The 288,358-nt window shown below is 41.8% G+C and overlaps 5 protein-coding genes across 10 annotated transcripts; 3 read left to right on the forward strand and 2 right to left on the reverse strand.

Moving 5' to 3' along the window:
* The first annotated feature begins 85,018 nt into the window (after positions 1 to 85,018).
* On the forward strand, positions 85,019 to 203,644 carry LOC108702791 (voltage-dependent T-type calcium channel subunit alpha-1G). 5 transcript variants are annotated; one of them, XM_041579263.1, is made up of 38 exons: positions 85,019 to 87,124; positions 138,757 to 138,868; positions 140,223 to 140,356; positions 152,291 to 152,388; positions 153,839 to 153,998; positions 155,278 to 155,569; positions 163,459 to 163,551; positions 163,859 to 164,636; positions 166,300 to 166,652; positions 168,342 to 168,493; positions 169,490 to 169,675; positions 170,457 to 170,571; positions 170,648 to 170,803; positions 172,274 to 172,342; positions 176,683 to 176,761; positions 178,323 to 178,507; positions 178,608 to 179,033; positions 179,630 to 179,730; positions 179,819 to 179,942; positions 180,224 to 180,292; positions 180,843 to 181,027; positions 181,615 to 181,741; positions 181,969 to 182,094; positions 182,341 to 182,430; positions 182,690 to 182,903; positions 185,921 to 185,971; positions 187,555 to 187,706; positions 188,876 to 188,985; positions 189,630 to 189,763; positions 189,912 to 189,982; positions 190,860 to 190,938; positions 191,897 to 192,018; positions 193,626 to 193,967; positions 197,165 to 197,266; positions 197,634 to 197,768; positions 199,918 to 200,095; positions 201,254 to 201,420; positions 202,609 to 203,644. In XM_041579263.1, exons 1-38 carry the CDS (start codon positions 86,967 to 86,969, stop codon positions 203,431 to 203,433), a joined length of 7,050 nt encoding a protein of 2,349 aa, XP_041435197.1. In that variant the 5' UTR covers positions 85,019 to 86,966; the 3' UTR covers positions 203,434 to 203,644. The 5 variants fall into 5 exon arrangements, with proteins under 5 accessions (XP_041435197.1, XP_041435195.1, XP_041435196.1 ...); XM_041579261.1 differs by having other exon boundaries at positions 85,020 to 87,124; positions 197,126 to 197,266; XM_041579262.1 differs by having other exon boundaries at positions 85,020 to 87,124; positions 182,690 to 182,882; positions 197,126 to 197,266.
* Positions 203,645 to 214,056: 10,412 nt separating this feature from the next.
* acsf2.S (acyl-CoA synthetase family member 2 S homeolog) lies at positions 214,057 to 237,706 on the reverse strand. 2 transcript variants are annotated; one of them, XM_018238481.2, is made up of 16 exons: positions 237,480 to 237,705; positions 228,614 to 228,809; positions 228,412 to 228,540; positions 228,217 to 228,270; positions 227,740 to 227,858; positions 226,669 to 226,831; positions 226,224 to 226,322; positions 225,981 to 226,129; positions 225,051 to 225,139; positions 224,189 to 224,265; positions 218,012 to 218,119; positions 217,771 to 217,922; positions 216,903 to 217,044; positions 216,710 to 216,820; positions 214,482 to 214,550; positions 214,058 to 214,340 (listed from the first exon to the last, which is right to left on the reverse strand). In XM_018238481.2, the coding sequence occupies exons 1-16, from the start codon at positions 237,569 to 237,571 to the stop codon at positions 214,290 to 214,292; spliced, it is 1,800 nt and encodes a 599-aa protein (XP_018093970.1). In that variant the 5' UTR covers positions 237,572 to 237,705; the 3' UTR covers positions 214,058 to 214,289. The 2 variants fall into 2 exon arrangements, with proteins under 2 accessions (XP_041434406.1, XP_018093970.1); XM_041578472.1 differs by lacking the exons at positions 224,189 to 224,265; positions 225,051 to 225,139; positions 225,981 to 226,129 and having other exon boundaries at positions 214,057 to 214,340; positions 237,480 to 237,706.
* Positions 220,149 to 224,081, forward strand: chad.S (chondroadherin S homeolog). Its single transcript, XM_018238483.2, has 4 exons — positions 220,149 to 221,005; positions 221,996 to 222,159; positions 222,238 to 222,381; positions 223,722 to 224,081. The coding sequence occupies exons 1-3, from the start codon at positions 220,229 to 220,231 to the stop codon at positions 222,377 to 222,379; spliced, it is 1,083 nt and encodes a 360-aa protein (XP_018093972.1). The 5' UTR covers positions 220,149 to 220,228; the 3' UTR covers positions 222,380 to 222,381; positions 223,722 to 224,081.
* Positions 237,707 to 258,949: 21,243 nt separating the features above from the next.
* Positions 258,950 to 272,891, reverse strand: LOC108702794. Its single transcript, XM_018238485.2, has 10 exons — positions 271,964 to 272,891; positions 269,761 to 269,796; positions 268,962 to 269,063; positions 266,009 to 266,152; positions 265,198 to 265,266; positions 264,470 to 264,565; positions 263,192 to 263,260; positions 262,991 to 263,054; positions 262,801 to 262,835; positions 258,950 to 260,645 (listed from the first exon to the last, which is right to left on the reverse strand). Exons 1-10 carry the CDS (start codon positions 272,242 to 272,244, stop codon positions 260,633 to 260,635), a joined length of 909 nt encoding a protein of 302 aa, XP_018093974.1. The 5' UTR covers positions 272,245 to 272,891; the 3' UTR covers positions 258,950 to 260,632.
* A 308-nt stretch (positions 272,892 to 273,199) lies between these two features.
* lrrc59.S (leucine rich repeat containing 59 S homeolog) lies at positions 273,200 to 279,544 on the forward strand. The gene is given in 8 exon segments (NM_001085925.1): positions 273,200 to 273,254; positions 274,711 to 274,819; positions 275,704 to 275,763; positions 276,792 to 276,950; positions 277,385 to 277,489; positions 277,797 to 277,869; positions 277,953 to 278,132; positions 278,670 to 279,544. Coding segments are annotated over 7 exon segments (924 nt in total). The 5' UTR covers positions 273,200 to 273,254; positions 274,711 to 274,714; the 3' UTR covers positions 278,912 to 279,544.
* Positions 279,545 to 288,358: the final 8,814 nt, after the last annotated feature.

The raw sequence follows: 288,358 nt of genomic DNA on the forward strand, positions 1-288,358 counted from the left end.
TCAGATACAGGTAGAATTCTATTATTTCTACTTTTATATCTGATGATTCAGCTATGGACGATTTTTCTTGGAAAGATCTTTTCCAAGAAAGATCGAAATTATAGCGTGTATGGCCACCATTAGCCAGGGCCGCCATCAAGGGGCCAGTGTTGGACTGGCCCACTGGGATACCAGGAAAACTTCCAGTGGGCACAGATGTCAATGGGACCTCATGCTGCTAAACATTTAGCGTATTTCATGACCATTCCCTATTTCTAAGAGGCTAAATAGATGGAATAATAGATTATAGTATGTAGAGAAAAGAGAGTAGGAAGATAGAGGTTGAGGAGAAGAAGGATAATAGTACTGAGAGTGGGCCCCTGGTCTAAGGTTTTTGGATTGGCCCCTGGTGTCCCAGTCCAACAGTGAAGGAGGCACAGGGAGTACATTTGTCCCAGGCCTAAAGGGGGGCCCAGATGTGCTGCATTATCCGAATTAGCCAAGAGCGTGCGAGTTGAATTAGTGTGAGTTGTATTTGTGAAGTCCTGAAGCAGCAAAGACCCAAGGAGCGGAAGACATGAAGTGCCGAAGACCCAAAGCAGCAAACAGAGCCGGACCACGCAAAAAGACCAGAAGTCACAAAGGAGGCTAAGCTGAAGCCACACCTAAAGACTAGAAAAAACTCAAAGCCACTAAAGGAGCTAAAGAAAACCAAAGAAGCTGCCATTGCGGAAAAGGAATAAGAACCTAAGGTTTCCACTGAACACCAATTTTTTTTGTTTTTTATTTTAATTTTAATAAACCCCTGGCCACTAATGTATTATTTTTATCCTCTGTAGGCCCCTGGCCACCAATGTTTTTTTAAAATATTCTATGAGGCCCCTGACCACCATGTTTTTTTTAACTTGTAAGGGGGGGGGCTGGCCACCAAAGGTTTTATTCTTTTCATTTTCTATGGGGCCTCTGACCACCAATTGTATTTTTTACTTGTAAGGGGGGGGGCTGGCCACCAATGCTGTTTTTACCCTGTGGGGGGGGGCTGGACATCAGTGGGGAAGTTTTCAAATTCAAGTTTTTCAAATTTATATGGGGGGTCCCGACCACCAATTGATTTTTTTTCTAATTTGTAGGGGGGACCCTGGACACTAATGGGTTTTTAATTTTTATGTTTTAGCGCCCAGGTTTGTGTGTCTTTTTTACTGTGGTGTGGGGTTTTATGGTGTCTAGTGCAGGGCCTAGACACCATAAACTGGGGCCCCAGAAATTGTTGTTGTATGGGGCCCTGGGATTTTTGATTGCGGCCCTGAGTACTGAATAATCGTTTTTTGTAAAGCTTTCTCTCTACTACACAGCATTCTGCCTGCATTTCTGTCTTCTCCACTACACCAAGGAATAACTTAGTACTATCTGACCCCTTAGTGTAAAGCTTCAACTCTTCTCTCTGCCCGTTAACCACCTAGTACTGTCTGATCCTTTACTGTTAAGCTGGCCATAGACATGCAGATATACTTTCAATATCGGACAAACAATCATGTGATGCAATCTCCCGACCTGCCACTAACCATTTAGATCAAATAAAGCAGTAAAAAGAACAGATCAGACGATGTTCTGCCCCTGACAGCAATTGTACGAAAGTAATGTCCGACAAAAGCTGGTGACAGTCTCCCACTGATATTGTCAGATAGGCAATACATGCAGATAAATTGTTGGTAGCAGACAGAAATCTTTTAATCTGGCCGACCGACTAAACGATGATCGCCATGGCATGAAAAATGTTGTGACACTTCACTCACGTTCTGAAAATCACACAATACGAAAATTCATACGATCGAATCTTTGCGTGTATGGCCAGCTTTAAGCTTGTTCTCTTGGCCACTGCCCACTACCAGCTATGTAATACTGTCTGATCCCATACTGTGAAGCTTTCCTTCTACTAGACTGCATTCTACCAGTGAGCCTAATACTGTTTGATCACTTGCTGTATGGCTTCCTCTCTTGGGTTCTGAAAGTGCCCTACAGCACAAAACATATATGGGCAGACTCACTAGTGAAAACTCATTAGAAATCCAATCCGCAGGGACATCGCCAATGTACTAACAGGCGTAGAGGACAATTCACTAACGAAAGAGACCGTAGCTATCGCAGAATTGCGTCTTATCGTCAGGCGAATTTAAGCTCATGCTAACAATCGTTATTCCACGAATTAACGTTAGCGAAAGTTTGCCATTGTTCGGCTGCTGAGATGCAACTTTGCATTTTAGTGAATTAGCGTAGTGCTAACGAATTTACGCCTGGTGAAGTGGCGCAAAAGTGGATCTTTCCATAATTTGGGTCTTCATGCCTTAAGTCTACTAGAAATTTATTTAAACATGAAATAAACCCAATAGGCTGGTTTTCCTTCCAATAAGGATTCATTATATCTTAGTTGGGATCAAGTACAAGCGACTGTTTTATTATTACACAGAAAAAGGAAATCATTTTTAAAAAAATTGGATTATTTGGATAAAATGGAGTCTATAGGAGACAGCCATTCCCTAATTCTGAGCTTTCTGGATATTGGGTTTCCGGATAAGGGATCCTATCCCTGTATTTGTGTTTTTTGTGTTATACAGCAGCTCTCCAGTTTGCAGTTTCTACAGTCTGGATGCTAGGGTCAAAATTACCTTAACAACTATGCGTTGATTTAAATAAAAGACTGGAAAATTAATAGGACAGGGCTTGAAAAGAAAGTAATAAAAATTAGTAATAACAATACATTTTTAGCCTTATGTTTCTTAATACGGTCAAGTGACACCAATTTGCAAGTTGGAAAGAGTCAAAAGTAAGAAAATAATTCAAAAACTATAAAAAAGAAAAAATGAAGGTGAATTAAAACATTGCTAAGAATTAGCCATTCTATATCATACTGAAAATTAACGAAGTTGAACCACCCCTAAGTTGCATCAGTACATGCAGTTAAATACTGCCCAGTTATTGGCTGCCTATGCTAGACCAATTCTTAGGCATTATTTTCATACATTGCTACTGTTTAACAGACATGAATGTTAATATATAATGTTTTTGACAGGCTGGTGTTTGCTGTGGGATGTTCATGGAGAGTTGCAAGGTCAAAATGTACTCATTGTACGTTCATCCCTGGAGCTCACTGCTGCTAAGTTTGGCCTGGATGTTACTCGGGTACAAAACATTCTTAGCGCGTCGGGATCAATTATATGAAGTTTGAAGGCTGTAACCTCTTTCCTTGAGAGGCACCAAAATGTTGGCTTCTTGGAATGATTGGTATAATGAGGCTTTAAGAAAAACTAAAGATACAAAAAACGGTGTATTAGTTAATCTAATCTCCCCTATGCCTCAGTGCCAAACACTCCCGGAATAAGCCTAAAGAGAAATAAAAACATTTCATTATTTGTTATCAGACCGTGATGGGCTAATCCCATATTTCATTTTGTTCACCTATTTCTGCCCTCCATTTCTGCAGGCTTATTCAGGCTTGGCTTCAGTGTCTGTTGAACCTTGGTTTCAGTTTGAAGGATCTATCCTCCCCCGCCAGAATATATAATGGAAGTGCTAGTTTTAATGCACATTCCCTGGTCTAGCACTTCCATTATACTTAAATATACTATAACTTAGCCTTTAGAGTGCTTCCACCCCCTCCCCATTTGTGTACATTGTATTGTAGCCGGAAGCTGTGGATGAGCTTCATATGGTTTTTAATAGTACCCCAATAGCACCCCATACCCCAAGTATTCTCCTGATTTTGAAGGATGGTGAGGCTTGTCTTGCTGATCTGTACCATAAGTCAGCAAATATGGCACTTATTTAATACTTTCTGGGGTATTTTGGGTTTTCAACTACATTTGTTGTACTTATCTCTTCATTTCTTATTTGATGACCTCTTTTTGTGATTGATTATATGATATTATTGGGATAACAAAACAGAAGCCTTTATTAGCAGTGGGAATAAGGAAGGGATTGTGGCTGCGGGATAGCAGGTATAGTAGGGAGAGATGGTGTCTATAGTAACAGTGGGTTAATAGTCTCTGGGAAGGGAGTGTGACTGTGGGATAGCAGGTATAGTAGGGAGAGATGGTGCCTATAGTAACAGTGGGATAATAGTCTCTGGGAAGGGAGTGTGACTGTGGGATAGCAGGTATAGTAGGGAGAGATGGTGCCTATAGTAACAGTGGGATAATAGTCTCTGGGAAGGGAGTGTGACTGTAGGATAGCAGGTATAGTAGGGAGAGATGGTGCCTATAGTAACAGTGGGTTAATAGTCTCTGGGAAGGGAGTGTGACTGTGGGATAGCAGGTATAGTAGGGAGAGATGGTGCCTATAGTAACAGTGGGATAATAGTCTCTGGGAAGGGAGTGTGACTGTGGGATAGCAGGTATAGTAGGGAGAGATGGTGCCTATAGTAACAGTGGGATAATAGTCTCTGGGAAGGGAGTGTGACTGTAGGATAGCAGGTATAGTAGGGAGAGATGGTTCCAGTGGTTATAATAGCATCTGGAAAGGAATTGTGTCTATGGAATAGCAGCCTGCATAATCAAGATATAAACACATGTATGTGGTGTATTATTGAGATTCCTTCCTAGATGTTCTCATCTGCAAAACCTAGGGCAGACTCTTTTGTGTGGACTTCATAATTACAGTTTGTTGTGGTTCACTCTTTTCACTCCACTCTCCACTGCCTTGCTCTAGACACAATGTTCTTGTTCCTTTCTGCCTGTTCCAAGCCTCTCTCTTTCTTTTTTCACAGATCAAGATGGAGCAGAGCCTCCTGCGGCTGGCCTGTTACACTGGCCATAGAGAATGTATAGAGAGATCAGAACAGATACTGTCTGTCTTTTCAGAACGGTTGCTGAAAGTCGCGGCCTCTCTTCCTGAGATGGTTTTTATGCATGTAAATATCAAAGTAAAACCTTATAGAATGTATGGGAAACAATTTATTATTATTATATGAGGCCAGGGGCATAATTACAGAGGAAGCAGACCCTGCGGCTGCAGGGGGGCCCAGGAGGTATAGGGGGCCCCATGACCCCAAATAATGAGCAATTTCAAAATATACTGGTAAAACAGGACAATCTCTGGATATGTTGGGGGCCCTAAAATGAATTTGCTGTGGGTCCAGTAACATCTAATTACTCCACTGTATGAGGTGATTCTTTACTTTTTACTTCCTTATTGGAGCTATTGTGTATTATAAATACCAACTTTTTACTATGAAATATACTGTCAAATAGGCCAAACGCTTGCATAAAACAATGGCTTTCTGGTAAATGGTTTATTCATACAGTATTCTGTTTTAAGCTTAAATGTGTTATCTACAGCACAAATCAGAATTTTCAGCAGTTCTATTCCTTTGCTATTTGTACTGGTGAAGACACACAAGAGCTATTAGTAGCAGCTACTAGTGAAGGCTACAAAATATACAATAGTAATAATTGGTTTAAGATACTACGTGTGTTTTAACAGAAGCAATTCTCATTATTGTCTATGGCTGGGTATTTTTTTAGAATTATATAGCCACAACAAGTAGCTGCGTGTCTTCACCCTAAGGGTAAGGCCACACTAAGCGATAGCGCGGCAATTTGACTCGCCGCGACTATTCGCTGCGACTTTTAATCCTCAATCGCTGGCGAAACTTTGGCGCTGGCGTCTATGGGAAATCGCGCAAAATCGCCAGCGTAAAAACACACGCGGCGATCTTTTTTCTATTGTCGCTCGAAATCGCCTAGCGAGGCGATTTCGAGCGACAATAGAAAAAAGATCGCCGCGTGTGTTTTTACGCAGCGATTCCCCATAGACGCCAGCGCCAAAGTTTCGCCAGCGATTGAGGATTAAAAGTCGCGGCGAATAGTCGCGGCGAGTCAAATCGCCGCGCTATCGCTTAGTGTGGCCTTACCCTAAAGTGGCTGCCCAGAGCTGGTGAAAAGTGGTATTGCAACAAATCCTTTATAATGCTATTTTCTGCAATTATATCAACAGTAAAAATAAATAAAATATCTCACTGGTTTGCCAGACCCTTTGTATATTCAGCTGGAGCAGATATACAACAACTGAGAATGTTGCTATTGATTACTTCTAAATGAAAGTTTTTACCAAAGTATCCCTTGTGGCTGCTCTGTATGTGCAAACCATAAAACGGAAGGAATGGTAGTCGGTAATCTTTATTCCCAGGTGGTAGTGTGTGGAAACAGAGAAGATCCAAACCATAGAGAAGTGCTAGAAGCTGCACAGAGGATGTACATTCCTAACAAGGTAATATTCGACTTAATAACAACTCACTCTTCATTTTGTTTAGGATATCGACCAAAGCCCCTTTCACTTGTCTTCCTCTCTCTGTCCAGGGGTGTAACAGTATTAAAAGCAGACACTGCAGTTGTTGGCGGGCCCCAGTAAGTATAGGGGGTCCAATTAAAACTGCCCTTGGTGGCCAGATTTTCCCTTTTTTGAATTGAAGGTGTGTTTCAGAGAGTGTCTACTTCATGTAACTCAACGTATTTCATCAGCAGTTAAAGTTATCAGTTATGTGTACATGAGTAGAACTCTGCTTATTAGGGGAGCAGATAAAATGAGAATTCCATATATGAGCTGGCTCCTCGGAGTGACTGTGTTCCTTAACCCCTCTTTAATTCTCATACTTTCTATCTCACCCCCTTGCTCCTTCTCTCTCTCTCTCTCTCTCTCTCTCTCTCTCTCGCACCACCATGTGTGTCTCTTTGTCCCTTCCTGTCATTTCTGTTCTCATTATTACTTTTGCTCTTTGGATCTTCTTTCCTCTGACATCTCCCTTCTCTCATTCATTTTCATTCCTTAATACCAATTTGTGCATCTTGATTCTTTCCTCCTTCCCCCCTGCTCCTTTTGTCGCCTTCTATTTATCTCTGCTTCTCTCTGATCTCTCGCTCTCTTCATCCTGCCATTTTGCAGCTGCCCTACTTTCTGCTGCTCCGGCAGCTGGTGTCTGTACCTCTGTTGCACAGCGTATGCTGTCAGGTAAATAGATTGTCCCAGCACTAATTACAGCTGTGAGTACATGTCTTTGCTGTTTACACCCAGCTCAGGACTGCACTCCCTACTCCCAAAGTAAACTGTTACTTCCTCCTGTTGGTGGTTTAAAGGAAAGTGTGGGCATCTGCTTGGGACTTCGGGCTACAGGGGTGAGCAGCATTCAATTTCAAAGTGCTGGCATCCCTCTCTCCCCAGACAGGACAAATAGATCATTTTATTATATGTTCCTGCAACATCTATCCTGCTGCTCACAGGCTGCTTTATGTGTAGATTGGCTTCTTTTGTAGTCCTGCCACTATCACCTACAATATTCACATGTGCAGTATCTTCCTCTTATGGTTGCCATCTAGCATTCTGGGAAGCCCTACACAGTTACAGGGCATTTACTAATACACTTTCTGGTTCTAAATATATGCAGGTTCCATACAATTGCCCTGCTTTATGGCTGAGATTCTAGCTATATTTATAACAGAGCATTTTGTCACAGTGGCTGCACAGATCCAATCTGATACTTGTAAGCAAGGCAGCCATCAGGGGGGGACAGGGGGGAGAGTTGTAGGGGGCCCCGAGGCCCCGGCACTTTCTTGATTAGCCGGGCCCCCCTGCTTTCTGAGAGCTGCCGACTTCGGTAAGGCAGGGTGGGAGCACAAGGGGAGGTATCTTCTGTCCATTACTTCCCCTTATTGGTCACTGAGTTTAAGTCCCGGTTGAGCTGCTCAGGGATTGGATAGCTGAGGTTTGAACTTCTCCTCCAGCTCATCCAATCACCATGCAGCTTTACCGGGACTTGAAAGTCTGTGACCAATAAGGGAAGAAAATGCTGTCACTGGAAGAAGATGCAGCCACCTGTGCTCCCCTCCTCCCTACTGTAGTTGGCAGCTCACTGACAGCAGGTGGGCCAAGCTAATGAAGTAAGTACAACATGGCAGGGCCCCCCTAAAGGTAACCCTTTGTGGTCCCTGTTGTGTGGGGGGGCCCTGGGCACCAATTTTTTTTTAAACTTCTGGGGGGGGGGCAGTTTTTTTTACATGGATGTTTAACTGGGGCCCTGGCACCAATTTTCTTATAATGTGGGGCGGGGGGGCCTGGCCACCAATTTTTTTTCCCATGTGGGGTCCTAGCCACCAATATTTTTTAATGGGGGGCCCTGACCACAAATGTTTTTTTTAATGGGGAGCCCTGACCACAAATATTTTTTTATTAACATGTGGGAACCATAGCCACCAATGTTTTTTTATTTTTTTAGTGTGTGATGGGGGGTGGACCTGTGGGATGGACCTGTGGGGTGGGGAGGGCGGACCTGTAGGTGGGGCTTGTGGTGGGAGCAGCCCAGGGGGCCCAAGAAATGTTTTCGTATGGGGTCCTGCGATTTCTGATGGCGGCCCTGCTTGTAAGCAGCAGTCCTGCCCTGCTTTACGGCTGAGATTCTAGCTATCTTTATAATAGAGCATTCTGTCAAAGTGACACAGATCTGATCTGATACCCGTTGTAAGCAGCAAATGTTCTCTCAGATAGTATAAACATGCTGGTAGAGAATAGGCTGATCTGCCCTCATACATTCACTTAATGATGTGACAAGAAGGAATGTGATCACGCTGCCACTGTATACATGCCATCTGAGAAACACCAAGTATGTAATAGGCCTTAAAGGAGAAGTAAAGCCTAACTAAAGAAGTAGCTAGAAATGTTGTACATTATTAGGGATGCACAGAATCCAGGATTCGGTTCGGGATTCGGCCAGGAATCGGCCTTTTTTAGCAGGATTCGGATTCGGCCGAATCCTTCTGCCCGGCTGAACGGAATCCTAATTTGCATGTGGAAATTGCGTGAATTTGTGTCAGAAAACAAGGAAGTGGAAAATGTTTTTCCCTTCCCACCCCTAATTTGCATATGCAAATTATGGTTCGGATTCGGTTTGGTATTCAGCCGAATCTTTCGCGAAGGATTCGGGGGTTCGGCCAAATCCAAAAAAGTGGATTCGGTGCATCCCTATACATTATGTTTTGAGCTTCTGTACCAGCTCAAGGGAACCACAGTCCTTTAGCAGTAAAGAGCTGTGTCTCCAAAGATGCCCCAGTAGCTCCCCATCTTCTTTTCTGCTGATAAACTGCACAAGCTCTGTGCTGCTGTCAGTTACTGACCTTAGGGACTGACTCACAATATACTGAATGTATATAGAAAAGAAATGTCACAATATAAGGCTGATTAGTAATTAATACAGATAATTACTACATGGCAGCACAGAAACCAGTGTAACTAGCATCAGAATTTAATAATCAGCATCAGCTTATATTACAGGCAAACCTCATTTTCTGCTTGATAATTAGTGACGACCCCTAAGCTTAGCTTCTCAACAGCTGCTCAGAGCCCACTGAGCATGTGATTGTCACAGACACTTTCCAAGATGGTGACCCCGTGTTTGAAGTCCTGGATCATTGCTGCTTTTGACAAACCGAAACTTTAGGCTGGTGCAATAATTTCAGTATATAAAATATGGCATGTTTAGCTATATTCAATTTTAGGGTTTAGGTCCGGTGCCCAGGTTCAACAACAGTTATAAATACAGCTATAATGATTACCATGATACACTTTGCAATTGGTCTTAATTTTTTTGCTGTTTTTGAACAAGTTGCCTTTGACAGGGCCGGATTTACATACTGTAGCTGGTGCACCTAGGCCCTGTCACACAATTTAAAAAACGATTGTATCTCCTGCACATCCCCACAAATCCAGGCCTGGCCTTTGACTTCAACCTCTCGATTGAGTTTGAAAATAAATATCTGCTGACTGGCATGGTCTGCCAACTGTTTATCTATATATTCATACATTTTCCTATACTTTTCCATTCTGATATTTAAACTGCGGCTTTGATGGCTAATGTAATTATACCTGTAACAGCACAGAAACTAAAAAAAAAAATAGAAATAGTGATTCTGATTTGAGAAAGCCAGTTGGATGACTGGTGAAACGTTTTAAGAAAAAAAACACAGCAAGTCCAGTTGATTTGACTTATTTCTACAGATATAGTGGAAACTGCTTTTGTGTTCATATATGTGTACTAGAAAATAATTTGAAATTTGACATTTAAAATGAGTTTCCCTTTATGCCCCGTGACGTATTGCAACAACTTTATTATTATTTATGGAATATGGGACGTTACAACATCCTGTTTGTTTTGGGAACAGACAGTATTTTGCATTAGTCCCGCTTTGTTTATTTGACTGTGCACTTATCCTCCTACCTCCCTTCTTTCACACACTTGTTCTATTTAGATGTTGTGACCCTTTCCTCTTCCCATCCTCTCTTTAAAAGCATCCCATTCTCTATCTTTCTCTTCCCCATCCTCCCTGTGTCTCTCCCCCTGTCCTCTGCCAGTGTCAAGCGCATTTATCTAGCTGCCTCTCTGGGTGAGGATTAACACAACTGACCCACTTCTGAGACTGAGCCTGTTTGTTGAATGAATAGTTGTGTTAGCAGCAGGAAACAGGGCGCTCCGATGCCACGATTAATAAATTAGCTCCCTGTGAACAGCTGCGTCAGCCCCTGATCTGTCCGACCTGAGCCCAGTCGGAAGAGAAGGCAATGAACCAGAATCCAATGGGAGACAAAAGAAATCAAACAAAGTGGAAAGCTTGATTCTAATTCAATTTCTTGGTTATTTTAGACCCCCCCAACCTTGGTAATAGGAATCAGTCTCCTAATTATCTGCATTCCTCAGGCAGGGAGCTTCATGCGAGGTTCAGGATTATATGCTCTGTGTACAATAACCAGTCATGCAGCAAAGATCTCAAGTGCCAGACCTCTTAATCTCCTGTCTTATAATAGAAATCTCAGGCAGAAGATCAAGTGAGAGGGTAATGATCTCTATTCTAGAACATGGTTTTAAGGATTATCTCTCCATATTATTATTTGTTAATCATTAATGAAATTCATTTGCACCCAGGAGTGGTTCACTAAGACAAGAAAAGCAACAATGTATTATTCAGTACACCAAAGCAAACCTTGTGTACTTACACACAACTATGTTCACCGTTGTATGCGGCAAACGCAGGTGGGACGCAGAATGTTGCATTCCACCTGCATTCAGCGCATACATGCGTCTGTGCAGGGTCGGACTGGGGAGCTTGTGGCCCACCGGGGCTACTGACCCAGGGCCTCCCTCTAGCCCCCGCTACTGCTCTAGTGCTCCTCTAGTGCACCGGGTCTCTGCGGGTGCGCACGGCATCATGTCAGTGCGCACGTGCGCGGCGCAACGTTTGTGCGCACGCGTAAAATGCTTATTTTGCCACGACCCCCGACAAAGAGGGGTCGCGCAACACCAAGAAGCGGATCTGGGCCGGCAGGGCCCACAAGAGCCCGGGGCCCACCGGGTTTTTTCCCGGTGTCCCGCCGGCCCAGTCCAACATTGCGTCTGTGTGAGTACAGCCCCCTTCGCAATTATTGAGTGCGTCTACTCTTGCGCTCCCCTGCGGCTGAACTGAAGAAAGCACAACGCAGGGGAGCTCAGAAAAAAAAAAACGGCCTTGTGTAAGAGCCCTTAGTATGATGAAGAGTAATATTCAGAGATATTCAGGTCTTCATTTTGTATTATTTGTACATTTTTTGGCCTTTTTTAATTATTTCACTTTTTTGTTCAGCAGCTCTCCAGTTTAAAGTTTCAGTAGTTATCTAGTTGCTAGGGTCCAAATGACCTTAACAACTAGTAAGTGATTTGCCTGAGAAACTGATATATGAATAGGAGAGGACCTGAATAAAAAATTAACTTATCAAAAGTATCAATAGCATTGTAGCCTCATAGAGCAATCGTTTTTTTGGTATTTTTTGGCTGCTGGGGTCAGTGACCCCCCATTTAAAGACTCAAAAGACGTATGCAAGTAATAAAAAAACTATAAGGCAAACAAAAAATAATATAAACAATAAATAATGAAGACCAATTGAAAAGTTGCTTAAAATTGGTTATTCTATCACATACTAAAAGTTAGCATGAATGGGAACCACCCCTTTCTACTCTGCGTAGAAATTGAATCAATAACAAAGATGCACATTCATACTTTGGCTAAAACCAACCGAAATAGTCTACAACAGTGATTTCCAAGCTGTCGCTTAAATTGGTAGCAGGGTCGCATCTTGAGGGTTAATTAGGGCTAGATTTGGAGAAAAGAGCCGTTTATGTCCCCAAAATACCTCCAGCTTGAAGATTAATTAGGGTGAGATTTGGGATGAAGATGTATTTGCTGCCTTATATATTCAATGTCTGATACAAGTCATAAGAGGAGGAGATACAGCTAGTGTTGGGCAATGAAAAAACTTCAATGCGATTTGTGAATTTTTCTAAATTTGCGAATTCCGCAGTAAATTTGCTAAATTTTTAGTGAAGCGGGGCAAATTCGCCCATCACTAGATACAGCCATCTGAGGGTATCACATAGCTTTATACAGAATGTAGTCTGGGTAACTACAAGTTAAGGCAAATGTAACTATACAATAAAGAATGGAATAAGAGAATAGCAAATGTAGTTGGCAATCCAGTGGTAAGAGCAGAGGTAACAACTGACAAAATGCTGCTCAGATACACCTATGGAAAATAACTAACTAAATAATAAGTGAAGTTTAGATAGTAAGTCAATCCTGGATCTTCCCGCATTCATCTTATTTACATAGAGCTAATGAAACATAAGTACAACAATAACTGCTGATGGGAAATAAACTCATGTTCTTTGTTTATTAGGATTATTACTAATTGCAGATCGGGATTCCAAGTGCCTGTAGTTTTCTCTAAAGCCACCACTTTTCATCTATTCAGTTTGTCCCTAGTCCCCTGTTCTGTCGCTTTATGTCTTCCTGTACATTCTCCTTTGTTGTTTGCTCTTCTTTTTTCTCCAGATTCTCCTGTTTCCATTGTAACAAAAGCACATATCGTGTCTGTTAATTCTCTGCCCATTAATTGTTGAAGAATAATTACCAAAAATGTCATAACTTGTTAAACACACAGAGCCGACAGCATACACCTTATCTGCCTGTGCGGTGCTGCCTCTGGAGACACTAACACACAATGAATTATGCTGTGGAGATCTAAGTAATTAATCATAAAGCCGGACACAAAAACCGCAGCATGAGAGAAAGCAAAAACAATGTAGAAAGGCAGGGACTCCCATCTTGTGACCACACAAACGCGTAAGTCAGCCCTGTACACCCACCGCTGCAACCCTCACCTGTGTGTTTGTTGAAATAAAGCCGAAAATTTTACACGAATGCTGTTGTCCTCACATGGTGTCCTGGATCGGCACCGAGTATGCGAGAGTACCGTTTGTTCTGCATTGAATGCCGGAGTGGAGTAGCTGGCATATCGCACAGGCTGCGGCTAGGAAGACACAGCATTTCTGGGTGAGCTCCGATGCAAACCGCATCATTTTTGTTTATTTAAGGTGTAAATTTACCTGTGATACTGTTACAATTAGAAGACGACTATGTAAAGCCAAGCTATCAGCAAGAAGTCCCATTGTTTAAAAAAATACGTTCTGAAGAGCTTACAATCTGCCAAAGAACACATTGACTGGCCTAAAAAGAAATTCTGCAACATTTTGTGGACTGATGAAAGCAAGATTGTTCTTTTTGGGTCTAGGGGCCACAGACAGTTTGTCAGACGACCCCCAAACACTGAATTCAAGTCACAGTACAGTGTGAAGACAGTGAAACATGGAGGCACAAGCATCATGATATGGGGATGTGTCTCATACTATGGTGTTGGGCCTATTTATCACATACCAGTGATCACGGATCAGTTTCAATACATCAAAGTACTCGGAGGTCATGTTGCCTTATGCCAAAGAGAAAATGCCCTTGAAATGGGGGTTTAAACAAGACAATGACCCCATACACACCAGTATATGAGCAAAATATTGGTTCCAGACCAACATGGAGTTATGGAGTGGCCCAATCCCCGGACCTTAATCCAATAGAAAACGTGTGAGGAGACATCAAAAATGCTGTTTCGGAGTCCAAACCAAGAAATAGTGGTATAATTGTGGAATGTAACAGGTGCCAGAAGTTGGTGGACTCCATACAACACAGATGTGCAGCAGTTCTCAGTTGCTTAAACAACTAAGTATTAGTTCAGTTATTCAAAGGAAAGCAAAATCCTGAAACATTTGTCAGTTTAGACAATATTCCCTTTTCTTCACTTTCTGTAAAGGAATAACAGAAATGTGATACATTTTCTTCATATTTTGATGGAATAGAATGTGCAGTGTTCCCATTGTATTTTCCTGTATGGAAATAAAAGCTGTTATAAGGATTTTGAGCTTTATTTGTTTTTTAAACATACTACAATTATTTTGAACACAATTGTAAATCTTTTTGGAGGCAGTAGGTGTGTATGCAGCATAGTGATCCCCTGTGACAAACTAAACGAATGGGCGGCACTCCTGGACAAGGCTTTTTGAGCCTATTAATAAGGGATACACTCCCGAAACGCGTTAGGCATTGTACAGCTACCTGACAATAAAGCCTTGTCCAGAAATGCTGTCCATTTGTTTAGTTTGTAATATCTTTCAGTAAGGGACACTGAGGACTGAGCACCTGGTTGGGGGAAGAGCGAGGAGCTGGAGCGGTCTCTTTTAGTTTTTTTATTGATAGTGATCCCCTGATCTAATCATTCATTCCTAATCAGGGGCAGCCGCCAATGAGGCGAGCTGAGCCGCTCGCCTCAGCCGGCAGTGCCTGAAAGGATTCCAGGGGAGGTGAAAAGCCGCTCCTGCACCTTTAAGAGCCGAATTTCCGGTTTTTGAACCGGAAATTCAGCTGTACTATTGCGAGAGAGCACAATTGTGCTCTCCGCAATAGTGTTTCTGCCTCCCCTCCCGACACGTAAGTTGGTGAGGGGGGGCGGCATTGCAGGAGCCGCCTCAGGCGGCTCCTTAGTCAGAATCGGCGCTGTTCCTAATTAAAGCAATGCTAGATGAAAACACAGAACATACAGAAACATTAAACCACTGAAGAAGAAACCTTCAGGATTTTTATCATGTGCCACTCTATTATTATGAACTAGTTTTTCTTGGCATAGAGCTCCTACTCCATCTTATTTTGCCTATAAAAAGGAATGGCGGGATTAGGACAGTAGTGCAAGATGGAAAATAAAATAGTCAAATGAAGACTAGGTTATAATGGCTGCGGTAGGGTGAGATGGTGATATTAGGGTAAAATGGTGACAGCAGGGTCAAATGGTTCAAGTAGGGTAATATGAAGGCTCTAGGTATGATGACGGTAGTTGAGTAAGATGGTGATAGTAGGGTAAGGCGTGAAGCACCATGAGTTTAACAACTCTACTTGTATAACTAATGGAGCATAAACAAGTCTTTTTTTCCTTAGGTTTCATCACTGCTAAATATAGTCCTGATGCCAGAGTTTTGTGTCCTGTGTGTGTGTAATGGATGGATGAACAGTGTTTATAAATGTATCTATCCCCTCACAGTCAGGAATATGATTTTATAGTAAAGGTGCTGCACAGCACTGCTCACATCCGATTTTCAATTGAATCTAGACCTGGTGATGTGTATGCTTTGGACCAACATGCCAAGTAAATGAGACCAGTAGAAGCCTGGGCCATGGACAGGGTCATTAAAATATAGTTCATAGGCATTTGTTTCCTTATTTAGATGATTCTTGAAGGAGAATTTCAGACTAATATTTGAGGGAGAGCAGGGAGGGAATGATATTCCAGCAATTATATTCTCTTCTGGAGCAAGAGCATTTTGGAGCATATTCGGCTCAAGCAATAAAACCTCCTAAGAGACTCACTTAGATGTTCAAAAGCTTCTCCACACAATTCTCTCCATGTGTCTGGTTGTGTTCTGTACTGGAGAACCTGCAAATTAAGAAGATTCTAGTTTCCCAGGTTTCTCTTTCAGCTATACGTGTACCAACTGTTGACCAGGAATATGTGGCAGGGCAAGAACAAAGGTGTCCGGCAAGGACTGGTTTGAAGGACAGTAAAGGAGATAAGAGTACATCCACTGGGGCTGGGAGAAAGGAGATTTCACTATTAGCATAGGAAGAATTTCTTCACTGTAAAGAAGGGTATGGAAATAACCTACTAGTAGTAGGGATTCCAAAAGGGTTGGTTGTGGCTTTAATGTGAATAATTAATTTATTGATCCTTTGTATCTGATCCAGGGTTCAGTGTGGGAAATAAGTTCTGTCTTTATGCTTATGGGTAATTTTTCGTCTGTCCATTCTTTTCTTTTTTTTTTTGTCGCTGTCCCAGGTGCTGATCCTTGCAGAGGGGACACAAGCCAGTTTCCTTTACAGCCATCTGCCCTTTCTCCTTTCTCTGAAGCACAAGGACAGCAAAGCCACAGCCTATGTGTGTGAGAATTTCCCCTGCTCATTGCCAACCACCTTTCCGACTGAGCTGCATACCATGCTAGTGCTTTCTAGCACCCAGCAATCCAGGCCTCTCTAGATGTCAGCACTGTATCCCTGTGTGAGGTGCGCAGCTGTGTTTTAATTTGCCTTATATACACCCACGGTTTCTTAAAGGCTCAAAATATGCATCAAATATGAAATAAGTTCCAAGATCTACCCAGGTACCCCAGACGACTGTTATAAATGTAGGGTTGCGGTAAGCACCTTTTTCCACGTGTTTTGGGAATGCCCCCTCATACAACTCTACTGGCGTGAAATCCTGGACTTTATCCAGACCAAGTTTGATCTCCCGAACATATGTTCCCCTGAGTTATGTTTGATGGGCCATACTGAACCTCTTACTCTCCCCCCATACCAGAGGTTGTTCTACCTTCAAATGCTATATTATGCTAAAAAAGATATATTACTAACATGGAAAGACACTAGGCCCCCCATCCTAACTCGGTGGAAACAGCTAGTAAATAAAATATTACCCTTGCAGAAAGTGGTATATTTGGCCAGAGGATGTCCGGACAAATTCCAGGCAATATGGGGTCCTTGGCTTGAGACACAAGAATCGGCAACCACTGAGCATCAACAGTCATAATAACATTGATGTCTATTTATATTGGTCGGTCATGATCAAATTTCCCTGTCTGTAGTGCATGCATGTAAGTACAACGAAAATGCAGTGTGTTGTAAGACAATTCATTATTTTAATTTTTTTTTTCTTATTTCTATGTTAATTGTTTTGTATTGTCTCAAAATATTCAATACAAACAAGTTTAAAAAAAACCCAATGAAATAAATTGAGGGAATGGTCATTAATTTAGCATCATAATACAGAGTGTAGGGCTGTTTTTAGATGAGGCTACAAGCAAAACTGATATTGTTTCACACCTTGATAAATCTGTCCGTAAGTATTCCTGGTGCCATCTTTTGCCATAGTGACAATTTGCCCAATAATGCCTAACTTCCTAGCTACAGCTGATGCCCAGGCAGAGAGTCGCCCTGTTTGCACTCCATACACAAGCTCTGCAGCCTGATCTCTATTTTATTCAGTTGTTTCTGCATGCTTATTCGGCACTGTAAGTGCAAATAGGGAGAGCTAAGAACCCAGGATTAGGGTCAGGTTTATACTGAATTCCAGGAATCTTTTTGATTCGCCAAAATCCTTCCCATCTGTAAATTCCCTCTCCCCTTTTGAAACATACGCTAACTAAATTCACCTTCTAGCAGTCAATGTAGATTAGGGATGCACCAAATTATTTATTCGATTCAGGATTCACCCCAATCCGAGCTATTTGTTCGCAAAATTCATATTCATATGAAATTCATATTCAGTCGAATCCAATAACCTGGCCAAACTGAATCCGGAAACCTATCCAATTGGAAAAAAATTGGCATGCACTCATCGCACGCATTAGGTTTTTCCACTGACATCTCTGTATTTCTTGCTCTCTGTAAAGGCTGAACACCACGGTGCGGCTTGTACCTATCTGCCGCGGTGAGAGGAAGCGGATGTGGCGAGATGGATGGGCCAAATATAATGTAAGTAATAGGAATGTCGGGCCTACAAGCTGCGTGCATCCGTCACGACTGTCCTATTACATTATATTCGGCGCATCCATCTCGTCGCATTCACTTCCTCTCATCGCGTCAGATCAGAACAAGCGGCACCGTGGAGTTCAGCCCTAAGAGTCCAATTCAGTTTGGTATTCAGCCAAATTCTTAATCCTGAAAATGCAAGGTTCTGTGTGTGCCTAATATATATCTATGCTGCAGTCTGTGATGTTTACTGTGCAGCCGTGCACAAGGGGTCTAAATGAATCATTAAGCTTAAAGGGATACTGTCATGTGAAAACATGTTTTTTTCAAAACACATCAGTTAATAGAGCTACTCCAGCAGACTTCTGCACTGAAATCCAATTCTCAAAAGAGCAAACAGATTTTTTTATATCAAATTTTGAAATCTGACATGGGGCTAGACATATTGTCATATTTCCCAGCTGACCCCAGGTATGTGACTTGTGCCTGCACTTTAGGATGGAACTACTTTCTGGCAGGCTGTTATTTCTCCTACTAAATGTAACTGAATGAGTCTCAGTGGGACTTGGCTTTTACTATTGAGCGTTGTTCTTAGATCTACCAGGCAGCTGTTATCTTGTGTTAGGGAGCTGCTATCTGGTTTCCTTCCCATTGTTCTGTTGTTAGGCTGCTGGGGGGGGGGGTGATATCACTCCGACTTGCAGTACAGCAGTAAAGAGTGACTGAAGTTTATCAGAGTCACATGACTGGGGGCCCTGGGAAACTGACAATATGTAACCCCATGTCAGATTTCATAATTGAATATAAAAAAATCTGTTTGCTCTTTTGAAAAATGGATTTCAGTGCAGAATTCTGATGGAGTAGCACTATTAACTGATGCGTTTTGAAAAAAAACATGTTTTCCCATGACTGTATCCCTTTAACATGCTGTAGTTCTGAATTCTTATGCTCTTTATGCTCTATATTTATTTTATCCTCGTCTGTATTTAGCTATTTGCTTTCCTGCGTCTATTTGTTGATATATTAACAACAGTCCTTGGATTGTTGTTGCCTATATGTACAAGATCGACCTTTCGGCATGCTAACCTCACCTACGGCGGGGGATACTTTATTGTTAGTGTTTATGGCTCTGAATAACTATTCACTGTTGTGGCACAAAATATATGTAATCACGTGTATCACTGCTATGGAGGAAGATTAGTAAAATAGCTATATAAATATATATATATATATATATATATATATATATATATATAGACAAATACAAGATTCCTCAGCACTCAACCCATTATTAATATATTTAAGACAGAGACATTTTGTGCATACTGCTACTGAAAAATGCCTTACCCTTTAAACAAAACAGGGATTGTTTGTCCATATATTGCAATATATTTAAGCTGGCCAACTACGTCAAAGTCATCCCATATCTGGCCAGTCCTATGCTCAATTTTCATTTGATTCATTAAGAATTCTATGGTTTCATAGAATTCTTAATGAATCAAATGAAAATTGAGCATAGGACTGGCCAGATATGGGATGACTTTGACGTAGTTGGCCAGCTTAAATATATTGCAATATATGGACAAACAATCCCTGTTTTGTTTAAAGGGTAAGGCATTTTTCAGTAGCAGTATGCACAAAATGTCTCTGTCTTAAATATATTAATAATGGGTTGAGTGCTGAGGAATCTTGTATTTGTCTATATGTATTTTGTGGTCACACCCTCATTGCACCCCCGCCTAATGATTTTAAAAACTAGTGGTGAGCACAACTTTCCCTTGTTTTATATATATATATATATATATATATATATATATTATATAGAACACAATATACCTACCAAGCATTTGTCACCCATCATGTCAGGAAGAAAGCTGGGGGACAGAGAAATTAGCTTGATGGATAACTCGTGCCACAATGAGGAATGCGTGGCATTTCTTTTGTGACCTCGCTCCTAATTGCTGTGCACAAATGTTAACATCAGACACAGGATTTACAAGCCACTTGTTATTGGTAATGTTTGAGCTGCAGGGGGCAATTAGCTAAGCTCTTACTGCTGGCAATGAGAATGATGATAGACAGAATGGAAAGCATTTTAAGGGTCTGTGCAGCAGATCTGTGGGTTCTTGGGAATTGCTACATAAGGCTACATTTGTCTGGGGAGGGTTGCAAGGATTTGTAGTGCAATAAAAAATGAAGAGCCAGAATGTAAATAATCTTTTCTTCCATGATATAACCCAAGAATATGAATTATATCGTTGGTCAGAAACAAATGTGGCAATATGTTATAATATTTATGGCAATGTTCTCCCAACTTTTATTTTATGTAGTGTCTTTTCACGCTAAATCAACTATGACCTCTTCAGAAAGCAGTATATAAGTGTTGATAAGCCTTTCCAGTAAGGTTGAGATTCTCAGACTTTTTGAGTTCAGTCTCCCATTTGAGTGCAACACCCTATTCTGGCTGACACTATTTGGCAGCAAAACGAAAGGCAAATGCACTGCCTATGATAGATATTGGAGCTGATGACTCAAGGATTCACTCTTCTGCTACACTACTGAGCAATCCATAAGTGTCCACATCAGTATCTGCCATGGACAGTTTATATCAATGGGAAGCAGCTGCTCGTGGGGAATTGCTTTTTGACTGTTCCACTTCTTCCAGAGAGCCGTTAAAATGCCCACTGTGCCATGACCTGTTTTACATTCTATATTTATATTCTAGTAGTCATGTAATCTGTCCCCTTCTCTCTAACCAGCAGTTTACTTATGCATTATAAACAAGATCCCAAGCATGGTGGGCGAATGATCCGATTTGTACTGTGCGGGTTTTATGTGCGGGTGCATAAATGCAAGCAAATGTTACACTTTGACATGATTCATTAAAGGTACTTGGGTCCATTTATGTGGCTGCACATGTAACTTTGTTCCTAAATAACCCCTATGGCATCGCTGCTATAAATAAGATCATTCTTCCACCTTGCTTGGCATGTTATAAAGTACTTTCCCTATTGTTGCATTAAGCGCAATTACATCTGTCCTGCCTCTTCTGCTAAGTCATGTGCTTACTAATCAAGAGCTAAACACTAACGAAAAAGGGACACTTCCAACCTCCCTGCTGTATAATCAATTTAAACAAACTTTTATAGCGCTAAGCTTTCAATGTAAAATCCGCTCACAGCAGAAATAACTGTCAGGGGGCCTACCGGCTCCCAGCAGGAGTAGGAAGCTTTAGAGGTTAAAGTTCAAGTTCGCGGTACAAATAGGATCATAACCAAAGTCCAGGCCAAAGTCCAAAAGGCAGGCAGAATAATATCAAAGTCGAGGTTCCGGCAGGGTCAAAACTCCAGGAATCAATATAACAGGATTTTTTCCAGGAATGTTCAAAACAAAATCTACAATCGGGAATCGAACTGCCGTAGTGACGCCGGCGTTGGGCCACGTGGTTCATGGGCGCCGCCATCTTGGATGCATCGTCGCCAGAGATGGTAGCGCCATCGGGAGCTCCTGACAGTACCCCTCCCCAGGGGGGCCACTGGACCCCATCTTGTGGTTTCTTTTGAAACTGTTTGTAGAATTCCGGTACCAGACGGGGATCACACGAAACGTGTTAGGACAATTAATGTTTGTGCAATAAAGTGATTTGAATTTTACTGCTGCCTGGAGTTCTTTTGAGTGCGTGCCATTTTGCAGGTTTTGAAGGCTTTATGTGCCTACTAATGCCATGGAACCCTGGAGCTACCGCCACACTGATCATAGCCATGATTGTAGTGTTCCAAAGCAACTTGCGTCATTGGGCACACCTGACCTGCCCCAAAAGAATCACATGATAATGTCATTTTATTGCAGAGCACTTGAAGTAATAGTGCCAGTGATGAAAATGCCTGTTGCAATTGATGACTTAAATACAAACACGAATCACCCCTTGATTTTTATCCTTCTAATTTTCTTCCATTATTACGCCTTGACAAAGCTAACATAGCGAAACGCGCGTCGGCGTTTCATTTCCAGATCTGGTTATCTTTTAAAACTATATACTCAACTTGGGGTCAAACAATTTTTGGAGGGTGGTGGAAAGAATCTTTGCTCGGTTCAACTCCTTCTCTTTCTCTGCAATACTAAACTCCCAGGAGACCGTGGAATTGTGGTTTTATAGGATATCGTAGTCTCTCAAATCAGTTTAGGGCTTAGTTAATCACGAGACCACAGTCCCGGTTACTCTGCCTTCTCCACCTTTGTGGTGTCCTAGGGATAGAACAAATTAGGTAGTAGTTTTGGGACAACTCCACCCTCTCTTTTTTCATTTTCCTCCTTTTCTCATGAATTTGAGCAATGATTTAATTAATTTCTTATTTTTATCCTATCTAATGGCAGTCTAGTTATTTAACGAATTGAACCTTACTAATTAGGAAGGACTACTAAATTCATTTAGCACTGTAGCACTTTATAATCTAATATATTCAATATTCTCATTTTAGTCAATCAATTATAATTATTAAATAATTTTTTTAGCACTACTAGTAATTTAGAAATTGGTGATCAATTTGGTATCACTCTATTAATTGTCTAATAATATTGTGGGAAAGAAGAAATTTGGTCTTTCAAGCTCCTCACTAATAATCCTTGCACTGCACTTTATAATTTATTGCACAGCACTTTATAACAATTTAATAAGTGGCATATTCAAGTGTCTATTCAACTAACTATAAATAAGTGTGTCAATAATACTTTGTGACTGCCTGAGTTTAGTCTGTTCTAGTGGGGGTTCTTTTCTATTCTTTGGATATTGTTGCAATTGATGTGCAAAGACCTGCACGTGCAGTTGGGCTTGCTTTGATGTATTAGTTGCAATTACAGCAGATGCAATTACTTGGATGGCTGCAATTAACACTAGAATTCTGGGCAATTAAATGCAGAATTGTAGGTAAAAAATTTCAGATTTGCATCTGAAATGTGCATTTGCACCCTGTACTTTATTTGTAATTGGGCCATTTGTTCAGCCAATTGCAGAATTGCAGAGGTCTTAGAATAATAAAGAAGGAGCCATATAAAAGTTTTACAAGCCCTCACTACTGCAGATACAAATGATCAGTCTGCAGACTGTTAACATTTCCATAACAGTAAGCAGCATGGCTCCATTCCAGTGTAAAATATTAAACAGAAATATTCAAAATAACTGATTTAATGAACATATGGGTCTAACCTCCGCCAAATCAGAGCAAGTTGTATTCAAACACGTGACACTATCAAAGAAGGGTGTATTACCAATTATTCTGGAGTCACTTTATTATTGTTTTAAGTGATCTGTCATCAGTGTGCCTTTTTTACCCTGGTTGTTTTCATATTGCTCTTCCCTCTCCCTTTCTCTGCTTTCTCTCATTATTAGTGTCAGTGCTGGGAGTTTCTGCATTAACAGATTGGTATTTTGTGCACAAGCATCTGGCAGTTCATCCTGCAGGAGATGCCGTGGGCTCTATGCCCTGGAATAGTCTGCCTGATTCAAAGCCACATCAAGGCAGTATCTGAAGGCACAAATCAAACATGCTTTGGCCTGTTCTACTAGGCCTTGGATAAGACCCCCATGACCTACTCACCTTGGACTACCCCTGCTAAGAGAAACAATATATTGTATGGTAAACAATCTGTTGTTTCATGTTAGAATAAATGTCACTTTTCTTTGCTTTTGAATAGCAAAGAATTAATTTATTGAAGCAGTGTACTTTGCTCTTCAACCATTGTTTGTCGAGGGTGGCGTTAATTGCAGTTCCGATATATATATATATATATATATATATATATACATCTATATATACTGAAATTACCTAAGAATCAGTACATTATAACAATAATGACCTATGTGCTTATAACTAAGTTTATCTTACCCCTGAGGAGATGGGAACTTCTACTCTGGCAGCATTACTGCTGGGAGATGCAAAATCAGACACATAAGAGAGGATGGAGTCAGTGATGTGCAGGAAGGCAAAACACAGCCCCCAATCAACCCTAACCTGCCCTATTTTAACCTTAAGCTGCCCTCTTCCAACCTGCCCTATTCCAACCTTAACTTGCCTTATTCCAACCTGTATCCAGACTGACCTGGTAAACTGTTGTTCCTTATGTGCACAACCCACCTCTGATGTCACTGGAGGAGCATGGGTGGCCAAATATTGTCAAGAGCGACAGCCACAGTGAGTGGAAGAGGAAAAAGTAAAAGTAGTAACCTCTGCTGTATGCTGGCAAATGCACGGAGTTTGTCAGGTAAAATGGGAGACCTAGAATTAATTGCATGCTCTAAAAATTATGATATAATTGGTATCACTGAGACCTGGTGGGATGAAACATGTGACTGGATTGTGAATTTAAATGGTTACACCCTTTTTAGGAGGGACAGAGGGATTAAAAAGGGTGGAGGAGTGTGTTTGTATGTAAAGCCTGAATTAAACCAATGCTGGCACTGGTGAGGGTGTAGAATCACTCTGGGTAGAGATTTCGACTGGGCAAAAGGTATCAAAAAGAATTATCATTGGTGTATGCTATAAACCACCTCGTATAAGTGTCGAGTATGAAGCCCAGCTACTCTTGCAGATACAAGCGGCTTCACAGCTGGGTCAAGTTGTTGCTATGGGTGACTTCAATTATCCAGACATTGACTGGGGTAATGGGGTTGCTAAGACAGAAACAGCTATTAGGTTTGTAAATATGCTGAATGACAACTTTTTATTCCAGCTCGTTCAAGAACCTACTAGGAATAACTCTCTTTTGGACCTTGTAATAACTAACAATACTGAACTCATCTCTAACATTTGTGTGGGGGAGCATTTAGGGAATAGTGATCATAACATGGTCTCCTTTGAGATTCTGTTGCAGAAGCAATTCTATAAGGGAGTAACTAAAACACTAAATTTCAGACGTGCAAACTTTGACAGTATAAGGGCATCTCTGCAACATATTAAGTGGGAAATGCTTTTCACAGGGTTAAACACAGAACAAAAATGGGAAGTCTTTAAAATGCTGCTTAATAAATATACTTGTCAGTATATTCCACTTGTAAGCAAGGAACGTCGTTGCAAAGCAAAACCTTTTTGGTTCAATAGAAGCGTTGGTGTTGAGGTGGGTAAGAAAAGACGTGCTTTTAAGGCTTTCAAGTTAGCTGGTACAGCCGAATCATTTATAAGGTACAAGGAGGCCAATAAATCATGCAAAGAAGCTATAAGGCAAGCTAAAATTGCTATAGAAAAGGATATTGCAGCAAGCAGTAAAAAAAATCCAAAATTATTTTTTAAATATGTTAATAGTAAAAAAATGAAGCAGGAAGGGGTGGGACCCTTACTATCAGAGGGGGGTCAGCTGGTTGATGAAAACAAAATAAAAGCGCAGATTCTGAACTCATATTTTTCATCTGTCTACACAAATGAGGAATCAGTAAGTGAAGGTTTCCTTCTTAACAGTCCCAATTCTAGTAATACAACTAATGATGCATGGTTCACACATGAAGAAATTCAAAAGAGACTTGAACATGTTAAGATTAACAAAGGTCCAGGGCCAGATGGTATTCATCCCAGGGTAATTAGCGAGCTTAGCTCTGTGATTGCCAAACCTCTTTACTTAATTCTTCAGGATTCATTGAGATCTGGCATAGTGCCGAGAGACTATCGAATTGCTAATGTGGTGTCCAAATCTAGGTAAGTAGTGGGAGCACTCACCGATCACTGGCTCAGCTTGTGCTGCACATCCGACCGAGGTCCCATCGGTAAAAGTACAAAGTCCAATTCATGCATAGATGGAGCACCAAGACGGCCGAAAATCGATTTAAAAACTTTGATTTTTATTTCGTCATGTTAAAACAATCAACAAACAGCATGCCCTTGTAATCCCCTGGGTCATGTGCTCAACGCGTTTCGTGACAGCCCGTCACTTCCTCAGGAGCTCCTGAGGAAGTGACGGGCTGTCACGAAACGGGCTGTCACGAAACGCGTTGAGCACATGACCCAGGGGATTACAAGGGCATGCTGTTTGTTGATTGTTTTAACATGACGAAATAAAAATCAAAGTTTTTAAATCGATTTTCGGCCGTCTTGGTGCTCCATCTATGCATGAATTGGACTTTGCTAATGTGGTGCCTCTATTCAAAAAAGTATCCCGTTCTCAGCCTCAAAACTATAGGCCAGTTAGTCTGAAGTCAGTGGCAGGAAAGCTTTTCGAAGGGTTAATAAAGGATAAGATACTGGACTTCATAGCAAATCATAATACTATGAGTTTGTGCCAGCATGGTTTTATGCGTAATAGATCTTGCCAGACTAACTTAATTTCTTTTTACGAGAATGTAAGTAGAAACCTCGATTCTGGGATGGCAGTGGATGTGATTTACTTAGACTTTGCTAAAGCATTTGATACAGTGCCACACAAAAGGTTACTGGTTAAATTAAGGAATGTTGGCCTGGAACATAGTATTTGTACCTGGATAGAGAACTGGCTAAAAGATAGACTACAAAGAGTGGTGGTAAATAGAACATTTTCTAATTGGACCAGTGTTGTTAGTGGAGTACCGCAGGGCTCTGTACTAGGTCCCTTGCTTTTCAACTTGTTTATTAATGACCTGGAGGTGGGCATTGAAAGTACTGTTTCTATTTTTGCAGATGATACTAAATTGTGCAGAACTATAGGTTCCATGCAGGATGCTGCCACTTTGCAAAGTGATTTGTCTAAACTGGAAAACTGGGCAGCAAACTGGAAAATGAGGTTCAATGTTGATAAATGCAGGTTATGCACTTTGGCAAAAATAATATAAATGCAAGTTATACACTAAATGGCAGTGTGTTGGGAGTTTCCTTAAATGAAAAGGATCTAGGGGTCTTTGTAGATAACACGTTGTCTAATTCTGGGCAGTGTCATTCTGTGGCTACTAAAGCAAATAAAGTTCTGTCTTGCATAAAAAAGGGCATTAACTCAAGGGATGAAAACATAATTATGCCTCTTTATAGGTCCCTGGTAAGGCCTCATCTGGAGTATGCAGTTCAGTTTTGGACTCCAGTCCTTAAGAGGGATATAAATGAGCTGGAGAGAGTGCAGAGACGTGCAACTAAATTGGTTAGAGGGACGGAAGACTTAAATTATGAGGGTAGACTGTCAAGGTTGGGGTTGTTTTCTCTGGAAAAAAGGCGCTTGCGAGGGGACATGATTACACTTTACAAGTACATTAGAGGACATTATAGACAAATAGCAGGGGACCTTTTTACCCATAAAGAGAATCACCGTACCAGAGGCCACCCCTTTAGACTAGAAGAAAAGAACTTTCATTTGAAGCAACGTAGAGGGTTCTTCACAGTCAGGACAGTGAGGTTGTGGAATGCACTGCCGGGTGATGTTGTGATGCTGATTCAGTTAATGCCTTTAAGAATGGCTTGGATGATTTTTTGGACAGACATAATATCAAAGGCTATTGTGATACTAAACTCTATAGTTAGTATAGGTATGGGTATATAGAATTTTAATTAAAAGTAGGGAGGGGTGTGTGTATGGATGCTGGGTTTTCATTTGGAGGCGTTGAACTTGATGGACTTTGTCTTTTTTCAACCCAATTTAACTATGTAACTATGTAACAGGTCCACACTGGTTAGGAGGGCTTTGATTGACCCCTGATCTGCTAAAAAAGCCATTTTAAACATATTGAACCTTTGGATTTTTGGCCAGTTTTAGGGTAGCAGGGATTGGCTTGGCTGTGCTTTTTCAGGCAGCCTAATAACCTGGGTCATCAGCAGGCCTCTAATTTCTATATTGGCAAGCAAGGGCAGAAGTCTTAGGTTCCAGATGTAAGGGGATGGTCTCTGGGGCGTATAGAGGGGAAATAAATTAATTTAACTTTAAATTCTATCTACTGAACACTTAATAAAATAAATCTGGCGGTGGAGCTAAGATGGGGAGAGGTGATATTCCCTATACTGTGCATGTGCTGGGGGCGACCAGCCAACCTTGATCTCCAGTAATGATATGGCATTCTTGCTTCCTTTAACAAGCCTGCTCTGGCTTTGCATGCTATATGCAAACTGCAATGCATTCCGCTCAGAGAAGGCCCCAGGTGTAAGTGCTGCAGTTATTGATGGTCCAGGACTGATGGCAGAGCTGTGTCCTGTGCTGGCCAACACCCTGCAGCAGAACAACAAAAGGCACACCTTGCTCATAAATGGCATCTCTAATGCTCAGTACTTGAAGCTTTAAATTTAAATTAGGTACTGGTTGCATTTAGAAATATTCCTAATATTCTATATTGCAGGTGTTTAAAATACACTAAGGCAGATATACAGTTGTGTTCAGAATAATATCAGTCAGACATAACTAACCTGATCAATCACTGTTTTTGGTCAAAATTATATTTCTATATGGCAATTAATGTATTAGTAGATGTAGTAGAGTAATAGAAAACCAACAGACCTAACAGTCATGACATGCTGCTGATTCTGTGTAATTGAATCTTTAATTGAGGCTTGTTCCAAATAATAGCAGTGTTCAAAATAATAATAGCTTGTTCCAAATAATAACAGTGTGGAGTTCAATTAGTGAGGTCATTCATTCTGTGAAATTACATGGGTCCTTATAAGGCAGCAAATGTTGTGCGTCCTGGTTGTAGTGCATTTCTCTCTGATGTACTTTGATTAAAAAGTTGATTGGAGAGAAGGGGCAATTAGCAAATGTAATTTAGTTTGGACCAGACATGTACTGAATCCAGCATTCACTGGTAATTTGATTAAATTTAGTTTGGCAAGAGTCAAATCTAATGTGCAACTTTACAGCCTTGGACAGATTAAGGCAGCATATTTTGTTGCAGATGACGTATTGTAATAAAGTAATCATCATATTACATGACAGTGCTATTCCATTACAGCAAATACACAGATTATGTTAAAGCCTGTCCAGTACTCAGTATATATGGGCAGCCACCCTGATATATAGAAGACGGCATTTCGTACAGTCAAGTAGTATATTTGTTTTGTGATATTTTACCAATAGCAAATAAAACTAAGGAAACAGAAAAAATTACAAGATACAAAGGAACTAAACATGTATATCATGGGAAATAAAGTTTCCCAATATTAGCCTTGTAGTTTCTTAAGGAAATTGGTGTTAAGACTGGTTAAGAGGGCAGGGCCTCCCTGTTGTTACTATGCCAGGGGGCACCAATATTTACCCAGGGGCACCAATATTTATCTGGGCAACCTTGTCTAGTGTACATCAATTTGAATAGGTGTAGGGCTTGATCAATTTCAGACTCCAGATACAGTTCTTTCTTGAAACCTGTCCAAAGTCCATCAAGTTCAACCCCTCCAAATGAAAACCCAGCATCCATACACACACCCCTCCCTACTTTTAATTAAATTCTATATACCCATATCTATACTAACTATAGAGCTTAGTATCACAATAGCCTTTGATATTATGTCTATTCAATAAATCATCCAAGCCATTCTTAAAGGCATTAACTGAATCAGCCATCACAACATCACCCGGCAGTGCATTCCACAACCTCACTGTCCTCACCACCACCAACATTGCTTCAAATAAAAGTTATTTTCTTCTAGTCTTTTCTTCTACTATTTAATAGTAATGTTTTTCTTAACAGTATGGAAATTGGTGTCCTCTCTGCTCTAGATGGAGCCTGATCATTCACCTGGTTGAGAAGGGTCATCTGAGGATATAGGACTGGTAAGTCAAGGATGTTGGCTATAAATTTGGTTACAATCAGAAGTGTCATCATTTAGAGCAGGTCCAGTCCATGTAGAGATTGATGTGACATTCATATGGATATATTGGAGCAGTTTGGTGAAGTCTGTATGGTGTAAGATATATTGATGTAGAAATTTAAATTGGTCAATGTCTGGTCAATGTTTCACACATTTATAGAATAGTGGTTTGGATTCAGTGAGAACTCTTTTGTAGTGTATTTGGCCAAATTTTAAATCATGGGTTTCACGCAACCAGAGTTTGGAAAAACCATTGCTTGGTGACTTGATATGCTTAGATGAGAAGTGGAGATTCATCAACTCCCATATAAGCGTGACATAGGATAAAAGACTCATCGTAAGAAAGAAGGTGGGTGAAATACAGTATACTCTTTGGCCAAAAGTACAGTACGTGCACCCATATTTTAATGATTTGACATGCTATTTATTTAACAATTGGGTACAACAGTGCTCATGTATGAATGGAACAAATCCCACTAACTGTTCCAACATCTAGTAGAAAGCCTTCCCAGGTGTGTAAAGAATAAAGGCTATTTAGCAGAAGCAATAGGACCAACTTCATATAAATATTCTTGATCAGATTCAGATTCCAGATCCAGTTTTTTCTTGAAACCTGTTTTTTTTGAGGGGGGGGGGGGGCTCTAGCCTTTCTATTTAATAGTAATATTCTTGCTTGTGAAATAAAATCTTAGGCATACATTTGGCTATGTAGTTTATCTAAGATTTTGACATGAGCAAACACAGAGCCAAAAGACTACACAGGCGAGCACAGTAATGCACAGAGGAAACCATGGATTCTATATACTATGAATAAGGATAGTGATGGATAATGTCCCCCAGTAACTGAGAAAAAATCCCAGTATCTTTAAATGAGGATTCTCGTTCTACCTTGGTAATTAAGTGCTCATAATTAGTTCTCCTCAGCTGCTTTAAGGAGAGATCCCAATAGGGAAAGCTTTCATGCGGACACCCTCAGGTCTTATAGTACTTCTGTTTTTTTATGGAGAATCTGCTTCACATTCCATTGCTCAGAACCGTAAAAAAAGAAAAAAGGCCGTGTGTAACCGAGTTTCAGTTTAAACAACAACCAAAGCAAATCTGGGTCTTGAGAAGTGTCAAGTTTTGTGCCCCAGATTCTGTACAAATGCATTCCCAAGTCCCTGAGGAGCATTAGCTGCATTTCCTAAGGAGAGCTTGTGAAACTTCCTCCTATATCTGTCAACCAGTGTAGCCATTAACAGATGAGCCCATCTAACCTGTTTGGCCTCATTTTACTGGCACAGAAAGCAGCCATTTTCCTAATGGAGTACGCAAACAATATGGACACACATCTACCATATCGTTATGCATTGTGTACTCACCCCATGCTTGTTGTTTTCATCTGCATTTTGTCTTTGACAGTGAACTAAATGAATTCTTGAACAGGATATTTTTAAGGAGAGTCTGTTGTCTGGAGTGATAGCATTCTATAACAGTAAATGAATGTATACTGTCCAATAGACACCTGTGCAGGTCTGTTTTTGCAGACCCGCGCCCAACCCATTCTTGCTTGCCTGTATCCCAACCTGAACCTGCCTACCTGCATTCTTTCCCCACCAAGTTAAACCTGACGTAAGAGGACAGAACCCGGACTTGATGTCACCGGACCCAGTAACGTCACACAACAGCGGATTTGCTTGGAGGCATAAAGAACATTTTACTTTTTGTTTCCAAATGGCTGCTTGTAACCATCAACATCTAAAGGGTGCCAACCTACATAGGTACCATGCCTACATAGGTATTCCCCTGCCAAGCACATTTCTGCAAAAAAAAAATTATCTATATATATATATATTGGCCCTATTCCATCAGCTGTACAGAGAATGTACAGCAGAAAAGAAGATGGGGAGCTACTGGGGCATCTTCAGGGGCACAGATCTTTACTGCTAAAAGGCTCTGGTTGCATTGGGTGGTATAGAGACCCACATTGTACAACTACTTCATTATTTAAGCATTCATTCTCCTTTAAATATCTCACTTGCTGCATATGATTTTGTCATACTACCTAGACCAGTGATCCCCAACCAGTGGCTCACATCACAAGCAACATGTTGCTCACCAACTCCTTGGATGTTGCTGCCAGTGGCCTCAAAGCAGGTGCTTATTTTTAAATTCCAGGCTTGGAGGTAAGTTTTGGTTGCATAGAAACCAGGTGAACTGTCAAACAGAGTCTCCTATATTCTGGCAATTATCATAGAGGCTACCAAATAGCCAATCGCAGCCCTTATTTGGCATCCCGAGGAACATTTTTAATGCTTGCGTTGCTCTCCAACTCCTTTTACATCTGAATGTTGCTCACAGGTAAAAAAGCTTGGGGACTCCTGACCTAGACAATGTCATTTCACATTCCATCCTATGGTGGGAAACATGCTTGTCAGTCATCAGAAAGAGTGACCATAGATCAACTTCCTAGTTTGATGGTCTCAGTCTTCCATCATCACTGTCTAATTACAATGTCCAGTGTCAAAGAAAATACTGTAGATATCTGTTCTTTATCTTCTCAGATTACTCTACATCTGAGAGATTAGTCAGTATCTCATCAGTAGCTAAAGCTTCAGGCTCCTCAGCTATACTATTGAAGATGCTGGCACTTGTTATTTAAATAGCACAATGTCCTGGGTATAAAATCCCTGCTGCAATGGATTTTGTTCAATTTTTTCGGGCAAACTCCATGATGCATCGGCACTGAGCTACATTATTTTTTGCTACCTGCCCCCTGTGTGATTCTTATGGCTTCCCGCAAGGCAAGAGCCCTATTTCTAGAGCAGAGATTTCCAATCTGTCAGTGTAACCTATTAGCACAGGAAGGTACAGTATGTAAGCATCGTGGTAGAGCTTTTTATGTCAGAGAGTCTATTTTACTAGCATTTGGGTTGGATTTATATGGAGTAGGTGTAAGTGTGTGTACGTTCCGCTTGGTCTATTTTGGAAAGCGCTGTAGGACAAATTTAAGAATTTCTGTTGTTTTAGTGTTTCTCTTAAAGGGGAACTAAATCTGATATTAGTGCCAGCATAGTGCTAATCTCAATCCTGCTAGAACAACTCCCTAGGACTGCTCATAGACTGCACAACATAAAATATTAGCAGCATAGCTATTCCCCTGTTCTCTCTCTCTTTACAACTTGTTTATTATTATTCATAAACAAGTCAATAATGAAGCAGTACCTAAACAAAATCCAAAAAACTGAAAAAACTGCAAAAGCACAAAGATACCATAGCAAATGATGCTCTTCAAGGACAAATCAAGAGCAATAAAGATCTAACAAAGATCATAAAAGTAAAACTAAACATACATAATACATGTGAAAAAAGAATAACAAATACATTAAAGAAATAAAAACAATAAAGCACTTAGAAAACTGTGTGGATTCCCCTGTTCTAAGCACAATTCTGCAGGAAAAGCTCCATAAGTCTGTTCATAGACTGTATAGAGAGATACCCCAAAACCATGGCAGCGTAGGTACATATTAAGGGTCCTTTATAATTGCTAGCACAGTTGTGGTCCAACATATTTCCCAGTCATTATTCAAGGGATAATCAATAAAGAAATCAATAAGGAGCATTCTTTGAACTTATATAGTTGCACTGGGCATTGCTCAGTCGTTCCTGTTTAAGCAAAAGAATGGGGCTTGCATGCCATTGGTACGGTGAATGCCAGAAACGATTCCAACAGGAAAATGCCTCAAAAAAATCATAATGCATTGGCAGCAACTGTGCCAGGCATAACTCCCCCAGGGACTACAAGAACACTAAAATTCTGGGGAAAAATGCTTAATTAAGGGGAAAAAACATTGTGTCATTTTACACACACTGCACTATTGGTCATAAATGAACCCTATTATATTCGACAAACACAATTAAGCGGGGACAGCCCTCTGCATCTCCTCAGTACAGAGGGATGCCATAAAACTCTGCCTGCATAGGGATTCCCCTGTATTAATTAAGCAAAATTCAGCAGGGGGCAGTGGCTCTTTAAGAAGGGGTCATGACTATGGGTAAAGCTGGCATCAACACAAGGGCAGCAATTTAGCTTTTTTTTTGAAGCTTGTTAGGATTAAACATCAGGTCAAGAGATCAGATTTGTGTGATGATCAGACAGACGATTGGGTGCCCAGCTCAGAGCAGCAGAGATCTGCAAATTACATAACCAAAGGCAGGGCCATATTCTGTGCAGATGGTACTTTATGCTGCTTTTTGTTCTATGGCAGGGGTTAATCCAGCATTCTCCCTCCCTCCAGTAAACTAATACTGACTGTCACATCAGGGCTCCATAAGCATTACCCTGTTCCATTGATGCTTTGCACATCCTTTCCTGAAATGGTTAACAGAGCACTTTGTCTGCAAAGAGGATTAACTGATAATCCAGTTCTCCAAAAGCATAAAGCACACAATAAATCAGCATGGAAACAAGTCCACTCTGGAGTGTAAGTAATTACCACTTTCAGTTGCTTGACACTTATCCTACCATTGCTTAACTCTGATCCTCCTTTCATTGGAAGCTGTACCTTTACCATATTTATGTCAATACATGTTTGTATCTTTGCAGGACTTGGGATATTTGAAATTAGTTTATAGAACCCAAAAATCTTACATTCTTTTAAATGTATACTATAATTAGTGCTGTTTATTAGTATATACAGGTATGGGATCCATTATCCAGAAATTCATTATCCAAAAAGCTCAGAATTGCAGAAAGGCCGTCTCCCATAGACTAGATTTTAGAAATGAATACCTTTTTCACTGTAATAATAAAACAGTAGCTTGTACCTCATCCAAACTAATACTGTATATGATTAATCCTTATTGGAGGCAAAAAAACAGCCTATTGGGCTTATTTAATGTTTACATGATTTTCTAGTAGACTTAAGGTACGAAGATCCAAATTATGGAAAGATCTGTTATCTGGAAAGCCCCAGGTCCGGAGCATTCTGTATAACAGGTCCCATACCTGTAGTAAGTATAGAGCCTGTGGGTTGAGAGAGACAGGTTCTGACCATTTATAATTTGCCATATACAGAATCTATTTATTGGGCCTGCAAGGTTCTGTCTCTGTGTACCTTAAACACCAGTGTCTCATCCACAGGAGTAACAGGACTAAAGAATGAACTTCCTTACTGGGTCAGACAGCCTCATAGGGATTGGCTGATGGCAGGTTAATAGCAGCGAGTCAATCTCCGTTGTGATGTGTATGCCAAAATGCAGGCAGGCATATTTTATACTTTGACGCAGAATGTTTATGAAAAATTAATTATTCTGGGTTGTAGTTTAAATGATTCAGCCCTGCATCATATTAGAAGCCCTCTCCCTCTAGCTATCACAAGCTTATATATGGGATTAAAAGGAGGGGGCAGGTTGGAGTGGAATAGACATTCCTACTTTATAGTTCCATCACGTTCCAAATCTCTCTGTTTTACATCTTTGTTTCCAATAAGTGAAATATTTTAACAGCTTTATTCTTTGCGTTACCAGATGAACATTTGGAAGGGCCGGCTGTTCCATGCAGCATTTGTATATGAAAGCTTTACGTTAATATACCAGGGATCATTTTTGCACATAAATAGTATATATATATTCTTTATACCAAAACTGGAGACAAATGTTCTTGCTTGTAAACAATAATGTTTTTAGAGGTCTTGTGATATTGTTTGCAATGTGCTTTTTTAATCTTCACACAAAGTCGTGACTTCAGAGCAACAAGTCTAGCACATAAAAACTATTTGGAGAGCAAGAAATAATTTACCATTGACTTTTATCTACCACACTGCCATATGCTCATAGTTTTTTAAAAATAAGGAACCAAAGATAATTTCATATTCCAATTTAAAGAGGAGGTTGGCTTGTTAGCTTTGCATTCATTTGCCTTTTCTGAGTAACATGAAACAATGTGATAAGTCGCCATACTGCCTGCTTGCCTTTCTACTCCTTGGCCCTGCAGGTAACATATGAAGGGTCATTTATGACCGCAGTGGGCAACCTGCAGTATTGGATGCAAACTCAGAATGTACTATTTTCTCCCATAATCCCACCATAATTGTGGCCACAAATTATTATGTCAAAATGTGTGCAACTCTAGTTGGATTGTATCTTTTCTGATGTTCAGCACCAAAATAGTGTGACTAATTCTATAACCTCAAGTGCACTAGTGCCTGTTGACGCTGGCCACTTTGGAAACACTGGAGCAGGTCCGGACTGAGAATTAAAATAGGCCCTGGCATTTCAAGTACACAGAGGCCCAATTAGCCCACATAGAGGCCCAAACAGCCCCCACCAACCCACTAAATACTGACTTTCTATGGGACCTTATATCAGCCCCTCTGGCATTTGCCAGAACCCACAGATTGCCAGTCCGGGCCTGCACTGGAGCCACCATCACCTTTGAGGTTGCAGAAGCTCTAGGGTTTCCCGGATTTTGGGAGTGGTGCATTTTGGAACAGGAGATGGAATCAGCTCTGGGCCAAATTATAAGGTTGCCCCAGGCAAACAGTGCATGTCCCAACCCCTAACGTGAGCAAGTGTGCTCGAGCATATGCGAGCCAACAAGCAACAGTAGAGAGACCTGGACAGTCCATGAAATTGTTAAAACCACCAGCATTTAAGCTCCCCCAGAGTATGAACTAAGGTAGCGTAGGCAGAAGAGGTATGTGCCCAGCACCCCCTCACCATTATGCCCTAGGTACGTGCCTCTTTTGCCTACCCCTAATTCCGGTCCTGGTTGGGATCAATACACCTATGCAGAAGTGCAAGGAGTGGCTTTGGACACAAGTAACTTATAATAAATGACAATGATTTCAGGGCCACTATGGTTGCAGTTGTAAATGAGTATTCAATATCGACTATCAGTATTCTAAATGCTAAAAGCTAATTGATTGTTGGTTACTGTGTAGTTCCGTGCACTATGCAACCACCTATAGTGGAATGTAAATGTTCAGTGTTGCGCACTGTTGGTACTCACGCTGCACACGCTGTATGACTTATACTTTCTCTGCTGCTCCCACTCATTGTATTGCACACGTACTGTTCCACCTTGCTTGTATGAAGATGGAAAAACAAAGAAACGCTGTGTACAGCAAATGGACTGAAAGGTGGTGGGATGGTGTTTAGTGTGTGTATAGGAAAGCATGGTGTTGGCAAAGAAGGGAGCTGTAATTTCAGTATAGTAAGTATAGTAAAGCAAGCAGGGACAGGGCAGGGGATGAGTGTATCTAGTTTAACAAGGTGGTGTCAGGGTAACTGTGAGACCATGTCTATAATAAGGCAAGATTATATAATTAACAGAGTAAATTAAGTCTGCCCGCCATGTTGCCCTGAACTATTGTCAGGACCAGATTTACATAGCAGGTGCCCCTTGGCCCGCTGCCATTCATTGCCCCTGTCCAGGGCCAGAATTAGGGGTAGGCAGAAGAGGCAAGTGCCTAGGGCACAAAGCTTGTGGGGTGCCAGACACTTACCTGATAAGTAGTTTACCCCTAATCCACCACTGAAAAAGGTTAAGCGGGTGCAGCTCTCTGATGTCAAAGTGGCTGACGCAGGCCTGTCCGTGTTCATTTGCATGCATGCTCATTTGCACACAGCCTCGTGGGGGCGCGGGTGTGACGGGTTGCCTGGGGCGCTCAGTTGTCATTGCCCACCACTGCCCCCATCCCCTCCCCTTTCTTTGTGCACATGCACAAATTTTCAGCATCGGGTTCAAAGTACTGGGAATTGGTGTACAGGAAATTTTAAAAATGATTGTGAATCCCCAGTGCTTCGACCCAGTGTGCGTGTGGTTGGGTGGCATGCCGCCAACCTAAAATTCTGCCGCCCTAGGCCCGGCCTTTGTAGCCTTTCCACAAATCCAGGCCTGACTATTGTTTAATCCCAGCTCCCAGCATCCTTCTTCTGCCCTGTCTGCTACAGGCACTGTAACCTAGAACAGCTATCCTATTCCTACGCATTCAGCAGCATATGCACAGCGCTACTCCCACACACTATATATTATAGAAAAATCTGTGCTATGCCTCTGCATTCTATTGCATACGCATGCATTTTGTGAAATACACCTAATAGCAACACCCACTCGCTGCACAACTAGTACACAGCACTACTCTAAGGCATTGTATGACACACTGCATTATTCCCACGCATTCTACAGACATCAAAACCATATTGTTGCATTCTGTGCAATATACCCTCTGCTCTCCCACTGTATGAACTTGCTGTATCCAGCACACTCATTCCCCAACACACACTCTCAGGAGTCGAACCTCCTGACTCGATCAGCAGACTTGATCAGACTTTCTTCCTATTGAAGACCTATGGTGGTGAAGTGTGGATATACCGTATACTGTGCAAAGGCATGTGGACTGCTATGTTTGAACTTATGTTTAAAGGGGTTGTTCACCTTTGAATTAACTTTTAGTAAAATGTAGAGAGTGATATTTTGAGACAATTTGCAATTGGTTTTCATTTTTTAGCTTTTGTGGTTTTTGAGTTATTTTTGTTCAGCAGCTCCCCAGTTTGCTATCTCAGCAATCTGGTTGCTAGGGTCCAAATTACCCTAGCAATCTTGCAATGATTTGAATAAGAGACTGGCATATGAATAGGAGAGGGCCTGAATAGAAAGATGAGTTATAAAAAGTAGCTAAAACAATACATTACAGAGCATTTGCTTTTTAAATGGGTCAGTAAGCTGAAAAGCTTCAAAGAATTAGAAGAAGAAGGCAAATAATTAAAAATATATAAATAAGACATGAAAGACAGTTGCTTAGAATTAGCCACTCTATAACATGCTAAAAGTTAACTTAGGTGAACCACCGCTTTAACAGGTGGGCACTGATGGTGTAGAGATGAGAACTGATAGTTGGACAGGCTCTGAGCTAACACAGGGGCTGTTCCTGCTTGGACTTAGTACAGGGCAATTGCTACACTTGCATAGATTTATAGTATCTCTCTGTACAGACTGTAAGGGACTGGGGGGGAACGAGGCCCACTGGGGCTGCTGCAACCCCCTTTCACCACGGGGCCCCCACCCCAGCCGCAACCCCCCTCTCCCATGAACGTCTATTGTTTTATTTTGCTGTATCCGCAATTAGTGCAGATCAGGGTCAGAAGGGTCCACCAGATTTTTTCCCAGTGCTCACTGGCTCAGTCTGACCCTGTACCTATAATGAACTAGGGAGACATATACACACACAGTGAGAGTGCAGGCACAGTCAGAGTAATGCTTTTTACGTAGTGTATTAAATGTGAGATTGCATGGGATAGCACAATATATAGCATATAAATGGTGTCATACAGCAGTTTCTATGTAAAAGAATGAGTGGGAGTAACTCCGAGTGTGTGTGTGTCACAAGATCCATGGGCAGAGCAGAATGTCTGTGTCATATAATTGCTGTATATCACAACATGCACAAGAGCTACACAGAATTATGGTGGCCATTTTAGGACATTCTTTGGATTAAAGGACAAGTCAACCCCAAAACAAAAATTTGCCTAATAAAAGAAAACATAATTCTAAGCAACTTTGCAATATACATTCATTATACATTTTCTATGATATTGTATTGGAAGCAACGTTTGTCTGTCCCTTTCTATTCTCTGCCCTGATGGCTAAAGGTGGCCATTCATAGATAGATCCGGTCTTTGGCGATGTTGCCAAGCGAGCGGATCTCTCCCCAATATGCCCATGTGGGTCCTAGGGCCCAACGGTTGGATCATAATACAGGAGTACGGGTGGTCTGGCCAAGGGACCACATTAACAAACAGATTTGTTTGTTGTTTGTTGATTGAGATTTTTAGCCCTGCCCGATCCACATCTGGAGGATTTTCAGTCAATTATCGATTGGGGAAGTCCGTCGGAGGGCCCCATACACGGACCAATAAGCTGCCGACTTGGTTTTTCAGCCCGTGTAAGACTGTTGATACAATGTAAAGCTCCCCATAGACGCGACGATTCTTCTTGCCGAACGACAGATTTTAGGGAAGTCCGACCAATCCTTCGAAATTATCGTGCGGTTAGTGGGATTCGAACGATCGTACATCTTACGACTTTTCGGCCGACATCTGTCAGGAAATTGATCGGCCAGGTTAAAAAATTTTTGTTGGTCCCAGTGCAATCTATCTATGTTTGCAGGGCCAAGTAGGCAGCTCCCCTTTGTTTTCCTGGCAAATTGGTCTTTTTAGTTGATGGTAAATTCGTACGATCGTTCTGAGAAGATCGTGGTCTCACGATGAGGATCTGATCTTTTAAAAATCTCAACATCTATGGCCAGCTTAAGACAAGGCAGTTGACAGACCTGTATTTGCTGGGAAACCAAGACTTATACTTTTAAACATTGTTTAAAAAGTAACAAGCAGGAGTTAGGCAAATGCTGGCTTTTAATAGCAACGTTTTTAATAGTTTACAAATAACGATAAAAGCACTGACAATTTTTAATAAATGTATATTGGAAAGTAGCTTAGAATTATGTTTTCTTTTATTAGGCAAAATTTTATTTTGCAGTTGATTTGACTTATTTCTACAGATATCACAACAAGAAAATGTGGGTATGTGTATTTGGGTGGGTGGGACATCCTAATTCCTAATGGCATTTTGTGTCTATGAAGTGCAGGGCTGATATTTGTGCAGCAATTAGGCTGTGCTACAGAAGTCTCCGTATGGCCTGATTTGCTAAATGGATCATTGGGAACAACTGTACAGTAAACAGAGTATTATTTGCAGATCTCTACCGCAAGCCAGTATGTAAATGCAACAGAAAAGCCTCCAGAAGTGCCCTCCTCCCCATGAGTACAGAGAAATAGACAGCTAAGTACAATAGCTACAGAAATACAAACCCATACAATCTGCACATTTTTAGGAATAACAGCATGCCAAAAGTTAATGTCAATTACTCTCTCTTTTCAAGCCTTTAAATCGCACATCTTTCAGCCACTCATTCATTATTTTCCTCCTCTCTTCTGAAGTTTCCCTGGTAAGTGAACAATTTCCCATTTTTCACAGTTTATGAATATTTATGGAAGAATATTAAAAAAAGAGAGAAAGAAATGGCCCACATATGAAATTAATCTGAGATTGCGTGATACAAGCCGAGAGCGGCTCCTCTAGAATGTGAGCAGGCAGCCGTTCATTATTGTCTGATGTTGGTGTAACAATCCTCAAAGTACTGGGGGTCTGGGGAGAGGGGTGGGTGGGGATCAAATATTTAAGCTTAAAGGGATACTGTCATGGGAAAAAATGTTTTTTTCAAAATGCAGCATTTAATAGTGGCGCTCCGGCAGAATTCCGCACTGAAATCTGTTTCTCAAAAGAGCAAACACATTTTTTTATATTTAATTTTGAAATCTGACATGGGGCTAGACATATTGTCAGTTTCCCAGCTGCCTCCAGTCATGTGACTTGTGCTCTGATAAACTTCAGTCGCTCTTTACTGCTGTACTGCAAGTTGGATTGATATCACCCCCTTCCTTCCCCCCCAGCAGCCTAACAACAGAACAATGGGAAGCTAACCAGATAGCAGTTCAGTGCCATCTCCCAACCTACCACTAACCATTCCAATCAAATAAAGCAGTAAAAGAACAGATCAGCCGATGTTCTGCCCCTGACAGCAATCGTAACCCAAGTTACGTCTGACAAAGCTAGTGACAGTCTCCCACTGAAAATCGTCAGATCGGCAATACATGCAGAGATATTATCGGCAGCCAAGAGAAAAGTCCTAACCTGTCGATCGTCTGAATGACCGATCGCCATGGCACGAAAAATGACAGGACACTCCACACACGGGCCGAAAATGAGAGTGAATTATTTGCAGTGTAAACAGTGTAATTTAGAAATAAAAATTACATCATAAAAATCAAGACAGAATCCGTTTAACCTACAATGTTGCCTCTCTTCTCTACTCTTTTCTTGGATTCCTTTAGATTAGGTGCGGAGTTCCCCAAACCGTTCGTGTCATGGATTTCTCTGGCCCCCGAAGTGGTTAAGGCTTTACTCTCAGAGCCAGTAGATTAAATGCACCTGGGTCTCAGTGCACTGCAAGAGGGAAGTTAGATTAATCAGCGGTGACAAGCTTATCAGGCTCTGTCAATTACTCAGTGTGTCTTTATTATACATCAAACTGGCACTATCTATCTGCCACTCTCAAAGTATGGAGACCTGGGTGCATTTACATCTGGTCTGGTGAGCAAAACCTCATGTACTCATAAGCTGGCCATAGACGCAAAGATCCGATCGTACGAATCGAGGATTCGTACGATTTTCGGACCGTGTGTGGAGAGTCCCGACATTTTTAGTCCCATGGAGATTGGTCGTTTGGTCGATCGGACAGGTTAAAAGATTTCTGTCGGCTGCTGATAATATCTCTGCATGTATTGCCGATCGTACGATTTTCAGAGGGAGACTGTCACTAGGTTTTGTCGGATATAACTTTCGTACGATTGCTGTCAGGGGCAGAACATCGGCTGATCTGTTAACTACTTATTTGATCTGAATGGTAAGACTTTCATCTGAATGGTTACTGGTAGGTCGGGAGATGAGAAAGTCCGATCATATGTTGATTTGTATGATCGGATCTTTGGTCTGTAGCCAACTATAGCCTTGTGTAAAAATAGGGGCGACGTGGGCCCCACACCTGTAACCCATAGCAACCAGTGAGATGTTTGGTTTATTTTGTTTTAAAAGCTCTACACCTGCAAAAGCTGTTGGCTTAAATGAATGGACGACAGACATCAAACTGCGCCTGCTTTCCTATGAAATACTATGGCGGTTATGCTCTTGCACGCTTTGTCCCATCCTGTAACCCAGAGCAATCAGTTATCTTTCATTGTTTCAACTGCACAAGTAACTGCAACAAATATGGCGCTCCGCATTAAACACGCAAGCCATTCTTGCTTGCATTATTCCTGTGTGCCATTGGATTTCTTTGTGTTTAACTGCACAAGGCCAGGAACAGCTGGTGTACATTACTGGACCATGGCAAACGCTTATATAACTACATGAAGCCTTACCTTACGCACAAACAGTAATATAGCCCATAATAGCCAGCAGGTTCGATTCTTCTAACTTTAACTAGTAAAACTGTTGGCTGGTATAAGGTTATTGGGTCATAGAAAACCTTTTTTTAATATTATTATTAAATTTATTTATAAAGTGTCATGTGTGTAAGACTAAATCATTCACAAAATGAGTGATACTTTAGTTTAATATTTTGGTAGGAAATCAGATCTCCTATATCGTTCCCAATCTCATTTTTGACTTTGCATGACCGTGATTCTTTAATGATCGCAAGGCATTTGTGTAGCTCATTCTTGTAACCTTAGCCATTCATCCAAACCAAATTAATTTAAGTTTTACAAGGAGATAATTAAAGAATAAAATATTGGTCTGAAATAAGGGGATGAGGGTACCCACCTATGGGTGTCAGTGGGACTGGGAGTAGCCAGAAAACAGGTTGGGCAATACTGATACTGTCAGCTCTACTATTTCTATTTTGTTCTGATGCTTCCATCTTGCTTCTGTTTGTGATGTATTACCCATACCTTTTCTCTTCTGAGAGGGTGTCAGGGCTACATGGACAACTCTGTTCTCAGTTGATTGAATGTGTATTTAATTCAGAGGATATGAAAGACTTTTTGCATGGATAGCTAGGTATTTTTTATAATGAAAGGCCCTTTCTTCTTGTTGGCATGGACTTCCACTGAGGTGGCCAGTTGGCTAATAATTGGAGCCCCCTGAGAGAGAGCACACTGCTAACTTAGTATGGGGCCTTTAATTTCTGATGGCAGTCCTGCAGTATATATTCCACATGCACCCAGCCTAAATTGCCACAAGGGAAGCATGAGATCATATGGAAAAGTAGTGCCGCAAAGCTCTGCAGTAAGATACACCTGTATAATTTACTCTACTTGTCCTTTATCTTACTATTCAGGCCCTCTCCTTTTGACTTATCAGTAAATGCCTGGTTTCTAGGGTCCATACAGTCAGGGTTGTATTTTCTAAATAGACACCCAAGGGCTGCTTGCATTAAATTAAGAAAGGGGGAGTTTCATTGGTCTAAAAGATTTTACCCACAACAAATGTTTCACCCTCCCTTAACTCTAATTTGGGGCTAACTACTCTTTAATGATTGCCCCCCCCCTTGGTGAATGCTGCAGTTACCACTGTTTAGACCACCACCCCGCTCCAAAAACAGCCCTGGCTGTGTGGCCTCATAACATCTGGCAATAAACCATGCAACTGGACCGAAAGTTTAGAAAGGCCTCTAGGCCCAAGGCCAAGTTTTCCAGACCCCTTTCATGAAGGTCTCAAAATATACTAATCACAATGTTGTGAGTGCTGAAACGATCTTAGGTGGTATTTAGACTGGCAGTGCTACATTGGGCTAATTAATGGTGGGAGCGAAAGAATGCAGCCTCTCACGTAGATGTCTGGTGGTCCCAGTAGCGTATACACAATCTCGGGATAACATGTTTTGCTATGATTAACAGACGAATTAAGCCCGATGCGCAACTCGCTCTTTTTTCTTAATGGGACTGAAAATGTTTAGAGAGAAAATGAAACATTTAATAGCAAATGGTTTCATCGTTGCTCCGAGACTTTACAATTCAAGAAAAAGGGGAGTTTGCCAGACCGCCCGGACTGCCCGAGATAATATGGCACTTATCAAAAGAAAAAAAAGTTAAGTTAAAAAAAAAATACACACCACTAAAATAAATCTGTAGTCCATGGCATAGAAGTGAATTCCGCCATTAACACGAACCTCTAATGTACACATAAATAATTCAGCGAGTCGGTCTGTGGAGAGACTATCCCAATGAGTAGAAAGACTGTCAGAGCTGAAATTATAATTACACTTTTTGGTCCACATCAGTTGCACATTGTAGCTTTCTTTTGTGTGGCACAGTGGCCTTAAAGGGGAATTAGGAGGTGATTGTTTTAGTCTATTGCAGCTATTGATACCATCAACTGTGGAAATGTATTGCCATCTCCAGGTGGCTGTAACTCCAGAGTTGTCCCACATCAATAAGTAGACTTGCATACCTCCCAACTGTCCCTTTTTCGGAGGGACAGTCCCTCTTTTGACAGCTCAACCCGCAGTCCCTCATTTGTACTGGAAAGTCCCTCTTTTCTATGCACTGAACAGCCAGAAAAAGAAACAAAGTTTCTCACTTAATTGGCTTTTAGCAGAGAGCCCAGAACAGCTAACAGGTGCAAATAAGATACTTTGTAACAATTTTGAGACACAAAAACACAGTTAGGAGAAATATTTTCAAACTTCATAACCTGCCAAATTTTGTAAAACAAACATGGTAATTAGGGGGTGTGGCCACAGAAAGAGGTGTGGTCAAAAAATTTCTGCGCTACATGCGAAATAAAAAATTGTGTCCCTCTTTTTACTTCCAAAATGTTGGGAGGTATGGACTGGATTCATGATCAGAGCAGACTGGATGGACACAATCTTGTTTGGACACAAGTACTTTTAAAGGGGACCTGTCACCCTAAGAAATAATTTCAAATTCTTTTCTATCATGCTAGTTGAGTAAATTAAACTTTACTTACACTGTATTTATTTAAATTTTGTTTCCTTCTGTTTTGGAATTATACAATCACAGCAAGCAGGCAGCTGCCATTTTGTGGACACAGTTATTAAGGGAAATTGTGTATCACCCCAAAATCTTGTGTATGAACCAGAATGGGGGGACCTAATGTCCATGTGCAGTGCCCTACACAATTATAGAGCCTGAGGAGGGAAGGGGGAATGTGGGGAGAGCAGTGACATCTAGGAAGTGCTGAATGGAAAGTGAAAGCAATTGACTGCCCCTCCTCTATGCCGCGGGCATAGAGGCGGGGCAGGTAATATTTGATGAAAAAAATATTTGATGAAAAAAAATTTGGGGGTTCCATATTTAATTTGGAAAGGACTTTCATTATGCAGTTTTTTATGTGTAGGTGACAGGTCCACTTTAATGAGCATGGAACTGACCATCCTTCTACAGGGGATCAGAGAAACATTCCAAGCACTAAAGAAATGAAACAAATTCCTGGACAGCGTTGGAAATGCAAAATTCCACAATCTAACGGAAAGGACCATCAGTTACCCAAAATTCTACCCTCTATTAGAACTGCAAACATTCCATGGTCCCCTGGAACTGACCAACAAGTCATGCATTATTATGCAGTTGCGTAGTTACATTGTTAAGTTAGGTTGAAAAAAGACCAAAGTCTATTAATTTTAACCCCTCCAAATACTTCTGTTGACCAAGCTATATACTCAAATATAAAAACGATATATAAGAATATTTATATTAATTATAGATTTTAGTATCACTATAGCCTTGAATATTATTCTGCAAAAAATCATCCAAGCCATCAGAATCAGCCATTACAACATCACCCGGCAGTGCATTCCAAAACCTCACTGCCATCACTGTGAAGAACCCCCTACGTTGCTTCAAATGGAAGTTCTTTTCCTCTAGTCTAAAGGGGTGGCCTTTGCTGCGGTTGATCCTCATTATGGAAAAAAAGATCCCCCTGCTATCTGCTAATAATGCCCTCTAATATACTTGTAGTCATGTCGCCTCACAAATGTCTTTTTTCCAAAGAAAACAACTTCAACCTTGACAGTCTACACTCACCTAACCAGTTTAGTTGCACGTCTCTGCACTATCTCCAGCTCCTTTATATCCCTCTTAAAGGAACAGTAACACCAAAAAATTAAAGTGTTTTAAAGGAATGACTATATATAATGTACTGGTGCCTTGTACTGGTAAAACTGGTGTGTTTGCTTCAGAAGCGCTACTATAGTTTATATAAACAAGCTGCTGTGTAGCAATGGGGGCAGCCATTCAAGCACAGGATACACATTAGATAACAGATACGTTCTGAAGAATCCCATTGTATACTACAGAGCTTATCTGTTATCTGCTGTGTATCCTGTCCCTTTTCTCCTTATTCAGCTTTAAATGGCTGCCCCCCATGGCTACACAGCAGCTTGTTTATATAAAGCAAATAAACCAGTTGTACCAGTGTAGCATAACAGTACATTATATTTTCATGACTATAAAACACTTTCATTTTTTGATGTTACTGTTCCTCCAAGGAATGGAGCCCAAATATACACTGCATACTCCAGATGACATATAAAGAGGCAAAATGATGTTTTAAATCCCTTTTTATGCAAGACAGAACTTTATTTGCTTTAGTAGCCACTGAATGACACTGCCTGGAATTGGACAACGTTACCTACAAAAATCCATATATATACGTCTCAATTAAGGAAACCCACAACACTATTAAGTGTATAACCTGCATTTTCCAGTTTGCTGGACCAAGGACAGAGCGGTACTCTACCAACAACACTGGTCCATATAGTTCCATTTGCCACCACTCTTTGTAGTCTATTATTTAGCCAGTTCTCTTGAACTTTACAACATGCTATGCTGTAAGACCGGCTGTCCAACTGGAGGCCTGCAGGCTGAATCATGTTAGTATAATCCGGCCATCAAGTATGAAGCATACTAATTGGAAAGAGTTGAACAGTACTGCCCTAGTAGACTGACCAGCATTCATCACATTAGGTATTATTGCATTTAGTTTAATATAGTATTAAAGGATTTTCTAGTCTACATCTTTTAAGTAGATCGTTTAAGTCTGGATATTGTGGGGTATAGTGTTATTTTTGGAGGATATGCCATATAATTATTATTGGGGCCAGCCCAATGTGGGCCAACTGTATATTATAGCAAATCATTGTGTGCAAGCCTTTTGCAGAGGTTCCAATAGTAATAGTTTCACCAGCTAATTACCATTTATATGTGCTTTAGTTACATTGTGTGTGAGGTTGAAGATATATATTCTATCAAGCTCAACCTTTGCAGAGCAAGTTAATGGAGAGGAAGCGCTGGAAGCAGCTTATGTAGCTGAAACAATAAACTGTAACTCTGCTAACTGTGTTTTGCTTGAATTGCTTTGGCTTAGTAGCGTATGAAAACTGACTATACTATACTGACTACAGCTGAGTCTGCCCTAGTAACCTGAGTTAGATGTTCCCATCTATTGTTTGCTCCAATAAGCAAGAGGGCTGGATGGTTTTATATTTACAGAAGTCGGCAGTTAGCAGGTTAGCTGCTTGTAAATGTTGATCATACAATCGGCTTTATGGTCCATAGACCTCAAGACAGGCACAACCGTGTCATTGCAGATGTTTTATGGTTCTTTCTTGAGTACCAGAGAAGTTAAGAGTTTCTTTAGAAAAGACAGGTGAAATACCGGTGGGCATTTTTGCAAAAGTGGACTAGCTGGGTTTAAAAATGTAAAAATAAACAGTTTAATGGTGACCAGGTTCATAATGCGCAGTAACTAACCACTTGGCATGTGGGCTGACCAGAGAAATACTATCAAGGGTCTGTTGTTCTGCCAATAGCCAGGACAACTGGAAGACCAGAATTCCTCATCTGCTGATGCATCATACACTTGCTCACATGATGCATCAGGATAATACATTTTCATACCTGCCTGATCAACTAACAGCAGTCCCTCTGGTTGGCTTGGAGAAGTGGTGAGGGGGTACATCCTAAAGGCCATTTAGGCTTTTTAGTCAAAACTGGGGAAAAGGGCTATATGGCCACCCATACATGCCTGAAACTCCAGCTTGAAGGTTGGTTATGTTTAGATTTGAGTTGAACAATGTATTTGCCCTAGATAGTCTTGAATAATACACATTTTCCTTCATCTGTACCCATTTCACGAGTTAAGGGGGGCTCTGACCAAAGGTGGGAAATTCAAGTAGGGTTTGAGCTCAAAAGAAAAGAAAATGGTGATGCTGCATCTCCTATACAATATAACAAGGGTTCACATAACAACACAGACTACCAGTTCCTGTTGTATGTGTTGGAAGGGAAGTTGTACTGTATTCTCACAATCGCATTCATTGTAATACTCAATTTACAGTATTATTCTTTTAAATTTCTAATTAAGCCCAGGCAGTGTCATACTGGGACACCAGGGGCCCACCCAAAAACCTTAGACCAGGGGCCCACCCTCAGTACTATTATTCTTCCTCTCCTCACTAAACCTCTGTCCTCCTATGGAATTTATTATTCCATCTATATAGCCTCTTTGTTCTCATAGAAATAGTGAATTGCCATGAAATATGCCAAATGTTTAGCAGCATGAGGGCCCACTGTCACCTGGGCCCACCGGAAATTTTCCTGGTATCCCAGTGGGCCAGTCCAACACAAGGCTCAGGCCAGTCCTCTTTGAGCCTATCGGCACATGCAAAATGATGTCGGTGGAAGTGAATTCACCCCCTTGCCACCCGGTTTTATGCGAGAGCACCCAATGACATCCAATAAGCATCCAAAAACTTACCCTTGAAGCTGCCGCCCTAAGCACAGACCCTAAAGTGCCTATATAGTAAATACGGCCTTGTTCAGGCTGTCGGTTATTGATCTTTCTGTCTGCTGTTCCCTATTAGCAGAGAGAGATCCTAGCCAGCAGATAGCAGCCAGGAGGACTGTTAAAAAAAAAGGTAAATCATTAAAATAGCACAAATTACAAACAGCACAAAGAATTACAAATTGTATATATTACGATATATGCCCTTTCATTTCTGCATAGCACTGTAGGTTCTTCAGCAGTGCCCCCTTTTCATTGTTTTAATAAGGTCAAATTCAGAAAAATGGAGTTAAATTGATAGATGTTCCACTACAACACTTTAGCTCGGAATGGTTAATTTGGGGTTAAATGCCTGTCCGACATAAATGAACAATTTACTACACTTTGAAGGAAAAGTAAACTCCTACTTTAACCTGCACCCAACTGCACCAGACAGACACCCATGAACAACTTCAGAAAATTTTAGGATAAAGTCAATCTTTTGGGTTTAGTTTCTCTTGCCACAATCTTCTCACAGTCTCTCAGCTTTATCAAAAGTCTCCAAAAAATATATAATTAGATCAGCGCCTATGACAATATGTGTGATTGACTTCAAACAACAAAATGTGATTGTAATTTGCTTTTAAAGTATTTTAACTTAATAAATGGTGTTACACTATTTTGGATTTCTCTTCTTTGGAGTACAAGAGCGAAACCACGTGGGGAGTGACCACGAGGAGATCTGCTAAATAAAATACTACAGGCAAGCCGCAATATATCCAATTTTTGGCTTGTGGGTAGGATATTTAGCCAAATGGTGGTGTAACAGATTGATTGTCAAGAATAAATTGTCTACATCACTATTAGAAGTGGAAAGTTTAAAGGGGAAACACACTCCAATGAGCCTTCTTGACACCGGGTGCTTTTGAAATATCTGAACCTACTACACTATATTGGTTTCTGTTTTTTCTATTGCCATAGGCGCTGATCTAATTTTATTTTTTTTGGAGACGCCCAAGAACAGCAGGGCTTTACTTATATATATAGGCACCAGAGGGCCCGTACCTAGGGGGATATTCCTTGGTTGCTAATATAGTAAATTATTTTTTTCTAAGACAAAGAAATCTCGCCAGCCACCGCTGAAGACTTCCTACATAAATCTGACAGAGGAGCTGGAGGGTGGGTGGTTACCAGGCACATTTTCAGCAACAGTTACATCAATCCATGTAAAAATGTTTTCACCCGATTTAATTCAATCATAACCCCAGCAAAATGATGATAAAATGGCGAAAATGCAAGTTATTCCCACAGATTTATGCGACGTGAAGCCTAATACATAAACGTGGCACTAGGGTTGCCACCTGGCCTGTATTTGACCGGCCTGGCCGGTAAAAATGATGGTTGAACCCAGTTAATAGGGAAAAAAGATAAATATATAGGAAGGCTGGTGTTTTTTCCAGAAAAGGTGGCAACCCTACGTGGCACCCATATTGTAATGATAACCCCAGTGCAACAAACCAACCAAACGTCTCATGTATATTGCAGAAAATGTGAATTTGTAATTCAAATAAGGAAATTAGGAATTTAAAAACATTCAAAAGAAGCAAAAAAACTTTCCAACTTTCTTTTGTATTTGCTTTGCATGACTTTGAAAGTCAGGTAGGTCGACCAAGTCTGGGTTTCTGTTTTCAAATCCAGCAATCAGCAGGGGAGATGGGGAAGGCGAGAGGCCTCTGTGGCTAAATTTGGGAGGCCTACGTTTCCTGGCTGATCAGGGGAGGGAACCCCACTAAACACATTGCGTGACTTGGCCTGTTCCTAGGAGAAGCCGAGTAAATGAAGCCCAGCCTTTGGCTGCTGTTTGCACAATATTCCGATCAGAATCTGCAGTCTGGAATGTAAATTGGAAGCAGATTTGCCAAGAGTGAGAGCAGATGTTACAAAGGTAACTGCTATTTATTTGACTTCTCCTCGCCTGCTCATGTTTCACACAGAGTTCAGAAGAGGAAAACGGCAGGGCCAAATTTAGCATTATTGGGGGCCCTAGGCAAGATAGACTTTACAGGGCCTCATTATATACATACTGTACATATATTTATACACAATGGGTCGATGAGTGCTTGGGAGATGTAGTTGCAGTTTGGGGAAACGCTGATGAGGTGATAATAGCTCTATGTTGTCATACTGTACTATGTATTGCAGAGGCTATTATTATTATCCCACTGCTACTATGGGCACTATCTCTCCCTACTATCCCACAGCCAGAGTCTCTTCCCAGAGACTATTATTTTATTGCTACTATAGGCACCATCTCTTCCTACTATACCTGCTATCCCACAGTCAAACTCCCTTCCCAGAGACTATTATCCCGCTGCTACTATAGGCACCATCTCTTCTTACTATACCTGTTATCCCACAGCCACAGTCTCCTCCAAGAGGCTTTTATCCCACTGCTACTATTGGCTACATCTCTCTCTACTATACCTGCTATCCCACAATCACAGTCCTTTCCCAGATACTATAATCCCATTGCTACTATTGGCACCATCTCTCCCTACTATACCTGCTATCCCACAACCACAGTCCCTTCCCAGAGACTATTATCCCACTGTTACTATAGGCACCATCTCTCCCTACTATACCTGCTATCCCACAGAAACAGTCCCTTCCCAGAGACTATTATCCCACGTCTACTATAGCACCACCTCTCCCTACTATACCTGCTATCCCACAGCCACAGTCCCTTCCCAGAGACTATTATTCTACTGCTACTATAGGCATCATCTCTCCTTATTATACCTGCTATTCCATAGCCACAGTATCTTCCAAGAGGCTTTTATCCCACTGCTACTATTGGCACCATCTTTCCCTACTATACCTGCTATCCCACAACCACAGTCCCTTCCCGGAGACTATTATCCCACTGCTACTATAGGCACCATCTCTCCCTACTATACCTGCTATCCCACAGCCACAGTCCCTTCCCAGAGACTATTATCCCCACTTTCACCATTTCTACTCTTGTACCTTCCATCCCATATTATTAGTATTAATTACAGGAAGTTTTTACATTGTGTATTGAAATGATAAATATCTGTACGTGTTTAGTTTAGTTAAGGCTATTAAAGTATAAGTAAAGTTCTACTGATGTGGCCAAAATTGCTCATTGAGGTCTATGCACATTCCACTGGATATTATTCACTCTGTGAAAGTGCATATAATTTTAAAAAGGGGTCTTTAGACACAAGTATTTGATCACGCAATAATACATCCATCATACAACATCAATGTAAAGGTATTATAGTGCTACTAACTAGCTCTGACACTGCAGCCTTCGCGGGGGTAACTTGTCGTGCCTGGTTGAATTACCTTGGGACAGGTGTTTCCTTGGTACCACAGAGTGATCCACTATGGTAATCTATACTTTAATATTTTATATTCTGTTACAGTAACATAAAAGTAAATTAGTTCTAGTGGCTACTATTATTCTTTTGCTTCTTTGTAGTGTCTCTTAATTAAATCAGCTAAAGGGGAGGAGTTTAAAGATTATAAGGTCAAAACTCCTCTGGCAGTGAAAGGGTTAACAAGTGACAAAGGCCTTTCAAGGCGTGTGAGCAAGTCTGAGGCCACATCTGGCACACAGAGGGTGTTCTCTTGCCTCGGGCTGTTTGGGAACAACCTACGAAAACATCAACTGTATGAAAAAAACACTGGTTTTGGGAACAACCCAAATGTTGTAAATACAATGTTGCATATCCCTACCTCTCCTATGTTCTGTCAAGGTTCCTCTTATAATCAACACCAAATAATTTATATAAGATCAAACAACAGGGTCAGACTGGCCCCTTATTGTGGAGGACCCAGGACTCATCCATGGCCATAAAGTTTGTACCATTTACACCCCTGATAAGCCGTTGCATGTGTTCCACCACCAGGCAGAGGGACAGATAAAGTAGTAAGAGCATAGAGGCCGGGGAGAGCAGGAGGAGACTCAGAAGTGGAAGCTGCATGTTCGGTAGAAGATAAGGAACCACAGAATTAGTTTGGGCATCTCTAATCTGTTTGCCTCAATTCAAACAATAACATTGCTTTTTGGGAATGTTATGGTTATAGTGGCCTTGGCTCATTATAAACCAAGAATGGTGCTTTAATGGTGTAGTGGTATGAGAGCTCCTTTGTAAAATGAATGTTGAGAGTTCAGTTGAAACAATTGGGTTACAGTTGGCCATAGTTCTCCAGCATGGAGCAGGTTTTGCCTATTTGTTTCTGGGACACTTACCCAGTATATTTGCAGGTTAATGACAAGTTTTAGGGCTTTTTATCTCCCAATGGCTGAAACCATAACCACAGAGGGCTAGCATCAGTTGAATGCATCTTTGCCTCTAGGATGGTAATTAAAAAGTATGTAGATTGTTTTCATTTCTACTACTGATCTTATATAAAATAATCAGTTTGTTATATGTCATAGTGTACTTTAAACTTACAGCATTCTAAAGAACCTTATGTATTATATAATATGATAATATTAAATGTTTTTTATTATTAAAGAGTTGAAGGACATGCCAAGGCATCTACTGTATGTAGACTGGCGCTGGGGGGGCCCGCCGGGTTACTAACCTCCGGGGCCCCCACGCGCATGCGCGAACACCGGAATGCACGCCTGCGTGAGCGATGTGTGTGTGTGCGCACCCAGGTGCGCATGTGCAAACTATGGTGTGCATGCGCTACCAGAGCTGAAAATTCTTTTATTTCTGGGGGCCAGGATATCAGGGTTGGGGGGCTGGGCACTGGGTCGGGGTGGGCCGATGAGGGCCGGGACCCACCGGGTTTTTTCCCGGTGTCCCGCCAGCCCAGTCCGACACAGTATGTAGAGACAATGTGAATTAGAGAAGAAATTATTACCTCCAGAGGCTCCAACAAGCTCATATCTTCATAAGATCAATAGGGACTTACTGGTAGGCAGGGACTTTTTTGATGTATTCAGACATGTCAACACTCTGGGTCTGGGTGTGTATAGGGAAATGGCAGGCCATTGGATCCATGGAGGCTTTGGCTCCTTGGTTTTTGTGTGCGTTCATCCTTCACTACTGTTCACTTGCCCAACTTTTGTTAGAGACATTTTTTGGGCTTCTGTCCTGTCATTGCTCTGACCAAAGCCTCTCAGATAATGCCTTTTCCCCTCCACGGCCTTAGTTTCTTGCTAAAACACATTGGCGTTAAAGTATTTGTTAAGGTGTCTATTTTACTGTAAATGAAAAACAGAAGTTGAGTGAAGGGATTCAAATAGCTGTAAGCCCAGAACCCAGAGAAGCTGTGGTCGAAAATAATGTCAGGTTCTACTAAACAAAGTTCTACTTAGTCCTACTGACCTAAGTAGTGACAGATTTTGAGCATTTTATGCTTTTGCACTAAGGTCAACAGTGGAATTATGACCAGACATGACAAGTAATATGTGTGTTGTCCCCTTTTTGCCCACATTATCTTCAACATTCATTACAGTATATGGCCAAAAGTAGCTGGAATCATTCATTGGGATCATCTTTTTTTGAGGGGGAGCAGCTGCAGAAAGCAAAACATTACCATGGAAAATGCCAGATGTCAGTTGAATCACCGCCATTGGACACTAGAACAGTAAAAACACGTTATTTTGGATGATGAATCACACTTCAACATCTAGCAGTCTGGCGGCTGAGTCTGGCAGATGCCGGAAGAACACTACCTGTGTGAAAGAGAAACGGTACTGTGAAGTTTTGTGGAGTAGAAATAATTGCTGGGCTAGGGCCTTATTGTCTTAGTGAAAGCAAAGCTGAATGGTACATTGTACAATGACACCTTTGTGCTTCCTCAGTTTGTGTCAGTGCAATAATGCCTCCATCTACACAAAGCATGGTCTGCACAGAATTACAGTAGTTTGCCAAGATGGGAGTAGAAAAACTTTTTTTTGCTTGCACAGAGCCCTGACCTCAACCCAATGAATTGGAATCCCAACTAGCAGCCAGGCCAGGTCCTGGAAATGCTCATGTAGTTGAATGGAATCAAAATCCCCAACTATGTTCTGGTAGAAAGTTTCTAATAGAAGAGCATTGGTTGTTATAGCTTTTAGTACTTGGGTAATAATGTGGCATTTACAGTACTGGGTAATTTTTCCTTTTTTTATTTTATGGATCCAACACCACCACAGTGGTTCTCTGACCCATAACCACAACCCCCATATAATCTGGATTAAGTGGACAGGTGCTTGTGTGAGAGTGGTTTGTTGAAGAAAACTTCTCACTGATACCAACACCTTTCACTTGTTATCCCCTACCTTTCTCCCTCTAGTACAAGCCTTCTGCCCCATCTACTGCTTAAATCAGAGTGTCACAGAGAATTTTGATGTCTGATATTTCATAACAGAATCTTGTTTCTATAGTTACCCCTCACAGAAAACAGAATTCTGACGTTCATCCTTGGAGCTGACCAGAAAAGGAGGAAGATGGCAGACACAGAAACAGAGAAACTGCTGTGGGAAGGCACAAGCCTCAGGCTAAGGTTTGCTTGTACTTTTTAAGAAGTGCTAAGTGTCCAAAAGTATTTCCATAAATGTAGAGTAATAGATGGATATCATACTGAATAATGGTCCCCTTCCCATGTGAAAAAAATCAGTTCCCTTGCACCCATCCCATTACTTTACTTTCCTGAAACAACATATGTTCACCCTCCCAAAATACTGTCTTCCTCCTCCCTCCTCAACTGCTCTCTCCTCTCCAGCCCATCTCTCTTCTTCCTCCCCAACTCTTCCTTTTCCTTCTCCAGCTTCTGTCTTCCTTCTCCATCAACTATTTATGTTCTTCCTCCTCAGTTCCATCTTCCATTTCTTTTTTCAGCTTCTGTTTTCCTGCTTCAACTACAATTTATCTTCTTCCTCCCCAGCTCCATCTTCCTCTCTTTCTCCAGTTTTTGTTTAATTCTTTAATTCTCTCTCATATTTATCTTCCCAACTCATCCAATCTTTTTCTCACATAACCCACCCTTCTTTCTTTTCTGTTCCCCAAATGTTTTCTTTCACAGTTCTTGGCTTCTGTTTCTCTCCCCAATTTTGTTCTACCTTCTCTCTCACCCCTATTTCTCTTGTTTTTCATTCCCTCTCTAATTCATATAGACAAAAAGAGATCTACCCAGGCCTCACTCCAAACCTTTTGAACTACAGCAGATGCCCCCCCATATGGCCCTGTTTGTTGTACCTGCACCCAAGATGCAGAGTGGAGTTGGGGGAAACTGCCTTGGGCATTTGCAGTTAAAGCCAGGTCTGGAATGGCTTCAACTGTGCATGCTCCATGTCAATGATTGCTCTGTTTGGAAAGGGACATAAAGACTTATTCAGGGCAACAACATTTTATACTTGCCTTTTGTTCTCCTTTAATGCCCTTTAAATATATTTATATGGGTAAGTGCAGAAGATCTCTTTTCTGTTTGAATTATGAGTTTCCCACCTTTCCTCTTTGTCCTTCCCAATTTCTCTTTCCCTTTACCTCACTTTTATTTTCTACTTTCCCTTCACCCCCTTCCCTGTTGTCCTTCTCCCTCAGTGGTTCCTATCTGCCTTTTCCCTCTGATGCTTCTGTTTCTTCTCTCCCAGTTCCTCCAGTTTTCCCTATTTAACTTATGTCTCCCTTTATCCCCCACGCCTCTCATCGTTTTTTCCTCCATTACCCAAGTCCCCCTTCTCCTCTCCTTCAGACTTCATTCTCTCTTCTCAGTTCCTGTCTAACTTCTGTTTTTCTATGGCCTGATTCCCCTCCATTATCCTCGTCTGCTCTCATCCTTCCCCTTCCCCTACTCTTGTCTTCCTTCTCTATCTTCCATTCCAGTCTTCCTTCACCCCTCAGTTATTTTTTCTCATCTTTCTACTCACCTCTCATCTGCCTTCTTTTGCTTTTGCTGACTGTCTACCTTTATCCCCACTCTTGCCAACCCAAGTTCAGCAGCTCTTCTCATCCTCAGCTTCTGTCTTCCATCTCATCTACTGTTTCCTTTATCTTCTCCCCCCCTTCCTGCTCTACAGTTCCTGGCTCTTCTCCCTCATACCACTTCTGGTCTCTCTCCTCTGCTTCTCCCTCCCCACCTCCTGTCTCCATTCTTTCCTCACTGTACCTCTATTCTGCCTCCCCCCTTTAGTATCTACCCTTCGCCCAGCTTTGACCTCCCTCTCACATCTCTCTCCCTCTTCAACAAGCTATACATGTCTAAAATTTCCCTCTCCAAATCTAAAGCAAGCAGAAAAATATCTTTGACATCTGCTTCAGGTTTCATGCTTTTTTTGTTAAAATCCACTTTATTCATCAAAATCAGGTGCCAGTTTTTTCGCGTGTGAAGTGCACCTGCCCCAAGAACCCCCAGGGAATTTAAGTATATAAACTCCTGCTCAGCTGCATCTTGGGCCCAGATTGGGCAGCTCAAAAACAAAACGGTCTCTGGGCTGAGGTTCTGTAGATAATTATTACTGTAGATAGATGTTAAGGGGCCTAATTATTAAGAAAATTGTTACCACAATAGCAGTGATGTGCTGTAGTTTGACCATAGGCTGGGCAGCCCAAATCCAACTCTACAATAGAGGTTTTAAACTTTTCCAAAGCTGCTCAGTGCCAGGGCAATTGTCCCTGCTTGCACCTTGTTTTGAATGCCACCACAGCTTCAGATGGTGGGACCTCGCGGGGCTCAGAAAAAAGGCTGATTGCAAACAATGTTACAGTAACACAGTAGCTTAAGTTGATAAAGACAGCACTCGATCAAGTTTACACTGTTGAAGGGTTTTACAATGATCGAGGGGTGGCAGCCAAAATTCTGGCAAGCTATTGAGGTTGAATTACATTCATTCTTCAATACATATTTAGAAAATCTGCCTTTGCCCTAATGGAAAGAGATGGCTATACTCATCAAAAAAGTGCTTATGCACATTAAACACATTTGCTAAATTGGGCATTTCTCTAGTAACTAAACCAGTTTTGAAATCCTTTCCTTCAGTAAGCAATAATAATGGTGTTTTCCCCATAATTCTGGTGTAAATGTGGCTTATCCCAGAGTTCTGTCTTTAAGTGCCTTTGTAAATTACCCCCAAACCTCAAATTGTATGGTTTATCTCAGGAAAGCTCCCTACATTCGCTGCAGTGACATTCTTATCACTGACCCTATTAACCAGAGAGTGTTCTGAAATCCAGGGTGCATTTGGGAGCAAAAATACAGGGTGACAGCACAATACTTCATGTACATACAGCACAGCTTCTATATGAGTTTAGCTGGTGTTTATTTGTGCTATTTTCTAGGACACCCGGCTCATCTCGAGGCAGAAGCAGATAAGGGAATTTGTATAGAAATGCACATTAATATTAAAATTTCCCTCAAATGCATTTTTGATGACTCTGCTAGTTCTATGGATCCTTCTGTAGATATCTTGAGGAGTAAATAGGACAACAGATACAGCTGTAATGTCATTTCTGATGACTATTTACCTGGATTAATTATTGGGAAAGTTGAGTACAATTCTTTTTATTATCAGTAGGGTTGTTTATTAAGCCCAGAGAGTACTCTATGGCTCTGCATCATTGTTACAACTATTCAGTTGTATGGGTTTCTGATGGTGGCCCTGTACGACTGGATAAATGCAGTGGCTCAGCAGCAGAAAATATGGAGGCTTTTTTAGCTTGAAGGTCAGATACCAGTAATAGTGGCCCTGTGGGATGCTGTGAGTTATAGTATCACTACCATGGAGAAGAGAGATATGCAAAACAATAGCAGTATAACATAACATTTCTGGATTTATTGTATTACCTTCACTAATGCAGTCAAAGTTCCCAGGCAAAGGTGCTTTATAATAAAGAATATACAATATGAGGAAGGTGGGGTAGAAGCTCAGAGGCTATTCTTCCAGATCTGTGGGTAACCAATGCTAAAGCACAGTGCAATTTCACCATCTTATCCAGCCTCCCCTCTTTATCTAATGAAACAAATGGAAAAAACAGAGCATTAATGATGCCAGTTGTTTGCTGCATCCCATACATAAAGTAGAGAAATAGAGAGAATATGGGGAATGGTGTCCACATCCCGTGAAAATGTAGGGGGTCATAGATTTGGATCCATATGCTAAGGCTTGCATTATAAGAGATGGGATTAACTGTGATGTTATGTATGGTGGCTTTAGGGTAACTACTAGAGTTAAAGTTGAATGGCATAGATACTACAGAGAGGAGCTCAGAGGAGGTTTGCTTTACACTCAGAAATGAGATCTATCATCCGCCAAATGATTTTCTGTGAATGTGATCTCTGCAGTGCCTCTATGAATTATATATATGTTTAATTATAAATAACACCCACATGAATCCAGTCCTGAAACATTCACTGTAATAGTTTCTTCTGGCTCTGTACAGCTCAGTGTTATGAGTGGGATCAGGCTTCCTAAAGCTGTCAATACCAGAGGTTACATCAAGACATACCCCATTCTGCCCTAAACCCCATTCTCTTCATGGTAAGCTTGTTCCCCCTTTGGATAAGCAAATCAGGACTATCTCAGCTAAATAAGGAGAACTTGGGTAATTACCTAGTTATCCAGCCATTATAACATACATATTAAGTATTTTGGGATAGGGGCAGAGAGGGCACTTGGCCTGAGACCCAAGCATTAGGACTGTTTCATAACTAAGAAAAATATATAATATAGAGATACCGTATATATTGAGTAATGTTTGCTAGGCTTTTGCATATACCTTAGGAATTCCTAATGGAGGATGGGCAGCAAGTAGGGTTGCCACCTGGCCGGTATTTTACCGACCTGGCCGGTAAAAATAATGGCTGATCCCAATGTTATTAATAGAGTAAAAAGATAAATATATAGGAAGGCCGGTATTTCTTTCCGGAAAAGGTGGCAACCGTAGCGGCAAGAGCTGTAGTTTGCATGGCCAGTCTAGTAACAGTTAAAAAGTGCCATGAAATCTATATATATTTATATAAATCAAATATAGCACTATGCAAAGAGCAACAGCTTACTATTAGCAGCAATAAAGCCACTGACAGCTAATCAGATTGTACTTCTAGAGGCCGGCCTTGTTTGTTAGCATTATGAGCTCTCAGCTAGATTGCCAGTCATGTTGGCATGGAACTCTTTGAAGTAAGATAAATAGTAAGCTGTGCCGCCTGCAGAGCTCAGTCTCTTGGCCAGAGATCCCATGGGATGGATATTTAGGTCCCCTGTACAATGAGTGACGGGATAGTAAATGGTACGGAATGAAGGCAGAATGCTAAATGCAGAGCAAATTGGTGAGTCGGCAATAGTGATTTTATTCTTGACATTATGCAGTAAAGAGACTTCCTTAGAACAGAGGTTGTTTGTGTAAGGGTTCAAGTATGATTGGAAACCCTTATGACAGCCCCCCAGAAATGCATTGTTGGGGCCCCCATCTGTTTTGCACCCATACATTGAAACCATGTGTCAGTTGGGACCCAAATATGCTGTGTATCTGTTCTTAATCAATGCCATTGCCAACAATATAGGTAAGGTGGCTCCAGTAGGACAAGATGGTAAAATTAGCACAAGATGCTGACAATAGTGCTTGCCCACTTGACAGGACTACCCAACACCCACCAATAACATCAGGACTTGACATTTATCAGGCCGAAGCCTAGCTGCAAATATAAGGGGATCATCATTTAAGGCTAAAATATCTCCACCCCTGATGCACTGAAGTGTAGAATCTCTAACACATTGATATTTTAGTCTTTGTTTGCCAGCTTGTAACAGGTTAAACAATCTCTTGATAAAATGTTGTTTATATTCATTTTGTGCATATTCCATATTATTCCATCCCCTGTGCTTCCCTCCAAGATAATTATCACAGTACATTTTCCAATTTGTAATGTATTTTCTGTAGACGTCCAAAATATGTGTTACGACATGCCTTAATATTATCTGAACACAGGGAACAGTAATATTACCATACTGAATTTTCAGCTAAATTTATTTATTATTATTTCATGTGGGAATTCACCCATGGTGGACATCAGGAGTACAAGCCCATACAGTACTTAAAGTTCTTAGGAATCAGGGCAGGCAGAGAGATTTAGAAGTCCAGAGAATCAGGATGGAGTCTGTCATAAATGGATGCCATCAGGGCCATTAAGCTACTGGCCAAGCAAGACATAGCAATATCTGAGCCTCAAATTGCAGAGAGTCTGTTGTGCTGGTCATGGGTGAAGGTAGGATGGAGGATGGAACTGCTTTCTGACAGGCTGTTGTTTCTCCTACTCAATGTAACTGAAGTCACAGTGGGACCTGGATTTTACTATTGAGTGCTGTTCTTATATCTACCAGACATTATATCTTGTGTATATCTTGTGTTAGGGAGCTGCTATCTCGTTTCCTTCCCATTGTTCTGTTGTTAGAGGGGAAGGGAGGGGGATTATATCAACTCCAACTTGCAGTAAAGAGTGACTTCTGTCCAATAATCAGTGGGTCTGTTTTGGGCTTCATTTATAATGGCCATGAATGGTCCATGTGCAGCTCCCACCAGGGCTCCACCTGAAACTTTTCCTCTCTTAATTAACCTTCTCTCTTACTTTATAATATTATTCTATTTGATTTATCACTTCTTTTCTCTTGTTCTCCTCTTTTATTCTCCTACTCCATCGTTACACTGTTGTTATTTGTATATCAATAATGTCAACCCTTCTCATTTGCCCCTTTCCTTATTCTTCCTCTCGCTCACGCCACACCAGTCCCCCTCCTTGTACTTGTCTCTTCTGTTCTGTCTCTCGTGCATTCTCCTTTATAGAGTATTTCACTTCCATTTGTCTATTCCCCTAATATTTTTCAGTCCTGCAGTCTTCTAATTTCTCCCATCTCTACTTGTATAGAGTCCTTGGCAGCAGAGCGGGCATCGGGGGGTTACATGAGGCACTGGAATGCTAATGATGAGCATTCTGAGGAGGACATCATTATGTTTTTGGACACATCTGCTGTACCTTATTGAAGCAGAAGAGTATCGTGATGATGGCAGGGAGTGTCGGTAGAACAGTGGGCTCACTAATGTGTGAGCCACCCAGGAGATCTCTGGTATCATGATTGTCCATACTGACTCAAACTGCAAGGACCAACACAACAGTAGTACTAGGAATGAAACCTTATCTGAAAAAAAATACTGGTCGTCCTGTATTTTTATCTTCCCATCTAAAACCATTGGCATAAAGTATAATTTTTACAATAAAATTCTAGCCTGGTGGGAACCCTATGTAGGGCTCGTTTAGTCTCTGTTTACTTTTTAACCTAAATAGAGCAATTATATTTAAACATGGCTGCCTCTTCAACCCGAAAACCTAAGCTGAAATACAAGTGTTAATATATGCAGATATTATGCAATGATTTGTAAATAATTGAGAATGGTTATTAATGATGAATGCTCCTTTAATGAACGTGGATATGCCCTGCTTTTTCTCTCTCTTCTGGTCATATTTGAACTATACTCATGTACAAATAATTCTGCTTTTAAGTTGAACTTAATATTATCTGAATCTAAGGTTGGTGAATGGATGGGATATATTCCTCCAGGGCAGTGAGACTGGTTTAAATATAAAAATATGGCTTTGATAGAAATAGAGAAGTATCAGTCGTTTCTATTTTTAGCAAAATTTCTGCATGCTGGTCGCTAGAGTACTAAGAGGTCTATATAACTCTATAACCAGTTTTACTCAGGGATCAGCATAATATTGATAAGCAAACCAAAAATACAATAATGATATAAAAAAAATATAGGGACAGGGTACTGTGAAGGATTGCCCTGAAATATAGGCTTGCTTTGTTCCTTTCCTTTTTTCTATTTCTTCTGTCTCTCCACAATATTCTACTCATTTCTCTGTGTCTGTCATCTTCCCTCCCTTCCATGTCTTTTTCTTTTTCCTTCCTTTGTCTTCAGGGTTCCTGCAGTGGGTTGAGTCACCAGAATTGCAACCAGTGGATGCAAATAGTGTTTTGAATGTGCTGATGGAACTTCCCACTCTGAAAATGCTAGATGCAACTTGCATCCAATTTGTCTCAAAACACAGGGACTATTGCGTCCGTTTTGATCCCTTGTGGCAGATAAAACTGCAGCCTCAGTTATGCTGGAATTGGGGGGGGGAATGCTCCATTATGGGCATAAAATTGCAATTCGCATACTGCACTTACATTTGCAAATATAAACACTGCCATATTTCTTATTACTAGTCCCATATGTATTTTTATATTTTTTTTTACTGTACCTAGTTTAGACTCTAATGTGGTAAGAAAAAAAAAGTTTATATTGTAAAAACATACAAATATATTAAAAAAAACCCAGTAAATACGTCAAACAATTGTTGCGGTAAGTAAACCCCAAACCATTTATCTTGCCATTTTTATTTACATTAAAACTCATTTATAATACTATGGGGCAGATTTATCAAGGGTCGAATTTCGAGGGTTAAAAAACCCTCGAAGTAAAAATCCTTCGAATATCGAATTCGAAGGATTTAGCGCAAATGCTTTGATGGAATAAAAATCGTTCAATCAAACGATTAAATCGTTCGAATCGAACTATTCGAACGATTTTAATTGAACGATTTTTATTCAATCAAAAAAAGCTTAGAAAAGTGCTGAGGAAGGTTCCCATAGGCTAACATTGCAGCTCGGTAGGTTTAAAGTGGCGAAGTATGAAGTCGAAGTATTTTTTAAAGAGACAGTACTTCGATTATCGAATGGTCGAACAATTTTTACTTCGAATCGTTCGAATCATTCGATTCGATCGAATTCGATCAAACTTGACCCATTCGATGGTCGAAGTACCCAAAAAAATACTTCTAAATTCGAATTTTTTTTCACTCGAATTCTTCACTCGAGCTTAGTAAATCTGCGCCTATGTATGCAGATGGACAGAACTTTCCAGACAACTCTTATTAATGTCAGATTGGCCTACTAAAGTACCCATGTGTCAGAGGGTGTTCCTGCCCCCTCCCCAGCATTCAGTCTTGTAGTAACATAAGGTATCCCTAACCCAAAACTAACTCCGATGTTCTGGTCTCGGTCCGCTCTTCTGCCTTTAGCAGCTGCCTTTGGCTTCATGTGGAGCCCTCTGCTACTCAGATGCTGGCAGGTCTTATTGCGGGAAAACCAGGGGAGAGAGTTTTGGGCAGGCAAAGGGACCGAACGTGTAAGGATAGGACAGCAGAGCAGATAACGGAGTCTAGGAACAGGTCAGGTCAAATGCACATGGGCAATGCAGTAACAAAAGGGAGTAGCTGGAGCAAGGTCGAGGTCACAGGCAAGGTCATACACAGAAGGAATTCAAATGGTACCAAAATCAGGAAACAGGAGAATCATCAGCCAGGCAGGGGTCAGTTCAGGCAACAAGAAGCAAAGTCAAGGGCAGGCAAGGGTCAATACATAATAATCACGCTCAGAAACACAAACTAGAAGCACCCAGGAACTTGGAAGGAACCTTTACATCGAGAAATGCGAATTTGTCCAAGTGCCCTTTAAATTTTTGAATTTCGTGCCTTGCGCGATGATGTCACGTGGCGATTCGGCATTTCCTGAAGCAACACGCAACCCAGAAGAACCAACACTCGGCCAGGTAATTTTATTACACTTGTATGTCTATACCAACCTGTTTTTCAGGGAAACAAATTATGTATGAGATTTACCATCTAATAGATTTGGTTTAGAATTATTTTAAATGGCACTTAACTAAACTGGGCTATGCAGACCCAATACCCAATGCTGGGGTAAGCAGGAGCATCCAATGACAACTGGATCCATCATGAGTTTATGTATTATGAAAGTCAGTTTGACACTAATGAGAGTAGAAAGTTCAGTATTATAAATAGCTTTAAATGTAACCTATGATTGAAAACATTGCAACCTGAAAGAATTGGTTTAGAATGAATTATACACCTTATTTTACATTTCAATTTAAAAGGGGATACATGGAGACTCACCATAAACAGACTCATTGCTTTAAGAAATGGCTCATTTTCCACTTCAAAAGAGACTAGGGGACAAAACTTTGGTACAAAGACTCATTCTTCAACCGATTTTTCCTACTCTCCCCTCTTTACGTACACTCACCTACCCTACTTTAAGTTAAGAGGATATGTTGAGGGTAGGGTCAATGAGAGTATGTAAAGAGAAGAGAGGAGAGAATGAGGTTCTTTTTTGTCCCTAGTACTCCATTATGACTCTCATTCTTTATGTGGCCTGGTATTTCAACCCTTCAAGTTGGCCAAACTCCCTTCCTTGTGTGCAGGGACCCAGGAAGCTTCTCCCTATTTCCACGGGTGTGAACTCTGTGCAGAAACAGGAGAAGCAAACAGTTAGCATTATTGTCTCACAACCACCATTGGCAGGTAAACTAAATGCATAACATACAGACAACTTGTACAGATCTGTACTAGAGTGAAAAACCATTTGCGGCTGTCAATATCACATTTAATTTCCCTCCTCATCAAGGCATTTAAACCTCGGAGCCGTTGCATAGAAACTGCCTACAGCTAATACCAACTACATATCAGACGGCTGTGCATTGCAGGAGACACGTTTATGACCCATTATTCTCTGTAATATCCAGCATTTTCCTTGGCTAACCTTTCTCTAAGTGTGCAACATGCTGGATTTCTATTTTGGCTTCACAAAGGACCTGGATGAAATGTTACGAACAGCAAGTGTGTCAGGCGGCTGAATTACTAACAGCGAGGGGAGAAAAGAACAGTGACAAATAAAGAACATGTTAGATCAATGGGTGAATGGAACAGACATACCATAAGGAGACAAAACCCAACTCGATGGCTTGATCCTTTCCTGTGTCTTTTTTCTTATCACATCCCTAATTTGGGTAAAATTTTGGCTAGCTCTGCAGTTTTTTTTCCTTGATGGATAGGAAGCTGACACACAGTTAAATGTATGATTTACAAGGAAGAATGCAGCTGCTGAGACATGAAGATATTATGTAAAGGTGTTTGTGGCTACAAACCAGCAAGGAATTACTCATTACTGATATATTTTGTAGGACATGGATCTGCTAATAAAGCGATTTTCAGAATTTGCCAGCTCAGCCATCGCTGGACATAGGCAGACTCTCCATTAGGAGCTTAGAATTAGTCCTACAGGTACAGAATTTTTCATCCAGACTGCATGATACGTAAGGGGTTCTTTAATAACATATTAAATACATATAAACCTCCCTCCCATTATTGCCTACAAACAGCTGTCAATATGGCAGATGCCTAAACTGAAATTCCTCCTCTTTTCCAAAAACACGCACAGTCCAGGACAAACCATATTCAGCATATAATTTACTTCTCAGCACTGTTTGATGACAAAGTAAACAATAATGTACCTATTATAAAATACTGTATATATTTTAAAATATATAGTGAATAAAAAGTACCCCTTCTTGTAAAATAAGGAGTTCCATGACCATATCACTTCTAATATTATACAGAAGCCCGAGGTTACTTCTTATATCATCATATTTTCCAACAAGGGGTACTTTATTTATTATAATACATAAGAATTTGTGAGTCATGTGCCAAAAATGCTAAGCTCCGTTTATAACTGATGACATCACTGAGATGTTTATATAGTGAATAAAGTAGCCCCTCTTGTAAATTATAAGGATATTAAAAGTTACAGAGGAGCCGAGTGTCAGAACTCACCGTTTATAACTGATGACATCAGAACTCACCATTTATAAGGATATAATTTACAGGATATTCATAGCTTTTGTGTATTATATTGTGAATAAAGTACCCCCTCTTGTAAAATATAAGGATATTATAAGTTACAGAGGAGTTTCATGACCATATAAAAACACGAGGCCGAAGGACATCAGAACTCACCGTTTATAACTGATGACATCAGAGCTCACCGTTTATAAGAATATAATTTACAGGATATTCATGGCTTTTGTGTATTATAAGGAATTTATAATATGTGTATTTTTTTTGATAAAAAGAATCAGCACTCCAATCTATATATTTCATGTGATTTATTGCATAAGATGCTGTATCCCCTTGGGACTTTTAGCAAAGACATAGGCTGTGTTTCAAGTATCTATTGAGCAGGCTAGAAAATGCCCTGGGGAGAGGACCATATTGGCCTATTGATGCAGTTCTCAGCTGGCTGGCTCGAGTAGGCTCATATAATGATCTGATTGTTAGCCCAGGGGCCAAATCATTGGCTTTGCTCAAATTGGCCCAGCATATGATTATTTGGTGACTTTGCCATAGGAGTGTTGGAAAACATGTTTCTAACAAAGGGTTTTTGTTTTGTTTTTTGTACTAACTTTTTTTTAGCATGGCCTGGGGCATTGCAGCATTATCTCATCTTTTTATTCAAGTACAAAATAAAACAATAAACAACAATAAAACTGCAGCCCCCAGTATATGTGCTTTCAATGGAGAAAGTAAGACCAGAATCTCATCCAGCAAACCACAAACGGGCACGGAAGGCATAAATACCACATATTGGGTTACAGAGGATACAACTGTTTAAGGGCAACCCCTTTTCAAATAAAAAATAATAATAACAAAAGTGGTATGAAGGCGATACCTTTATTGGCTAACTAATATAATCATAGCAAGCTTTCAGAACATTCTAGTTCCTTTTTCAAGCGGATTACACTGAAGCTGTGGTGTTCTCTGGTATATATACAACATTCAACTCATAGGTCAAATGACCAACAAAAATGAATATCAATCTATGTGTAAGGTGTCAAAGTCATTTACAAGGGAATCTGCAGATAAGGTACAAGATAATGTGGGTCAAAGAGGCTGAGTATAAATTAGGGCTGAATTATTGGAGTGTAGAATCAAAGGAATTCCATATGATCTCTTAGTCCATATCCAGACATGTTGGTAGTTCTGACCTGGTGCAGTCCTTTCTTAGTCCACATAATTAGCCATAAATCCAAGGCCCAGGTTTAGTCCATTCTTCAGAGAATTGAAAGTTTCCATTAATTTGTATTCCCACACTTTTCTTTCATTATCTGTTTTAAAATTGCCCTTAAGAACCAAAATTCTTAAATCCTTTATGGAGTGATGAGGGCCATTGAACTGATTTCCTATTGGTGTGTCCAGTTTTTTATTGGTAGTGAATCGGTGGTGTGTATTTCTCTCTCAGGCTTTGCCCAGTCTCTCCTATATATAGTCCCCCTTTCAAGCATTTAGTGCATTGTATTAAATACACCACATTGGAAGTAGAACAGTTGTAGTGACTATGGATGCTGTATTCCTCTAATGTGTCTGGAATTGGTATTTTGTCTGAAGTCGGGATGTGTGGGCAGGTTTTGCATGGATATGTTCCATTTTTGGTGGGTTGCAATAAGGCACTTCTTGTTATTAGTGACTTTAGGTTGGGAGGCTGTCTGAATGCTAGGAGTGGTGGGTCTCTCGTCCTTATGAAGTGTACCTTGTAGATCTCTGGCTATTTTTCTGAGGGTCCTTATTTGTGGATTGTATGTGAGCCCTAGGGGAATCCGATTTATTTCAGGTTTTTGTTATATTGTAGAAGGTGAGTTCTGGGAATCCTGGTGGCTGCATGAATGTATTGATCTACAATCATGGGGTTGTATCCCCACCAGGATTCCCAGAACTCACCTTCTACAACAGGGATCCCCAACCTTTTGAACTCGTGAGCAACATTCAGAAGTAAAAGGAGTTGGGGAGCAACACTACCATGAAAAATGTTCTTGGGGTGCCAAATAAATGGTGTGATTGGCCATTTAGTAGCCCCTTTGTGGATTGTCACCCTACATTGAGGTTCTGTTTGGCAGTACATCTGGTTTTTATACAAACAAAACTTGCCTCCAAGCTAGGAACTCAAAAATAAGTACCTGCTTTGAGGCCACTGAGAGCAACATCCAAGGGGCTGGAGAGCAACATGTTGCTCACGAGCTACTGGTTGGGGACTACTGTTCTACAATATAACAAAAACCTGAAATAAATCGGATTCCCCTAGTGGTCACATACAATCCACAACTGTTAATGAAGTCTGCTTTGAGTGTTTTGAAGTGGTGATTCCTTTCATCGGTGTCCTAACATATACGATTGTACCGTAAAGCTTGGCTGTAGATTATTGAGTGTTTAGTGTGGTCAGGGTGAAAGCTGTCATACATTACATATGATGGTTTTTCCGTTGGCTTTCGATATATGGTAGTTTGAATAGTATTTTCCCTGATGTGAATGGTTGTGTCCAGAAAGTGGGAGAGTAGTTTTCAAATTGAAAGTCTTGAAACTGTGAAACTGAATAAGTTCTTGTTCAGTATCTGTCCAGAATATGAATATCTTATCTATATAGCGGAGGTATGTCAGAGGCTTGGTGTTGCAGGTGGAGAGGAAGTGCTCTTCTAGTTTTCCCATGAAGAGGTTGGCATACTGGGGTGCAAAGCGTGTACCCATACTGGTTCCCATCCGTTGCAGAAATACTTCCTGGCCGAAAAAGAAGCAGTTGTGTGTTAATGTAAACTCAATCAGTTGTACAACAGCTTGGGATGGTAGATCATGCTTTTCCAGAAATGTTTTTCAGGCATCTATACCATCCTTGTGTGGAATGTTTGTATATAATGATTCCACATCCATTGTTGCCAAAATGGTACCCTCTGGAAGTGGTCCTATGCCTGCAAGTTTGTTTAGCAGATCAGTTGTATTGTGTAAATAGCTTGTTGTGCCCCTTACAACAGGTTTTAAGATCTGCTCAACCCATCCTGATATGCCTTCTGTCAGAGTACCAATCCCAGATACTATAGGTGGCCCAGGGTTACCTTCTTTAGGGATTTTAGGAAGTATATAGAAGGTGTCTATACCAAATCTATCAGATGTGATTGTGTGGCTGGTAGTGCCTTGATTAAGTTTTTTAGTTCTTTCCTATAGGCAGTTAGGGGGTCAGTATCTAATTTAATATAGTGATTGGAGTTTGATAGCTGTCTGTGGGCCTCTGTGATAAAGTCCAAAGTGTTCATAATGACCACTGCACCCCCTTTATCGGCTGGTTTGATGATGATGTCTTTGTTGTTCTTGAGGCATTTAATAGCATTCCTTTCTTGGGCACTAAAATTGTGGTTTTGTTTCTTCTGCTTGGCCAGAATGGTTTATTTGGCCCTGTCCCTAAATGAGTCTATGTATTGATCTAGTTTGGGATTCATGCCTGCAGGAGGTGTCCGCTTGACTTTCTTTTTTTTATATTGTTCCTGTTGTATGGATGTGTCAGAATCACTGTATGGCCTGTCATGAAAAAATTCCTTAAGGCGAAGTTTCCTAAAGAATTCCTCCATGTCTTTTAAAGTTCAGTTACAACTGCAAGGTCCCTATCATTTCTGGGGTTTGACAAGCATTTTATATAAGTGTTGCCCAACCATCAGCTCATCACAAACTCCCAGCATCCACTGCAACTAAAAGGCTATACCACTACTCCCAACTGATTTCATATAGCCAGATTTATAATCTTTATAAGCTCTATGATCTCTGCTTGAAATAGGCCTGACCTACTTAATATTTATATTTCTTCTTAATCGCCTGTCTGATCTGCAAGAAGTACCGTAAACTCTGGTTTTATGGTAAAATGGTTATAGTGAGAAATGGCTATCGATATCTGTTTGTATACAAGGATCAATGTACTCCATCTTGAATTAAAAAGTGAGAAATCAGGTACAGGTATGGGCATATTATCCAGAATGCCTGGGACCTGGGGCTTTCCGGATAACGGGTCTTTATGTAATTTGGATCTTCATACCTTAAGACTACTAGAAAATCATGTAAACATTAAATAAACCCAATAGGCTGGTTTTGCTTCCGATAAGGATTAATTATATTTTAGTTTGGATAAAGTACAAAGTACTGTTTTATTATTACAGAGGAAAATGAAATCCTTGCCAAAAATTTGGGTTATTTGATTATAATAGAGTCTATGGGGCAAATTCACTAAGATTCGTAGTTGCGCCAGGCGCAACTTCGCCGCACTTCGCCTCACTTCGCCAGGCGTAGTTTCGCCAGCGCTCCGCAAATTCACTAAAATCCGAAGTTGCGCACAGAGGTAGCGTAAGGTTGCGAAGTTGCGCTAGCGTTGATTCGCTAAGCGAAGCGAAGTTACGCTAGCGATGGTTAATTTGCATACGGCGCCAAATTCAAATTTCAATGGAGTAATACGTAGAATCACTACAAATGCCTGGGAAACCTTCAAAACATTAAATAACATTTTTATTTTGCCCTACACATGTGCCCACTGTATAGTTAAGTTGCCATGAGTTTGCGTAGTTACCTCCGTAGCGAAAATTCGCCAGGCGTAAGGGTGCGAAGTAACACTAGCGAATTTACGCCATCGTTCGTTATTGAATTTGCGAAGTAACGAAAATGCCCAACGCTAGCGAATTGACGCTAGCATTAGGCGCTTCGGTGCTTAGTGAATTTGGGTCCATGTGAGACAGCCTTTCTGTAATTCAGAACGTTCTGGATAGCGGGTTTCCGGATAACGGACCCCATACCTGTATTAGGTACCCCCTGTAAATGATAACGATATCAGAAGTCACTGAAAGATTCTGTGACCATATAAAGGCACAAGGCTGCAGGCTGAGTTATACAGGGAACTCATGTATTATAAGGGATAATGCACCCCCTACCAGGCCCGGACTGGCAATCTGTGGGTTCTGGCAAATGCCAGAGGGGCTGCTATAAGGTCCCATAGAAAGTCAGTATTTAGTGGGCTGGTGGGGGCTGTTTGGGCCTCTGAGTGGGCTGATTGGGCCTCTGTGTACCTGAAATGCCAGGGCCTATTTTAATTCTCAATCTGGACCTGCCCCCTACTGTAAATAGTGATGGGCGAATTTATTCGCCAGGCGCGAATTCACGGCGAATTTGCACGTTTCGCCGCCAGCGAATAAATTCGCGAAACGCCCGCGAAAATTCGCAGCAAAAATTTGGGCGCCGGCGTCAAAAACGGGCGCCGGAAAAACGGGCGCCAGCGTCAAAAACGCGCGAAATTCGCGAATTTTTAGGCGAAGCGAAACGGCACAAATTCGCCCATCACTAACTGTAAATTATAAGGATATTAGAAGTCAATGAGGGGTTCTGTGACCATATAATGGCACAAGGCTGCAGGCTGAGTTAAAAAAGGAACTCTGAGAGACAGACAGTGCTTTCAATAGCAATTTTATTCCCATATTTAAAACCAGTGAAAATGTGCAATCAATGTATATTAGAAATGACATTTTAGTTTCTGTCATTATGCAAAAAATCAGCTTAAGGGTGGAGAAGCCCTATAAGCAACACATAGAAACAGTGGTGTCACTAAAAGCTAATAGCAAAATATAGGGAGCAACCCCATCCTGTTTTGTACACATACATTTAAATGCATGATTCCATCACACTCCTGATGTGTGGGAGCTATCATACTGTCTCTCAGACATGGGAGAACCTTGTATTACTTGCCTGTAACAGCTCCACACTAACCAGGCAGTTATTGGTTCACATTCTAAGAAGCCAAGGTGTTACACAATGTTATTTGTCTCATGTTTCATGCGGTAAGCCAGTAAAAGAGAGTGGTTTTGCACTGACAGGTTGCTTGCATGCACTAAAGTACAACCAACGAAAGTAAGCCCTGTGCAAATAAACACATACTAATAAGGCCAAATCCAAGCAGTTCTGCTGGGCTTGCTTTTCCTAATCTAATTCCTGGGAAAGTGCCCTGACTGTCGCAAACTCATCATTTTTTTAAGCAATATAAGCTAATTTTATTGGTCCCAGGAGGCCACAGATCGAACCATAATGGAGAAGAAACACATAATCCATAAAGGCACTGTGAATACCAGACAGTAGCAGTCTGTTCTTCGGACCCAAGATTAAGGGGCCCATTTACTTAGTTCGAATGAAGGAATAGAATAAAAAATACTTTGAATTTCGAATGTTTTTTTTGGCTACTTCGACCATCGAATGGGCTACTTCAACCTTCGACCACGACTTCGAATCGAACGATTCGAACTAAAAATCGTTAGACTATTTGACCATTCGATAGTCGAAGTACTGTCTCTTTAAAAAAAAAACTTCGACCCCCTAGTCCGCCACCTAAAACCTACCGAAGTCAATGTTAGCCTATGGGGAAGGTCCCCATAGGCTTTGCTATTTTCTTTTGGTCGAAGAAAAATCGTTCGAACAACGGTTTAAAATCCTGGGAACCAAACGATTCGAAGGATTTAATTGTTCAATCGAACGATTTTTCGTTCGATCATTCTATCGAACGAATTGCGGTAAATCCTTCGACTTCGATGTTCGAAGTCGAAGGATTTAACATCAACAGTCGAATATCGAGGGTTAATTAACCCTCGATATTCGACCATAAATAAATTTGCCCCTAAGTGATAGAGTTGTCAGTAGCCTGGAGTAAATATGGGGAGCGCCCTACTGGTCTGGTAAATAAATACCCTCAAAATGGCAGAGGCAGGTAAGTCATAGGACAAGACGGGGCAGCAGAACCATACTGTAGGCCTGACAGTTCTACTATAAATAATGAGGCCCACTTTGCCCCAAGCCCTGGTACAACTAAAGCCATTCCTGTGCAGTGTTACGTCTTTCCCTTAAATCAAAATTCTACAGAATTTGTAGCTCCCCCCCAAATTGCCCGGAGCTGGGAGCAGTGACATTAATTGCCAACAAAATTAGATTTTCAGAGTCAATATGATTGGGATCATTTATCACTTGGCAGGGAAGAGAGATGTGTTGTGAGCAGAGGGAGAAAAGCGGCGTACTAAAGTGATTAGTCTCGTAAGAACAAGCTGCACGCAACTAGCCCTCATGCACGCACAAAACTAACTTCACAACTGTGGTGTTTATACAAATGGCCTGTAGATGTCACTGTGCTCATACTTATACTGTGCATACTTCCTGGTAGCTTAAAAGTGAAAGTTACTGTTGTGTAATGCCTGCATGACTCTGCTAATAAAGCACCGTTATACTCTACTCATCCTCGGCTATCCAAAACATAAATGGCGACAAGGATGGATCTTCTACCTCTGCAGCAGCCTGCACCTTTTCTTCCAAACCCTGGTGAGCCTACCATACCTTTTACTGCTTGGATTTGTATGTTTGAAAATTACATTATTGCTGCTGACCAAGGGGAGATTTCTGCTGCTAGAAAGCGTGCTTTACCTATTCTCTGCCTGGGAGCAGAGGGACAGCGTATATTCTATACATTACCATTACCTGATGAGACTTATGAAACTCTCTTACTGCTATAATTAACTTTTTCGTGCCAAGAGTAAATGTGGTTGTTGAAAGATATAAATTCCACCAACGTGGACAATGTAATGGCGAATCCACAGAACAATTTGTAGCAGCTTTGAGAGAGCTGGTTGTTACCGGTGAGTTTGGGAATCTAACAGATGAAATGCTAAGAGACCAAATAGTGGAAAAAACAAACTCACCTCGCATTAGAGAGAGACTGCTCCTAGAGCAGGATTTAACCCTTGCAAAGGCTGTTGCTAGTCAAATTGAAACAGCAGTGGCAGAGGCTAAAACTCTCAGTCAGGGAACTGCTGGGAATGTACAGACTGTGAATTCAACACTGTGGCCTAATAATGCACAGTCACAGGCTAAATACAGTGCTAAGGAAAGGGATTCACCTACACTGCAAAACATACAGCAAATACAAATAGAAAATACTGCTTTCACTGTGGTTCAACACAACACACTGCAAATCATGTTACATGTCCTGCAAAAGCTAAATGGTGCCGCAACTGCACAAAAGTAGGACATTGTGCTAAAATCTGCCGTAGTTCTGCTAAAGATGTTCATGAAGTCACTACTACAAATGTCACAGTATTAAGTGTGGATAAAGCTGGGACATTTATTCCAGACAAGTTTATATGCACTGTCAGTGTCAGTACTGCTTCTGCTGACAAGGGACACTCCATTAACCTGATGCTTGATACAGGTTCAGCTGTTTCTATACTACCAAAGGATATTTTCTTGAAATACTTTGCAAAAGATCCGCTTGTTGCACCTGACCTGAAACTGGTCAGTTACTTAAAGGATCCAATCCCTGTGCTTGGTTGCTTGCCAGTGACTGTACAATTTGAATCAAATACTGCAAAATGTGACTTTTACATTGTGAATAAGGGCACTGCTATACTTGGAAGGGATCTCTTTGCTGCATTAAACCTACAATTAGTTGATGGTCTCATTACTACAGCACCAGTGCCTGCCACACAGCCAGTGTTTAAAATTTCACCACTTCAGCCAGTACCATTTTCTGATTCAGCATGGGAAAAACTTGCTATTGATATTGTCAGTCCTTTTACAGATGCTCCTAGAGACTGCAGATTTGCTATAACCTTGATGGACTATTACAGTAAATGGCCTGAAATTGCATTTGTTTCTCATATAACATCAGCTACAGTAATAACATTTCTGTCTACAGTCTTCAGCAGAGAAGGTAATACAAAGGAGTTACTATCAGACAACAGATCACAGTTTATATGTATATTCAGAAAAAAGCACCATGCTATTGTAAAGCAGAACATGATAAATAATGTAAGCAGAACAGGAGCTCTCTGCCATACAGTATTTATGGTTGGGGGAGCATGTCACTGAGCATATTCCTTAGGTCAACTTAGTTACTAAGCAAAATGGTGTCTTTCAGTCACTGCAGCCCAGCCTTCCACCTCACCCAGATCCCTGTTATGGATGTCACCCGTGTTGGAATTTAGGGGCAGAAGTATCAGTATTCTTTGCTAAATGGGAACAATGGTTATAGCTCCTTAGGAAAGAATTGATCACTTCTAATGTATTGGCACATGCATTCATGCAAGAAATGCTCTGTAAATGTGCCAATTCTTTCAAACACTTTCCCATCATTAAAACTGCAGTCCTTGCGACAATTTTCATAAGACATTATGGGGGGTATTTATTAAAACTTAAATTGTTCTCATTATTTTAAAAATAAAAATTCGACCTAAGTCCCAACCACAATTTGGCTTAATTTACTAAACGAAAAATTATATATGTGGGAAAAGTCTCAAAAAAAGTGTACAATTCGAATCGTACAACTTTTTCGGACTCTCTTTGCCCAAACGAAAATCAGCATCAAACAGCCTGAAACCTTCGAAGATCATAAAGGCATAAAACAGCATTAAATTGTAAAAAGGACATCTGCCACTGACTTTTACATAACTTCGACTGGAGTATTTTGGATCCGGATTTTTAGCAGCTTTGGAGCATAATCATTTTTCCTATAAAAATTCGATTGTTTCCCCCTTAAAAACTCAACCAGAAAAATTGAGTCTTAATAAATAGGCCCCTACGTGAATATCATTATCTGTTATTTGTCATCATAATATTCCCTATTAAAAAATATAATGCTATGTTACAAGTTCAGGCTGACAAATTGTCTTGGTGAGTGGAACTGTACAATTATGTGACTGATAATGAATCTGTTTTTCAAATAGTCATTTTTTCTGTTTAGATATTGTGAGCTTTGCTGGAAAGGGTATAAGTAACTAGCTAGTAGCCTGTTAGTTGGCTGTGAATAGAGTAACAGAGCTGAAGAGAGGGCTGTTTGCTATTGAAAAGGGATCTTGGAAAAGTAAATATTTTGTATTGTAAATATGCAGCAATCCACTATGCTTAATATCTCAATAGGGGGCCAGAACTCAGGAACCAGTGTTAGTGAGAACCCAAGGCTTTTGTTTTCTTCTGCAGCAATCTGACCTCTTTAATAATGTGCACTTTCCTTCAGAAGGACTGTCTGCCTGGCTATTATTGGTTATTTTGATGCCTAAGCCTGATGCATACGCCATGAACAAATAAATAGCAAGATGCAACCTACCTGACAACCTTACTACTTATTTGATAAGGCCCATCAACCAATGATACTTGTCAAGAGTGGTGAGAACCCAGGACCCCTTGGGGTAGGGCCCTGCCAAAAGTTATACTCAACCTAAATACCAACATTTTTTTGCCCTGCCTCTACACCAAGCCCTGATTCTGTGTTCTCCTTCCCTGTCCCTCAACTCATATCCTTTTTTAAGACTCCAGCCTTCTGTGTGTTCAGTGCAATGCTCTAACTCTCTCTCAGGTGGGACCAGGCTACGGTTCAGCTGCTAATAACACAAAGGTTAAAGATCAGCTGTTCGGGAACTCCCGAGTGAGAATGTCATTGCCGGATGTTTCGGCGGCTGTAAAGAATAAGTGAGGCACCGGTTGCTAGGGGAGATCTGGGGCTGGTCGGAGAGGTGCATTGCTCACAGAAAGCCCTCTGCAGATGGCATGTTATTGGCAGCATCTGTGCCCAGTTTCATGGCAGATTTCACAGAAAACAAAGCTAAAATGATTTAGAGAGACCGTCACAGCTATCTGAACAACAACTCCCAGCATGCTCAGTGGTTCTCAGAAGCTGATGATAATTTGAAAGGTGACACTGTGGAACATTGTGTATAGTACAGCAAAGACTTTATATCAGGTCTGTCTAAGCCACTAACTACAATTCCGAGCACCCAAGTTTACCCCTTAAATATTCCCTTCCAGATATATCAGAGAAATAACAGTCTCTGGCAGGATTTGCATTGTTTTGAGCACAGGAGAGCCTGCTGGAACAGCCTTCCCTGTCTCTTGTAACACAAGTTGTCTTCAGAACCTTTCCATAATGGAACAGTACATTGAGCCTGAACGGGAGGCACAGTCATAATGAGCTGTCACTGACAATGGCCAGAATGCAGAAGTGCACGGTAAAAAGGATTGTTTCTGTTTGATGTCGGATCTGCTGGTGCTGAATATTTCCCCGGCCCTCCATGCTTTAGGACTCTGTCTCTCCCCACCCATCTCTCTGTTGGCTGCCATGACAGTCTCCTGGTCCAGCCCACGCATTCAAACATCCAGCAGAGGGGTCTAATCCTATGAAACCACAAAGTTAGATTCTGGGTTTATTCACTCTTACCACTGACTGTGAGTCAGTAAGTTTACCTTATATATCTGTCAGTTGATCAGACCCCACGAAAGCCAGGCCTCAAGAGTAGGTCCACCCAATTGGACCCTCACATCACAAAATTAAATTCAAACAGCGGGTGGGGAGGATTCTCAGACACTATGGACACCTTCAAAACACCTGAAATTGCCCCTACCACCACACACTGTGGTCAGTAGTAATTGCTGGTGTGAGCAGAGGACAGAGTTGTTCCGGCCTGTAACTTGCCAATAAGGCACATTTGTTGGCTCAGACTTGCTCTACCTTACGGAACGCATTTTAGGACATTGTCAGGGGAAATCATTGTCCTGCATGCGCTGTCCTAAGCAAGAGGAATGTGACATTGCATGCTTTTTTACTCACCCATCCTCTGAGGCTGACGTCACACCTCGCTCCTCCCCCCTCAGCCGTCAGCTCTTGCTCCTCACTCCTCCCTTGTCAGTCATCTGTCCTGGGTCCTCGATTCTCACTCCTCTTTCATCAGCCATGAGTCCTGGGAGGGAGGAGTGAGGAGCTAGGACCCAGGTCAGATGGCTGAGGAGGGAGGAGTGAGGAGCGTGGACCCAGGTCGGATGGCTGAGGAGGGAGGAATGAGGACCCAGGACGCATGGCTGAGGAGGGAGGAGTGTGGAGCGAGGACCCAGGTCGGATGGCTGAGGAGTGAGGAGTAGGACCTGACAGCTGAGAGGGGAGGAGCGAGGAGTGGAAAAGCAGGCGACATTGCATTCCTCTAGCATAGGAGATTGCATACAGGAGATGGATTTCCCCTGACAATGTCTTAATATGTGTTCCGTACTACCTGATTTAATCAGCCAAGTACAGGTGGAATAATGAAAGCCAGAGCCTTATCAGTTGCTCATGGTTAGCCTCAGCTGTAATACAATAATATTGTTCTCCCCTATCACATATCTCCATGTGCTTCAGAGCTATGTACCCTTCATGCACTCCCTGCAAAAAAGAATTACTTGAGCCAGATGGGCGGGCAGGGCGAGGGATGCAGGTTGCAGCGTGATATGGAAGATAAATTCTGCAGTCACTCTCCGTCTCGGTTTTTCCCACTGGCTGTCACACTTTTAAACACATGACACCTACAGATGGCACCCAGTCTGTCTGAGTTGTAGCGCCATATGAAAGACCCAGCGACCAAAACATTCCCTGCATGGTAGCGCTACGGACCACAGAAAGACAATACAAAAATCTCTGAAACTAAAAAATGTATAATGTGGATAACATGGATTGGATTTAAAGGCGTGGTTCATTTTTAAGTTAATGTTTAGTATGTTATAGAATAGCTAATTCTTATTTTCATAGTTAATTATTAATAGTTTATTATTTCCTTTCTTCTTTTATTCATATTCCAGTATCTTATTCAAATGAATGCATGGCTGCTTGAGTCATTTGGACCCTAGCGACCCGATTGCTAGAATTGCAAAGTGGAGAGCTAAGCTGCCGAATAAAAATCTAAATAACTCAAAAACCACAAGTAATAAAAAAATTAAAACCAATTGCAAATGGTCTCAGAATGTCACTCTTTACACCAGGGATCCCCAACCTTTTGAAGCAGGGAGCAACATTCAGAAGTAAAAGGAGTTGCGGAGCAACACTAGCATGAAAAATGTTCCTATGGTGCCAAATAAGGGCTGTGATTGGCTATTTAGTAGCCCCTATGTGGATTGTCAAACTACATTGAGGCTCTGTTTGGCAATGCACCTGGTTTTTATGAAACCAAACTTGCCTCCAAGCCTGGAATTCAAAAATAAGCACCTGCTTTGAGGCCACTGGGAGCAACATCCAAGGAGTTGGAGAGCAACATGTTCCTCTTGAGCTACTGGTTGGGGATCACTGCTCTACACCATACTGAAATTGACTTTAAAGGTGTACAACCCCTTTAATGCAGAAAGTCATCTTGGTGCTGCAGCCAGGTGCCACCTTAAACTTTTATATACATGCCACCCTGCACCATCCCAGTACCATCCAACTGTGCCACCTTAAAGTTTTATGTACATGACACCATGCACCTTTCCCAGTGCCATCTCACTCTGCCACCTAAGGTTTTATATACCATTTCACTCAGCCCCCACCCTGTACCTTCCCAGTGTGCCACCCTAAGTTTAAGAAAATATACTACACTGCAGCGACCCAAAGCCATCCTACCATACCTTAAAGGAGAATTCAACCCTAAAGTTAAAAAAAACCCTACCCTACATAGACCCCCCCTCCCTCCTCCCCCCAGCCTAAGTGTTACCCCGGGCAAATGCCCCTAACCAGGCCCGGACTGGCAATCTGTGGGTTCTGGCAAATGCCAGATGGGCTGGTGTAAGGTCCCATAGACAGTCACTATTTAGTGGGCTGGTGGAGGACTATTTGGGCCTTTGTGTACTTGGAATGCCAGAGCCTATTTTGACTCCCAGTCCGGACCTGCCCCTAACGTTTTACTTACCCCTCGGTGCAGATTCAGGCATTGGATATCACAGGCGCCATCTTAAGCAGCTTCAGTAATCTTTGGAATGAGACCGGCGATTCAGCAATTTTCGTGAGTTTCGGTGCATGCGCAGTTGTCACAAAACAGAAAATTGCTCCAACTGCGCATGAGCTGCCACGCTGGTCTCATTCCGAAGATTTCCAAAGAGAAGAAGATGGAGCCCGTGAACACCAATGCTGGAATCTAGTAAAACATTAGGGGCATTTGCCTGGGGTAACACTTAGGCTGGGGGAGGAGGGAAGGGGTCTATATAGGGTAGGGCTTTTTAACTTTAGGGTTGAATTCTCCTTTAAAGTGTTATAAACATGCAGGGCCGCCATCAGGGCGGGACAGGGGGGCCCGAGCATGAAGGGGGGCCCGGTAGTGCTGCAGTTTTGAAAAGAGCCAGGCCCCCCTTGAGAGTGCCGAAGCCTGCGGCCATCCCGAACAGCCGCAATTTCGAATTGCCGAGAACAGCCGAAATGCGGAGCTACGAAAACAGCCGAAGCGGAACCCCCGAAGCGGCGAAAAGACCCGAAGTCACGAAAATAGACGAAGCCAAAGTCCCGAAGTGGCGAAAAGACCAGAATCCCCTGACCACCAATGTATTATTTTAATATTCTATAGGCCCCTGCCACCATTGTTTTTTTGTTTTAAAAAAATTTTGAGGCCCAATTTTTTTTTAACTTGTAAGGGGGGCCCTGCCACCAATGTTTTTTTTAAAAAAAGAATATTTTGGGGGCCCCAATTTTTTTTTAACTTGTAAGGGGGGCCCTGGCGCCAATGTTTTTTTAAAAAATATTTTTTGGGGCCCAATTGTTTTTTAACCTGTAAGGGGGCCCTGCCACCAATGTTTTTTTAAAAAAGAATATTTTGGGGGCCCCAATTTTCTTTTAACTTGTAAGGGAGGCCCTGGCACCAATGTTTTTTTTTTAACTTATAAGGGGGCCCTGACCATCAATAGCTTTTTATAACTTGTGTGTGCGGGGGTTACTTTTTTAGCGCTGATGTCTGTGTGGTCTTTGGGCGGGATGGAGTGGGGCTTGGGTGGAGTGGGTGGGATCTGGGCTGGGGCTTGGGTGCTAGTGTGAAAATTTTGGCGGCCCTGTATACATGCCACCCTTCACTCACCCAGTGCTGTCACCAGGGCCGCCATCAGGGGGGGACAGGGGGGACAAGCGTACCGGGCCCGGGCATGAAGGGGGGCCCGGCAGCGCTGCATTTTTTTGAAGATCCGGGCCCCCCTTACGAGCGCCCGAGCCGTACGTCATTCCTCTTGAGTGCCGAATGCGGAAGTGCCGAAAAGCCGAAGCCGATGCGCCGAAAAGACCCGAAGTCACGGAAAAAGCCGAAGTCACGAAGCGCCGAAAAGACCCGAAGTCACGAAAACAGCCGAAGCCGAAGTCCTGAAGCAGCGCAAAGACCCGAAGTCACGAAAACAGCCGAAATTGAAGTCCTGAAGCGGTGAAAAGACCCGAAGTCACGAAAGGAGGCGAAGTTGAAGTACTGAAGCCATGAGTTCAATTCTACTGAACACCAGTTTGTGTTTTTTTTTTTTTTAATCCCCTGGCCACCAATGTATTATTTTAATATTCTATAGGCCCCTGCCACCAATCTTTTTTTTTAAACTTTTTTTTGGGGCCCCAATTTTTTTTTTAACTCTTAAGGGGCCCCTTGCCACCATTGTTTTTTTTTGGTTTTTTTTTTTTTAAAAAAAATTAATTTTCTTTTTGGTGGCCCCAAATTTTTTTAACTTGTAAGGGGGCCCCTGCCACCAGTTTTTTTTTTTTTTTTCAAAAAAAAATTATTTTTTTTTTAAATTTTTTTTTGGGGCCCCAATTTGTTTTTAACTTGTAAGGGGGCCCCTGCCACCAGTTTTTTTTTTTTTTCAAAAAAAATTTTTTTTTTCCAAATTTTTTTTTGGGGCCCCAATTTGTTTTTAACTTATAAGGGGGCCCCTGCCGCCAATGTTTTTTTTTTTTTTCAAAAAAAAATTTTTTATTTTTTTTATTTTTTTTGGGGCCCCAATTTGTTTTTAACTTGTAAGGGGGCCCCTGCCACCAGTTTTTTCTTTTTCAAAAAAAATTTTTTTTTTCCAAATTTTTTTTTGGGGCCCCAATTTGTTTTTAACTTATAAGGGGGCCCCTGCCACCAATGTTTGTTTATTTTTTAGTTTTTTTTACATTTTTTTTTGTTGGGGCCCAAGTTTTTTTTAACTTATAAGGGGGCCCCTGCCACCAATGTTTTAAAAAAAAAAAAAAAAATGTAAATTTTTTTTTTTTTTGGGGCCCCAATTTTTTTTATAAGGGGGCCCTGACCATCAATAGCTTTTTACAACTTGTGTGGGGGGGGTTACTTTTTTAGCGCTGATGTCTGTGTGGTCTTTTAACTGCGATGTGGGCGGGATATGGGGCGGAGCTTGGTCGTCAGTGTGGGCGGGGCCCAGGGGGCCCCAAAAATTTTGTTGTACGGGGCCCCGTGATTTCTAATGGCGGCCCTGGCTGTCACACTCTATCACCAGCTCTTCCCCCACTCTGTGTCATCCCAGTGTGCCACCCTTAAAGAAGAATTCAACCCTGTATAAAAACCCCATACCCCCCACCCCGGTAGACCCTCCTCCCTCCTCCCCCAGGCTAACTGCCCCCCCCCCGGGTAAATGCCCCATACTTTATACTTACCCTCCGCACAGATTCTGCCAGCGGAGTTCCACACTTCCACCTTCTGGCTCCTCGGTAAGCTGACTGGGAGATCGGCGATTACCGTCCAATTCGGCGCAGTTGTTGCAAACCGGCAAACTGCTCCGACTGCGCATGCGCCAAAATACCGATCTCCCAGTCAGCTTACAGAGGAGCCAGAAGAGGGATGCGTGGAACTCCGCAAGAAGAATCTGCGGCGAAGGGTAAGTATGGAGTATGGGGCATCTTCCCGGGGGGGGGGGTAGATAGCCTGGGGGGAGGAGGGAATACCTGGGGTGGGGGGTACGGGGTTTTTTATACAGGGTTGAATTCTCCTTTAAGTTCTGAATACATGCTAACCTTCACCAGGGTCGGACTGGCCCGGCAGGACACTGGGAAAAAAACGGGTGGGCCCTGATCCTCATGGGACCCCGCCCAGCCAGACCCCCTCCCCAGATATTCACTTTTTCTAAAAAAAAATGTTTTCCGCGCAGCGACATCTGCATGTGCCTGCTGAGCAAAGTCGTTTGCGCATATGCTAGGCTCCGTTCCGAACGCCCATCACAGTAGGCAGGGGTGCTTCACCAATGAGGCGAGTTGAGGCTGTCGCCTCAGGCGGCAGCGTCCCACTAGGTACCAGGGGCAGCAAAAATGCTGCTCCTGGTACTTTAAGAGCGAATTTCCGGGGGAGGGGGGGGGCAGCAGCAACTGCTTCTGCCTCAGGCAGCGGAGGGGCCAGGATCGCCCCTGACAGTAGGGGTACGCTCAACAGCAGTCCTGGTGGGCCCCAGGCCCCCCAGTCCGACCCTGACCTTCACCCTCGCAGTACCATTCAACTCTGCCACCGTAAGTTTTGACACCCTTCCCTTTTCGAGTGCGATTACACTTTTCTATACCATTCAACTCTGCACTCACCCAGTGCCACTCAAAGGTTTAGCACCCAAACTGTTCTCCTCCCACTCAGTGTCATGCCATGGTGCCTCCCTGAGGTTATATGTGTATCTATATATCTCAGCCTACACCTACCTAATCACAGCTTGTCAGCTTAAAGGGGTTATTCACCTTTAAATTAACTTTTCATATGATGTAGAGGGTGATATTCTGAGATAAATTGCGATTGGTTTTCATTTTGTATTATTTGTGGTTTTTGAGTTATTTAGCTTTTTATTCAGCAGCTCTCCAGTTTACAGTTTCAGCAATCTGGTTGCTAGGGTCTATATTACCCTAGCAACCGTACATTGATTTGAATAAGAGACTGGCATTTGAACAGGAGAGGGCCTAGAGAGAAAGATGAGAAATAAAAAGCAATAACGATACATTTGTAGCCTTACAGCGCATTCATTTTTTTTTAGATGGGGTCAGAAGAAGAAGGCAATTAATTAAAAAAACTATAAAATAATGAAGACCAATGAGACAGTTGCTTGGAATTAGCCATTCTCGTGTTCCCGGCTGTTGCATAAAATGATATGGAGCGTTTCCCACGCGCACCCGCCTTACCTACCCGACCCCTCGCCAATACCTGCTCCAGCGCTGCCGGACAGTAAATAACGCGCATGCGCGTAAACCTCACCTGTCCCCTACTCATGCACCAAGAGCAAGTTTAAGAAGAAGCACTGAAAGGAAGCCCACCTATCAGATGGCGGATTTATCTTCCCTCGCTAACGGATTGGAGCCTGAGTGTCGCCGATGGGACCCCTCAGAGCCTAATCTTTTTCCAGATGTGGTACTGTCCCGCCTCTGATTGACACACTCACTTACCAATGGCCCGCAACTAAGTAGTAACGCTGCCCTCTGATTGGCCTGGCTTCCCAGAGGTGGGCGGAGGCTCCTTGTGAAGTTGGAGTGTGGGTTCCAGCTGTGTAGAACTGAGCTTCAGCTTCTCGCTCCAGGCAGCGGTAGCAGCGGCATCTCTGAGCGGCGCCGGACTGTGTATAACACCGGGCGTGGAAACGGCCATCTACACTGGGCGCGCAGGCTTCATCCTACGAGGCTCATTGTGGCAACACATGGGAATCCTTACTGGCCACTGGGACCCGCTTGCTCAGAGCAGGGCTACTCGGCACTGGAAGGGACAAGCCTACAAGTGGGCACAGCCAGACATGTACAGACCGTCACGTGGCTACTGTTAGGGACTTCAGCTTCTCTCCACCTGGGAACAGTGGGCATCACTTTGGCAGCGTCTAGGAGCAACCAGACATCAGTTTGGCGCAGCAGGGCACTACCTGGGCAAGGTCGGCCATCAACTGGGTGCTGATTGGACTGGACTGGCATCACTTGGGGCAGGGCAACGTGGGCTCCTTAAAGGGTCAAGCGAGAGAGACAGTCACAGTTCGCAGGTGAATGTGAGAGAGAGACAGTCGCAGTGGGCAGGTGAATGTGAGAGAGAGACAGTCGCTGTGGGCAGGTGAATGTGAGAGAGAGGCATCCTGAGTGGGCAGGTGAGCGAAATATAAGGAGACTCACCAAGTGTGAAGAGAGAAGCCTGTAGTCTGACGATGAGAGACACTGTAAAAGAATGAGACATTGAAGATAGCAGGTTATTGAAGGTAGAGAGAAAAAGAGACAACCTGATTGGGCAGGTGATAGAGAGAGAACGACAGAGAGACTGAGGACGGCCCTGTAATTAAGGCACAGAGAAAGAGAAACACCCTGAGACAAAGAGATCCTAAGGGGACAGGTGAGTTTGAGAGAGAGAGATCCCCAGGGTGAGTGAAATAAATAAAAAGAACAGAATGAGGCAGCAAACAGGTGAGTGAGACAGAGAGAAAAGCACCCTGAGGGGCAGGTAAGAAAGAGCAATAATCTGGCAGAATTAGAGGTACAGAGGTATCACAGACTGAGAGACTGGGCATGTTAAACTAAACTGTACGAGAATCTGAGTAAAGGATTAATTGATACAGAGATTCTGAGTGAGTAAGGGGGGTGCTCTGAGACATATTTGTAGAAGAGACAAAGAGAGTCTGGGTGATTTTGAGAAGCACAATATGTGTGAGTGAAACTGATTCGGAAAGGTAACTACAACACGAGACTGCAAGAGAGATTGGGGGAGAATCAGTGAGAGCCAGGAACTCACCAAGAGTAACCCTGAATGGGAGTAGATGGGGAGATGCTGGATGAATCCAGTGGGAAAATGGAATAGTGACCCACGGGGAGACAGCTGTGTGACAATAAATAACCCAAACGAGAGAAAAAATGATACTGTAAATTCAAAGAGACAGCCCCTGAGTAAGTCAGGCAAGGGCAAGAGACAGGTGCATAAGAGACTCTAAACAAGACAGAAAACTTAAAAGGTGAGTGAGTAAGGACAAGGCTGTGAGTGAAACAGGAGAGAGAGTGTGAGAGTTGTGTGACAGCATGCAAAATGCAGGATAGACTCCATACAAGACAGGCTTGGAACTAAAGAGACAGTTGGCAGACACTGGTTCAGCTTAAAAAATTAGAAGAAAAAATATACACTCAGGAAGGAGAGGATGCCATAATCATTTGGCCAGTGTATTGGGAAGTTAATGAGTGATATTGCATGCATGTAGGAATGACTGACATTCTCCTGAACTGTCTACAGTAGGTGAAATAACTAGTTTGATGATAAAAGGCCTGGGAAATAGACAGGATTGATCTGGGGCAGATAGAGAGAGTGCCACACACCTATTCTGTGTGTCAGAGACTCTACCTTTGGTCTCAATGGGAATCCAGAGAAGATCAATGGTGGAATCTGGAGGCTAAAGGCTGCTAGATGAAGGATCACATTGAGTATTGACTTTCCTGACCCTGGGACCTCTGGCCGGAGCATGGAAAAATCTCAAGAGCAAAGACCAGCCAAAGACCCTGGGGAACCAGGATCGGAGCTGGAAGGGCTGCCCTATCCGACCTTGGCCCCAGTGGTATTCTTCTTCCTGACCCAAGAGAACAGACCTAGGAGTTGGTGTCTAAAGATGGTGTGTAATCCATATCCTTTCTAGAAGCTCGGGTAAGGTATTCTCTCAAGCTTTTTGATTCACAACTTCAGTAATATTCCACTTTACCTATGTCTAAAGCTGTATCCATATACAGCATTGTCTTTTTGGAGAAGGGCTATCCAACTCTTGGTTCTTTAATTGGAGAGTCACAGGAAGACTAAGATTGGTAAATGATTTACAGGTTTTTTGTTGTACAATGAATAGGTTATCATTCTTCGTGCAACCTCCTTACTTATACTTACCAATCACTTTCATGTATATTACTACATAAAACTTACATATCATCTGACACAAAGTAATGGGTCTCTGGCAATAGATTATTACACAACTCAAATGATGCAAGACTCAATATTTACTCAAGATACAGTTGAGCATCTTGTTGCAGGCAAGACTTAGTGCCAGGCATGTCTGGCCTGTGACGGAGAGATGAAGCACATCAATAATGGGACTGTCACAGAATGGGCATTTGTGTTTTAAAACTTTACTAAATTAATATTGGGCAGGCAAGAGTTCTCCTTTACAAGGTCTTTATATTCTGGGTGCCAAGAAGATGACCAGGTTGACCACTCAGTAGCAGAAGCCAAAAACTACCCATTGCATGTTAACCCACCTTAGTTTTCTTTCTCGAAAATCTCGAAATCATAATACCTAGTTACTGTATCAGATCAACTGCATAGCACACATAGCAACTGTCATCACCATGGTTTTATGATTCATTTTAGTCAGCTGTGGGATAGCAGGAATAGTAGGGAGAGATGATGCCTATAGTAGCAGTCTCTTGAAAGGGACTGTGGTTGTGGGATAGCAGGTATAGTAAGAAGAGATGGTGCCTGTAGTAGCAGTGGGATAATAGTCTCTGGGAAGGGACTGTGTGATAGCAGGTATAGTAGGGAGATATGGTGCCTATAGTAACAGTGGGATAATAGTCTCTGGGAAGGGACTGTGGTTGTGGGATAGCAGGTATAGTAGGGAGAGATGGTGCCTATAGTAGCAGTGGGGATAATAGTGGGGTATAGTTGATGGTGCCTTAAGTAACAGTGGGAAAGTAGTCTCTGTGGGATAGCAGGTATAGTAGGGAGAGATGGTGCCTATAGTAGCAGTGGGGATAATAGTGGGGTATAGTTGATGGTGCCTTAAGTAACAGTGGGAAAGTAGTCTCTGGGAAGGGACTGTGGTTGTGGGATAGCAGGTATAATAGAGAAAGATAGTGCTATCTATCTATCTATCTATCTATCTATCTATCTATCTATCTATCTATCTATCATCTATCTATCTATCTGGGCTCTATAAAGCCTGTTACCTCTGCTCATATATATATATATATGTATGTGTGTGTGTGTGTACTCCCTCTTTCAGCTCTGCAGGATCAGGGATTTGCAGTAATCTGGAGTTAGTATTTTGTTAAATTAAAAGCAGATGCTAGTTGGGAAACAGAGGCCGGATCTTTCTTGAAACAAAGAGGGCATTTTAAGGGGTAAATATATCACACTTCACTGTAACCCTCATCTTTTCCAGATACCCTCACCCATCTCTAAAATACCCAAGGGCAGCTGTCCCCCCATCCCCCAGCATCTGCAACCACCCCCACACCATAGTCTTCTATGCTTGCCATTTTCACCGTCTCCAGTTGCAAATTGGAACAGTCCCCTGAATATTTGGGGGCTTCTCCGGCCCCCACTTTGTAGACAGGGATTTCTCTGGGGCTGAAGTCAAAACACAAAATTCCAGAAAGATTCTGACGTCAACAAAATGGAAACAATATGTAAAGTAAAACTCTGGAGAGAAAGAGAGTGAGTTAGAGAAAGGAAAAAAGAATATGAGAATCACAGGGGGAGGTGAATATAAAGCTACATGTTTTTTTTTGCAAGTCTTGCAGAGGACGTTACAAGCTTTATTAGCAGGACAGTACATTCAGTTACTGACATCCCTTCTCTTACTTTAGAGCCATTTCTGAACACCCAACATCTCCCAGTAGCCGAGTATTTTCAAGGGGCAAATCTGCCTTATGGTCTTCCACTGCCTTGAGACACCTACATCCCAGCAATATTTACAAGTAAGATAAGTGGTGTTGAGGTGACTTTTTCAGTTTATCAAGGTGGCGACATTAGGACAAGAGGGTGACGCTTCAGTGCTCCTGATGAAGGTTTTGGGGGTGCTGCTGGGAGATGTATAAAGTGCAATGGCAGCGTTACTTTGTATAAATAATAGAATTCCGGCATGCCTGTTTTCATCAGTCCCCCCACCCATCAAAGATGACACTGGGTGCTGGGAAATGTAGTTTATATATAGCCATCAAGCAACACATATGGAAATCCCCTGCTGTTCAAAATAAAAAAAGCCATGCTGTAGGTCAATTATAACCATAAATTCCATCCAGTTCTGTATATTTTATATGTAATGCATTCATTACCAAGGTTTCTACATCTCATAAATCTCTTTCACACTTCCCCTTCACTCCTATAAATCTCTCTGTGCAGTTTAATTCTCTCAGATGGGAGCATGCTAAGATTAAAGAACCTGCCACGCTGCCTTTATCCAGCCAATCTTCTACAGTAAAATTAACAAGTTCTGCTAAATTTCCAACTGTTGCTTGGAAAAGAGTCACAAGTTTTTGTGAGTTCGTATATACAGTGTATCATGTATGTCTGTGCCTTTGTTTCTGGGTGCATGTCTCCCTTGGCTTACCATAGATCTGATACTTTTGCCTACAACCAGTCTTCTCTGTGTTTTTCAAAGTGTCAAGGTATTGTGCCTTATTGGCCACTCCTCAAGAACTGTGCTCACCAATAATAAGAAATCGTTACCAATTTCGAATCCTCGACAGATCTGACTTTCACCTAGATGTGCAGAGGTGTGATTAGGGTGTGCCAGGGGGAGGCCAAGAAAGACTGGTTAGTACAATATTGAGGCTATCAAGATAACTGGATAATTAAACACCAAATTAGGTTAGTTACCTTTTGCCAAATTTGACATTTTCAGGCACTTAAAATTCCATTTTTAATGGAATATAACCATATTTTTTCCCCTATTCTTGCATCACTCAGACAAAACTGCTGACTTCTGATTATAAGGCCGCTGTCAGATGGGAGTATTTCACTCCAAGGCTTCTGAGCCAGGATGAGATTTTAATGACTCCTCTGTAAGAGCCGTGTATGGAGCAGGTGTACCAGTGTGTCATCGCCAAACATTAGCATGTGTCTGTGTACTAAAGGCAAATGTGCCTGCTAAGTGCGTATTGGAGAATGGCATCATTAAGTGCTAATTCCCCCCCCTCCATGTCATAAAGCAAGTGTGGGCCTAAACTGTCTGCTCAGTTGTATTTATACATTACACAGGGACTAAACAAAAGATTTAGGGTGCCTACATATTCTATCCATCTAAGCATGACCTAAGCAATAGTATCTGCCCTGCATCCCAAAAAACTGTTTAAGATAAAAGGATTGTGGAAAAACTTAATAGTACCAAAGAGGAGCCCCATATAAGGAACTGTGGTTGTGGGATAGTAGGTATAGTAGCGAGAGATGGTGCCTATAGTAGCAGTGGGATACAGTGGCGTAATTACTGGGGGAGCAGGGGGTGTGATTGGGCCAGGGCCCGCACCCCCTCAGGGCCCCCCGGCAGCTAATGTACCACTGACTTCTTCAGTAATTGCGGGCGTACGGAGGGGGGCTGGGGGTCCGGCTGCACATCCCGCGCCAGGGCCCACTCCCCTCTAGTTAAGCTACTGGTGGGATAATAGTCTCTGTTAAGGGGCTGAGACGATGCTATAGCAGGTATAGTAGGGAGAGATGCTGCCTATAGTAGCAGTGGGGATACTAGCCTCTGGGATGGGACTGTGGCTGTGGTATAGCAGATATAGTAGGGAGAGATGGTGCCTATAGTAGCAATGGGATAATAGTCTCTGGAGAGGGAGTGTGACTGTGGGATAGCAGGTATAGTAGGGAGAGATGTTGCTTATAGTAGCAGTGGGGATAATAGTCTCTGGGAAGGGAGTGTGACTGTGGGATAGCAGGTATAGAAGGGAGATATGTTGCCTATAGTAGCAGTGGGATAATAGTCTCTGGGAAGGGAGTGTGGCTGTGAGATAGCAGGTATAGTAGGGAGAGATGGTGCCTATAGTAACAGTGGGGATAATAGCCCCTGAGAAGGGACGGTGGCTGTGGGATAATAGAAAGGGACTGTGGTTGTAGGATAGCAGGTATAGTAGGGAGAGGTGGTGCCTATAGTAACAGTGGGGATAATAGCCCCTGGGAAGGGACTGTGGCTGTGGGATAGCAGGTATAGTAAGGAGAGATGGTGCTTTTAGGATCAGTGGGGTAATAGTCTCTGGGAAGGTACTGTGGCTGTGGGATAGCAGGTATAGTAGGGAGAGATGGTGCCTATAGTAGCAGTGGGGATAATGGTCACTGGGACTGTAGCTATGGGATTGCAGGAATAGTAGGGAGAGATGGTGTTTATAGTAGCAGTGGGGATAATGGTCTTTGGGACTGTGGCTGTGGGATAACAGGTATAGTAGGGAGAGATGGTGCCTATAGTAACAGTGGGATAATAGTCTCTGGGAAGGGACTGTGGCTGTGGGATAGTATAAAGAGATGACACCAAGACCTCCTCCAAGTCTTCAAGGAGTTTCAGGGAACTGATGGAACCTGTAGGTAAAGGCTGTTGGAACTGTGGTGGGAAATTTTAACTCAGAAATTGGACATTTTGGGCCCTCTGGATATTGCAAAGAACCAATATTCCCTCAGTATCCCTCAAATTCAGTCTGGCATAAATCAAAAGTTACCTATATTTTATCTTTATTCTCCCCAATATATTTGCTATTAGATTACCTGTAGTTGATACATTTCTTAGCTAATTTCATTCTTCATTACTGTGTATATTTTTATTCATTGCAGTGTTTGTCCTCCTTGTTTGTCCTCCTGTTTGTACAACTTCTGTAGTGTAAGAATATACAGCATTGTGCATACAGTATCACTATAAATAAAATATACATACACACAGGGCAAAGAAAATGCGCCAGTGTCACTAGAGGAAATGCGCAATGCTAAAAGCGATGAAATATATGCAATACCACATTGAGCAACCAAGCATTTATTATCAGTGTCTGAAAGCATGCAGTGTAGAAGGAAACTCTCATGCATTGCCCCAAGGTTAGCCTTACAGATTCTAATACTGTATAATGTAAAGGATTTGATACGCTGCATAATATAATGTATAGGATCTGATACAATGTATTGGATTTAATATGTTGTATAATTTATGGGATCAGTACACTGTATAATGTATGGGATCAGATACTTTTGTGCATTGTATGGAGTAAGGTACACAGTGTAATATAATTAGGGATGCACCGAATCCAGGATTCGGCTCAGGATCCAGCCTTTTTCAGCAGGATTCGGATTCGGCCGAATCCTTCAGCCCAGCTGACCCGAACCTGAATCCTAATTTGCATATGCAAATTAAAGGTGGGAAGGGAAATCACATGACCTTTTTTTTTTTAGCACTGAAATGTTTTATTGGTTTCCAAACATATCAAATAAACTTGCTTAAGCTTGTCAAGCATGTAAACATAAGAACAAGTAAAACAGAATAAAATATAACAAAATACAATAAAATAGAATGAAATAAAATAAGGTGGCTTGGTTTAATTCAATTTCCAAAAAATAAACCTAATAGGATTAAGGCGCAATATCAAGTCCTCTTGCTAAGTAGTTGTCCGTACTGTTGGATTCATGCATGCAATGCAGAGAAAAGCAGGGGGTCATTCTCATATGCCAACCAGGGGAGCCAAATACGGTCATAGGCTTCCATGTCATTTTGTAACATATATGACATCTTCTTATTAGTTGCTATGTCACATTTTGGTTTTGAGCATAGATAGAGGTATGGTAGCTACCAGTCTCGCTGCTGTAAGGATATGTTGAGATAATCTGTGAGCTGGATTGTTGAACCTGTTTTAAGTCAGGCTTAAGATTCCAGGTGCCAATGGTGCTTGTCAACAGATAGATTCAAAACTTGATGTTGTGAATAATTTGTTGGGACATTTTTTGGCCTGTTGGTTCACATAGTGAATAAGTTATGAGGCTCTGAACATTTCCTGTTGTGGAGGGTCGTATTTTTGGATCAGTTGTTGGAGAGTTAGTGGTTTACCCTGCCGAGTCAATGAATCCATTGTCCTCAAAATCACGTGACTTTTTGTGACAAAAGAAGAAAGTGAAAAATGATTTCCCCTTCCCAACCCTAATTTGCATATCCAAATTAGGATGTGGTTCAGCATTCGGCCGAACCTTTCAAGAAGGATTCGGGGGTTCAGTGCATCCCTAAATATAATGTACATGATTGGATAAACTGTATAATATGTACAGGATCAGATATGATGAATAATGTACTCAGATACACATATAATGAATGGGATTAGATATATTGTACATAAGAGATTAAGGTATGACTTCTCTATTGGTGGAAATGTTACAGGCACATGGTGTGACTGGGGCAACAGTTATTCTGTTAAAGAAATGATTAGAGACACAGAGCCAAAGTTACAGGTGTGCTGATTCTCCTCAACTGACAAAACAGCAGCTCTCTGTGTCTAAACTCCCTCATAGTGTGGGTTTATGGGTAACCCCTATTGGTGGGAGTGTGAATGGATTACCATACTACACAGAACTTGGCTATGGTCTGATGCACAGATACAGTATACATTCACATCTATTTATTTATTCACGTAAATGTGACCTCATATTTACTGGGGTCATAGAAACAAAATAAACCATCCTTTTCACTGACTTCCATGGCAGCTGCCTATCACTTTTGTACAAGGTGATTTCACCCTTCAAAATTTGTGTTTTTGAGCCAAAATCTACCTGTACTTGCCACTAATTTTACAATAGCCTAATATTGCCTAATAATTTATTGCTTTCAGTCCTACTTTACTTATGTACCCTAACCCCATTTTTACCTCCTGGCCTTCATCCATCCCACCTCTCTCTCTCTCTCTCTCTCTCTCTCTCTCTCTCTCTCTCTCTCTCTCTCTCTCTCTCTCTCTCTTCTCTTATTTCCCTCCATCATCTTACTCTCCCTTACTCTCTCATCCCACTCTTTTTACTCATTTATCTCTCTACCCTTCACTTCTCTCTCATCCCTTTTCTCCTCAATTTCACTCTTTCTCCTCCTCTCTTCACACTTCCATTCTCTCCCTTACCCTTCTTTCTTTCACCAATTTAGTCTCCAGAGGAGGAGAGAAGGGTAAAAGCGGGTATGGAAAATGGAGAAGAGGAGGGGTTAAGAGGAAAGGCAGATGGATGAAGGAGAGGAGGCAGTGGCAGAACTACCAGGGTGCGATTGCATCCCCCTCAGGCCCACCAGTAGTTCACATAGACAGAAAATAAATCTCCTCCAGAGGGGAGTGGGGGGGGCGTGGCTGCATGGCCTGGACCCAGGCCCGCACCCCTAGTTATGTTACTGAGAGGAGGGAAAAGGGGTAAAGAAGGAAAACAGGGATGAAATAAAGAAGAGAGTGAGAGGAAAAGAAGGAAAAGCAAGCTAAGGGAGGAGAGGGGAAATGTTTGAGGTATAATCGCAGAGATGGAGGAAGGGGAAAGGTTCCCCTCAAGCACAGGAATCTTCCCGGCTACTTTCTAATCACTTTCTCTTAACTCTCACCTCAAGTCTCATGCCATCTCTCTGCTGCTTTCCCTCTGCCCTGTCTATCCTATTGCCTTTTCTCCTCCTAGTTTATTTCTCTTCTTTCCTTCTTTCTTACTTTCTCTCCATTTTCCCATTCTCTTTCTCTGTTTCTTTTTCTTTATTTCTTTTCAGCCTCTCTCTCTCTTCCACTCATTCCCCCCCTACTCACACTGTTCCTCTGTTTTGTTTGAAGAGACCTGAGCACCATGGCATCTACATGTCCCAATGATTTATGGAGCTGTCAGACAGGTAGATTCCCTGGATCTGCATATCAATTAAATACAAATAAAGTTGCACTGTTACCTTACCCTACCACATGCACAAGTGCCCCATCCATGGCACTGGCTGATATTTTATGCAAAACCTTGACTCTGACACATTACCTCCCTCTTCTCTGAGGTCACTCTAGAATTATGAGAGGTTTAATGACTCAAGTGCAGTGAGTGCAATAGTGTGATGCTGAAGCAGAAATAAATAGGCAGTGGACAGGAACAGTGGCTTCCAGCTCTTGGTGAACTACAACCATCACAATTGCAGGCTGCTGGGAAGACTAGAAGTTATAGTTTAACGTTAGCTACAAAGAGGTTCCTAAGGGTAGCAGCTAGCCTTCACCAGCTGTAGGTTTGCTGTGGATGCTGAACATAGCAACTAGGCAGTGTCAGTATGCAGTAGGAAAAGAGGTAGGAAATACCTCCTATAGTATCTTGGTTAATGCTATGGTATCTCTCTGTCTAGGAACCACAAATACTGTCAGCTGTTCTAAACACAATTCAGCAGGAACAGCTCACTACGTTTGCTCATACCATGTGCAAATGGATTCCATAAAACAATGCCTTTGGGTATTCCTTGTAAAAAAGAATGGGACAACATAGACAAGCAGTAAAACTATGTAGGGCTGTAAACAAACATGGCTGCTAATTTGCACTAGTGCAGTTGCCAGCAGCAATCAATCAGGTCTTTGCTTTCATTTTCCTGCTTGTAGTTGCTCTTATGTTGTGTCTGATTCATCATTAAGGGGGTTATCCACATTTGTCACTACATTCTCCTGAAAGGGTTGATCTAATTAACTCAACCTGTAACTTCAAGCAGCCAATCAGTAGCCACCTTAGTTGTCGTTGCACTCAGAATAATGAAATAAAGCATGGTTGGTTGCTTTCGGTTAATGAGCAGGTTATGGATCACCCAATGAAACTGCTGTCCCTATCTTCCAGAGGAATATGTAGAGCTACATTTCTACAACATAGAATTTGGGAGAATTTTATGGGGGTTGTTATGACTGGCATAAACACAGGTAGCTGGAAAAAAGTGGTTTTTATTAGTGGTGCCAATGGGTAATAGAGCAATGTAGTGTTCCCCTGGGCCCGTGTCCCTGGAGATGGGGCCACAAATCTTACTGCTCCTGTTAGAGGCTGTACAAGTCCTGGTGCCTGTATTTATGTGCATTGTTAGAGCAACGTACTGATATAAAAATGAAAAGCAGATAAATCTGTGGGCCATATGGATCCTTGGATGAAAAGCTTACATTCTAGGTGAGGATCTAAGCATTAAAGGAATACACCTTCATTTCCCTTATGCAAAAGAGACTATACAATGCTTTCTTTTGCTCCCCAACCTAAATTTTGTGTAGCTGCAACTAATTTACCTTGGACCTTTGGCCTTTTTTATGGTGCCTTTACTTGAGGCTGGTTGGCTACATTTTTCCTTCTTTCCTTCCTCCCTTAAACCTCCTATTGTTTTTCTTTAACAAAAAGGTGTCACCTAGATAATTTCTTGTATTATTTCCTTTAATGATAAGTCTAGTTGAATGAATATAAGGGTTAATTTTCCCTAGACTAGAGGTCCCCAACCTTTTTTTTTACCTGTGAGCCACATTCAGATGTTAAAAGTGTTTGTGGGCAAAGCAAGCATGGAAAAGACTATTTGGTAGCTCGTATGTGGACTAGCAGCCTACAGGAGGCTCTGTTTGGCATTACACCTGGTTCTTATGCAACCAAAACTTGCCTTCAATCAGCACCTACTTTGAGGCCATGGGGTGCCACATTCAAGGGGTTGGTAAGTAGGGATGTAGCGAACTGCCGATTTGGTGTTCGCGAACGCCGTTCGCGAACACCGGCAAAAAATGCGAACGTTCGCGAACAGTTCGCGAACTTCGAACACCCGCTAAAATCGTTCGATTCAAACGATCGAAGGATTTTAATCGTTCGATCGAAGGATTTTCATTCGAATCGAACGATCGAAGCCATTCGATCGAATGCTTTTCATTCGATCGAATGCTTTTCATTCGATCGAATGCTTACAATCGTTCGAACGAATGGAAATCGTTCGATTTTTATCGGTCGAAGGAATTCGAATGGTCGAATGGTCGAACGATCGAACGCGAACTCAAAATGCGAACGTTCCCAAACGTTCGGCGGACGCGAACGGTCGAAGTTCGCGCGAACTAGTTCGCGGGCGAACAGTTCGCTACATCCCTATTGGTAAGCAACACATTGCTCACAAGCCACTGGTTGGGTATCACTGCCCTAGCCTGTGTATTTTTTTGAATATAAAAAGCCACAATGTATGGTCTGTTCTTTAAAAACACCAAATCTTATACTGGTTGGGTAATACTTATTAATCAATTGTATGCTCTTGAGTTTGGGTCTGCCCTGAATTGCACCCTTGTGCTCATTTGCCCAAAATCTGGACCTGTATTGCCCTTCTGTTTGTGTGGATGTTTTATTCTATGATCTGTGTATTTGGCCATCATGTAGACCAACGCGGACCAACTTATCCAATAATTTTGCTTATTACCCATATCCGATTTGTTTGACCAGCTAGCATTGATCTGTTACTTGGGTCACTAATCTGAATGAGCAGATCTGATTGGGAGTGGCTCATCATTGTCACCCCCACTTCTGAAAATATCTCATCCATTTCCAAGATAAGGCACTGGAAGGGGAAATTTGAAGTCATAACTGCTATATACTATATGAGGGGATCATAAAGTTGCTTGCTTAAACTATAGCCCTAAATAATCATTCAGTCAGGTTGCTCAACCAAATGTTTGTTTATGGCCCTGTCATGCCATAATTCTTAATGCACTTGTGCACTGGCTGCCAACTTGCTAATTCTAGTGGAAAATAAAGCACTGGATCATGAACATGGCCCCTGCATATTATCCAGTTGTTGACCTGAGGGCTAAAAAACAGCCCAATATGGCTTCCTACATTAGTGGCCAACTCAGCCAATGATCCACTTGCTGTGTCAGCCTAGCCACATGGGTAGTATTAGTGTGAGTTATCCGTGTGCTTATCAGTGAAATGCTTTTTGTGTGAAGGAGCAGCCGTTCTCTTGATTCACCCCCAGTCTATAATTGACTGTTTTCTTCTGTCTCCAATGTTTATGTATTTTATTTTCTCTGTATGCGCTTTGCGGGGGGGGGGGATAAACATAAACAAGACAGCATTTTGTTTTAGCACGTGCAAGTGGAAGCAGGCATTATTAAACCCTCAGGTTGGTTGTTCCGGAGATCCATAGGGAGCAAGCAAGTTGCGACTGTGTATTTTGTTCAACGAGTGAGCAAGGAATTTAATTGCAGAACAAGTGATGTTTCTGTTTATAATATAACAGGCAGAGGAATGAGATGTACTTTATATACTTCACTGCCTTTGGCTAGTTAATTGTCTCTTATTGTCTGCTGTTGTCAGTGCATTGAGGTTGGGTTGCTGTTGCAAGCATTTACGTTTTTGCTTGACTCTCAACTATAACATTCTCCAAGGAATGGCCTGAAATAGTAGAATAGTGTGCATACTAAAGACCCCCATAGACGCAAAGATTTTTCTTTGATGAACGACCAATTTAAGTGCAATTCAACCAAATCACGAGGTCAGTGTGCAAGAACGATCGTACATTTACCAATCTTCCTCCTGACATCGGTTGGGAAATTGATTAGGTAGGGTAAAAAATGTTCCTCTCTAAAAAAAGTGATGGTATGGACAGATTGCGATCATTTACAATTTGTAAACTGCACATGTGAGGGGAGGTACTTGTGTGACACCTGTCAACGAATGTTCATTCACTACAAAGATCGTTCATTACGTTGATATATTTATGCACAGAAAAATATACAATATTAACAACAAAGGCTTATATATATCTATATATATATATATGTAGACAGTTTGTGGCTGGTGCACACGGTGAAATATCCAATGCCTGCGTGCTGGTTTAAAACAATGACACTGACACTGTTAGTTAAACAAAAAAAACGCACCAAACAGGGCTTAGTATAAAGTCCAAATATCAAAATTTATTTTCAACACAACAAAAAAATCAAGTGTTAAATCTCGAAATTAAGGCTCCATTATCCAAATAAGAGCATAAGGTTGTGTTTGACACCTAGGGGCTGATTCACTAAGCTCGAGTGAAGGATTCGAATGAAAAATACTTCGAATTTCGAAGTATTTTTTGGGTACTTCGACCATCGAATTGGTTAAATTTGTTCGAATTCGAACGAAATCGAACGAATCGAACGAAAAATCGTTCGACTATTCGACCATTCGATAGTCGAAGTACTTCCCCTTTAAAAAAAACTTCGACCCCCTACTTCGGCAGCTAAAAGCTACCGAAGTCAATGTTAGCCTATGGGGAAGGTCCCCATAGGCTTGCCTGTGATTTTTTGATCGAAGGATTTTCCTTCGATCGTTGGATTAAAATCCTTCGAATCGTTCGATTCGAAGGATTTAATCGTTCGATCGAACGGAAAATCCTTCGATCGATCGATCGCAGGATTAGCGCTAAATCCTTCGACTTCGATATTCGAAGTCGAAGGATTTCAATCCGAGGGTCGAATTTCGAAGTATTTTTAACTTCGAAATTCGACCCTTAGTGAATCGGCCCCCTAATGATGACGTCATTCATGATTACAACCTGCACTAACAATAAGTTATTTTTGTTCTAATGGTGCTTTTACATGTTTTATTGTTATTTAAAGATGACCCAAGTCTTTAATTGTTCTGTTTCAGGTTCTCTAAGAAGAACATCTTTGGTGGAAAAGCCAATAGTTTCAGTAGAACTGGCACTGACCTAATTGGAACAAGAATACATTCACTGACAATGACAATTTTGCCTTTTAAACTGAAGCTGTTGCCTCTGCCACTGAGACTCTTGACTTTTCTCTTGAAGTCTTTTTTTTTCCAATCATGTTATGTACGTTCTATTGAAGCTGCTAGCTTTTCCACCAAAGCTGTTTTTGTCCCACTAATGTTAATGCCTGCCCCACTAAGACCACTTCACTGCACCAATCCATTTCCAGTGTAAATTCTGCCTGCACAGATAAAGCATCATTTAAAAAACAAATTTCATAAAAAATAAAAATTACAAAAAAACCATTTCCCAGCAATTCAGTGAATTTCCCTTTTATATGAATCTTTAAGCACCCTTCCTGCCTCCCAGCCTTGGGGCAAAAATTCCTTTTAGATTGGGATTTTGTTGATTGGTTGAGCTAATAGGATCATATCTGCTAACATTGTATGTATGATTTTTACTCTGCCCTTGGTAGTGGCTGTATAGTGGCTGTAGAATGAGTCAGTTTACTGGAAAAGGGATATATTTGCCAAAGTTTGCACATCAAGGTTTGCAGACAACAGTCTAGAAGGTTCTACTAGAAAAAAACAGAACTGCAATATTTAGGGGCAGATTTATCAAAGGTGAAGTTAAAAAAACGTCGAAATTCGAATTCAAAAAGACGAACCGAATGGTGGTCGAAGTTTTTTGGGGTCGAAGTGGGCCTACTTCGAATCGTACGATTCGAAGTAGGGCTACTTCGATTGGAAGTTTTTTTAACTTCAACCTTCGATCTCCCAAACTCCCCAAAAATACATGATAAATTTCGATATTCCAATTTTTTTTTTTCAACTTCGAATCGAAGTTAGACTATTCGATGGTCGAAGTTTTTATCTTTAAAATATTTTATTAAATTTTTTCACAAACAATGCACAAGAAAAAGGAAATTACAGGAAAAGAGTGGCATTCACAATATTTCCTATACAAAACAAACCACATCTAAGGGGCAGATGTATGAAGGGTCGAATATCGAGGGTTAATTAACCCTCGATATTCGACTAGGAACTAAAATCGTTCGACTTCGAATATCGAAGTCGAACGATTTAGCGCAAATCCTGCGATCGAACGTATTTCGAACGATTAAATCCTTCGAATCGAACGATTCGAAGGATTTTAATCCAACGATCGAAGGAATATCCTTCGATCAAAAAATCTCAGGCAAGCCTATGGGGACCTTCCCCATAGGCTAACATTGACTTCGGTAGCTTTTAGCTGCCGAAGTAGGGGGTCGAAGTTTTTCTTAAAGAGACAGTACTTCGACTATCGAATGGTCGAATAGTCGAACGATTTTTAGTTCGAATCGTTCGATTCGTAGTCGTAGTCGTAGTCGAAGGTCGAAGTAGCCCATTCGATGGTCGAAGTAGCCCAAAAAACACTTCGAAATTCGAAGTTTTTTTAATTCGAATCCTTCACTCGAGCTTCATGAATCGGCCCCTAAATGATAATAAACAAAAAAAAAAAAAAAACAACAAAGAAAAAAAAAATTATCCCTTTGGCAACCAGGGTTTTTGTTTTATGTTTTACAACCTTTATCTTTTTTTAGCAATGGTCCTAATTATTCAGTTCTCATAGTTCCAGTGTACTTCTTTAAATATGTAATGCTAATTTGAGTGTTATATCTTTTTCATATATTAACCATGGAAGCCAAGTTTTTTCATAAGTTTCCATATCATTTAGTAATATATGACCCTTCACTTCGACCTTTGATAAATCTGCCCCTTAATGTTCGTAAAGACTTTTTTGGCAATAAAAATCACAGATAATTTCAAGTAAACTTTTTCAGCCAACTAAATGAAACGGAAATTAGGGGTGGCTTCACCTTTCTCACTGGAAAATAACAGGTTCATCGCTTTTTATTTAATTAGAATTCCATTTAGGAAATCACCAATCAAAATGTTCTGTAGCTTTCACTGACCCTAAGAAGGGGTACTTACACACATTCTAAGTATCCTCAATATGGAGTACACATTCTGGTGTCTCTATAATGATTAAGAGAGAAATGTAGTACCTTCTACAAGTTTGTGCTGTGCTTCCTTCTAGTGTGATCCAGGTGAATACTTACAGTTGGCCCCATTAGAAGAATAAGAGTTATTAATTCACCAACAAGGGCTAGTAAAGCACCATCAAAGTATTAATAGCCTGCTAACACAAGGAACATAAATATTAGAATTCTTGTTTTTTGCGTATCAGGTCTCAATGGCATCATTGCCTTGTAAAGCAACTCAGAAGAGCTGTGGTTCAACAACACTTTCCATGAGATTTTCAGTCATTTCAGATCCTCAACCCAATGAGACCACCCTCCTGTTTTAGATATGAGAGAGTAGTTTCCCAATAGCTGTCGTGGTGGCTAGGTTTTGGGATTGACCTTCACCTAGCGACTACAGTCCGGGTTCAGAATTATAAATGCATTGATTGGCTGCAGGTTGGTTCTAGCCCAGCCTACTTTAGAGTTGGTTTCACGTGGAATCACAATCTCACAAAACCTGAACCAGCTATAGAAAGTAACTTTCATTACTTTTTAACTAACTTAACAGCCCCTTTTTTTCTCAAGTTTCAGCAGTTGCCAACAGCTGAAAGGTATTTTTGCCATAATACAGGTATAGGATCCCTTATCCGGAAACCCGATATCCAAAACGCTCCAAATTATAGAATGGCTGTCTCCCATAGACTCCATTTTATCCAAATAATCCAAATTTTTAAAAACAATTTCCTTTTTCTCTGTAATAATAAAACAGTAGCTTGTACTTGATCCCAACTAAGATATAATTAACCCTTATTGGAAGCAAAACCAGCCTATTGGGTTTATTTAATGTTTACATGAATTTCTAGTAGACTTAAGGTATGAAGACCCAAATTACGGAAAGATCCATTATTCGGAAAACCCCAGGTCCCCAGCATTCTGGATAACAGGTCCCATACCTGTATAAAATTATGAGACATTACTAGCTCTTTAAATACACTCCTCTAGTCAGGCGATACTTTTAAACGGTCTGACATTTCCTCTGGCATTTTCTCATCATTTTGTGAAATTGTATAATTGGAATTATAATTGATCATATTTTTGGACTTGATAAAGCAGCCCATGTGCATCCAGGATGTGAGCCATAGTAAGGGAGCTTTTCCTAACCTACGGATCTCAAGCTGACGGCGATCGACTTGTCATAAATTGCAAGTCCCACATCCCTGGAGAGTAGGTATGGTGGCACCTACAGTTCAAGGCTGTCACGAGATGCCAGTTTAATTCCTCTCTGAAAATAAAGCCTCCCCTTGACATAGTTTAAGTTCAGCGACCGAGATGATGCTAAATACATAGCATCTTTGTTTTTTTTTGAGTTCCTCAAGGTTCATTAATTCCGTGGTTGCTCCTGTCAGACGAACACAGATTGCATTAATGCACATGCAGAGCTTTGCTCTTGATTGTAGTTTAAGTCACATTGCTTTTGTTGACCTGACATTTCCATTGTGTGTAAGTCTGAAAGCCAGTCTCAGGGGGCAGAGCCGTGAGTCACAGTCTTTATGTGTACTGATACCAGTGTATGTCGTGGTGAAATGTGCAATCCCTTGTGGTCAGTGTGGTGCCTGGGAGAATGTAGATCAACAAGAGAACTGTACTAGGCAGTATGTATGTCTACTTTGTGCTTGCATCACTTCAGATACTGTGGTTTCTTCTCAAACTTCAGAAACATAAGGCAGGTTTCTTCCATAAAACTACAGACACACCCCAAAATTGCTTCGTATTATCATCAGGCAACTTATTTTTTCTCTATTAAAGGAGAATTAAAGCTTAACTAAACAGGTAGGGTAGAAATGCTGTCCATTATATTTTGGGCTTCTCTATCATGCCAAGGCAACCACAGTCCTTTAGCAGTAAAGATCCGTGTCTCCAAAGATGCCCCAGTAGCTCCCCATCTTCTTTTCTGCTGATTCACTGCACATGCTCTGTGCTGCTGTCACTTACTGAGCTTAGGGACCAATGCACAATATACTGAAAATACAGAATATAAATTTCACAATGTAAGGCTCATTAGTAAATAATTCAGATTATTGGTACATGGAAACCATGGAAACCAGCACAATTAGCATCAGAATTTTATAATCAGCCCTGTAGCATCAGCGTTTATGACAGGCAAACCTAATTTTCTGCTTTATGATTCGCGATGCCCCCGCCGCATCACGGCCCTGCCCCCTGCACGGATTGCAAGGGGCAAAAAGGTAGAAACCCAATTCGCGATGACCCCTAAGCTTAGCTTCTCAAAAGCTGCTCAAAGCCCACTGAGCATGTGCGTGTCATAGACACTTCTAACAAAATCCAAGATGAGAAACTGCTGTGACAACTTTAAAGGGCTGGTTCTTTTTTAATATAAAATTGCTGAACCTCTAGGCTCACTCAATAAGTTCAGTATATAAAATAGGAGTTTAGCTCTCCTTTAAGGCATTATGGTACATCCTCTCTTCTCTGCTCTTTAAGTTCAATGTTCTCTTATAATTCCCCACAACCCTTCATAATTTCCCCATCCTACTTTTAGTTCCTTCACTTTATTCTTGTCTGTTCTTCCATTTGCCATGGTGCAAGCATAGAAGGCAAAATGGTTGGGTGAACAGGAGAGCTTGATGATACCTGAACTCTCATAGAGAGTTCAGGTATCATCTAAAGACAGTCCTATGTTTGGGGATCTCTATTACATCTGGCTTTTTCTCTGTACGTTCAGGTGCCTTTTGGGGGGAAACCATAGTGTTAGATGTTCAGAGCTCTTTGTGTTATATTTAGGTCTATATGATTTTTGGGAGTTCCTCTGATGTCTGCCAGGTTTATGGATGCATATTAATGAGGCTTTATGGTTCCTTTGTAATTGGTCTGTGAGCAAGACTTTGATCCGTAATCAGAGATGCAGATTTTTTTTTCAAGTCGGTGTTTGAAGTAAGAACAAATGTTAAATTTCATTGGATCCATCACATCTGCTTGTGCTTTATCATCTTGACTCATTCATACCTGCCCTGATTCTATAGAACATATAATAACATATATGACTACACATAACTATGTTTAATGCAGTTTTTCTGTGTCTATATCTTATCAAACAATTTGAATACTAGCTACAGATATATATATATATATATATATATATATATATATATATATATATATATATATATATATATATATATATTATAGTTTCACCTTTAACAGTTCAGTTCCCTGTGCCCATTTGTTCCACTCTACTTATGTTATTGGGAAAACTCTTATTTTTAGGTCACTAAAATATACTGGACAGCTATAGGTAAACAAAATGGCCATGTTCCTTATTGAGCCAATGATTACAGAATTTGATGGGTCTCTTCTTGAAGAAGCAACCTATTGAGATACTGTATTAAAGGAATTGTTCAGTATAAAAATAAAAACTGGGTAAATAGATAGGCTGTGCAAAATAAAAATGTTTTTAATATAGTTAGTTAGCCAAAAACTTGACTGGATGTCTAACATAGAATAGAACAGAACACTGCTTCATACTTTGCAGCTCTATTGGTTTCCACTGATTTGTTACTAGGCAGTAACCAATCAGTGACAACAAAAGTTGTCTCAACACCTGAACGAAGCCCAAACCTTCATTTGTATAATAACATTTGAGAAAAATTGCCTTACATCTTGCTTTATGTTGTCCAGGGGGTTGGTGTTCAACCAAATCATAACTCAGTCCTGGATTTGTTTAATCTGTATTCATTATAGAGAAAGCTAATTTAATACCTGAGACCTTAATGGGTCTTTTCTGGAACAAGAGCGTTCCAAGTGTTCTTCAACATTGACAAAAATGTATGACAGCAAAAAAAGTCCAGTTATAACTCAGTAAAAAAGAACTCATTTTGAATTCCATTTATGACACAGGTCTCTTCCTGTGTGAGATATTGAATTGATAAAAAAAGATAACGATTTGAGTCAAGTTGTGAGACCATTGGTTGTGTTCTGGATACCCATTAAAGTCCTACATTGATAACTTATTATTGATAACAGCATTTTGATCTGCCATTCAGTAAAAACATTTTGGAGGGAATTCACAAAAGTGTTGATATTGAGACAAAATAAAAGTGGAGATAAAGAAGAGTTATACTGAGCTTTACTCCATTTTTAAAATGTTGGGAGAAAAATGTCATTTAAAATGTAATTTTTGCACCATTTTATGTCATTAGAAAGACAAATTCATGAAAGTGTCTGTAAACTGTCTTTCTTTCAATAAAAAATAAAAAGTGGCGGTAGAGTCAGAATTTAGGCGGATTTCTGTTTGTGAATATGGAGAAAGTATTTTACACTAGATTACCATCACTTTTACTCCACAAATCTATCTCCACTATTTCCCCCTTTATGTCTCTGTGTGTGCCATGGTATAAGCCGTAGCCTTGATCTTGGATACCCAAAATGTATAACTGGGAAGCTTCAAAGTATATATCAAAGTGAACAGAGTGAAATCCCTGAAATATGGCCCTTAATGTGACATGTTGAACATCAGTAGTTCCACCTGATGGACCTAGGGGCCAATAGAACACAGTATGAGGCAAAAGCTCAAAATAGTAAAAGAGCTATCCTGAGCTGGAAGGTTGGGAAATTATTAGCTTGTTTTTGCTTAGACCATTAGAATGGGCTGCACTTAAAGACCAATATCCACAAGAGCAGCGTTGAGGAATACTCGGGTCTCCCTGACCATGAAATAAGATGGACCTATTACAGACTGGTCGGCAATGGTAGATCAGATAGACTCCAGAAAGGGAATAAAGCTTGCATTAGAAACTGTGAATTAAACGGGTCACTAACAGACTTGCATTAGTTAGTTTAAGAATTAGCAGCAACGATAAACCAATATAACCTTAGGAACAGGTCCCAGAAGGGGAATAAGTTAGACCAGTAACAAGGGTTCATGCAGTTGGGGAAAAGCCTCAGACAGACACTGAGAAGGAAATTATTAGCTTTAAATTTCTGGGATCATTAGGAAATGAGCATCCCATATGGGCCAGTAGGTTCTTATCTGCCATCACTTTTAGGATGACAAATAAGGTCTAGTAAAGAGTAGATGATTAATAGCTGTTCGCTGGTATCACACCCCAGAGATATAACCTCAGGTACCATAAATTTCTGCATGAACGGATCAGTTAATAAAGGTTTGTCACAAACGACTGTTAGGTCACAGACATTTGCTTTCTCAAATAAATCGGTTGATCATTGTCACATAGCAGCTAGCATCCTACAGGCACGGGGACGGGGATATGAATCCCTATGGGTAGGTAATGTGTCACAGGTGCATGGCAACTAATATGTCACTGCTGTCACATGGATGGAAGTCGGCCATTTAGAATGATAGCGACAATAGTTGGCGTCTCGTTTGCCATTTTTGGAAGGAACAGCCTGCAAGTGTGACACATAGTAATGTCAGATGGGGGCTTTTTCTGAGATCACCCAAGACAGAGATCTCTACATAAAAAATTGAACACACAAATTTACAGAGTTCGCACATTCCCATCTGCGCGTCTGATGCGACTGATTAAAGTTTCCTTTTGTCACAAGACGATTGTCTCGTTGTCACCTTTCAATTACACAGCGAACATTTTGAAAGCAGCATTAGAATGCGAGGAGGTAAAACCAAAACAAAATATGTCCTGCGAGGCTCGTGTGAAAACCCCCTCAAAATCGGCACCTGCTTTTGTGACTTGATGCTCATCTGAAAGTCAACACAACCCCAATGTTTTTGTCTTGGGACTTGGTTGTTCTAAGTGGGACAATTAGGGAAACTACCAGATCAATATTGTATTGAGTGCAAACATTTTATATAGCTGGATATAGTTTATAGAAAGCCCATGTTCATTTTACATGCTACAGCTTATACAGTATTATATTACCAGGCTAGATGCAACAAAGCCCCGTTAATAGACACAGAGTAAATTATTATTCCCTCCCCACATACACATCTTTATAAGCAGCTTTCTATTGCATCGTATTAAGGAACTGGGCAGCCAAAGGGGAAATAACCATTCAAATTACAGTATGTGAGATTTAGACAATAGCTCATCGATGCTTGTGCATTTGTCTATTCATATTTGTGTTATGTAGCACCAGTTTGGAATTTCAACTGCTGTCATTTATTTGAATGTCACAAAAAAAGATGAATAGATGAGAAGAATAAGCAATACACACACACAGCACTGGCACTAAAAATTACATTCAGTTGGAATTAATTCCGGTTGAGTCTAAAGAGGGAACCTACAAAAATATGAAGAAATCACCATCAGTAATGGATCTTTATTAATTGTTGAAGTACCACCCAAGCATCTATGGATGAGGGGCTACAGATCAATTGATAGCACTCCTGGTGAAAGAATGGAGAACTGCCTTTTAATGCTACTCTGCATTGCGATGACTGCTTGTTTGTGCTTGTAAAACACCTTACAGTGAGACTAGTGGCACTTATTTGAACCACCTCACTCACTGTGCAATCCTTTTTATTGCTTTGATTGTTTTTATTGCATACCACGCTGCTCTTCATTGCTTGGGGGTTTCTAATAATAATTTTTGGTGCAATGTTTTTATTTCAGGGTCTATGACACATCATTTTGTAATCTACAGCATGGTGGTACATTTGTGGTATCACCACCCTTGGCATTTAGCTTTAGATCTGCAGTCAAAACAGACAATTGCCTTTTCTTCAGAATGTTTTCTTTTAAATCCAATGGTTTTCTAAGGTCAGCTTAATCTTGTTTTTTTTTTTGCACTAATATTCATTCTGGAGTATATATTTACATTGGTAATCCATGCATACTGTGCATCAGACTATTTAAAAGACTCCCTGACTTTGCAGATTTGTAGTAGAAAGACACGTAGTTTGAAGTAGAACACTGCCACCGTCTGCACCATCTCTCTCTGTACCTACTATTCCACAGACACAGTCCCTTCCCAGAGACTATTATCCCCACTGCTACTTTATGAACCATCTCTTCCTACTATACCTGTTATGCCACAGTACCTTCACAGAGGATATTATCCCACTACTACTATAGGCACCATCTCTCCCTACTATACCTGCTATCTCACAGTCACAGTCCCTTCCCAGAGACTATTATCCCACTGTTACTATAGGCACCATCTCTCCCTACTATACCTGCTATCCCACAGTCACACTCCCTTCCCAGAGACTATGATCCCACTGCTACTTAAGGCACCATCTCTTCCTACTATACCTGTTATGCCACAGTACCTTCACAGAGGATATTATCCCACTACTACTATAGGCACCATCTCTCCCTACTATACCTGCTATCCCACAGTCCCTTCCCAGAGACTATTATCCCCACTGTTACTATAGGCACAATCTCTCCCTACTATACCTGCTATCCCACAGCCACAGTCCCTTCCCAGAGACTATTATCCCACTGTTACTATAGGCACAATCTCTCCCTACTATACCTGCTATCCCACAGTCCCTTCCCAGAGACTATTATCCCCACTGTTACTATAGGCACCATCTCTCCCTACTATACCTGCTATCCCACAGCCACAGTCCCTTCCCAGAGTCTATTATCGCACTGTTACTATAGGCACAATCTCTCCCTACTATACCTGCTATCCCACAGTCACAGTCCCTTCCCAGAGACTATTATCCCACTGTTACTATAGGCACCATCTCTCCCTACTATACCTGCTATCCCACAGTCACAGTCCCTTCCCAGAGACTATTATCCCACTGTTACTATAGGCACCATCTCTCCCTACTATACCTGCTATCCTACAGTCACAGTCCCTTTCCAGAGACTATTATCCCACTGTTACTATAGGCACCATCTCTCCCTACTATACCTGCTATCCCACAGCCATAAACCCTTCCTAAAAGCTACTATCCCCACTGCTACTATAGATGCCATCTCTCTCTACACTCCTCTGTATTGACTTCTATCAATAGGACACTGTATAGTAGGACCCCACCTCATCCCATCAGGAGTCTAACTACTATATCTAGATTTGTGTGAGTGTTTTTATAATGCACAACATTCTGGCACCAAGGGCAGGAGAGAGGGGTGATTTCTCCTGCCAAATGCAGTCAGCAGTGTAGAATTGCAAATGACTTCCACAGGTCTCCATTCTGCACTAGGAAAAACCCCACTCGGCTAAACATTTGACTTCCACTGCTCCCTGTTTATGTCATTAAAATATACAGGGATTCTTCCTAGTGGGGAATCCAGGGATATGCTCGCTGCTTTAATTAAAAGCAGGCCAGCTGCACTCAGAGTCTCTCAGGCGAAACTTGCGCGGAATCCTGCAGTCTAATGACTCCAGATTTAAATGTTGTCTGTAGGATGCGTTTGACTGTACCACCAGCTGGCTGGAGGGTCCCTTGTGGATTTAAATCACTGAGCTGGAAGCCTAAACGTTAATGGCTTTTTTTTTGTTTCATTCCATTAAGTTATTAAGTTGTATATGTGTATACAGTACATATATGTTTATTTATCTGCCTCCTTGTAATGAGAATTGTTCCTGACCCAGGAAGAAAATAGGGATGAATAAGTGATGAAACCAGGTAGAAAACTCCTATCCCCCATGTAACCCACAAACAAATACCCTAGGAAATTTGTCACCCCTTATAATCCATCATCATTATTTATTTATACAGCACTAACTTATTCCACTGCGATGTATACCATTCACATCAGCCACTTGCGAAGAACATGTTTTTTTAAAGGTGTTACGCCACTGTAGGCAGAACACTTTGGCAACCACATGGAGGTACAGAGCTAGAAAGTGCCTTAATGAATTGCATCAATATGCGCTCTCTTTTTTAGAGCACCCCACTTGCAGGTGCAGTGTCGGACTGGCCCACAGGGATACCAGGCCTATTTCATGGTCATTCCCTATTTCTATGAGAAAAGTGGCTAAATAGATGGAATAATTGATTGTAGTATGTAAAGAAAAGAGACTAGGAGAATAGAGGTTGAGTGAGGAGAGAAAGAATAATAGTACTAAGAGTGGGTCCCTGGTCTAAGATTAATTAATTGGTGGGCCCCTAGTCAAAGGTTTTTGGGTGGGCCCTGGTGTCCCAGTCTGACACTGTGCAGGTGCGATACAATCAGGCACCGTGGAAAATCATTTGAGGGTGGGGCAAGTTTTGTCCAATGTCTTTTACATTTCTTGCCTTTTGGCCACTCACTCGCCTGCCATCACCAACTTTCAGATCCGGGAAGGAAAATTTGGGGTGGGGGAGCATGGTCTCCCTGGATCCAACACCTATAACTCCTTAAAGGGGTTGTTTACCTTCCAAACACTTTTTTGAGTTTAGTTATTTTCTGATTGTTCCCCAGAAGTAAAGACTTTTTTCAATTACTTTCCATTATTTCTTTTTTTTTTACTGTTTTTCCAGAATCTAAGTTTAAAGTTTAATGTCCCTGTCTCTGGTGTTTGAGTCTGGCAGCTCAGTAATTCAGGCAGAGACGCTAAACTGTTACTATTTTGCAGCATTATTCATTATTCAAACATATCTCAGCAGCATCTTCAATATTAGAAAAACATAAAAAATAGAAAGTAATTGGAAAAAGTCGTTATTTCTGGTGATCTATCTGAAAACAACTAGTTGTTTGAAGGTGAACAACCCCTTTAAGTGCCCTTCCTTATTGAGCACAATTGTGTCTGTACCATTCCTACAAAGAACTGTGCCTTTGTCTGCTACAGACAGATCATTATTAAATTTGTAGTGGAAAGGCGCTCTGCAACTTTTGTGCATCCAAGTCTAACATTGTTATATACTGTGCCTCCCCCCAATGTCGTGACCACCTCCCCGACTCTCATGGGCTTTATTAAATACAGAGTTTTTTTCCAAGAGAGGAACATATGTCTCAGGCAAATAATTGGCTTGTGCTGTTTGTTCCACTCACATAACAATGAGGCCAAATCTCCATAGAGAAAAAGCCATGACAGATAATGCTTACTGCCAGCCGACGCTAGCGATCCCAGTAGGTAAAGTGACTTTACTTCCTCATTGCTCGCATATTACATGTATTATATAATCCTGCTGTCCCAGGACTATAGCCATGTATATCTATAATATGTTTATTAAACCATGACATGGTTACATAATGCATTGCCTGTAACTGTACAAAGTAAGATGTATCTGGCACAAGGGCAGAAGGTGAATCTCTCTTCCTACAGTGACTCAAAAGCTCATGTAATTACCCACTGTCTCTGTGTGGCTTTTGTTTCAAATCCCAACACAAACTAACATATCCCCGCATTCACTAAGTATTGGGTGTTGCGTGCCCCACTGTGACAGAATGCTCTGTTATAAAGATAGCTAGAATGTCAGCCATAAAGCAGGACAGGACTGTTGCATACAATGGGTATCAGATAGGATCTGTGCCACTGTGACAAAATGTTCTGTTATAAAATAGCTAGAATCTCAGCCATTACAAATTGTGGGGGGATCCCCTTTCTCTTCCATATTGTATTGGCTCTTCGCTTCCTATTTCAGGCAGTGCATGGTATGGGTATGCCTTTGAAGCTAACAGCTTCCTGTAAACCACCTACAATATAACTGCAATGTTGGTTCTACATTTGCTAAAAACGAGCTTGTTGAATCCTCTTATGCTTTCGTTCCCATCACAGCCCCCTCCCTTTTATTGTGATCCTGCTGTATTGCTTTCATGGTAATAATTACTCGAAAGGTCCCAGCTTGTTGTGTGATCTGGGATTAAACCAGGTTACACCAGATGGGGATAGTAGATTCTCACTAAAATCACTAAAATCAGATTATGAGACATAGAAGCAAGCATAGAAAATGTGTTTTGCCTAAAATAGACAGTATAGCATGAGAACATTCCTCCTCTAATAAAGACGTTTTTCTGATTCAGACCCCAATGCTGCAGGTTCAGGTGTCTGTGTGTCACACCATGGGATACGATATCAGGAAAGCAAATTGAATCAAGCAGCTCCAGGCAGTATTTTTAAACTGCAATGTGTTTATTTAGCAGTGTAGGCACACTACATGTTTCGGGCGTAGACCCTTTATCAAGTGTAGTTTTCCTCCTCTGTATATTTAAATTTATAGATATGGACAGGAGGTGCTATATTATCTCCCTTAGACAGTACCTTATGATGGTATAGTGCATTGTGTGCCGAGAGCATTCCTTCTCTGTATATTTGTATTCATGCATATGGGTGGGAAGTGCAATAATGCTTTAGGTAGACTTAAACAGCAATTAAACAGTGCCCCCAGTGGCTATTAATTCTATAACTAGGCAATAACATAAAAGTACCCTTGTCCTGTTTAAAATACTAGACATGAAGGTTCTTTTTAAGACTGGCTACTGCATTTAAAGGGCATGTAAAGGCAAACAAATAAAAATCAAATTTTTACTTTCTTTAATAAACAAGAAGCCTATCTCCAATATAAGTTATACGCTATTTTTTTTTATAGAAATCAGTATAAAAATTCTTAGGTGCTTGTAGAACTCACCAGTTATGAAGGGAGGGCCAGGTGCACCGCCCTGAACCCTCAACTTAGGGAGAGGACCACCGTACAAAGAAGAAGGACAGGTACTAGCACCAGACCAGTCTTCAAGGCAGGCTTGTCAAAACATAAAGTAGTTTATTGTAGAATTCAAGGATACAGCCTCACCGCCTTACGCGTTTCCATATCTCTCAGATACTTAATCATAGGCAACTCCAATATACTTTAATTAAAAAATGTGTACCGTTTTTATAAGAAACCTGACTGTATGCAGTGAAATTCTCGTTTCATTTACTGCTGTGGATAGGAATTGTCAGACGGTCTTTAACTGCTCTGCAGAGAAACAATCATACTTATGAACAGCAGGGGGAGCCCCCACCTTACTTCTCAGCCATGCAGAACTCAAACAGCTTTGCTTGTTTCCCTGTAGAGCAGTCGGTGACTGTGTAGAGATTTGTTTTGGATTTTATTTTTGTTTTTACAACCCCTTTACTGTCTCTGCAGAGTTGGAGAAAGTTTGTATTAAACAATACAAAAACTATAAAATCCACATTAGATTACATGACAACACAGGGCCCAGTAAAGTCTGCATATCCTGATTATTAATCATTGCTGTATCGGCTTCTGGCAGATATCATGTTTTAACAATTTATGACGATCCCTAAGCAGCCCAGACCACACTGAGCATGTGCACAGTCTTGGTCTTGCAAAGATTTTTAACAAAGTTATCCGATGGTGACCCCCTGTGGCCAACTTTAAAAGCATAAATGATTTGTTGGATTAGGCTTGTGGTGCAGTAAGTTCAAGTTTATGTGTAGTATACAAAATACAGCATTTCTAGCCTTATTCTATTTTAGACTTTTTTTGGATTTTTTTTTTTTTTTTAGTGCAATGATATATTGTGATCAGTCTGTTCTCCGTCCATTAATTACCCCGCCTGCCCCCCCCCAGTGCCACCAGCCCTGATCAGTAAATCTGAAAGCGCCATGGGCTATGTTATTTTATGGCTGGGACATCCTCAGTGAAGTATGAACAGCCCATATCTGCTGACTTCTCACTTCACCAACACTTCACCAGGTAGCTAGTGATTCAAACTGAAAAGTGACAGAAGAGGACATTGACCTGATTAGAGTCACTAAATGGGGACAGATTAATTAATTGTATCATTTTTAGCCATGGATGCTGTAACCATTCAGGTGCAGAGTGTTCTCTTCAGAATGTCATTGTCTGGTAGGAGATTTGAGAATACATCAGGGAGACATTATATTCCAGCCCTGAGTAGCTAGTCTGTATTCGTCTCCAGAGATGACATAGGGAAAAATACACTTTTGCAAGCGGAGTATTGTATTCTATTGTATACTCTGCAGACTATATGTTGAGAAAACCTTCTGCGAACTCCGAAAGAGGATAGTGGAACATATAACTACTATTATACATGACAAACATGCTCCATCCGCCAAACACAAGGAACTGAGGCCTGAAAAGAATCTGTTATCTGGTTGTTATAGAAATGGTTATGGTAGGTGATAGGTGGGGGAACCTTGATATTAAATTACTTAAAAAGGCATGTTAAAGGGATGGTTCACGGCAAATTCTAAGCAACTTTTCAATTGCTTTTCATTATTTATTTATTATAGTTTTATAGTTATTTGCCTTTTTCTTCTGACTCTTTGCAGCTTTCAAATGGGCGTCGCTGACTCCCTTCTAAAAAACAAATGCTCTGTAAAGCTACAAATGTATTGATATTGTTACTTTTTATTACTGATCTTTCTATTCAGGTTCTCTCCTAGTTACCAGATTGGTTAAGATGCAAATAGAAGAGTTGCTAAATAAAAAGCTAAATAATTTAAAAACCTTTAATAATAAAAAATGAAAACGAATTGCAAATTGTCTCCGAATATCCAGGCCCGGATTTGCGGCCCAGGCCTAGGGTGGCAAAAATTAAGGGGCGGCATGCTGCCCAGCCGCAGGTGTATTTGCCCCAATCCCGGAGTACTAAGAGCAATAGACGCTTAGTGCTCCACTAAGAAAATATTCGCAAACGCGCAATCTTACACGATCTTGCGGGAGGGAGCGGGCACCTTCATCTGAAATCCATACCTGAGAATATAACTCATTAAAATTTACAGTAGGGGGTACATTATCCCTTATAATACATGAGTGATACTCACAGATCCCTGTATAAATCAGTCTGCAGCCTTGTGCCTTTATATGGTCACAGAACCCCTCAGTGACTAATATCCTTATAATTTACAATAAGAAGTACTTTATTCCCTATATATTTTATGGTGGTAAGAAAAAAAAATAATTTGTGCTTATACAGACAGGTTTCAGTGCTTTGCTTAGAGAAAGCTTTTGTACCTAATGTACAGCATTTATAATGGGGAAAGTACATTTCTGTGGCGCTAATAATCGCACCTTTGGAATAATGGGTTATTTCCATTGCCGGCATGGATACACTTTGACGTGTTTGGCTGGCAGGCCCCATACATTTAGTCTACAAAAACTGAAAAATAAAAGCTGCTTTTCATACACAACAAAAGCCTGACAAGCACGACAACTCTCTGCTTTATGGTTTTGACTGAAACGCGGATCTGCTGGATAGAAAATGATTGCTGGGGTCAGAGCAGAACAGCAGTTTTTATTTCCTCCCACGTTGCCTCGTTAACTCTTGGAGACAAGTGATCATATGCGCTTGGGTGGAAAACAAAACTTGTGGGCTAATGTGAAACTCATTGCCCTCTTAGCTGAGCTGCTAAATGGCGTGACACTGATTTGGGTGACAGCGCCGTAATTCCCCATGAGCTGCAAGTCGCTTGTCAGAATATTTGTTGAAAAGGTACAAGTTGAAACGTATGTGCCAAAGCTGAAAGAGTTTTTATTACTCATCCATTTATATAGCGCAGACATATTCCCCAGTGTAGTGATTTGACATCAGCCTCTGCCCCAGGGGAGCTTACAATCTAAGGTCCCTATTACATGGCCATTTTTAGGGAGCCAGTTAATCTGCCTGTATGTATTTGGAGGGTGGAGGAACACAGAATACCTGGAGGAAACCAAAAAAACTGACAGGGCACTGGCTGGAGTTGAACCTGGCTTTCCACCTTATTTGCCAGTAGTCTGCCAGATTTAGGTCCTGCTCCCTTGGTCTCCCACTATCAGTAATTTGCACCCAAGACCTTATATTCCTGCTTCATAAAAGTGCATAGAATAGTCCTCCAATACTGTCCAAAGCACTTCTAGCCGGCAGCACAGCAGGATAGGGGTAAAACATGAGCGGAGCCAGGGTGTTATAGGCATGTGCAAGATGGCCATGGATCACTTTGGATCTGGGTTGCAATCTCTGTTTTTGCAGGAGTCATTTTTGGCCAAAGTGCTTAGTAGAACTGAATCTGAACACTAAAAATCACGTGGCTTTAAAGAACTGAACAGCTGAGGGGTTTTTTTTTTCAGTAGGATCTTATTGAAATTAAAATATGCAAAATTTGTGTGCAGACTTGAGTTTGGCATTGGGATGACTCTTTGGTGGAGAATTGAGCATTGGCCCCTATCCAGAGACTATGGATTCTTTACATACCTATTTGCAGGTGTTGTGGCAGCAAGTGTGTTAAATGTGTTATGAGACACGTGTGATTTCTGTTTTTTGTTTTTCATTCCACTTTGCTTTTAACAGGGATTTGTTTCCATGTCTCGAGGAGCCCTCTTTTATACCATCATTACACGTTGCTATAGTTACACACTTTGGTAAGGGCTTTGTGTTCTGTTGCAGTTTTGTCAGCCCTTTTAAGCCCAAAGTTACATTTTAAGGGTTCAGGAATTTGTCTCGCGGTCAGAAGAATGCATTGTGGCACACATGTTGGGTGGGGGGGGGTGCAAATGCATTTGGACTGTATAAACATTTCCCCTGTGTTAGTCAAAAAAAAAAAGGCTTATTAAAGGTAAAGAATTTTGAAGAGGGTGAATAAAGATAAATGAAGGGGGAGGAATAATAGAATAGAAGGTGAATGTTACTTTCTCCTATTGGAAGGAAATGATAGTAAATTGCAGCGCTTTCATTTAGGCAATTGTGATCCCTGGGTTTTTCGTAGCATAAGAAAAATAATTTCCAGCCACCCACACACACAGCTGTAAAGTGACTGCTACAGACATGAAGAATGAAGGGGAGAGAGAGAAAAGAGAAGGAGGGGTGAAAGGGACATGATTTTAAATATATATATATATATATATGTAATATCATGCTTTATAAAGTGAGTGAGGTGGGAGGAGAAGAGGTAGGGTGGAACGTGCAGAAGAGGTTTTTCATTTCAAGTTATTTTGGAGAGTGCAATTAAAAATCATTTTTGAACATGAATAGGAACACTCAATGTCATAACAACTAAAAAAAGTTTATTGTCCCTTTCAGGGGAGGTTTCCAGAATGTTTTATGCAGTAAGGTTCAATGTCTTCTTATTTCTGTAGAAATATCTAAACAAAGTTAATGGGTGACTCCTTGGTGTCCTCCTCATAAAGACTTCCCATAACAGTTGTTCAGTCCCATGTTCTGTATTTACTATGGTATTTCATCATGCAGTGCAGTTCTCTGTTAATCCATAATAGGTATTGTCTGTTTTTGGGGAAGAAAAGTGGAGTTTTCCATTTGTAGTCCCTAGCTCTTTACCATTGGTGTAGTCCATTCACATGTCACAGAAAATATAGGTCTTCTACTAAAATGGACACTTTTTTTAGCTTTGAATATAAGCACAAACACAACACTCTCCTTAGCATGAGGTCCCTTTTCAGGTATTTTACCAGGTGTCCTCCTACATTTCTGGCTTAGTTTTATTTCTAGGAGTTGTCTAGTGGATGATGTCCTTTGTCAGCAATTCTAATGAGCTTTTCCTTCCCCCTTTTGTAGTTTAGGTGTCCACAGTAGAGAAAAGGGGTCAGGCGTAAGCGTAGTCAAGTTCAGGCAAATGTTCAGCAAGGCAGGCAGCAGGAATCAGAATCACGGTCAAGCCAAGGGTCAGGAAGCCAGGAAGCAAGCAATCCTTAAAAAGTAGTCACCAGACTTGGAAACATTTATCAGCATGATCGTTTGGGTGACATGAGGCAACAGAGAACCCACCTAAGAACCATCAGTAGAAGAGTTTGGGTAAAATTGTAGAAAACAGACTGCTGCATAAAAGCTTTGCAATCTAATGTCATGGAGATGTGTTTCATTTCTAAAGTGGCTTTTCTCCTGGCTGTAATATTGCTGCCATGATTTGACAGAGGGTGAGGCTCTTTCCTTGACAGCTTTGCATCTACAATTTAAATGACCTTTTAAGGTCCCCATAGACGCAAAGATTTCTCTTGCCAAACGACCGATTTTAGCGAAGTCCGACCAATCCTTCAAAATTATTGTGCGGTTAGTGGGATTCAAACAATCGTACATCTTACGATTTTTTGGCCGACATCTGTCAGAAAATTGATCGGCCAGGTTAAAAAATCTTTGTCGGTCCCAGTGCAATCTATCTATGGTTGCAGTGACAAGCAGGCAGCTCCCCTTTGTTTTCCTGGCAATATCGCCTGAAATGGTCTTTTTAGTTGATGGACAATTCGTACGATCGTTTTGAGATAATCATGGTCTCACGATGACGATTGGATCTTTTAAAAATCTTTACATCTATGGCCAGTTTAAGAGACAATATTCTGCTAAATCTATGTGGCCTTTCACAGTGAGATACACACATTGAACTTGCGGATGTATTATTCGTATTCCCCCAGTGTCTGTCAGGATAATCGCCACCTTAGATGAGGCCGAGGATTCCCTTGCAGATGTGTGCTAGAGTGAGTCTTGACTCAACAACTGCTGCAACTCATCCAGTATTGGATTGGTCCACTGGGATACCAGGAAAACTCCCGGTGGGCCCAGTTGTCAGTGGCCCTCATGCTGCTAAACATTTGGCCTATTTTATGGTCATTCCTTATGTCTTTATGGGAAAAAAGAGGCTTAATAATGGAAGAATAGAGTATATTATGTAGAGATAAAAGACTAGGAGAATAAAGAGGTTGAGAGAGGAGAGTAGGAATAATAGTTTGGAAAGTGGGCCCAGGGTCTTAGGTTTTCTGGTGGGCCCCTGGCATCCCAGTCCGACACTGAACTCATCACTTACAGTATGGGGAGCTGTGAGCTAAACCTGATGCACAGTACTGTTTTATTTCTAGTTAAATTTCTCTGACCTGGAATCCCAACCATTGTACTGTGCAGGGGGAAACTTCATTAGCAGAGAAACAACAGGGCCTGAAATTACTACCGTGCCCAGGGTCTTATTGTACTTTGGAAGAGTGACGTAGGGCAAGATAGTGGCACTTGCATTTTATGTTAGTATTACCTAACCTGTGGCCCATCGGTTGTTTCTAAGGTAGAACTCTCAGCACTCTCAAGCAACCGCAGGGTAGAGGGGATATTATGGGTAACACAACTTAGAGGGGGTCCCAAATGACATTACAGTGTTCCCTAGACTTTATTTGTTGGGGTTTGCACAATTTTTACTCCAATAACTCAAAGGTTGGGCCCTGCCAAATCTATTAAGGTTTGTTTGGTAGATGTTCTTCGTTTACAGGAAGCCTTTTAAGCATCCATTCAGAAGCTAATGCAGTAATAAAATATTTAAATTGCAAGCTCTTCAGGTCGTGCTCCCCCTGGGTGGGGGGGGGAACACTTGCTTTTTGATGTAAAGAACTCACAGTGACACCTCTGCTGAGGAAGCAATATCTGTGCACATGCCGACTCTCTAAGGGAAAAATCTGCTTTCATTACCATAGCAACCACTAAGTACCGCCTGCTGACACATATTTCTAGTAACTATAGAAACCAGTGAACTTCACTTAGTGACACAGGTCTATGGTACCCATAGAAACCCTCAAAATATTGTATTTTTTTTCTTTGCAGATTTTTTTGCATACTTTCATTTGCTTTTTTATCTGCGTTAATAGGAATGTTTTAAAGAAAGAAATGATAATGCTTAGCAACTCGGCGTGCAGTCACATGAGCATAATACCCAATTAACTTTTCCTGGAACGATAATTACAGCAGCTAATGGGGGAGAGAGAAATTATACTCAGAGAAAATGTTTGATTCAATACAGGTTACAGTATGTTAATGATCCGGTATGGGTTACAGTATTGAGTATTGTTAACGCCCCCTTTTTTGCTGACCAAGGTTACTCTGGTTCTGATACACTCAGCTTGGGACCTTCAGGTTGCTTGCGTCAATTCAATTCAGGCTAGAGTCCTGGGTGGGTCCTGTTGGGTAGAAATTTGCCTAATCTGGACCTGCAACCCAACCCAACCCAGATAGTACATACAGACCACCCACACAGTCTTTCTTAAAGCTGACCACTTTGTGGATATTCTACAAGTCCCCAACCCAATGCAGGAATCTGCCTAACTACACTTAACCTTCAGGTCCCAGTATTGGCCAATTGTTGTCACAGGGCCACTAAACTTACTAATGCTTCTCATTGGAGGTGCCCAACAATGCCTTGTGCTCCTAAAACACTTTTGACAGAATCTCTAGCTGTCACCCTGGCTAGTACCTGTCTGACTGAACCCCAGGTTAAATAATATATCCACGTTTCTCATTCGGGGAGTTCAAGAAGCCAAATGTAACCATACTCCAGTGGGGTTACCTTATGCGTTTCCACCTGAAAACCCTATAATAGGATTCACTTCTAATTCACTTCTAACCCTTTGGGGTGTCAATGTTACTATGTCATTATCAAGGTTTTCTATTTGTGTTTAAGTCCAAAGGCAGATGCCCTACCCTAAAAACTTAGTATCCCTATACCTCCTGGCATTTTTCCAGTTGAAAACTGGGATGTTTAGTCCATGACCTGTAACTGAATGACACCCAATTTTCTCCCAGACTCACCTTGATTTGCCAAAAAATCCTCTAACTTTCAGGTCATTGAATTACAATAAATTATATGTACAATTACACTTACACATACATTTAGCAGCCTCTGTCTGTGTTATGCACTGTATCTACATCTTGTATATGTGTTTTCCTCATTAGTTGCCTTTATGCTGCTGATCAAAGGGAATTTATCTGCACACACAGGATAGGGAGAAAACCTGCGATCAGCAATGATTTCTTTGTTTTAAAGGTATTTAATTGTAGTTAAGTATTAGGAATGTCTCTTAATTGGCTTTTAGCAGAGAGCCCAGAACAGCTAACAGGTGCAAATAAGATACTTTGTAAATTTTTGAGACAAAAAAACAGTTTAGATAAGGAGAAATATTTTCAAACATTCATAACCTGCCAAATTTTGTAATGAACATGGTAATTAGGGGGTGTGGCCACATAAAGGGGTGTGGTCAATAATGTCACTGTTCTACTTGCTAAAAAAATTATTGTCCCTCTTTTTACTTCCAAAATGTTGTGAGGTATGCTAAGAGTCACAAAAAGTGATTGAGGAAAGCCAGAAGGTGAGACAGGCCAGAGGCTGGCGAGTTCATATCCCTGGAAGGGAGAGTAAAAGGGGCTTAGTGAGAAGCCTGAATATTTGGTATGGTGGGAATCCCTGGAGTGGGGAAAAGTTTGAATGCATGATGCTGAAATGCTAATGAACTGTATGCCAGTGACTTTATGTTGGAAAAAGTCTTGTGAATAAATCTGTGTTTTGGCTTGAAGATGTGCTGTCCCTGTCATTATGCTCCTGATCCTCTGCTTACCTGCCTACCATAGCCAGTTCCCCCCAAAAATTACTTCTACAGGCAGCCAGCTTGTTAACACTATATGTATATCTACTAAAAATGTGGCTAGCTAATTGTTTCCTCAGTACATTCCTACACACATTTCCTACGATTATATATTTGCTGTTTCCATTTCCACCAATGTTTTTTTACTGAGGCAGACCTCCCAATATCCTGGGGGGCTGCACTGCCTGACTGGATTTTTCCCAAGCAGCTGCTTCAGTTTTAAAATACCATATTGTGCTATAGTGAGGGCTTTTGTGAATAAAGTCAATTGTAGCTCTTACATACTGGGACCTCATAATGTGTAAAAGTAAGAAGATATGGTGCCTGTAGTAACAGTAGAATGGCATCTCAGGGCTGCACTGGAGTGGCCATGAGGCCATCATGGACTCTGCTGGCCCAAATCCGCTCCCACCTGCCTGACACTTGGCACTCCATGATCTTGCCCCCGCAAGGGTAGCAGGTATAGTAGGGAGTTATGGTGTCTATAGTAGCAGTGGGATAATAGTCTCTGGGAAGGGAGTGTGACTGTGGGATAGCAGGTATAGTAGGGAAAGATGGTGTCTATAGTAACAGTGGGATAATAGTCTCTGGGAAGGGACTGTGGCTGTGGGATAGCAGGTATAGTAGGGAGAGATGGTGCCTATAGTAACAGTGGGATAACAGTCTCTGGGAAGGGAGTGTGGCTGTGGGATAGCAGGTATAGTAGGGAGAGATGGTGTCTATAGTAACAGTGGGATAATAGTCTCTGGAAAGGGAGTGTGACTGTGGGATAGCAGGTATAGTGGGGAGAGATGGTGCCTATAGTAGCAGTGGGATAATAGTCTCTGGGAAGGGAGTTTGACTGTGGGATAGAAGGTATAGTAGGGAGAGATGGTGCCTATAGTAACAGTGGATAATAGTCTCTGGGAAGGGTGCGTGGCTGTGGGATAGCAGGTATAGTAGGGAGAGATGGTGCCTATAGTAGCAGTGGGATAATAGTCTCTGGAAAGGGACTATGGCTGAGGGTCCATGCCCCTGCACCGCCGTTGGGGGCCGCATCCCAGCATAGAAATTGTGTCTGGATTGCTGGGTGTCCACGGCGCACTGCGCGCCACGAGCAACATTGGAGAGCCGGCACTGGAAGGAAAGGAAGGAACAAATGTGGCGGACGTCCCTGCCGGCCACTAGACCACTAGGGTGAGTGAACTCAGTGCAACACCCTCTGCGCATGCGCTCGTCGTATGCACAATGCGCGTCGGGCCCGAGCGGCGCCTCACAGTAGGGGGGCGGGGGGGCCAGAGGGGGCACTGGACAGCGGTCCTGGTGCCCGGCAGAAATCAACAAATACTTATTGTCCTGTTGGTGAAGACACCCAAGAGCTTTTCTGGGTAATTCAAAATTTACAGTGTGCCAGCAATCCAAAGGTCAAATAGTCCTATTATAAATTGCAGCACCAGGTCCATTAGGCTGTTTTTGTAGTCCTGTTAGTTCTAATTGCATACATGAACAGTCTGAAGTTTGTGCATTTGTGTGCCTTTAGAATGATTACCAAGAGTGAGGATGAAAATCACTTTTTGTTGGTTATTTATCAAACACTGAATCCAAAAAACTCACAAAATCCGAGTTTTTTTTTAACAATAAATTTTAGTGGAAACAAAAACTCGAATTTTTGGAGATTTATTATACCCGAGCATGGAAAATGTCTGAATCCAAAAATCCAGGCATCTCAGACCTACTGAGGTTGTATTTAATTCAATGGGAGAGTTCCCTATCCTATTTTGCTTCCAATAAGGATTAATTATATCTTAGTTGTGAGATATAATTTTATTATTTTATTGTTAGTACACAGAAAAAGGAAATCATTTTTAAAAAGTTGAATTATTTGATTATAACGGAGTCTATGGAAGACTGTTCCAGCCCAATGCCCGGGGGGGGGCCCAGTTGTAAATTTACATACCAGGGCCCTTAGGGGTCTAGTTACGCTACTGTGAGGGATAGCAGGTATAGTAGGGAGAGGTGGTGCCTATAGTAGCAGTGGTGTACAATAGACACTGGTTGTTGTTGAGGTGATTGATCTCAATGAATCAATTAATTAATTTGTGCAATAGAAATCAAATTGCTTGTATAAAACACAAAACAAGTATCAGTTTCTTTGAGGCATCTTTACCTTATGATTCCATCATCCATCTAGGGTTGCCACCTTTTGTGGAAAAAAATACCAGCCTTCCTATATATTTATCCTTTTCCCTATTAATAACATTGGGACCTACGTCCATCGCAGACAGAATCCCTTCGGCAGCAGAAACAATTGCCATTCTGTAAGGGCCGACCTGGGACTGAGTTCTTTTGCTGCTTGTTTCTTGTAGACAAAGATGAGAGGGATCAGGGAGCATCGCTTGGAGGGAAATAAACATTTTTGGAACCAAACAAACAAGAGAATTGTAACTGGGAAAATAAGGAAACCAAATTTTTGTATTAAATGAACGCATGTTCCTGCCTCTTGGAGAAAGTTACATTTATGAAGGCACCTCATGGCTTTTACTAAAGTTTAATGAAAAATTGGAGCAAGATGAGAGGTCAATAGGCTGTGAGCATGGGCTTATTTTACTACTGATAATCGTTTGTGTGCCACATGTCATCTTGTATTTATTTGTAAAACTTTCCATGCTTGTCACTGGCCTATGGATTCCAGCAGTGTCAGAGCTAAACCTAGGGAACCAATAGTGCAGGCTCATTTGCCTAATGTAGCTGTGATATCACTTCCTGACTGCAACAAAGGGAAATTATATCAATCCCCTTTTTAAAATGAATGTTAAACACATTGCATTGATTTATTGGACTGTTTTACCCCTTAAAATAAATTGAAATGGACGCTGACACTATTTTTGAAATCATGTGTATATTGCCCCTAGGAACGGGTATCCTGAGGTGATGCAACTATCTCCCAAAACAGTTGATTTGTTAAGGTGCAACTGCCCATTAAAGAGGTGGTGTGGGGCATGGCTGTGACACCAGATCACAACAGATCCAGATTGGCATCTCTTTGTCAGGGCCCCCCCCAGATTTCACTCTGAGCTATGGATAACAGGCAGTGCCGTAACTACTAGGGGTGTGGGGGGGGAAGGATTACACCCTGTCCTACACCCCCTTGGGGCCCGCCGGAGCCGTGATAACAGTTATCACAAACGGCTGGGCAGGGGGAGATTTTTACAATATGAATATGAATTGAGGTCCTTGCACCTGGAAACGAGCCAAGAGAGAATTTGGGAGAACCTCCAGCAATTCACAATTGTTTTTCATTTTTTATTTCTCACGGTTTTTGAGTTATTTCGATTTGTATTCAGCAGCACCCCAATTTCAGTCTGGTTGCTAGGGTCCGCATTATCCCAGCAACCATGCACTGATATAAATAAGAGACATCTTAAAAGGGGAAGAGCAGTGGACTAGACTAGAACACTGATAGCAGAATAAAGAGGGAGCTGATGAGTGTTTAGCTGAAGCAGTCTGTGGGGCTAGAATACCATGATGGCAGTTTAAAGGAGAAGGAAAGGCTGAATTTAGGCACCCCCAATTGATTGTATTTATTTACCTGAAATCCAGTCCAGGGGTTCTTCCAGCGAGCACCACGAAGTGATTGTCGTCCTTCTTCTCGCGGGTGCGCATGCGCAGTAGCATGAAAAGCCGAACTTTAATGAAGAAGTCTGCTATTTCGTTCTACTGCCCATGCGTCTGCCCCCTGACATTTGAGGAAAGAAAAAGGAAGCGATCACTCTGTGGTGGTCACGGGAAGAACCCCGGACCGGTACAGTTTTCTCCTGATAGGAGCACCGGCCCGGGGTTTCAGGTAAGTCAATATAATCACTTGGGGGTGCCTAACATTTGGCACCCCCAAGTATATAGGCCTTTCCTGCTCCTTTAAAGGAGACACAGCTTAGGAACACATGGCACTCACTATCACCGTATCCTACAGTAATTATAATATGAAGTTCTCTCCTTTAAATCGTACTGAATTAATTATGTAAATTATTTTCTCCTATGTACAGTCATTGGGGTTTTGTTTGCTCTGCTTAAAATAACATGTATAATGGCTCCCCACAGCTCTGTTATTTTGCTGAGGTAATGCTCTTGTACTGTGGGGCAACAATAGAAACCCTGAGCCATGTACTGATCTTAGAAAACATGGCTATAGGAAGAGACCCTGGATATATCTACCCCCCCCCCTCCTGTAGCCTGCAGTCAGTATGGACCAAATGCATGCTGGGTAATGTGATTGTGTGTTATTCTCTGGGCTGGTGCTGCAAGCAGTGTGTGAGGTAGTTCTGGCTTCCTCCATAATCAGTTGTGCCACTTCTCTGCCAAGAATCTCGGTGCCTTCTGCTTTTAGCCACTTTTCAGTTTTAACTGAGAGAAGACAACAAAACACAAGTAATGGAGACACTCCAGGTCTGTTCTTCCCGCTCACATGCAGCCATTCCGCCTATTCAGTGTCATGGGAACTTGCCTGGTCCAGTATAAAGCGCACCCTTTACCCCAGTATAAAGAGCACCCGTTACCCCAGTATAAAGAGCACCCGTTACCCAGGCCTTGATTTGTGGAAAGGTCACCTAGGCCCGGGCCTAAGGCTTGCCATTCTGAGCTTGCTGCCCAACCACACCCACATTGGTTCCAAAACGCAGGGGATGCGCTGGGTATACAATAGTTTTTTAAATTTCCCGTGTGCCAATCCCCATTGTTCCAGTCCAGATGATGAAACTTTGCACAAATATAGGGGAGAGGGGCGACAGACGGCAGTGGGCCTAGGGGCACCCACTATGTAGATCCGGCACTGTCGTTACCCAGTATAAAGAGCACCTGTTACCCCAGTATAAAGAGCACCCGTTACCCCAGTATAAAGAGCACCCTTTACCCCAGTAAAAAGAGCACCCGTTACCCCAGTATAAAGAGCACCCGTTACCCCAGTATAAAGAGCACCCGTTACCCGAGTATAAAGAGCACCCATTACCCCAGTATAAAGAGCACACTTTACCCCAGTATAAAGAGCACCCGTTACCCCAGTATAAAGAGCACCCGTTACCCCAGTTTAAAGAGCACCCGTTACCCCAGTATAAAGAGCACCCGTTACCCCAGTATAAAGAGCACCCATTACCCCAGTATAAAGAGCACCCGTTACCCCAGTATAAAGAGCACCCATTACCCCAGTATAAAGAGCACCCGTTACCCCAGTATAAAGAGCACCCGTTACCCCAGTTTAAAGAGCACCCGTTACCCTAGTATAAAGAGCACACATTACCCCAGTATAAAGAGCACCCAGTAACCCAGTATAAAGAGCACTTATTACCCCAGTGTTAAGAGCACCCGTTACCTCAGTATAAAGAGCACCCGTTACCCCAGTATAAAGAGCTCACGTTACCCCAGTAAAAAGAGCACTTGGTACCCCAGTATAAAGAGCACCCGTTACCCCAGTATAAAGAGCACCCGTTACCCCAGTATAAAGAGCACCCGTTACCCCAGTATAAAGAGCACCCGTTACCCCAGTTTAAAGAGCACCCATTACCCTAGTATAAAGAGCACACGTTACCCCAGTATAAAGAGCACCCAGTAACCCAGTATAAAGAGCACTTATTACCCCAGTGTTAAGAGCACCCGTTACCTCAGTATAAAGAGCACCCGTTACCCCAGTATAAAGAGCTCACGTTACCCCAGTAAAAAGAGCACTTGGTACCCCAGTATAAAGAGCACCGTTACCCCAGTATAAAGAGCACCCGTTACCCCAGTATAAAGAGCACCCGTTACCCCAGTATAAAGAGCACCCGTTACCCCAGTTTAAAGAGCACCCGTTACCCTAGTATAAAGAGCACACGTTACCCCAGTATAAAGAGCACCCAGTAACCCAGTATAAAGAGCACTTATTACCCCAGTGTTAAGAGCACCTGTTACCTCAGTATAAAGAGCACCCGTTACCCCAGTATAAAGAGCTCACGTTACCCCAGTAAAAAGAGCACTTGGTACCCCAGTATAAAGAGCACCGTTACCCCAGTATAAAGAGCACCCGTTACCCCAGTATAAAGAGCACCCGTTACCCCAGTATAAAGAGCACCCGTTACCCCAGTTTAAAGAGCACCCGTTACCCTAGTATAAAGAGCACACGTTACCCCAGTATAAAGAGCACCCAGTAACCCAGTATAAAGAGCACTTATTACCCCAGTGTAAAGAGCACCCGTTACCTCAGTATAAAGAGCACCCGTTACCCCAGTAAAAAGAGCTCACGTTACCCCAGTATAAAGAGCACTCGGTACCCCAGTATAAAGAGCACCGTTACCCCAGTATAAAGAGCACTTGTTACCCCAGTATAAAGAGCACACGTTACCCCAGTATATAAAGAGAACCCAGTAACCTAGTATAAAGAACACCTGTTACTCAGTGGGCACCAGCAAGAGAATAATCAGTAACGTAACAATCCTCTTCTAGGCCCGGGTGCATGATGTGTACCGGGCCCCCCTCTAGATGCGATGTTTCCTTACAGTGTTTGCTGTGGCGCAGTCTCAGGTGGGCCCCGAGGGGAGCGGGTCCAGTATCTACTCCCCCTGTAGTTACGCCACTACAATATCTCTCAGTAAGTAGGAGTGCCTGGAAATCTTTACAAATGCTGGTATGTAATGTCATCAGCTGATGTTACAGCTCTCACCCTCCCCACCCTATTTTTTGGGGAGTTAACAGATTTTGGGCTCTGTCCAGCGCCAGATTTTAGTGTGCGGGCGCCCCAAGGCCACCTGGTCCTAGCGTCTGCCCGCATACCCCCCTCCCCGCGAGCGTGCATGCGTGACAGCACCAGAGCGCTGTGCTCCCCACTGCTCCCCGGAAAGCAGCTGGGCAGTAGGCCACTCCTAATATTTTGCCACCCTAGGCCCGGGCCTTTGTGGCCTTGCCACAAATCCGGGCCTGGCTCTGTCCCCTGGTCATCAGTCACTCCTCAGCATTCCCCAGATTTCTGGTGATTTTCCACAATTTCAGGCACTTTGCAGGCAAAAATCCAAGGCTGCTGGGAGTTGTAGTACAACCTCAGCTGAAAAGCCAAAAAGTTAATTTCTTCGACACATTTATATAATTAAAGGGGGCTTACATAAAACCTTTTTTTTCCTGTCGCAGTGGTGCACCCCCAGCCCCCATCCAGCAGAGAAACCTGTGCCAAGTTAGTTCAGCAGAAACTGTGTTGGGGAAAGTGCAATGTTTCCAGATGCATCGTAGCTGGAATGACATGGCGTGCCTTCTGTAATCTGAGCTCAAAGAAAGAGCCAAGCGCAAATTGTTTCCAAACGCCCCAATTCCCTAGCCCTGCATCCTGCGAGCATAGACCCCCGTCTCACCAGCCGCCAGTTGCATATCCTCAGAGAGAGAATGCCAAATGAACCTCTATTTCTTGTTTTTGAGTTATTTTGCTTTTTATTCGGCAGCAGTCAGCATCCAGTTTGCAATTTCAACAATCTGGTTGCCAGGGTCCACATTACCCTAGCAACCACGCAACAATTTAAAAGACTGGAAAATTAATAGGATTGGGCTTGAGTAAAAAGATGAGTAATAAAAAAGTAGAAGTAACAATACTGAGCTTTCAGATAGGGTCAGGGACCCTCTCATGTGAAAGATGGAGTCCGAAGAAGAAGAAGGCAAATAATTAAAAACTATAAAAAGACTAAATGAAGGCCAATTTAAAAGTTGCTTAGAATTAGCCATTATAAAACATACACCCCTTTAACAGGGTCCTCACCCTCCTTGGGACCAGAGCTATTTGCCAACTGTCGACCTGCAAGGCAGTGATTCCTGTCAACTATGTAGAATGGAGACCACGTTTAAAAAGTGTTCACCTATATAGCTTCCTTGACAATGGCCACACCCCATTATGACCAAACATGTCAAGCCAACTCCACCCATGAGCATTTTAAGTCCCACCACTTTAGTGATTGACACATCACATCTGTCGAGGCTCCCTACTGCCAGATGGCAGCCCTGTTTACTAGTGGTACACATGTTGATTAAAATTGACAGCCTAACCCACTCCTCCTGCGGCATTTATAAATAAATTCCCGACCCAACTGCTACTTGGGCTAATTGTCCTGCACAACAAACAGCTGTTGTGCCAGCCGTGCCCCACTATTGCCTACTTCATTAAAAGGAAAACTATGCAGTGCATTTTTATGGGTTTTCTTTAGTTGTCTCTTCAACAAGCATCAGTCATTCAGTATCTGCCTGGCTGTTTATATTGTCTGCACTGCTGGTTCTGGATAATGAAACAAACTCTGCTTTTATCAGCAATTACATTTACAAATAACTAGGGATGCACCGAATCCACTATTTTGGATTCAGCCGAACCTCCGAATCCTTTGTGAAAGATTTGGCCGCATACCGAACCGAATCCGAACCCTAATTTGCATATGCAAATTAGGGGTGGGAAGGGGAAAAATATTTTTTTTGTTTTGTGACAATAAGTCACGCGATTTCCCACTCCACCCCTAATTTGCATAATTGCGATTCGGATTCGGTTCGGCCGGGCAGAAGGATTCGGCCGAATCTGAATCCTGTTGAAAAAAGGGCCGAATCCTAAACCGAATCCTGGATTCAGTGCATCCCTACAAATAACCAATAAACTCACTGGCAATTTTTAATGAATATGCTTTAGAAAGTTGCTTAGACTTACATTCTCTTTTATTATGCAAAAATAAGAAAGACACTTTGGTTGGAGTTACCCTTTGAGAGAAGCAGCAGCACCTTAACATTTCATTTATTATGCAGCAAAAAAGAGGGAAATTCAATGCTATGCAAATGAGCCCAGTAGTTGGATTAGTGAAGCTCCTAGGGATGAAAGAGCAAGAGACTACATCTGCAGATAATCTACATAAAATCCCAAACAAAACATAGTTCTGAAACGCTCCATTCGGCACAGAGATGCATTCACACCTAACCTGGCAAAGCTATTTATTGTAGGAGGGATATGCACTGGCTGGTGATTATTTACACCCCCAAATCCTGGCAGTTTTTCATACAGTAAGACAGGATTCAAGTGTCAGCCAGTTAGTCACTGGAGGTTACTGTAACACATTTGGGCTCTTCAGGTTGGAAGTCATCAGGGTAACAGAAAAAACCCAGTAGATCCTCTACCATTCCAAGCACACTTGCATTTTTAGAAAATTTTGGCAACCTCACCATGGCCCCACACCCCCCCTGTTCTGCCACATAGATTAGGGTTCAAAAGCCTTTTCAATGGTGGTATGTGACTGGTGGGATAACTAGTTGTTGGACTTTTGTTCAGTGCCCCCTTGACTCATAACATGGTTACAGCTATAGGAATATCTTGGCATATCCATCCATTAGCCATGGCTAGGGTTCCCACCTGGCCGGTATTTTACGGGCCTGGCCGGTAAAAATGATGGCTGATCCCAATGTTATTAAAAGGGAAAAAAGATAAATACATAGGAAGGCTGCTATTTTTTTCCAGAAAAGGTGGCAACCCTAGCCATGGTTAAAATAATATTTATGTAAGTTGTGTTCACACCAAATCTCAACCTAACTGACCTCCTAGCTGGCTTTTAGGGGTATCCAGGAAAGCAATCAGGATTTATGACTAAATGTCACCCTATGTGGCCTTACTTACCAATGCCATAGGCCCTTCCATGGTGGCCAACTAGGGATTCACTTGTTTAAGTTAATAGTTGTGCTGGAATGTGAACCTTACCCTAGCTGCAGACAGACAGGTTTTCCCATATAATTGCAACTTGCCCTAAATCCTAGTTTCTAGTACCTGCTTGATGCTGCCACCCTACCTAGAACCACACTTCACCATAGGGATGGTGGTCTCTGGGTGATGTGCACTGTAGTTTTTGTGCTTTGGCCAAGAATATGGGCATCATTGGACATGTTTCCTTACCAAGTCACTGAGATGTGGTGGTTGGCCAAGTCGCGGTTGTGCCATCATTTTCCCCTTTCTTTAAATAATGAGTTTATTTGTGCTCCAGGATAATTTTTTGGAGAAACATCAGCCCACAGCAGGGATTCTGGGAGGTATAGTTCTGGAAAGCTAAGAAATGTCTAGCCTGCAGGCCTCTAGCCGAGTTAGAAGACCCCAGAATTATTATCATTATCTGTGCATGCCTCTCTTTTGGCCAGTGCTATGTTAATAAACCGTTGTAAATGTCAGATGCTCAGTAAGAGCAGACCTGAGGAGCCTCATGATGTTCCTGTAATGTCTGCCCTGGCGGCGATAATAGCTTCATCCTTGTTATATTATTTACTGGCTCCGTCGCATTATCTCTGCGTGAGGAGAAGCCAGAGGGGTTTCCTCTGCAGTAGCACTTTCCTCCCAATCGTGTGTCTCCTGGCAGGGCTCCGGCTCTTCCACTGTTACCATAAAGCCACAATCCTGATAAAACTGCTCTCTGGAGAATCTCTGGGGGCTCCCTGTTAGCAGTCTCATACAGCCCTACAGTCCTTTTAAAGAGGAACGCACACCCAGTCTATAAGAAAGCTTCAGATTTAGTTAAATATGCTGTAAATTGTAAGATCATGTAAGACTGCCCATGCAGTATTAAAGGGACAGTGCTCTAGTGATAGGTTAGGTGTGCAAAATCTCACCCACTAGTGCTCAATAACTGCGGCAAGGGCAGTGCTCTAGTGATGCCCAGGCCAACCTTAAACCTGCAGATTTGGGATGAAAAATAGTCCAATGCTTGAGGTGATGGTGATTTGTGGGTTGTCATTCCCAGCCACATCACACATAACTTTTTATTTGAGCGCTCTTCATTGGTGGGATAGTGTTTCTGAAGCTTGACCGTTCTGGCGTAATCTCTGACATCAGTTAAGCGGATGGACATGCTCTGGGCTTCTCACTCTTGGACTGGGTTGAGGGTTAGTGTGGATGTGGAATTGGAAAATCTCTGACCGGCATCACTATAGTACTGCACTCTAGAAATCTGGCATGAAATGCAGAGTGCAGCACCAGTGGGTGCAAAGGAGCATTGTCCTTATCGTCTCCTTGTGTATGTACAGGTCTTTTTTGCAGCCTGTACCCACCCCAAATACCACTCATGGCAAATGCAGGCAAAGAACTTTACGCTCTGTTGCTATCATCTTGCCCTGTGACTTCTGCCCTCCCTATTGCTATGTGTGTCTCTACTGTTTGTGTACCCAGGGCAGATACCCCTAACTGACCCCACTAAAGGTAGTGCTGTCTGTGTCTCTAGCAATGGAAAATAGGGCCTGTATCTTTCATCAGGCCCCACTGTGTTAAATCTATCTCTCATCTTTGCCCCATTCCCAGCTGGGGATTGATGGGCAGCAGAGCAGATCTTCTTCATCATCATGCCTGTATCCCACATAGCTGGGACGCAATATAATTAGGAGACGTCATACATCAATCCAAACTGGCATTAATATTAAAACGTTAATTTAGGCACATTTGACTGAATATATAAATGATCCGAATGCTGCTGGTCTAACAGGGACACAGCTCAGGATAATTATTGCTGAGACACACAAGGGAGCAGAGAATTTGTCTCACCCCCTCTCATCTCACAGGGGATCTAGGCTTTCTTTAAAGGGATAGAACATGGTGGTTTGTGGTCAATTTTTGCACTTTGTGATCTGATATGCGCAGAAATGCCCTATTTCACCTTAAAATCTGCCCACTTATTGGTAAGATCCACCCTTTTTGGAGTCCTTAAATCAGGATCACCCAGATTACAGAGAAGACATTTTAAATGGATTAGCTGTGAGAGAGTGAGAGAATTTGGGGGGGGGGAGGTGTGTAAATACTTTAGCGGGGCACTGTATATAACCCATTCGCTATAATGAAGGTGTAAGGAGCAGAACAATATAGCATTTCAGAGTACTTTTGGCTCTTGTCAGGGGCCTTGAGAGGGTCTTATAAATCTGATGAATGGCCAGCAAGCAGTGACTCACTTAAACCTGGAACTCCTTTATTCTTTCTTCCCAAAAGCTGAAATGTTTGTGATTTTTCTTTTAAAGGAAAATCCTGCTTTTGTGATACCCGTGACCCTTTGTTCCCCCATTGCTCCTTGTGATCCCTTTGCCCAATACACCATCTGTATTTACCACTGATGGGGGGAGGGCAGGGCACCCAATTCTACCACTGGTATTTGAAAAATGAAATACTAGATTGACAGATTTCCTTCCATTTACAGCCAATTAGAAATGGCATTTTGCATTAAAAAAAAAGCTATTACTAATTGCTTGACTTGTGGTTTATAAAGAAATGGAAAATCTGCCAAAGAAAATTCTGAAAGGAACTGTGCCTATAAAGTTTCAAATTGGTACTATTAGGAAGAATATTTGGTACTGAGTGTTCCTGTGTATTCAGTTACAGGGGAGAGGATGAGGGGGGGCAACAGTCACGGGAAGATGGGAAAGGGAGACACATTTGGGGGGGATGCAAAGAAAGTATACATAAAGAAAGAAACGGGGGACAATGAAAGAGGCAGAAGAAGAAAAATGTAGTCATGGGAGAAGAAAAGAAAGAAAGGGAGACAGGTATAAAAAAGGGGAGATAGGAGGTAAAGACAGAAGGTGACTACACATTTAGGGCAAAGAGAAGAGAATGTCAGATGGGGACAGAAGGAACTGAAAAGTGGGAGGAGGAAAGAAAGGAAAAGTCAGAGAGGGAGGTATAAAGAAGGGGAGTGGAGAACAAACGACAAAAACATTTGTGAGAGAAAAGAATAGAAGTAAGGGGCAGAAGGATAAAGAAGGGAATGTGGAAAGAAGGTGGAAGTAGAACAGAGAATGGAAAAGGAAGAAAACAGACAAAGTAGAATAGGGATAGTAGAAGAGAAAAGGGAGGATGGGAAAAAGAAATGAGAAAAGAAGAGAGCTTGAAAGGGCGTATGCATACCTCCCAACATGTTGGAAACAGAAAGAGGGACAAAAAGTTTGTTATGAAAGTTTGAACACATTTCTGTGGTTTTTATGTGTTTTGCTAATGAAGGTGAATTGCCCTTTAAGTTGTGTATATTCATTTCTTATCTAAAACCGTTACAAAAGTATGTTACGTATGTATTTTGGGCTCTCTGCCAAGAGCCAATTAAGTTAGAAACTTTGTATCTTTTTCTGGCTGTTCAGTGCAGCAGATCAAAGAGAAACTCAGAACATATCAGTACATATCCGGGACTGCGGGTTGAGCTGTCAAAAGCAGGACTGTCCCGCTCAAAACGAGACGGTTAGGAAGTATGTGTATGTAATAAAGGCAGAAAAATGTAATGGACTCAGGTTTCCTTCTGGGGACCCCAGTGTTGCCAATGGATACAGTTCAAATGTGAACATTGAGGAGCACCTGAGCACCCAACAGAATTCCCTTTAAAACCTCGTCATCCCTTATGCACACATACAAGCAAGCACCTCACTGTTATAAATGGCCTACGTTGTCCCATTAGCACTATAGCCAAAGGGCCTCCATCTTGTTCCGCCTTATCAGTCCATTTCACCTGGAGGGGAACAGTCCAACCACAACTTCTATCATTGTCTCCATTCTCTAAGAGGACAGAATTGCTGACAGAGCCATTATCATTCACCTTTCCAGTACTGTCTGTGTTTCTCCTGTTTGGGGCAGCGAGTACTTACAAGGAATCAGAGCATTATTGTTATCATGTTTAATAGCCATCGAACAGAAGGCAGTCCCCCAAATATAAACCATTCATCCACTGGCATCAGGCAAAGCCAAGGCAATTAAAGCAACCACATTCCTTTTATTGTAATGCTGAAAATAATGTGCTGAGTCTCATTCTGAATACGCCATTAGAGAGCTGGGTCTGACTGGGGAATAAGAACGATGGAGTTAAAGGGGAACTAAACACTAAAAATATTTTTTTTGCCATAAGATGCAAAACGGGGAAGTGTTTGATGAGTTGTTCTGCCAATGAAATCTGACTTAAACGCAACATAAACCCAAAAATAAAATATTGCTGTATGAAAGAAATTGTAACACACTGCTTCCAAAGTCATTTGTCAATAAAAACTGCAACTAGAATCAGTCTCCGTCCCCTTTTGCCCATCTAGATCTATCTCTTGAAACAATATAGCACTAGGCAGCTGTGCATTCTTCTTCACAGGTCTGTTAGCTGCATTGCTTTGAAGTCGGAGAATAGAAATGGACACACACACATATGGCTTTCAGTAACAGGTAGATCTGTTAATACCTTTAAAACTGCTTGATATGTGTCAATAATGTATAGTGGAAAGCTGCTTAGTATTGCAGTTTCTTTCATAAGGTAATATTGTATGTTTGGGGTTACATTGCCTTTAATGGCATTTGTGCAGGGCTATGTCCAAGCATATTTATACAAAGATGCTCACTCGAAGCTTATCCTGACACTGCCCTAAAATTGAAAAAATAGAATATTTTTGCCCTTTAATGGGAGAAATATTCAGCAGTCAGAACACATTTAGCCCTGGTTTGCTATGAGATATGGCTGCACGTGTAAATAAAGACCAATGTGTATGTCAGCTTCACAAAATCTAGTTTGTAGTTGTCCATACCTCCCAACTGTCCCTTTTTTGGAGGGACAGTCCCTCTTTTGACAGCTCAACCCTCAGTCCCTCATTTGTACTAGAAAGTCCCTCTTTTCTCTGCACTGAACAGCCAGAAAAAGAAACAAAGTTTCTCACTTAATTGGCCTTTAGCAGAGAGCCCAGAACAGCTAACAGGTGCAAATCAATTTTGAGACATAAAAACACAGTTTAGATAAGGAAAAATATTTTCAAATTTTCATAACCTGCCAAATTTTGTAAAACAAACATGGTAATTAGGGGGTGTGGCCACAGAAAGTGGTGTGGTCAAAAAATTGCTGCACTACGTTACGTGCAGGAAAAAATTTTTGTCCCTCTTTTTACTTCCAAAATGTTGGGAGGTATGGTTGTCCATTTTGAATCGCAGAATCCCAGGCCATAGCACACAATTACATTACATGTCACAGAATTCAAGAGAACAGAGTTCAGATACCGAGGGCAAGAAATAGGGGGATTTGCTGGATTACAGTAGAGTGGATGGAGTGAATTGAGACTAGATTCCAAAGGCAGCAGGTTAATTAACACTAAGCCCCATCGCCCTGTAGCGCGCACAATAACATCCATATATCCATTTATAAAGCTGACCGGTATAGGAAACCAATGATAGGAGAGTCTCTCTCACGCTTGGTTAGATAAAATGATTTTGTCTGCCTGGTGCATGTTTGTGTGTAGTTGAAATTCAATAGATTTCTCTCAGCCAGTGCATGTCATCCGTGCCCATTCTGTGTCTCAGCATTAAAAATGCATCATTCCCAGATAACAATAACTGGCTCCCATCCCAGGGGTGTATGAGATCAGTGTGTAGGAGAAGAGCCACTTTGTCTCCATAAACTTTGACCTTAACAGATGGAATATGTTACAATGATTTCCGATAGTTGTATGGTGTATTGCCATTAACCATTGGCCGTGGTTCTCTAACCCCTGAGTTGCTAAAGGTCATAAAGTCCAGCCAACTGTGCACAATGGCTTGTCTAGTGTACACAATCACACTGATCCCATGCTGGAAATATGGAGAGAATTAAAGAGTGCTTAGACCACCATTAATAAAGGATCACACCCCTGTAACTGTTCCACATTAGGTGAATAGTATCTTATATTAGCTACAGGAGTGGGGTTGCTTTTAGCAGTTGTAAGACTTCTCCAGTGAATATTGCAATGCCCTTTGGGTTGAACCAATATGGTAATTAATTTTCATGTCTAGACCAACCCAAATGTTGTACATTTTTGCATATAACCTCCCCTTTGGGTAGCTCATGCAATAAATGGAGTAAAGTTTGCCCTCGTTTTTGTAACCAGAGCAACCAGTTAGCTGCTAATGTATCCACTACTGTAAGAATACTGGAGGAAAACATTGACTGGCTCATATGTGAAAACAGTTCTTTCTTTTTCGTTTTGTGGGTAACACATCGGTCAAGATGGCCATACATGGGCCAACAAAAGTTGCTGGCACACTAAGTTGGAAGCTTATTGGCCAGTGTATGGGGCCCTCTGACAGGCTTCCTCAACCAATAATTGGCAAGATGTAGAATCCTGTTGGATGAAGGACCACATTGGTTTTGTTGAGGAGGTCCTCGTTCCAACCGCCTGCATTCCCAGCGTTGTGATCTGATCGTTAGCCCTAGGGCCCATGATTGGATCAGTATGACATTGCCCACTTAAGTATGGCATATATTGGGGCAGGATCCACTCATATGGCCACCTTTATCTAACCAATCGGTCTGTGGGCCAATTGGTTGGGCAACTCTAATGCCACAGAGAACAGGCATAGGCTAGTAAAATTTTTAGTCTGAGCAGAGTTTATTAAAATGACCAGTCCACTAGAAAGTGCCATATTTGTGAAAATAGCCAAACTTTTAGCTGGTCTTAATAAGTATGTTACATAGTTACATAGTTAAATCGGGTTGGAAAAAGGCAAAGTCCATCAGGTTCAACCCCTCCAAATGAAAACTCAGCATCCATACACACACCCCTTCCTACTTTCACATAAATTATATATACCCATATCTATACTAACTATAGAGTTTATATGACTGTGTAGGAGTTAGATGGATTCTTTTTATTCTGCTGATTTCCTTGACTTTTTGATTCCATACCTGGTTTGAGCGGTTCAGTATGCTGGTCATCCTCCTCAACTGTGTGACTCTAGGGATGTTCCACCCATGTGAAGACATAGCTTGTGATTCTCAGCGCTGTAAGATACTGCAGGTAAGTACAAAAATCAGATATTAACATGTTATCTATCTACATAGACATGGAGTGGTCATCTGGCAGCCCCCAGATTCTGACAAGAAATAGAGGTGCCCAAAATTCATCCTTCATTAAAAACAGGACATATAAAATCTAGAGCCAACCTTCAAGTCTAGAGCGGCTAGACCATTCTTGAAACTGCTAGCTCTAGAACTACTTTTTTTAATGGGAACCAGTTTAAACATGACATTCAGCCAGGGATACAGGATATAATTAATTACCTGCTTTCAATTACTATTGGCTGTTATAGACGGAAATTTCACTGTATTTAAGGTAGGGATGCACCGAATCCAGGATTCGGTCTTCTTCAGCAGGATTTGGAATCGCGTGACTTTTCACCCAAAAGTTCGGTAAAAAATGTTTTCCCCTTCCCACCCCTAATTTGCATATGCAAATTAGGATTCGTTTCGGTATTCGGCTGAATCTTTCGAGTAGGATTCGGGAGTTCCGCCGAATCTAAAATTGTGGATTCGGTGCATCTGTTATTTAAGGGGATGTAACAGCATGGGGACTGAAATTTTGGGTCTTGACCCATAGGTTATAAATCACCAGAGCAACTTTTAGAAGCTTATAATAGCTCTAGAACAAATGTTCAATCTATACAGCCAACACATATTGTTAACAGTATAATATATGCCCAGTCAGACATAATTGTCACCTCAGTCGCCAACACTGACCATTCTAGAGAAAGTTTGTCTACTCTTCAAGTGCCAATAGTTCAAAAACTGGGGTGTCACATGTTTACAAGTTCTTACAAACTCTAGACCAGGACATGTTTAATCTGCTGCCTCCCATAACTATAAACATTGTGGTGCACAAATTCTAACACTGCTCATTCTAGAGAAATATTATCCAGACTATAAACTCTAATAACCCAACTCTAGAACATGGCTGTCCAATCATTATAGGTTCTTGCATAGAAGAACATCCTCTGACAACTGTAAAGGGAGGTGTGCATTAGTCACCAAAATAACTAAAATAACCAAAAATTTTCAAGCTTTATTAATGCAAATAATTCGAAAAACAGAGTTGACCAATCCATAATTCATCCATCTTACACACTCTAAAGCAGGATACTGTTTATCCAGTCAATATCTTTAGAATGGGGTGTTCAGTTGTCACCACAATTGCCAAAATTGCTTATTCTAGAGAGGGGTTGTCTACTCTTCAATTAATAACAATCTGCAGCTTCCATAACTCTGGAAGAGTTGACTATGACCTTTCCAGCCATTCCTTGCCTGCTGCATGATTTGAGTTTGTTTGCATTCATAAAATAATTCCCAGTTCTTTCTTTTTATACTTTTTGCTTCAGGGCTTCGATGATTTCATTTTTGCATTTTTTGCGGTGGAGATGATTATAAAGATGTTGGCCCTGGGAATATTTGGGAAGAAATGCTATCTAGGAGACACCTGGAACTGCCTAGACCTCGTTATAGTGGTGGCAGGGTAAGAGCTATTATTTTGCTAAATGTTTTTTTTATTATATCACTATAAAAAGACGTGTTTACATGAAAGTCATTTCCGTGGATCAACAAGAATATAAAGTAAACGATCTGTTTAAACATTAGTTTGTACATTAGTTTTTTAATAGCTTCAGTTGAAATAGTAAAGGATATAGAAACATTTTTAGATCTTTTTAAAAAAATAGGCATAGTAATCTTTAAAGGCAACTTGATCTTACATGCGATGATGTGTCATCTCTTGCATGTGACATTTTACTAAAACTCCGTATTCTACTCTTGCTTCATTCTGCAATAATTTCACTCATTCAGACATACCAGGTCAATTACCTCTTATCTGAAAATGTAAATTTATATTTACAACACTACTGCCAGTTGAATAACCATTGGAGTGACTACTGGGGGCATTGGGATCACCCCCAGATCATAGGGTCTGCACACGACAAGTCATGGCAGCAGGCAAGAGACCAATGGGGTTAAGTAATATAAGGCACTAAGTTTTTTCTTGGGCAAACTTAGTGCCTTATATTACATATGGGGGTAACTGTGGCGTGTGTCCTAAGGCCGGAGTCTGGATGGAAATTTTTGGCTTGTGGCCACTGGGTGTAACTTGCAATCCCTTTATTCTGAACTTCACCTCATCTAGTGCTGGTGTGGCAGAAGTTGGGCCCTCAAGTGTGGGTAGAGTTGTCAACTGCCTGGTATTTTTTGTGTAAAAATCACAAAGAAAGGGCTACCACTGCCCCTTAACTCCACTTCCAGATTTAGCCTAAAGGGTACATGATAGGCCGGGGTAAATTTTTGTAAAGCACTTTTTCCTTTTACCCACTGGCCACTTCCCCTAAAGCTCTAGGTACTGGCCCTCAGTGAAATCCAAGATTCTAATGAAGCTTTGCTTAAAAATTGGATGATCAGTCTTGGGCACTAAAAGCTCAACTCGTTTATAAACAATTGGGTCATTTGTGCAATGACAATATACTACTACAGTTGTAGATATGGGGTTTTTTTTATTGTCTGTCATCTGCCTTTAGTGTTGGACTGGCCCACCAAGATTCCTGGAAAACTCCTGGTGGCAGGGTTGGACTGGGATAGTGGGACACTGGGAAAAAACCTGGTGGCCCCGGCCCTCATTGGCCCCTGCCGGGCCAGACCCACTCCTGCCGAACGGGTGTCTCCCCTAAAAATATGATGCAATGCACAGCAGGCAGCATTCGCCCTGAGCGTCAACGTTTACGCATGCACGTGGGGGGCGCATAGGTTTGGAAGTCGGCACTGCTAGGAGGGCCCTTGGTTTCGCAGCCCCAGTGGGCCTCCAATGCTCCAGTTGGACCCTGCTAAGTGGGCCTAGGTGTCAGTAAGTCCTCTAGCTTCTAACCATTTAGCCTATTTAATGGTTATTCCCTATTTCTTTATTGGGGAAACATAATAGTGGAAGAATATAGTAAGTAGTTATAAAAGATTAGGAGAATAAAGAAGTTGAGTGAGGAGACGACCAATAATAGTTGGAGAGTAGGCCCACAGTCTAAGGTTTTCTGGTGGGCCTTTGCATAGTGCAAACACTAGAGATGTCGCGAACTGTTCGCCGGCGAACTTGTTCGCGCGAACATCGGGTGTTCGCGCTCGCCGGAAGTTCGCGAACGTCGCGCGACGTTCGCCATTTTGGGTTCGCCATTGTTGGCGCTTTTTTTTGCCCTCTCACCCCAGACCAGCAGGTACATGGCAGCCAATCAGGAAGCTCTCCCCTGGACCACTCCCCTTCCCTATAAAAACCGAAGCCCTGCAGCGTTTTTTCACTCTGCCTGTGTGTGCTGAAGAGATAGTGTAGGGAGAGAGCTGCTGCCTGTTAGTGATTTCAGGGACAGTTGAAAGTTTGCTGGCTAGTAATCGTTTTGATACTGCTCTGTTATTGGAGGGACAGAAGTCTGCAGGGGTTTGAGGGACATTTAAGCTTAGGTAGCTTTGCTGGCTAGTAATCTACCTTCTACTGCAGTGCTCTGTATGTAGCTGCAGTGGGCAGCTGTCCTGCTTCTGATCTCATCTGCTGACTGCTGCAATAACAGTAGTCCTTGTAAGGACTGCTTTTATTTATTTTTTTGTTGTTTTACTACTACTACTACTACTACTACTATAAGAGCCCAGTGCTATTAGTCTAGCAGTGTTGGGGAGTGGGACTGGTGTGCTAATCTGCTGCTCCTAGTAGTTCAGCAGCACCAACTTTAATTTTTTTTTTTTAATATTCATTTTTTTTTTATTTTACTTTTTTTTATTTTACTACCGCTGTAGTAGTGTATAAGTTGACCTTTTAGGCATTATTTGCCCTGTAGGCATTATTTGCACACTGTTTTCTTCAACCCGCCATCGAGCTGTGTGACCTTGTTCACATTCTGTCTAAATATCCATAATATTACCGTCTCCAGAAAAAACACCGGAGTCACTTTTTTCAAGCAGCCATAATATATTTTACGTAATCCGTATCCACCGCTGTAGTAGTGTATACGTTGGCCTTGTAGGCATTATTTGCACACTGTTTTCTTCAACCCGCCATCGAGCTGTGTGACCTTGTTCACATTCTGTCTAAATATCCATAATATTACCGTCTCCAGAAAAAACACCGGAGTCACTTTTTTCAAGCAGCCATAATATATTTTACGTAATCCGTATCCACCGCTGTAGTAGTGTATACGTTGGCCTTGTAGGCATTATTTGCACACTGTTTTCTTCAACCCGCCATCGAGCTGTGTGACCTTGTTCACATTCTGTCTAAATATCCATAATATTACCGTCTCCAGAAAAAACACCGGAGTCACTTTTTTCAAGCAGCATTCATATATTTTACGTAATCCGTATCCACCGCTGTAGTAGTGTATACGTTGGCCTTGTAGGCATTATTTGCACACTGTTTTCTTCAACCCGCCATCGAGCTGTGTGACCTTGTTCACATTCTGTCTAAATATCCATAATATTACCGTCTCCAGAAAAAACACCGGAGTCACTTTTTTCAAGCAGCCATAATATATTTTACGTAATCCGTATCCACCGCTGTAGTAGTGTATACGTTGGCCTTGTAGGCATTATTTGCACACTGTTTTCTTCAACCCGCCATCGAGCTGTGTGACCTTGTTCACATTCTGTCTAAATATCCATAATATTACCGTCTCCAGAAAAAACACCGGAGTCACTTTTTTCAAGCAGCCATAATATATTTTACGTAATCCGTATCCACCGCTGTAGTAGTGTATACGTTGGCCTTGTAGGCATTATTTGCACACTGTTTTCTTCAACCCGCCATCGAGCTGTGTGACCTTGTTCACATTCTGTCTAAATATCCATAATATTACCGTCTCCAGAAAAAACACCGGAGTCACTTTTTTCAAGCAGCCATAATATATTTTACGTAATCCGTATCCACCGCTGTAGTAGTGTATACGTTGGCCTTGTAGGCATTATTTGCACACTGTTTTCTTCAACCCGCCATCGAGCTGTGTGACCTTGTTCACATTCTGTCTAAATATCCATAATATTACCGTCTCCAGAAAAAAACACCGGAGTCACTTTTTTCAAGCAGCCATAATATATTTTACGTAATCCGTATCCACCGCTGTAGTAGTGTATACGTTGGCCTTGTAGGCATTATTTGCACACTGTTTTCTTCAACCCGCCATCGAGCTGTGTGACCTTGTTCACATTCTGTCTAAATATCCATAATATTACCGTCTCCAGAAAAAACACCGGAGTCACTTTTTTCAAGCAGCATTCATATATTTTACGTAATCCGTATCCACCGCTGTAGTAGTGTATACGTTGGCCTTGTAGGCATTATTTGCACACTGTTTTCTTCAACCCGCCATCGAGCTGTGTGACCTTGTTCACATTCTGTCTAAATATCCATAATATTACCGTCTCCAGAAAAACACCGGAGTCACTTTTTTCAAGCAGCATTCATATATTTTACGTAATCCGTATCCACCGCTGTAGTAGTGTATACGTTGACCTTGTAGGCATTATTTGCACACTGTTTTCTTCAACCCGCCATCGAGCTGTGTGAGCTTGTTCACATTTTGTCTAAATATTGATAATATTATCGTCTCTAGAAAAACCACTTGAGTTACTTTTTTTCAAGCAGCATTCATATATTTTACGTAATCCGTATCCACCGCTGTAGTAGTGTATACGTTGACCTTGTAGGCATTATTTGCACAGTGTTTTCTTCAACCCGCCATCGAGCTGTGTGAGCTTGTTCACATTTTGTCTAAATATTGATAATATTATCGTCTCTAGAAAAACCACTTGAGTTACTTTTTTTCAAGCAGCATTCATATATTTTACGTAATCCGTATCCACCGCTGTAGTAGTGTATACGTTGACCTTGTAGGCATTATTTGCACAGTGTTTTCTTCAACCCGCCATCTAGCTGTGTGTATTATCGTTTCCAGAAAAACCAACTGAGTTTTTGTTGTTGTTGTTGTTTTTTTAAAAATAATGCCAGGCAAAGGCAGGCCGCCACGCAGAGGCCGTGCTAGGGGCCGTGCTGCTATGCAATCCTGTGGCCCTAGCAAATTGCCCAGTTTTAAAAAGCCAATGACCCTGAACTCCCAAAATGCTGAAGAGGTAGTTGACTGGCTTACACAGCACACCCCATCCTCTACCGTTTCTAACTTTACCACAACATCCTCCTCATCCTCCACTGCTATGGCCACCCCACGTAACACTTCCTCCACCACCGGTGCCCCTTCTTCACTGGGGTCAGAGGAGTTATTTTCCAATGAGTTTCTTGAACTGAGTAATGCGCAACCATTATTGCCAGAAGAAGATGAAGGAGATGAGGACCTTACACCAGATTTAATTCTGGCAGAGAACACGATAGAGATGGACATAATGAGTGATGAGGAGGAGGTCCCCGCTGCTGCTTCCTTCTGTGATGTGTCAGAAGAAATTGATGCATCTGAGGAGAATGATGATGAGGAGATTGATGTTTTGTGGGTGCCTAGTAGAAGAGAGCAAGAGGAGGGTAGTTCAGATGGAGAGACGGAGAGTCAGAGAGGCAGTAGGAGAATAAGACTTAGAAGAAGCAGGGAGGACAGCCCGCAGGGATCAGCAGGGCAACAACATGTATCGGCACCTGTGTTCAGCCGGCCAACGCACCCGCCATTGCCGCCAATACCGCCAACTCCGCCAACTTCTACTGTTACCGCCAGATCGCACACTTCCAAAAAGTCAGCAGTGTGGGATTTTTTTAATGTGTGTGCCTCTGACAAAAGCATTGTAATTTGCAATGAGTGCAGTCAGAAACTGAGCCTTGGTAAGCCCAACAGCCACATAGGTACAACTTCTATGCGAAGGCACATGAGCGGCAAGCACAAAGCACTTTGGGAGCAACACCTCAAAGGCAACAGGCAAACTAAAAGCCACACTCCTTCTGGTCCAGCATCTTACTGCTCTACCTCTGCTCTCCTTGACCCGTCTGAACCACCCTCCACTCCGCCTTCCACCTTGACCACCTGTTCCCATTCCCAGTCATCTGCCACCAGCCAAGTTTCTGTGAAGGCCATGTTTGAGCGTAAGAAGCCAATGTCTGACTGTCACCCCCTTGCCCGGCGTCTGACAGCTGGCTTGTCTGCACTCTTAGCCCGCCAGCTTTTACCATACCAGCTGGTGGACTCTGAGGCCTTCCGCAAATTTGTAGCAATTGGGACACCGCAGTGGAAGGTACCCAGCCGCAATTTTTTTTCTAAAAAGGGAATACCACACCTGTACCAACATGTGCAGAGCCAAGTTACCGCATCTCTGTCACTTAGTGTTGGGCCAAAGGTCCATATGACTACTGACGCATGGTCCTCCAAGCATGGTCAGGGCAGGTATGTCACCTACACTGCCCACTGGGTGAACTTGGTAATGGCTGGGAAGCAGGGAATGGGTAGCTCAACAACAACAGTGGAGTTGGTGTCACCGCCACGGATTGCACGCGGTTCTGCCACCACCTCTACTCCTCCATCGCTCTCTACCTCGTCTTCTTCTTCTTCTTACTCTGCTGCTGGGTCCTCCTTCTCCTCCTCCACACCTGTGCACCCCCAGCTCCCCCTAGGCTATTCGACGTGCCAGGTACGCCGTTGTCACGCTGTCTTGGGGATGACGTGCCTGGAAAGCAAAAACCATACCGGATCTGTACTCCTGTCATCTCTGCAGTCACAGGCCGATCGGTGGCTGACCCCACACCAACTGCAGATCGGAAAAGTGGTGTGTGACAATGGAAGCAATCTGTTGGCAGCGTTGAGACTAGGCAATTTAACACATGTGCCCTGCATGGCACATGTGTTAAATTTAATAGTCCAACGTTTTGTCTCCAAGTACCCAGGATTCCAGGACGTTCTCACCCAGTCCAGAAAGGTGTCGGCCCATTTCAGACGTTCCTACACAGCCATGGCACGCCTTGCTGACATTCAGCAGCGCTACAACATGCCAGTCAGGCGTTTGATTTCTGACAGCCAGACTCGCTGGAATTCAACGCTCCTTATGTTGGAACGTCTGCTGCAACAACAAAGGGCCGTCAACGAGTACCTTTTTGAACTGGGTGGTAGGACTGGATCTGCACAGCTGGGGATTTTTTCCCCCGTTACTGGGTGCTTATGCGCGATGCCTGCAGGCTCATGCGACCTTTTGAAGAGGTGACAAATATGGTCAGTCGCACCGAAGGCACCATCAGCGACCTAATACCCTTCGCTTTCTTCCTGGAGCGTGCCGTGCGACGAGTGACAGATGAGGCTGTAGACCAGCGTGACGAGGAGCTGGAAGCGCACGATTTCTGGTCGGAATCACCAGAACGAACCCAGGCACCTGCTGCAACGCAGGGAGAGGTGCCAGAAGTGGAGTCAGAGGAGGAAGGTGGCTTTGTGGAGGAGGAGGAGGAGGACCAACAGGAGCAGGCTTCCCAGGGGGCTAGTGGTGACCTTTTGGGGACCCCTGGTCTTGTACGTGGCTGGGGGAGGAGACCGTGGATGATGCAGTCCTTGATAATGAGGAAGCGGAGATGGATAGCTCTGCATCCAACCTTGTGAGAATGGGGTCTTTCATGCTGTCATGCCTGTTGAAGGACCCCCGTATCAAGAGGCTTAAGGAGAAGGACCTGTACTGGGTCGCAACGCTACTAGACCCTCGGTACAAGCATAAAGTGTCAGAAATGTTACCAACATACCACAAGTCCGAAAAGATGCGGCATTTACAAACCAGCCTGCAAAACATGTTGTACAATGCTTTTAAGGGTGATGTCACTTCAGGAACTCATCAACATTCCAGGGGCAGAGGTGCCAGTAATCCTGCCACGAGCACACCTGCAAGGACAAAGCCCTTTGGCCAGTCTGTAACGTCAGACATGCAAATGTTTTTCTGTCCAAGGCAGCGCCACAACCCTTCTGGATCCACCCTCAAAGAACGCCTCGACCGGCAGGTAGCGGACTACCTGGCATTAACTGCAGATATCGACACTCTGAGGAGCGATGAACCCCTGGACTACTGGGTGCGCAGGCTTGATCTGTGGCCAGAGCTGTCACAATTTGCCATGAACCTCTTGTCTTGCCCAGCCTCAAGTGTGCTCTCAGAAAGGACCTTCAGTGCAGCAGGAGGGATTGTAACTGAGAAGAGAACTCGCCTAGGTCACAAAAGTGTCGATTACCTGACCTTTATTAAAATGAATGAGGGGTGGATCTCGGAGGGTTACTGCACGCCGGAAGACTTGTTCTGACTTCTATGCAGCTGTCCTTCTCTTCAAGCCTCATGACTCCACACACAGCTGTCCTTTAGCGTCCTCCTCCTCCCTCCGCCACCGTTACAAACTAGGGTGCAAACCCTACTGGTTTAATTTTTTCTGGCCTCTGTGCTCCAGTGGCTGCAACCAAAAAAACTGGGCAAACAATGTCTACAAGGTCAACGTATGGCAAAAAATGACTATTTTCAGCATTTATATGGCATATTTTTTCTGGCAACTGTGCTTCAGTGGCTGCATCCAAAAAAATGCATATTTTCTGCATTTATATGGCATAATTTTTCTGGCCTCTGTGCTTCAGTGGCTGCAACCAAAAAAATGCATATTTTCTGCATTTATATGGCATAATTTTTCTGGCCTCTGTGCTTCAGTGGCTGCAACCAAAAAAATTTATATTTTCAGCATTTATATGGCATAATTTTTCTGGCAACTGTGCTTCAGTGGCTGCGACCAAAAAAATGACTATTTTCAGCATTTATATGGCATATTTTTTCTGGCCTCTGTGCTTCAGTGGCTGCGGCCAAAAAAACTGGGCAAACAATGCCTACAAGGTCAACGACGTTGACCTTGTAGGCATTGTTTGCCCAGTTTTTTTGGCCGCAGCCACTGAAGCACAGAGGCCAGAAAAAATATGCCATATAAATGCTGAAAATAGTCATTTTTTGCCATACGTTGACTCAACGTATATGGCAAAAAATGACTATTTTCAGCATTTATATGGCATATTTTTTCTGGCAACTGTGCTTCAGTGGCTGCGACCAAAAAAATGCATATTTTCTGCATTTATATGGCATAATTTTTCTGGCCTCTGTGCTTCAGTGGCTGCAACCAAAAAAATGTATATTTTCAGCATTTATATGGCATAATTTTTCTGTCAACTGTGCTTCAGTGGCTGCGACCAAAAAAATGCATGTTTTCTGCATTTATATGGCATAATTTTTCTGGCCTCTGTGCTTCAGTGGCTGCAACCAAAAAAGTTTATATTTTCAGCATTTATATGGCATAATTTTTCTGTCAACTGTGCTTCAGTGGCTGCGACCAAAAAAATGCATATTTTCTGCATTTATATGGCATAATTTTTCTGGCCTCTGTGCTTCAGTGGCTGCAACCAAAAAAATTTATATTTTCAGCATTTATATGGCATAATTTTTCTGGCAACTGTGCTTCAGTGGCTGCGTCCAAAAAAACTGGGCAAACAATGTCTACAAGGTCAACGTATGGCGAAAAATGACTATTTTCAGCATTTATATGGCATATTTTTTCTGGCAACTGTGCTTCAGTGGCTGCGTCCAAAAAAACTGGGCAAACAATGCCTACAAGGTCAACGTATGGCAGTTGTTTAAAGAGAACAGTAGATTACTAGCCAGCAAAGCTACCTAAGCTAAAATGTCCCTCAAATCCCTGCAGACTTCTGTCCCTCCAATACAGAGCAGTATCAAGCAGATTACTAGCCAGCAAACTTACTATCATCTGTCCCTGAAATCACTAACAGCTCTCCCCCTACACTATCTCTTCCAAGCACACACAGGCAGATTTTTCAGATACATTTTTGCCCTTGATCCCCCTCTGGCATGCCACTGTCCAGGTCGTTGCACCCTTTAAACAACTTTAAAATCATTTTTCTGGCCAGAAATGTCTTTTCTAGATGTTAAAGTTCGCCTTCCCATTGAAGTCTATGGGGTTCGCGAACCGTTCGCGAACCGCTCGCGTTTTTGCGCAAGTTCGCGAATATGTTCGCGAACTTTTTTTCCGACGTTCGCTACATCCCTAGCAAACACTGTAAATCCTTTAAGCCAACAGCCATACAGAGGTGCCAATGAGTTGGTAGTCACTGGGGGGGGGATCATTCAGTCGTGGAGGTGGCGGTGGCGTAATGGGGGTGCTGGAGTTTTATGGTGAGAAAAACAACACAAAATGCAAAAAAGGGGGGTTGTGGGAGCAAAAGGGAGTAAAAATATATTTAAATACAATGGAAGTGCTACAGATCTGGCTAAATTAACTATAAACATAGAGAAAATAAAGAGGGGATTGATCAATGCACATTCCCTGGTCCCCTCATAAGTAATCCAATATCAATGCAAATGCAATTAGTTACAAAGCTATGGTCATAATATTGGTAAGTCACCATACCACATCAAGGTAAACCCCATATGGCGGTCCATCCGGTCATAGTATTCAAAGGCTGGCACTTCCCTGTATGGTAGCATTTCTTGGGATAAGTGTCTCCTGACCTGGGTATTGGTTTCACTGAGGGCTTAGTCCCCCCCCATTAACTTTTAAAAGTGACGATTGCCTAGACCACAGCATTAGTTATAGACCGGGAGTACTAAGCCCTCAGGGAAACCATAGATAAATAGTTAGGGACCGCCATATGGGTTTTACCTTGACATGGTATGGTGGCTTACCAATATTATGGCCATACCTTTGTAATGAGACTTATGAGACATATGGCCATAAATTATGAGACTATGAGACCAGGGAATGTGCATTGATCAATCCCCCTTTTTTTCTCTATGAAGAACAACACAAGTAATTCAGGAAATCCAATCTGAAATGAACTTTCAGTAAAAAGTAGCAGCACAGCTCTGTGGTTGTTGTGGCCTCCTTCGTTTTGTTTGAATTGTCACATTTTTGGCCTTTACGGTGTGACCTAAGAGGGTGAGCCCACAGGATAAAAAATCTAAGGTATGTACTGAGAAAAAGTACACAAGCTTGATGTTATCTCTCTTGGTGGGAGAGGGCAAAAAACTCTTATGTAGGCACCCAGGTTCAATGCATAGGGTGGCAGCTTTAGTGGGTGTCCTTTTGGTGCCTATATTTATAAATTTTTAAATATTTTAAAGAAATGCCATCTACCCAATGCTGGACAATTGCAGCTAAATCCAGCAGCAGAACTAAGCAGAAGGGAAGGTTACCCCCTATTCTGCAATCAGTGCATGTTAGATCTGTGATCACGAAGGAAAGGAGGCGGACTGAGGTCTGGTGCCTAAGGCAGCGCTGGACCAAAATACAGCCCTGTCACCACCCCAGTGGAAATCAGCACTGTGTCCAACAAATCTCTCAAAAGCATATAGTGCTACATTTTTGACCAATTCCCGCCTGTTGCTGAATGGCTATTCCCATTGACTTTAGATAGGGGGTCATTTCTCACAAAGACAAAAAATGCTCATGTAAAAAAATGTTCAGAAATTGCTAGTGTGTCTTTGTCTGACATCACCAGGGGAGACCTTTTTGGTAAAGTACGGTTAACAAGAAAGTTTCCACCTTGCCTCATAGCAGAATCACCCTAAAAAACAATAACCGCTCCTTTTTTTAGACTTCTCCTTATACTGATAATTGTGAAACACAGAATTATGCCCAGACAGGATATATTTGTACCAGCCACTTCGGCCCAGCAGCCATGTTTCTGCCGTCACAAAAGGTCAACTTTGGGATGCAGATGGTGAAAACCACATCCCCTTTTCCCCCTTCCCTACATTTCTTTTTATTTGCATCCAATTTGGGACACAGGCTGGAATTTTCATATGAGGTGTTACCCAGTCTTGTCTTATATTTTTTGTATGTGCGAGGCAACGCTGCCTTATTTTCTTCGCTTTCATGCAGGGGAAAAACTACACCCTCGCCTTTTGTGAGTTCTTTCCTTCAAAAACAAAGCAGGCACCTGGTTTGAATTAAAGTCTGTTTCAGCGCACAAGAATCCCCTGGCTGCAGCGAAGAATCCACATAAATATCCATACACCACAGCCAAGAATATGAGTGGTGTTGCCGAGGATTGAAGCGTTTCGGATCTCATGTCTTACCGACTTTGCGTGAAGCACAGAGTAGCCTTGGGGAGCTATTTAATGAACTGGAATTTCCTGGAAAGGCATTCACTGCTGACAGGCGCACTGTGCCTTTAAAATACTGGCTCACACAAAGTCTGGGATTCGTTTGGGAGAAGGTGGCGGTGGTGTACCCTTTGGCCGCTCAATCAAAAAGTGTCCCCACAAAAAAGCATTTATCCGCACAATATAGAGTGCACACAAAACGTACCCCGCATGAGACTTTCCATCAGCCCAATATCACGTTGATCCCTTTCATTATTAATCACTCTCTGCCCAATGGAAGGAGAATATAAAGGGTTTCACTCAATAAAAACGTATTTCTTTATGCTCTTGTGTTTAGGATGCTGGAATATTCTCTAGACCTCCAAAATGTCACCTTCTCCGCAGTACGCACTGTCAGAGTCCTCCGCCCACTGAGAGCCATTAACAGAGTGCCAAGTAAGTGTCCTTTCAGGCTTGTAAAATGTATGGCGGCCATTGTGCACGGACGAAAGGCATTGCCGGCAAGCCAAAACAATTGGGCCCTTTGTCTGCAGAATGGCCAGGTGGAATCTTGTTGTTTTTACAGTTCCAGGGTTGTCCACTTTCATGCCCTGCTGCTGATGAAGTACAACAAGGGAATGGGTACTGTTCTGGTCGAAACTGGATAAACGGGGTACAAGGTTCGGCCATTATACCCCCGATTGCAAATGCAGTCCCATCATTAACAAGAAAAGAGAAAAAAAGAAAGAGAAATGTGACATTTAAAGACAGGACTTTTCAGTGACCTCAGCAGATCTGAAATGATTATGTCAGGGAAAATATACTCTTTATAGGCATTTTGTCCACCGCTATATACACAGAACTGAGGGTCCAGTATGGGTGAGTGCTGCCATATTGTTTCCCTTAGACAGTACAGTATGAGGGTATAGGTTATTGTGTGTCCAGAACATTCCTTATCTGTTTATTTTATGTATACAATAAAGCTGGTAAATAAATGGGCAAATAAAAGCTGCCTACTCAACCCTTTAAGACCAAGTCTGCAGTTTATTGGTCAGTGTATAGGGATCACGAGAGGGCCTACAATATATGTTGGGCATATAGTGGGTTTGAAAATTCCAGGAGAATAAAGACTACATTTGTGGGTTGAAGTGACCCTCACCCTATGGTTCTCGTAATTGGATTGGCCCAATGCATGGGTGGCCAAATCAGGTAGAGATCTGCAACCTTGCCAGAGGAGTATGTCTCAACATACATAAGGCCAGCTTAAGACAATGATTTGTGGGCCTTAATGCTACCCTGTAGTGTCTAGATATAAGGAGAAAGGTCTTAGAGGATAAGTAGAATCCCTCTGTACCACAGAGCAGGAGGTGCCCATCAGTGTAGGAACTGGAAAACATTAAACATTTGATATTAAAGGGGCATGGTTAAAGCTAACACAAAGTCAACCATGATCAATACAAATATACACTGAGTCAATAAAAGCCCTGCTTTAAAAAATAAATTGGCTTGTAAAGATGTCACTGGGAAGTCTCCCTTCAACTGCACTATTTTGGCACTTGAGGAAAGCGATTGGTGTGTGTGTGCCGGAGATGATTAATTGAGAGGTCACAGTGTGAATGTGAGTGCAGAAGCCTCCAGGGAAAACATAATGAAGTCACAATTGCAGATGCTCCCATTTGTAGGCGAGCTGGAGATTGATAATTTTAGATAATTCAGACATGTTGGAGTCAGCCCACTATGGGGTATATTTATCAAAGAGTGGAGAGTTAGAGATCGCCACAGTCCTCTAGAGTGAAATTCAGCAACTCTCCATTCATTTCTATGGGATTTTGAAAGGTGTATTTATCAAAGGATGAACTTTCATTTCCACCCATTTTTAACAGACCTTTTTCTCGTTTTGTTTCAGGTATGCGCATTTTGGTGACTCTGCTGCTGGACACCCTGCCCATGCTGGGAAATGTCCTTCTCCTGTGTTTCTTTGTTTTCTTCATCTTTGGGATTGTGGGAGTCCAACTGTGGGCAGGGCTTCTAAGAAACCGCTGCTTTGTTCCTGAAAACTTTAGTCTGTAAGTTCCCTGGAAAAATGCAAGCAAGGTAGCTGGGAATCTCTGGGTGACCCCTCACGGTGTTTCTACTCTATCTGACGACCTTCAGAGCTGCCCAACATCTGCAGTGGGACCATTATCCCCATGGTTGTTGACCATTTGCTGTTCCAACTGATCTTTTTAGAAGCTTGTGGACACTGTCTACCTTATTGTGTATAATTAGGTGGGCTTTGAACATGTAGAATTACAAATAATTGGGCCACTACGAGACCTTGGCAAAACTGATTAGGGATGCACCAAATCCATTATTTTGGGATTTGGCCAAATTCTGAATTCTTTGTGAAAGATTCGGCCAAATCCTGAACCAAATTTGAAGCCTAATTTCTATGTGCAAATAAAGTTTAGGAAGGGTTAAAGAGAACCATGTGCTACAAACACAGTTAAAAAAATCTTTAATTCCTTTTCTGTGTGATGAAATGTCATATGATTTTAAGGTGCCAGGCACTTGAATTTGCTGAATCCAAGTCCTGCTGAAAAGGGTTGAATCCTGGCCAAATCCCAAACAGAGTCCTCCTGGATTAGGTGCATCCCTAATATTGATCCCTCTAGTTTACCTAGGAAAAAGTCAATACCATTTCTGAAAATTGTACAACCCCGGGGTACCATCCATGTAAGTTCCACTTCACCAATTTAGGGTGCATATGCAGCCCATGGAACTCCTGGAAGACTGAACAAAAATGGCGATGCAGTGCTTACATTAGAAATTTCACTAGTATACATAGTATAGTACATCTGTATATATATGTATTTATACACGTGGTGGGTGCAGTCTATTCTCATAGCCAGTACAGTCTAGGTTATAGTTTATTGTGTGCCCAGACCATTGCTCCTCTGTATACAGGGCCGCTCCGGCCATGAGGCAAGGTGAGAATCTTGCCTCAGGCGGCACGGAGCGGCCAGTTACCAGGGGCGGCAAAAAGCCGCCTCTGGTAACTTTAAGAGCCGAATTTCCGTTTTTTAAAACGGAAATTCGGCTCTTCTAGCGCAGCGAGCGCAATAGCGCTCACTGCTCTAGCGATGCGGCCCCTCCTCCACCCGCTCCGACGCTGTTAGTTAGAAGAGCGGAGCAGGAGGAGGGGCGGCTTTGGGGCTGCTGCCTCAGGCGGCAGCAGCCCCTGAAACGTGCCTGTCTGTATATTTGTATTTATACATATGGGTGGGTGTTGCCATATGGGTATATGATAGTCCTACTCCGAAGAATGCCAGAAATTGCTTTGTTCACCACTTATGTTCCTTGCAGGCCGGCTTCCTTGGAAATAGAGAGATACTACCAGACTGAAAATGAGGATGAGAACCCTTTCATCTGCTCTCAGGCCAGGGAGAATGGGATGCGATATTGCCGCAACGTCCCTGCCATGAGAGAGGAAGGCCTGGAATGTACACTGGACCATTATTTCTATAACAATACCAGTAACACCTCCTGTGTGAATTGGAACCAGTATTACACCAACTGTTCGGCTGGGGAGCACAACCCATTCAAAGGGGCTATCAATTTTGACAATATTGGGTATGCCTGGATAGCAATATTTCAGGTGAGGCTGTCCTTTTCAACGAACACTATAGAGAAACTTTACTTGTACCTGGAAATGATATACAGGGAGTCCTCGAGCTACATACACCCGACTTGCATACAACTCATACTTACAAACAGAGGTTATTACAGTAACATACTTTATTAGCATTTAGCTTTAATAAACCACCTGCCCTAATCCCGTCTGGCATGTGTTCTCTACTGCAGAGAACAGAAAGGTAAAAATAAATACTATGTTGAGACAAACATCTGTCTAAGTTGCATTTAATAAGTACATGTAAATGTTTCAACTTACATACAAATTCAACTTAAGAACAAACCTACAGACCCTATTTCGTATGTAACCCGGGGACTGTCTGTATAATATTTATTAAAACTAATTTTAGGGTGAAAAGATTTATTAACATTTTGAAAAAGTTAGTGGGATACCGGCCCAGTCCTATAGGCACTGTCTCTTCTCTATTCTATGTTGGACTATTCCAATCTGCTACTCAGAATTATACTCCACTCTGTCTCTTAATACCCCAGCGCAGCCTATAAACATTTATTCTCTTTGTTGATAGGGTGTAAATTTTGCTACAGCATCGACTTTGGCCTTCACACTTTGTTTACCCCGTGATTTATTCATGAAGTTGTATATACAGAGTGGGTGCAAATTGCTTCTGGGTCACATAGAGCCCTGGTTATTCTCTGTGGCCTCATTAATGGGAAACCTTTTTTATCCTTTTTAAAGACACATTGACAATCGCACTCCGTAATGGCAACACCATCCGACTCATTTATCAAGTCCTGTATTGATGGCAGCAACTGAACACTGAGATACATGCATTATACATGTCTATATTGCTCTTTGAGACATGTGTCACATACGTTGACCCTCACTTTTAGCATTGATGGGAAAAAAACACATTTAAAGGGAAAACCTGCAGCACAAAATACCTATGGTATAATTTACTAGGGTCAAATAGTGATTGTCAAATCTGACCCTTTTCGCTTTGACAAATGTTTAACGGGCAACAAATTTTGGGCTTAATGTTTGTGGCGAATTGTGGCATCTAATACTGAGCAGGATCCAAATCCTAATTTGTTGTCACGGCCGGCACCCAATACCAGAACAAGTGCCAAGTACCCTGGTCTCGGCTCGGCTTCACCAGTAGTGTGACCGTTGGGCTTCGGGAGGAGCCCTCAGCTTACTTGGGTGCCACCTGGACTTAATGAGGGGTACAAGGTGAGATGTTCTGGCTGGCAAAGGGGCACGGCTGGAAGCAGAGTCTTTTGGGCCGAAGGTCACAGTACAAGAGGATTAGGCAGAAGGATGGTCAGACAGGCTGGGTCGAGGCAGGCGGATATCAGAATCATCAGGCAGGCAAGGGTCAAAACCGGGTAGTCAATCAAGGGGTTAAGCAGGAGAGTTGTCGTAGGCAGGCAAGGGTCAGGACACAGAATGCAGAATAGTCAGGAACAGGCAGGGTCAAACACGGATAATCAGATCAGAATTTCAAAGACAGACGCACAAGGCTCAGGAAAACCACTAGAACAAGTTCTATCACGGGCAAAGGGCTGTACACTGGCCCTTAAATAGCTTTCAAAATTTGCGCCAAAACGTGCTGGTTGTGCTGGTGGTGTCATAGTCACATGACTTTAAAGGATTTGGATTCTGTTTGGCTGAGCACTCAGGATGCTACAAATTCAGGATTTGGTTTGGGATTTAGCCGAATCCCAGCAGTTTTTGCAGGCAGGTTTGGAACATGGGGTTGGCACATGCATTGGGCATAATTAAAGGGGGCACAAATGGGAGTGGAAGTGATCAGTGGGTGATGAAAAGACTCACAGGGAGGAGAGATAGGACCTGAGGGTGATGGTAGCATGTGGCCCAGTTGGGGGATTTGTGGGGTGAACAAAAGAGGGGATGTCATGTAGACAGAGGGGGTGGGTTAATACAACTTGGTCTGCCTCTGTTTGCACATTTGTTCATGGAATTGTATAAATCCAGAACCAAATTAGTTCCATTCTTAAAATATACAGACTATACAGTACAACAGGGTGCTTAGGGTGCCTGTAAAAAGATTTCTATGTTAAAAACTTGTTTGAATGACAAGTAATGTGATTCACTCAATGTACTTCAAATCTACACAAGTACCACACAAACTGGGCTTATTTGCACCTGAGCAGTAACCAATGGCAACCACTTGTTTATTACCTTGTTATGATAGTTGCAGGCCGAACAATAAAAGCAACATTTTGATTGGTTGTCATGCAATACTGGCGAGGCATTAAAGGGGTTGATCACTTTCCAAACACTTTTTTCAGTTCAGTTGTTTTCAGATTATTCACCAGGAATACAGACTTTTTGCAATTGTTTTCCATCTTTTATTTTTTACTGTTGTCCCAAAATTTAAATTTTAATGTTTGTATCTCTGGCAGCTCAGTGATCCAGGAGTAGCTGAACTGTTACAATTTGCTACATTTAGTTGATATAATTAGTTTCTACATTTATCCGCAGCATCTGTGTAATATTAGCAACTATCGTATCATTTTAACTATTGTAAAAGTTGCCGTGTAATTAAACGCAGGGACAAAGATAACAAATTTATCAACTAAATGTATCAATTTAGAGCTCCTAGATAGAGATGGCGCGAACTGTTCGCCGGCGAACTTGTTCGCGCGAACATCGGGTGTTCGCGCTCGCCGGAAGTTCGCGAACGTCGCGCGACGTTCGCCATTTTGGGTTCGCCATTGTTGGCGCTTTTTTTTGCCCTCTCACCCCAGACCAGCAGGTACATGGCAGCCAATCAGGAAGCTCTCCCCTGGACCACTCCCCTTCCCTATAAAAACCGAAGCCCTGCAGCGTTTTTTCACTCTGCCTGTGTGTGCTGAAGAGATAGTGTAGGGAGAGAGCTGCTGCCTGTTAGTGATTTCAGGGACAGTTGAAAGTTTGCTGGCTAGTAATCGTTTTGATACTGCTCTGTTATTGGAGGGACAGAAGTCTGCAGGGGTTTGAGGGACATTTAAGCTTAGGTAGCTTTGCTGGCTAGTAATCTACCTTCTACTGCAGTGCTCTGTATGTAGCTGCAGTGGGCAGCTGTCCTGCTTCTGATCTCATCTGCTGACTGCTGCAATAACAGTAGTCCTTGTAAGGACTGCTTTTATTTATTTTTTTGTTGTTTTACTACTACTACTACTACTACTATAAGAGCCCAGTGCTATTAGTCTAGCAGTGTTGGGGAGTGGGACTGGTGTGCTAATCTGCTGCTCCTAGTAGTTCAGCAGCACCAACTTTAATTTTTTTTTTTTAATATTCATTTTTTTTTATTTTACTTTTTTTTATTTTACTACCGCTGTAGTAGTGTATAAGTTGACCTTTTAGGCATTATTTGCCCTGTAGGCATTTTTTGCCCAGTGTGTTATTCAACCAACTGCCATCTAGCTGTGTGACCTTGTTCACATTCTGTCTAAATATCCATAATATTACCGTCTCCAGAAAAAACACCGGAGTGACTTTTTTCAAGCAGCCATAATATATTTTACGTAATCCGTATCCATCGCTGTAGTAGTGTATAAGTTGACCTTTTAGGCATTGTTTGCCCAGTTTTTTTGGCCGCAGCCACTGAAGCACAGAGGCCAGAAAAAATATGCCATATAAATGCTGAAAATAGTCATTTTTTGCCATACGTTGACTCAACGTATATGGCAAAAAATTACTATTTTCAGCATTTATATGGCATATTTTTTCTGGCAACTGTGCTTCAGTGGCTGCGACCAAAAAAACTGGGCAAACAATGCCTACAAGGTCAACGTATGGCAAAAAATGACTATTTTCAGCATTTATATGGCATATTTTTTCTGGCAACTGTGCTTCAGTGGCTGCAACCAAAAAAACTGGGCAAACAATGTCTACAAGGTCAACGTATGGCGAAAAATGACTATTTTCAGCATTTATATGGCATATTTTTTCTGGCAACTGTGCTTCAGTGGCTGCGTCCAAAAAAACTGGGCAAACAATGCCTACAAGGTCAACGTATGGCAGTTGTTTAAAGAGAACAGTAGATTACTAGCCAGCAAAGCTACCTAAGCTAAAATGTCCCTCAAATCCCTGCAGACTTCTGTCCCTCCAATACAGAGCAGTATCAAGCAGATTACTAGCCAGCAAACTTACTATCATCTGTCCCTGAAATCACTAACAGCTCTCCCCCTACACTATCTCTTCCAAGCACACACAGGCAGATTTTTCAGATACATTTTTGCCCTTGATCCCCCTCTGGCATGCCACTGTCCAGGTCGTTGCACCCTTTAAACAACTTTAAAATCATTTTTCTGGCCAGAAATGTCTTTTTTAGATGTTAAAGTTCGCCTTCCCATTGAAGTCTATGGGGTTCGCGAACCGTTCGCGAACCGCTCGCATTTTTGCGCAAGTTCGCGAATATGTTCGCGAACTTTTTTTCCGACGTTCGCTACATCCCTACTCCTAGAGCTGGTTTAGTGATGAAGAATCAAGCTTTATACTTAAGTATTAGAAAAGTACAGATATAGGATCCCTTATCCGGAAACCCGATATCCAGAAAGCTCCGAATTACGGAATGGCTCTCTCCCATAGACTCCATTTTATCCAAATAATCCAAATTTTTACAAATTATTTCCTTTTTCTCTGTATTAAAATTATTTCCTTTTTCTCTGTATTAATAAAAAAGTAGCTTGTACTTGATCCCAACTAAGATATAATTAATCCTTATTGGAAGCAAAACCAGCCTATTTGGGTTTATTTAATTTTTAAATGAATTTCTAGTAGACTTAAGGCATGAAGACCCAAATTACGGAAAGATCCGTTATCCAGAAAACGCCAGGTCCGAGCATTCTGGATAACAGGTCCCATACCTGTATTAGAAAGTATTTGGCAAAAGTCTTTATTTCTGGTGAACTGTCTGAAACCAACTGAACTGAAAAAAGTATTTGAAGGCGAACAACCCCTTTAAATATTATTTACTCTGCTATTGTGCCCCCCACCAATCCCATAACTATAGGGAGATGATGTTCCATCCTATAATTTTATAAAACCTTATTCCATGATTCAATTTAGCATAGTGGTCCCCAAACAGCTGGACCCTTTAGGACACTTGAATCAGCTGTCTAAAGCTCAGTGAGAGATACAGGGGAGGGGCTCTTTCTAGTGATTCAGTAAATCCAGGGTTCAGTTTGGGATTCATGGCCTCCCAGCTATTACTGACGGGGCCTGGGTGCAAAATGGGCAGCTGCTGCCCCCCTCCAGAAGCAGCATTCACACCAGATTTGCAGACGACTGAGGCAATGGCAGGGCCCATGGGGGGGCCCTGGTGGGGGGGATCACACCCTCCCCCCGCAAGCACCCGTGGTAGTTCCGCCACTGTGGCCTCCCCAAAATTTCCTACCTGTTCCTGATGTGGCTGGAGGGACAGGCAACAGGATAAAAAAAAAAAAGTTCTGCACCATACTGATACCTTCTATCCCATTCACCCAAAATGATCTTCCACAGCACCTCATTTGCAGAATTGCATTGCAATCATCTTTTAATGCAATTTTAGGGAGACCCCAAAATGGTTTTGTGGTGGGGTTCAGAATGCAAGCCAATTAGAAATAAAGTTTCATTATTCTGAATGGCCGTATGTAACTGTAGCAGTAACTAATTATGCCCGAATAATGAGTTTCCCTCTATGACTTCTCTGTGATGCTAGGGATCAATAATGCCTAATTACAGTTGCTAGGATACATCAAAAAAACTGTCATGCAACAAAAAAAAAAGTTAATTGGATGGGATTTTCTTTTGAAGTGACATTTAGGCCTTATTGTACCATTTCCTAGTGTTACGGAACCTCCCCGCCCGTAGCACGTTAACCTCTCATTTGAAGGATGTTGAAAATTTTTTAAAAAACTGATAAATTGGTTTAAAATTTTACAAAGTGCTCATTGCAGGCCAATAATGACGGCAAAGTGAACGTTATTGTTTTTTATTAACGAGCGCTGGGTAAATATCAAGCGTAGCGTCTGCCTGACAACGGAATCCTTTTTAACCCAGGGGTAATGGAGATGTATTAGCTTTTCCCCTGATGTGACATGACGGGGCCGCACCAAATCCAATCACTATCAGAGCCTGAAATTGCCTTGAGGGTTTTTTTTTTAAATGTTATTTCAGAGATAATTAATCAGCATCACTTTAAAGTAAACACCCCCCTCACCTTTGATAAACCAGCCAAAGGGCATCTCTTCAATTTGTTATTTACGAAATCGAGGGCATGAATTAAGCTCATGTTTAACACGTGGGGCCTGCGTGAGATGGCAGGGCAGGTGGATATAACCAGACAAATATTCCCCCCTCCAGACTCATTAGCAAAGCGGGGAATGCTCTAATCCATATTTGCATATGAAAGTGTAATATATTGTTAGATAAAAATGTGATTTATTTATAGACATATTTTCTAGTTGGGTAAAAGGATTATATTCTGCCTATTTCCACACATATATTCAAGCTGCCTGTATGGATAATCAGTGGGCATAATCTAGATTGCTTATTATTGTTTTACAACCACGGGGAGATGAAAAGGTTAACAGATGCTAATGCATAAAATAATAATAATAATAATAGATGCATAATGCACTGCAACATTTTACTCCCTTAAAATGGGATAATTAAGGACACTCTTATCCCAATCTATCCTGGCCTCAGGCAGTTACACTTGCCACCTGGATGGTAAAATTCCAGCCTAGACTGGCAGTATTTGGATTCTGGCAAATGCCAGCAAGGCTGCCATAAAATGCCATAGATGAGGACTATTTATTGTACTGGTGGGGGCTGTTGGGGAGTTTTCAAAATATTAGCAGTTTGTACAATGTTCGTATAATGATTGTGACGACACTTGGGGACAGATTTACTAAGGGTCGAATTTCGAAGTACAAAAAACTTCAAAATTCGACCATCGATTTAAAAAACTTCGATTTCGAATATCGAAGTCAACGTTTTTTCAACAAATTTGGCAATCCTGCGGTCGAATAAAAATCGTTCGATCAAATGATTAAATCGTTCGAATCAAACGATTCAAACCATTTTTAGTGATCGATCTAAGGATTTCTATTCGACCAAAAAAAAACTTAGAAAAGTGCTGTGGAAGGTCCCCATAGGCTAACATTGCACTTCGGTAGCTTTAATTTGGCAAGTATGAAGTCGAAGTTTTTTTTAAAGAGACAGTACTTCGATTATCGAATGGTCGAATAATCTAACGATTTTTACTTCAAATCAAAGTCGAATGGTCGAATATATCCTATTCGATGGTCGAAGTACCCAAAAAATTTACATTGAAATTCGAACTTTTTGACATTCGAACAATTAACTCGAGCTTAGAAGATCTGCCCTTGCTGTTCAGTTCTGCAGACTGCATATAGTTGGCAGAAAATTAAGCTAGTGAAAACAGGAAAGTCTTGTGATGTTGCTCTGCTCAAAAACCACAAATAATGAGAAAAAATTAAAACCAGTCGCCAATCGTCTCAGAATATCACTCTCTACATGATATTAAAAGTTAATTTAAACAACCCCTTTAATATAGTCGCAGGCCCTGTTAGTTCTAAACATTGCTCCGAATGGCACATTGAGTAAGGGGGCCATTTACAAACACAAGTGCAGTGCCAAAAAGTGCATTGCAAATCACTGTGCATTTTATCCATAATGCAGCATTTTAATTGCACTCCAAATGTAATACTGACTTTTTTTGATATTTAACTTCCCTTAAGTCATTCATTTCTAAATGCCTCTATTGATATGACTGCATTTTAGCACCCCCTACTGGCCATGCTATGATCCTGCAGATTACAATAGTCACTACATAGAGTTGTGTATTCTGATTGCTTCTCTTTTTCTTTATTTTTCAGGTGATCACTCTGGAGGGCTGGGTGGACATCATGTATTTTGTCATGGATGCCCATTCCTTCTACAACTTCATCTATTTTATTCTTTTAATTATAGTAAGTGACCTAGAATAAACATATACTGTAAGCACATTGGACCATTGTACATAGAGCAGTCCTTTGCAAACCTATGGACAAGAAGGCACTTTGAGGCCTATTTACAATGCTCCGTGCAGTTGCACATTTTTTTGCACTTTGCCCACTGCATGGCGCATTGTGAAAATAGTGGTGCACCTCTGTTCTAGAGTGCAAAGACAACCTGAGGACTGCGCATAGAATCATAAGTTGAGAAAATACTTGATGTTAAGAAAATGTTTGACAATAATTGCAATATAATCCTGCTGTTGGTTTCTCTCTCCTATAGATAGGATCATTTTTCATGATCAATCTGTGTCTTGTGGTCATTGCCACTCAGTTCTCGGAGACTAAGCAGCGGGAGAGCCAGCTGATGAAGGAGCAGCGAATTCGCTTCCTCTCCAATGCTAGCACTTTGGCCAGCTTCTCAGAGCCAGGCAGCTGCTACGACGAGCTCCTCAAATACTTAGTGTACATAACGCGCAAGGCTAGCAAGAGGCTCGTGCAGTTCTATCGAGCAGCTGCCTTCAAAGCAGGCCTGTCGGATAGGCCTGTGGTAAACAACAGCACGGAGAAGCCGAATCGCAGACACAGGAGGAGGAGATCTTCTGTGCATCATCTAATTCACCATCACCACCACCATCATCACCATTATCACCTTGGAAATGGGAGCCTCCGTGCACCACAGGCCAGTCCTGAACTTAGCGAAGTGGAGACCAGTTCTCCTCACAATACAGCGAGGCTGATGGTGGCATTTACCGGATCCCCCATTGCTTCTGCCACTAACACACAGTCCATCCATAGCATTTACCATGCTGACTGTCACCTGGAACCAGTGCATTGTGTACAAAATTTTGCCCACCCTGGTCCTGCTTCAGCAAATCCAGAGGTCCTCCCTAGAAGTATAACTGGAAACAAAAACTACCCTACTTTGCAACCAAGTGCGTCACCTGATATACAAGTGGATTCAGAACCAGGGGAACCACAAGAAATCACCAGCGATGTCAACATTCTCCCTGTGTCAGTTTTTAACTCAATGAACAGACTGCTAGAGACCCAGAGTGCAGGTAATTGGACAACACACAGCAAATTATTGCCCAAGATGCAGAAAGGTATAGTAGGTGTTGGCTTCTCGCCAGTACGTAGAGTCATTTTTATTGGTGAATAGGCTATTGCAGGGGTCCCCAACCTTTTTTACCCATGAGCCACATTCAAATGTAAAAAGTTTTGGGGAGCAACACAAGCATGAAAAAGTCCCTTGGGGTGCCAAATAAGGTCTATGATTTGCTATTTGGTAGCCCCTTTGTGGACTGGCAGCCTACAAGAGACACTATACTTCGTTTTTATGCAATTAAAACTTGCCTCCAAGCATGAAATTCAAAAATAAACACCTGCTTTGAGGACCCTGAGAGCAACATCCAAGGGGTTGGAGAGCAACATGTTGCTCACGAGCTACTGGTTGGGGATCACTGGGCTATTGGATTGTTACTGGCGCATGGAATGTTGGTCTCTCATTAGAGCATAGGGTATTTGGTTCTTACTGGTGTATGAATTGTTAGATTTCCATTGGTGCATAAAATATAACAATTTAGTGTTGTGTTGATGTGGGAGGCGGGGTCATATAAAGGACTAAAGGATATGTTGTATTCAGTGGTGACTGGAAAGTTGAGCTGGATAATGGGGCATAGGATTTTACTGGTACATTGAATGTTATGCTCTTAGTATAGATGGACATTGGGTTGTAACTGGTGCATAGATTGTTGGGCTTGTATTGATTTTGGATAAGACTTTGGCATCTTACTTTTCTATATTTGTATTTATTTTCAGTCTGGAGTTTTCTTGGCATACACAGTGCTGTGTTTTCATGGTGCAGAGGCCAATAGGTTTTAACTAGCACATATAAAAGTTCAGTTCTTTATGTAGGAACCATTGGATTCCCAGGGGTCATAAAGACTTGCGTTCTTGATAGTACAAGGTCAGTTCGTTATTTGGGTTCTTATAGGTTAAGAAATATGTGGATTTGGGTTGTCTGTGATATATGTAGGTCTGGACCCTTTGTAGTGCATAGAAGGATGGGTTGTTGTAGCATATAGTGTTGCCTTTTCATTTCTGTGTTGAAAGGTAGGTTCTCTGTAGTGCATGGAGTTTTGAATATTAGCTCATGCATGTCTTGTTGACCTTTTACTGGTGTATGTGATGTTGGGATTTTACTGGTGCATGATATTTTTATACTGCTTGGCATATGCAGTGTTGGGCTTTTGCTGGTAAATGTTGTGTTTGATATTGAGTGGCACGTGGAGTTTTGGGTTCTTGCTGTTGAACGAAATATCTGGTATTAACTGGTATATGGAGTATTTGGTTTATGTTGATCTAAGGCCTAACTTTTGGTGTTGTATTTCTTTGGTGCAAACACCGCAGTGATAACCAAAAGTTCTATGTACAAAGAAGAGCTGAAGGTCACATGAACCCAGTACTACATGCACCAGCTAATGTCCAAACCTTTATGCACCAGCAAGGGCCATATACAACTGATATTGAGTTCTCTGTGGCCATTATGGTTATCGCAATGGGTGTGACATACTGCTCTACTTTACAGAATGTTAATTACTTTCCTGTGACTTTAGGTTTTATGTTCTGTACGGTAATATGGGGTGGAGGAGGCTGTCCTTGTATGTGTGGGGTTGTGACATAATTTAAAGCAGTATTTACATATTCCTTTTCTGTCCTTAGGTATCGGCAGGGTTGCCTGTAAGATCTCAGGACAGGCTACAAACTTAGAATCTGGATCTTGCGATGGAGAGAAATGTTCCCACTGCAGAGAGACAGAGCTCAGAGATAAAGAGGGCCCAGAGTCTGATAGTGATGGATGCTATGAATTCACTCAAGACCCTCAGGGCAGTGAACAGCAGACAGAAGCTAAAAGAGGAAAGGCCAGATCCCAAATCCCCAGCAAGCTGCAGCAGTTCTGGAGGATGGTTTGTGAAACCTTTAGGAAGATTGTCGACAGCAAGTACTTTGGACGGGGGATAATGATTGCCATCCTTATAAACACTCTCAGCATGGGAATTGAGTATCATGAGCAGGTACTCTCATATTACTCATTATTAAATTACTGTATCCACTAAATTCATGACATATGTAAGAGAGATCCCCGGGAAAAATGTTTCCATGGTCAAAGATATAAAATGAATTGGTCTGCAAACAGCCTGTATAGTGTAGTCACTGTTAATTATGTGACACTTAGGGTTCGTTTATAATCCCTGTATCTTCTCCTTGTACTTTTAGGGCAGAGAGACACGCTGCTATTTCGGGAGATTAGTTGACCAGCGACAATTCGCTTCTTCTTCGGGCGACTAATCTCCCCGAACTGCCTTCCCGTCGGCTAGAATGTAAATCGCCGGTCGGATCACTTCAGCTTTCTGAGGTCGCCCGAAGTTTCCCTGCCAGGCAACTTTGAGTGACTTCGGAAAACGAAGCGTTCCGAGTGCCATCCTGCCGGCAATTTACATTCTAGCCGACGGGAAGGCAGTTCGGGGAGATTAGCCGCCCGAAGAAGAGGCGATTTGTCACTGGGCGACTAATCTCCCGAAATAGCAGTGTGTGTCTCTGCCCTTACACCTCATAAAATCTATACTTCAGGTAGCCAAGGTACTAAACCAGTATTGGCTGGGGCAGTAATAGGGGCAGAAGACACTCCAAAGCAAAAAGAGCAGTGCCTTGACATTCCTTTCAGTTGCATATGATGAACACACATATTATTAATGCTGGATCACCCTGATTGGGTACCTGTTATCCTAGTCCTTATCTTGCCTAGTTTACAACATGATAGTGGGGGGTAGAGATAAATCTCCCACCCAATGAGGAGTGTTTGTTATCCTGGCTGACTCTGGGAGTCCTACATCACCAGTGATTATCACTTTAGGGAAAAGAAACAAGTATCCAGATGCTGAACCCCCCTTCCTCCCATATTTAGGGCACAGACTAAGTAAACACATGCAGTGCAATCGGCGGGTGCTTCTGTTATTCCAATATTGTGACATCTGCAAAACAGTAAAATATTCAAAGTTTTTCATTATGAAAATCCCACAGCGCAGCATCTGCTCTCTGGATAATTGATCTAACTTAATCTAACAGAAAGCTGGAGAGAAGAATAAAAACATTGTTTGCAGAAGTTGCACATGGATTTATGCTATGCCATTAAAGGGGTGGTCCACCTTTGAGGTAACTTTTAGTATGTTATAAAATGGTCCACTCTGAGCAACTTTTCAATTGGTCTTCATTATTTTTTTTTTTATAGTTTTATAGTTATTTGCCTTCTTATGACTCTTTGCTAATGCTCCGTAAAGCTTCAGATGTATTGTTATTGTTACTTTTTATTACTCATCTTTCTGTTCAGGCCCTCTCCTATACATATTCCAGTCTCTTATTCAAATCAATGCATGGTTGCTGGGGTAATTTGGACCTTAGTTACCAGACTGCTTAAAATTCAAACTGAAGAGCTGCTGAATAAAAATAAGAGCTGACGAAATAACTCGAAAACTTTAAATGATAAAAAATTTAAATCAATTGCAAATGGTATCAGAATATCACTCAAAGGCGAACAACCCCTTTAATGGTTACTGACTGTCTCCCATAGGCTTAGGGCACCTATGTAAATCACCTGTTATGGACACAGTGGTGAACATAGTGAATGAGGTGTAAAGTAGCACTGCTATGTATTTATTTCCTGCCATGCCTGGTGTCATCCTATAAACACTTGCTTTGCTCCACAGCCAGAAGAACTGACCAATGCGCTGGAGATCAGCAATATTGTCTTCACTAGTCTTTTCGCTCTCGAAATGCTCTTAAAACTCTTGGTATACGGTCCATTTGGATATATAAAGAACCCATATAACATCTTCGATGGAATTATTGTGGTTATCAGGTAATATCTGACTTCAGCCATTTCTGCCCTGGCCTGTTACAGTATTTACCAGACCAAATTATTGATCAATGGTTTATGTTGATCAGTCTTCTGCAAGTTAGAAAATTAAAGCCTGTGGATCTGATTGGTTCTTTTGGGTGACCTCATAACTTCTAGGGAGCATTGGAAACAAAAGGGGCCCACAGAGGCACTGACTGCTAAGCATTTCAAAAATTTATTAATGAAAGCTGACTTATTCATAATGTTTATATAGGGACAGATTTGATGGTGGGTGCAACTAGGACCAGGTTTGGACTGGAAGTCAAAATAGGCCCTGGCATTCCAATGGCACAGAGGCCCAAATTGTCCTCCACCAGCCCACTAAATAGTGACTGTCTTTGGCACCTTATAACAGCCCCTCTGGCATTTGCCGGAACCCACAGATTTCCAGTCCGGGCCTGCCTAGGACTTATCTTAGTGGCATCACTGGTGATACAGTATGGGCAGCATATCACCCCTAGAATCTTCCCACTTTAGGCTCAGGCCTTTGTGGCTCTCCCACAAATCTAGGCCTGCAGTCACATGAATGAATTTAATACTGGTTCTTGGCCACTATAGCCTGGGCTTCTACCAAGGACTTACCTTAGTGGCATTACTGGGGATATGGTATGGGCAGCATTTCACCCCTAGAATCTTCCCACTTTAGGCTCAGGCCTTTGTGGCTCTCCCAGAAATCTAGGCCTGCTGTCACAGGAATGAATGTAATTCTTGGCCACTGTAGCCTGGGCTTCTACTAAATTGCCATCAATGCTGTACCCTTTAATTGTTCGTCTCTTAGATGCCACTGGCACCAGACAACTGATTGACTGGCCATGTTAGATCCTGGAAAGAGACATGAGTGGAACATTACAGGTTCCTAAGCAGCCATTGTAGTAACGTTTTCTTCTTCTGGTTGTTTCTCATGCACAATGAAGCAAAGTTGATGCTAATTGAGGTGACTCATTGTATTCCCTGCAGCGTCTGGGAGATCATTGGCCAACAGGGAGGAGGTCTGTCTGTTCTGAGAACGTTCCGGCTAATGAGGGTTCTCAAACTGGTACGGTTCATGCCTGCTCTGCAGCGCCAGCTGGTGGTCCTAATGAAAACCATGGACAATGTGGCCACTTTCTGCATGCTGCTAATGCTATTCATCTTCATATTCAGGTAGGAAGCATAAGATCAGTTCTGCTAGACCTTTCCAGCAGGCAGGGCCAAAAGAATATATCTTTTTTCTATATATTTAATGGATAACCAGATATAAAATAATTTCCCCCCAAAACTGTTAGATTTCCATTTGTACCAGTAAATTTATAAAAGTTTTTTTTCACAAGTGACATAATTTAAAGGCATGCTGTCATCAAGTTCAGAATGGGTTACTTTGAGGCTGAACATGTGTGTTCAGTACACAAACAGCAAATTCATATGTAAGTTACCGTGTTTTTTTACCCATAATCCATACATGTACCCCATAATTCCAGCATAATTGCAGACACTAGTGTGCAAGATGCAGCTAACATTGTGTTAATGTTAACATGACATTTGTGTGTCTTTTGTGGTGCAAGTCTGCTGTACTTATTGAAGCCACACTGGAAATATCGCCATGTTCAGGATTTCAACTTTGATTTCTAGTGAAAATTATGGTTCTGGAAAGCAGTGCAAATTTTGAAGGAGCAAAAGCTCCCTCTAGTGACACAAGCAAAATGCATGACAGGCAGCATTGTGTTTCTTTGAAAAACTAACCAAGTAAATACCGAACTAGAAATAGAATTGTCATATCCTTGAATTATGATTAAGTAGTGGGTTAGAAAGAGTAGTTGAAGAGCAGTCACAGTCTATTCCCTAGATCAGTTGCTTCAATTAATCTGTCGTATTTCCTTTGCACTTGTTGTGATAACACTCTTGCTTTGTGCTGCCGCCATACACTCAAAGCCATAATGTGTTTTAGTATCCTAGGGATGCATCTGTTCGGCTGTAAATTTGCGTCCGAGAAAGATGGTGACACTCTACCGGACAGGAAGAATTTTGACTCCCTTCTGTGGGCTACAGTCACTGTGTTCCAGGTATTGTGCACTCTCTTGTGCAAGTGAATTGATTCCATGGCATAGGTCTCCTTTCTAATTCTCTGTCCTAACTTAGATCCTAACCCAGGAGGACTGGAACAAGGTTCTGTACAACGGCATGGCTTCAACATCTTCTTGGGCTGCCCTCTACTTCATTGCGCTGATGACGTTTGGAAATTACGTCCTGTTCAACCTGTTGGTGGCGATCCTTGTGGAGGGATTTCAGACTGAGGTATAAACTCTCCACATATGGAATGTAATACTTGCCCTTTTCTGTTGCTGATTCAGCCATGACATACCTTTTACTGTGCTTGTGAGCCAATTGAATTTGCCAGGGCACTGAAGAGAGTAGAAGAGGAGACATTTAATTAGAGACAGGAAGAGACGGAAAAGGGACTAGTGGCTGGATAGAGTTGCTGAAACCCATACTTCCCATCTACTATAATCCCTGTACCATTACCAATATTTATTTTCCAAAAATATACAAATCCCCCTTACCTGTATGACTCTGAGTCTGTAGCCTTGTGCCTTTATATAGTCAAATAACCCCTTAGTGACTTCTAATAGCCTTATAATTTACAGTAGGGGGTACATTTTCCCTTTTAATACGTGAGTGATACTCAGAGATCCCTGTATAACTCAGCCTGCAGTCTTGTGTCTTTATATGGTCACAGAAACCCTCAGTGACTTCTAATATCCTTAAAATTTACAGTAGGGGGTACATTATCCCTGATAATAAATGAGTTTGGCTCAGAGTTCCATCTGTAACTCAGCATGAAGCAGAGGAAGACAAAAAAAAACATGTAAAGCCTTTCCAATTTCCCTCAGAGGGGAAAAAATTACTTCCTGACTTGGACTAGTCCCTGGATCAACTTGTACTATGAGCTATCTCCCATAACCCTGTATTCTCTCACTTGCTAAAAAGCCATCAAACCCCTTCTTAAATCTATCTAATGTATCAGCCTGTACAACTGATTCAGGGAGAGAATTCCACATCTTCACAGCTCCCACTGTGAAAAACCCGATTATTTAGACTGAACTTCCTTTCTTCTAATCGTAATGGGTGACCTTGCGTCAGCTGGAAAGACCTACTGCTAAATAAGAGAGATTATTATATGATGATTATTACATTTATACATAGTTATCAAATCGCCCCTTAAGCGCCTCTTCTCCACAGCAAACAACCCCAACTTGGCCAGTCTTTCCTCATAGCTAAGATTTTCCATACCTTTTACCAGTTTAGTTGCCCTTCTCTGGGCCCTTTTCCTCTCTAATTCAATAATGTCCTGTTTGAGCACTGGAGACCAATACTGTACGGCATATTCTAGATGGGGCCTTACCAGTGCTCTATAAAATGGAAGAATGACCCCTTTCTGCCATGAATCAATGCCCCTTTTAATACAGCTCAAGACCTTATTTGCCCTTGATGCTGCTGACTGCCATTGCTTGCTACAGCCAAGTTTATTATCTACAAGGACTCCAAGGTCCTTTTCCATTATGGATTTGCCTAGTGCAGTCCCATTAAGGGTATAAGTGTCTTGGATATTTTTACATCCCAGGTGCATGACTTTACATTTATCAGCATATATCTCATATGGCCACAGAACTCCCTCAATGCCTTAAAAATAGTATTTCCTGTATAAACCAACATTTTTGTTGTGTGACTGTATCACCAAAGTGACTCCATGTTTTTTTTCTGCAGGAGGTATCTAAAAATGAAGACATGAGTGCACATTTAAGCTGCATACAGCTTCCAGTTGAGTCCATAGGGGTAAGCATGTACAACAGCAAGGGAAATATTAATTCCCTGATGCATCTTCCAAATCAAGGGCATCCCTTTGGATGAAAACAAAATACATTTTTATCTGAAGTTCCAAAAGTTTTGTTTGCAATGAGAACCAGTTAGTTACACCCGGAATATCAGATTGAGTGTGTGTCCCATGTCTAATATACTTATTTCAGCAAGAGTCTGCAATGTGGAATGTCCAACTGCCTATTGGCAGTTCTATAAAAGGCTGAGATGAGGCAGTGCCCCAATAAAGGGCCTAGATTACTCCTCGTGACATTTCTCCCATTCTCTGCATTTTATTTATGTGGAGACCATTTGATGGCAGGTAGCAAACACAACACAATTGATTGGTAACATTTTAGAACTGTAAAGGTCAGATCTGCAGGTTAATAACCTCTAAGACTGGTCATATTTGTATGCACAACCCTCCCCCTCCCACCAACCTTCAGCACAACAGAAAATTACCATTTCCCCCAAGGTCCTGTAGCAGCACAGATGCTCACATCTACTTTTTGAAGAATTGCATGACTTGTTTTTTTATATGTCAAGCTATAAATGTAGGTCAGTGGGAGTCAGATGCCGGTGTGTATTTACCAGTGCAGTAGCGTACGTAAAGAAAAAATGCCTTCATTTCCATACTTTAGTAGTATGACTTTCTATACTACCATAGTAGCTAAAATATATGATATCAGTGTGTGATTTTTCAGTAATCAGAGGGCCACCATTTTATTTGGCTGCATCACTTCCTGTTTTTAAAGTCCTACCTATGAGCAGGAAGTATACAGTGTGAGGGTTGTTGGCTCCACCCATCTACTATTATATAGTACTCACACACATATGTTATTCTCTGCATTATTGCCATAAACTTATCTAAAGTCCTTTAGTATAATAGTCACCTAAAAAAAAAAGAGAGGGAGTAGCTCAACAACTAAGGGGGTGCAGTCGAATTTTACAAGACAATTAGGGGGCCCATATGGTCACAAGGTCTGCTGTATGGTTCCACCCATTCATTCTCCAGTAAGAGCCACTAATCCTGGCCCCTGACTCTCAGTTTACACACCATGCATTATTTCCTGGCAATTCTTCATAGGGATGGACATTGTATGGAAAGAGTTTGGTGGTACACTCATCATTACCGTATATACTCGAGTATAAGCCGAGTTTTTCAGCCCCCAAAATATGCTGAAAAACTCTACCTCGGCTTATACTCGGGTCAAGCGCAAAAACGGTCGCCGGCGCCTAAGAATAGTCGCCGGCGCCCAAGAATAGTCACCGGCGCCCAAGAATAGTCGCCGGCGCCCAAGAATAGTCGCCGGCGTCCAAGAATAGTCTCCAAGAATAGTCGCCGGCGTCCAAGAATGGTCGCCGGCATCCAAAAACGAGACGCCGTCACCTCCAATGGGAGCAGAAACCTTCAATTTTTTGATTGAAACTTACCAGAAGCTGCTGCATTTCTCACCCTCGGCTTATACTCGAGTCAATAAGCTTTCACAGTTTTTGGAGTTAAAATTAGGTACCTCGGCTTATACTCGGGACGGCTTATACACGAGTATATACGGTACATCATAATCATGTGTGCTAATGTATATGAACATCAGAACCCCCATTTTACGTTTTCAGGGGACCAGAAAAAAATGGTGGGACACAAAAAAAGATGTAAAATTAGGGAAAACTTAAAATCAGGGGATGTAAAATGATGTTTTACTGAATATACCAATTTCACCGTTTAGTCGTTTTGAAAAATACAGTTGACCTATGTTTATAGCTAGAAGAACAGAGAATCAATGGTTATTACTTTAAACTGAATAAAAGTATCTTATTCTCATGCCTCTGTTTGCTAATGGTAGATTTGTATTGTTGCCAATGAAGAATAATCCATCATTCCTTCTGCAACTAACACAAAAATCAGTCTTGTGGGGAAGTAATTAAGAAGACACATGACACAACCCACAGACTGACTACCTCTATTTTTGATTTACAAAAAAAAAGGGAATAATAAAACATAAACTAAATAACTTGATAAAATGCTTTGTTTTATTTGAGAGAGGATCTTGACAATAAGAGACTAGAACAAGATTGGGGTGGTGCAATAGTTGGAACATGGTGAAAGTTATAAGGGTTAAAAGAAAAGGTGGGGTGGTCTCACAATGTTATGGAGTCCTGATAAAAGATTTGACTTTTATGATATGGAAGTTGGTTGGATTTGGTAAATACTTGGTTGGGTGACTTTGTAAATTGTTGATTTATGCCGGGGGTATGAGAGGAGTGATGTATTGTATTACTATTAGGGAGGTGTGTTGGATTTAGCTTTAATGTGTTGAGGAGCTTTGGTTTTATGCTATTTCTTAGGAGCTATTATGTTGTTGTAGTGTGTTGAGAAGGTATATGAGCAGTGTAGTGTGCCAAGGAGGGAGGAAGATGATGTGATGTGTTGGGGAAGTGTAAAGTTCTGGAGCAGTATAATCTAGTGCAGTATAAACCTTTTTTATACGTGAGCCACATTCAAATGTAAAAAGAGTTGGGGAGCAACACAAGAATAAAAAAAGTTCTTGGGGTGCCAAATAAAGGCTGTGATTGGCTGTTTGATAGCACCAATGAGGACTGGCAGCCTACAGGAGGTTCTGTTTGGCAGTACACATGGTTTTTATGTAACCAAACTCACATTCAAGCCAGAATTCAAAAATAAGCACCTGCTTTGAGGCCATTGGGAGCAACATCCAAGGAGTTGATGAGCAACATGTTGCTTATGAGCCACTGGTCGGGGATCATTGATCTAGTGGATACTGTTAGAGAGAAGTGTATTGGATGTATAAATAATGGTGTCCTGGAGTGGATACTTACAGTGCTTAGGGGTCATGCAGATGGAATGATATGCTTAAAGTTGACCGAAACTGAAGTAAAGGAAAATATTGTCTAAAGCAGCGATCCCCAACCAGTGGCTTTAGAGTAACATGTTGCACACCAACCTCTTGGATGTTTCTTCCAGTGGTCTCAAAACAGGTGCTTTTTCATTCTTGGCTTGAAGGAAAGTTTTGGAGGAATAAAAACTATACTGCGAAACAGAGCCTTCTGTCCACATTGGGGCTACCAACTAGCTAAGAACAACATTTATTTTGCAACAATCAGGAACATTTTTCATATTTGCATTGCTTAACCAACTCTTTTTACACCTGAATGTTGCTCACAAAAAAAAAAAGATTGGGGACCCATGGTCTAAAATATCCCCTTGAGTGATGCATTATGGGATACATTATAAAGGTATTGTATACAAGAGAGCAGTTCTGGCAGTACAAGTAAGTCATCCACAGGTAGATAAATATATGAGATGTAATATATTGAAATCCTATTCCTACGCCCTAAGCCAGTGTTCATTTTAAATTTATATTCCCAAGAAAGTAATATCTTTACAAATTTAATCATAGTCATTTATTTAATCAGCATTTTATCCTTGGACATACCATTCTCCTGGCTTGTGCCAAGTAGTTATTACAGAATACATTGTAAAGTCTGAAGAGCAGGCAGTATTAATGAATACATCAATAAACTATCACCTAATTCATTTAACTATGGGGATTATGATAAGTGAAACAACTCTGCACTTTCAGAGTACAATATAATGTGATTTTAGTAACGCTGTGCATATATGGGACAATCATTTCTATGTATAAACTGCTTACTAGCAAGAAAACCTACCGATATTTTATCTTAGCATAATGGTTTCCAACGTGTTACGTCAGCTCGATTAATAAGAGCTCACATACATTTTTGCCTTAACAGTGTTATTTTTTATGAACTGTGATTTTTATTTTGAAAACTGTAGTCAAACTGTAGACCTCATTTGTCAACAGTTTCAGTGAGAAAATTCCTTCCACGTTTCATTGACGTGTGCAAAGATTTGGGAGTCATTCATCACTATCATCACAAGTAAAAAAAACTGGGACAAAAACTAGAGCACCAGCCATGTAGATTTATTGATTAAGGAATGCACTATTATTGTCTTTTACCCCCACCATTAAAGCTGCTGGTAATGATGTTTGCCCCAGTTATGCACCTGTCCTTGAATATTGTTATCGGTTTCTTTAGGTTTTTTTCCATACCTCAATAGATCTAGGCTTGTAAATTTTCTAAGGAACATCATGCAAAGTTAAATCAGTAGTCTTCCATGAAAAAAGTGACTGCAATAATTCTCTAGACTGATGTTGCTGAAACAGTTTTCACAGAATTTCTGCAGATTGGCTACACAAACAATAGGCTAAAAAGAGTTCCTCCATGATGTTATAAGGGTTGCCTGGTCAGGTGTAATTGTCCTTGTTTTTTTTCAGCAAGGGGAGGGCTCCCAATCAGGTTCTGAATCTGCCCATGAGGACTGCCATATCCGCAAGAGTCTTTCCAATGCGTCTTGTAAGTACCCATAGGTTTTAGAGATCAAAGGAAATTGTGTCAAGTTAAGGTGTAATGTTTTCTTTAGGGGAATAGATTTTTTTTTTAACATTTTGGGGTCAACACGTCCTTTTTAGTCTAACAAATGTCCAGGTCTTCTCTTGTCTTGAATAGTTATATGTAAGGTAATCTCAAACCCCAGGGGAATAACCGGATTCTGGTCTAGGCATGTTTTATTCTACCTATAACAGCCACCTTTGGCTTTGGGTGTGACCCACAGGTATTTGGTGCTGGGTGCTACCAGGTATTACTACATGAGAAACCAGAGATACCTACTGGGGTAAACATGGGAATGCAAAGCATTGTCAGGCAGACCAAATCAGAAATTGCACATAAAACAACTCTAAGGGTCTGGCCACACGGGCAGATTCGGGGAGATTGGTCGCCAGGGGACAAATCTCCTCTTCTTCGCGGCGACTAATCTATCCGATCTGCCTTCCCCTGCCTTTCTCCGGCTAAAATGAAAATCGCTTGGGGGCAGGCACTCAGAAGTCGCCCGAAGTTTCCTCGTGAGGCAATTACGGGCATGTTCGGAAAACAAAACGCTCCGAGTGCCTGCCCCCAGACAATTTTAATTTTATCCAGTGGAAGGCAGATCGGGGAGATTAGTTGCCACAAAGAAGAGGAGATTTGTCGCCTGGAGACTAATCTCCCTGAATCTGGCTGTGTGGTCAGACCCTAAGGGTGAATACACACAGAGCTACTAGTAGCAGCTACTTGTCATGGCTACAAAATAGAGACCGTAGTAGTAATAATTGGCTTGGCTAAGAAACTACATGTGTTTAAGCAGAAGCAATTCTCAGTATTGTCTATGGCAGGGTATTTTTTGGCATTTTGTAACCACAGCAATTACCTGTTACTAGTAGCTCTGTGTGTCTTAACCCTAAAACCTGATTCCTGTATTTTGGTTCCTGCCTCCTTCCCTGTCCCTAAATATTGGTCTACTGGTTTTGGACCTGTTTCCTGTTTTAGGGTCAGGGCACACGGGCAGATTCGGGGAGATTAGTTGCCCGGTGACAAATTTCCTCTTCTTCGGGCGACTAATCTCCCCAAACTGCCTCCCCTGCCTTCCCGCCAGCTAGAATGTAAATCGCTGGCAGGATGGCACTCTGCACGATTCATTTTCCGAAGTTGCCTCATGAGGAAACATGGAGCTACTAGTAGAAGCCCTGCCATAGACCCTGTCCAAGTCCAGGCAGAATGTTGCATATAACGCCCATTTAGTATCAAATAATCCAACACAGCAAGTAACCATTGGAAAATGTCTCCTAATCCACTGCTTCGCACTCACCTAATGGGGATCCCAGTCTAAGGTTTGAGAGTCTGTTCTTGCCATGCAAGTGGAGGAATTGACCAAATTGGTTTGCAGGTGTGGCTTCAAAGATTGAGAAATACCCCCAACATTTTCACAATTCATCTGCCTACATGTCTGTTTTATGGATCTAAATAAGGAAAGTGGTCTATTATTGTATGATATTTTATGAAAAATAAACTGAATTAAGATGGACATTTTGTTCCACAGTTACTCCTTTACATGGGTACCTAGATGGAAAGAGCATGTTACAACCACCCCTTATCATCCACACAGCAGCCACACCCATGCCAATGCCAAAATGTGCTCTGTTTGGAGATATTCCCATGGCGTGTGAATCTAGGAGGGAGAGTAATGTCTCTGGAGGTCCACATGCTTGTGAAATCAGGCCTATGGTATGTCAAGGATTCTTTTTTTATCTAGTTATCTGTGCTGTGTATTTTACTCCTGATTATTAAGTGCTAATGTTGTTTTTTGTGCTTTTTCTCATATCAGTCAAGTTCAAGGAACTCCCCACACAGTTCCTGGGGTGCAGTGTGTAGTTGGAATAGCCGTAGATCTAGTTGGAACAGCATCGGACGAGCCTCCAGCCTAAAGCGGCATGAGCAGAGTGGTGAGCATAAATCCCTTCTGTCTGCTGATGGAAAGGAAAGCTCAGAAGGTGACACATCAGATGAGGAGGTATCCAGCCGTACTGGCTCTTCCCTCAACAGGATGGACCTTGTGGATAAACGAGACCTCTATGACTTGCATGATACATTGCATGTGCCTTATCCTTATGGAATGCAGAGCAGACACAGCCTTCCTGGAGAGTACCAAGATTGCAATGGAAAGACATCACCTTCCACTGTGTTTCCTCAACTCCATCTAGAAGATTCTAAGGTTGACTATAGCAATAACATTGATGATGATTTAAATATGGTAAGTATCTTGAATCTACTGTAGTTTATCACTTGATATCTGAAGGCACAAAGAGTTATTATTAGCACAATAGAAGGCATTTACACTAGTTTGTTTCTTGACTGTATATCAGTTTTGTCCAAGGGATGGACCTGCCTAAAAGATACTGTTCGTAATTATTGTCATATTCTTATAAAACACCAACATATCCAGCAGCGTTTACACAAAACTACCAATAACCAATAGAAGAGGTAAAGATGGCCCTTCCAAAAAGAGCTTACAATCTAAAAATCCCAAACCCTAAAATCCATCAGGGGAAACCCTTGACCAAAACCCTTTATAAAACCACCAGACAAAATCACTCCAATATATTTAAGGTTATCACAAAAGGAAGGTTCTCACTCTTTATAAGGAACTGTCAAAGCCTTTATTGGTCTTGTATAAATTAGCAGCATTAACCCCACTCATCCTCCATAGTGTCTGAGAAGAAAGACAAAACATTTCTTGGACACAGAGTGGGCTCAGTTTTTGAGGATGAGCAGGGCAAATCCCTTGCTTTAAAAGATGCTTTGCAGAGAGAGTTTATTTGTGAGATTTCTTTCTAAATTGTATTTCAGAGTAGGGGAGAAAGACTGAAAGCTTGGATCATATCCCATTTACCAGCCTGGTGCAAGGAGAGAGAAACTTGGTCGTTGTATTTGTTCCCACCATATTCCAAGTGAGTGTTATATTTTCATCAGATCAACATTTGCAGAAGGCAGGTAGATTCTCAATTCCTCCAATGACATGTCTGTGCCTTCTTCCAGATTCCGGCTGATATGCAATAAAATTATCACCCACAGAATGTTTGATCACGTCGTCTTGGTGATCATATTTCTCAACTGCATAACCATTGCCATGGAGAGACCGAAAATAGACTCCCACAGTGCCGTGAGTGTTTCAAGCCATAAAACTGATAAGGAGCAAACTCATCCAAAATAAAACTGCTGCAGACAGTTCTTTAGTAACTTTGCACTTGGTGTTTATTTCGAATTTTGGTCAGTCTGCAACCAGTCTCTTCAACTCCTGTGCAGCTGCTAGGTTCAGCGTGTGACCCAGGCAGGCTAATTTCTTTGCATTTATTAGAATATTTTGGTTTAAATGATACTGAAAGGGAATGCTGAAATGAATCATCTTATTTTTAAATTTTGACTTAATGTATGTTTTTACAGGAAAGAATATTTCTCACATTGTCCAACTACATATTCACCTTGATTTTTGTGGCTGAAATGACAGTAAAGGTAATTACAGTTTTTAATAAAGCTTTGTACTTGCTGGCTGCCAGGTTGACCAAAGCTATGATGATATATCTTGGGGCAGCGGGGGGGGGGGGGTTAGGGGCAGAGCAATTAACATTAATTTATTCATGGTTGTGGAAACCCTGTGGGATAATGGATATATGCAAATTCAGTGCAGGTTTACTGTTAATAACCCTTGTGCGAACCTCTGCAGCTGTTCTGCTGCATTATAATTATACAGAGATAACCATGTAATCAAAAAAAAAGCTTCCCAAACAGTCTGTTTCAACAATTTCTGGCTTAGGTATGAATGGTGGGGGTCTGCACGGTGGCTTCCTCTTATACTAGTCACTTACATGGCGTTTCTTTTTTCACTTACATGACAATTCTTTTTCTACCAAATTTAGGTTGTTGGTTTGGGGGGTCACCATATACTTTGGGGGTCCCTGCCTTTGGACATACATGAAGCCCCATGTTTCCTGATAGAAGCCTTGCACACTGCATAGACTGGCACAAATATTACTCTTGTTAACCTGTTTCTGTTCAATGACAGGTGGTGGCCATGAACTTTTGCTTTGGTGGGAAGGCATATCTGAGGAGCAGCTGGAATGTTTTAGATGGAATGCTGGTCTTGATCTCAGTCATCGACATTCTAGTCTCTATGGTGTCTGACAGTGGCACCAAGATCCTAGGCATGCTCCGGGTGCTGAGGCTGCTCCGGACTTTAAGGCCACTCAGGTTGGTAGAGTAGAGGAGGTTGACCTAGACCAAAAATGCCAAAAAGCCAACTACTAATGTTACTAATAAATGTTACTAATATTTAGTATAATCCACTGGTGCATTTATTGGCCCTTTATATAATGGAACTCAACGTGTTCCACCAGTCAGTCATGGAATAGAATTTAGACTTAGTGACTAGCTTTTTCAGTTGAAGCAAAAAATATGGCAGTCCATACCTACTGTATATGTATAAATACTAAGAAGGAATGCTCTGGGCACACAGACTATACCCTCATATCTGTACTGTCTAAGGGAAACAATATGGCAGCACCCTGCTATGTGTATAAATACAAACAGAAGGAATGTTCTATTGTACTGTCTAAAGGAAACATTATGGAAGCTTCCAAATCATATATAAATTCAAAAAGAAGAAATGACCTGGGCACACAATAAGCTGTACCATCATGCTGAAAGCCCAACCATGTGCATTAATACAAATATTTAGAAAAGGAGTGTCCTTGGGCTACAAATGTTAAACAAAGGACGATTACTCTGTATTGTTAGCTATGAAAGTAAAAAAGTATAACTCTTGTGTCCCATTCTAGGGTGATCAGTCGAGCTCAGGGATTAAAGCTGGTTGTTGAGACACTAATGTCGTCTCTAAAGCCCATCGGTAACATTGTGGTGATCTGCTGTGCCTTCTTCATTATATTTGGGATACTTGGAGTCCAGGTATGTACAAGGGAGTGTCAAAGAATGATATGCATACATTATGTTACCCACCATTTATTTTGGTGTGCTGTATATAGCATAGGGTATATCATAGAGAATATTGCACCGTGCTATCTAAGTATACAGTATTTCCTATAAGGTAGTGTCCAAATCAGCTCTACTCTTTGTAACGCTCATTATTTCATTCATGGGCAGCTGACTGTAATAATATCCCATTCTATTTTCAGCTTTTCAAGGGGAAATTTTATTATTGTCAGGGAGAGGACACTCGAAACATCACTAATAAATCAGACTGCCTTGAAGCCAAATATAAATGGGCAAGACACAAGTACAACTTCGATAATCTTGGGCAGGTACGTGTAGTATATAGTGAGTAAAGTACCCTACCTATTGTAAAATATAAAAATATCAAAAGTCACGAGGAGTTCCATGACTATATAAAACGCCGTCCTCTGTATTGAATGCTAACCTAGGTGATGACATCACTAAGCATGGTTTATAAGGATATAATTTACAGGATATTCATGGCTTTTGTCTATTATATCAAACTCTATACTTAGACTCCATACTGAATGTGTTTATGTTCTCCTTTTAAATAGGCTCTGATGTCTCTGTTTGTCCTGGCATCTAAAGACGGATGGGTGGACATCATGTATGATGGACTGGATGCTGTTGGAGTTGACCAGCAGGTACAATTTTTGCTTTACATCAGAATACATCCGATTTACTTCTAAAACATTGCATTACTCTGAAGCGTGAATCCATTACTGAGTTTTATGTATATGCAAGTTGAATGTTGCCCAAAGTGACAGCATTTCAGTTAATTTCAGTTTCACTTAAAATTTAGGGATTTTGACCATTATATCAAAGAGGGCAGAGGGCCACATTTCCTTGTAAACATTTGATTATCTTGAAACAGTAATACAAACATTATCTCTTTTTCTCCAGCCAGTTATGAATTACAACCCATGGATGCTGCTATATTTCATCTCATTTCTGCTGATTGTGGCATTCTTTGTGCTGAACATGTTTGTGGGTGTGGTGGTGGAGAACTTCCATAAGTGCCGGCAGAATCAGGAGGAAGAGGAAGCAAAGAGACGGGAAGAAAAGAGGCTCCGCAGGATGGAGAAAAAGAGAAGGAGTAAGGAGAGAGAGATGGCCGGTCGGTACTCATTGTCATAACTTTCTGAATGCTGCTTGACCTTTGACAGGAGCTCTTCCCCTTGCCAGGAATGGCCGCTTCCTAGAAGCATGGATAGTGATACAAATGCATGGTTAGGTAAAGCCCTGTGTCAGGGGAAAGATTACAATCCTTCCATGTTTTTTAAATTAGGATTTGCGAGCAATCCCTCTACACACAGGACAGGTCTGGATCTTGGTAATAAAAAAGTCTTTAAAAATGGTCTCCAGACAGGAAGATGTGCTGGTGTGCTGCTTGTCTATCCTGAGCCTGCTATGTAATTACATGGGAAAAATATACTTAGTCATCTATAAAATAATATGACAGTTCTGATTTCTATATTAATATTTACACACAATTTAAATGGGACAGAAGCAGGCATGTCTCAATGTGGGGTCTCTTGTTTCTGGGAGAAAATGTATTCTATCCTACAGCCACAGTCCCTTCCCAGAGGCTTTTATCCTGATTGCTACTATAGGTACTATCTCTGCCTACTATACCTGCTATCCCACAGCCACAGTCCCTTCCCAGAGACTATTATCCCATTGCTACTATAGGCACAATCTCTCTCCACTATACCTACTATCCCACAGTCATAGTCCCTTCCCAGAGACTATTATCTCGCTGCTACTATAGGCACAATCTCTCCCTACTATACCTGCTTTCCCACAGCCACAGTTCCTTCCCAGAGACTAGTATCCCATTGCTACTATAGGCACAATCTCTCTCCACTATATTTAATATCCCATAGCCACAGTCCCTTCCCAGAGACTATTATCTCACTGCTAATATAGGCACCATCTCTCCCTGCTATACCACAGTCACAGTCCCTTCCCAGAGACTATTATCCCACTGTTACTATAGGCACCATCTCTCCCTACTATACCTGCTATCCCACAGCCACACTCCCTTCCCAGAGGCTTTTAGCCTGACTGCTACTATAGGTACTATCTTTCCATACTATACCTGCTATCCCACAGTCCCTTCCCAGAGACTATTATCCCACTGCTACTATAGATACCATCTCTCCCTACTATACCTGCTATCCCACAGCCACAGTCCCTTCCCAGAGACTATTATGCCATTGCTACTATAGACACCATCTCTACCTACTATACCTGCTATCCCACAGTCACATTCCAGCTTCCCAGAAGCTATTAGCCACACTACTGCTATAGACACCATCTCTCCTGAAATATCTGTTGGGAGTGTTTGAAAATCCCTTCTAGTAAGACTTGCTTTGGGTCACTGCTATGTTCCTTTTCCAAAGGGTTTGCATAGGCTCCCTTCCAGTGGCGTAACTACCGGGGGAGCAGTGGGTGCAATTGGGCCTGGGCCTGCACCCCCGCAGGACCCCCCGGCAGTCACGCGCCCACTGCAGCGGCTGCAGTGCCGCACGGAAAAGGGAGGGGCTGGGCCCGGCTGCACGGCCCGCACCAGGGCCCACCCCTACCTAGTTCCGTCTCTGCTCCCTCCACTTATGATCCAGTCATGAGGCTGGGGACTGATTACACGGCAAGAGTTGGCCTGCCACCAGGGTGGTTAAATCTGGCAAAGCGGATCTTTACATGTATTGATAGTGTTACCATTTTATTCTTCTTATAGTACTGCAGCATCCAGCCCTGTTCAGTGCCAGATAAAAAAAGAAAGGGGGATTGTAACTTTAATTATAATTGCATCTTTCTCCTTACATATATTGGCATTTTAGCGCCTCCTAAACGCTTTAGTAGTACGCAGTTGATAGTAAAACATGATTTTCCTTAAAATAAATAAATAAATAAATTTAAAAAATATATATATATATATATATATATATATATATATATATATATATATATATATATATATATGTATAAAATATTTAAAAGAAACCAAACAAATCAAGTTTAAACATGTTGTACTATTCTGCATGTAGAAAAGTCGCTCAGGGAGCAAAAAAGCATGAGGAATAAATTACATGCAGTTGAAATAATATTCAAAAGCAGTTTATTTGAATTGAATTGTCTGAAGTATTTTTTAAAATTTTATCTATCAGTCAGAGGTCAGCCGTACTTTTGTTTTATCGCCACGAAATCTGTTCTTTCCCTGAATTTCCTTTCCTGTTTGCTGTAACCTTCAGTCCTCACACTTATGTTATGGCTTTTGGTCTAACTCGCCTATAAACATACATGGAACACATTGCAAAGAAAATTGCAGGACAGTGGCGCCTGAGTAAAATATTTAAAGGGCCCTTCATGCCCTCAACTTTAGGGACATGATCAGTTTTCACTCATACAAGGAAATGGCCCAACACTTTATACTCCTGGGCTGCCTAGACATAGGAAATCCTCTACTGGTGGAGAAACACTAGTCACGACACTATACTGCAATTCACTGTAATTGCATCCACCAATCAGTGTGCACTCAGGGCTGATCATTTCCAAAATTGTTTTTTTTATGCCAAGAGTGGATTCCAGGGATTCTTATTGGAACTAATAGAAATAGGATTAGGGTTCATCCTAAAAAAAATCTTTACTGAGCCTTTTCTTAATGAAAGTCTTCTACGGTATATAATATGAAATGAAAATTCCCCTTGTATAAATATTCTTTAGAAAAACCAACTATAATTAGTCACTATTACAGTAGGCTTCCTACCACTTACTAGCACCCCCTCCAAGAGTGCCACCTGTTTCCATGAACGCAACTTTTTGCTGGAGTAGAACCCTATTGCCATGATATTTTGTGGAGCTAGGCCACTTACATTTTTTTCTGGTTCATGGATGCAACTAGAGCTAGAGCTAAGCTTGGGCACTTCTAGAAATCGTGGCTTTCGTGGACTTTGGTGCCCAAGTTAAAGTGTAATATCTACTTGTATTACACATAGTCACCAGAAATATGGACGATAATTAATAAAAAAACAGTGACCACATAGCGGGTAAACAGCTGTCCCCCAAGCCCAACAATGAAGATTTAGGTTCCTTGCTCGCTGAGCACAGATTAATAGCATCTCATTCTTTTAGATCTGATGCTGGATGATGTAATATTGGACCATTCTCCCAGTCCAGTTAAAGGTACCGGTAGATGTTATGTCACATTCCAGTGTAGTGACGGTATTTTGTAACTAACTGCTGTCTGGTGTCAGGCATCAACTTAACTGAGCGTGACTTCTTGTCTGTTTTATCATGACTCACAACATCTCATCGTAATGTCTCTGCCTGCAGACCCAGAATTCTGCGCAACCATAAAGATCGGTCCAGGTTTTCAGTAACTCTATTTAGAATTCTTCAACAGCTGCTCACTCTGATCACTTGCAGGTCCATGAAAGTTAGTTGACCCCACTGGAAGGATTCACAAAACTGTTTAACTGATCTCACACATTATTTAATAGCCAATTATTTAACAACCAATATTCCCCAATTAGCAATTGATTTTTTTTTCTAATGGCAAAAAAACAAAATAGTAAAAATATCTGCTGACTAGTTGCTATGGGTTCTAGAACTACAGCAGTCTTTTTCCATGCAACCTAATAACGCCATAGATATATATCCTAATAGCAATTTTAACCAATGAGCCCCCAATTGTCTGGTCCTTCCATTGTATTATTTAAACCACATTCTCCCTGTTGAAATGAAATATTTTATGAAACTTTGTCACTCACAACACAGTGAGATTTTTTACAAATCTGACTGTTTTAAAACAAGTCTGAATGTTAAATGTAGGTCTTCCTTTGACTTCCTAAGACATTTTTCATTTGAATTTTCAAAATTATTTAAATTAAATCTCAAAAATTCCAGAAGAATTTGGATATTTGCAGTGATTTTCTATAAATGTGGGAAAAAAACATGATCGCTAATAAATAGGCCCCTTAGAGTATCCTTGACCATGCCATCAAGCCAAAATGTACAAATATTTCTCTTCCGTTACTAGAAATTCACAAGACCAACACACAATCCAATGAGGGTCTCTTGCACCAGATGGATGTCTCACAATGTACAATGTATTCTGTGCTCTCTTTCATTCTATTCTTTGCATTCCCATCTTTCTTCTTCTCAGAGTTTTTCCGTAGGACATTTTGTAAGTTTTGTGTACGGGGCGGTGAAGGAAATTCTTATGTTTTAATTTATGTATTTCTTTCTTTTTTTGTCATTCTGTTGTTACAAGTGCAGTTTGAACATTGCTGTATTGTATTGATCAAGATTGTAACGTGTACATGTTTATGTAAAATTATGTTTTCTGTCATATAAAAAGTAACGCATTGTTGTAGTGCCGTCCTGGGGAACAGGTTTGTGATATTAAACTGGAGCATCATTTTTTTGGAACCATCCATCCATGGAAGTTACATGAGTGTCGTACCTCTGAGGAATTCAGTTGATCCATCATTGCCTCTGAGTCATTATTGCGTGAATGCTTTAGCAATGGAACGTAGTGCATGGCAGTCGCTATGTGCATGGGGCGCATGCTGGGCCCGAGAACAAATTCATAGCTAGAAATGTCTTGAACAAAAACTACTTTCTTGGTCATTGGTGTGTCTTTGTAGCAGTAGTGGGGAGCCTCAAACTGATTATATCTGTAATCAGTCCCCACCACTGCACAATGGTAACTAGCAAACAGTCTGTGCTTGTGTGGCCTGAAATCCTCTTTTTTATTCTCCCAGAGGCTCAGTGTAAACCCTACTATTCTGAGTATTCACACCCTCGGCTCCTCATCCATCAGATCTGCACAAGCCATTATTTGGATTTGTTCATTACTGGGGTCATTGGATTAAATGTTATCACTATGGCAATGGAGCACTACCAGCAACCCAAGGTAACCGAAAAGGCACTTGTGCTCCAGAAGGTGGGATGGGAGCAAACTCAATTTAATTTTTTTTTTGTCCCATGTATTATGTATTTTCTTGCCAAGTTTTTTCTTGCTATAAGTCTATTAAGGAACAGTGACTGATATGCTTTGTTAATTCACAAAAAAACAAAAACTCATTTTACAATGTTGTGGTCTTGAAGGCCATGGTGAAATCTGTTCCAGCAAAAGATGATATTGTGTTGTTAAAGGGGAACTGTCACCTTAAGAAATACATCCAAATCCTATTTGATGATGTTTGTGAAGCAAAATAAATTTCACTTACACTATAAACATAATTAAAATATTGTGTTTTATCATCTTGGAAATCACTGCCACAGCAGACAGGCAGGTGCCATTTTGTAGACACTGTTATTTAGGCAAGCTTTGCATCATTTCCAAATTTTGTTTATGTGCCAGAATGGGGGACCTGATACCTGGCTACACAATTAGATGGTTAGGAGGGCAGGGGGAATGTGGGGAGTGCAGTGAAATCGAGGAAGTGCAGAATGGAAAGTGAAAGTAATTGCCTGCCCCGCCCCTATGCCTTAGGCATGGAGGCGGAGTAGGTAATGTATGATTGACAGCTGAGACTTTTAAAACAAGTTTATAACTGGTATGGATGTTTTAATAACAAAAAGAATTTGGGTTTCTTGTTTAATTTGAAGGACTTTTATTATACAGCTTTTTATGTCAGGTAACTGCTATGGGCCATAGTTAATCATTAGGTAGTATATTAGTGAGTTCTGCTATTAATTAGCTGTCAAGGAATTAGGTACAGGTATGGGATCCGTTATCCGGAAACCCATTTTCCAGAAAGCAAATTACAGAAAGGATGTCTCCCATAAACTCAGTTTTATCCAAATAATACAAATTCTTACATGTGATTTTCTTTTTCTCTGTTATAATAAAACAGTGCCTTGTACTTGATCCCAACTAAGATATAATTAATCCTTATTGGAAGCAAAACCAGCCTATTGGGTTTATTTAATATGTATATGAAGATCCAAATCATGGAAATATCCGTTATCTGGAAAACCCCAGGTCCTGAGCATTCTGGATAACAGGTCCCATACCTGTAACAGATAAAAAGCTGAACAACTCATATTATGTTGATATCTAATATGTTTTCCTTCTAGGTATTGGATGAAGCACTAAAAATCTGTAATTACATATTTACCCTAATTTTTGTACTGGAATCTGGGTGCAAAATGATAGCTTTTGGCTTCCGGCGATTCTTTAAAGACAGGTACGTTACATTCCAGCAGAGATGTGACCATCACTTTTGTAGTCAACATGTTAGTCATGTTACATTCTAATGCAAAAAAAACCTTGAGAATTCTCTTTAATAAGGAATCTGCTTTTATAAAATATATTATTCCGATTTATATTTCCTGAATTAGCAAGGAGTTTTCATCAAGTTTTTAATTTTCCAATCCAGAAATAGGTAAAGCCAGACTCAAATGTCATTGTCTGTCTGATCCCCCCACTGAGACCAATACAGGATTACCAATTGTCTCCCCCCAATGCGGTTCTGCATATAATATCATTTTATATATCAGAAATGTCAAGTCATTGTGGAGCTAGTAGAACAAGTAGAGGTCCTTCATATGTTGCCTTTGGTTGTCAGTGAGGATATGGGAGATGTTTGCCAACACTGTGAAGGCTCCCACTTTCCCAACACTGCCTTAAGCTGGCCATAGACGCAAAGATCCGATCGTACGAATCAACGTACGATCGGACATTCCCATCTCCCGACCCTCCACTAACCATTTAGATCAAAGTCTATGGCCAGCTTTAGTCCCACTTGTGTCAGCTGCTCAATGGGATCTCTTCCAACAAATGCTGTGCTGGAACTGGTTTAATACCACATTTTTTAAAAAACATTCCTAGGTGGAACCAGTTGGATCTGGCCATTGTTCTTCTCTCCATCATGGGAATCACACTGGAAGAGATTGAAGTCAATGCATCGCTGCCCATTAACCCAACAATCATCCGAATAATGAGGGTCCTGCGTATTGCTCGTGGTATGTTTATACTGCACACGACTCACTTCAGTATTTATCCTTGTTACTACTACATAACCCAATTTGTGCTAACTTGGTGTGATGTCCAAATTTCAGAAGTTTATTCTTGTTCCAAAAGTTACGTTATTATTTTTCTGTATTGTTCTAGTGTTGAAGTTATTAAAGATGGCAGTTGGTATGCGAGCCCTGTTGGATACAGTTCTGCAAGCTCTTCCTCAAGTAAGGGTGCTCAGCACAGACCTCAAGACATACTGATGAGATCAATATCTAGAGTTCTACATATGTATTTATATGTTCCATGTTACTTTAATAGAGGGCATGGGAGGATGTAAGCTCAAGTAAACACAGTTTGACTATGAGGAAGTCATGGCTAATTTGCCATTCCTGATGTGTCCTCCTCTGCAGTAGAGCTTCTTTACACTTCTAAGTTAGTGCCACACTTAATCTTAGGCACATTTTTAGTGTGCCTACAACAACCCTACCTATCTATACACTTAAGTCATTATGAACACAAAACAGGAAAAGGCAGTATTAGCTACATCCATCCCCTGGTGATGTGTCACATTTCTTTATTGCACAACCCTTACAAATATTACATTAATATACTCACCTATATCTTTTTAGGGATTTTACGCCCCACTATTTCTTAACTGGGACTTAAAATACTGTAGATAGAGCTCCTTATTTCAATTGCACAGAGGCCCAAACAGCCCCCATCAGCCCACTAAATAGTAACTGTCTATGGCATCTTACAGCAGCCCCTCTGGCATTTGTCAAAATCCACAGATCCACAAGTGTTGAATATTGTAAGGTCCTAAACATTAAGCTTTGAATCCTATCATTAATAGCATAATGCCATCCACGGGGCAGCCCCACCAATAGGAGTCTACTGCCCTAACTTTGGACTGTCAGTGCTCACTTCTACTCATAACCTGACCGTCAGAGTTACTACTGTTTGTTCCAATCAATGTGAAAAGTAACATATAACTTAATATATATATATATATATATATATATATATATATATATATATATATATATATATATATATATATAGTATCTCTCACCTAATTAATTTATGTATTGCTTTTTGCAGGTGGGGAATCTCGGCCTGCTCTTTATGCTACTGTTTTTTATATTTGCCGCGTTGGGAGTTGAACTTTTTGGAGACTTAGGTAACTTTTTCCTGCCTTTGATTCAGCAGTGTAACAACATGCTGCCGCCCCCAACCGAAAAAGTCTTAATAGGGGTCTGGTGCGCACAGCCACTCTTGCTCTATCCCCCATTACCTGCCCGCCCAGTCCCCGTCCCCTTGTTCCCGATTCTCCCCACCAGCTCCTTTTATTAGTAATGCCAAATGAGCCCCAGTAAGTTAACCAAATGAGTGGCGTAACTATAGAGGAAGCAGACCCTGTGTCCTGGGCCCCGTTGTTCCCTGGGCACCCCCCCCCCCCCGGAAGGTCAGCTTCGTTTATAGTTACACCACTCCTTTCGTTGACTTACTGGGACTCATTTGGCATTACTGATAAAGGGGGCATAAGCATAAAAATGGACCATTTAGGTCTAAGGCCTCCCCTAAGGGACAATGTTATGTCAAAACAAAATAGTCCTGGAGCATACACAATGTGACATCTGCTATTGTACAGTACGTCTGGCTGCATAGAGAGGGTGCACCCAAAAGCAGTATGGACATACATAACAGCTATTTATTCACTAAATGGCTACTACAATACAGAAGGGCAGATATTAGTGAATGGACTCAGGAAGCTATGCAATATGCTTTTTGAGTCACCATAGACATTTACCTACTAGAATGATGTTGAGAATTTAATTCTTAGATAAATTGTATAGTTTTTGTCAATCTCCAATTATTTAACTCAAATGGTTAACGTGGGCACTTTCTAGGTCCATACCAACCAAGCAGTACTTTAACTGAGATAATGCAAAGAAATAATCATAGCAATGATGGAGAGCTTTTTCTGTTTGCATCATACTAAAGGTTAATTTGAGGGTGGCAACCCTTTTAGTATATTGGAAAAAATATAAAGACTAGTACTGGTACACAGACCCCATGATGGATAATTCATTCAATATAGGAACATGTGTTACAGTGACACAATCTTTTGTTTCCAGAATGCACTGATTCCCATCCGTGTGAAGGTCTTGGCAGACATGCCACTTTCAGGAACTTCGGCATGGCCTTTTTGACTTTGTTTAGAGTTTCCACAGGAGATAACTGGAATGGTATAATGAAGGTAAAATCATGACTATGCCATCATTTCTGAGAAGAAGACAATTTTAATATTTGCTCTTCTAAGCTTTTCATTTTCTTGAAACTTTCCTCTTGCCCAAGGGACAACATAGCAGCATGGTTATATTTATCTGGCTCATTCAGCCATGTCCATACAGTTGCCTTCAGGTTGAATATAGAACAGGGGTGCCCAGACTTTGTTACACTGGGATCTACTCTTGAATCCTGGCCCCCATCAGGAGATCTACCTTGATAGCGGGGCGGTGACATTTTTTGACCATGCCCATTTTTGTGGCCACACCCCCTAATTACCATGTTCATTTTACAAAATTTGGCAGGTTATAAAAGTTTCAACACACTCCCTTTTCCCTCTGCTGTCAGCCCAGTCAGTGCACTTCCCATGCCAGGCCCCAGGTGGTGGTCTACCAGGAACATGACGGGGATCTACTGGTAGACCGCGATCTACGTCCTGGGTGGGCACCCCTGATATAGAACAATCTAATTCAAGGGGAAGTATATAGGGGGACAATGTTCATGAAGTAACATCCAATTGTTCAACATCTCATTCCCAAACCAAAAGGGTATTAATATGAAGTTGCCCCTCCCTTTGCTGCTTTAACAGCCCAGCTCTTCTGGGAAGGTTCCCACTAGATGCTGGATGCTGGTGGGATTTGCTTCAATTCAGTCACAAGAGTATTTGTGAGGTTGACATGGCTCACAGTCAGTGTTTCAGTTGGGTTGAGGTCCAGCTGCTGCAATGGCCCATTGTTTTGCGAAATAGCCTTTCTCTAACCACAAAAGGCACTGGGAAACCAGAATGCTGGGCCCACCAGGAAACCCTAATCTGTAGGCTTGGTCTCCACATATGTTTCAAATTCCTAATTCTCCTAATCACTTCTCTTTACCTTCTATCAACTATTCTTTTGTATATTTCTTTTTTGTTCTCATACAGAAAAAACTAATGAATATAAACATCAAGGCAAATGTTTGGGTCAGCATGAGGGCCCACTGAACTGAGCCCAATGGTAGTTTTCTTGGTATCCTGGTGGGCCAGTCCGACACTGGGGAACATCCCATAAGTTTCCATAAGATTCCATAAATCTGTGCCAGCACAGGTATTCAGTAAGCACATATCAGCAGGAACAGCTTCCTATGTTTGCTCATAACATATACCAGGGGTCCCCAACCTTTTTCCACCCTTGAGCAACATTCAGATTTAAAAAGAGTTGGGGAGCAACAAAAACATGAAAATTGTTCCTGGGTGGTGCCAACTAAGGATTGTGATTGACTATTGGTAGCCCCTATGTGGACTGGCAGACTACAGGAGCCTCTGTTTGGTAGGACACCTGGTTTTTATGCAACCAAAACTTGTTAACAAGCCTGGAATTCAAAAATAGGCACCTGCTCTGAGGCCACTGGGAGCAACATCCAATGGGTTGGGGAGCAACTTGTTGCTCACGAGCTACTGGTTGGGGATCACTGACCTATACAGATATTTAAACCAGGGACATGTGTGTGTGTGTGTGGGGGGGGGTGCTATGAAAACATTCTCATTATGGAATTCAAACAATAACTTGTGCAATCTTGTGTTACCTTTCTTCTGCACCACAGGACACACTCCGTGACTGCAATGAGGATTCCACCTGTTACAACACCGTCATCTCCCCAATCTATTTTGTTTCTTTTGTGCTGACTGCCCAGTTTGTCCTGGTCAATGTGGTAATAGCAGTGCTCATGAAACACCTTGAGGAAAGCAATAAGGAAGCTAAGGAGGAGGCAGAGTTAGAGGCAGAGATGGAACTAGAGTTACAGATCCAGAACATGCAGGTTCCAGATCCAGACCCGTTTATGTGGACTGGGAGAGATCTTGGCTACCCTCAGGAAGGTTCTTATGGATATATGAATTCTGTGCAGAACAAGGCCGACTCACAGCTTTCATTAGTCAATCCCATGGTAAGTCATTTCTCACCTCATTTTCTAGCAATGGTTAGAACTTGGCCCAAAAGTTTCTTTGTCTAATGATTCAGGTGAAATTTAATTTAGAAGCAAATGTACCAGGAGATTTTAACTATAGGATCAAAACTTATAGATGATCTGTGGCATCAGGAATCTTTTTAATTTAACTATAATAATATGCAGGTGTAACGTTCGGTATCCCACAACCCAGAGTAAACCCGAATGTCCCGGGCTCGGCTCACGCTTCGGCCTATAACCGCCGCCTTTCACGTCGGGTGGAGCCCTCCGCTACTCGGATGCCGCCAGGACTTAATAGTGAGGAGACTGAGGGAAGAACTCTGGGCGAGCAAGGGAAATAAACGTAAAGTTTAACAAAGTCCAGGAACGGGCCGAGTCAAAACCAATCGGAAATGCGGTACAAAATCGGTAAACAGCAGAGTGGTCGAGGTCACAGGCCGGGTCAGCAACTAACAGGGTCGAAGTACAAAAATGGAATCCAAAGAGTAGTCAGGAACAAGCCAAAGGATCAGGGCAGGCGGAAGTCAAACAGTAATCAGGAATAGCCAAAGGTCACAACAAGAATCACAGAAATAATCACACCCAGGAACGATAAACAGAACCTACGTTGGGCAAGGCACAAAAGGACTGCTGGCCATTTAAGGATTTGAATTTGGCGCCATTGGACGCTGGCGAATCAGCGCCAGCGCCTGCGCAATCGCGTCAGCGTAACTGTCCCTTTAATTGCTGCGCATGCGCGCGGCGCGCTCCATAGGAGCCGGCGCCTGAGGCCTAGCCGCATCGGCGGCGGAGGAGAGAGACGGGCGTCTCCGTCGAGGGGGCGACAGGCGTCCCTGTCGTCCCCTCGGTAAGTACCTAACAGCAGGTATGGGACCTGTTATCCAGAATGTTTGGGACATGAGGTTTTACGGTGGTGCCACACTGGGAAATTAGTCGAAAAGTGACAAATCTTCTCTACTGCAGGTGACTAATCTCCCTAAATGCCTTCCCACCAGCAAGAATGCGAATCGCCGGCAGGATGGCATACGTATCTCTTCGGTTTTCCGAAGTTGCCTCACAAGGAAACTTCGGGTAACTTTGGAAAACCGAAGTGATACATATGCCATCCCGCCAGCGATTCACATTATTGCCGGCAGGATGGCTTTTCGGGGAGATTAGTCGCCTGCAGTAACAAAGATTTGTTGCTTGGCGACTAATCTCCCTGTGTGCCACCACCCTTACGGATAATGAATCCTTCCATAACTTGGATCTTCATAGTCTTCTAGAAAACATATAAACGTTGGAGATGGCCTTTCTGTAATTCAGAGCTTTCTGGATAACGGGTTTCCAGATAACGGATCCCATACCTGAAATCATATTAGTCCTAGATCAGCTCTTTCATGTCAGATGCAAAATATGAAAGATGCATTTGTTACCATTTTAGCTGGCCACACACATAAAACACATATCATTTTTTTGGTATATGTATGCTGGGACAATGCTTCCAACAGATATTTTTGTACCATGAACATTGGTTGGTTTGTTGATGGTCCTGATGGAAAATGTCAGTTTCTAATGCATCATATCTGCCAATGCGTCAGACATTGTCAGACGAGGAAATAAAGAGGAGCTGGATATCATATCAATATTCTTTATACCGTGGAAATCAGTTGGTTCATCAGTTGCAAATATTAGAAAATGCCATCTACAGAAATAAAGAGAAGCTGGATGATCCCAATCAGTATCTTTGTAAAATAGATGCAAATCTTTAAAAATATAACATAACAAAGTTCACATTTCACTTTATTTTATTTAAATGGTATACATAAATCCATAGAGAGAAGTGAAAAATATGTGTGAAAGACAAATGAACTTTACCACCACCACTGCCTCTAATTGATTTATCCACCACCATTACCTGCAATTCACTTGTCCACCACCACTGCCTGTAATTAATTTATCCACCACCATTGCCTCTAATTAATTTATCCACCACCATTGCCTGTAATTCACATATCCACCACCACTGTCTGTAGCTAAACCAATGTGAGCAAATACAACAGCTTTTCTTTCTTGTTTAGTACCCATGCCCAGATTTGTAGAGAGGCCACTAAGGCCTGGGCCTAGGGCAGCAGATTGTTAGGGGACGGCATGCTGTCCAACAACACCCACATTGCTTCAGAAACACTGGGGATAAGCAGGAGATACAATAGTTTTAAAGTTTCCCCTGCACCAATGCCCATTGCTCTGGTCCTGATGATGAAAATATGTCAGAATAAAGGGGAGGGGATGGGGGCGACAAACGGCATGTAAATCTGGCCCTGTTCGTACCTGGTGTATATTAAATGTAAATATAAAGCCACAGGGGGTTATGATACACAGTATGTGCATATTTACTGATCAGCAAGTGAACAGCATTTGCAGAATGCCTTAACATTAAAGGACAAGTAGAGCCTGAAAAAAAATTCACCTAAAAACAATTTCCCCTAAAGTTCTATGGAGTTTATGTTTCTGACCAACTACAAAGAGGGTGACCAAACTGGCATAAGGTGTGCCAATCAGCACTTAGTAATGCTTAGGGATGGACCGAATCCACTATTTTGGATTCGGCCGAACCCCCGAATCCTTTGCGAAAGATTCCCCGAATCCGAACCCTAATTTGCAAATGCTAATTAGGGGTGGGAATGGGAAAACATTTTTCACTTCCTTGTTTTATGACAAAAAGTCATGAGATTTCCCATCCTGCCCCTAATTTGCATATGCAAATCAGGATTCGGGTTCGGCTGGGCAGAAGGATTCGGCTGAATCCGAATCCTGCTGAAAAAGGCCGAATCCTGGCCAAATCCCGAACCGAATCCTGGATTCGGTGCATCCCTATTAGGAAGAGCAGCCCAATTTGTCCTGTGACACCAACCCAGACAGAAGACAACTAGGTTGCCCTGAATGTTTGATGACATCAAGCTGTTATGTTATGAATCTATGACACCACAGCACGTCTTGGTTTGATTCTACTTTGTCAGTCTTTTCTTTGCCTGTTTCTTGTACATTATCAAAGGGAAATGCAGGTACCTGGTACTCTTCTTGATGTACTCTGTATATTTTCTATCTCCTGCCTCCTTCTCCCCTTTCCCCTGCATGCGTTGGCACACCCCTTACAGGAAAGACACATGTTTGATACAATATCACTACTGATCCAGGGATCCTTGGAAGGAGAGATGAAGCTGATGGACAATTTGTCTGGCTCTGTGTGCCACCATTACGCCCTCCCTCCCACTGACAACGGCTCCTCAGAAAAACAGGTCAGTTCCCCCTAATTTATCTTGATATACCATAAAAGCCCATTCTCCGCATACAGATTTATCCTCCCCACATCACTGGTGGAATAAAGGTTTAGTACAAGTGAAAAACATTTATGAAGGCTGGTATTTCTCAGTGTGGTTCTTTTACGTTGTTCCCACTAAGATACTTAAGACAAAAGAGGAGGCTTCTATTCAAGAATACAAATTATCCAGGAGTATTTCTTTACTAGGATAAAGCCAATCTTCTGCAAAGGAAAAAGACATGGGTTGGCCAGTCCTTGCTTCCGAGCCACTTGGAAAACATAATAATTATATACTTTGTATTTTGTTGCTCTTGTAATGGTTTCTATTTTTTTCCTTCATCTAGATACCACTGGCAGAGATGGAAGGCCTATCAATGACATCGGACATTCTGTCAGAAAAGTCATGGTCCTTAGCTCTGACAGATGACTCCTTGCCAGATGACCCCAACCTCAACCCATTTGGTGTACTGGAAACCAAAGTATGAGCACTTTTTGTAGACATAGGGCACCTAATGATGCTGTTTGGCAGATATTGTAGTAGAGTTTAGTAGACAAAACTAATCTTGCTTCCAGACCAGTTTCAGTACATCATTCTTCATGGTGGGATATTATTTATAAAGCATAATTGAAAAAACTTTTTTATAACAGGGACCTGAGTCTTCCATTTTAAACTTTATATTTACAAAATCCCTCTAAGCCACACCACCAAGTGGTACCCACAACAATGCCTATTAAAGGAGAACTAAAGCCTAAAAATGAATATGTCTAAAAATGCCATATTTTTTTTACTGACATTATTGCACCAGCCTAAAATGTCAGCTTCTGAATAGCAGAAATAATCCAGGACTTCAAACTTGTCACAGGGGGTCATCATCTTGGAAAATGTCTGTGACACTTAAATACTCAGTGGGCTCTGAGCAGCTGTTGAGAAGCTAAGCTTAGGGGTCGTTTCAAATTATCCAGCAGAAAATGAGGTTGATCTGTAATATAAGCTGATGCTACAGGGCTGATTATTAAATTCTGATGCTAATTGCACTGGTTTCTGTGCTGCTATGTAGTAATTATCTGTATTAATTACTAATCAGCCCTATATTGTGACATTTCTATATATGCACTGTATATTTTGAGTGGGTCACTAAGCTCAGTAAGTGACAGCAGCTCAGAGCATGTGCAGTGAAACAGCAGAAAAGAAGATGGGGAGCTACTGGGGCATCTTTGGAGACACAGATGTTCCGTGCTAAAGGGCTGTGGTTGCCTTGGGCTGGTACAGAAGCACAAAACATAATGTGCAACATTTCTAGCTACTTCTTTAGTTGAGCTTTAGTTTTCCTTCAAAGAATTATGCCACCAATAACCCTGTGACAGAACTGGATCTCTGTACTCAGCAGGGCTTCCCTATGCCAGTTGAATCAGTCAGGCCCTAATCGGGCTCTGCACAATGACATACCTATCAGTGCACAATGAGAATGTGATGTCATTCCATACATTATATAAACTGCACCTGCAGCCCTGAAGAGTCTGTGCAGGTCTTGAGGTGGGGGAATATCACTGTCTGTTGGGAAATGCTTGGGCCACAATGTACCATGAAATGTTGGTTGTGAGATGGAACAAGAGAACAGGCAGCATTAGAGCAGCAGTCAACAGGAGAGAGGGAGAAACCAATTGCCCACGCAACCTCAGAGCCCAGTTGTCTGCCTTAGAGCAACACCCAGTCTAGACGTCCCCATTAAAATGATAAAATTGGTCCTCACAGTTGATAACAGAATGGCTCTGGTGCCCAAGAAACATCACCCTGGTAGATGTGACAGTAGATTTACTGCTGGGCTTTGTTTAGCTTAGAGGGAAGTACTGTTGTGTTCCTATCAGTTATAGAAACTTCCAGTTATCTCTTTACCAATATATGGCTCTCCATTGCTTTCATGTTGTGTTCCTCCATCCTAGCCTGCTCTTATCATTAGAATAACTTTTAGGGGCCTATTTACTTAGTTCGAGTGAAGGAATAGAGGAAAAAAAGTTAGAATTTCGAATGGTCAAATATTGCTACTTCGACCATTGAATGGGCTACTTCAAACTTCGACTATGACCTTCGAATCGAATGATTCGAACTAAAAATCGTTCGACTATTCGAACCATTCGATAGTTGAAGTACTGTCTTTTTAAAAAATTCTTCGACCCCCTAGTTCGCCACCTAAAACCTACCGAGGCCAATGTTAGCCTATGGGGAAGGTCCCTATAGGCTTCCTAACAATTTGCTGATCGAAGTAATATCCTTCGATCGATGGATTAGAATCCTTCGAATCGTTCGATTCAAAGGATTTAATCGTTCGATCGAACGATTATTCCTTCGATCGTAGGAATAGAGGTAAATCCTTTGACTTCGATATTCGAAGTCGAAGGATTTTACTTCGACAGTCAAATATCGAGTGTTAATTAACCCTCGATATTCGACCCTAGGTAAATGTGCCCCTTACTGTCAGTTTGAAGTGAAGGTATCTATAGAGCATAGATTCTCAATCTTCCTGTGTTCACAAACCTTTAGTCGTCCATCATTCATGCCGCCCGCTCCTACAAAAGGGCACACAGATGCTAAGCATTAATGCAACATTTTTTTTAAAAATTATTTTGCAGCTGGGGCTCCCTGAGGAGAAACATTCCACAGCCACAGAAGAGGCTACTAATCTTCTCAGCGTACGAAAACCTTCAGTATGCCGGACCCACTCCCTGCCCAATGACAGCTACATGTTGAAAACAGGAGGCTCATGCGTTGAGGGCCACGAGCAAAGAAACCACTGTTACCAGAAATCAGGTAGAAACACACTGATTTACCTGTTTGTCCAAAAATATTTGTCATAGTATTCATATTATTATTATGAAAAAAATGCAATCACGTTTTTAGCCACAAGTATTCACAATTTGTCTAATAGAAAAAAAACCTGAAATTAAAATCTCCCCACCTTAAACCCAGAGAGCTGCTGTAGAAGTTAGTAGGAAGTATTTCTGTGACAAACACAATGAAGTTGAACCTGATTTGATCATTTTACAGATTCATACTAGGGATGCACTGAATCCAGAATTCAGTTCGGGATTCAGCCAGGATTCAGCCTTTTTAGCAGGATTCGGCCGAATCCTTCTCCCCGGGCGAACCAAATCCAACGCCTAATTTGCATATGCAAATTAGGGGTGGGGAGGAAAAATCGCATGACTTTTTGTCACAAAACAAGGAAGTTAAAACTGTTTTCCCCTTCCCACCCCTAATTTGCATATGCATGTGCAAATTAGGATTCAGATTCGGTTCGGTATTCAGCCTAATCGTTTGCGAAGGATTCAGGGTTCGACTGAATCCAAAATAGTAGATTCAGTGCATCCCTAGAGCATTCTAATAAATATGACCCCATGTCAAAGATTATAATCGTTTGTGTGAATTTTTTTTTTTTTTAAACTTTATTTTTGAATTTTCAAAATGCAATTATTACATTTGACATAGATGACATTATCACCTTCCACTTCCCAGTTATACAGTTCGTATTTTAAACAGTCATCACAAATGAATTCCGCGTATAGTAATAATTATCATAAAAAAAAGGGAAAGGAAAAAAAGAAAAACAAGACAGAATTGCAGATTGTGAACAGAAAAGGGTTCAGTTTTATCAAGGTTGTCACCTAAATATATTGTTTCTTGGTATTCATTGATTTTAGTGATCAGGGGGGGGAGAAATAGTTCCAGTTTCCCCATATCTCATTAAATTGAGGGATCGATCTGTTACATAGGGCCGCAAGATATTCCATCTGTTTCACCTCCTCTATTTTATCCTTCATTTTTCCCCAAAAGAAGGGTCCATGGCTCTCTTTGTATGGTGTTGTGTGAATTTTTAAAATTACAGGAATCAGTGGTAACTCAGCAATTGAATTTCACATTTATGGGTGCAGCCATATTTATAAATCTTCTCTATATCTCCCTTCCCAGGTTCCAGCACAACAATTGAGTCTCAGCCAAATGACCTCAACTCTCTTCTCCAAGTGCCACAAATCTCCATTCCTAATGAAGCTTCAGGAAGTACAGTGCTGTCAATCATTCCCAAACTCCCATCCCCCCTGTGTTCTCCATCTGCTAATAGGATGCTTCGGAGACAGGTACAATAAACTGCATGGAACATAACCCTATTTCTTAAAAATGAATGCAAAATTAATAAAGAAAATTAAACGTTCTTACACAATTTGGTTTGATAAAAAAACTGGCCATCAAGTTCCACTTTTCCTAACATCACTGACCAGCATTAGGCAAAAACAACACTAATGCCCACTGTGCTTTTTCTTGATGTTCACTGAGCTACCATTAAACCATGCTGATGGCACACAGAGAATTTGTACAGCCTCGCCACCCTCATGGTGCAGAATATTTGTTTGCATTTAAATTAAAATGTCTTTTGAGTAAATACTTATTTGTTGTCCTAGGTATTCTAGGCACACACTACTAGAAAAGTATATTATTATGAAAATTATTTATTTACATGAAGCAGAGTTTTACATATGAGGTGTTTTATGCAATGTCTTTTTATAGAGACCTACATTGTTTGGGGGTATAGTTTTCCTTTAAAGTTAAAAAATCAACAATTACTGGCTTAGAGAGAACAATGGGCCTAGGCACCCCCAAGTGATTGTATTCAGGGCCGGAACTAGGGGTAGGCAGAGTAGGCACGTGCCTAGGGCGCAAAGCTGGGGGGCACCAGGCACGTAACACCTCTGTCACCTACTTCTAGTCCGGTTCCCTTCTCTGCCCAACTATCTGTGGTATTTTAACATTTTTGCACTTGTGTGCATGCGCAAGACCTCTAATCAGCGCATGCGCACGCGAGCGGCCATTCGCGCATGCGCAATCTAAGCCTGCGCCGCAACTGGCCAGCTTGCCTAGGGCGCTCTGATTGTATTGACTTACCTGAAACCCCGGGCCGGTGCTCCTATTGGCAGAAAACTGCACCGGCCCGGGATTATACCAGTGAGCACCACGGAACTCTTCTTTTTCATCTTCTGCTTTCTTCACGTGGCTGCGTATGCGCAGTAGAGCGAAAAGCCAAACTTTAACTAAAAAGTCTAGGGGGTGCCTAACATTTGGCACCACCAAGTGCTGCAAGCCTTTCCTTCTCCTTTAAGGATCCTCCAGCAGTCACTTAGTCTGTACCTGTTTATATAAAGGTTTTATATAGAAATCAATAAAACATTCTGAAAGGAGAACTATACCCTGAATAATGTAGGTCTCTATAAAAAATATATTGAATAAATAATTGAATGATAAAATAACATTGCTTTTTATCTCTTTTTCAGGAAGCAATCAGAACCGACTCTTTGGAATTTTTTTCCAATAGCAAGGAAAATGTTGGGATAACTGATCCTCCACCTGTATATATTCCAGTTTGCCAGGTGTCCACAGACACATCCTCAGCTTTCATTGAACCAGAGAGAACTTTATGCCAGTTGAAACGACGCAGTGTTTACACCCAGCAAGTCCAAGATACCTGCAAGATGTTCAGGTACCCTGATACTTCCCACACCAATATGAACATATTACGAGAAACCTCACAGGTTCCAGAGAAAGAAGATTTGTTGAGTGCAACATGTTGTGAACGGCATCTCAACTCCAAAACATGTAAAGCGTTAAGTGTCTATTCTGCAGCATACTCCTTAAGCCAGAAACTGAAACTAGGTAACAGCAGCAATGTTATTTTGAAGGACATGAAGAGGTTCTACAGCGTAGATGCTCAAGGTGTCCTTAAAAAGACATCCTCTTGGTTGGATGACCCCAGAAGACATTCTATAGAAATTTGTTCTTTAGAGAACACCCTTCATCGCTACTCTACTTCACGTTCTTGTGGATTCATTAGCCACAAATTTCAGGAGAAGGAGGACTTGCAAATAGTGCACAGGACAGGTGGACATGATCCTGTCTGTCCAGATTGTGTTTACTCAGGAGAAGCATCAGAACAACCACTCTCATACGTCTCAAGTGGACAATCACAATCGTCAGACTCGACCGAGCTCAATAAAATAGTTGACTCTTTCATTCCGGAAATGCAGACATCCCCTAAACCACTGGCCGATCTAATTTCTGTTGACAGTTTTTCTATGGATACGGTTGAATTAAATCAATGACTATGCAATCGGGTGCCAAAATAAACACATTTCGATTCTATTGGGTTAAATATCCAAAGAGGGACTTGTGAACCTTGCAGCTCTGGGAATATACTTGAACAATGCATCTGCTTGGATAATAGCAATACATTTTCCAAAATTTTGTTTAGTAAGAAAGAATAAGAGAGCTCAACATGTATAATATTTTTTATTAAATAAATTTATTGGAGTATCTGCCTTTTTGGGTTATTCTACTTAAAAAAAATGCAAGTTCGGAAGCTCTAAACTGTCCATTAACGAATAATGGCATTTTGAATACATACCTTAATATTTTCCATATTTACAGTGTACAATGATATATTTATAACAGGAGACTGGTGATCACAACAGTTGTTTTAAAGCTGTTAAATGAATTGTTAATTACAAACAGTAGTTTTTGCAGTAAGCTGCAGTCCTCAAGCTGTTGCACGTTGCAACTGGAAGATGTGCCATTACAGATGTCCAACTGCAGTCTTCTAGTTCTTTCTGAACTACATCAAGCTGTCAAAGGTTGGGTGTTGGTCAAACTGCAACCCTCCCACATAGAACTCACCCATGCCAGCAAACCCATCCATGACATCAGCAAAGGGGGCAGGTATATAAATAAAGACAGCAAGTAGTTTCAGCCATCACAAAAGGAAAGGACAGGGTAAGGCAGAGGGCTGGCTACAAGCCCATAACTCCCTGCAGGGGGGACCCTAACCAAAGGTTTCAGGCCAACCCATACATAACTATTCACAAATGCTTATAACTCAACCAGTAAGTTGAGTTACCGGTAATTGTACTGTAAAAGCACTGGAGTGTTCCGGAAATCATTTTTTGAAAACTTGGATTATTTGGATAAAATGGAGTCTATGGGAGATCATAAATTGGAGCTTTCTGGATAATGGGTTTCAGGATAATTGATCCCATACCTGTACAATGTAATGATAGGTTTGCAGAAGATCCAGGCTGTATTTGTACCACAGTATTAAGGGTCGAATATCGAGGGTTAATTAACCCTCGATATTCGACTGGGGCATTAAAATCCTTCAACTTCGAATATCGAAGACGAAGGATTTTGCGCAAATAGTTTGATCGAACGATCAAAGGAATAATCGTTTGATCGAACGATTAAATCCTTCAAATGGAAGGATTTTAATCCATCGATCGAACGATTATCCTTCAACCAAAAAAAGATAGCCAAGCCTATGGGGACCTTCCCCATAGGCTAACATTGAGTTCGGTAGCTTTTAGGTGGCGAACTAGGGGGGTCGAAGTTTTTCTTAAAGAGACAGTACTTCGACTATTGAATGGTCAATAGTCGAACGATTTTTAGTTCGAATCATTCAATTCGAAGTCGTAGTCGAAGGTCGAAGTAGCCCATTCGATGGTCGAAGTAGCCAAAAAAACACTTCCAAATTCAAAGTATTTTTTTCTATTCCTTCACTCGAACTTAATGAATGGGCCCCTTAATGTGTTTATTAAGATTTTCTATTATAGATATTATCTATAACCCGAACTGCAATTGGGTTGTATTATAACTAAAAACAAATGTTATATTCTAGTATTAGACTTATCCAGGTTTCTACAAAGTTCCCTTCTGATTCTCTAAAATGTGCCCAAGGGTGTCCATACATCCAGCATCTCTTCAGGGCATCTGACAGATTGGCCTACAGACAGAAGGAATGAATACCATACAGCTGGCCACACGTGGATTAGAACAGATAAAAACTGCAGAAAGTGAAGTGAGGTTATGGCTTTATTACACTGAATTTTATGGAGGGAGAGCAAAATAGACAAAAGACAGCCCATAGTTGCCAGGGGAGACATCTATCTATGCAGTATGATCACGAAAATGTGGTCTATGAGGTGCTGAAGGCCTAAGTAAATCTCGTTCATGGTGTTATATATACTGTATACCTGTATATATTCACACACACAAGGGTTTATCTTAATATACACGAAAATGTACAACCCAGTGGCTTAGTAGGAAAGACGATGATGTTTGCAGGCATCATGAGAAACCCACCATTTTGACATTTTTTAATGTGAAATAAGTAATAAATACCCAAAAATAATAAGATTGTGTGCACAAAGGGCCCCAGGGTTGGATTTCTGAGCATCCTTTTTCCTACAGCCAGAACATGTGGACAGGGTATGCACACATTTGACATGCCGCCCTATTCCCAGGCCTTTGTGGCTGTGCCACAAATGTGGAGCTGCCGATGGTTAAGTAGTTAGCGCTGCTTTGTGGTGCTGGAGTGTTTTGTTTAATTCCAACCGACACATAAACACCCACAAAAACTAAGGTAATTTTTACCAAAAAGCCAGTTTACCTACCTGTGACGGTAATGTCTTAGAGGTTGATGCTTCAGAAACTGCTGTTGGAGCTATAGTGTCTCAAGAAGCCAGTGTTAAAGGAACAGTAACGTCAAAAAAGAAAAGTGTTTTAAAGTAATAAAAATATAATGCAGTATTGCCCTGCACTGGTAAAACTACTGTGTTTGCTTCAGAGACACTACTATTGTTTATATAAATAAGCTGTGGTGTAGCAATGGGGGCAGCCATTCAAAGGAGAAAAAGCTCAAGTTACACAGCAGATAGCAGATAAGCTCTGTAGAACATAATAGTGTTATCTGTTATCCATTATTTAACCAGTGCCATATAGCCGTTTTTCAATTTCCGCCATTGCTCCACAGCAGCTTATTTATATGAACTATAGTAGTGTTTCTGAAGCAAACAGATCCGTTTTACCAGTGTAGGGCAACACTACATGATATTTTCATTACTTTAAAACACTTACATTTTTTGGTGTTACTGTTCCTTTAAGTATTTTCTTCATCCTATTGCTTTCTCTTTAAAGAAACTTACACTTTCTGTAAAGATGTTTCTGATTTTTTGTTACAAAGTGACCTAATTTCCAGGATGAAGGAAGTATCTTTACCACTTCCTGATAAATGACAGTTTATATCTTCTGAATGACAATATTTTTATATCTGAGTCCCTTCGATTGGAAATTCTGGAAATGTTTTTCTTGATCTTCCTCCCTCTCAGGGTTATAATACCATTTTTGCAATTGTGGATCGACTCTCCAAGTTGCACATTTGGACCTTCACAAGGAAATCAAAGTATCAGTATTCGGCTGACACTGAGCATACCTTCTATGCATTCTAACTTCTGGATTTTTGACTATGGCTTGTTTCTGATTACTCTTTGTCTTACGGCTTTGATTTCTCAATCTTCTGGTTTTACCCTGGCCTGTTTCTGACCACTGTTTAAAGTTGACCACGTCTTCTTCCTGTAGTTAAGTGACTTACAGTATCTCTTGAAAACTAATAGACTGTGTCGCTGCTGCCTGTGGGTTTCCTGGTACTCACCAAAATTCGATTAGGGCCTCTCCAAACTCACCACCCCATGGTTAAGGGCAGGTCCGGACTAGGGTTGCCACCTTTTCTGGAAAAAGGAAACTTTTTTCCCGATTAATAACATTGGGATCAGCCATCATTTTTAGCGGCCAGGCCGGTAAAATACCGGCCAGGTGGCAACCCTAGTCCGGACTGAGAATTAAAATAGGCTCTGGCATTCCAGGTACACAGAGGCCCAAACAGCACCCACCAGCCCACTAAATACTGAGCTTTTATTGCACCTTATAGCAGCCGCTCTGGCATTTGCCAAAACCCACATGGTTAAGGGATGATTAAGGGATTTTGTTCCAGAAACACTTAAGGCCATGAACGTCTGCAGTATCCTGTAATAAATACCTGCCTTTTACCAATGGGCCATGCTTTTGTTTGAAGGTTTACTGATACTCCTGCTATTTCCCCTGATAGGACAGAATAATAAACAAGCTTAATTAACCCCTATAAGAGTCACCTCCTCCCCCCAGGCATCAGTGTTTTTTTTTTCTGTCCTTCCAGGATAGGACGTAGAAGATGGCCGGAAGGCTGAAGATCCAGGCTTGAGAGCTTGAAGGCCGTAGAAGTGACCACGCCAGCGTGGGTCACTTCGGGGAGGCAGGAAAAACTCCCTTAGGCAATGCAGAGTTCTCACTAGTAACCTGACTGCTGGGAGAGAGGGTGAGGACCTGCAGAGAGAAGAAGAATGTGTCTGGATGTGGTTCAGCGCTACACGCCGGTATTACCGGGCGTATGCTGATGACGTCGCACTACCGTTCTGTGTAGGTGCGCGTCTAAGTGGACAAGGCAGTATAAACCAGGAACTTTATGGAAAGCAGGTAATCTTGCAGCGTTTATTGCCTTTGTCATTTGGGTCAGTTATTGGAGCGGAAGCTGCCAGGCTGCTAGAATTTGACTAGGCTGCTAAGGTACAATGGGTAGTCTTAGCAGAATTACTATGGGTCATAGGATGTGAAGAACTATTGCCTAATAACTATTCCCACTCACTATGTAAATCATGTACTCAGAGGAATCACATGCATACAATAACTTGGTTTTTACATCCAAACAGGAGTATGGGGCTCTCCTCACTGTGCTCTCTGCAGTCACCAGATAGCATTCAGATTGTGCAGCCTTAGCAACTATAGTGGATTGGATCCACATCATTATGGAAAGTTTGGTAAACTAGCCTCAGTAATATTAGCTGTTTTTATTTATTTATTTTTTTTTTTCTCAGCCTACATCAGCAAATGTGCTGTCCCTTTAAGGGAAAGGCTCCTAATGCAAAGGAGCCTGGTGCACTAATTGCCTCTGGCATGCAAATGAGCTTTTTGGGATTGCAGGTATTTGAGCCTGACGTAACAAATTAGCGGTTCGGCTATCTCAGTAAAAGCATTGGAACTGTTGCGGGTATGGTTAACCAAATCCCTGGGATATACACAGTATTGTCACTTTCTCAACACAGTGTTTCCCAACAATATGGCTACTAAACCGGTTACTTGTTATGGTTAGTAGGAAATGGTGGTAAATGACCACATGAGACTCCAATTTCACCATGAAGCAGTGAGTATTGCAGGATTTAATCCTCAGGCGGTGGTTCTTACCTGCAATTTTTCTTGTGTGTAAAAATGTTTGTTCATTCCTGAATTACAATGTCTACCATTCAGCATATGAATTCTAACAGCATATATGGTTATTATTATTACTATGTCTGCAGACATAAGTACTATCATGATATAGCCATACAGTGTGTTACACTAATCACACCCTTGCTCTCCACCAGGATTCTGTACCACAATACCTGTATTAAGCAGTATCATAATACATCATATCATATGTAATGACCGCATTCAAACTAAGTGCATGGCTATCTTCATTTTGCTACCATGAAGCTGCCATGCAACAAATGGAGCTCCCTATACTATCATAGTATAATGGCTGCATTCAAACAGGATTAGCAGAATAGCCATGCAGTGTATGGATTAAGTGCACTTCTGCACAGGGTGTTCTACTAAATGTTCAACTACAGCTCCCTATTCTACTATAGTGTAATGGCTGCAATCAAACCGGATTAGCAGAATAGTCCATCAGCATTTGGATTACGTGCATTTCTGCAGATATTATTACTATATTACAATTTATGTAACTATATGCTATTGGTAATCAAAGTTATCATTGTATAGCCATTCAGTGTGTTGTGCTTCCATAGTTTGCTATAATACCATATCGTCACGTCTGCATTTTACCAGTAATAGCAGAATAGCCATTCAGTATATGGATATTAAGTGCACTTCTGTGTTTCATTATTACTTATTTACAATTTATGTAATGATATGATCAAAGCTATCATTGTATAGCCTTTCAGAGTGTTGTACTAAATACTCGCCTGCAGTTCTCTATATTACCATATTGGAATGTCTGCATTTAATCAGTACTAGCAGGATAGTCATTGAGAATATGGAGGCCAGTTGAAGTCCTGTAGTTCATACAACTATATAGGTCTGCAAACATCAGTATTATCATGATATAACCATTCAGTTTTACTAACATCCCCTTGCATTATACTAAGGGCACCCTTTACTTCACTTGTTGCCTTACTATGACATCTGCATGTAACCTGTCCATAAGGTCATACATTCAATTTATGGATCTTATGTGCACAGCTGCAGTTCACTTTTACTATACTACAAGTTAGGTTGCAACCAAAGTTATCGTATAACCATTCAAGGTGCTGAATTATTTGTACTGTGCAATTCAATATATTAACATATTGCAATCTTTACAGTTGACCGCATTTAAGCAGATGAATACAAAGGGCACTCCAGAAATACAATGTGTTTACCACATTGCAATTTCTGCAGAAATGAGCACTATTACAATAGCTATGTAACTGTTAAAAGTAAACATTTTCGGAAGTTCATTGCTATGACATTACAGCGGTGAAAATAGTTTCATGATGGATTGTCTGAATTTTTTGGTTTATGCACCATATTAACATAGTGCTTCAGGTCTTTTTATTTCCTTCTACAACTACCGTACTTAGTATCTCTCTAGGTCAGGGATCCCCAACCAGTAGCTCGTGAGCAACATGTTGCTCTTTGACCCCTTGGATGTTGCTCCCAGTGGCCTCCAAGCAGGTGCTTCTTTTTAGAATTCCTGGCTTAAAGGCAAGGTTTAGTTGCATAAAAAATATGTATACTGCCTAACAGAGCCGCCTGTTTGCTGCAAGTCCACATAGGTGCTACCAATACCCAATCATAGGCCTTATTTGGAATCTGCAGGAACTTTTTGCATGCTTGTGTTGCTCTCCAACATTATTTTATACTTGAGTGTGGCTCATGGGTAAAAAAGGTTGGGGACCTCTTCTCTAGGTTATTCCAGCTACTATCACATGCCAATTTCTGAAGTATTTGTACTGTGTGTGTGGCTTTTTCCGTGTTTCTATCCTGCGGTGTACTCTGTAGGTAATCTTGACTATGCTCAATAGCTAAGTATATCAACACTAACTTTACTACATTTATGGATGTGGATTTTTTCAGGTTATCTGTTAATTCCAAAATATATGGATACTAAATAGATAATGCTGTGTCTTATTCTAATGATACAACTACCCAGTTGTAAGTGACTAGCTTTAAGTGACATATAGATCCAAACATACAGAACTGTACTTTAACTAATGTTCTAGTTAAGGGGTTATTAATATAATGTAGTTAAAGTCCCTATAATCCCTCAGCATGCGAGGTATGTGGGTGTAGATTGTAGCTAGTGGTACCTTGTCCATTATGCTGCATTAGTTTTTATACGGCACTGCAGTTTACCACCATTAATTCATGACCTTGTAGAGTACAAGGGCAATGCATTCAGGAAACTTTGAATTTTATTGTCTATATTACAAAGATATAGGGGTTGCAAATATCCTATTACTCCTTTACAGTTATATTTTATGGTATTGCATCTGCAGTTTACAATTTCAAATGAGTGTTTAGAAATCTGTTATAATGTGATATTCAAATGATTGCAAATTATCATTGCTGTTACCATTCCTAGGCTGTCCTGCATTCTATTACCTTTACCAGTATAAAACTGTTACTGGTTAGGGAGTATAATTTATACCACATGCATGCAAAATATGGTGAGTATGAGGAGTTTAAGATATTTCCAGGAAACTCACAGCTAAGGGTGCGGTATCCCCTTAAGCAGGTATTTTGCAGCATTTGCCATTTGTGTGTCCGTTCCTGTAGCGGAAGCTGCTAGACTGTGATTAGGCTGCTAAAGGTACTATGTGTAGCAGATTTACTGGGGTCACATTTACAAAGTTAATATGTGTACTTATGCTCACTTTTCATATATTTTAGGTGTCTGGAGAAAGATCTTCCAGGAAAAAGCGAAAATCCAGATATATTTGTTCAGGATGTGATCAGCCATTGCCTGAAGATTATTCTCAGTCAAATCGTGAATCATGTATTTCAAGTGGCCAGTAAATAACAAGGAACAGTTTGTTAGCTGGTTCAAGAAACTGTTGTCAAAATATGTTGATGAAGTCAGATCAAATATAAATACACGTATGTCACCTGCTGACATTCTAGAGATTTGTAATCTAGTTTAGAATCTTGATTCAGTTGCTGATAGTGATTCTTCCTCATTAGTACAACACAAATCTAAGGAACGGTTTTATTTATTTTAGGTGGAAAACACACCCAAATTGATAAAAAGATTCTAATTGATGTTTCCTATAGATGCTAAGGAGGCACCCTGGGAGGAGCCACTTCAGGTGGATGTTTTGATCGCAAGACTTTCTAAAAGAACAACAATTCCTGTGGAAGAGTCACCATTTAAAGATCCTTGGATAGGAAAGCTTATATGGCAGGGAGGAAACCTCCAGCAGAGTTAAAAGCATATTCAAGGATAGTGTCCATTTCTTGGGCAGAAAGATCACAAGTGCATATTTGAGATATCTGCAGAGCAGTCCCTTGGAGTAATGTACATACTTTTGCAAAGTTCTAGAAGCTTGACATAGCAGCCTCTCAAGAAGCAGCCTTTAGCAGTACAGTTTGGGTATCGGCCTTGGCAGAGAAATAATGATCCCTCCCTGTGTTTAGCTTGCTAAATCCCAATTGTGATGTGCTGCCTGTAGGACGTAAAGAAAATCAAAAATTTAGTCTTACCTGAAATTTTCCTTTTCTTTAGTCCGAAAGGCAGCACAATAATCCCTCCCGATAAATTTAAAGTAGTGGTGTGTTTTTATTTAAGAAGCTAGAAAATGAACACTGATGCCTGGGGGGAGGAGGTGACTCTTATAGGGGTTAATTAAGCTTGTTTATTATTCTGTCCTATCAGGGGAAATGGAATCTATTACCCAATTGTGATGTGCTGCCTTTCGGACTAAAGAAAAGGAAAATTTCAGGTAAGACTAAATTTTTGATTTTAAAATAACCAACTCCAACACAAAGCTGCACGTAGGCAGACAGAGAACTCAGAATCAGTACAGAATTTTTAACTGTTCATATTCAAAGTTTATTATTTCCATGAAATAAAGCTTATATTAGGGAAGCACCGAATCCACTTTTTTGGTTTCGGCAGAACCCCCGAATCCTTTACAAAAGATTCGGCCGAATACCGAACCGAATCCGAACCCTAATTTGCATATGCAAATTAGGGGTGGGAAGGGGGAAACATTTTTTACTTCCTTGTTTTCTGACAAAAAGTAACGCAATTTCCCTCCCTGCCCCTAATTTGCATATGCAAATTAGGATTCGGTTCGGCCGGGCAGAAGGATACAGCCGAATCCGAATCCTGCTGAAAAAGGCCGAATCCTGGCTGAATCCCGAACCGAATCCTGGATTCGGTGCATCCCTAGCTTATATTACATTTTCATTTATGCCATAGTTCCCTTTTCAGGCACACACAATTTCACTAATGCCATCAAAATTTTTATGTGAAAAGGACACAGTTCTTTTGTTTGGTGCATTGAACATGGGTCTTATTGGCTGCAGGTGTGTCAGGTGACATTTTCCATTCTGTCATGTAGTCATTTCAGTAGTCAGGATAAAGATACCAGTGTCCATAAGTCAAAGTTGGAACAGGTACTGGTACTACACGCGTTATCCCTGACATCATACTGGCTTCTGCAGCCTTCTCCTGACACCTCCTTGCTATATATATGTCATCCATGCATAAATTCATTTTTATCTTTCCACTATGAAGTTCATAAACTATGGGTTGGTAAAATGTTGAAGTCTCCTTCTACCAAGGCAACAGTTATTAAAAGTGATGTTCCACCGCACCACAACACACCTTTGTATTGTTCCCCAAGGATGGAGACCAAAGGGAACTGGCTTTTAATATGTGTCCCTGTCTGTACTTAAAGGTATAGAGACAAAGTTCTCTGTATTCATCCTGCATGTAAAGGGAATGTTAACCCAATAGCCACTCAGGGCTAAGGGGCACACATTTGCTTTGTAAAAGGTCCCTCTTATCTATACGGCTAACACTTGTTTCCTTTTTGTCAAAAGATTCAGTTCGGAATTAGGAATGCACCGAATCCACTTTTTTTGATTCGGCCGAACCCCCGAATCCTTCGCGAAAGATTAGGCCGAATACCGAACCGAATCCGAACCCTAATTTGCATATGCAAATTAGGGATGGGAAGGGGAAAATATTTTTTAATTCCTTGTTTTCTGATAAAAAGTCACACAATTTTCCTCCCCACCCCTAATTTGCATATGCAAATTAGGATTTGGATATCCAAATCCGAATCCTGCTGAAAAAGGCAGAATCCTGGATTCCCTATTGGGAATATTAACATAAGGATCAACTGTTAATTGACAGAGTACATTAAACACTCAGCCAGCATTTCAAATAAAAACATTTATTAAAAAATATATAATCAAAAACTAAGCATAGCCTCTATAGCTTCTCAGTATTGAGCACACGCTAAGATTCGGGAAAATTTAGTCGACTGGCGACAAATCGCCTCATCTTCGGGCGACTAATCTCCCTGAAAAGCTGAGAAGAAAGACTAAGGCTAGTGACCCACGCTATGATTCGGGGAGATTTAGTCGGCCGGTGACAAATCGGCTCTTCTTTGGGAGACTAATCTCCCTGAAAAGCCTAAATCGCTAGTGGGATGGCACTCGGAGCGATTCCTCATGAGGAAACTTCGGGTGACTTCGGAAAACAAAGCGATTTGAGTGCCATCCCGCCGGCAATTTAGATTCGCTGGCAGGAAGGCTTTTCAGGGAGATTAGTTGCCCGAAGAAGAGCCAATTTGTCGCTGGGTGACTAAATCTTCCTGAATCTTAGCATGTTACTAGCCTTAAGAGGTGCAGAGTGAGGGAACTGTAGTAAATACTAATCAGCAAGAAGAACAATAAGTTCAGAAGTAAGAAGGTGCAACAAGAGAGCAGGCTCAGGAGTAACAAGAAAAGGCACTAAGAGAATGAGAAGGTAGTCATTACTTCTTCATAGGTTCAGCTCTTTTTCCATTTTTTCTCTCAGTGTGTATTTCTGGATCTGGAAAAGACAAAGAACAAAAGCTGAAACCTAAACAATCAGTTCTGTGACACTGTCCTTAACCACATCTCCGATTCCCAATCCCTGAAGCTTCAGCAATTTCCAGACACATTCCACCTGCCTCACCAAACTCAGCTTTACCTTTCCAGAAACTGTGAGCGGATAGTCATTCACAAACACAATGTAACGTGGGATCTTAAAGTGGGAAATCTGTCGGCAGAGAAAATCAAATGAGAAACATAGCGATAGCAACCTCACTACTAAATCAGCTGTGGTTATCTAGAACACTATTATCCAACTTCTTGACACAGGCAGCCATATTCTGTTACGTAGATGTTTGAGGGATAACCAGAAGAATATTCCTTGTTATTGCTATCTGTCACCTTTGCAAACTTAATTCTGCTTTTACTTATTATTTTGGCTCCAAAAAAAAGTTTAAATTTACAAAGGTTACAATGGCTGTTTATGTCAAACAGCCAATGACATGGGACCTATTATCCAGAAAGCTTGGGATCTGGATTTTTTTTTCCTGATAAAGGATCTTTTCATAATTTGGAAATTCATACCTTAAGCCTATTATAAAATCATTAAAACATAAAAATCATCAAAAAGAAAAGAAAATGGACGGCAAACTGGTTAAAAAAAATTTATTTATTTTTTTACATTTTTTTTTGGAGTGCCGTCCATTTTCTTTTCTTATTTGATGTATTGAACCAGTGGGGACACTGAGGGTTAAGCACCTGGTTCTAGGGAGCTGCATTTATTCTAGGGGAGCTTTGAGCCGTCTTTTTTTTGTATATTCATTGCCTTTGGTAAACATGAAATGACCAGCGCTCATAGCACGAAGTTTTGGACAAGGGGAGAATGACAAAAATAGTAATATAGTGTAGTACTTCTTATGATATGACACACCACTTAGTGCATAGGAAAAACTGATATCTTGTATAGGTGCCTTTAACCCTCTACTCATCCACACTGTGCACTTTCTGCAACGCCACTTCCCAGCATGCGGTGTGTGAAGAATCAATGGTGGGGTACTTACAAACGTTTAAACGGAATAATTGCGTTATAATAATACTTCAATGGGTCGATGGTTTAACCTTTCCAGGTCCTATGGTTCTATAAAGAGGTACTCGACATAGTGTAAAACCGTAAAGAAAATTTATTTGGTCACAAAACGATTAAAATTGCACTCACAATGTTCTTAGTAAAATACGCATAAATAGTTAAAAGTCACCGTCTCTCTGGTTCCCTGGGTCTCACATGCGGTTTGTAAAGATGGTATTTGGCCGGCGTCTTTCCGCCTCGTGTTCCCTGGGCTCCTACTGATGACGTATCTGCCCGACGCGTTTCGTCTTATACGACTTTCTCAAGGGAAGCCCTTGAGAAAGTCGTATAAGACGAAACGCGTCGGGCAGATACGTCATCAGTAGGAGCCCAGGGAACACGAGGCGGAAAGACGCCGGCCAAATACCATCTTTACAAACCGCATGTGAGACCCAGGGAACCAGAGAGACGGTGACTTTTAACTATTTATGCGTATTTTACTAAGAACATTGTGAGTGCAATTTTAATCGTTTTGTGACCAAATAAATTTTCTTTACGGTTTTACACTATGTCGAGTACCTCTTTATAGAACCATAGGACCTGGAAAGGTTAAACCATCGACCCATTGAAGTATTATTATAACGCAATTATTCCGTTTAAACGTTTGTAAGTACCCCACCATTGATTCTTCACACACCGCATGCTGGGAAGTGGCGTTGCAGAAAGTGCACAGTGTGGATGAGTAGAGGGTTAAAGGCACCTATACAAGATATCAGTTTTTCCTATGCACTAAGTGGTGTGTCATATCATAAGAAGTACTACACTATATTACTATTTTTGTCATTCTCCCCTTGTCCAAAACTTCGTGCTATGAGCGCTGGTCTCTTCTACAATTCTGACAAATATCGATTGCAAGTCTGAAGGAGAACAGACATCTCTGAAACCGGCAGAAGAAGCAAACTATTCAAGACCTTAATATATCCTTTTGTGATTTTATTAAACATGAAATGACCCCAATAGGCTGGTTTTGCCTTCAATAAGGATTAATTATATCTTAGTTTAAACAAAATACAAGATACTGTTTTGTTATAACAGACAAAAGGGAAATTCTTTTTAAAAAAATTGAATTATTAGGATAAAATGGAGTCTATGGGAGATAGCCTTCCCATAATTCAGAGCTTTCTGGATAATGGGTTTCCAGATAACAGTTCCCATACCTGTATCAAACTACCAGTTGTATTTGTAGTTTCCAAACACTGACATTGTCTTTTCTTTTTGATTTCTGGACGTTCAGTGATTTTGTATTCCATAGCGACACATACCTTTCCCTTGCAATACTCCTTGATGTCAGCGGCAGTAGCAGTGTTGTTGTCATACAGGCGAATGCAAGCACAGACCTCCTCCCCCATGCGCTCATCTTTCACTCCAATTACCTGCGATGGGAAATTCAATGTCAATACAAACTCCTTGGCCATTTCTTGCTACAAGTAACTCCATTCATTCCCCAATCCTCACCTGAGCCTCCAGAATACTCGGGTGCGTGTGCAAGAAGTCTTCAATCTCAGCCGGGTAAATATTCTCGCCCCCTCGGATAATCATGTCTTTGCAACGTCCAACAATGCGGCAGTAACCATATTCGTCCATCGTGGCAATGTCTCTAAAGGAAAATGGCTGACAGTGTTATCGAATTCTCCACCAACCACTTCCTGGTGTTTTTCTGCAATAAAGCCTACCTTTATTTTTATTCACCCCATGCATTTGTTTTTAAATAGGATGCACCGAATCCACTATTTTGGATTTGGCCAAACCCCCGAATCCTTTGCGAAAGAATATCCTAATTCTCATATGCAAATAAGGGGTGGGAAGGGGAAAACATTTTTGGTGACAAAAAGTCATGTGATTTCCCTCCCGCCCCTAATTTACATATGTAAATTAGGATGTGGCCGAATCCGAATCCTGCTGAAAAAGGCCCAATCCTGGTCAAATCCCGAACTGAATCCTGGACTCGGTGCATCTCTAGTTTTTAAAAGTTAAATCTGTAACTTGACTATGGTGCCATTGTGGGCAGGGCTAGAAAAGTGGCCTGTCAGATATTATTATTACTTGTCTTTTAATTTAGATAATCTCCTATTAAGGTTGCCACCTGGCCGGTAAAAATGATGGTTGATCCCAATGTTATTAATAGGGAAAAAAGATGAATATATAGGAAGGCTGGTATTTTTTTCCAGAAAAGGTGGCGACCCTATCTCCTACGCATCTTCTGTTATTCGGCTACTACATTGTCATTAGTGTAATCCATATGTTTGGAACCCATATAAGAGTAAACCACACTGGTGTTGTGCAGTAACAAGGGAAAGTTAGTTCTATTACTGCATTAACTCACCCAGTTTTGTACCAGTTTGCAGGGGTCATAACTTCTTTAGTCTTCTCAGGGTCATCCCAGTACTCCAACATGACACAGTAGCCCCGGATCAGCAGCTCCCCAGGGGCATTCAGTGGAACTATCTGGCCTGTAGTAGTATCCACCACCTTTGCCTAAGGCAGAGCAAATATGAACTTCCATGAATGGATAAATAAGGAGGAGGCAAGGCTTGCAACTGCTAAAGGAGTGGGGCTTGTCTTACCTCAGTATGGGATAAAACGTGACCAACAGTCTCCGTCTTGCGAATAAAGTTATCATGCGGGAAACCCATAAACGTGACAGGGCTGTTTTCTGTGGTTCCATATGCTATCTGCACAAGCACAAATAGAACATGGATGTTAAACAATATGAGGGGGGAAACACAACTATTGCCTGATCAGTACCTGCAAAGAATGGACCCAATTCTTCAAGTGCTGTGAAGACTTACATAGTTGCTAATGTTTCCATAAGGAAACATAAAAAAATATCCCCATGTTCAACATGACTTCGATGAATAGGGATAAGTGCCCTGATAAAGAGAAGTTCATTATGCACGGGGCTTTTCTTTGCACTGGAAATCAAATTATCTGCTTTGCAAGGACCAAACATGGAGAAGCTTCAGTTTCATTGCTAGAAGTAACATAAAACCGTAGATTCTTAAAGAAACAATAGGCAGAAAGTATGCTATGGGTATACGGGACTTTAAGCGGTCTTCATGCTTGGGGGCCTTTTCTGCATTAGCCAAGAGCAAATGCCCTTCATTAAACCTGCTCCCAGGCTACAGCAGAAGAGGGGTTAAGCATTCAGGCCCCTGCTCTGTTTGTATAGAATGCAGAATCTGTTCCCCACCCATCCCATATTCTTTGGCTGCGTTACAGGCGCCCCTGTGTGTGTGCATCTCACAACCAAGAGACATGTGGCAGCTTTCTGAGACATCTAATATTTCCAAAACACCTAAGCAGTTGCCCAGCTCGCAGAACTACAGAGAAGATCAAATAAGAAAAAAGAATATACTAAAAAAAAAAAAAAAACTGTAGGCAAGAAGACTGGCAATGTGTGCAAATATTTGGGTTACTGAACACAGAACGTGCCAGTTTTTTTTTTGGGGGGGGGGGGAAGGTTTGAGGTCGTGCCAGGAAAAAATCCTCTGGCATTTAGAGGGTAAGGGAGCAGTGAAAACAGGAGTGGGCACATTGCAAGAATTTGCTTTACCTGCTGCTTCCAAAATGAAGTGTCTCAACGGCAGAGGGGAAAAAGCCTCAGACAGAGAACCAAACAGTGAGAGTCAGACAGTGAGGCCACAAAGCTAGGCCAGCACAGAACACAAACATTTCACTGGCCAAGAAAAGTGCCTCGGTGCTGAGAATGCCAATGCAATGCCTACAGAGTCCAGAGAATACAAAACTGTTTTAGTTTAGGCCGAGACTGGGGCAAAACAGGGTCTCATTACCTGACTGATTGCCCCTTTGTCTCTCTCTTACTACACTCAGCTTTAGTGGGTGCAAACATGAGCAGCTGCCAGGGGCATTCCATCATACTTTTGCCTACAGATTGCACTATCCTCTTTCTCTTGGAATAAAACATAAAGCACATTATTTTGCTTTGGGAATGAGCTATTGAGCACAATTCTGGGTGGAGGTGCTCCCAGGGGGCGCTCCCAGGCAGGCACTTTTAGACAATGATGATGGGTAGAGATCAGGTACACAATGGAGAATGGCTACTGAAAGGGATAAGACTGTGTGCAGGGATGCTAAAGAAGGGTGCACAAAAATGGGGGGAGGAAGAATGCACAGAGATTTGGAGGGCAGACAAAAGAGTATGGAGATGGAGGTAGAAGGCATATTGTATAGAGAAGGGGAGGGAAATCAGAGAGCATTAAGATTGGGCAGATTGGTGAGGGTTGGGATGGGCTAATTAATAGCTGTAATATGAAAAAGCATTAAGAAGAAGGATAGATGACTTGTGTGTGTGCAACACTACATAGATATGTAGACAGAAAGTGCAAAAGTGGAAGAGTAGAAAACAGAGGGCTGGCACATTTAGCAGAATGTAGAAAATAGGGGTACGGAAGAGTGCAGAAAAATATGCTGGGTAAGGTGCAAAGAGTATGGTTCAAAGAACTTGAAGGCCAGAAGCAGACAGGGTGTAATGCCACACAGGACCAGGTACCAAAACATAGACAGATCAGGACTAACAACACAACATCCGCTGGCAGCTCTGCCAACATTTTACTTTACTTTGGATTTATATCTGTCATCCCTTTTCCAGTCCTCACATATTCTGCAGCCTGGCAAAGGTTAATTTCACATTCACTTCCCAAAATCTGCCTCCTCCACATTGCCATTTGGCTGCCGCCTCTTTTTTTTTTTTAATTTTAATATGTTATAAATAGGGTAGTGTGAGGAGGTACTGCTCAGTCTGCCAGTGCTCTAAACTCACTATGCAACCTTGCTGCCTGCTCCTAACGCTTAGCCTCCTGGCTGCTGCCCCATCCTTATTATGGGCATGCCCTGCCAATTGCCACTGCCACGGAGGGGACCTTCAGCATGTTATCTGTGACACTGCAGGGCTGACCGCGCTCCCCAAGGTATCAGAGCAAACTCGCCTGTTAAACCTACAGAGGAATAACTTTCCAGTGCTCGCCCCCAACTCTTTCAAGGAGATGAAGGGATTAGTCTCCTTGCACATGCAGCACTGCCAGATTCGGGAGGTCTCCAGTGGTGCTTTTCGAGGTCTCAAGAGATTGGTCTACCTCTACCTGTCCAACAATGAAATAAGCGTTCTAGGCACTGGAGCATTCGACGAGTTGTCTGAACTCACCTATCTCTATATGGACCATAACAAGATCATTGATCTTCCCAAAGGACTCTTTTCACCTCTCTTAAACCTGTTTATTCTGCAGCTCAGCAACAACAAAGTGCGCGATCTGAAACCAGGAACCTTCACAGGGGCTAAGGACCTCCGCTGGCTCTACCTGTCTGACAACGAGATCACTAACATGCAGTCAGGTTCTCTGGATGAAGTGGAAAACCTTGCCATCTTCCACATGGATGGCAACCAGTTAAGCTCCTACCCACTGGCTGCCATTAGCAAGCTGAGAGTAGTAGAAGATCTGAAGATATCCAGGAACCCCATTAAGGTCATCCCAGATTTTGCCTTTCAGTCCTTCGGGCGTTATATGGAGTCTCTGTCCATGGAAAATATGGGTGTGGAGAAGGTCAGTACATTATTTGGGATGGGCATATACAGTACTTGCAAGCTAAAAGTCTCCATATAAAACAGGGGTCCAGCTATATTTAAGTGGAGGGGCTTAGTATTCCAGGTATCAGGGCGGTCTGAAAGTATGGTTTTATGAATTAGTATTATGAAAGGGTTGACTCTGGGTTCTGTTGCCATGCCCTCCCTTTCACTATGTTTATAAAGAATGGTCTGTTTATTGACACGGTGCCTCTAAGGAAGTAGTCCCACTGCAGCTCACAAAGCAGTCCCTGTCTATGATGCATGTGAGCTCTAAAAAGCGGGAACTGGAGAGCTCAGTGCAGGGCTTTAAAAACTCCAGAAGTACAAACATCACAGGTAACACAATAAGTTACCCACACAATGTGAAAGTCTAAATATGAACAACTTAAAGATAGCTAGACTCTCAGCCATAAAGCAGGACAGGACTGCTGATTACAATGGGTATCAGATAGGATCTGTGCCACTGTGACAGAATTCTCTGTTATAAAGATAGCTAGAATCTCTTCCATACGGCAGACTTCAGGCGACTTCGGAAAACGAAGAGCTCCGAGTGCCACCCCGCCGGCAATTTAGATTCTAGCCAGCGGGAAGGCTTTTCACAGATTAGTCGCCCGTAGAAGTGATTTGTCTGGGCCACTAAATCTCCCTGAATCTGCTCATGTGTCACTAGTCTAAGTATCTAGAACCCCTGCCTTTTTTGCTGAAAAGAATCAGCCGATAACATGGATGCCAAGAAATACACTGCCCATGTAAGCAAAAAACATACATAGGGCTCAGTTACAAACACAGTGCAACATGCACAATCATGGCAAGCACTGTCTAAGTAGCACCAACTGCTACACCAATAATAAAGCACATCTGATTTGCCAGTCTAAAACGGAAAGGATAAGGGGAACAAGCCAAGATTTAGGATGGGAACAAAGTCTGTATAAATATAAAACAAACGTTAAAAATATTGTTACTTTAGTTTTCAGACAAAACATTTGAGGGAGTCAAAACTCTGAAGACGCTGAACATCGAGGGCAACAAATTAAGTCAACTTCCTGCCAATGTCCCATACTCCTCCCTACAGAGCCTGGCCATAGCTAATAACCCGTGGCACTGCACTTGCCAGCTGGCAGCCCTGCGGAGGTGAGTTAACACCAGATGCCCCAGTTATCAAACGTGGTCTGGATATTAAATATTTTAACAATGACACTCTGGATGCAGGTGGATAGATGGGAGCCGCTCTCGTCCAAATGCCACCTGTGCCAGCCCGTCACAATACCGTGGGCAGCAGCTGAAAGACACCGGGGCTTTCCGTTCCTGTAAGCAGCCTGTTAAGAAACTGCGGAAGACTGAGCGTCATTAAAGGTGATGGGGCTGATAGAGGGATCCATACACATATCTAAGAGGAAAGTCTTCTCTTCATGAAATGCAGTCTCCTTTAATTATTCATGTTTTCATTCCAACCATTACTTCTTTGCACCTCCTGATCCAGGGACCCATGGACAGGAACTAAATGAGAAGCCAGTCAATAATTCCCACTGCATTTAGATGTTGGCGGTATGAAGAAGACCAAGAGTTTTTCATCATTAAAGTTGTCATACGCCACCAGTATATAGTTGATATGCTGCACCACCCATAAGTGCAGAGTTGTCATACTCCACCAGCCCCAGTGTAGAGTTGTCATATTCCATCAGCCCTGCCATTCTACAGCTTTTGCACTGCACCAGCCAAGGTCAGTCTACAGTTGTCATACTCCACCAGTCCCAGTTGGGGTAGAGTTGCCGTACTCTCCACAACTAGGGCAGACTTGTTGTACTCCACAAGCCCCAATGAATTCAGAGTTGTCATACTCCACCAGCCCCCCCCAGTGTAGAGTTGACACACACCACCAGCCCTCACCACTGTAGAGTTGTTGTACTCCACCCACCCAGTGTAGAGTTGTTGTACTCCACCCACCCAGTGTAGAGTAGTTGTACTCCAGTAAAGCAGGCTAGCACACACAGCGAGTTAAACCGGGGTCATACCCCTGGTGCGTTTATTGCATCACGTGACGCAATAAACGCACCAGGGGTATGACCCCGGTTTAACTCGCTGTGTGTGCTAGCCTGCTTTACTTGATTACTCGTCATTTTGGGGGTGCTGTCTCCCTAAGGCTTCTAAGCACCAAGCGGAAACAGCACTGAAGGGCCTGAGTGTGCACGTGACCTTCCTTTTCTGTTGTACTCCACCAGCTCCAATGTGTAATTCTTGAACTCCACCCCAAATGAGTGTAGAGTTGTTGTACTCCATCAGCCCCAATGAGTGTAGAGTTATTGTACTCCTCCCCAAGGAGTATAGCGTTCATGTACTCCATCAGCTCCCCCATGTTAAATTGTTGTAATCCACCAGCCACAATCAGTGTAGATTTATCAAACTCCAGCCAGTGTAGAGTTGTTGGTACTTACTCACCTTATCTATGTCAAACAAAACAGCTCATTTACAAAACCAGTGGTAATGTGTAAAAAATGGTTTGCACATTGCCTCATGGGTTTTACCCAAAGGATCAGCACTTGGTGTTCTGATAACTAATTCTCTATAAATCTAAAGTATTTTTGAAATTAATTATGGTATCATGTTATGATAGTAAGTACTGGATAAAAGGAAAAAGCAACAGACAGGCACAAGGCTGAGTGTGCCTCTATACTCATATCTTTTCCATCTCACAGGCACCTAATGAGCAGTCTTGGTGACTGACTGTTGACCAGAAAAACTATTGACCAGAAAAACTACTGACCTCTAAGACCAGCCAGAAGCTCCAAGCAAAGTCTGGACGCATCTTCTATCCCTAGGTTTCCTTCAGTCTCTGGTGTTTTGCCTCATGTAGTCTGCTAATATAATATATAATATATATATATAATATACTGAATATAAAAAAAACATTGCATCACGCCCTTTCCAAAAGCCTTTTTCCTTCAATATCACTTGTCCAAACCTACCAGATTCAGATTGATACCAGAATTGTAATTTCCATTAAATTGTTTATTTTCTTATATAAATTTGGATGTATATAAACATGTTGGCTGCAATTACTAAGTTGTCTCTCTCTTTCCCTATTTTGCTCCACTTTTGACCCTGTTGTTGAGGTATAAGTGCTGCCTTAATGCCAAAAGGAGGCGCCATGCTGAATACTTACTACAATCTCCTTCATGTTTGTTTCAGTAAGAATCTTTTTCATGACCTCTAGAGGTACAGTGGACCCCGCAATAAATCCTGGAAAGGGAGACAGAGGAAAGTTACTAAGGATGAGGAAAAGCAATAGGTTTTACAGGAGACAAGCCTTACCTACAGTCGACATTGTATGGCCACATTCCTATTGTTCGAATTATTTGTGCATAGAGAACCAACGTTCAGAACAGAAGGAATTAAAATTCCTTGTCTGCAGTTGCTATACAATGGTCGATATGCAAGGGAGAAGAATTTTCTCCAGCCTGATGCCCCAAACAAGTGAGTAAATGGATATCAATCAGGATCGGCAAGCCACGCAGGTACCAATAATTATTTAAAATGGATATTATTAGTACATGTATGGGCAACTTAAGAGCATGCGTCCAGTCCCATAGCTAGTGCTTTGTCCAAGCTGAGCTACTATAGGATACCAGCTATGCACAATTTAAAGTATAAAAACATGGAGATTGGAGGGTGTGGGTTGGAGAGGCCAGAGTTATAGTGTCAGTGTACCTGGAACCTTTAGTTGCCCTATAAGGCTGACATTTGGAAGCCAAATTCCACTGTGATGGCACAACAGCTGACTTATCCATACAACAACCAGACATTCCCTGCCAACTTGGCCACTCTTGATTGAATCAGCAGACTACTGGTCCTTGTGTAAGCACTAAACAATGCCTCCATCAATAATTTCTTGGGCCTTGAACCTGACTCCTTCATGTCAGAATTTTGACAGTCCCAATGCCATGCCCCCACCGCATGTGTATTAGGCCTGCCAAACCCCGGAGTTGGGTACTGTAACAAGCTACAGGGAGAGACAGGTCACCTACCGTTAGTGAGGGTGGAACTGTGAACAACAAAGTCAGGCTGAGACAAAAGATCTATGTACATGGTGGGGGTTCCATACATGCAGGTGCACCTAGAAAATACACAGAACAACAGCAACTCAGTAACGCCTTAGAAAAAAGCATAGTGGTGTAAGTTTAACTTAGGAAAGTGTACATCTATCAGAGAGTAGGAACAATGACCAATGAACTCCTAGAGGTACACAACATTAGTAGCAAAGTGTAGTAGGGATGCTCCAGAATTTGGCTAAATCCAAACCTTTTTTTTAGCAGGATTAGGCTGAATCCAAGAGACAAGCTGAACCAAATCCAAAGCCTACAAAGCATTAGAAATCTGCCACGTGTGCAATTTTTTATTCCCGTGTCAATCCTTTACTTTAGATCAACCGTTTACAGCCTCAGGGAAATTATCCTGTGTGAAGGATTCACGATTTGGTGGAATCCCAAAAAATGAGATTCAGTATATCCCTAAAGTGTAATGGAATATTTTAGATGCAGAGCAGCATATAACACGTGTAATGCACTACACATGGTAACACAGTTCCCGACTACTGAGCAACCAGAAGGTGGCAGAACTCTCATACGACACAATGATTTGCTGGCAGACAGAGCACTGCACTCATGATTTGTCTGTCTGTTTTGGGAGCTGAGAAGCAATAAGAAAGTACAGACAGACACCAAGTGGCACAGAGATTTACTGGGAATTGCTCATGGTTTCTGAATCAGGAAAACACGAAGTGCATAACCTGTCACCTATGTGCGTCAAAACTTGGCCAAACACCTAATCTCCATGTGTCTCGGGTAGTTTAAGATAGATTGTAAACTCTAGGGGCCAGCAGAACATGGTATTCTGAGGCAATGAAAAATATGGAGATACCGGGGAATTTAATTTAGACTGATAGGGTCAGTTCTTACTTCTCACTTGAAATAGCCTCAAGGAGGGCATGAACATCATAACCTGGAGACGGGAAGACCAGAGTGGTACCATAAACTGCCATAATCATTCCCCCAATCACTGAGCCCATGCAGTGATACAGTGGCACTGGGACTGCCGTTCTTATGTCCTGCAATAAAGATGGGTCCCTGGGTCATTTTAAAGAACATGTGGCCACCCCATTAGGGCCAAGAAAGCTGGGAGTCAGTCCCATGTTACCTCACCTTCCTCCAGTTGAATCCCATCCGCCTTCCCCCAAGGGATGCATTGTTCACAATGTTGTGATGACTAAGAGTTGCCCCTTTGGGACTTCCAGTTGTACCCTGGAAATGACACAAGATAAGGGAGAAGGCTACATAAAAATGTGGTGGTGCTGGGAGACATGAACACAGGTAAACTGAGGGAGGGCAGGATAACAATATGTTTTAATTATATGGGTTAAAATCTATTTTGCCTTAAACAGTGAAGCTTAAGGCTATAGCCCAGTGTGACAAGAACATTTTCTGAATATTTGTATTTACTCATATGGGGGAGAACTGCCATATTGTTTCTCTGTGTCTGTTTCTATTAGTATATTTTTGGGAGCAACCATCTCTTATATCAGTCATTAATGGCACAGTTGCATTATTCTGTAAACTTGGCTCATTAATAAGCATATCTGACACTCACAGATGTGAACTGGATGTTGATTGGGTCATCGCATGAAATTTTCTTCTGAAGATCCTGCAGCTGCTGTACTGAGCTTGGGTTCCCTGCCTCCATTACATCGTGGAACAGAAAGGTGCCTGGGTGTCTCTTATCCAGGACAATAACTGTGTGGAGATCTGGAAGCCTGTCAGATACAGAGGGAAGAACATGAGAATTTAAAAAAATAAAAACACAGATGGTGATCTAAGAACATCATAGAGACAGAGGTTATCCTAAATGTGGCAACATGTTCTTATGCAGTATGACCCATAAACAGAGTGTAAATTGTAAACTTCTATGAAATGTATACAGTTTATGCAATCGTCTCCCAATATTTTGGGATTAAATTCACATTAAACAGCATTAATTGCCTGTTCCCTTCCAGCCACTGGCTGTGTACTCAAATTAATGTACCTGCTCATTTTTACAAAAGTGTAAAAATGCTTTGTGATAAGCTAGGGTAACACTTGGACATTACTCCATATGTTTTCTAGGATGTCCGCCATTGTGAATCCGCCACAATCTCAGGCTGGCCATATATGCAAATATCCACTAGCTTGGAGAGATCACCCTTTGTGTGTGGCCAGCTAAATTGGGCTGATCCAATCTTATTTTGGGCAACATATTGGCTGGGCAGACAGTCCCAAGGGCCCCAAATTTGGAAAAATAAGCTGCTGCACCCTGTGCACAGCCAACTTAAAACAAAAGGATTTTTGGCAGGATTTCATCCAGAAAATACACATTGTAATAGGAACTTCTCCAGAAAGATGTCTTGCATGCCACAAGCATTAATGCAACACTAAAGGTGGCCATACACGGGCCGATAAAAGCTGCCGACAGACAGAGTATGCTAATAGAGCTAGATCAGATAAATGATAAAGTAAGTGGGGAAAGCAAACACATTGGAGAAGTGATGGAGGACAAGATCTGAAGGTCAGAGTAGACAGAAGACAAGTGCCAAGGAAAGAAAGAAAGGGCACCATGTGAGAAAGGAATAGACCAAGAAGAAAGTGCTCAAGGAAGGACAGAAGGATTTAGACAGGACACACTTACTTCTTGCACTGAAGACCTCCTGCTGGTGAAGTCTCCAATTCTGGGCAAATTGCTGATAGTAGTTCATAATACTTCTGGGTTTTAAATTGCGATGGGAAAACAAGTGCACAACATTTAACCTGCAAGGGGAAGAAGAGGGGCATTTGTCTATAAAAGGAGGAAATACTAAAGGAAAGCAGTAGACAGCTGGTGCTAGTTTTGGTTCTGGAGTTTTTCAAGACCCAACATTTGGCACAACTGAAGAAGAGAGCAAAGGACAGCTGTTGGGCTATAAATTCAAGCATGCTCCAGATTCACAGTTAGAAACCAGTGATTCAGAGGATGGGCAGCCAAGAAAGCTAAAGGAAAGGTCTAGATCCCACCACTCAATGCCTACACTTCTCGACATTTTCCAGCACCAGGAAGATTTTTTTTTTTGCTACAGGGGGCATTAGGGTGTACAAAAGCTGAAGTAGTTTTGTAAGGTTATCCCCATACCTTCCTTAGGACATACTCCAGCTCTCTGGACTGATATGCTGGATTCACAGAGACCTGCAGACAGAAATAACAGCAAAAGTGGTATCATATGTCACCTCTTGCAAAAGCCTGTTGTGCTGTCACTTGTTCATTCACACTTATCTGTGCCAATCACCAACCTAACATCAGCTCAATGCTGCCCCCTAGGCACCTTACCAGGATAATTCCAGCCCGGGCTGTAGCAAATTGCACTAAAATCCATTCATAGCTGTTAGGGCCCCACATTCCTACAAGATCTCCTTTCTTGAGGCCGAGAGCCACTAGCCCTGCTGCAAGGGAATCAACCTGTGGGGACAAAGACAGCAGTCAGGAATCAATCCAACTCCTTATTTTCCCCTCCAAATACTCCCATACGCACATCCTTGATCAGCTGACTGAAGGTTTTACGTATGTTACTGTGTCTGAAAACAACAGCCTCCAGGTCCGGGGTCCGATCAGTGGTTTCCAGCAGGCACTGATGCACAGTCTTACTGGTGAGGGGTACATCACACGTTCCATGAATGTAACTGGTGTTGGTAACAGGCCTGGCCGGTGAAAAATCTGACAGCAGATAGCTGGAGGGTAGAGAAGAACTGTGTGAGCATTCATGGTTATGCAAATGGCTATGCCAAATTTAAGCATTAAAGGGGAACATGTAACTTAAATATTGTAAACAACTATTACTTACCTTTATTCAGACCCCTCTGCTCTCCCTCACCCGTTGCAAACATTTTAACAGATAAGTAAACCTTAAAAAAAGTGAATGTAAAATTGAGGAGGGTGCTATTCTAAGCACATTTGTATATTCATTGTTTATTTTTTTTTGTTCATTCCAAGATTTTCTGACCATCAAGTAGTGAAGGAGGTTGTCAGAAGAAAGATAGAGGCTGTTCTGAGGTTTTTCTGGTTGGGAAAGATTTGAGAAAGGTTTCTAATTTTTTTTCCTAAGCAGAAGAACATCAGACCAGCTGCTGTCTTTCTCCTGACAACCTCCTTGACTACTTGGTGGTCAAACTGGACAGAAAATGACCAGAAGATGGTACCGTTGTAACAAAATTAATTTGTGTTAACAGTACATGTAACCTTTAATATCTTGGAATCGAAAAATAAATAATGAATGTACATTGCAAAAGTTCTTAACATAGCACTCTCATCAATTTTACATACACTTATTTTTAAGGTTTAAGAGCCTTCAAACCAGTATTCCCACTAAATTCTTGCAGGTTGTGAACTAGTTATTGCCCTCTCCTAATCCATATTCATTATCTTCGCTTGCTCCATCGCTCTCTGCTGTCACCACAGGATAGTTGCAAGTATATTAATAAACGATGGCAGAATGACAAATAACGGGGCATTGACATCATGGGTGCACGATAAAAAAAAATGAGTTAGCCAAAATTCATTTGACTGTGCATGCAAGAATGATTTTTTCAATGCGCCTTAAAAAAATCTTTGTGCACAAAGTGTGGTGGCTGGGTTCATGGCAGTATGCCTATACATCCAACATTTTAGATGCAGCAACATAAACACCTCTCTGTAAGGCCTATGGCACACTATGGGGCAGATTGATTAATGGTCGAACAGTAAATTCGAATTTTCCTTTGAGCCATTTGAAGATGTTATTTTTTCAAAATGAATCAGTTAATATTGCTGCTCCAGCAGAATTCTGCACTGGAATCCATTTCTCAAAAGAGCAAACAAATTTTTTTATATTCAATTTTGAAATCTGACATGGGGCTAGACATATAGTCAATTTTCCAGCTGCCCCAAGTCATGTGACTTGTGCTCTGATAAACTTCAATCACTCTTTACTACTGTACTGCAAGTTGGAGTGATATCACCCCCTCCCTTTTTCCCCCCCAGCAGCCAAACAAAAGAACAATGGGAAGGTAACCAGATAACAGCTCCCTAACACAAGATAACAACTGCCTGGTAGATCTAAGAACAGCACTCAATAGTAAAAGCCCATGTCTCACTGAGACACATTCAGTTACATTGAGAAGGAAAAACAGCAGCCTGTCAGAAAGCATTTCTCTCCTAAAGTGCAGGCACTTGACCAGGGGCAGCTGGGAAATTGACAAAATGTCTAGCCCCGTGTCAGATTTCAAAATTGAATAAAAAAAAATCTGTTTGCTCTTTTGAGAAATGGATTTCAGTGCAGAATTCTGCTGGAGCAGCACTATTAACTGATTCCCATGACAGTATCCCTTTAATAGCCTTCCTGACATTCCTGGGTTTTGTTTGGAGAAAAACTTGATTCGTACGATTTGAATTTTCGGGTCGGAACTATTCAATCGAATATTAGACATTCAAGTTTTTTCTTAAATAACCTCCCAGTCAAATTGTGAGCAAATTCAATTTCATTCGAGTAAACAAAAAATCACATGAATTCAAAATTAGCCTTTGATAAATGGGCCTCTATGTGTTGTCCCTGCCAGTGGAGAGAATGCAGTCCTAGTTGGCTGCATTCTAGTAGGGATGCACCGAATCCACTATTTTGCGAAAGATTCAGCCGAATACGGAACCAAATCTGAATTTGCATATGCAAATTAAGGGTGAGAAGGGGGAAACATTTTTTTTTGTGACAAAAAGTCATGCGATTTCCCTCCCACCCCTAATTTGCATATGCAAATTAGGATTAGGTTCAGACAGGCAGAAGGATTCGCCCGAATCCTGCTGAAAAAGGCGAATCTCGAACCGAATCCTTGATTCGGTGCATCCCTATATTTTAGTAAACAGAAAATACATATTCACCTAGGCTACCCACAGGGAAAATAAAAGTTATATTGGCCCTTCCATTTAAAGGGGACCTATTATAGAAAAAAATACCCCCCCACACACACACTTTGGGTGCCCTTGTAGCCATATATACCTATTTGTTCTGAAAGACCAAATGAGTCATATGACTGGGCAGTTAATATCAGCAGCTATACATATTTTTGGAGGGACAGAGGCAATAGAAAAGGAGGAGGGGTATGTCTGTTTGTTATGCAGGATTTAAAAACCAATATAAAGGAGGAAAATGAGGGGTCTGAAGTCTTATGGGTGGAGCTCTTCACTAATTGTAAGAGTCCAGCAAATTAATTGTAGGTGTATGCTATAAACCCCCTATGTAAGTGAGGAGGAGGAGGCTACGCTCCCGAAGCAAATAGAAAAGGCTGCTAGTTTGGGGAAAGTAATGATAATGGGGATTTTTTTTTCTGACAGTACTGCCAGATCAGTTAATGGGAAGAAATTTATAAACATGTTGTAAGACAATTTCATGGCAGAGGTTGCTGAGGAGCCAACTAGAAAAAATGTTATGGGGGCATTAAGTTTTCAGCAAAAACATAGAACTGAAATGGTTGTCATTTAAAATGATATTAAATCATTGCTGTTCTCAATTTATTCCCTTAAGGACTAAATGTAGAAGCTCTAAGAATCACCCTATGTGGTTTAATATAGAAGTAAAGAAGTTACTAGGAAAGGCATTTAAAAACTACAAGTCTGTTGGGACAGAAGCTGCATTCAATGAATATAAACACTATAATAAATGTTGTAAATCAGCAATCCTGAAGGCAAAGAAAGGAAATGAAGAGTGCCTTGCGGCGGAAGCAGTGGCGTAACTACTGGGGGAACAGGGGGTGCGACTGGGCCAGGGCCTGCACCCCCTCAGGGCTCCCCGGCAGCCCGCCACTCCGGCCGTACGAAGGGGGACGGGCCCGGCTGCAAGTCCCGCGCCAGGGCCCGCCCCCCTCTAGTTGCGTCTCTGGGCGGAAGCGGTCTCCATCACTCAAACAGGACATTATTGTATTATAGAGGGTACAGAGAAGGGCATCTAAGCTGGTAAAAGGTATGGAAAATCTTAGCTGAGGAAAGACTAACCAAATTGGGAATGTTCACGCTGGAGAAGAGGTGCTTAAGGGGTGATATGATAACTATGTATAAATATATAAGGGGATCATATAATAATCTCTCTAATGCTTTATTTACCAGTAGGTCTTTCCAGCTGACACAAGGTCACCCATTCCGATTAGAAGAAAGGAGGTTCCGCCTAAATATTCGGAAGGGGTTTTTTACAGTGAGAGCTGTGAAGATGTGGAATTCTCTCCCTGAATCAGTGGTACAGGCTGATACATTAGATAGCTTTAAGAAGGGGTTGGATGGCTTTTTAGCAAGTGAAGGAATACAGGGTTATGGGAGATAGCTCATAGTACAAGTTGGTCCAGGGACTAGTCCAATTGCCATTTTGGAATCAGGAAGGAATTTTTTCCCCCTCTGAGGCAAATTGGAGAGGCTTCAAATGGGTTTTTTTTTTTTGCCTTCCTCTGGATCAACTAGCAGTTAGGCAAGTTAAAAAAAAGTTAAAAGGTTGAACTTGATGGACATGTGTCTTTTTCTAATCTAACTTACTATGTTACTATGTTAGACAGTTGGACATTGGACCATTGCAGATTTATCCAGGCCACTTGTTACAAAAACACAAGGTCTGTGCCAAGCTGGAACCTGTATTCCCTGTATTCCCTACTAATATGAACACATTCAAGGACAAAGACAATAAACACATAATATATTTGTTGCCAGGCCAGACAGGAGCTGATTAGATCATTTCACATCAAGTCCCTGAATCTAAGGAAATCGGTATTTAAAAATAATTATCTTTTGTTTATTTTTTGGAACTTTTCAAAACTGAGTGGAGGTCTGAGTGGGACTGGCCCCTTGGCAAACTGGGGAAAATCCCAGTGGGCACCAGTCCTGGAGATTAGGTTCTATGGTGGGTGCCAGATATTGAGTCCTTTGAGTTGCACACATGGCGCAGCTCACAAGGATAATACAGCCTTCTCTTTTAAGAGAAACAATCGCACACAATTCATTAAGGGTAGTTAATCGATTTGCTGAATGTCATGGTTGTGACAAGGGCCACAAAGCTGCCACACTGCAACTTCCAGCAGAGGTTCAATTAACAATCGTCCTAAAGGTGCTATGGAACCATGTGCCCAATGGTAAATCATTAAAAATGATACGCTGGCTTGGCATTACCAGTTAACTTTTGAACTAAGTACAAGTTACTGACTAACCACAACCTCTACAATTTATATGCCGTCACACACTAAGCCCATAAAAAGTGGTTCTGTGTTCTTACATAAAACCGTTGGCTTGCTCCATTGTATGCCTTTCCGGGGGCTGCTGTAAGATGCTACAGACAGTTACTACTAATAATCCCAAACCAAATTGTTAAAAAATGATTTCCTCTGTAATAACAAAACAGTACCTTGTATTTGATCCAAACTAAGATATAATTAATCTTAGCCCATTTGGTTTCTTTAATGTTTTCATGATTTTATATTAGATTTAAGGTATGAAGATCCAAATTACAGAATGATCAGTTATCCAGAAAGCCCCAGGTCCTGAGCATTCTAGATAATAGGTCAGATACTTGTATTTGAGTCTATAGGGGGTTGTTTGTGTCCCTGTGTACTTGATGGCCAATAGGCAACACAGGAGGGCAATTCGTTGCTGTCTGGCTGAACATGACGAAGAGAACAACTCACACAGGAAAATAAAGCTCCTAGATATCTGCATGTAACACATTATTTTTTGATTTTGTATATTTTTTTTTTTTGCAGTGAAATAAATCAGCCATTTGAAGCAACTTCCCAAAATACATGCATTTTCACTGGTTTGATAGTATTGCCACTGAAAGCGGCATCTGTCTGTCCCTTTCTGTTCTCAGGTTCTGCCTATCAAAGGGGTTGTTCACCTTTAACTAGTTGTTTTCAGATAGATCACCAGAAATAGCAACTTTTTGCAATTACTTTCTATTTTCTATGTGTCACTGTTTTTCTAATATTGAAATGTAAAGTGTAATTTTTCACCTTCTAAAGCAGCTCTGGGAATGGGGGGGGTCGCCGACCCCCTAAACTGTTCTAATTTGATACATTTAGTTGATACATTTCTTATCTTTGTCCCTGCTGAGCAGAATCTCTGGGTTTCATTACAGGCAGCTGTTGGAATTGATACAATAGTTGCTAATACTCCAGAGATGCTGCTGAGAAATGTGTCAACTAAATGTTGCAAAATTGTAACAGTTTAGCGTCTGCGCCTGAATTACTGAGCTGCCGGACTCAAACACCAGAGACAGGGACATTCAACTTTAAACTTGGATTTTGGGAAAACAGTAAAAAATAAATAATGGAAAGTAATTGAAAAAACTCTTTATTTCTGGGGAACAATCTGAAAACAACTGAACTGAAAAAAAAGTGTTTGGAAGGTGAACAATCCCTTTAAAGCAAAGAAACAAAAAGTTCTCCAGGTCTGTTGGCTTCTTTCATGCCAGTCTGAACCAGCAGTGCAGAGAATAAAAAGCAGGTACTAGTGATGGGCGAATTTGAGCCATTTCGATTCGCCTAAATATTTGCGAATTTCCAGCGGAGTCTCGTTTTTGACGCCGGTGGCAGGTTTTTTTCGACGCTGGCGAATTTTCACCAGAGAATTTTCGCAGGTGTTTTGCGAATTTATTCGCTGACGGCGAATCGTGCAAATTCGCCACGAATTTGCGCCTGGCGAATAAATTCACCCATCACTAGCAGGTACAAGTAACCCTAAAAATACTAAACATTTTAAATAAAGCTCATTGGAAAGTTTCTTAGAATTATAATTTCATTTATTGTGCAAAATATGCAGAAAAGGCTATAACTGATTAGATATTGGAACACTGATAGCATTATATGCCAGAGTAGATCTTCATACTATATAGGTCATTCTCTCTACACCACTATATTAACTCTTGTGTAGGGATGTAGCGAACCGCCGATAATGTGTTCGCGAACGCCGTTCGCGAACACCGGCAAAAAATGCGAACAGTTCGCGAACAGTTCGCGAACTTCGAACATCCGAAAATCGTTCGATTCGAACGATCGAAGGATTTTAATCGTTCGATCGAACGATTTTCGTTCGAATCGAACGATTGAAGCCATTCGATCGAATGATTTCATTCAATCCAATGGCTTCGATCGTTCGATTCGAACGAAAATCCTTCGATTTTAGCGATCGAATGGTCGAATGGTCGAACGATTTTGACGCGAACGCCTATTGGCGAACGTCGCGCGACGTTCGCGAACTTGCGGCGGACGCGAACAGCCGATGTTCGCGCGAACAAGTTCACCAGCGAACAGTCCGCGACATCCCTACTCTTGTGGTCATAAACTGCCATTGTAGTTGATGCTCCAGCAGAAAACATGGCAGCTCCAATCAGACACTATATAAATACATGTACAGGCACCCAGGAAAGGAGTCAAAAATACAAGCACAGATTAACAGTGCAATTTGCTACGTATTTTTGACATATTTTTCCCCACAATTCCAGTGTATTCTGCCAATATGCACCTGATTTGAAATATTTTATTTGGTTTTCACTATAAACCATAAAAATCATTAAGATAACAAACAGTATGCAGAATAAGAAGATTACAATATGCACCTGATAAGCACAGGCACAACATGGGCATACACTTCTCAGTGTGGATAATGATAAAAGCAACAAGTGTGGCACCAAAAAACATAGCCATGTTCTGCGCATTACCTGAAGGCACTCATCCAGCACTTCGAAGTGACCGCAGCCTGAAACCACAGACTACCACATTTTAAAACAAGGCACATAACTGTTCATTTGGAGTCCATCTCCTGGACTACTACAAAATGCACTGGGCAAGTCACCTGAAATACCCCCCTTGTGCATGTGCCCTATAACAGAGACACTTTCCTTGCTTATCTTTAGAACAGTGATGCCCGATCAGTGGCTCATGAGCTACAAAATGGCCAATTACAGGAACCCTTTTTGCATGCTTGTGTCGCTCTCCCTTTTGTCCAAAACAATGGATTTTCAGCTTTAAAACCCCAACATTGAGTGGCATTCATATATATAACCAGGGAGAACACTTACTTTGGTGATCCTAAAGGAGAATTCAATCCTGAGTTATAACTACCCCCCCCTCCAGAACTATTCCTTCTCCCAACTGAACTGCACCATCAAGAACTTCCTGAACCCAACCCTAATCTGATACTTTCCAACTAGCACTAGACCCGAACTGGACTATTACATTACAAAAGAGAAGGGGTCCTGCTTGAAGTTGAACCTGATACACACATCTGGGGTTCACCTTTGGCCTGTACCAACCTTTTTGGGTAAATCCATGTTTCACACTTAAAATTGTGTCAATAAGGTGCTCTAAACAACCTACTGGCCAGTGAAGCATGAAAAGCCCCACAACCACTACGTGAATTTAGCTTTAGGAGGTATTCAAATGGTGCAGCATCACCTTCATTTGAAGTTAAAAAGGAAAATCCATGTCTGAAGCTTTGTAACCAGCAGGTTAATGCCATGAATGCAGAGGGTTATTGCTTTATTAATGGCAGGCATATTATGCATGGAGAGTCTTTTCATGGTAGTGACCTAATGTCATGCCGATCTCTACTGTAAGCAGAAGCCAAGGAAAGGCATGTGAACGCTTTGTACTGCCAACAAGTTACTGCTGTACGAGTGTGTGTGTGTGTGTGGGGGGGGGGGGTCACTGCTCTAATATTAGTTCATTAAAGTCTTCCCAACAACTGTGTAACAGAAGAAAATGCCCAGGACACATTAAAAATTGTGAAATTTTCTGCAGCAGAGCTTACAATCTAAGGTCTCTATCACATGCTATGGTCAGTTTTCTCATGAGGCAGCTCGCTTGTTTGTTATTAGAGCGGTGCAGGAGGGAAGCGCAGATATGGGGAGAACAGGCAAACTACAGGTAAATCAATTCTGCACTGCAGTTCAATCTTGGCAGGACTGAACTCAAGACTCCAGGTAACTCTGCAACTGGACTCTACATTACTTTCACTTTAAGATCCCCAGCTGAAGCTATACTAGCTGGGATGGGGGGAACTATCACCTGATTGCAGGGTGGGCTATATTCATATTATGACGTCATTCCTGCAGGTCTATGGAGTTCAGCAGGGGCAGGGAACAGAGGACTCCTGGGGGCCACTCATGTGCAAGGGCCACAGGATTTAGTTTTTAATTACAGATTTGCTCCATCTCCATGCAAACAATGCCTTACCCATCACTTGCCCCTTCTATTCATACATTGCCCCACTCCATGCCCAGCGCTACATTTAACCCTATAAATGCCATGCTGAGCGGCAGGGCCCCTGGCCAGCAGCTGCAGGAGGGCAGGACTGATCCATAGAAAGGGGTGATATTACTCGTCTACTCTTTGCCCCCTTACCTGCCCCGATGAATGGCTCGGTACCACACCCTCCTCCAACCTGCACCCAGAGCCTTCCGAATCAGGACCTGCACCAACTCAACTTGCGCCATAACAACACGCAACGCAAAGTGCCCAAGATCGACAGACGGAACCCAAATATTAGATCTTTATGGAGTTCTTTAGTGAATCCACGCCCAGTTATTGGATAGCGTCGTCCTATGTTGTGCCACGCCCATTCTGTAGATGAGCCACGCCCCGATCATAATAGAAGCTGTTCTACAGCCACGTGCGACAATCGTGCCCCGCCCACATGCCTCCTGCTGACAGTGTGACCGAGGGGCTGGTAAAGGAGTGTGTTTTAAATGGGTGGTTCACCTTTATGTTAACTTTTAGTATGTTAAAGAATGGTCAATTCTAAGCAATGTTTCAATTGGTCTTCATTATTTATTTGTTATAGTTTTTTTTTAATAATTTGATTTGTTCTGTGAGGCTACAAATGTATTGCTTTTGCTACTTTTAATTGCTCATCTTTCTATTCAGGCCCTCTTCTGTTCATATGCCAGTCTCTTATTCAAATTAAAGCGGTTGCTAGGGTAATTTGGACCCTAGCAACCAGATTGCATGAATTGCTAACTGGAGAGCTGTTGTATAAAAATTTAAATAACGCAAAAACTACAAATCATAAAAAAGGAAAACCGATTACAAATTTTCTTAGAATATCACTCTCTACATCATACTAAAAGGTAATTTAAAGGTGAACGACCCCTTTAAATTTGGGGTCACGTAGGAATGGGGTAGTTGAACTTACTCCTAAGTGGGGGTGAGTTAGAGCCATAGTTTAGAGAACACCAACAGCAACAACAGCAGCAGCAGCAGGGGAGGGGGCTTTTAAAACCTGGGTTAGCTGCTGGTGACACATGCCAAAGCCGGCGCTGCAAATATGGTGCCAAAATATGCCACTGCTTTCCATTAGTTGTGTCTTGTATAGGAGTAGGTTTGCCACCTTTGCTGATGGCTAAATCCAAACACGGGGTGGGGCAGATAGTATTGGGGGGAGGGGCAGGGATGTAGGGACAGACATGATGACATCAGGGTGGGCACAATGATGTTGGTGGAGTTCTGACACCGGGGCGAGGCTATTGCATCACTTAGATGCAACTGACTGGATTCTATCCAGTTTTCGCAATGTTTTAAAGTGTTGATGCCCAGTTCAAAACCACGCAGGTGGCAACCCTATCTCTAGCTATATTCTGCTTGATGAGTAAGCCCGAGTCTTTAATTACATGTATGAGATCTAATATACAGAAATCAGTTATCCAGAAAGCTCTGAAACACAGCAATGCTAATTTAGAAAAAAAAACAGTCTTATTTTTGATTGATTTGCTTTTTTTTTTTTTGATTCTGAAATAATAAGAAATGAGCTCAGTCCATGTTGAGGTGAGTGTCTTAATATTTAAATGCTTTTCATTTATTGGCCAGATTATTGTTCAGGTTTCATAAGGCTGAAAACCGAACAGTAAGTTCAGACCCGAACAGGCCTTACAAAAACCGAACTGTTCGGTTGATAACCAAACAGGTGGCAACCCTATATATAGGAGTATTGTTCTTTTTAACCACTTCCTACCCCCACGTCTAACTGCCTCTACCCTGCCTTGTGTATGCAACAGACATGTAGCCATGAATTCTACACCTAACCTCAATAATAGCATCTGCACCTAAAGGCTCTGCTACCTCCCAGGGCACAATTCTGAAGCCATTTATTTTACAAGCTAGCTTCTGCTGGTTCCCCTCGCACCTCTTAGGTTTACTTGACTGATGTTCTTGCCCAGTGTCGGACTGGGACACCAGGGGTCCACCAAAAACCTTTAGACTAGGGGCCCTCTCTAAGTATTATTTTCTTCTTCTCCTCACTCAACCTCTATTCGCCTATTCTCTTTTCTTTACATACTATAATCTATTATTCCATCTATTTAGACTCTTTATACTTATAGAAATAGGGGATGGCCATGAAATAGGCCAAATGTTTAGAAGTAGGAGGGCCCACTGACACCTGGGTACGCCGGGAGTTTTCCTGGTATCCCGATGGGCCAGTCCGACACTGTTGCAATCCTTCTGCTCTGGCTGGATTGTCTGGCACAGAAGAGCTGTTAGGAAGCAGATGAGCGAGTACACCTACTAATGTCATTGCCCTGGGTACTTGCAGTACGAACGCTTGCTCTGACTATCTTCCACTACTTTCCCTTCTCCAATCTGCCTTCATTTCTACCTCTGTGTACACTTGCTCCCTGCACTCCGTCCTCTATTGCCTGCACTCTGACCCACTCCAAATACTCCTATCCATATCCAGTCCTCCTATCCTATACTCCATGAAGTCTCTTTAATGCCTGCACTCCAAAGCTGGTCTTGTATGAACCAAAGGAAAACAATTGGATCAGTCTGATTTGGACCAACATGTGGGTGACCAAATTGGCAAGGAACCACTCTTTTGCCAATCTCACCAAACATTTCCTGTACTTCACACTGCAGTGGGTACTAATCAGGACTGGACTGAGAATTAAAATAGGCCCGGGCATTTCAGGTACACAGAGGCCCAAACAGCCCCCACCAGCCCACTAAATACTGACTTTCTATTGCACCATAAAGGAGACCCTCTGGCATTTGCCAGAACCCACAGATTGCCAATCCAGGCCTGGTATTTATGGGTTAAATCTGCCCGTGTATGGCTACCTTAATATAGCACAAAATGCTGAACAAGATGTTTATGTTTAAAGTATTACATTTGATTATAAATCGATTCTGGATTTATTTTATTTAATGGATTGGATTCTGTTTTTAATTTACTTTTATACTCCCATTTCCCTTTCACCTTTTGAGGCTTCTGTTTACTTGTCACACTTCACCAATGTCACTATGATGACATTTTCTCACCTACTCATCATTACATCCTATTGTGATAACCAAAACATCATCCTTGATTCACCGAAGACCTGTGAGTGTGACCTAATTTTGTTAGTCTTTTGTTAATAAAACATTATTTCATTTTAAAGTCCTGAGAGTGCGGACCTTCTTTACTGAATAATTATTTCAAAAATTTTGGACATTGCACCACCCAGGCAAGTTGTACCTAGTGACGTGAGTGCCGACTCCTGCAAAGTCCATATATATATATATATATATATATATATATATATATATATATATATAACAAACAAGGGAAAGTTGTGCTCACCACTATTTTTTAAAACCATTAGGCGGGGGTGCAATGAGGATGTGACCACAAAATACATATAGTCAACTACAAGAGGTCCTCTGCACTCAACCCATTATCAATATATTTAAAACAGAGACATTTTGTGCATACTGCTACTCAAAAATGCCTTACCCTTTAAACAAAACAGGGATTGTTTGTCCATATATTGCAATATATTTAAGCTGGCCAACTACGTCAAAGTCATCCCATATCTGGCCAGTCCTACGCTTGATTTTCATCTGATTCATTAAGAATTCAATTGCTTAATTATACATTTTACAAAGGGACTAAGTTTTACCTAGTAAGTTGCAGGTAAAATCAAGATGAAAATCAAGCGTAGGACTGGCCAGATATGGGATGACTTTGACGTAGTTGGCCAGCTTAAATATATTGCAATATATGGACAAACAATCCCTGTTTTGTTTAAAGGGTAAGGCATTTTTCAGTAGCAGTATGCACAAAATGTCTCTGTCTTAAATATATTGCTAATGGGTTGAGTGCAGAGGACCTCTTGTAGTTGACTATATATATATATATATATATAGATATATATATATATATATATATATATATATATATATATATATATATATATATATATATATATATAGATATATATATATATATATATGTGTGTGCTGGGTGCCTAACATGCAGTGGTATGTTACAGGGCACTGATTTCAAACACCCGAGGACTGGAGCCAAATTCACCATTAGACACAGGGTGTCCTGTACCATGGACCATGTGGTTTATATGGCCTGGTGCCCATGTGGGCTACGTTATGTTGGTAAAGCATCCACGACATATAGAGAAAGGATGAATAACCATAGGAGTGCCATTAGAGCCCAGTCCACTGGCAAAGCATACCAACCAGTTGCGAAACATTGGCTGAACTATATGTTCAGACACATGGTTCAGACACATGGTCATTGAACATGTTCCAGTCCTCCCGAGGGGTGGTAACAGTGAGCTATTACTTGTCCAAAAGGAGTCGATGTGGATATACAAATTGGAGACTCTGGCACCCAAAGGACTTAATGAGACATTGCCTATGTCTCCTTTCTATTAGACATTGGGGTTTGAGGACCTTGAGTGATTTTCGCTCTCTGTGTTCCTGCTTTTAGTGGCTTAAAGACTATGAATTTGGGAACACTGATCGGGACAATATTGCAATTGAAAATTCAGGTTACTCTTAACATACATTTGTATCGAGATTTGGATACTGTGACCTAGATACTGATGATACTTTGTTTATTTTTCCTGACATGCAGGAGGATTATTTCCTCCGGAATAGCGTGAACAGCTCCTCTCCATTGGTTGCCCTAAACAGTATGCCCAGCCATCCAGCAGGTGACCCCAGTGAAGGTACAGTTCAAGTGCCTACCCTCACCCTTATAGATATGCAATCGGAAAGAAATAAAAGTGAGAAGGCAGGGGCATGACAGGCTCACTAGTACCGAAGCATCTCTTATGTAGTGCACTGGCAATAAGATCCTGGAGGGAAGCCCTCACTACCAGCTAACGAATGTTTTAAGGGCGACACCGGAGCGTTAAGGGGCATGATTTCCCGTTAGAGTGAGGGGACGGAATGCCTAGTGTGTGAGCTACCTCCTATCCGAGCGGGGGGGAGGAGCCCCAGCTCCCGCTGTTCTGCAGAAGTAGGTTCGCTGACTGACCTAGAGGCGAGACACAGGTAGGATACTTTGAGAGCGTCCAATAGGGTCCACCTGCAACGTAAGTCAGCTGGGATTTCTGCACATAGGGACACATGGGCACAACAGGGTCTCTTGGGACTGTGATCGCTACACCGGGGTAAGTAAACAGCATGCCTGGTGGTACTCACCATACACGATCAGGCTTTGCCTTATATGGTAATTTTAACAGCTTTTCCATGACAGTCCTGTGAGTGCGGTTTGTGTTTGATACATTGGATGGAAGGCCATTTACCGGCACCCAGGCATTTGATAACTCCTCGGTAAGTTGACTGCGAAATCGGCAATCTCTATCAATTTTGGTGCATGCGCAGTTGTCAGAAACCAGCAAATTGCTCCAACTGCGCATGCGCTGACATACCAATCTCCCAGTCAGCTTACCGAGGACCCGGAAGATGGATGCCGGGAAGTTCGCTGCCAGAATCTGCGACACGGGGGGAATATAAAGTATGGGGCATTTCCCCGGGGGGCAGTTAGCCTAGGGGGAGGAGGGAGGGGGGGTCTACGTGGGGTGGGCTGGTATGGGTTTGCACACAATTTTTTTTACAAGTGTAGGGATGTGAAAATCTTAGACACCCTTACACATTACAGACAGGCACATCCCTAGTTATATGGATGCCTAAAAGGTCCTTATGGGGACCTTGTGCTTATGTAACCCCTGTAGTTCTCACAGTGTACACCAGATGGCACTGTGCCAGAGTATAAAAGGTTTAGGAACCATGTGCTCTGGGTCCATTGCTTTAGCCCAACCAAGCAGGCTGGAAGGGAATGGGTAGTGTTGACCCTAGGCGCCTTGGCCCTAGTAATTAGACAGCTATACTCAATTATAGATCACTCTAGGAGTGATAGAGAGGCTAGATAGTTGAGCAGCTCAAGGCTCCGCCGAGGAGATTAGAGGGATTAAGATCCCAGGGTATTACTGACCCGGAGTAAGGACTAAAGTGTTGAGTTAGGGATGATAGGAATTCCCCTAGTCTGCCACTGGAAGATATCCTGAAAACTGGGCAATACCCCTCACACACTGCCAACTTACTCACTGCTGTGTATTCCCTAGCCTGTAGGGATTCAGCCTATATGTGCTGTGAGTATATGCTTCCTTTATGCTGCTGTGTTATTCTATGCTCCATTGTGGATCAATGCGCTGAATTATCTATGTGCTATTGTTTAATAAATACAGTTCTATGTTCAACCGTTAAAGAACTACTGGCGCCCATCATTGTGCTATTGCACCTAGTTACAGTTACACTACACCCTGCCTCCACCCCGCTGCGAGGGCTTACCCCTGAGAAAGAGAGCTCATCTGTGGTATCAGCCCACAAAGGAAAGTAGCTATAACTGCTAAATACAAAACAGTTTACTATAGCGCTACACAAGCAAACAGTAATCCTGAACAAAACAGAATGCAATAAAATAATCAAGATACAATAAAACTAACAAAAGTATAACGTTATTGCACCAAACAAGCAGTTACCAACAATGTAGAACTGACTTCAATAAAATCAATAAAAATCACTAAATGTAAAAGAAAGCACAACATAAGAAAAGTACTAACACCGTTTGAAGCTAGTTACAATGGCAATGAAACAGGGGTTAGAGTTTAAAACACTCAATACAGAAAAAAGTGAAAAACAAATACCATGCAAATTTGTCCAGCTGTGTGTTGTAAACATACATGTATGCTGTGCATGTCTGCTAACCCACCCCAAATTAAATAATTCCAGATTGCAATTTCTACAATCTGATTGCTAGGGTCCAAGTTACCCCAGCAACCATGCACTGATTTGAATGGGAGACTTGACTATGAATAGGAAAGGCCTAATAAGAAAGATGAGTAATGAAAAGTAGCAATAACAATAAATCTGTAGCCTTAAACAGCATTTGTTTTTAGAAAGGCCTAATAAGAAAGATGAGTAATGAAAAGTAGCAATAACAATAAATCTGTAGCCTTAAACAGCATTTGTTTTTAGATGTGACCCCCATTTGAAAGCTGGAGAACAAGGCAAATATTTCAAAAACTTTAAAAAAATAACGAAGACCAACCGGAAAGTTGATTAGAATTGGCCGTTCTATAACATACTAAAAGTTAACTTAAAGGTAAACCACCCCTTTAAAGAGGACCTGTCACCCAAAAAAAATATTCAAAATCCTATTTTATCACGTTAGTCAAGCAAAATAATCTTTACTTCCACTATATAAATTATCTGAATCTTGTTTCCTTCAGTTTGGGAACTCCTAATTATAACAAGCAGGCAGGAGCCATTTTGAGGACACTGTTATTAAGACAAGCTTTACATCATCTCACAATCTTGTTTGTGCACCAGATTGAGGGACCTAAATGGTTAGCGATACTGCCTCACAGTCCTGGGGTTTTTTGGGATTAATCCCAAAGGGAACCTTATATTTATGTATTCACTTTAAGCTTCACAGTATATGATCTGAATGAGCAGACAATTACAAGGGCCCCACATAGAGATCCAAAACAACCATGGCTAGCAAGCTAACAATTAGAGGGCCCGAGGAACATGGTTGTTTTGGATCTCTATGTGGGGCCCTTGTAATTGTCTGCTCATTCAGATCATATACTGTGAAGCTTAAAGTGAATACATAAATATAAGGTTCCCTTTGGGATTAATCCCAAAAAACCCCAGGACTGTGAGGCAGTATCGCTAACCATTTGTCTGCTCATTCACTATGGTTTTCTGTAACAAAAGCTTTGGGCTCTAATAAACAGAGAAGCATTTGTGGGTCTGATTGTTAACAGTAACATACATACACTGAAACATTGGTTAACCAAAAACATAGGGATCACCGAATCCACTATTTTGGATTAGGCCGAACCCCCAAATCCTTTGAGAAAGATTCGGCCGGATACTGAACCGAATCTTAATTTGCATATGCCAATTAGGGGTGGGAAGGGTAAAACATTTTTGACTTCCTTGTTTTCTGACAAAAATCACACAATTTTCCTCCCTGACCCTTATTTGCATATGCAAATTAGGGTTCGGCTGGGCAGAAGGATTAAGCCAAATCCGAATCCTGATGAAAAGGCCGAATCCTGAACCGAATCCTGGATTCGGTGGATCCCTACAAAAATATCACCACACTAGAAGACCCGACATGTATAATACTTTCCTGATGACAGACATACTTTATTCCCATCACTTAGCACCTCTTTTTCCTTCAATCACTTCAAACGGAAATACAGGGCCAGTCTCTGGATATAGATATTATGATCAGTGCTTTTTTCCCTTCAGATCAGTGTGGTTTTTCAGTAATGTATTTTTGTTTACTGAAACTGAATCCAAACTCATTTGCAGCCTTATCTGCTGGCTGCACCGACTTATAGTAGACAAAAGTAGAGTCTGTTCTTGAAGAGAGCGGTAAACAGCCCATAATCAGCTGCAGAAAGCCAGCAAAGTCTGAGGGACACATTCTAGTACATTTCTACTGCTGCACATTCAAGAACTCGGTTGTAGGGTTCGTCTGTCTGTACTGGACACAGCACATTTCAGTTAGCTGGGATTAAAGTATGGCAGGCATGCGAGATGTGTCTTCCAACCCTAACAAACACAAATGAATGTGTACAGGACCGCCATCAGAAATCACAGGGCCCCATACGACAACATTTCCTGGGCCCCCTGGGCTGCGCCCACTGCAAGCCCCACCTACAGGTCAGCCCTCCCCACCCCACAGGTCCGCCCCCCACCACACAGTAAAAAAACAAAAAAAATATTGGTGGCTAGGGTTCCCACATGTTAATAAAAAATAAAAAGATATTGGTGGTCAGGGCCCCCCATAAAAAACATTTGTGGCCAGGGCCCCCCCATTAAAAAATATTGGTGGCTAGGACCCCCACATGAGAAAAAAAAAATCGGTGGCCAGGCCCCCCCCACATTATAAGAAAATTGGTGGTCAGGGCCCCTTAAACGTCCATGCCTTCCCGAAGTCAGCAGCTCTCAGAAAGATGGGGGGCCTGGCTAATCAAGTAAGTGTGGCGTGGCTGGGCCCCCTTACTCTCGGGGCCCCCTACAACTCTCCCCCCTGTTCCCCCCTGATGGCAGCCCTGAATGTGTATATTATAAAGGCTTAGGGTGTGCACTACACTTTTTACTGACTTTGATGTGTTTGAAATACCTTAGATCAGGAGTGCCCATATGTTACTAATGTGAGGTCTACTTTTAGTGATGTTGTCCCATTATGATCTACATCCATTATAGCATTGTTAGCATTCTGTTCCATGCAAAATATTACTTCAATATTGATTTATGAGAAACTGTATATTACTGTATTTAACAAAAAAACATTTCTTATGTAATCTTAATGTAATAAATATCTGAATGAAAAGCATGAAATAGGAGGGTGATATAGACAAGCTGTTTGGTGACAGAGTCTTGAAATCTACTGATCACCAGCTAAAGGTCTACTGGCAGATCCCGAACTACCTTTTGTAGCAGTTTCATATGGGAAGAGACATGTTTATTTCCCAGAATAACCACCTACAAATAACTGCAGCGATCATTCCTCCTTTGCACAGCTGGGTATAGGGATAACTGGGAGGCCACTGCATGAGGGGTAAATATGAAATGATGTTGTGTTATAGGAAAGCAACTTTATATGTATTTATTACTCACACGCGACTGGTCCGCATCTATCCTCGTGGTGGCCCTCAGTCAGCCGGACTCCGCACCTGGCAAATTGGCAACATCCAAGAGAGTAATAGATAGACTGGAGCCAGAGAGAGGCACGAAACGCGTCAGGTGACTAGACACGCTATGGTTTAGTTGTGCAGTCCCAGGAGAATGCCTGTCTGTGTTTTTAAAGATGCTTGGAAATAAAGACTTTTTTCTTTTATTCTAATATCCCGTGGTTATTGGCTCCAGTCTATCTATTACTTTATAGGAAAGCAACCTAACTGCACAAAACATTATAATCCCTTTCAATCAGGTATAAGCAGATGGGGTTTGATAGGGTAGGGTTTAGTTTCACTTTAAAGGAGAAGGAAAGGCAGTATGTACTTGTGGGTGACAAAAGTTAGGCACGCCCAAGTGATAACTGCATGGGTCCACGGGTTCTTCCAGTGAGCACCACGGATCTATCTGTTTCCAGCTTCTTCTTTCTTCTCGTGGGTGCCCATGCACAGTAGAACAAAGAAGTCGGCTATTTCGTTCTACTGTGCATGCGTCTGCCCCAAGAAATTTGAAGAAAGAAGAAGAAGGAAGCTGATCATTCCATGGTGTTTGGTGGAAGAACCCCGAACCGGTGCAATTTTCTCCTGATAGGAGCACCAGCCTGGGTTGTGAGTAAGTATGTATAATCACTTGGTCGTGCCTAACTTTTGGATCCCCCAAGAACATATAGCCTTTCCTTCTCCTTTAACAAACAAATCTCTCCTATATAAAAGTATATAGTACCTATATCCAAATACATGTATATGGTGATATCCATGCTACAGCCCATCCCTCCAGCCTTCCTAGGGTTCCCTGTTATACTTTCCCAGAGCCCTGCCTGCAGAAACACTGATCATGTTATATAAAACAACAAATGCTGGTTCTTCGGTTCTGTCGATCAGGTATGTTCAGTCTAAATAAGAATAATTGCATTTACACACTTCATGTTGTGCAGGTAGAACTATGTTTTCTATGTAGGCACCCGAGGGTCTGTGCCATGTAGGGTTACCACCTGGCCGGTATTTTATTGGCCTGGCCTGCAAAAGTGATGGTTGATCCCAATGTTATTAATAGGGAAAAAAGATAAATATATAAGAAGGCCGGTATTTTTTTCCAGAAAAGGTGGCAACCTTAGTGCCAATGATGTCAGCTCCAGAGGGGTGCCCCATAGGTGCCTATACAGAGAAATTTCCCCTGTTGTTTTTCTATCCCCAGACTTCTACTGAATGCTTGCTGCTGGAGGTGGAGCTGATGGAGACTGAGATGTTGTCACGTTCGGCACCCTATATCCAGAACCCAAGCTAAGCTCCCTGGTCTTGGCTCTCACTTCTGCCTTTAACTGCCGCCTTTCACCTCGGGAGGAGCCCTTGGGTAATCGGATGCCGCCAGGTCTTAAGAGAGAGAGGAGCAAAGCTAACGGTTCTGGACAAGCAAAGGGGCACAATCGAACCTAACAATGCGCAAGGTCCTGTAATCTAAATGGGCTTTATATACATTTGAATTTCACGCCAAATGTGCGCTGGCATCATCACGCCAGCGCGACTGCGCCTTTAAATGACGAACGTGCGCGGCGCGCGCCTTTAGAGGAAGCCGGCACAGGAGAAGGAAGCAGCGCAGCAGGCTTCCTTGCCGAGAACGCGGAGGTGGACCCTGCTGCCCACTATGCCACCAGTGGAGAGGGGGTTGTCGAGGAGGCATGCCTAAAGCAGCACCAGGTGTGGATTCCAGCCTCACACTGATGCTCCATTGTAGTTCACAGCAGGTGTTATCCCAGACAGGGCCGTATTTACATAGCAGGCATCCCTAGGCCCGCTGCCATTTATCTCCCCCTGTCCCCTCCCCTTCATTTGTGCACATGCGCAAATTATCATCCTTGGCTCCGGAGCACTTGGGATTGAAGCATGGGAAACAATGGTATCTTCTGCCCATATCCAGTTGGGCAACATGCTGCCCCTTAAAATCCTGCCACCCTAGGCCCAGACCTTTGTGGCCTTTCCACAAATCCAGGCCTGATCCAAGATCATTATGTTTCCAGTTGGGTAAAATGCATGTGCACACATTGACACTACGTGCAGTTAATGGAAGGATCATATCCCCCCCCTTTTTTTTAATAATTTTTTTCCCTCTGTATTAAAATGTTATTATTTATACATAATTGCATTTCCCCCTACCCCTTATAACCTACGTTATATGGTTATGTATAATTTGTCATATGAACACCTGCATTTTATCAAACTCATGAGGCTAAATAATGAATAAAACAATTGTAATATGTATTATTTTTATTTGAGACATGTGACAATATATGGATTTGCAATTGTAAAAGCAAAATAACTGTTATAAGATGTAAATGACAAATATTTGCAACAAAAAATATTGAAACAAAAAAAATGCATGTGCACTTACAGTATGTGAATCTCTGCAAACACACAATTGTATTTATATATTTATGCAAGTTTTGGGAGTAGCGGATGATTTGTTAAACTCTGCTACCTCCAAATGTTATATTACGTAAAGAAGGCCATCCTGTTACAGTGAATATCCACTGCTCCCCCAAACCTCACCTTTTTGCATTCATTGGTGAATAACGTTTTCTCTAGCCAAAAACTGACTTACATTTACAAATAAGTTTGAGGCAATCTGGGGCCTGCAGCTGGAAATGGAGGATACCCGTCCAGTACTGATGTGCAGGCTGGCCCGATACCCGTTGGTTTACACGCGGGTCGGTCCTGTTCGGTCCGACCTCGCACCCTCCTGTGCGGGTGGCGGGCAGGTCCGGGTCGAGTTCTTCCTTCTGCTCTCCCTGCCTGACTTACGGCTTTAAAGGCACGTGCCTGCTTGCCCAGCCCCTTTTGTGACATCATTGGCGAGGCAGGTCTCGCGGGTCTATAAAGGGAAGCCAGAAGTTGGACTCGTGCGGGTGTGGATGGAGGGCGGGTGAGGGTTGGGAAAAACCTGACCTGCACATCACTACCGTCCAGACATGAACGTATAACAAGGTTAAGAACGATAATGGCATTGTAGATAAATGTTGATTATTTATTATTTGGCTCCACTGGTGAACTATTGCTTGTATGTCTTTCTTCTTCTCTTCCCTTTTTCTTTAATTTTTAAACCTAAAAAGCATAAATAAAAACTTTTAAAAAAAAAAATTTAGCAGGGAAGATCTGTCTCTCCAAAGATACCCCAGTAGCTCCCCATCTTCTTTTCTGCTGGTTCACTGCACATGCTCTGTGCAGCTGTCACTTACTGAGCTTAGGGGCCCACTCACAATATACAGTACACATAGAATAGAAATGTCACAATATAAGGCTGATTAGTAATTAATGCAGATAATGATTACATGGCAGCACAGAAACCAGTGCAATTAGCATCAGAATTTAATAATCAGCCCTGTAGCATCAGCTTATATTACAGACCAATCTCATTTTTCGCTTGATAATTGGTGACAACACCTAAGCTTAGCTTCTCAACAGCTGCTCAGAGCCCACTGAGTATGTGAGTGTCACAGACACTTTCCAAGATGGTGACCGCCTGTGACAGATGTGAAATCCTGGATCATTGCTGCTATTGACAAGCTGAAACTTTAGGCTGGTGCAATGAGCTCAGTATCTAAAATATGGCATTTTTAGCCCTATTCATTTTTAGGATTTAGTTCTCCTTTAAGAAACAACCGAGTACAGAGCCTTCCTGAGAGCCTCTCACCCATAAGCTCACCTGATGAACTCTGTAACCCTATGAAACACTGTGGATGGAACCTGTTACAGGCATACATTAGGCTTACTGACTCCCATGACTCTGAAACACATAAAGAGGCCCTCTCTTGTAGGCTATGCACATTATAATATAGTGACTGTTACCCGAATGTGTCTATATATCTATAACCTTGTTATGAGCTAAGGGGCCCAGCCTGAAGGCCAGTTAGAGTGAGATTTGGGGTGATGCTTATTTCTGCCCTGGGTACCCCTGGAACTATAGCAGGGTGACTGTTACCCCAATGTTTCTATATATATATCTGTAACCTTGTTATGCGTATCTTGACAGCGCTGTATAAATAAATGATGATGATGAGCTAAGGGGCCCAGCCTGAAGGCCAGTTAGGGTGAGATTTGGGGTGATGCTTATTTGTGCCCTGGGTACCCCTGGAACTATATAAAGGTGACTATTAACCCAATATTTCTAAATATCTGTAATAGGGAATTCAGGAAATCCATGTTGCCTAATAGCCGTGTCCCTGAATGTGATCAAGTGATTTTCAAGTCTGTAATCTTGTTATGAGCTAAGGGGGGGGTAGACTGAAGCCTGTTTAGGGTGAGCTTTGGGGTGAGTGCTTGTTTGTGCCCTGGGTACCCCTGGAACTACTATTCAAAGGTTTATCAGCTGCAATACATAACTCCCAACTGTGCCATTTTTTGTGGGACAGTCTCGATTTTGGCAGATCAACCCACAGTACCGGATTGTTACTGAAATATCCCTAGAGCCCAGAACAGCCACCAGGTGCAATTTAAGATAAGCAAAGAAACAATTGTAACAATTTAAGATAAGGAAAGAAACAATTGTAACAATTAAAGATAAGCAAATAAACAATTGTAACAATTTAAGATAAGCAAATAAATAATTGTAACAATTTAAGATAAGGAAAGAAACAATTGCAACAATTAAAGATAAGCAAAGAAACAATTGTAACAATTTAAGATAAGCAGGTCTCTTAGGGAAACTGTGACTTGCAGTTTAAGGTTGGTGGCACACAGGAAGATTAGTCAGCAAGTGACAAAGCTTCGCTGCTGTGGTTGATTAATCTCCCTGAAATGCCTTTCCACCGGCAAGAATGCGGATCACCGGCAGGATGGCATCCGTATCACTTCGGTTTTCCGAAGTCATTTGAAGATTTGTTGCTTGGCAACTAATCTCCCCATGTGCCACCACTTCAATTCACCTTCATTAATAAAACTGTAATGACACAAAAAAACACAGAAATGTGTTCAAACTTTCATAACCTGCCAAATTTTGTAAAATGAACATGGCAATTTGGGGGTGTGGTCACAAAAATGGGCGTGGTCAGAACTATTTTGCCACGCTCCAACATGTTGGGAGGTCTGGCAATAAACTCTGGAGAACCACAGTGAATTCAGTGTATTTTATTTTCAACATGTTTCGGATATAATTATACTTCATCAAGTGCTTGTTACAATGTGAATGAACCCAAGCTATTTATTAACCCATTTACACCAACAACAAGTGTGTCAGCTCCAACATGTGGCCAGACATAAAAAATTTACATATTAGGGAGTTACTCAACACAGTGTTGCCATCTTGTGGCCTACTCCGATAACGTACCAAGAGTATAGATACAAATGTATAAATTCAGAACCATGATCTCATGGGCAGCTACGATACATAGTATATAAATAGTAAAAGTATCATTATTCTGTCACTAAGTTGCATTTCTTATACCACCACAAAGTTTATAGTTTAGAAACAGTATTCAGATAAATAGTTACAATGTATAATATAAATAGTATAAATAGTATAAAATCGTACCATTTTGTAATATTCATTCCAGTTTCAAGTTTGTTAGCCATAAGTAGTATTCAAACAATTAGAACATTCAGACTATGATAAAAAAGAGTAATAGCACGTTATAAGAAGCATTTATAACTAAAGACATCATTTCAACCCCATGGTTCCGGGGCATTCAGGGTGTCAATCCACTTTGCTTCACATTGAAGGAGCATTCGTATTCTATCACCCCCTCGCATTGGCAATTTAAACTCCTCTAGTACTTGCCATCTTAAACTTGCACTGCTGTGTCTATGCTCAAAAAAATGTTTACCTACAGGGGTGTGTGTTTTGACATTTAAAGGATTATAGCAATGGAGCGTTTATGCTCGCCAATCCTTATTCGCACTTTTCTTTTTTGTTTGCCCAACATATATTTTTCCCCATGGGCATTTCAATCCGTACACTACATATTCAGAGTTACAAGTGCTGTAATGTTTGATTGGTAGCCTGTTACATAGGTGCCTTTGATAATAGAATTGCAATTACTGCAGTTCAAACATGGAAAAGTTCCCATCTTAGGCAGGCCCAAAAATCACGTTCCTTTCTGGGGACATGTTATATCAGACTTTACTAGCCTATCTGCAAGATGAGTTCCCCCGCTTATAGGAGAAAATCGGTAGCTCTTTACATAATCTGCTGAGAGTTGGATCTTTCTGTAACATAGGCCAGTAATTGCACACCACTTTCTGTATCTCATTACTGTTTGGTCCAAACATGGAAACAAAAGGCATACGTTCCCTTTTTGTATTATCATACACTTTTTTTCTTTCCTTGCAATAAAGTAGTTCTATCTAATTTTAATACTTAATCCCGTGCAAAAATAAGGCTTTCCCTTTCATAACCTCTTTCAACAAATTTATCAATCAGATTACAGGTATGGGACCTGTTATCCAGAATGCTCTGGACCTGGGGTTTTCCGGATAATGGATCTTTCCGTAATTCGGGTCTTCATGCCTTAAGTCTACTAGAAATTAATTTAAACATTAAATAAACCCAATAGGCTGGTTTTGCTTCCAATAAGGATTAATTATATCTTAGTTGGGATCAAGTACAAGCTACTGGTTTATTATTACAGAGAAAAGGAAATCATTTTTAAAAATTTGGATTATTTGGATAAAATGGAGTCTATGGGAGACAGCCATTCCGTAATTCGGAGCTTCCTGGATATCGGGTTTCCGGATAAGGAATCCTATACCGGTATTACTACTGGCTAGATATTTCTGATCATCAGAGGCAATCCTTTTATTTCTCAGGAACTGTCCTTTAGGTATACCTTTTAGTGTCCCTGGAGCAGGCCCAGAATGGCAATCTGTGGGTTCTGGCAAATGCCAGAGGGGCTGCTATCAGGTGCCATAGAAAGTCAGTATTTAGTGGGCTGGTGGGGGCTGTTTGGGCCTCTGTGTACCTGAAATGCAAGGGCCGATTTTAATTCACAGTCCGGACCTGCCCCGGTGTATGGTGACTACTCCTATGCAACATATTATTACACTCAGTAGGTTTGGTATATAAATCAGTTTCTAATTTATGGTTATTCTTTGAAACCTTGACATCAAAGTAATGTACATAGTTAGTATTAAACTCAGCAGTGAACTTTATCGTATTAAGCTGTGTGTTAATATGTTCAAGAAATTCCTTAAGTATGGTTTCATCCCCACTCCAAATCATAAAAATGTCATCCACAAATCGCAAGTAACATTTTAAATAAATAAATTAGTGGAAGTGTGCCTCACCTAAAATCATTTTCTGTTCAATAAAATGCATAAAAATATTTGCGTAGCTTGGGGCAAGGTTACTTTCCATAGCTGTTCACTGTGTCTATATATAAAAATCTATATCAAAATTAAAATAATTCATCCGGAGTACTATTGTTAATAGATCAATAAGGAAGTAAACCATGTTATGTGGTGTATTAGTGGAAAGAAGCACATTTGCAATGTAATGAATGCAGGGGTGCTTCGCCAATGAGGCGAGTTGAGGCTGTCGCCTCAGGCGGCAGTGCCCCACTAGGTACCAGGGGCAGCAAAAATGCTGCTCCTGGTACTTTAAGAGCGAATTTCTGGGGGGGGGGCAGCAGCAACTGCTGCTGCCTCAGGCGGCGGAGGGGCCAGGATCGCCTCTGAATGAATGCCCTCATCATGTGGGATAGATGATTATAGTGATTGAACATCTATACTAAATAAAATCCATTCTGCATAGTAAAAATGAATATTCTCCCAAGACTACTTTACATCTTTCAAGCTTAACCCATGCCAGTGCCGGACACATACTTTAAATCTATCTGAGCCCTACTCACTAAATACATTTGGCTGGGGAAAAAACCCAGACTGAGTTGGTAGATACTATGCAGATGGCGCCAAAAGGGAGGAACTGCACTACCACCAAGCAGCAATACTTAACCGCATCATAGACTGGTCACACCATATTGAGAATAAAATATGGGTCACAATAGAACAAGAGGACACTAGCACCTATCTATCTCTTACATCTTCCTTGGATAGATAATATACACAAGAGACTTATAATAACCCTTTAATAACATACACACTTAAAACATGGGATAAACTGAAAGTACCATATCTTAACCAAACACCCGTCACCACTTATCCTGCTACTGAAAAACCCGACCTTCCCTGTAAGTCTTGAACCAGGGTATTTCCAACACTGGCAGATACAGGGAAATTTACAACTAGTGCATTTTATAGACAAAGGCGAATTCATCAACAGACAAAAACTTCACAACATTAAACCATTTGCCGCCCTAGACCATCTGAAATTGTCACAAATTGCACATTACTACCGCACACTAGGGGGAGCAAAAACACTTTCCCGCCCACTGACAATGTTTGAGAAAGATTGCACTTTATTAGACCCACCTAGGCACAATATTACGATGATATATAAGTGCCTTCAACCAACAGAAGATTTATCAAAATTACACTTCATTCGGTCATGGAATAAAGACTTGAACACCTCACTTACAGAGGAGTAGATTGGCAACCTTATATTGAAACTTCTCTGCAGCACAAGATGCAGCAGACTTCAACAAATGAATTACAAAATTCTTACCAAATGGTACAGAACCTGCAAAACGTAAACGCATATTCCCGCAAAAGTCTGACATTTGCTGGAGATGCCTGAAAGAGAGGGGCACAATGATGCACATCTTCTGGGAATGCTCGATGATAAAGTCCTATTGGGATCAAATTATCGATATAGCTGAAGAAATATTAAATTATAAGCTAGGCAGACAACCTGAATTCTACCTGTTGTAGAGAGAAATCTATCTCTAGTTTCAAAAATTCTTGTCACAGCCAGCACCCAATACCAGAATAAGTGCCAAGCACCCTGGTCTCGGCTCGGCTTCACCAGTAGTGTGACCACCATTGGGCTTTGGGAGGAGCCTCAGCTTACTTGGGTGCCATCTGGACTTAACAAGGAGTACAAGGCGAGGTGTTCTGGCTGGCAAAGCGGCACGGCAGGAAGCAGAGTCTTTTGGGCCGAAGGTCACAGTACAAGAGGATTAGGCAAGCGGATGGTCAGACAGGTTGGGTCGAGGCAGGCGGATATCAGAATCGTCAGGCAGGCAGGGGTCAAAACCGGTAGAACAAGAACAAGTTCTATCATGGGCAATTACAAACAGGAAGACTGGGCTTTAAATAATATTTGAATTTTGCGCCTAAATAATATTTGAATTTCGCGCCTGCACCTTTAAATTACCAGGAAGCGTTCCCTAGAGAGGAGCCGGCGCCAGCGAAGACACACTAGCGCGGCTAGAGGGAAGAGCAGTGCGATGGGCGTCCCCGCCGATGGCGCGGCGGACGACCCCGCTGCACAGGTATTCTTATAATTCTCTTGAACCTTATCTTTTCAACACAGCAAAATACCTCATTCCTTTACATTGGAAATCTTCACCTCCATCTGGTGGAGGTTAAACTTTAAAGAAACGGATCGGTACAAATCACTGGTCTAACACAGCATCTCTGAGAAACGAAGATGTCTGAGGGCTAATTGCCCCCACTTTTTTTCCCCTCCCTCCTTCCCACTCTCTTCTTTCTTTCTCTCTTCTTCCCTCCCTGGGGGAACTACTTTGACTATTAAACTTTGCACATCAATGACTGGATCAATGTTATGCATACTGCTTTAATGTGCTGAAAATGTGAAATTACTTTGTATACCCTGTAAATGTTTACAATTATTTCTGTGTGTTGTATTGAAACTTCAATAAAAAATTACAATAAGAAAAAAAAATCCATTCTGGTTCCAATAGTGTAAATTCAGATAGTCTACACAAAAAGTCAGTAGTGTCCTTCAAACATTCAGGGATTTTCTGCACTATCTCTTGTAAAAATGCATCCACAAATTTTGAAAGGGGTTGCAGAACTGACCCTATCCCTGATTCAACCGGTCTTCCCGGGGGATTAAGTAAACTTTTATGTAGTTTGGGCAATAATTATAAAACTGGAATACATGGAAATTCTGTAATGAGAAAATCTCTATTACTTTTTGTGATAATGCCGGAATCAAAAGCACTGTTAATAATTTCATCAATGTGTTTCTTGATATCCCAAGTGGGGTCCCTTTCAAGTTTTTGATAATATTGAATATTATTTAACTGAGAGCCTCATCTATATATTCACTCCGATTCATGATCACAATTCCACCCCCTTTATCAGCCTTTTTAATTATAATATATATGCTCTCCTTAATTTAAAAAAAAATGCTGATATTATTGAACTAAAATTATTTGAAAAAAGGTAATCCCGCCTTTATGCTGACTGTAACCAATCATGTATGGCTAATATATTCTATGCTGATGTGATATTATAAGAAACCAGGCCTGGGCTGGCCATCTGTGAGATCGGGTAAATGCCCAATGGGCCATCCTCTTCCTCATGTAAATGGGCCGGTGTCACCGGAAATTGTTTCCTTGGTTTCCCTGCGATAGTAACACAAATGCGGAGGGGAGGGTGGAAGAGAGGAGGTACATGCAGAAAGGTGAGCAGAGCTGTTGCTGCGGCTGCTTCATGGCATGTGTCACACACACACTCATTAGCGCTAATCCCAACACTCACCTTGCCCTCACTTGCATCTATTTTAACTCTTTCAAAGCACGAATCTCAATTTAGAAAAATCATTATGAGAAAAGTGTATGCCACTTACATAATTATTAATTATAACTCCCAAAAACATTTATCAGAATGAACATAGGTGCAATTGTATGTATAATACCCCAGAACTAAAAGCAGGATAAACATAGTGGCAATTCCAGGTGGCAGAGAAGCAATTTCATATAAAAATACCCCCAGAACTCATAGCAAGGAGGAAAAGTAGCAATTTCATGTACAAATACTCCTAGAACTCACAGCAAGGTGGCAAAGTAGTAATTTATTCTACAAATACCCCCAGAACTCATAGCAAGGTGGCAAAGTAGTAATTTAATGTACAAATACTGCCATATCTCATAGTAAGGTGGCAAAGTAGTAATTTAATGTACAAATACCCCTAGAACTCATATCAAGGTGGCAAAGTAGTAATGTCATGTACAACTACCCCCAGAACTCATAGCAAGGTAGCAAAGTAGTAATTTCATGTACAAATGTAGAGACCAAATAAGGACCCAATTAATAAGCAATCGTTATACGTCTTGGTAGAACAGGTAAACTTAGCAATGTTTTGAGGCCCTAAAGTGAATTTGCTGGGTGCCCAGTAACATTTAGTTGCACCACTGATCTTGGGGTGCATCTAATCCTAATTTTGTTTAAATTAGCTGCACCTAGCCTCATAAATAGCCTCATATTCCTTGGCTATTATCTGAACATAAATGCAATCATCGGACCTAATGAGGTGGCTGGCTTGGTTTAACAGTGGGCAACACACTCAGAGGGTGGGAGGAATCCTTTGGTTTTCTTACTGTGATACATCAGAGGGTCAGCATCTCATTAAACTGTATAGCTTTGTTATGTGTGTACAGCCTATATTCCAAGAGGGGGGAATGGCAGTAGGATCCTAGGAATGACCATCAGAAACGGAATCTCCATACTTGGTGGGGCAGCCATACCCACAGGAGGACTGGTGTCACTCACAGGTATTGAAGTGCTGGGGATATAAGTGATCAGACTAACAAATATAATGGAAAGCAGGGTTTCTTATCAAACAAGAGTAAGTTTTACTTTCATTCTTCTTACTTTTCAGTGTTTCTTCTCTGCTCATTTGTTCCATTCTCACCCCACCCCACTAAATGTTACACCTCCCAAATGAGACCAATGCCCAGAATAAAGATACACACACACAGCAGCTTAATGTAAATCTGTGAAAAACACAGCTTTATTAATAATTATTAGATAAACTGTGCTATTTGATCCTGAGGAAGGCAAAAAACCTCTATGAAGCAAGAACAAATCTGTTTCACTAGAGGGAAAAATTCCTTCCTGACCCCTTAACGGCGATCGGATTTGCTCCCAGGATCAATGCACCATATTGAATCAAGGGAAATAGAGGGGGAATATGGTAAGGTAAGGGAACATGGCAGCATACATATGAGTGCCTTTACGCCACAAGGAGAATGCTGCATTCCCTTCCATTCCATTAGACCCCAGGCAGCCTGCAGATCCCGGCTTCTGCACACTGCGGGATGGAGTAAAAAGGAATGCAGAGTCTAACGAGTGGCTTAAGGGTGCTCCTGTGTATAAAACCATATTTTAGGTGTAAGGGGGCACCGCTGGTGGAAAGGCGGTGGAAGTAACGGAAAAGAAGGGAATATGGCAGCATACATATGAGTGCCTTTAAGCCACAAGGTGAATGCTGCATTCCCTTCCATTCCATTAGACCCAAGGCAGCCTGCAGATCCCGGCTTCTGCACACTGAGGGATGAAGTGAAAAAGAATGCAGGATTTACCGGGTGACTTAAGGGTGCTCCTATGTATAAAACCATATTTTAGGTGTAAGCGGAGGCACCGCTGGTGAAATGTTGGTGTGAGAAAGTGAGACCAAAAAAATATGGCACCATAAACATGAGCACTGTTCAGCTGCTAGGTGAATTCTGCATTCTTCTCCATTCCATTGGGCCCCAGGTAGCCTGCAGATCCCGGCTTCTGCAGACTGAGGGATGGAGTGAAGAGGAATGCAGGGTCTACTGGGTGGCTTAAGGGTGCTCCTGTGTATAAAACCATATTTTAGGTGTAAGGAGGCACCTCTGGTGGAAAGGCGGTGGAAGTAACGGAAAAGAAGGGAATATGGCAGCATACATATGAGTGCCTTTAAGCCACAAGGTGAATGCTGCATTCCCTTCCAATCCATTAGACCCCAGGCAGCCTGCAGATCCCGGCTTCTGCACACTGAGGGATGAAGTGAAAAAGAATGCAGGATATACCGGGTGACTTAAGGGTGCTCCTGTGTATAAAACCATATTAAAGGTGTAAAGGGAGGCACCGCTGGTGAAATGTCGGTGTGAGAAAGGGAGACCAAAAAAATATGACACCATAAACATGAGCACTGTTCAGCTGCTAGGTGAATTCTGCATTCTTCTCCATTCCATTGGACCTCAGGTAGCCTGCAGATCCCGGCTTCTGCAGACTGAGGGATGGAGTGAAGAGGAATGCAGGGTCTACCGGTTGGCATATGGGTGCTCCTGTGTATAACACCATATTTTAGGTGTAAGGGTAGGCACCGCTGGTGAAATGGCGGTGTGAAAAAGGGAGACCATAAAAATATGGCACCATAAACATAAGCACCATTCAGCTGCTAGATACATTTCCTTCCATTCCATCCCCCAGGCAGCCTGCAGATCCCGGCTTCTGCAAACTGAGGGATGGAGTGAAAAAAAATGCAGGGTGTACCGAATGACTTATGGGTGCTCCTGTGTATAAAACCATATTTTAGATGGAGGGGGGACGCACCACTGGTAGAATTATGGTGGAAGGCGGAGAGGCATCTCTGGTGGAAAACTGTTGGTGGTGTTGGTGGTATGAGCCACTTGGTGGTTAAGAGGACCAACTGCAAAAAAAAAAAAAAAAGTTAATGTAAACCACGTTTTTACTTTTAACAAAATTATATTCCTGTAGAAACCTATAACACTTTTAATCCCAAATCTTGTGGTTGAGCAAAACAACCAGGGATACAGTGGATAATCCCACTATTACAATGCTGTCCAACTTCTGTGGTAACGAGGGCTGGAATTTTTCTGGCATACATGGTGGAGGGCTGATAATGGAAGCCAGTGATGACCACTCCCTGTTTTAAACCATACCCATGTTACCATAAGACCATGTCCACATTAATGGTGGTAGCACACCAAAATACCAAATGATTGGTGGTCACTGCAGGAATATCATTTATCACTCATATGTGAACAATTGTTATATTAAAGGAATTGTGCAGTGTAAAAATAAAAACTGGGCAAACTGGCTTTACAAAATAAAAAATGTTTCTTATATAGTTAGTATAGGCAAAAAGTTAATGTTTAAAGGCTGGAGTGACTGGATGTGCAACATAATAGCCAGCACACTACTTCCTGCTTTGCAGCTATCTTGGTTTCCACTGACCGGTTACCAGGCAGTAACCATTCAGTGACTTGATGGAGGCCACATGGGTCATAACTGTTTGAATTTGAATGCTAAGGATCAATTTCAAACTCACTGAACAGTTATGTCCCATGTGGCCCCCCTTATAGTCACAGACCAACTCAGAGTTAGAGAGCTGCAAAGCAGGAAGTAGTGTTCTGTTATGTTAGACATCCACTCACTTCAGCCTTTACACATTACATTATGTTTTTATTTTTACATTGAACTATTCCTTTAAGACCTACCCTTAAATCCATTTGCCTCCTCCCCTGTGTATAATACAGCACCCCCATCACATGATTAAACACCTTAGGGCCCCCTAACAATAATTTTCAAATGCTAACAAACCCTCAAAACAAATACCAGGCTTATGGTCCACAGGCATAGCAGGACACACACATGCAGAACAGGACACACACCGGCAGAGTATAGCATACACAGGGAGCATATGAAAGGCAGAACAGAGCAGTAGACAGTTTCCACGGATTAGGACCAGTCTAAAATTTGCTACATACAATGACACAGTGCTGGTGCCCCTTCAGCAGTTTGTATGAGTGTGATCATGTGAACAATATGGGCAGGTTCTGTCTGGGTCTCAGATGTGAACAGTACAGGGCTTTAGGGGTTTGAACAATAAAGGTGTGACAAGCATTAACAATGCAGGGGGATTACATGTATGAACAATAGAGGATTATTCTGAATTTGATTAAACAATGCAGGGGCCAGTTAATCTCTGTAGTGATACCTTTTAAAGTTTACACATGGTAAGTAGACAGAGCAGGCAGACTTTCATGTGAGGACCACATAAGGTGGGTTGCGGGCCACCAGTTGGACAGCGCTGCCCTATATAACAATAGGAGCACCCGGGCAATTCCAATTTCCTTATAAATGGTAGTGCCTGCTCTTAAAGGAGAACTAACACCCTACCATAAACCTGTCATTGTCATACAATACAAGATCCTGAGGAAGCAAATCATAATAAATGAAGATTTTTATAACTTTAATTGAGGTACTGGAATCTTAGGGGGGCTTATGGTAGGGGGGTTTAGTTCTCCTTTAATCCTTCTATACCGTCATTATAAACATTATACCAATGCATAAACTACAGATCCCATAATCCATTTTGATGTCTTTACTCACTATAAGGCATGTGATATTTAGCTGACAAATGTTGGGCAACCAGGATGTAGACTTTGCTCACTGGCATGTGGAAAGGGCCTTCATCTCAAGAGGTAAAGGAGTATAAGAGGCAACACCTTATTGATTAAAATGTCATGATCAGGGCTGGCTTGTGACAGGACTACAGATCCCATCATGCACCATGATTCCTTGGTTATATTAATACAGGGAAATCCTATTGCTTAAATATAGATAATAGCCACAATAGTACCCCAATTACAGTTAAAATCTTCATTTATTTGCTTTGCTTGTGCCCAATGACATATCAATGAACAGGAAGATTATTTGGAGTGCCGATTCATCAACTATGGTGCCAACAATATCTAGTATCAGAATGTGCATCCATCTTGCTTCATCAGATATTGATATACCCCTGAGTAAGCGAGAGCGTATTCATATACAGTACATACCTTGTGCCGTACGATGACACTGAATAACAGGATTTCTGCAAAGAGAAAATAAAGAGTTATTCAAGTGAACAAATCAAGAATCCAAATAGCTCATAGGCCATTAAAAGTAAAACTGATACTTACTGCCAATGGTTTCAATACTAAAGAAATGTAAGAGAGATGGAAAGGCCAATTTATAGTCAAGACTTACCTTAGCATAAGCTGGTCTTTCATGTATGTTATTCAGCCTGTGCTTCCGAGCTAACCTCTGCGCTCTGTAACATCAAAGAAAGGTTTGTTACTCAAGTAAAAAGAAGTACTTGGCCCCCAAAGAAAGGTTCTGAAAAGAAGAGGGGCTGGAACCAGGAACAGACAATCTTCATGTTATCATTGTGCAGAGCCAAATACTTACTCTGCCAAAACAGTGTTTCTGTACCGCTGATATTCCTCTTGCGCTGCAGCTTTTCTCTCTAGCTCCTCTCTGTAAAGAAAACCAGGTTAATAAAGGATCTTAAAGGAGAAATCAACCTTTGGGAAAAAAAATCCTACCCCCGAGCCCAGGTAGACCTCATCCCTCCTCCCCCAGGCTAACTACCCCCCCTGAGGAAATGCCCCATACTCCAGCGAAGTTCCACACGTCCATCTTCCGCGTCCTCTGTAAGCTGACTGCAGATGGACGGGTGGAACTTCGCTCCAAGAATCTGCACCGAGGGGTAAGTATGGAGTATGGGGCATTTCCCCAGGGAGGTACTGTAGTTAGCCTTGGTGGAGGAGGGAGGGGGGTCTACCTGGGGTGGGGGGTAGGGTTTTTTTCCTCACAGGTTGATTTCTCCTTTAAGGACTTTTTTCACATGTATTGTGTTCTACATAAAATCCCTTTGTCCATAATAAATTATGTAAATGATGATGATGAAGTAATGTAATAAAGGCAGTCCCCGGATTATGTACAAGATAGGGTCTGTAGGGTTGTTCTTAAAGTGATACTGACACTAAAAAATGAATTTTAGCATATGAATGTACATTAAATGTTACCTATAGGTCATGTTGATGATTTTTTGCTGAGAGGTTTGTTTTTGTATATAATTGTTAGTTGAAGTTCCTAAGCCTGACTCTCTGACACTCTGATACTCTGACTTTGCCAACCTGACTGTCCCATCTCAGCCTGTTAGTTACAGTTTCTAATGCTGCTGCACAAATATGGCAGCCCCCTCATACAGGAACATGGGGGATCAGACAGGTAATGTAAAAGCATAATGAAAATACTTTATGGCAAAGTTAGAAGTAGCTTGCAAAGCCAATATTATAATAGATGTAAAAAAATGTTTAATTTCAGGTGTCAGTATCTCTTTAAGTTGAATTTGTATGTAAGTTGAAACATTTACATGTACTTATTAAATGCAACTTTGACAGATTTTTGTCTCAAAATAGTATTTATTTTTACCTTTCTGCGCTCTGCAGTAGAGAACACATGCCAGAGGGGATTGGGGGAGGTGTTTTATTAAAGCTAAACGCTAATAAAGACCAAGCAAACCACAGTATGTTATTGTAATAGCCTCTGATTGTAAGTGTGAGTTGTATGTAAGTCGATTGTTAATTACTGTACTTCCTGTACTAGTTCAGAACTGGCAATTTGCAGCTACAAAATCTGGTAAGTAGATTTGCTATTTTACTGGCATAGGAAAAACCTAACCTTTCCATTCTCAAGAACTTCTGTCTGACCATCAGTTCGAAGGCTGATGGAGCAACCGGCTCCTGACGCTGAGGTCTTTCCCTCTCAGGTAGAGGACTGTGGAAAAGGTGAGAGAAAACATGTTACATTCCAAGGCTTTAAATACATTTATGGGATGTACAAAGTTAGAGAACATGCGCATACAGTAACATAACTAGGCACATCTGGGTGCAGAATCTCCACCTACCCCCCCCCCCGTGAACAGACCCTGCTACCCTCCACTCCCCTGGGCTCCAATACCTTCCTCTGCCCTTCCTGATACACCCTGTGGAGTGTGAGCTCTTGTACAATGTCCTGCACCATTGGTAGCTACACCACTATGCAGAGAGATCTAAATCTGTACAGCAACACCAATGGGCACATTAAGACCTGCATCTCGGCAGTTACTATAATAAACAGGAATGTCTCAACAGAGCCTGAGAGAATCTCATACTTGTCTGTGCATAATTCCTTTAAAGGAGAACTAAACCCTAGCACTAGCCCAAAGGTTCAGCATCTGTATAACAGTAATGAGTAGTGCCTTCACAGTGGCCACAGGAGCCCACAATCTGATTTTCTTTTTGTTGATACTGGGCTCTTTATTTCTAATGGATCTGGAAAAGGCCTAATGGATCCCCACAACCAGTCGCATTAGCAGCAGACTCTCTTTAGCGGTAGATTTCCTATGTTATGTAAGAGAAAATACTTACAAGATCTCAATGGGTTGCCAGTAGTCTGGCATCCTTAAACGTGGCAGTGGTGCCGTCAGGTCCATCGGTCTGTAATAAAAGACATTGTTAGTTAGGGATCTATGCAGAGTGTTGCCTAATGCAAAAGAGTTACATATTTTGTGGCTAAAGAGTAAAATTTAAGCTGAAAACTCAGAAATGCTGCAAAAATAACATGCAATTAGCTGGGATGCACTAACTAATCACTGATCCTCTATAAAGGGAAGTTAAAACCAAATGCAAAATGTAGCATAATAAAATCAAATTTCTTTGAAATCCTTTTTTTCTATATACGATAATTACAATTTTTGATTCCACAAGTTATTTATAAATGTAATTGCACTGAAAGCAATACATGTATCTATACGCTGCACTGCCAGTCCTGACTACACATACCATAACAACAATGAAGCAGTAGTCAGCTCCCCTCCTGGAGAAACGTGATATTGATTCAGACCTGTAACATTGCTGCAGCTACAATATATGGTAAATAGATTTGCTATTTTCAGTATGGCATTTTACACTTTTGTTTTCTGTAAATTACAGGGTAAAGTGGGGAAGCAAACTGCTGCTGCTCTTTCTTTCTTCTGTGTGTGCCATTTATATCAGAGCTCCATCCAGATACAGACAATGCCATTTGCCCAATAATCTCAGGATAAATCTCTTTGCCTTGGTGACCTGCATTTTACTGGTTAAGGAATAAGGTTAGCTGGGGAAGGCAACCAAGAGTGGTGGAGCCACTGCCCTGTGTGCCCTTGGCTGAAGGAAAACCTAATCTGTTCCATTGACTCACCTTATTGGTGGCCCCATAGGGGGCAGACTGAGCCAATAACTGCCTGAGGTTGTCTTCTTCTGCTCCTCCATTGGAAATATCAAGGAGGACACAGGTGGAGCCGTGATCTTCATGCTCCTCGTCAAGCGGGGGGTTGAGTGAAGGCTGAAAAAGAGAAACCGGATTATATTTCAGGGGTTTAAATACAATTATGGTGTTCAGAAGGTAAACCTGTACTTTAGGGTTCAGCTCTGACCAGCATATAAATATAGGCAAGACTCTTTTAATACCAAAGATGTATTTAGCAATCCCTCTCACTGGCTTTTGGTAGGAGGTAAATAATTGTGTACTTCTATTAGAAGAAGGTAAGGGTGGGCCAGAACTATATGTAGGCAGAGTAGGCACATGCCTAGGGGGAAAAGCTGGGGGGGTGCCAGGCATGTATCTTCTCTGCCTCCTACCCAGGTCCCTGCTCTGGCCGATTGTGCGCTGCGCATGCGCATGAGCTTATTTTAGCCCATGCGCACCTGGTGGGTGCCGGGACCGGCCAGGTTGCCTAGGGCAACTGGCCGGTCAGGCCCAGCTCTGTAAATTGTTTGGAACTGCTGTGAGGTGCAGAGAGCAGAGGTTGCAGGTGCAGGGCAGTCCTGTCCTTACAGAGCCCTATTTCAGACTGTGCCTGCAGGTGCTCCTCAACCTGCGCATCCAAATACAGGAAAAGAGTAGGAAGCTAGACTGCCGAAATGCCTCCCACCAGGCCCGGACTGGCCATCTGCGAATTTGGGCAAATGCCCGTTGGGCCGCTGCCTGTGCAGTGTAAATGGGCCGCATGGGCAGTGTGCACCGCACCATAGTAAATCAAGGAGTTTACTTTCTCCCCAGGGGTGATCCTGGCCCCTCCGCCGCCTGAGGCAGCAGCAGTTGCCGCCGCCCCCTCCCCCGTGCGCTTACCTTTTTGTGCCTGAGGGGGTCCAGGGGGGTCCACGAGGGCGACAGAGAGGGCCAGTACGCTAGCGCAAATTTGGCTCTTAAAGTAGCAGGAGCGGCATTTTTGCTGCCCCTGGTACCTAGTGGGGCGCTGCCGCTTGAGGCGACAGCCTCAACTCGCCTCATTGGCGAAGCGCCCCTGTTCCTCCCGCACTGAACGTTCCCATGTGTGCACAGTAGCAGTGATTCAAACAGATCACTATCTTCAGTCTGAAGAGCCCACCCAAAGGGCCGTGTATGTTTTCTTTTTTTTTTCTGTCCTGACTGCTCAGCTTTAGCAGACTGAGGGGGGTTGGGTTTCAGCAAGTGGGGGGGGGACTGGGATGAGGAGCGTTCCCCCTGTGTGCTCTCAGCTATGGGACAAATGGCAGGGAAAAAGGCGCCAATATACGTCTGTGTTGTCCAGTACTCAACTGACAGGCAGGATGGATGGCAGACACTGGTGCTGCAGATTCATCCTCTCCCCTCTCCCCCCAGACTATCAGTGCAGAAAGAATGCTGGGAAAGTAAGGATACAAATCATTTTTATTACACTGCCTTGTGATTTTTAACCTTTCCACTGTGTTCATCCTGCTTTTAATTCTGGGGTATTATACATGGAATTGCAACTGTGTCTTTTGGGTTTTATAAATTACATTTCTTCAGTGTCTTTTTTTTTTTTAAATGTTTAGCTATCTATATTCAATATTTCTTCCGTAGTGGCCATGGTCAGATGGTCTCAGCACAATTCAGCAGGAACAGCCCCCTAAGTTTGCTCATAGTCTGTACAGAGAGATAACAGAAAACCATGCCAACATAGCTATTCCCATGTACTATTTAACATACAACAGGAAGGTTTGAGGGTAGTTCTTTAAAAATGCACATATATTGTGAAACTTGAATTCCTGTGTTATGTATTCAGTTGAACTCTATAGAAATAAATAAGTCAAATGAGTAATTATCATGGGACAAAAGGAAAGGCAGTCACTTTTCGTCACCCAGCCCTGGAACCCTGTGCCAGATGGAAAAATACAATTTAGGGGGCCCGCCAAACTGGTTCCAATTGGGCCGACAGTTGGTAAGACCAGCCCTGCACACGGGCCTCTCTGCGCAGCCTGCTGTCCTGATAATTTTTTCACTTTTTATCAGAGGAACTGACCACCTTTGTTTCCCCTAATTTCATAGGGGGACCTGACCACGAATGTTTTATTTTTAGCTTGTGTAGGTGGGAGAGCTTGGTTGCCACATGTCACACATGTATACAGGTATGGGACCTGTTATCCAGAATGCTCGAGACCTGGCATTTTACGAATAATGGATCTTTCCAAAATTTGTATCTTCATATTTTAAGTCTACTAGAAAATCATGTAAACGTTAAATAAACACAATAATCTGATTTTGCTCCCAAAAAAGACTAATTATATCTTAGTTTGGATCAAGTACAAGCTACTGTTTTATTATTACAGAGAAAATGAAATCAATTTTAAACATTTGGATTGTTTGATTATAATGGAGTCTATGGGAGATGGCATTTCCATAATTTGGAGCTTTTTGGATAATGGGTTTTCCAAATAACCAATCCCATACCTGAAGTGGGCTTTTTTTTTGATTTTTTTTGCCAGGGCTGCTTTTTTCTCCCAGTCCGGCCCTGCCTCCCACCCATCATAAATACACTGCTGCCAAATGCAAACAGCACTGTATTCATAGGGGCAGCTGCAGGTCTTTGCTCTATGTCTTGGCGGGCAGAGACCTACAGCAATTTTCCTATGTGCAGGGAGGGCAGGGTGCAAAGTGCAAATCCCATTCATTTTGTTGCACTTTGCACCCTGCCCTGCATGTAGTAAATGACCCTTATAAATACTAATCACATACTCTATACCAGTTACCTCTGCATTTTGATGGAGCCACACAAATACATGCTATATCTAGAATGTACTATAATGCTTTAGGAAACAGTAACACCAACAGCTGAAAATATGTTATTATGTACTAATATTGTAGCACATACCTGGAATAAGATGGTCTCGCCTGTGGCCCATGGTATCCGGCCTCTATCCATCTCGTTGGCTCCCCGCCGTTGGTCGTCCAATCCAAATTCTGCTTTGGAGCGCTAATGAGGAAAGACCAATTCATTAGTGGTATTTTGTAACTGGGGGTGCAACTCAAATGGGCACATAGCTTTGATATAAACAATGATAAAACTATTTGGCCACAAGGGCCTAGAGATAAATCTTTATAGGGATCCCTAACCCCAAAATGAATATGGAAAATTGGAGCTCCCAGAAACAATCTGCTCTCTCCCTTGGACTAGGCCCAGCCTACGGCTGTCTGACACCTGTATAATTCACAATTGCAGCAATCGCTACACATGTTCAATCAGGCCTTGTACCTGACACTGATACAGTATTCTGTACTCTTGGGCCAGCTGCCCCTTTAATGGTGCAGAATGCTGCGCTGTAAAAGGATGTAGAGCATATTATGTTCCCACATTCTCACTCCTTATGTGCAATAAGATGCCATGTGCCACCCTGCAGCCGACAGAGACAGGCACAAGTCTTTGCATCACATTATAGCATTGCACCATAATAGGGATCTGTACCTTAGAAAGCATTCAGATCACTGGAATTATGTAACAGTATCAGTTTCACCATGTGGTGTTATTAATAAAAATGATTAGTTTGGTAGTGGCATGAAACAGACACATAAAACAGACACATAAAACATGTGAACATAAGCAGTGAGGAGACATTATGCACATGCTGAATCTGAAAGACATTGGCACCTGAAAGCAGTGAAAAATGACCTACCTGCTGCGAAGTCTCGCTGGATGTTTTTGAGAAGATCTAGGAAGAAAAGAAAAAAGCAATGAGCTCATGGTTAAAGAAATAATATATATGAGAGAGAGAATATGCACCTTTATCCTTATCATGAGATGGGATGTGTAAGATATGGGCACTTTCAGAGAGGTAAGGAGGAAATGTCAATGAGAAACACTAATACAGGGACACAGAAACAGGGATGCAGAAAGCTACTGATTCCAGTTCACCCCTTGGGTCATAAGTCTGGTCACTTAAATCATATATATAAATTCATAAAGGGCTTGTTCACTTTTACATAAACTCTTAGTACTATAGAGTGTTGTGTTTACTTTTATTGGGGCCAAATTGTACTAATGGATACAGAACAGAGAAGACACTCAATGATTCCAACATTGACAGGCTCAATGTAAATAACAAATTTATCTTTATTAAAGTTTGCATGTCCATAAAAATTCACATGGTACTCAACTGGCAGTGCCCACCACCCAGGCAGCCATTTATAACTGAACCAACCAACTGCCATTTCCAACATGGGTAGCAATACAACATGTGAATCAGTGCATCAGGGTATAAGCAAAGTAATATTTCCAAATTAGGAATCATGATTTAGCAAGAGCACAAGGGGTTGCATTTAAAAAAATATGTGGCACACATTGGCACATGGGCTGATTTAGGGCCAGTGCATCATGGGAGAATGAATATGCAATCAGGTGGATCTTAACATCTGTTGTTAGGAATGTTTCTTTGCCCATGTTTCATTGGGGAGTGAGCACAGTATACTAATGTGATTTCTGCCCCTTACATTCATTTGTAACCCACGCTGAGTGCACAGAGGAATCTGCTAGCAATCAATTAGGGTCTCTGCAGTTGAACTATAAGCTACAGCCAACTGCCAAATGTATTGGCAATAGCAAAAGGACATACACCTCTGCATAAAATTATTTTGAGAAAGGCATCTGTGTGTGTATATCTGTCTATCTGCAGACTTATTAGTTATCTGAAGCCCCTTTGCAAGCACAGGCTGGAGGACCAACTGACTTTTGCAGTGACAGTTGGAGCTCCCTTCAGCCATGTTGAGTCAGGCAGAGACATAACAGCTTGGCTTGTTTGCTACCCATTAATAGGCTCAATAAAAATAATGAATTTATCTTTATTCGTGTCCAGAAAAAGCCACATGATACTCAAATGGCAGCCATTTATAACTGAACCAACTTTCAACATGGGTAGCAATACAACATGTGAATCAGTGTATCAGGGTATAAGCAAAGTAATATTTCCAAATTAGGAATCATGATTTGGCAAGAGCACAAGGGGTTGCATTTAAAAAAATATGTGGCACACATTGGCACATGGGCTGATTTAGGGCCAGTGCATCATGGGAGAATGAATATCCAATCAGGTGGATCTATAACATCTGTTAGGAATGTTTATTTGCCCTTGTTTCATTGGGGAGTGAGCACAGTATACTAATGTGATTTCTGCCCCATACATTCATTTGTAACCAGGTCTGGACTGAGAATCAAAATAGTCTCTGGCATTTCAGGTACACAGAGGCCCCAACAGCAAGAAGAGGCCCAAACAGCCCAATAAATAGTGACTCTCTGTTGCAACTTACAGCAGCCCCTCTGGCATTTGCCAGAAGCAACAGATTGCCAGCCCGGCAATAGCAAAAAGAAATACACCTCTACATGAAATTACTTTGAGAAATGCATTTGTGTATGTATATCTGTCTATCTGCAGACTTATTAGTTATCTGAAGCCCCTTTGCAAGCACAGGCTGGAGGAGCAACTGACTTTTGCAGTGACAGTTGGAGCTCCCTTCAGCCATGTTGAGTCAGGCAGAGACATAACAGCTTGGCTTGTTTGCTATCTTTGAACAGGCAATCATACAAAATATAGGGAATATGTGAGAGAGGAGAGTGAGAGTAATGCTGAGATTCCCAACAGGGCCCCCTTCCTGCATAGAAACCTCCCCAGACCCATGAACAGAAAACTACACCCCCCACTCATGCTCTGCCAATAGATTGCAGTGGGCACACAAACTCTCACTAGTGTGACTATAGAGGAAGCAGACCCTGCGCTCCAGACCCTCATTCCCAAACCAAGTTAATATGAGCTCCCATACAGCTTAAGCCCAATATGAATGACACCTCTCCTGGCTAGATCTACAATATTGTATCCACTCTCTTACTTTGATGGAGCCTGAAATCTTCTCCTTCTGACGCCAAGGATGGTGTCTACGAACGTAGAGATGTAATTTCCCATGTCTTGCGTCACCGTAAACCAAAATAAATTCTCCAAATAAAAATTCTCCTTCTTAAAGCCAAAACCGAAAAATTCTCCTTCTCTTCTGACTGCAAAGCCAAAACTGAAAAATGCTCCTTCTCTTCTGACTGCAAAGCCACAACTGAAAAAACTGTCATTTCTGGCCCTAAGGTTAACTTGGTTGATGACATCACAAGATGACTCCATGGCGATGGTCCTGCTGTGCAGCCAATCAGAAGGCACCTAATTAGCATATCCGTTACCGTACATGTCAGCACTGCCATGTGACATATTCAGCAGCCCAAAATATATACTACTATATATGTGAGGCCTGGGGGTGCAATACTAAGGGCTTTATGAGAACTATGGGTCAAAGGCTGCAAATGCTGCACCATATGTGTCTCCTGTACCATCCCAAAGCCACCATATCACTTTAGTAATGAAGACCTGTGCCTCTAAAGATGCCCCCAGTAGTTACCCCCAAGCCACTCTGTGCATGGGGGGTGGCATGGTGCAAATTCCATATAAAACCCTGCATTGCACTCACTTCAAGTCTCAGAGTGCAGAGAGCTCCATTCCTCTTATGAATACAGTGCTGCCTGTATTGATGCTGTATTCATGAGGGGCAGGAGCCATGCAGGAGTCCCTACACCCCAGACGGCGCTGCTTCCCACAGCAATTAAATACGTTTACACTGGAAACTTGCAACATTTCATTTTTTAAATATTGCCAAATCCCATTATGGTCATTGTTAGAATGCCGGCACAGAAGGGTCGTTATTGTACTTTTTATACACAGCTCCATATAATGTAGATGGACCCAGACTGACCAATTAGGAATTTCTGTGTTAGAGCTGCCGACCGGAAATGAGTATAAGTAAGTTTCACAAGGTTCTGTGCTATTATGTGTTTGGTCGTAGTTCTGTTACAAGCTGGAGATGTCACGACTTATGTCTTGTCCAGACCCTTCCCTTCAACCTGTCTGTCCTAAGACAAATCTACTAACCTAGAGAAAACCTATCGCGTCCTAATTATCCGCCACTGAGCGGCGCACCTTGCTTCCTGTTGCCACTCTATGGTTAAGCCCATCTGTCCCCTTTCTCTTACTCGTTGGCTGGAATGTTTGAGTCTGACGTGGATCAGGAAGCGACTGCTTAGGGATTGGAGTGCGGAAAGACACGCAGGCACAGGCAGAACAGTGAAACAGCCGGGAAGGAGGTGGGTAGAACTGGGAGGGAATGAGGAGCTCACGGACATGGGAAGGTTGCAGCTGGGGCTGGAGGGAGTGTATGTTCTCTACTGGGAGAGCTGGGGGGTGTATGTTCTATACTGGGAGAGCTGGGGGGTGTATGTTCTATACTGGGAGAGCTGGGGGGTGTATGTTCTATACTGGGAGAGCTGGGGGGTGTATGTTCTATACTAGGAGCTAGGGGGGTTGTATGTTCTATATTGGGAGAGCTGGGGGGGTGTATGTTCTATACTGGGAGAGCTGGGGGTGTATTTTCTATACTGGGAGAGCTGGGGGGTGTATTTTCTATACTGGGAGAGCTGGGGGGTTGTATTTTCTATACTGGGAGAGCTGGGGGGTTGTATGTTCTATACTGGGAGAGCTGGGGGGTTGTATGTTCTATACTGGGAGAGCTGGGGGGTTGTATGTTCTATACTGGGAGAGCTGGGGGGTTGTATGTTCTATACTGGGAGAGCTGGGGGGTTGTATGTTCTATACTGGGAGAGCTGGGGGTTGTATGTTCTATACTGGGAGAGCTGGGGGGTTGTATGTTCTATACTGGGAGAGCTGGGGGGTTGTATGTTCTATACTGGGAGAGCTGGGGGGTTGTATGTTCTATACTGGGAGAGCTGGGGGGGTGTATGTTCTATACTGGGAGAGCTGGGGGGGTGTATGTTCTATACTGGGAGCTGGGGGGGTTGTATGTTCTATACTGGGAGATCTTATGTTCTATACTGGGAGAGCTGGGGTGTATGTTCTTTACTGGGGGAGTGTATATTCTATACTGGGAGCTGGGGGTGTCTGTTCTATACTGGGAGCTGGGGTGTCTGTTCTATACTGGGAGCTGGGGGTGTATGTTCTATACTGGGAGCTGGGGGAGTGTATGTTCTATACTGGGAGCTGGGGGAGTGTATGTTCTATGCTGGGAGAGCTGGGGGTGTATGTTCTATGCTGGGAGCTGGGGGTGTATGTTCTATGCTGGGAGCTGGGGTGTATGTTCTATGCTGGGGTGTATGTTCTATACTGGGAGCTGGGGTGTATGTTCTATGCTGGGGGAGAGTATGTCTATACTGGGAGAGCTGGGGGTTGGCAAAGGAAGCTGGGGCAGTAGTGGATGTGACCTGGGGCAGAAGGGCTATGGCTGTGGATCATGTTCTATTGAGGATTGTTGGGATTACAGATTGTTGGGATTACAGTTAGAAGATCAGCACTAAATTAATTGTATTAAATACATCTTGTATAGGCCATTACCCGCTCTGGGACATAGCTGCTTTGTGCTAATAGCAGCGAATGGGGGGATAACTAAAGGGTTTAGCTGCAACTGATATCTCACATGGTTGCTAAGGACCTTGGGAAATTATGCTTTAAGCATTGAGTGGTAGGCTGAAAGGGTGAGGACCCCTGCCTTAAAATAACCACTGAGCTGTAGCTGTGGTGTCTTTGCAGCAAAATGGCGCGAGCTAATGGGAGATCCCAAAACCTGAGGGACAAATTGGACGGGAATGAACTGGACCTGAGCCTGAGCGATTTGAGCGAAGTGCCTGTTCGGGATCTGGTGAGGAATTAATTCATCTCTATGCACAGTGTATATTAGACTGATGGAGTTTTGCCCCCTACATTACATACTTTTCCTAACCCTAATAAATATGGTGTCAGTTGGGCCCCACAGAATTATGTAGAGCCCAGTTTGGGGTTGGGCCCCACTTATCTCATATCACAGTTATGGTAAAAACAATGGAGTAACAATTACTCTACATAGTTCCAGGTGTAATGAGCCACCAAATAGGCCTTTAGGAACCTCCATTTCTACTGCTTTAGGTCCCTGTAGTAATTTACAGTTTAGAAGCCGCTGGCCTCTGGGCTCTTGCTATGAAGCGTAATGTGATCTAGGTTTGATTTGGGATTCCACCCATGAGTAATCTGAGCTGGAGTACTTGCACACGTTATAGTGTGCAGTAACATTGCTCTATGTGCTCTTATCCAATTGGTTGTTGTATGCCTGAGAGGTGGGTTGCAAAACTGGATCATTGAAATTAGATTTGTACTATACTACTCCTTAGTGAATCAGAGCTTTGTACATTGGGTCAGTACCTCGTATGGACCCAAGTGTCATCCAGTGTAAGGACTTCTCTTATTCTAAGTTCATGCTGTCCAACTTTTTATATATAGTGGGCTGATTATTTCCTATATCAGATATACAGGGGCCAAATTATAATCAAATGTTACACAGAGAGGTCAGTGGAGTTGCTTAACAGTCTACAAATCCCGTGCTGGGCCACCAGTTGGACAGCCCTGCCCTAAGGTATAAAATAGAGACAAATCCTGTATGTATTAAACTCAATTACAGCTATCCTGTGGTCTCTCCTGCCTAGTTTGTCTTCTTTCTAGCACTAGATGGTCCCGCCATTTGCCTTGTAGTGATTCCTCCATCTCTTTCAGGTGGCCATTCCCAAGGCGACAGCTCTGGACCTTTCCTGTAACAAGCTGACTACCTTACCGGTGAGATTCTGAACTGAGTTTAATATGTCTAACGTGTCTACGTTAGGGAATAACAAAATGAAACCAAATCCGACTTTGAATATTCTGACTTGAGTACAGTTAAAGGATAAGTAAACCTTTAAAAAAGTGAGGGGGCTATTCTAGGTGATTTTGCAAGGTACATTCATTATTTATTTTGTTTTTACCCAAAGATATTAAAGGATACACATACTGTTAATATGAATGAATTTTGTTCCAATTTCAGACCAGTCTGACCACCAAGTAGTCAATGAGGTTGTCAGGAGAAAGAGACTGCTCTGATGTTCTTCTGCTTAGGAAAGATGTTAGAAAAGTCTTTTTCCTAACCAGAAGAACATCAGATCAGCCTTTCTTTCTTTCTCCTGACAACTTCCTTGACTACTTGGTGGTCAGACTGGTCGGAAATTGACCAGCAGATGGCACTGTTCTAACAATTCATTCATATTAACTGTACATGTATCCTTTAATATCTTTGAATTAAAACAAAATAAATAATGAATTTAAATGACAAAAATGCTTAGAATAGCACCCTCATCAATTTTTAGGGATGCACCGAATCCAGGATTCGGTTCAGGATTCGGCCTTTTTCAGCTGGATCTGCTGAATCCTTCTGCTCGGCCAAACTGAATCCTAATTTGCATATGCAAATTAGGGGGGACGGAAATAACAACTTTTTGTCACAAAACAAGGAAGTGAAAAATGTTTACCCCTTCCCATCCCTAATTTGCATATGCAAATTAGGATCCGGTTCGTTATTCAGGCAAAGTCACATGTTTCTGTTTTGGATCAGTTCCAGGAAGTGTCGAATTTTCAAATCTATGTCCCCCTACCTTCAGTACATTGCATGCAGGATTTCTTGCCATCTAAACTGTGTTCCAGCTAATGCATTTTCTGCATTATCTCACTCTTGCTTCTACAGATGGGCTCTCTGGTTGTCCTGCAACTACGACTTCTAGCATCTCATCATGCTCTCTACAGTATATGATGCTCACAGTCTTCTCTTTTCACAGGATGATTTCTGCAATCTAAGTCACATTGTGAGACTGGATCTCAGCAAGAATCAGATAGTACAGCTTCCTTCAGAATTTGGTAGACTGATGAACCTGCAACATCTTGACCTGCTACAGAACCACCTAATGTCGCTGCCTGTCTCCTTTGCACAGTTGAAGGTGAAGCCTGGTGGTGTATAAGAGAGTTGCATGTGGATTGTAGAGAGTAGTGCGAGACACTGGTCTTGGCAGATATCTGTGCCACAATGTGGATTGTAGTCATGATAGATGAGTGCGTACAATGTGCACAGCTACTTGATGTCGCAGCGTCATTGTCCGACCCCAAGCTGTAAAAAATAAAATTCTTATTTTAGAACAATGAATTTATCTGGTTGCTAGGGTCCAGCAAACCTTAGCAATCAGAATTAGTTGACAGACAGATTGCTTCCTATTCAGAAGCTCTCCATTTCATCTTGCAATGTGCAGTTTAACAAGAGATAGACACCATAGCACAGAATTACACAGATCTTTAACATTATGGGAGGTATAAGGGTTCGTCATGGCTAGTACAGGTTTCAGTAGCACAGCCTATTATACTTACTGTTTATTTGCAGAGTCTGAAGTGGCTAGATCTGAAGGACAATCCACTGAAACCAGATTTGGCTAAGGTAGCTGGTGACTGCCTAGATGAAAAGCAGTGCAAAGAGTGTGCCCAAAGGGTAAGTAATGGCAATATATAAATTGATTGAAGAATATAAATTGTGCAGAGATGCACACGCCAGCAATATACTTTAAAACAAAAATTGAACACCAGTACCTTTTGCTTCAAACAGGGCAATCCCAACTTTTATTGCAAGGTGCATCAGACACTGCACACTAAAATTGCCCTTCCTCAGTGAACATTTGGGACCCGAAACGTTTGATCGGGTGTGCAGTGTCTGAAGCATATTGCAATATATAGATTGTCCATGAATGACATTTTGGAATGGCATTTAGGCAACATCTGCTGCTTTTATCTTAATGCAGGTTCTACAGTATATGAAAAGTGTCCAGTCCGATCATGAGATAGAGCTACAGCGCAAGCTTCAGTTAGATAAAGGTATGCTTAAGCCATGGGGTGCTGAAATATTTGCCACTGGTCTGCACGTTCGAGTAAATTGACCCCCTTGTGTTTCTTTGCAGAACGGAAGAAGAAACTTGAGGCAAAGCAAAGGGTTAAAGAGGAGCAGGAGAGGGAGATGAGAAAAAGGAAGAAGCAACAGCAGAAGGAGCGCAAAAGACGGGATTACAACGCTATGCAGGAAGCCGAGAGAGCGCTTAATAGTAATAAGAAAGCAGAGGAGGAACCTACTGAAAACCACAGTGAGTGTGCTAGGCACAGATATGCAACTGCCTAACCTTCTTGTAGGAATTGTACATTAACATATTAAGAATGGTGAATTTTTAGGAAATTCTGTTTAATTTCAACCTTTTTGTTTTAAGTTACACCTGCCCAGGTGCTAATTGATCCAGTCTTTGGTTCAACTTTTAAATAAAGATAGCCATGCAAAGGCCAAAAAAAAAAAGCTACTGTGCCTTTCCAGGCCAAGGCAGCAGCTTAATGGACTGTGTAAATGGCTCCTAGAAGGCATAACCAACCAATGGCAGGTTTGAAAATTCAGGGGTGGGTTTAGCTGCATTGCTCTTAACTTGGGCAGCCCACAGAATCTGTTGGCCTTCTTCTGGATCAACTGGCAGTTAGGCAGGTTAATAAAAAAAAGGTAAAAGGTTGAACTTGATGGACGTGTGTCTTTTTTCAACCTAACTTACTATGAAACTATTACTATATCTTAACAAGTAAATTCTGAAATTGCAAGGCAAAGGCTAGATTTGTTTCTTACTGTGTCTTTCTCTCTCCAGAACGATTGGCCACACCCAAGGAAAAGAAGCTGGCCCAACGGCAATCAAGGCTAAGGAAAATCGCTTGCATTCTTTTGTTTGGGCTCTTGGTGGTGCTTTTAGTTGTGGTGGCCTGTCGTTTCACAGACCTGAAGGCCATCAACATGTGCACAAGTGTTAATGCCATCTATAAGGAGACCCTGAGTGCTCTTCACAGTAACCCTGTGCTAGAAAGGTTTCTGCAGGATCCATCCTCACAGTAGCGTGGCCCTTCCCTTTTTAATTCAGTTGTGTATTAAGTAGGGGTGTTGGCATTCCTGTTCTATTTGTGAGCCAAGTTACCATCTGGTTTACGGTCTCTCATTTGTTGAGGCTTATGGTGGGTGCAGCCCTGTTGTTCATCAGTGTTCTTCCCAAACATGTGTATGATTCCTGTTTTGTTTTAATAAAATGAGTGTGTATGTGTCTATATGGGAAGGGGTGGCTCCCCACTTCTAGGTCTGACTGTTTTCCCTCTTCCCCTGTATCTGTACATGTTACACATGTGCACACTAATGGAGAGCAGGCAACGGTAAAAAGAAGTTGTATTTCTTAATCATAAAAAAGCCCCAACTTCCTTTAATGGAGGAGCTACCTCCATAATTTGGGCCTCATACCACTGTGCTTCGGAGGGATGGTTGGAGCTGGTCTCCAAAACAAAACCTAATACTATGAATACAAAATCATTGCACATAGGGCAGACACCCTATTCCAAGGTACCATGCTGCTTCAGGTTCTTCGATCATTCACAATGGTATCGATGTTTTAACTGCCATGTATTATACTGTGTATTTGGTAAATCAGCACCAGCCTTCCCATCTGTCACAGTTGAGAATAAATACTGATTTGGTTACTGATTGTGTGTGGCTCAGTTAATTATAAGACCCACTGGACCATGAGTTTCTGGTTACCCTTTTAAGCAAGCAGACCCTGCTACTGCTGAGATACCTATAAGCTATAGCAGTTTCCGTAAATGTTTATGAAAAGTTATATTCCCAAAGTTTGGGGAGTTAGGGCTAAACACAATTTGCTGCGGGGCCCAGTAACTCCTAGTTATGTCACAGTGTGGGCTCTGGCAGTATCTGCAGGTTGACTCTGTATGTTTGCTTTCTGAGATGGCCATAAATAACCAGAATGGGCCAGGCCTGTTTCAGCCATACAGCCTGACCATCTGAATGTATGGCAACTCTGGTTTATTTAAACTGATAACTCTGTGATCCTAATAAACTATGGATTATTCATCCCAATGGAAAATGTCCAAATTCTAAAGCATGCCAATAGTTGCTCTTCTGATCATTAAGCCTGACCAAACAGAATTATAGAAAGGTGGTAGTTATCTGAGTACCATGCAGGTCATTTTTAATATCTAAGAGGATTAAGCTTTGAGGTGATGTATATACTGGAAATCAGTATTTTGCAATGCAAAAGAAGCAAGGAGAGGGCCAGTCTCTGCAGGAGAGGAAGAAAAACTAAAAATCATTTGGTGAGGAGGGATCCAAGTTAAGTTGCTTACTTCCTACCCTGAGCAGTAACAGGGTTACTGTTTGCTGAGCACTACAACACTTTTTCAGACCTTCTGTGTGTCCCTTCCACCAATGCAATGCAGAAATCAAGGACAAAATTCTGTGCTGTTTTGTCATATCAATGTGGATAAAGTTCTCCAGCAAATGCTCAGTTTGAACAGAGAGCCATAAATAAGACATTCTGGGATATATTTAATGCAACTTTTCCTCCCAATGTATTCTCAATCACAATAGCTTCTTGTGAACTGTTACTGCACTGATCATTTCTTCTGTGGTAGAAAAAAATAAATCAGATTGTAGCAAATAGCCTTATATACGGCAGCCTATTTAGGTCTACTTTAACATCAAACAGCATGTTCAGTTGTCTCTGTCCCGGTTCCTTACAAGTAGTATAATAATCCTGGAACAGTTCACCAAAAGTCTACACATTAAAAAGTGCTGTAAGAATTGAGCCTTTTTTGATTCAGGTTAACTCAAGAGAGAGTTCTGGCTCTTTTGATGTTATCTGCAAATAAATACACTTGGATATTTCTGGGCCAAGACGTAGAGGTAATGTGTTCTCCACGGTGCACAAGGATATCACCGAGAAGATTTTGCTGCTTTTTTGTCCGACAGCAGTGCTAGGCCTGTGGACAAAAAGGTGCAGAATAGTGTGGATATGTGGCGTACACTCAAGCATTTGCAATGTCCACACTGTTGGATCTGTCGCCTCCAGGTGGCCTTTCCACTCGCAACCCCTTTGCCCACTCACCATCCAGGTAGAATGAGAATGACGTGTTATCCCTTTGTCTCCTAAAGGGAAAGATAGAGTGACTAGTGAGAACACAATCCATTTTGTCCCCATTTTTTCTACCCTACACCCCCAACTCATTACTTGGTTGTAGCTTCTGCCACCACCTTGCTGAACTGGCAGACAAAGTCGGCAAACTCCACGTCTCTAGGAACCACACGTGGGTTCCTGTGTGTAGGCTGAAGTCCATCAGAGCCTAGAAAACAATGAGGGACATCGGTAAGAAAATATTAACAAAGCTATCAGTTTTCCTAAAGGAGCAGCCAACACCATAATGCGCTCACCTCCTCCACTTCTGCTCAGCCCAAGGTAGGGAGTGTCTCTGAGGACTCTTTCCATATACACAGCCTCTTCTTCCCATTGCCTAGAACTTTTCCAAGCATGGGCTCCTTTTGCATTTTTCCTGCCTCATTTTTTACCTACTAACAAAAAGAAACAGGAAATCAACAAACTACCCTGATATGGTGGACACATCTGGTCTGTGTTCCCAGTATTAATGCCACCAACAATCAACGTTTCGGGGGGAACACAGCCTCCCTTCTTCAGGAAGAAGGGAGGCTGTGTTCCCCCCGAAACGTTGATTGTTGGCGGCATTAATAAAAGGGGTACAATCCCCGACTGCAACATTGGTGTGTGCGGACCGTTTTTTTGAAATTGCACAGCAGTAAGGAGACCGGGCTTGGTCAACGGAGGACCAGCACCACCACGCAGAAAAGTGGAAGGAGGTGTGCGGTAATACAATATTTTATTGCACTGTGTTCCCAGTACCCACCTAAAATATTTCTCCATCTCCATGATTACCAATGTGGGCACTTTCCATGACTTTCCCGCTGTCACGTGGGCCACAAAATGATGCAGGGTCTCCTTGCAGCTGTCACCTAGTGGCTCCTGTTGGGTAATACCAGAAGACAGACTTTGTGACAGTACATTAGAGAAAATATTTTTTGAAGTGAGCAAAGCCATGAGGAAGATAACATGTTTGAGGTTTCATATACACAATAGGGTTCCAACCGTCTTCCAGTTGTGCACCATTGTGACAAACTCCAGGAAGAAGGATTAGAACGTTGGCTTCTTCTTGAGCAAGACTGTCACCCTGTGTTTGAGAGACAAGTGCATACTAGATGTGAGATCAGCTACTTTACACTTCAGAGGGCATATGAAATTAATATCAAAACAATTTAAAAAAAGAGATAAGGATCTGCAACAATATGGCATCTCCCAACAATATGGCATAAATAAATATACACCAAGAAGGAATGCTCTTGGCACAGAAGAAGCAATGATGGTGCTATTTAAAGAAATTCATAGAGGCCTTGAGCATACTGTGGTCTACAAATCTCCTGGAGGCCCACGTCCAGCCCATAGGCCTCCAGCTGTACAACATTTTATTATAATCCTGCCCTCGAACACACAGTGTAAGAAATAATGTAAAAATGTTCAGCAATCTCTGTAAAGTATAATATGTCTGATTTACCTAAATACATAATAACAATACAGTAACGTCGTATATAAATATATCTGACAGTATAGTATATGTAGTGGCGGGTTTTAAAAATGCAAACTTTCAAAACGCCCAATTTTGTGCGACTGAATCAGAGATATTAGGGGGAGTACTGTGAGACATGTCTTTGGTGATTGTTTTTCTGTACAGCCCTTTTCATTTTCGTGCATGTTTTATGTACAGTGTATGTTTAAATAGGTACATGACAATGGCAGAGTTTGTGTATGTTTGAAATGTGTCCTTGTCAGCTAGAATTGTGTGAATGTATGACATATGTGTGTGTGCACATCCATTGTACAGGTATGGGACCTGTTATCCAGAATGCTCGGGACCTGGGGTTTTCCGGATAACGGATCTTTCCGTAATTTGGGTCTTCATGCCTTAAGTCTACTAGAAATTCATTTAAACATTAAATAAACCCAATAGGCTGGATTTGCTTCCAATAAGGATTAATTATATCTTAGTTTGGATCAAGTACAAGCTACTGTTTTATTATTACAGAGAAAAAGGAAATCATTTTTGAAAATTTGGATTATTGGGATAAAATGCAGTCTATGGGAGACAGCCATTCCGTAATTCGGAGCTTTCTGGATATCAGGTTTCCGGATAAGGGATCCTATATCTGTATGTTGTGTCCCTGTTTGCTGAGATTGAGAGATGTGTGTCTGTCTTATATATATATATATATATAAAATGTTAAGCACTTTGTAACTCTGCTATATATATATATATATATATATATATATATATATATATATATAAAATGTTAAGCACTTTTTTCATGTCTATAGAAATATGCTCAAACTTACAGGGAAAATGTTATAATGTCCTCTTTAATGTAGAAAATTCCAGACACTTATTTGATACCCTTATCGTTTTACTATTTTGGGCTACTTTTAAAATGGCTTTTGGCTACTTTTTTAAAGTCTTTGGCTGGTTTTAAAACCTAAACCTGACAACCCTGTTACCCACCCTGGTTTGTCCCTTGCCTAGCATTATATTAACCTTTACCCATGAACCTGGGTCTATGAGGAAAGTGACAGTTTCCTAGTTCTTCTTCCCTTTCTTTGCCTGAGGGGGTCCCACAGGGACATGGGGGTTTGGGACCCACTTAAAGGGGTTGTTTACCTTTAAATTAACTTTTAGTATGATGTAGAGAGTGGTATTCTGAAAAAAATTTCAATTCAATTTTTATATTTTGAGGGTTTATTTCGCTTTTTATTCAGCAGCTCTCCAGTTTGCAATTTCCGCAATCTGGTTGCTAGGGTCGAAATTACCCTAGCAAGCACACACTGATCTGAATAAGAGACAGGAATATGAACAGGAGAGTCCTGCATAAAAAGTAGCAATAACATTAAAATGTTTAACTTTACAGAGCATTTGTTTTTTTTAGAAGGGGTCAGTGACCCCATTTGAAAGCTAGAAAGAGTCAGAAGAAGAAAGCAAGTAATTCAAAAACTATACAAAATAAATTATGAAGATCAATTGAAAAGTTGCTTAGAATTGAGCGTTCTGTAACATACTAAAAGTTAAAGGTGAACCACCACTTTGAAAGGAGCGGCTAGGGAGCGAGGCTGTTATGGGGTGCTAATGATTTCTATCCTCCAGATCCCCTTCTCCTTCACTGTCACTGCTCGGAAACAAGCACGTCCTTCCGGGCTAGGGAAGGAACCCCAGAATCACTCAGCAGCTCAGAAGCAGAACTCATCTCTCACAGGGTCAACAATGGCGCTGTCACTGTGCAGGTGTGTGTCTCGGGGCTTTGGTAAGTTAATGAAGGCTTTGTAACTCTGCTGTCTCTCGCATTCTCTACCGGAGAGGATGGTGTTGCAGTTTTGTGTGCAAGGGATTCACTAGATGCCTTTATCCCACAGTGTGTTTGTTACAGGGGATGGGGGTTTGATCACAGCTCAGCTCTCCTTGGCCTACGTGCCCACATACAATGGAGCCTACTAAACAGCATGTTTTAGAAAGGTTTACTATTTTTTGTTCCGTGTGTAGGAACTGGAGCGCCCCAGGTTTACATTTCAAAACCAGCCAAAGACTCTTTAAAAGTAGCCAAAAGCCATTTTAAAAGTAGCCCAAAAATAGCCCAATTTGTACACTGAAGCAAATTGTGCTGGAGTCTGGAGGGGGAGGGCTGCACAGAACTGGAGGCGATGGGCATCACCGGCCCAAATGAACAGCAGGCAGACTCAGGGGGAATCCATGTCTGTTTCTATAGTGACACTGCCAGGGTCGGAGGGGTATAAGGAAATTTTTCTATTAAAATAACAGGCACAGATAATAAAAGCAAGAAAGCTGGGCTGGGAAATTGGGCGGTTTTTAAAGTCCAAACCCGCGGCAACTTCCAAAATCAGTACATTGGTAGGCTTGGACCAGCTAATAATTTTTAAATGTAGCCCAGTTAACCATATCCCCCCCCCCCAACCAGGGTCGTTCATGCGCAAACGAGGACCAGCAGTCCGCAAATAACTGAGGTTAGGATTGATCACTGGAGGAACTCTGTGAGTTTAGGATTGATCGCTGGAGGAACTCTTTGAGGTTAGGATTGATCACTGGGGGAACTCTGGGGTTAGAATTGATCGCTGGAAGAATTCTGAGGTTAGGATTGATCGCTAGAGGAACTGTGTGAGGTTAGAATTGATCACTGGAGGAACTCTGTGAGTTTAGGATTGATCACTGGAGGAACTCTGGTTAGGATTGGTCGCTGGAGGAACTCTGTAAGATTAGAATTGATCACTGGAGGAACTCTGAGTTTAGGATTGATCACTGGAGGAACACTTTGAGTTTAGGATTGATCACTGGAGGAACTCTGAGATTAGAGGAACTCTGTAAATTTAGGATTGATCGGTGGAGGAACTCTGTGAGGTTAGGATTGATCGCTGGAGCAACTCTGTGAGGTTAGGATTGGTCACTGGAGGAACTATCTGAGTTTAGGATTGATCACTGGGGGAACTCTGAGGTTAAGATTGATCGCTGGAAGAACTCTGAGGTTAGGATTGAGCGCTATAGGAACTCTGTGAGGTTAGAATTGATCGCTGGAGGAACTCTCTGAGTTTAGGATTGATCGCTGGAAGAACTCTGAGGTTAGGATTGAGCGCTATAGGAACTCTGTGAGTTTAGGATTAATCGCTGGAGGAACTCTTTGAGGTTAGGATTGATCACTGGGGGAACTCTGGGGTTAGAATTGATCGCTGGAAGAACTCTGAGGTTAGGATTGATCGCTAGAGGAACTGTGTGAGGTTAGAATTGATCACTGGAGGAACTCTGTGAGTTTAGGATTGATCACTGGAGGAACTCTGGTTAGGATTGGTCGCTGGAGGAACTCTGTAAGATTAGAATTGATCACTGGAGGAACTCTGAGTTTAGGATTGATCACTGGAGGAACACTTTGAGTTTAGGATTGATCACTGGAGGAACTCTGAGATTAGAGGAACTCTGTAAATTTAGGATTGATCGGTGGAGGAACTCTGTGAGGTTAGGATTGATCGCTGGAGCAACTCTGTGAGGTCAGGATTGGTCACTGGAGGAACTATCTGAGTTTAGGATTGATCACTGGGGGAACTCTGAGGTTAAGATTGATCGCTGGAAGAACTCTGAGGTTAGGATTGAGCGCTATAGGAACTCTGTGAGGTTAGAATTGATCGCTGGAGGAACTCTCTGAGTTTAGGATTGATCGCTGGAAGAACTCTGAGGTTAGGATTGAGCGCTATAGGAACTCTGTGAGGTTAGAATTGATCACTGGAGGAACTCTGTGAGGTTAGGATTGATCACTGGAGGAACTCTGTGAGATTAGGATTGATCACTTGAGGAACCCTGTGAGTTTAGGATTGATCACTGGAGGAACTCTGTTTGGTTAGGATTGGTCACTGGAGGAACTCTGTTTGGTTAGGATTGGTCACTGGAGGAACTCTGTGAGGTTAGGATTGGCCACTGGCGCATATTCTGTGAAATTAGGATTGATCGCTGGAAGAACTCTGAGGTTGGGATTGGTTGCTGGAGGAACTCTGTGAGGTTAGGATTGATCACTGAAGGGACCATGTGAGATTAGGATTGTTCACTGGTAGAACCATGCAAGATTATATCGGTCACTGGAGGGATCATGCTATATTCATATTTATCATTGGGAACAATGTTGCCTCTAAGATGTGCACACAACAAAAAAGAATTTTGTGTGAAAACACAATTTTGTATCAGTTCTGATCTGAGCAGTTATTAAAAACGGTGCACACAATTTTAAAATGTGCGAACAAAAGAATTTTCACAGGAGGGAGCCTGTGAGATTAGAATTGGACAGTGGACATTTTGTAATATTAGTATTTAGACTGTAAACTCTATGATGCAGGGACTTCCTTCTTACTGTCTCTTTTATCACATGGCACTTAAAAGAGAATGAAAGTTCCAATCTTTGGGGTGTGCAAAGGATTGTATTGATTTATCTTATACCCTGGGCTGGTTCTCCTGCTAGAAGAAACCTGCCCCAGCCCTGGCCACTTACGAGCAAGTCTTTCTCGCTCTACTGAGCATGCATATTGCAGAGATACTGGGAACCTTGTGACATTAGTATTAGAGAGACAGGACACCCTGTGAGATTGGAATGAGACATTGGGGACTAGTAATGAGTGAAATTTTTGACAGCTTTCGCTGAGACATCCATTAACTCCAATGGGTGAAAAAAATGGTCGCCCATTGACTTCAATGCATTAGGCAAATGTTTTGCCATTTTGCCCATCACTACTTAGTATTGTAGGAACACCAGGGACCTGGTGGAATTAGGATTGGAGGGACACTAGGAACCTTGTAATATTAGTATTTGTATTACGGATATGCAGGGAACGAGCAGATATTAGGATTGGACAGACACATTGGGGTCCCTTTGAGATTAGCATTGCAGGGACACCTGGAACCCTGTTAGAATTTATGGGACACAGGTACCTGCAATATTAGGATTAGAGAGATTATGTACTAAGAATGGTGATCTCCAGAGAGTGGTAGAGTTTAGGATTGGAGAAAGATTGGGAATTCAAAGCCCATACACAGATATTAGGTGAATGTTCAGTTACACTCTACTGCTCTCTGTATGGGACCATATATTTCATTGTCTTTTAGGGAATCTGTTTTGGTCCAGGAGCCAAATCTATGCGAATGATTATGCTGCTACACACAAATATCTGATTTTTTAAAACTTTTGCCCCCACTCTCTAGTTGCACCGTCCCACGTGGCCTTGCTCTTAGTGAGAGAAGCATCCAAGAAAGCCGGGGGCAGCTCAAAGAACAAATGAGGGAAGAGTCCTGGCAGAAGATACGGCTATAAGAAACTAGATGGTAAGCCACCGCTACATGGTGTTGGGCACGTCCTTCACAACCTACTCGCTGTTGTGTCATTCGTATCACAAGGTCATAAACTTATATGAAGGAGGATGGAAAATGCAGACTACAGTGGAAATTAAGACGCCATGTGCAAGCCAACAAGATATAAACACACCTGTGATTAGCCGTACAAAGATCAGATGTAGGCATGTAATCATCCCTGCCACCCACCTTTTAACCCTTTCCTCATACCACTTCTTGTTTATGTCACTTAGGTGTATTGATATTGTGCTTTGCTTTACTTGCAGGAGACTTTGTGCATGCTGGGAACATCTTGGCAACTCAACGTATAACGCGCTAGCACCCAGGACCCCAGGTCAGTTGTAGCACTCTCATTTCTTCTGTGGGGAACATTGGTTAATCTGCTTTATCTTGCCCTGTGTCTGAAACTCCTAATCATTGGTTACTGCATGGGCAAATGTATTGCTGAAGGGCCCATAAGAGGGGCTGTTGCTTATACAGCCTGGCATAAGGAAATCCCATA

This window comes from Xenopus laevis, chromosome 9_10S, assembly GCF_017654675.1.
Source record: "Xenopus laevis strain J_2021 chromosome 9_10S, Xenopus_laevis_v10.1, whole genome shotgun sequence".
NCBI classification, from domain to species: domain Eukaryota; kingdom Metazoa; phylum Chordata; class Amphibia; order Anura; family Pipidae; genus Xenopus; species Xenopus laevis.

Coding starts and splice junctions, on each gene's coding strand:
- LOC108702791 (XM_041579261.1), top strand. CDS start 86,967: ATGGAAAAATCTCAAGAGCAAAGACCAGCCAAAGACCCTGGGGAACCA. Junction 182,431..182,689: donor CTGTTGGAGTTGACCAGCAG/GTACAATTTTTG, acceptor CTTTTTCTCCAG/CCAGTTATGAATTACAACCC. Junction 182,904..185,920: donor TAAGGAGAGAGAGATGGCCG/GTCGGTACTCAT, acceptor TCATTCTTTTAG/ATCTGATGCTGGATGATGTA.
- chad.S (XM_018238483.2), top strand. CDS start 220,229: ATGCAACCTTGCTGCCTGCTCCTAACGCTTAGCCTCCTGGCTGCTGCC. Junction 221,006..221,995: donor AAAATATGGGTGTGGAGAAG/GTCAGTACATTA, acceptor TTGTTACTTTAG/TTTTCAGACAAAACATTTGA. Junction 222,160..222,237: donor CAGCTGGCAGCCCTGCGGAG/GTGAGTTAACAC, acceptor CTCTGGATGCAG/GTGGATAGATGGGAGCCGCT.
- acsf2.S (XM_018238481.2), bottom strand. CDS start 237,571: ATGGCGCAAGTTGAGTTGGTGCAGGTCCTGATTCGGAAGGCTCTGGGT. Junction 226,130..226,223: donor TGGGATTCAACTGGAGGAAG/GTGAGGTAACAT, acceptor TCTTTATTGCAG/GACATAAGAACGGCAGTCCC. Junction 218,120..224,188: donor CAAACATGAAGGAGATTGTA/GTAAGTATTCAG, acceptor GTGCTTGTGCAG/ATAGCATATGGAACCACAGA.
- LOC108702794 (XM_018238485.2), bottom strand. CDS start 272,244: ATGGAGTCATCTTGTGATGTCATCAACCAAGTTAACCTTAGGGCCAGA. Junction 269,797..271,963: donor AGATTTCAGGCTCCATCAAA/GTAAGAGAGTGG, acceptor TTTTCTTCCTAG/ATCTTCTCAAAAACATCCAG. Junction 269,064..269,760: donor CCAGCGAGACTTCGCAGCAG/GTAGGTCATTTT, acceptor TTTCCTCATTAG/CGCTCCAAAGCAGAATTTGG.